At 40.3% G+C, this 288358-nt stretch overlaps 8 protein-coding genes across 11 annotated transcripts; all 8 read right to left on the reverse strand.

Annotated features, from left to right (window-relative positions):
* Nucleotides 1-18605: 18605 nt before the first annotated feature.
* Nucleotides 18606-28056, reverse strand: tent5c (terminal nucleotidyltransferase 5C). The gene is made up of 3 exons (XM_034574830.1): nt 28037-28056; nt 21307-21386; nt 18606-20276 (listed from the first exon to the last, which is right to left on the reverse strand). The coding sequence occupies exon 3, from the start codon at nt 20252-20254 to the stop codon at nt 19103-19105; it is 1152 nt and encodes a 383-aa protein (XP_034430721.1). The 5' UTR covers nt 20255-20276; nt 21307-21386; nt 28037-28056; the 3' UTR covers nt 18606-19102.
* Nucleotides 28057-32974: 4918 nt separating this feature from the next.
* Nucleotides 32975-147350, reverse strand: man1a2 (mannosidase, alpha, class 1A, member 2). Of its 2 annotated transcripts, none has more exons than XM_034574827.1 (14): nt 147036-147350; nt 144657-145179; nt 120002-120263; nt 104501-104597; nt 85949-86067; nt 74360-74440; nt 57980-58074; nt 56607-56730; nt 56408-56501; nt 45310-45425; nt 43618-43837; nt 42703-42875; nt 36496-36611; nt 32975-33337 (listed from the first exon to the last, which is right to left on the reverse strand). In XM_034574827.1, exons 2-14 carry the CDS (start codon nt 144968-144970, stop codon nt 33202-33204), a joined length of 1947 nt encoding a protein of 648 aa, XP_034430718.1. In that variant the 5' UTR covers nt 144971-145179; nt 147036-147350; the 3' UTR covers nt 32975-33201. The 2 variants fall into 2 exon arrangements, with proteins under 2 accessions (XP_034430718.1, XP_034430719.1); XM_034574828.1 differs by lacking the exon at nt 147036-147350 and adding an exon at nt 146704-146896.
* A 9131-nt stretch (nt 147351-156481) lies between these two features.
* On the reverse strand, nt 156482-164593 carry trim45 (tripartite motif containing 45). The gene is made up of 8 exons (XM_034574831.1): nt 164104-164593; nt 163100-163388; nt 162864-163009; nt 161683-161999; nt 158958-159087; nt 158711-158825; nt 157883-158009; nt 156482-157631 (listed from the first exon to the last, which is right to left on the reverse strand). The coding sequence occupies exons 1-8, from the start codon at nt 164544-164546 to the stop codon at nt 157477-157479; spliced, it is 1722 nt and encodes a 573-aa protein (XP_034430722.1). The 5' UTR covers nt 164547-164593; the 3' UTR covers nt 156482-157476.
* Nucleotides 164594-166387: 1794 nt separating this feature from the next.
* vtcn1 (V-set domain containing T cell activation inhibitor 1) lies at nt 166388-169751 on the reverse strand. Its single transcript, XM_034574832.1, has 5 exons — nt 169591-169751; nt 168341-168405; nt 167599-167943; nt 167157-167405; nt 166388-166813 (listed from the first exon to the last, which is right to left on the reverse strand). Exons 1-5 carry the CDS (start codon nt 169620-169622, stop codon nt 166698-166700), a joined length of 807 nt encoding a protein of 268 aa, XP_034430723.1. The 5' UTR covers nt 169623-169751; the 3' UTR covers nt 166388-166697.
* Nucleotides 169752-180391: 10640 nt separating this feature from the next.
* Nucleotides 180392-183490, reverse strand: LOC117755232 (protein mono-ADP-ribosyltransferase PARP4-like). The gene is made up of 4 exons (XM_034574835.1): nt 182569-183490; nt 182382-182484; nt 181383-181515; nt 180392-181234 (listed from the first exon to the last, which is right to left on the reverse strand). The coding sequence occupies exons 1-4, from the start codon at nt 182731-182733 to the stop codon at nt 181018-181020; spliced, it is 618 nt and encodes a 205-aa protein (XP_034430726.1). The 5' UTR covers nt 182734-183490; the 3' UTR covers nt 180392-181017.
* Nucleotides 183491-186748: 3258 nt separating this feature from the next.
* LOC117755231 (protein mono-ADP-ribosyltransferase PARP4-like) lies at nt 186749-206432 on the reverse strand. Of its 2 annotated transcripts, XM_034574834.1 has the most exons (31): nt 206348-206432; nt 205300-205429; nt 204919-205144; nt 203013-203077; nt 202948-202979; nt 202326-202404; nt 202135-202239; nt 201062-201205; nt 200190-200327; nt 199853-200020; nt 198755-198906; nt 197995-198126; nt 197779-197877; nt 196835-197018; nt 196388-196529; nt 195182-195324; nt 194902-195033; nt 194012-194098; nt 193391-193555; nt 192614-192660; nt 192386-192467; nt 191690-191827; nt 191412-191601; nt 191056-191126; nt 190474-190661; nt 190274-190373; nt 189519-189689; nt 189209-189289; nt 188426-188506; nt 187748-187843; nt 186749-187200 (listed from the first exon to the last, which is right to left on the reverse strand). In XM_034574834.1, exons 2-31 carry the CDS (start codon nt 205423-205425, stop codon nt 186982-186984), a joined length of 3783 nt encoding a protein of 1260 aa, XP_034430725.1. In that variant the 5' UTR covers nt 205426-205429; nt 206348-206432; the 3' UTR covers nt 186749-186981. The 2 variants fall into 2 exon arrangements, with proteins under 2 accessions (XP_034430725.1, XP_034430724.1); XM_034574833.1 differs by having other exon boundaries at nt 186750-187200; nt 202948-203077; nt 205300-205427.
* A 27091-nt stretch (nt 206433-233523) lies between these two features.
* Nucleotides 233524-235920, reverse strand: LOC117755233 (probable 2-ketogluconate reductase). 2 transcript variants are annotated; one of them, XM_034574836.1, is made up of 6 exons: nt 235849-235920; nt 235157-235542; nt 234288-234459; nt 234032-234210; nt 233775-233871; nt 233524-233680 (listed from the first exon to the last, which is right to left on the reverse strand). In XM_034574836.1, exons 2-6 carry the CDS (start codon nt 235533-235535, stop codon nt 233524-233526), a joined length of 984 nt encoding a protein of 327 aa, XP_034430727.1. In that variant the 5' UTR covers nt 235536-235542; nt 235849-235920. The 2 variants fall into 2 exon arrangements, with proteins under 2 accessions (XP_034430727.1, XP_034430728.1); XM_034574837.1 differs by having other exon boundaries at nt 235157-235538; nt 235849-235875.
* Nucleotides 235921-238372: 2452 nt separating this feature from the next.
* LOC117755235 (glyoxylate/hydroxypyruvate reductase B-like) lies at nt 238373-241209 on the reverse strand. Its single transcript, XM_034574838.1, has 5 exons — nt 240864-241209; nt 240168-240330; nt 239608-239786; nt 238819-238914; nt 238373-238530 (listed from the first exon to the last, which is right to left on the reverse strand). The coding sequence occupies exons 1-5, from the start codon at nt 241207-241209 to the stop codon at nt 238373-238375; spliced, it is 942 nt and encodes a 313-aa protein (XP_034430729.1).
* Between the last annotated feature and the right edge of the window lie 47149 nt (nt 241210-288358).

The raw sequence follows: 288358 nt of genomic DNA on the forward strand, positions 1-288358 counted from the left end.
AAAATGGCCGTTAACGTGTTTCATTTACAAAACAACGGTACATTTCCAATATTACCCTAACCCAAATTTTACCGAAGTATTAATCCGTGAGATAGTGAGGTCAGAAAGCTTTTTGACATCAACACAAAATATAATAACCTTGAGAAAAAAGACTATACTAATAATAGTACAATAATTTATACATCACCTTTAAAAACAGAATTTACAAAGTGCCATATACTAGAAACTCAGGGGATATTGCATAAAAAACATTCACACAAATAAAAATGAATGCAATGAGAAGAAAAGATCACGTGAAATCAGTAAATACAAATATAAAGAATAGGAACGATAAAAGGAAGACGACGTAACATAAAAGCAAATGAATACAAATTTTAAAAAAGAATATCGAGATCAAAGGCAAGTCGGTAAAAACTGATTTTAAGAAGTGATTTAAAAGATTTCACTTGATCTGCAAACCTTCTCTCCTTGGGCATAATGTTGGAAACCTGTTGGTCTATTCACAAGTTTGACAACAGCTGACGATTCGGGGACTGAAAGGGAATATCTGAAAGGGGGAGTTTCTGACAGTGCAGTTATAAACTTGACTTTCAGATTTTCAGCTTTATTCACTATATTGTTGCATTGGTGGTTTTATGCCATGCACATGGTTAATGGTCTTTAATGGAAACAGATTGATCTCTATAGATCTCAGATGTGAGAGACTTAGCTGCAAACCTGAGATCTGCAGCCTTTAACAACACAGGGCAGACTGAGACACATTAAGTGTCTCAGTTGGAAGGAGAAACAGCAGGTGTTGCACTCAGTGTGTGATCTGTTTTCCACCTGTCTCACCTTCCCTCCGCAGAAAAACAGCATCATGTTTCAAGAAGTGAAGAAGTGCTGATTAAAAAACCTCCCCCCTGCATGTCTGCTCTCCGCTCTCCACCTCAGCTCGCTGTCTCTTCACCTGCCCACACCCTGCTGACCCTTTTTCATCACGTCTCATCTTCCACTTCTTAATCTCTCTATTCATTCCTGCTGGATTAGAGCCCTGAGCAGGAGAGGAGGATGGGAGGATGCTGCTCTCTGTCCTGTAAACAAAGAGCTGTGGCAAGTGGACGAGCAAATCCATCTTTTATGGACCCCCCTCCGTGACGGGCAGGGATTAGCTGGTCAAAAGAACAAAGCAGACACACAGGAAACCTTTGGTCAGTGTTCAGACGACTCTCTGAGGAGGGAAATGTGTATAAATGAAAGTAAACTTCTTTCAATCTACATGAATTTACAAATTACTGCTGTCATACGAATTAACACAATTAAAGCTCATTAATCATCACGTTCAATCCCCGTTTGATTTCTCCAAACCAAAGTGTGAAAATAACAATTTGTAATTTAATAACAGACTTTTATTCTACTGACTTATAAACCTCAGAGTTCATCACTAAAACATCTAAACACAAAACGATCATATGAACAAGCCCACGTCTGTTCCATGGCGTTTGCTTTGAATTTAAATCGTGGAGACGTCAAACAAACGTGTTGCTCTGAGCTCAGACTTCATGTAAAATGTCGTTTTAATTAAGGAAATGTCCCATTTTTGTTCTAACCTTTCTCATATAACATGAGCTCATTGTGAGGAGCTGTACAAGCTTCCTGGGATTTTCCCTTAAACTGACATTTTACTTCATAGACGTCCAGGAAACATCTTTTTTTAGACGAAACACTGACTGAAGTTCATGAACTCCAACACTTCATTTATCTCACCAACACTTCGTTTATCTCACCAACACTTCGTTTATCTCTCTTTGGTTAAAAAAACAATGGAAATGAATAGAAACCTTGCTAATATCACGTGAGTTCAAATGGACGGACTGGTGTATCCTCTTTCAAACAGATGTTTGTGCAATGGAGTGATTTATTATTTATTCCTCAAAGCTGGAATCACACAACTTCTGTATGAGTCAAAAAAGAATTGATTCAGCTTGTTGATGAAAAACTGTCCCTCACTTAATTTTGATGCGACATGAAACCTTGTTTCTTTCAGTGTGGATCTACCTGGTTGATTGATTTGTGCTTGTTTTCAATATTTCTGATAAGTTGAACAGCTCACTTCTCCCATTTACTGTACAGACATGATAGTTGTGTTGGTTTTCTCATTGAACTGCAGCTGTTTGACACAACAGTGTGACGTCACATCAGTGTGTGCACCTGCAGGGAGGAAATGGGTGACGGCAGTGAAACATCCGCAGGCTCCTTGGACAACAGAAGGTTCACATGTTTGCACTTCTTCAAATCAAAGATCAATACGCTGCTGACAAAGAGGCTAAACAGCCACTGCAACATCAAACGCAGACGTCAGTGCAATGAAGGCTTTTAACTACGTGGTCAGCACCAGTGTGTGGATGTAATCAAGACTTTTCCTCACCAACATGTGCTTCCATTAGGACCGAGAATCTGCTTTGAAGCAAAGATTCAGACAGAACTGAGTGACCCATCGATTCATTCAACCAGGTCTGATCTCCAGATGATAACAAGTGGATTAAAAAGAGCCGTAATTGGGCCGACATAAGGAAGACGCGGTGTCTTCAGTCAATATCATGGTCAAACCCATGATAAGTGTGGGGGTGCACTGCTGAGACCTCCAAGGCAATACTGAGTCGTTTAAGACGTCTTTTGCTGATATTTCCCCTTTTTTAAATTGTAATATTTAAACTATGAGTCATTTAAGGGTTGTGCATTTTATTTACTGTCACTCGTCCAATGTGGCGATTTGTCCCTTGCAACCACTGGTAACCACAAAAGTGTTTGTGATCCCATGTGACCGGTCCAAGATATCTGGTTTTCAAATCAAGAGAAGGGAACACAGAGTTAGAAAAACAGTTTAAATGTCTACATGAGCAAAAACCAGAGGAAAATCTGACACACACCAGCTGACGTGACACTAAAACCAAAGTGCAAGAACAAACTAGACCTCACCAGAGTTTACAGCCATGCTAGCAGCTCTGACCCGCTGTATTTATTTTAATTCTGATGCAAAATCAATACTATATTTGCCAAATTAAAATAAAATTGTCTGTATTGCTCTTTTGTCTATAAGCAGGTGTAAATAGTTTGAGCTATTTAGCTCCATTGACGTCAATTCATTGGGGACCAGCATTGCCAAATGGGACATTTTGAAGTATTGTTTCAAAGCTGTGTCGAATTTCCAGAGCGAAGTTGTTTTGAAACACTGCTCCGAAATGTGGTTCAACAAACTGAGCCAAGATGTTGTCATGCTCACGAGTCACGTTCATCATCTCAAGCATGATTGGCTGGAAATACGTCACATGAGAAGAGATCCGTAAACACAGATCTGATCCATATTTTACTATCCAGATTACAACTGATAATACTAAGTTAAGCTAATTCATGGGATAAATGTTGAAAGGTCTTGCTCTGCCGGGGGAGTAGTAAGTCCTTTTTATTTATCCATTAGGGACGTTGAATCTCTGCAGCAAAATGATCTATAAAACATTTCTGACCCTGATGGAGAAAAGGTCACCATCAGTTAGTAGGACTCATCCTCTGGGGCCCATAGATTCCTATTGGAATCGTTCATTGGCTTGTTGGTGATGCAGGACGATTTTGAATATCTGTGGCAAAATTGATCACAATCTAATAGATGTCAAGAGGTCTACTCTGGTGGTACACTGAAGAAGATGTTGCGAAACACCAACTTAACCATCCCAAACAACTCAAGTCTCGAAGACTGCGATTCTCAAAACGACGCCATAAAACACAGTTTACTCATGGAAACTTCTCAGAAACAGACGGAGTTTGAGCTGCGTCTGGAGGCAATACTTTATCACAGAAAACAATTCCATGGAACGCAAGAGTGTGGAGCTCAGCCTGCTCGGCTCTTTGTGTGTAGATGTGTCTCAACCCAGTGGTCCGGCCTGTCTTTTATCACGGCCCAGATACGTGGCAGCTTTTCAAACTGAGCATGTGCTCGCTTGATTAAAACTGAACGCCCACCCTGGCTCTGCCTCTGTGAAGGGTGCGTCATGTTGAGGGGGCAGGATGGGGTCAGGACACAATGAGGACGTGTGGCCACAAGGGGGACGAGCTGGGCTTTGGGTGAAATGTGCTGCCCACTGCTGGAACCAGCTCCCAGTGGATATCAAATCTGCCCCAACCTCAACCTGCTTCAAAAATAAGATAAAACCAGATCTATTTTCTGGTGACTTCACTTAATCACTTTAATGACATATTACTTAGTCTTTATTTTGTGCCTTTATAAAGTTTCTATACTTTTTAAAATTTTTTTTGCTTTTTATGCTTCTGCTCTTTACTTTAATGCTGCTTTTATTTCTGTAAAGCACATTGCATGAACTCTGAATATTATAATATGCTATACAAATAATTATGTCTTAAATGACACTGGAACAGATTCATGTTTGGAATCTGCAGGTATGAAACTATTCTTTGTCCCCATTTTATTTAATTTAATAAATTTTGTTATCAGCTCTGTATTCCTTCAGTTTCTGTTCGATATGTATTTACTAAGTTTTCTATCTTTTTGTAAAGCACATCAAAGTGCTTTTACTGTATCAAGAGATGCTTTGTCAGTGTATTAACAGAGGAATTCACTCAGGATACCCATGCATGTGGTATCTGAATGCAGTACAGTCACAGTGTCAATGGTGCAGATAAGCTGTTGCACTGGTGATGAGACAGTACAACATCTGTGGTATGTTGACACCAGCAGAGACAGTGAGTCATTTAAATCCATGCAAATGCACTTTATTTTTAGGGAATGTGATGTTCCAGTTGTATCTGGAACATTTCAATGATATATTTATTTATTGTACATATTGATTTTATAAAGGTTTGACAGCTTCTCTAAATTGATAAACGAAAGTTTTAAACGACTGCAGAAACAGTCAGACTGTAAACACACTGGGATCCAAACTGAATGTTAAACAATCCAACACACAACAAATTATAAATTGCAAACCAACTTCTAATATGGAGCTTAGTTCAAATAAATCAGAAAGAAGCAAGAAATCTCACACAATTCGCCAAAATTATACCAGTGGTTTAAAAATATACTTCGTGAAATTACTTATAAAGTAGAAAAGTTGTACAGAAGTATTTCTACTTGATGCTACCTGAGTACAACACTACATTTTTTAAGGGGAAATACATAACAATTTACTCCACTGCATTTATTTCACAGCTGTAGAAACCGGATTTTACATTAATAAAACGTGAAAAGTTTGAAGTGCACTGTTTAGGATGAAGCCGTTCCTAACATCTTAAAGTGTTTGTTTTTTTTACGTTTTATGAGACAGTTATTTTAGAGTTTGAAGTTTTAGCCAAAGAGACGTTTCCCCTCTGAACTTCTCAAGTGGTTTCGTTTAAATATCTGAGGCTCGAAGATCGGAGGCGAGTGGAATAATAAATACAGATGTTTGAATCCAAACTTGATTTCCCTCTTCTTCCCTACAGCATTAATGATCTCATCACCCTTCAGATTGATCTTGTGGCTCTTTGGAGAGGCCACAGCGACACAATTAACTTTCACTTGTTTAAACACGGTGATTGTGAGTGTGCGCTGGTTTCAGGCCTGATGAACCCTCTGTAAACTACCTGCTCAGCTCCAAACTGCTGACAGAGAGAGTGAGCGACCAGCTGTTGAACACAGTGGAGCACTTAGCAGCTACAGATCCAGATGTTTCCATCAGACGTTTTTTCTCAGGTGGAATATTTGGTTATAATCCTAAACAGGACACAAGCATGAATCCAAGTATAGACGCAATAGAAATATAGGTATAAACTTCAGAGGCGTAAATGAAACCTGCGGCTCATTATCACCCTGTCTACAGCTGTAAAATGTCAATTAAATTATATTTAAAAAGATGACCGGTTTTGTTTTATGATCTAATTTTTATTGGAAAGCTACCCTGAGGGTTTTTTTGGGCCTGAGGCGACATCTCGTTGAAGGACTTTGCAGCAGCAGCTGAGACGATGGTGATCTGCTGTTGCTTCCTGCAGAGAGTGATCCAGCAGACGTTAACTTCAGCAGCTGTACACAGGGATTCCCACCGAGTCCCGTTCAGGTGGACGCCTGAAAAAGCTGCAGTTAAAGTGTCTCCAATAAACATATGGAGCCCATTATTTCTGTTGGTCGGATAGTTACACACTGGATTCACAACAGAGTCTCACTTTCAGGAAGTCATTCCAGTTTGTAAAATCCGTGCATGAATATGGGCGAGATTGACCCGGGGCCATCTGTTCATTTCCATCCACGTATCTAACGTTGAACATGAACGGGCCTTTAAGCAGGTGATGCCGTCACTTTCCTCTGCGCATTTTGACTTGTACGAGAAAAGTCCGTTTCTGAAGTTGAAAGTGAAACGTTGTGAAGAAAATCTGTAAAAAAATAAATAATGGTCTCTGTCCTAGGGATGTATCGTTTCAATTTGAAATGCATTTGCCACCTCTGCCCAGTCTGAAGGCATGTGTCTCCTATGTGTCTGGAAGGGGAACAGACTCCCTGAACGAGCGAGGGCTAAGGGGTGTAATGGGAACAGCATCTAAGACTGCATTAAAAGCACAGAGGCAACGGCTCGGCCAACAGCTGTGGGATACAGTCTGAGGTTCTCCAGCATTTATGGCCAAACACATGCTGCGTTGGCCATGTTTTGAGGCCCGAGGGCACACACACACACACACACCCACACACATCATAATGAATCTGATGCTGAGATATTTGTGAATCCTCATCGAGCTTGGATGTGCGAGGCTGTGGCTGTTCGCTTTACGTAGGTTGACGGGTAGAAAGGGGGTGTGGGTGTGCATGCTGAAGGGTTTTAATGCTACAGTCCTTCTGGGAAACCAACCAGCTGTGCGTCGAAAGGTTTATGAGACCATGCTGCACGTACTCCACCCCCTGTCCCTTTTTTTTTTTTTCTCTGTTTCAGCCACAGGTCGCCAAACACCAGCCGTCACCTGTTTCTCGGGACCGTGGTGTCCTCCTATATTTGGCACTCCTCTGGGGCTCTGCACAGTGGTGGTGGTGGGGGGGAGTGGGGGGGGGGGGAGGAGTGGCTGGCGGTGTTTGCACAGCTTGCTTGATTCCTGAGATGGGTGGACAGTTTACATGAGCTGCTCAACTTCTCACACTTCTTCTTTTTTTGAAGGCACAATTGTTTCCTTCACAGGTCAAAGTCCAGGCAGCCGCCACATGGAGGGGACGTTTACTGGGTCTAATGGACCTCCAGGCTGTGATGGATCATTCTTGCTTTTAAATCCTTGTGCATTTCCATGAGAGGGTGTCAGTGTTTACATGTGACGATGGAACACAGACTGGGATGCATCACATTCAAGATACCAAATGTTCTATGGTGCTGATGAAACTTAGCTGTGTGTGGCTCAGGGGGTAGAACCGTATATTGTGTATAAAGATGCACGACATGACAGCACCCTAAAAGTGAAGCCAAAGCATCTTGATCACCACCTGGTGGCTGGCTACAGTATAGGTCATAAAAACGGCCTCCTCCATGTTTACAGATGGGAAATGGACCAAATTGTAAGACCAAAGTACAAATTCAATACATTTTTTCTCAAAGATGGTTTCAATACTACAATGCTCCTTTTTCTCAAAGTTTATGGATCTCTACGAAGGAGAAGAATGTTAGTCTTGCAAAAGATATTCTCTCAATTGATGTTTTGATGGTTGGTGACTCAAACACCTTCACACCTTCACAACACGGATGTTTGCTTGTTTGTCTGCAGGATTACTCAAAAACTAGTCAAGGCATTTCCACAAATCTTGATGGAAGCACATTCCAATGATTTCTCAGAGAACAATTCAAGGATATTGACAATAAAATGTTTAGGGGACTGATATTTATGAGTGTGTATAACTTATCTGATCAACTGTTCAAAAGAAAATCCAGATCCAGTCAATTTAAATGTGGTTTCATAAGGCGATAAGATAAACTGAGTGTCATTCTAGTTGCGAGTAAAACACTCTAATGCAGGCAGCTCCAATTGGCATCAGACATGATCTTTCCTTAAAAGGTCGAAGCTCAAGACTTAGATATTCACACAGTACAGACCGAACTGTGACCACACGTAACAAAGGCGGGTTTGTACTTTAGTTTTTACTGTATGTGTCATTTCCTGTGGGCAGAGGAGTGTCCTTTACATATAGTCTTCACAACATCTTATTTTGAGAACACATAGTGAATCTAGGGTTTCAGTTCGGAGGGTTTTGATTCTCAGCCACAAACATTTTCACCGTAAACTGGGGCCTGAGTTGATTTCTAAACTCGTCTCTACTCGCCAAAGCTGTTCTCCAAAGGGCTGTCAACTTCTGAGAACTTTGTTTACACAAGAATAAAGCACAGCAATTGCATTTGGCGTCTTTGCTCTGATGCCTCAATTCACCACAGCGTAAACTTACAGTAACTAATTCTGCAAAGACGCAGCAATGGCTGGAAATGATAACTTTATCTGGAGCCAGTCTACAGGTGGAAATATTCACACAGCACTGAGACGGCTTCAAAGGAGGAGGAGGAGGAGGAGGAGGAAGAGAAAGAGGAGGAAGAAAAAGAGGAGGAAGAAGAAGAGGAGGAAGAACAGGGCATTTCTGCAAAACTGGAAATGTTTGCAAGTGTTTCAGACAGAAGAGCATGTCATGTACGCACACAGCAGTGCATCACCATCCATCCAGCACAGTGCATTTATTAGTGGACTGAATAAAATACATATAAATTGCCATGAGGTGTAAATAGGAACCAGTGTGTGTCTGGGAATAAAGTCAAAAACAGTGCAGAGTAGATACATGCACCTCGTAGTTAATGAGCCACAGCAGCCAGTGAGGTCCTCCAGCAGAGTTCTGCTGTGGAGTGAGACCTGACGTGATATGATGGTTAGGAAGTGAGTCGGAGTTGATGGTGTTTTTAACCCTTTGATACACAACATGGGTCAAAAGTGACCGGCTCAGTTTTTCTTTTCTATATCTTTGCAGTGAATGAATTTCATCAGTACAAGAAATTGTACTTTCTTGATTCTTGTTGTTCTGGGATTGTACCCTCATGGTTGAATGCACTTATTGTAAGTCGCTTTGGATAAAAGCGTCAGCTAAATGAAATGTAATGTAATGTAATGTAATCATTCAGTATTTCAGGTATTCCCCAATTAATTTGTTTTCATCATCACAAATTCTTCGAATGCATGTGCATTAGAAGGGTAGTGATGAAATTCATTCACTGCAAAGATATAGAAATTAAAAACTGAGCCGGCCACTTTTGACCCATGTTGTGTATCAAAGGGTTAAAAACACCATCAACTCCGACTCACTTCCTAACCATCATATCACGTCAGGTCTCCTCCAGCAGAACTCTGCTGGAGGACCTCACTGGCTGCTGTGGCTCATTAACTACGAGGTGCATGTATCTACTCTGCACTGTTTTTGACTTTATTCCCAGACACACACTGGTTCCTATTTACACCTCATGGCAATTTATATGTATTTTATTCAGTCCACTAATAAATGCAGTGTGCTGGATGGATGGTGATGCACTGCTGTGTGCGTACATGACATGCTTCTCTGTCTGAAACACTTCCAAACATTTCCAGTTTTGCAGAAATGCCCTGTTCTTCCTCCTCTTCCTCCTCCTCCTCCTCCTCCTCCTTTGAAGCCGTCTCAGTGCTGTGTGAATATTTCCACCTGTAGACTGGCTCCAGATAAAGTTATCATTTCCAGCCATTGCTGCGTCTTTGCAGGATTAGTTACTGTAAGTTTACGCTGTGGTGAATTGAGGCATCAGAGCAAAGACGCCAAATGCAATTGCTGTGCTTTATTCTTGTGTAAACAAAGTTCTCAGAAGTTAACAGCAGTTTGGCGAAGCCCCAGTTAATTGACGTCTGTACTCCGTGGGGGGGGGGGGGGGGAAGTGTGGCAGTCATCACTAGTGTTACAACAGCTTATCGTCTTCAAGGGGATAAAACATAAGTGGGTAGGTTTGTCAACACTCTGTTTCACACACAGCACACCCACAACAAAACACGCACACATGCCAACATCCAGGAAAACAGATGCTATCACAGCTCATTGCTTCTGCATCGTTTGCATGGATGCTGATGAGGTTTCTCAGGGATCGACAGCAGATCAGCTGTAATCCAGCCAAATAGGAATGAATCTGCTCCAACCCTGAGGCGTCCGCACAGGAAGGAGCAGAGGGGACGTGAAGGTATTTTTGAACAATAATCACCTCACAAATGAGTTTTTTCGGCTACACACTCTACAAGCCGGTATCGATCAGCACCTGTGAAACCCTGAAACACACCACATTTCGGTTTGCTGCATATCTGAAAGCACTGCAGCTCAGGACGAAATCACGGTTTGACGATCCCTGAGACACAGTCACTTCTGGTAATGATGAGTCACTAAAGCTTGACTCTGTCCCAAGCAGTCAAATACCAGTGGGCCTTGTGAAACCGGGGTGATTCAAACACTGTTCTCCTGTCTTGAACCGTCAGTGAGGTAACAAGGGAAATATCAGCCAATCAACGCGGCATGGTGGTACAGTGGGTAGCCCTGTCGCCTCACGGCCCAAAAGGGTGCTATGACCTTGTTTGGTCAACAGGTTTGAAGGAATGTTAATGATGGTTCCAGGAAGGTTGTTGTATTTCTGTTCTTGTACCTCAGACAGGCTGCATGAAGGAGGATGGTGGGTGCACATGTGTGGTATTGGTTTAGGAAACAACACCTTGTTAGTAAAAGGTCATGGTTTGGTTAGTAATGAGTCTTGTCTTGTCTTCTCTCACCTTAACCATCTGCTGTGATGATTCACACGTGTGTAAAATATAGGCTATAAATAAAGTCCTCCCACTGTCTACAAACACTGCTCATCTCACACATTTGGATCTAGAGTCTGCGCAGGAGCGATCAGGAAATGGAGCCACGACATCGAGATTCTGGAAATACATGAGCCCCACCAATCACAAGTTAGTCTCAGCTGTCAATCATGAGGTTTCACTCCATTTTCATATCTAACTAATTAAAACAAAACTTCTGAGAGGCATGAACACGTGAACAAACATCAGTGTGATGAGAACAAGCTACAATGACAGAACCCATCTTAGTGCGTCCTGGCGCTCTAACTGCCATCATAAATATTTAGGTGACCTCTGAGAGAAACCTCTGTGTGTGTGTGAGTCAGAGACAGGTGGACACAGTGACTGTTGTGTTCACTCTCCATTATCTCACTCTCTGCAGCTATGAACACTGGTGTCGGTATTTTTCCAGAAATTAAGCATTGTTAGACCTGGCCAACAATGGAGGGGGTTTTCACTGTGCGTGTGTGCTTGTGCTTGTGCTTGTGTGTGTGTGTGTGTGTGTGTGTGTGTGTGTGTGTCGAGGTGGGAGTGTTAGGGGTTGTGTGTTTTTGTTGAAACACCCTGATAAAGACCAGTTGTCATCTCACTGTGTTTCTCTTCCTCTGAAACTCATGAAACAAGACCCAAAACTCAACGAAAACTATAAAGGGAAGGAGATGTGGATAAATGTCTGTATGATATATAAATATATATATATATATAAATTATGTTTTTATATGGTATATTAACTCTGCCTTTACTTAAAAAGCAAAACATTTGGATCGGATTAGTATTTGTCAAGATTTCTGGATTTACTGGTCAGATAAAAACACAATTTTCTCATTAAGTTCCCAGCAGACACAGTAACTCAGATACACATATGTCTGGTGCGTATCTCCACCAGGGCCCAACAGTCTCCTTAAATTCAATCAAGCAGCACCAGATTTCACACACTTAGTTATCAGTCCCCTAAATATGTCCGATTTTTTAAAATCAAGATCCATGAATTATTCCCTGAGAAACTGGTGAAAATGTCTCACACTTCCCCCTGATCCAGATAAAAATATAAGAGATAAATTCTTCCCTGTATCACAACCTTTTACCAGGTTTCTTGGTAATCATCCTGTAGTTATGTGAAATCTATACAAACAAACCAACAAATATTTAGTCTCATCCTTGGCAGAAGAAACTAGAATCAGTAGATCACATATCCCCTTCAAGGCCCAACAGGCTCCTTAAATTCAATCAAACTGCACCAATCACTGACACTTACAGATACTAGTCCTTTTAAAACCGTCTGATTTCTCTTTATCCAGTTATGTGAGTTATTTCATTGGAAATCAGTGATAATTTCAAAATCTCATGTTAAAGAAAGAAAAAAACTGGATCTGCCTCAAACTGTAGTCGATTCTTTTTTGGCCTTTGTCCCACCCCTCCACCGAATCTGCTCAGTAGTTTGTGTGTGATCCTGCTGACACACAAACACACAGCAATGAAAACGTGTTGACAAAGGGAGAGGGAGGAGGAATAAAGACATAAAGAGACACAAATAAGAAGAAAAGGGTGGAGGCTGTTTGGGGAACAGTTGGAGCCAAATCATCTTTCAGGCTCACTGTCGCCATCAAGTCTGTCAGTGAGATGTGGAACCAACACGAGTCTCTGAACCAGAGAGACATTCATGACCGCTTTGATCAGGGTCATGTGTTTCATATTTAAATCTCAGTGGTTTTCATTACTTTTATTATTGAATTGAATTCAAACATTACAAACTGCCGACTCCAGCACTGATCATGAACCAGAGAGAGAGGCTCGGAAAATCCACCTGCTGCTGATTGGACTGTTTAAACTCAGTGATTTGTTTCTATGGTGATGAGATGAGATTATGATGAAATGTTGATAAAATACTGGGAGATTAAGTTAGTCAAGTCAAGTTGAGTCAGTGAAGTCAAGTTAAGTAAAGTTAGACCGGATAAATCATCTCAAACAGGAAACTGACCTTTGTATTAGCCATCAGTTTTTGAACCATATTATTACCATAGTCATAGTATTAAATCATTAGATGTTATGTAAATTGATAATTTAGGAAACATTGCTGATATGTAAAAGCAAATGTAGAGAAATGTTTCAGGACATTGAAAGTCTGCTGAAATGCTGGAATATAATTTGAACACTCACCAAAATCAGAGAAACTTCAGATTTAATGTAGCACAAAACCAGCTCAATCCAGGAATTTATTAATCTAATGTTTTACATCGTCTTGACAGAAGTTTAGTCTGGGTCCTAATTTCACCAACTATTAAAAAAAAAAAATACTATCTATGGTGGTTACAGAGGTTATTGACAAAATCAGGATAATATTTAGAGAGCAGAAGATGTTTGTCTTGAAAAAACAGAGCCAGTTAATGGTGGTTTGCAAAGTTTAAGTGATGTAAGTGAAGTAATGTCACACCGATATTTAACCTCTCACCTCTTAACTACCCTCAGGTCAATATTTATAGTCGTGGACGATGGTTCCAACTCAAAATCAATTGGTGATTGACTTAAAAATGAAATCCGGAGCGCATGACAAGGTCAGCTCATCAGAACGACTCTCAGGACTTGGGACTGGTTATGACAAAGAAAAAGCTGCACGAAGTTGGTTTCATAAAAAACAGCTTCATCACAGACACGAAGGGAACAGGTGCTGCTTTGCAAATGATACCAGGAACTGCTGCGCGAAAGGGGACAGAGACTCTCAAAAGGCCATATATATATATATATATATATTGCACATACGGTTTTATTCAAATGTATACAATCAAATCAGTTTTTTTAATGATTAAGTAGACAATTCAAAACAAAACATGAAACTGGAGTTGAGGAGGCAGAGGAAGAAAAGGAGATGAACTCAGGGTTGGATTAAAAAAAAAATAGAGGTCAATAAAGTCTATAAAGCAGCATCAGCATGTGGACAGAGAGGAATGGAAAACGAGGTTGGTGAGGGCAGATTGCTGCGTCACGTCTACACAGTGACTCATTGCCCCCAGATAAGTCAGTGAGTTTTATGAATGGCAACTGGTGACTCAAAGCTGAAGTGGGGTGGGGGGGCTTCCTGTCAAAACGGAATAAGGCATAGCAGAAAAGCGTGTGTGATGGGGAAAACACATTCTCACCTCAAGTCACAAAAAATCCATTAGCAGTGAAGTCCTCCTAGTCACCGTGCAGAGCGTGTGTTGGTGTAAATGTGCAGCGAGGCCGACGCACTCTGAAGTAAAAGCACCGTGTTCTCAAAAGCAACGTGAAGGCTGTTATTACCCAATAAAACCTCTGGCTCGAGGGTTTTCCACTGCGCCCAGATCAGCGAGACGAGGCCTGAACGCTGTGAGTGCTGAGCGGACGGAGCTCCACCGCTAACCGCCTCCACAGTGATGGAGACGGAAAACATCCACGGTTCAAAATCACCATCAGGATGCCCACAAGACCTAAGTGGAGGAGTCAGAGAAGTCAAAGCTGCAGATACAAGATGGAGGAAAGAAACATGTCGATACCGATTTCTGTAGGTGCACTCAAAGATTCATACATCTTCTTAACTATCGTCTTAACCACATTTACTGCAACACAAATGCCAAATATCTCGCAACTTTGACATCATTTGGAGCCAGAGTAGGGATTTTAGAGGGGAGTGGAAGTATGTAGGTCCCGCCCATAGTCAGGCATGAACCAATCACAAGTCAGTCTCAGTAGTCAATCATGACGTTACACTACATTTTTATAGCATCTTTGCAGGAGGGGGGTATGTGGGACAAGAAATAACTTTTTTTTTTTTTTACATTTTCAATTTATAATAAATCATGGAACTGGAAAAACTAAATCAGGCATAATTAAGGAACCGATATGTAGGATTTTGTTCAATTTGGTGCAGCTCAATTGGATCGGAGATTGTTGGGCCTTAGTGGAGAAATGTGCTCCATCTTACCATCTGTTTTTAACGTAAAAATAAAGTACTTTAATGCGTTAGTCCAACAGGTCTGACACTTAAACGCTGGAATGACTTTGGCATGGAAAGCAGGTTTAAGTAGCGGACATGAGAATTATCAGCACACTTTTACACACAAATCACCTGAAATATTTGTTGGACAGTTTGAGATGCCAGTGAACAGAAAAAGCTGAAGCCAGATGCTGCATTTAATATTCTTTATTCATTATTTCCTCTTCAAACACATTTTCCTGATGTACACGTACATTTCGATTCAAAGGAAAAACTCAAGTGAGGTAAAAGTGCTGATAAATGAAATAGTATAATGGTTGTAACCATCTAAGTCACTGTCACAATCACAAAGCTGACAAAAGCTCTTTTGCATTAACTATTTCAAAAATAATATATATAGTGCCACTAATTTCTTATCCCCCCCCACTTAAACTTGCACATCCACAAGCATCCCTTCATACACCCATGCAAACGAGCACACACATTCACGCATGAACGTAAACACAAATCTGCTGCAAAAAGAGAAACAAAGACTTCACGACTCTTCACATAGAAACTGTAGGAGAGCGTCCACACGGCCTCCTTCACATTCCTATGGCGTAAGACTAGAGATCTAATCCACCGATTCCTCCGCACCCTCCTCTCCCAGCAAAGGATACATCTACAGGTGTCGTGAAGAAAAACACCCACAACAACACACTGCACTGATAAACAAAAGCCCAAACAACTGGACCACCAAAAGGCGAGGTGAGTGAGAAGCAACGGGATCGTCAACACGGACAAGTTTACAGCAGAAAAATAGTGGGGGTCAGGAAAACTAAAAGAAAAAAAAATACACTTCATCCTCTTTTTTTCCACCTTCACACAAAGTTTGTACATAGACATAAATACATACGCCAACACTGACGAAGGAAGTGATTTCATACGAGCCCTGCTGCCTATATAAAGCTTTCATTTTTTCATCAACAGGAACTTCAATCGTCAGAGAAAAAAAAAAAGCTGTAATAACCGTAAACATGTGAAGTTAACGTGTACACACACAGGATTAACATTCCAGAGTGGTTCACCATCGAATGTCTCGTTAATCTAAGTTTGTGTCTCTTGTGTTTTCTTCTGACCTCGATCGCAACGATTATAAGTGAGCGACGAGAACAAGGAGGCCTGAGAAGAGACTCGTCCTCATCACACAGGGCAGACTTCAACCTGCAGCTGTGAGGCGCGGCATAACGGGAAATCTGGTTCTGAATGTGGCCTCAAGACGATGGTTACAGGGGGGAGTGATTGAGAGTTTCTGGACCGACAATCAGAAGTTGTGTCCCCTGAATTTAAAGGCAAAGATCGTGTTAAGTTTAAGAGTTGGGCTTTTGGGGTGATAAGGTTTCAGAGCATATGGACTCACAGATAAAACCCCAACGCTGCCGTGAGGCCCGAGCGAGCTCAAGTCTACTGCCGACATCAGGTAAGATTGACCCGAATGAGAACGTTTAATTCAGCTAAGACGAGGAGTCAGAGAAAACACAAAAAACAGAAGATAGAGAGTAGTAAGAGGTGGTGTCTTTATGTCAGGGGGAGATCAAACCAATTCATCGTCCCAAAAACGGGGACAAAAACAAAGCCCTCAAAAACACTATGTCCCTGAGAACCAGCTCAACTCCCTCAGCATTTGACAACATTAACTTATTTACATTCCTCTCAGGTGGCTGGGTTTGAAGTAAAACAAGGCCCCTTTTTAAAGTGCGTCTGTGAGTACCGGCTCTCTGCTGGGGAACCTCTAGCTACTGTGCCACAGAGCGGCTCGTCAGTGCACTTCAGGTATTGCTTTGGTTCGGATCTGGAGAGAACTGTCAGCAAAAGAACAAAAAAAAACTAAATTTAGTCAGAGCTGAATGTTTGGCAGACTTTTAAATCAAAAGGTGTAAATATGGAACATCTGTTTAGATGATCACAATGAATCAAAAGCTGGATCTCAAATGTGCCGATGCAAGACTGAAGTCAACACGGCTTCCAGAGACTGCAGGAAACGACAAAAGAGGGACTGAAACAAAATGGCAGACAGGAATGACTACACAGGAGGGGTTTCAAGGCACAGCATTGTGTGGGACTGAAACTAAAAAGAAAGAAACGAAAGAAACTCAAATTTCAAATTCAAACCAAAAGACATTTTGCTCCCCAATCAAAAACATGAGCATTTTCCCAGAAACCAGGATCTAATACAGCGATGACAGTTGTCATGATTAGGTTTAACTGGGGCTGAAAATAAAATAACCTTTTGCCAACACTTTCCCTCCTGATCACCATTAAAACAAAAACTTTAAAAGGCTACATTCTCAAAAAAGTGAAAAGGCACTTGATTGCTTCAGTTGCTGGTTGTAAAGCAGCCTTTGGTCCAGAGTGAGAAAGTGTGTGGCACCTCACTTGTTGTTAAAGACTACGGCAGTTCCGACACAAAAGCTCAGCAGCTGAGTCAGCACGGCCTGCCCCTGCCCTGGGCGCGACCTGCAGAGGAGGCCGAGCAGACCTTCCTCTGACCATTCTCAACCAGCCAGGAGCTGAGCCAGCCAGATAACAGTCGCTCCTGGTTATCTGCTATAAACATGTGCTGCAGTGAGACGAGTGGCAGCAGCAATGCAGCGAGCGCACTACGGCTTCAAAGAAATGGGGGGGGGGTTACGACACAGCAGCTGCCACTTATGCAAGAAGTTTGAGAACTCCGACATGGATGCTGCGACGTCAGGAAAGCAAAGAGCAGAGATGACAGGTTTGGGTCAGAGCTCAGCCCATCTGCTCGTAACACCACACTGCAAATGTTCAAAATTCACAGCTAATAATACGTTTGGCCAGAAATAGAAATTCAGAATAAGGGGGTTCGGCCTCGTGGCTCAAATCAGTTGTAGCTTCCAGGATAAATCAAAATCCACTAGGGGGGGTGGTGTCCCTCCAGCAGGCACGTTGGCGTTTCTCTAAACATACCAAACTCTCTCCTGGTGTCCATGACCACAAAAGGGGTTCAAACACTGGTGGTCCCAGCAGGGACCGGGAAGGAGTAAGTGGACAGGAAGTGATTGTGCCCCCCCCCCCCCCCCCTGCACTGAAGGTGGCAGTACTGCTGCTTCTGCTGGCACACCAATCCCTGGCTCCCTTTCCCACCTCCCCCAGGAAAAAACAGAAAAAAGGATAATTATAGCCGGCCTTTAGTTTGAGAGCCAGTTGCGTCAGAGGAGGATCCCATTTCAGGGCTGCTGTCGAGCCTGCAATGGCTGTGAGGGACGACCCTGCGGGGCCCACCATGTGCTGCTCCTTTTAAGGGAAGGGACAGTCACTGCAGGACTCCCAGTCGGTTCTGGCTCCAGGCAACAAGGGCAGCCCCACAGTGTTCACTGCGTCAGTCACACCCACCCTGCAAAAGCCAGGGTTTTGACATGTGGAGGTCACTGGTGAGGCTTTGGCAATGACTTATAAAACTAAGCTCCTCACTCCTCGGTCTGAGGCCTAAACGGTCATCCTGCAGTTTTCAACTCAAAGTACAGGACTGAGTAAGCAGGAGAAAGGGGGAGGAGGGGAGCTCGTCCTGTACTGAAATTCACAGTGGAAAATAAAAAATATACATTTTGTTTGCTTTATCACAAGTCACAGGCACTGCCGGCATATTAGAGTGTGTCTGTGAGAGATATTTACAAAATCAATTAAAACAAATCTGTAAGTCTCGCTTCCCCTTCATTTCTGATTTGTCATGTATCACCTTACATTATTCCCAATTGTTTTAACACCAGTGCTGTTTTTTTTGTTCCTAATTGGGCTGAAACATTTTATATCATCTCTTCCCCAATAACAGCATTTTCTCATTATTTCAGTTTTTTCAAATTTTTTTTTGGGACACCAAATTCAGGCTATAATGTTTTCTTATTCCCTGTCTACAAAAAAACAGCCCATATACTTAAATAATTGGGAGATAAAGCTGGAGGTTAAGGCACAAAACAGAACTCCATTAAGAATAAAGTTGATAAACAGGGAAACAACCAAACATTATGAGAGAGAAATCTAAATAACACTTAAAAATATCACTTTCTATTCAATGACCTAGACGCCTCTGTAGATAAGGAATGAGAAAGGATTGCAAAAACAAAGCAAAACACTTGTCCACTTAAATATAATTGTGCCTTGAGAGGAACTTTACATTAATTGCCTCTATATAATTTTTTTTGTTTTTTCTCTGCTATTCCTCTATTTTCAAACGCAGCAGTGGCCGTGCCCTCTTCTACATCCTTTCACGTGGTTGTTGACTCAGTTACATGGCAGCCATGTTGGAATGTTCTGGTTGGCCACGTAGTAGTTGCTGAAGTTGTGGTCTCGGACGTAGGGCGCTGGCTGATAGTAGCAGGTGACACAGGACGCGTCGGGGATGGCGTTTTGCTCCGCCAGCACCCGGAAGGCCATCAGCGAAATGAGGTGGAGGGTCTGCCGCCGCTCGTGACCCATGAGGCACACCGTGCTCTCGTTGACCACACGCCGCAGGATCATGAGGTAGTCGTACTTGCTCTTCTCCTCGCCTATGAAGTGGCTCTGAAGGTAGGCCTCCACCTTGCGCTGCTGCTCACCGAGGTCAGGGAAGTCAATGAAGAAGCGTGAGCACATGTACCGCTCCAGGCCTTTGAACTCCTCCTCGCTGGCCGGCCGGAAGTCCCTCACTAGCAGATTGCAGTATTTCAGAAGGCCGCCGCCCCGGATCTCCTCGGGCCGCTTGGTGGCGATGAGCTTGTTGCGCAGGTGGCTCAGCGCCATGCTGAAGTCCCCGTACACGCTCTCCCCACTCACGGTCGGGTGGAAGGCCTGCGTCATTGGAGTCTGAGCCAGCTCGTAGTAGACGAGCATGGAGTCCAGCACAATCTGAAAGGAGTCCACACTGAACTCAAACTGCCGGCGTATTGAGTCCACAAACTTCATCTCCACGTTGCGGCCATTGTTGTTGGAGAGGGAGATGAGGCTCCAGCGGTCCTGCTCTGTGTTGACCTTCACCAGCTTCTGGACGTAAGCCTCTTTCAGAGTCATGGGAGTAATTTTCTCTTTGTTCACTCCCTCAGGCAGAAAGTCCAGCAGGGTACCCAGCACCACGTCCTTAATGACGCGGTATTCTGTCTCGTGCGGCAGGTCCACCCTGAAGATGATGTCCAGATCTTTGTAGCTCCAGCCGATGTCCTGCACCAGCACGTGGCTGGCCGTGGAGCCGTTGAGACGAATGTCCTTCACTCTGATGCCCCTCAGCTCCAGGCGGGTACGCACCCAGGCCACAATGTCTTTGAGGCGCACCTCTAAGGTGGGGAAGTTCCCTCGTCCGTGAACAGGCACGACCGCTGTAAGCACGTCATTGAGCCGGCTCACCTGCTCCCAGGACAGAACACTGACTGAACTACTCTTTGATTCCTCCTTGTTCTCCATCTTCTCACAAGGTTCTGATTAACTAAGATGACAAGAGAGAGCAAACAAACAAGTGTTAGCTTCAAATGTGGCAGAAACAAAACCATAAACACTGAAACATTTCCACAAGAATACAAAATCCTACAGCAACAGTGAATCAGGGCTGTGACCATTTAAAAAAAAAAAAAAAAAATCTATTAAACAAAATGTACAAACAAGACTGGGAGCCTGTAAAGAGCAGAAAACTAAATGAATTCCCCCATGGTAGAGCTGACCTAGAGCTGGTCCCTAGTATGGAACAATTTGTCAATTAATTGTTTAGTTGTTTGGTCGATAAATCATCACAATGCTGTTTAATAGTTTTCCAAAACTCAAATCTATGTCTCAATATGTCCCCCCCCCTGCTCAACAGTCCAAAACCAAAAAGGTAATACATCCTGAACAGTCGTCTGAGTCCAAACATGGGTATAAATTATCAAACCATTAAATTGGAGTTGTTGATCATTTTTCTCTCATTATTAATCTTTTAATAGTTGCCCAATGTCAATCACAATTTCAAGTATTGATAAGCAAACAACAATAATGGACTTTAAGGTTAAATCATGTGAAACACCATCATCATCCTCCTCATGTTCAGCACGAGCGCTGCACAGAGTGAGCACGAGACGAGCCGTTCACAGAGAGGAGCGCGTGAGGCTTCCAGAAACAGCGGAGTGCACGAGCGTGGCGTTTTTATTCTGGAACCGACGCACGCGGGGTTAAAGTGCACGTGAATAACGTCAAAAAACCCGACACGCTATTCACCAAACACGGATCTGCTCCAGCTGATTCATCAGTCCACCCGCAAACTGCGTGGAGAACACCGCACTGCGCTTTCAAGGCCACTTACTCCGACTCGGTATCAGTTTCAAAGAGTCTACGTAGGTTTAAAGAATCTCACTGTTACGGTGAAATATCCCCGCAGCGCTCTTTCGAATCGTAGGTTTACGTAAACTTGGGTTGTAGCGGTGTTTCCATGCTAACCGCGCAGTTAACGCAAACAGAAGCAGCTACATCGAGGATAAAGTCGATACGTACGTTTGTTGAAAGTCTTCAGAATCCAGAAGAGAAGAAATAAAGTTCGTTCAGACTCATGATCCAGAGAAAGCACTCACTCTAACACGCACACCGCGGAGGAGTCAGTGTCCGCACCGCCGTGCACACACCTGCTTTATACAGCCGCAGCACGACCCACTCACACCGCTGCTCCGCCGAGACAAAACACAGTCCCTCAGATACCAATGCGCGGAGCGAAGCCTCTGATTGGTCGACGGGCTTTTTGCGTTTCCAGGCAGACGAGCGATGTTGAGGATTCTGATAAGTTTATCTGTCAACTTATATAATAACAATAATAATAATAATAATACAAATGCGAATGCTAATAATAATAAATATTATTATAACATCAATAATCATAATAACAATGCTAATATTAATAATAAATGAAAATACTGCACTGGTTTTCCTCATGTCACTCTACTTATTTGTTTAAATGTATTTTTTTTCATTCTTTCTTTTTATTGTTTATTTATTGAATTATTTAACATGTTTTTTTTAAGTAATTCCCTTTACCTACATTTTGAAGTGTTTTTGACAGAGCCACAGAATAAACATGGACAACACGTCTCCACTTCCTCCCACCATCACTACCAGGAACAGAGCCACATCTACTTTGTTTGAGGCTATTTGGAAACAGAAACTAAATCATATATTCATAGTTTAGTTTTCACCTGTAAATGGATCAGGTTCAAGGGATCACATACATTTATTAAAGCCATAGACTGCAAAGAAAGATGCGTCTCCACCATCTCCTGTTTTACAAAAGCAAAGCCAAAATATCCTGGATACAAATGCTGCCATCTTGTGTTGGTGACATCATTTGGGGCCTGAGTCTGGCTGGAGTCATGGGGGTGGAGAGGTGGTGGAGAGGTGTTAGTCTCATCTGTTAATCTGATGTTTCACCTCTTTCTTATAGCATCAGACAACCAAAACTGAACTTATCAGAAACATTAACTCTCAAACACATCAGTGTGATGAGAACAACCTAAAATCACAGAGAAAAATGAATTCAATGTGTTCTCTGACTTTATAGCTTGGTCCCATCCATTAACATCGAGGAGGCAGGATTTATGACCTCCGGGTGGCGATCAAGATAATTCGGCTTCATGTCGTTCATCATTATTTAAAGTCTATGGTGCTGACAGACTTTTCTTCTCGTCTCGTCATGGAAATACTGAGAAAATGTCACTGACACATCAGAGGGACTTTATTTCTGAAGAATAAGGTTAATTTCATTAGAACACAATACAAAAAGTCCTCCCTTGTCTTTCTGTCCCCCACACACACACAATCATAGTCATCACCCACAGTGACGCAGAGAACAGCAGCTTAGCAGAACCCCCCCCCCCCCAGTGACACACTCTTTCTTCCCCTCACTTCAGAGGTGTGTTGCTGTGAATGATGCAAAGAAACCACGAGAAGGATGCAAGTGGAATGATTCACTGGAACGTAAAACACAGGCCTATACAGGAGAGTCCCCCTGAAACAATAAGAGCGTGTTGCTTTTATTTTGAAGCAGAAACATTTGATTATGACAGATTAAAGTGTAAAAAAACAAAGAGAGAGAGAGAGACGAATGAAAGCAAGTGAAAAATGTGAGATACATAAATGGTGTGAAAAGTATTTACCCGTTGGTTTAACACCAAACACATGCACCATTATTTGTTCTCACAGGGAAGCAACACCATCACATTTAGCAGAGTGGATAAATCCATTCTAACATTACATCATATCACAATATGTTTTTTGTCATAGGACTCACTCCAACCACATCTATAGTTTATAATTGTCCTTTCTAATTGAGAACACAAAAATACAAACATACACAAAAACATCCAGAATATATAAATACAAATATCAATAAGGAAAAAGGAGGCCCATCTTCAAGGAAATAATTGGTGTCAGTAAATGCAGACAACACACAGAAAAATGTTAAAAATACCATCGTCTGTGGAACAATTATTCAACTTTATGATCATTCATGTAAAAATAAGTCATAGAAAGACCACTTTAAAAATGTTTTTGTATCTAAATATGTTTATTTATTGCAGAGAAAAGAAAGATTGACATCTTCTTTTCCTGCAGTGATCAAACTCCTTTTTCCACCGAAACATGAAGACACAAGTGGCTGCAGGAAACACACATGTCAAGAAGGAGCTAAAGATGCAGTTTCGCACAAATGAACCTTTTCCTTTTCTCTGCAGCATCAGTGGCGGAAACGAACACCACAACGAGCCTCAGCAGTACAGTTGTAGTTGTGTGTGCATGTGTGTGTGTGTGTGTGTGTGTGTGCATGCGTGCGTGTGTGTTGTGAGGAGAGCCCCTCAGGGAGTGGGGTTGTACATCATCTCAGTGTCAGTGTGTCAGCAGCAGAAACCATAAACCAGAGGGGATTCCCTCCCTCTCTCTGTGTGTGTTTGTCCTATTCTCACTTATATGAGATTTTAAAGGGAAATTTAACAGAAGTGCCACGTTTTACTCTCTCATCAAAGATTAATACAGTAGGGGACGACAACAATGGACATTTGAACAAACAGGAGGAAGATGCAAATTAAAAGGCAAATAACGTCCCGGTAGAAGTTGAGCTATCCACGTGACATACAAACAGAGCAGTGTTAAAGCCTAAGCAGGATTTCAGCAGGAAACTCAGTTGTGTTTCACTTCAGTGGGATGACGCAGTCAGAGCTCCGGCTTTGTTTTTTCTGTCTACATGAAAACATCTTCACCGCTAAGACACACAGTGCAACAGAACTAATCACCACACTAATAATTTAGGCTATAAATACTAACAACTTATTATTTATGCCAAAGACCATAAGACCACCTTTGTACAGAGTCGGTCGGTCATACGGCTTCACAACAGACAACTCTCCGCTGCACCTTCATCCTGGAACAGGAAGTGTGCTGCTGATGGAGTTCTGCTGCAAACGCAAAGATAACATTGACATAATAAAATAAATATTAGGAGTAATTTTAGATGTTTGAACCAAATCCATCGTCTTACAGAGTGAAATCATCTATGCGTAGAAATCCATTCCTCTGACACCCTGAGTTGAAGAATCTCTGAGGTGACGACAGAATGTTATCACAACACTCTTGATAAGAGACGGACACCAGCGAGTTTGTCAGGTTGGTTGACCTGAAGTGTGTGTGTGTTTGCACATGTGTGTGTGTGTGTCCGTCGTGCTTTGCAGCTGCAGCTCTGCCATCTGAAGAGTGAGTCAGTGCGTCCAGGCCTCGGATGAGTAAGCAACACTGGCCATTAACACATTAAACACACAATGAGATGCACATTAGCACGTACGTGGACGGACACATTGTCCCCATGTAAGCAAACAGACGGACACACGCCACGGTTCCATTAAAGGCTGTTAAGGAGAGCGTGTGCTAATCTCTTCAGAATGAGTCAGTCGGACATTTAAAAACCTGCTCTACGACCTGACGTCATAGTTGTTATCAGACACACACACAAACGCACACACACATACACTCTCTTCAATATGCACATTATTACATGAATGGGCCTCGTCTGAGGGGCAGATTCAAGGCTGGTGCCCTTTTTAAACACAAAACCACAGAGGAAAAGACGAGTTTCCCCTGCGTCCTCTCTTTAACGGTGATTTATGTCGTCCTGCAGAATCACTTCCCAAATCATTATTATGTGCATGTAAGAATAAAAACAAGTTGCTGCTGACTCAACTGTGGGAAAGAAGAGATCCGCAGGCGATGATCACGAACCTTCTGAGAAAGCTCCAAACTTTAAGTTTGGGTCGAGGAATCAATTTAAAAGTTTCACTGAGGAAAACTCTTCTTTCAGTTTATGTTCATTGTTTAATCACAGCATCATTTCTTAATCGAGACTAAAGTCTGTCATTAGATCTTTGACCATTTTCACTAATATATTTAATTACTTTTTAAGGTAAATAACAACAGGGTAAAACTTTGTATTAATAGATAACACCATAAAACTCCCCCACTTGATTCTTTGCATTGAGAGTTTTCTAATATTATATGTTTAAATATGTAAATGGAGCATTATCTAATAAAAAGATGCACTATTTCCTGAACAGAAATCTGACCAGTGACTAAAAGCCGGTTTAAAATATCTGTTTAATAAAATGTCTTTAGAGAGGAAATCTGTTTTAATTTCTCCGTAAATCAGAAAATAGAGTCGACGGCATTAAACAATAGATTTTCACCTGGTTTTCTGCTGTGAGTCAGACTGTGAATTAGTTACGAACAAACCTCTTTGTGAACATTTTCAGGGTGTAGACAGAAATAAAACTGGAAGGTCCGGTCTAAGTAAGTGAAACTGAAGTGGAGAGAAACTTCAGTTTGAGAAAACAGCCTCTGGAATCTGTGAAATAAAACAAAAACATAAATTTAGAATATTTGTTCCACTTTTCCCCTGGTGGCTGTCTGCAATATAGGTCATATGCCTCCTCCATGTTAGCTGATGGGACATGAGCCAAATTAAAAAAACTAAAAGCACATGAAGTGGTGTTTTCTGTCATTTTAGTTCTCCTCACCCTTGTGTTTGTTTGGATTTAATTAGTAATTTAATAATCTAAAAACTCGACACCGTGATCACGATTTTACAGACTGCACTCAAAATTAAGTCAGTGGAGACCGTCTTTATTCCCAGTCTATGGTCTGAATTCAAATTGTTTTAGGAGAAAATAAGCCCAAAAAGCAGCTTTTAATGTCCAATTCTCGCTCTGAAAAGTTTCCTTTATGGTTCCGATAAGTTAGAACTCCATGTTGGGAGTTTTCTGAGAGTCACTTGTGTTTCAAACATTTTGGGCACTTTGAATGATTCGTGGCAGAAACACATCACTGAACCCGTCTGTCTCCTGAGACTGGTCATTGACAGACAGTTTGTTTTCTCCTCAAACCAATTCAATGGTAAATTGTAATTGTATTTATATAGAGCTTTTCTAGTCTTGATGACCACTCAAAGGGATTTACACTACAGTTTGCCACCCACCCAATCACACACATTCATACAGTGCATCTATAGGCAGCCCTTTTTTTTCCTATGAGGGGTTCAGCATCTTGCCCAAGGACACTTCGGCATGCAGATGGGGAAGAACTGGGATGAAACTGCCGACCTTCTGGTTGGAGGACGACCGCTCTACCCCTCAGCCACAGCCGCCCATATCCAGAGAGACAGAGATTCATTTTCCCACAGAGAGCATGTGACAGAGAAAAGCATCTGCATGTCCAGTTATGGCTCCTGCACTACAGAGGACTTTCTAAACATGGGAGATGACAGATGCAACTTCTTATAAACAAAGATTTGAACACAATTTGACCCCATTTCTGAGATGCATGACTCAATTTGGAGTTGAGTTTCACCTCTGTCAGGCAGTGTTCAGGCGGCAGCGAGGACTGATTAGATGCCAGCCATCTTCTTTTGTTGTGTTTTGGAAGAATGTCATGAGAGCTCATGGTTGGAGGCCCAAGAGAAAGTGCAGAAACAACACGGCTAAATAAAACCCAACACACCCAAGTTGTATTTTTGGGAGAGTTGGGACTCATCCTTCACTTTTCAAAGGGGCTGATTGTTTTTTCTCTTCATGTAAACTAATGCAGGATTATCACCGACCTCAGTTTTCCTCTCGTCTCCTCTCGTCTCCTCTCTTCCCTCGTTCTCTAAACACGCTGAGTCTCTTCACTGTGAGGCCAAATACAATAATGCGGTTTTATAAACAGCTGCACGGCAGAGTGAAACATTTGAAAATCATCCCGGCTGCGTACACACACGCAGCGAATGGAGAGGATTACAGGGGCGTGATGACACTGATTGCAAACATGTCTGTAAAAATATAACCAGTGCATCACCACAGAAACATGTTCCACGTTCATCCCCATGGCACGGCCCACATTTTATTCATGAAACCCAAAAGAAAGTATTTAAAAGAGGAAATACCTGATTATGATTTCCTGGCAAACTGGTTTGAGAGAGAAATTCCCCAGTGTTTTTGGTGAAGCAGAAACCCTTCCCTCAAAAGAACAGGCGCAGAAACCATTTACACGTTCACGTAAAAACTGGTCGGAGTGGAAAGCTGAAAAAGCTCCAACAAATGTTATAATATGTCAGACAGTCCACCAAATGAAATGAAGGATTTGTTTCCTCATTTGAATTTTGCAACAAAGCATTTGTGAAGCAGTGTGAAGTTATTGTGTGAAGAGTGAGACTTTTCAAACAGAGCAGTGTGTGTGTCTGTAATAACTGCTCACAGTGGTGGCACATGGAGAACGTTAGATTGTGCAGCAGCCTGAATCCACATCTGTGTGCATCCTGAGAACAAACCTGAATCCAGCTGTTAGATGTGGTTCTGGGGGGGGGAGAGGATCCAGGTTTACACTTTCTGGTTTGTTGGTGAGTTTGAGAATTCAAAAGTTTCCTCTGCAGCAGCAGCAGCAGCAGCAGCAGAGAAAGATCAGGTTGTAAAGATACAGACCAAAACTGAAGCTGCGATGCCTCCCAAGACAAACACAGGGGTTGGTGATCAGTACTTAGTGCTTTCACAATGACTTCAGATATTAAAATCTAAACATGTGTGTTGACAACTTGCCAGTTCACCTTTCAAAGGAAGGCACCTGTTCACATTCTGTCACAGTCACACACAGGCACAATAACCTGTGAGCCAGCAACGTATTTTGTCACACATCAAAGTTCAGTTCCTCTTTCCCTCTCACACACACACACACGCAACCTGGGTGTGTGTTGGACGACTCAGGCTGCTGAATGATACTGGAACTTTTTCAATCTAAATATTTGCTGTCAGTCTCCCTCCGGGTGTCTGAGTCATATTGATGTTTGTCACACGGGTGCTGTCAGTTTTGAAATGTAACTGAATCAGTGTCGTCTTCTCCAGCAGCAAAAATCACTTAATTTAAATAGGTGATAAAATATCAATCCAAATCAATGAGTCACAGAGCAGGTTGCTTTGAGTTCCACTCCTGCATTCACATTCCAAGCAAATGTTTTTCAATACCAAAAGTAAATGGAGAGATTTTACATGATTGAGTGTTCAAACCTAATTTCTTCAAACTTTTGTGTCGTAAAAACACATTTGGAGTCTCAGGGGTTAACAGTGATGCAATTCTTTAAACGTATAAAAACAATAGAAAAAAACCCATCACATGCCTCCAAACGGCGTCATTTACACCATGTCTTTATCCTAAACGTCCTCTGCGATCCACACGAACATGTGAGGAGGATAACTTGTAAATGATGCTGTTTCAATTACTTCAATTGTTACTTCAATTCAGTTACTTTCATTCTATTGAAGTCAATTGTATTGGATTTGGCTGCAACACTGTTTACCCCTGAAACTCCAGCAGGGTTCTGTGGACTCAAACACTCCCCCCACCCCTCCATCGGCATAGTGGTGAGTAGACAATGAGTGAATTTGCATTTTTCTGTGAACTATCCCTTTAAGTTGAAAGCACTTTAACTCAACCGGCAGACAAACTCAACCTCAAAGTGGGTTCAGACCTCTACAAGTTCAACATCTTATGGGTGGAACCGTGAACAGCGCTGCTTGTGAGAGAAAAACAAAACAATGAAGCATTGCTAGACACACCAAGCCCTTGTTTTTTGTAAATATGTACAGTATTTCCTGGCAGGCCAAACACACACAGAGCAGGAAGTCACGTTGAGCATTTACCTCTGAGTGATCAACCTGTCTCATTGCTCTGAGAGAGTCGCTCAGCAAGTTCAGTTTCTTCACAATTACTGGAACAACAAATCTAACATGATTGATGAGAAAACTTTCCTCATTTTGGTTTATGCTGCTGTATGAAAGAATAGTTCAGCTACTGAGTGTAATGTTAAACTACAGACACTAAAAAACGATATTCTGCCTGATACAACTGACTGAAAGAAGCATCACTCTATCAGAATATGAGCATGAAAGCAAAAGGAGGAAGAGTTTCTCTGTTTCTCAGACAGCGACCTCCAAACACCAGCAACCTGTTAAAGCTGAACTCCAGACCAACTCACCAGAGGCATCAGACCACAAGACAGGGAAGTGGTTACGTGGAACTGGTCATGTAAATGTATAAATCCTTTGTATTCTGCTGAATAAATGTGAGACCGATCTTTCCCATCTTTTTCTGAGAAGTAAAGTTTGCCGACATCGGGCTCCCAGCACCTCGTCAATGTCCAAGGCTGCAAGATGCATCTCAAGGTGCCAACAGCAGGTAGCTCAGCATTAGATGACATGAGGCCCAGAGAGCAGATCCCAAACCCAGGTGTTTGCTTGTTCCTGGGCTCATTTACACATCTCATCAACTTGAACATATAGTTTATATATAATATAAGAGTTCATCTGCAGATGCTGAATCAAACTTCCTTATTTAACAGAAATACATCAAGCTGAGGCTTCAGGTGCTGTCATTAGTTTTGCAGACATTTAGTCATTTGACCTGATGGTGGCGCTGGATGAAGATTCAGATAGCTGGAGCTTCTCAAAGCATCAGACGATGAAGCAAAACACTCGATCAATTTTCATAACATCTTTATTGACTTTGTGTCTCAGTTTTAAACTTATTTACAGATACTTTAATTTTATTTTTTTTAGTTCAGTAAAAATACAAATACAGAACACTCAATTTTCAAAAGCGAAGTCGCTCCCTGCGACTCGATGGCCGCCCCATGGGTTTCTCCTTGGGCTGCCTCCTTTTGGGAATATAGGAGGTGATGATGTCAGCGTGATGTCAGAGACTGTGTGGGGGGGAGTAAGAGGCTGAGAACCAAAACGGAAACGTTACTGACGACTGGAGATCAGATGAAAGAGGAGGATGGAGATGATGTTGGATGGATGAGGAGGGAGAGAAATGAAGAACTTGGCAGCAAAGAATTGTGAGCGTACACTTGTGAGAAGATTCCTGAAAAAAAAAAACAAAAAAAAACAAAAAAACTGCAGATGCCTTTTGCGTCACATCATTGATTTAAAACAGAAGAAAAAAGGCAGATTGATAAAACGTGACCTCAGACTCTTGGTCAAAGCCAAGTTAACAAGATAAGTGATCAGACCGTGATACTAAAACTGGATTAAAAGTTGGATTTAATTCCTGTTACTGCTGCAGACGTTTTCACATATCAGGTCCTAAATCTTTCTGATCACAGCTGAAAACATTTAAACGTGTTCCTGATAACATCTTGTGCTTCGGATTTTTACTCTTACTTTCGTATTCGTCGACTTCTCACTATTACATCGTGTTATCATGATAATCTGTGTCCTTCTCGGCTGTCGGACACGTTGATGGTCTCCTGCAGCTAGAATCTGATTTGTGAGCACAGTGGGAGCTGTTGGTTCGTGGTGCTGGATCACACAGTTCGTCTTTATCAAAAAACTACCAGCTGCACACAGAGGGTGAATGTCCGGAAATTCCATTTTGGTCGAAAAAGGGAGTGTCTGTGTTTCTTAATTAAATTGCTGGGGAATGATCATTTGATACTTTGTTGTTGTCTCGTCTGCGGTCACCATTAATTTGGCTCTGACACCATTTTTGAACCCATGTGCACCCCAGATGGCAGTTTGTGCAAATAAAAACAATGACAGGAATTTTATATCACAACAACACATCATAAAAACACACTGGAAATAAAGAGCACGGTGTCACCCAAGGCATCACAAATGAAAATAAGGCTCGAGAAGGAAACCAGATATAAACCTTCCTGGTTCAGCGCATTTTGGAAACGAGATTCATGTCAAACAATCTGGTGACAAACACACTCGTAGAAAATGTCACATTTTTAACACACTGTCAGTCTCTCTGTCACGAACACACACAAACACACACGTTCATTGCACAAGTGTACTGAGCCCATCATTAAACCGACTGTATTTTTTATAACGTTAGTAATTTATTATACTTAATAATGGTTTAAAATCATGGTAAAACCCAGAGCCTGTGTTTAAAGAGGGACGACATGACGGCTCCCAAAAGTGAAACCCCCCAAAAAAATCTGTATTGCCCTCTGGTGGCTGATAATGCCTCCTCCATGTGAGCATTAGTATTTGTTATTTGGTGCAAAAAAAAAAAAATGGGGTGGATCATCATGATTGACAGCTGAGACTGACCTGTGATTGGTCGAGTGCATGTGACGTTAAAGGAGAAAGATGGCGGCGCCCAAGTCTGGGATCTATTAGCTTTATTTTTGTACAGAGGGAGGAAGTGGAGACGCGTCGTCCATCTTTATTTACAGTCTACGGCGGAAACTATATGTTTTCCTCCGACCACAGTTTCTTTATAGTTTTAATGCTCTAGATGTTTTTGATGATATGATTCATTTAGTTGTTTGACAATGTGATGAACGGGGTCAGATCACGGGGCAGGTTCACAGGTGAATGTTTCTCTGAAAATGGAAAAAGTATTTTCCACATTTTATGTTCCAATTTCAGTGATATGAGATACGGTTTCATTCTTTGCCAGACTTTTCAGAAGCATGTGTGAAACCCTGAGACTAAAGGCCTGAACGTTCTAAGACTTCTTCTGGTGGAGAAGTGACGCAGGGATTAAGACGAAGGAGACGAGAGAAGAGAAAATGAGAGTAGGATTGTGGATTTTTAACACCGCAGTGGGTTAATGAAGCCTTCGGTTTTGGTGGCTGAGCAGTGATACAAGGTCGAAAGTAAGAGTAAATTGTGGAATTGGACGTCTTCGTTTATTCAGCTCTTCCAGTGCTACACCTCCACACTCCTCTTCCCATACAAAGTGCACAAACTTTTGATTTACAGCAGGGGTAATTTTAACCACCACACACTCTTACACACACACACACTCTTATGGAAGCATGGTTGGGTTCAAGCCTTGAATGGTGTGAAAATTATGTGATGTGATTTATGAAAAGGCGGGAAAGAAGCAGACAGGAGAGATGAGAGAAGTGCTGAAACGCTGGGAGGGAAATAAGAGATGGTTTGATAAGAAAAATGTGAGAGATAAAAAAGCAGCATCCAATCGAGTAGCAGCAGAATGGTTTGGGGGTGATGTGTCCAACTGGAGGAGAAAGTGGAAAGGTGTTGAGAAGTGGTGAAGATGGAGGGAGGCCTGCTGCTGTTTCTGGTCCGCTTTGCTGAAAATACAAGGATCTGAGGAGGTGGGGAGATGCTGACAGTTCCAGGTCAAAGTTCATCTGATGACCATCAAACGGCGAGTGGGTCGGGGTTGGGTCAGGAGAAACGGAGGGCTTTGATTCAACCCTGTGTCCCCATTCAGGATTTTTCCAACCCCCCAAAAATATATCACACTTTATTAACAGACCCTGTAAAGTCCTCAAGTCTGTCTGTGTGGAAAAATGACACCTCCATCAGGCCCAGTGTCAAAGTCATTGTCCTTCACAAAACCCCACAGAGCACTCTCAGTGCCTCAAGTCTGTATGGGAGCAAAGTTTGGTCAAATAAAACACAAAAAATGATAACAAAAAAACTAAGTCAAGCCACCAGCTTTGGAGCTCAGTCCTTCAGAGAAAAGAGTTCAAGCCAAACTTGAGGCTGAGCAGCGCACCCACCGTCCTTCTGAGCAGAGAAGACAGAGCGATGGAGAGAAAAAGTCAAAGATTTAAAGACAGAAGAAGAGAACCTCTCTTCTCCTGTGGGAGAACCTCAGAACCTCTCTTCTCCTGTGGGAGAACCTCAGAACCTCTCTTCTTCTGTGCAGAGGTCTGTGCTGGAGGCTCTCGCTCCGTCTCCTGTCGATGTCTGCAGTCCGAACGCAGTTGAGAGTCTGTAGATCAGAATGTAAGTTTGTCCAGTGTTGGTGGGTGATTTTTTTTTTGTTTTGTTTTTTGGGGCAGGCGGGCAGACATGTGGCGCCCCCTGGTGCCGTTGGCGGAGGGAGAAAGGTCTGTCCATCTACCGCTGAGCCGGCTCGCTGCCGGGCAGCGTGATGTTGCCCAGGTGGAGAACAGGAAGCGGGTGAGCCTCCGTGTTGAAGACCCAGCTTTCCAGAGGCATCAGGTCATCGCTGGAGAACAACAGGTACAGGTACCTGTGGGGTGGGATGTGTGGGGGGGCGGGGATGGTGCGTAATAAACGGAGGAAAAGGGGGTGAGGATGGGAGGTAAGGGGGAGAGGAAGGACAGAATACATAGTTACAGGTTATAGGTACAGCAAAGTCAAAATCCACAGATTTGTAAACATGTCCGACTCTGTTACGTCTCCTCTGATGTGTGATTGACGGTTAAGTCTCATCAGTGTTGACTTTTTGACTCATCGGTCTCTTTCAGGTGAAACAGGAACATTGGCTGATTTGTCAACATAAAATTCCAGAGGAGTTTTTCAAGTGATTATAAATAATATTTGAGTTACTCAACTGTTTAAAATAAACATGGTCTGGTTAACACCTTGTGTTCTGGGCTCATACTGGTGACATAATTGTTTGTGGTTGTGGGGAAATTTTCATAATTTTCCAAATGATTAATTCATAGATCTTGGTGAAAAGAATTCATTATATTGCGAAGAAGATTATGATTTCATGATCTGCATTGTTTTAGTTGGTTTTCCAGTGTATTCACATGTAATAATTCACTCTTACTATCCCAGACACTTCCATAAGAAAAGGCTTTGTACAGTACATATAGACATAAAGAAACATTTCTAAATCAAGTTTTCCAGCTTAAAAATCTGCAATTAAATCCACTTGTTTTGTTGCAAGATTTAAATAAAATCTTATTATCTTAGAAACAAATTTGACAAAGCACACAGTCAAGAAACTGTACATTTGATTAATAATCCTCACGCAGCAGAGGAGCAGAGGTTCCGCTGCTACATCTTTGTACAGCGCCGATCAGGCAGCCAATCAGGAGCCTGTTTGACACGGACGTCTTGATGTGACGACGACAGGGAACACAGACACCAAAGGCTGCGTGACGCCATTCAAATGTCATCGTCTCAAAGAGTAAGCAGCCAGTGTGGCCTGTGACCTTTAATGACTGATACACCAAAGACACGTTTTAGTGTCATTTGATTCTTTGTGGGAGTTAATTTCAGAAACATTAAAGTTAAATATGAAGCGCTGAGCAGCCGGTAAAGAGGATTGTTCTCTGTTTTATGGATTTCTTTGACCCGTCACAATGGTGGACTGACAGTATAAAGCTCTGTTCACCTCTAGTAACTCAGGTGTGTTTACAGTATTAATGGGAGAAGATTCACAGAGCTACCAGCAGGGGAAGGCAGAGAGCCACATTAGGCTTTAATTCTCCCTCTGGCTCACGGCCTGTTACTCGGCCTTTCTCTCCCTTCGTCCATCAGTAGTAGTGATGATGATGATAATGATGATGATGATGACGCACCACAGAGAAATGAGAGCTGGCCTTTGCATCAGTCATCCTTTAAAACATTTTGTGGCTGCGTACAGAGCAAAGGTCTCTAATGGAAAGGAACAACAACAGATGCCAGCGAGTTAACCTGTAATTACCCTCTGAAGAGCATCACCCACTCTCACAACATTCGAACACAGAGAGGACAGGTAAGTGATCTATGGTCAAGTGGTTCTATATGTAACCACAAAAAAATGTCTCACCACAAAGATAACGATTCTAAAAGTTTCGTTCAATTTTAGTGATTTGAAACATGTTAATATCAAACAGTTTTCACAAGACTATTTAGTATGAATTGATCATATCTGCGAGTATCATTACTGTAGTTACAGTATCCAGGACAATATAACGCCACACAGTGGTGTCCACTTTCTTAAAAGTTAATTATTGTAAACTGAATCCAGTGCAAGGCTGTTTTCATACCGGAAAGTCTGAACCAAGCTTCATGTTTGTTTACATTTGATGTGGTTGTTTTTCGTTTCAAATTGTAATCACAGGGACACATTACAGTTTGTTGTATGACATATGTACTAGGCGTGGGCGATATATCGAATATACTCGCGGCTTGTTTCGCGTGAGATGTATTAAATGACTATATCGCAACCATCGAGTACAAATTGTCACGCATCAGCATAAAATATCTTTGGAGTTTCACTTCTTTCGCTCTCTTCTCATGCCCCTCTCACAGCAGACAGCTCACTCCCCCGCCCATCCAGAAAACTCTTGTGCGCGCATGTGTATTTGTGTTTCAGGAGATGAGGCAAGAGACTCAGAGAGCATGAGAGAGAGCGAAAGTGAAGAGTCCCAGCGAGTTGACGAGAGGTCAGAGACGGTTATTGACAGTTTGTTCACATTCTTTGTGAACGCTAAACCAAGCAAATCAGTTTACAAATGAAGAACGTGAGCGGTGTTCACTCCAGCGAGAGAGGACACGTGTGTGTGTGTGTGTGTGTGTGCTCGGACACGTGAAGCAGGTAAGTTACTTTGTTGAGGAACAGTGGAAACAAACAGTGAAAATACAGAGCTTCCTCTATGATCCACAGCTGCTCAATGATCAGAAGGCTGGCTTGTACCAAGCTGGAGTTTTTGTGTCCTCCTCCACTCTGCTGCTGACCTGCTCTCACTTTGACTAATAAACATCTACACTCATCACAAGTTATTAGGATCTGATCAGTACATGAAGTTTGTCTGAATCGCTCCCACTCCTCCTGTGATGTGAGTTTTACTGTTCAGTGAGGTTTTCACATTCACAGCCTCCGCCTCTGTTGTTTGCACACAATGCTATTTTTAATTTACCATTTTAAAAATGATCTGTTGTTACAAACATGATCAAACAGAAAAAAGTACACTTTAACTTATATGGTTTTGAAATCCCTTTCTCAAGAATTCCTGTTGAATACACCTTTTTCTTGCTTTGAGCTCTGTTTTTGTTAAGCGTCTTTGAGAACTAGGCCACAGTAGGAAGGCCTACCATGACGTCATGATGTCATCATTTGTTAAAAGCTTATGAGTGTAGCTGCCTGGTTCGAAATAAAAATAATTTGCTAAATGTAACTTGATTGTGATTGACCCCTTTTAGCATGTAAATAAAAAGAAATTGGGTCTAATTGAATCATTATACTGATGAAATCGGTAGTACAGTGATTTAGAGGAGATTTCAACAAAGCTTTTGTATTTCTTTTTTCATTTAGTTTTGAAAATGTGAGTAATCTTTTCAATCAGTCTGCCTGCGAGTCCCCCAACAAACCGCTAATATGATTAATCAATCAACAAACCAACTGATGTTTCATTGGTCGAGGCAATAAAGAACCAATTACTGTGGACTTACTTGAGCGTCTCTGCGAGGAAGAAGCTCTGCTGCACGTCGTCGTAGGTCGGGTTGGAGGAGTAGACGTCCTTCACTCCCGAGAAACCTCCGCTCACCCTGCAGTACTTATCAATGGCCTGGAGGAGACGAGAACGGAGGGAAGGACGGAAGGAAGGGAAGAACAGTGGAGGGGGCAAAGGAGAGCACCATTTTAATAAGCTTACAAAAGCATGCTGTAATTAATTTCTTTGCTTGTGACAGATTAGAGCGAGTCCTAGGGAGACGCATACAGGAAACAGCAGCTGTAAAGAAAAACATAAAACTCGAGGAAAAGACGATTACCACAAACCCCCACACTCTGCCTCCCCTGCATTTACATCTCATTCCTTTCAAATGTCTCCTCACAAAGCAGCTTCCTAATGTGGGAAAACTGCTGCTTAATGACACAAAGCGTTTCTTAAAGTGATGCAGAGCCTGTGGGTTCATCAGGTTGTCTTTATACCTTTATTTGAAGATTTCAATGGGAAAATGATAGTTGAGTGGCAAAGTGCATCGTTTATCAAACGCATCTTTTGCTCTCAGGTTTTAGCTGTTCACTTTCTTTTTGGTGCACAGCTGCTTGAGGAGAAGACAACAGCAGCTTTTGGACCTGTAATCTGTTTGTGGATGGATTTCAAGAATAATTTTTCTTTTTGAAGCACTAATGTTGTTTAGACTTTTCTTAAAGTAATAACAAAAAGATCGTCCAAACATGTCGATGATTCTACAAGAACAAAAACTACAAACATGGAGGACAGCCGGTCAGACCAACCCCAACCCACAGCAGAGCCCAGAATATTGTAATGTTATATATTTCTGTACTTGATGCACTGTGACAAAAACATCAAGAATCACCAACACTTTAAAAAAAAAGTGTTGGATCCTGTATACATAGTGTTACTATGACAACAAAACACTGCAGAGAAATAAAGCTTAGAACAAATAAAAACCTTTTTTGACACCTATGGCTACATAACTAACCTGTGGTATCTTTTTCTGACATCTTAGATAAAGTTATTTTTATTGTATCAACTCTGCAATAACAGAGCAACTCATAACCAAATAAATAATCTGGTTGACTAATAGAATTAAAAAAGATGATAAATCAAATAAATGAACATAAATAAGCATGATCAGGAGATGATACATTCATCATGCTAACACTAAAAAAGAAGCCAAATAAATCTCACAATGGTAAAGGAAGGGATAAAAACAACTTCCTGGATATTCCATTTTGTCCTGATCTGCACCAAAATTCAATGGGATCTTTCTTGGCCCATGTGCCACCCAGTTTAATGGAAATCTGTTCAGTAGTATTTGCGTAATCGTGCAAAAACCAGCCAACCAACCGGGGTGAAAACATAACCTTGGTGGAGGAAAGAATTATTAGGTATAATAATAGTTTCATAAATAACTACATGTCTGTCGTGTCCTCAGACGTCAGTGGATGGATCTGCAAGAGCATATAATTGAGGTTTTACTGTTATTGCTGTGGAATAGCCTGTTGATGTGGCTCTCAACACTTCATAAATATTTCAGTTTTGATCGTCATGTGTTCTCAGGGGCTGATTTTAAATTCTATTATCAACGTGAGCAGCACTCCACTTCTATGCTGCACTTGCTTATTTCTCCAAAACAGTCGCAAATCAGTGAGCCAGTCATCATCACACGTAATGACATGTTTCCCACACACCTTGATGAGCTCCACTGCAAATGTTAAAGTGCCGTTTTTTGGCTCTGAGGAACAGAAATGTGTTGCCTAATTGAAACCAGACACAAGACAAACACAAAAAAAACTAGTCTGTAACGGCTCATTAAAAATGCAGCGGCCGTCCAGCTGGTGATGGCGACAGAGAGCCATCACCTGTGTGTGCTATTCATTTGCAATGAGCACTTGTTACAATGAAACCGGTGCCTCCATAAAAATTCTGGCTGCATGACACTCCTGCTCAAACCTTATCGACTTTTACTATTAATGCATGTAATTGAAAGCATTATCTCTGTCCTTCATTCTCTCTATGACACACACACGCACACACACGCACGCACGCACGTCTTCTCCATCATTTTGCTGTCAGCAGATTTCTGTAGCAGGCAGTTTCAACCTCAAATCCTGTTCTTCATGGGCTGTTGTGCCAGACGTGCGTTTGTCCTTCTGCATCCACACTGCAGAGTCTCACAGCAGCCTTTGTGTCACACACACATTCATACACATTAGTTTAATTGAGTGAGTTTATATTTCATCACGTGTGAGAACTGAAAAGACGCATTCAGACTCCTGTCACATTTTGGAACTTCAACCCATAAAAGTATGGGTAAAAAAAAAGAAGATATTTGAGTGTGTACACAATTCTCCCACAATACAATCCAAATGGAAATGGAGGAGCTACTAACTGTTGGAGCCATTTGTTTCTTAGTGTATTTAACAGGGGCCATGTACAGCACAACCGTTAAGCCAGAGTTAGCAATTCAACTCATTTCTATCTGCAGTCACTGACCAGGAAAATATAAAAGTCAATACAGTAAAATACTGTACAACAATATACAACAATACCACCTACATTCTACTTATATTTTTCTTATATCTGGGATGTGAACTTGGCAGTGAGTGACATCTGAAGGTACATGTATGCAATATTTTCATGTTGATATGAGATGCAAAAGTATGATGACAAAAAAAAAAAGTGACAGCATACAGGGAAACCCTACACTACTATATGTGTGTAGTGTGGATCTGGGACACAGCAGTAAAGTTGTGTATCGAGAACTGATAATGAAATAAAGAGAATCTGAGTTATTCAAGGGTTTCAGGGTTATTAATGTATTAGGAATTAATAAATTGCTGTAAAACGATGTTTAAACCTGCTGCAGACTACACACACTAGTTATGTACATGTCAGAGCAGGTGTATAGTGTTGGACTTCAGTATTTTAATAAGACACAAGACAAGGTTAACAAAAACAACTCGACAGGACACGTTTGGAGAGCACATACATTCACCGAGGCAAACACCATATCTCGTCATGTTAAAGAAAGTAAAAATAAATTCCTGTATTTATCTGGATCCACTCCAAAATTGAAAGGGTTGTTCCTTGGGAAATGTCTCACCCCTCCACAAAGTTTTTGAGTGATCCTGCTAACTGACAAACAGCAATGATAATGATAATGACAAAAATATAACCTCCTTGGCAGAGGTAATTATGCTTTTTATTTTTTTCTTCTAATTATGGTAAATTTATAATAACTTTTATATTATACCTTTGTGGGCTATTTTTATATTGTGTCTTTTAGTTTACTATTTTATAAACTGGATGCAGGCACAATAACACACTTCACTGCATATTGTACCATGTATAATTGTGTATGTGACTGACAAATAAAGCTTATCTTATCTTACTTTACCTTCTAACAATAAGGATTAAAAAAATCCTCAATTGTTGCATCCTCAATCTGTTATTTCTGTCTGACATGTCTTGCTTTCTCTTCTTACCCATGTTATATGTGGTACCAACAAAACGATTACCAACCCTCATCAGAGAGCAAGTTAAACACAATATTTTTCTTTGGTTACATTAAAGACTTTACTTAAACCTTGTGACTTCTGAATATCAACATGTTTAATAGAAATAAAACTTTAGATATATGCAGCAGAAGATAGAGTAGGAACTGTCATATCAAATTATTTGAGAGGGAAGGATGAGCCCTTCAGCAGCGGCTCCCTTTCGTGTCACTCACACTAGTTACAAACACACATAATAAACACACTTGCCAGTATAATTTGTTTGGCTCATGAGTGTGTATCCACTTACTCCCACTTAGAGAAACAAAGAGAAGCAGCTTCACTGCTGAGAAACACAAGGGGAAAAGTTGACAAGACGATTGGCAGCCAAAAGAGAAAAAGGGGAATATGAAAACAGAGTGAAAGGAGAAGAAATGGATGATGAGCAGGTCGGCTGAGATTTACACAGAGAAGACACATCGACTGCCGGATAGAAGACGAGCTCTTTAATCCTGTGTCAGAGGAAGTGGAGCAGCTGAGTAAAGATGATAGAGAGGGCTTTCATTTCTTTTCTACTTTCATGAAGAATTTCACATTAAAACACAAAGGTATTAAATAACTAGTAACACAAGTCCTCAAATTCAACAGCAGGTATTAAGATTTAACACACACACACACACACACACACACACACACACACACACACACACACACACACACACACACACACACACACACACACACACACACACACACACACACACACACACAAAAAGGTGGTACGAACAGCCATCAAATGTTTGCAAGTGTGATAATTATTGACACATAATTATAGACTGTAAATAAAAATGGACGACACGTCTCCACTTCCTCCCACTGGACAAAAATAAGCACATTTTCTACTGAAAATCTTAGTTAAAGATACTGGCTTTCTTAACAGGAAAAATAGAGTTCAAAGGTGAAATAAAACCATGTTATTAACGAGAAGATTTGAAAAGCATGAACCTGCCACTGGGGCCACCGCTGATTCTTTCATTTCATCTACGATTTCATAGCTGCCCTTTAAATCCATCAGCCACAAAGCAAATTGAAAGTTCTTGTGTTTTTAAGTGTCTAAAAAGATGGATGCTGAGGTCAGGTCACAGAAAGATGTACTTCACTGCGTGTACTTTCCTACCATGCTCACCAGGGTCATTGCTACAGATGTACTCTCTGCTTCAAACTCTGCTAGTCTTTTAAAAACTAGAACCATATCAACCCCTTTGGATCAAGTGCTTCAGTTAAGAAAGAACATGTGCAACAAACAATTAATTTATAGAGGCTGGAAAAAAGCTTGGGCTGAGTGATGTTTGAACGTCCTTCAGCAACATTGTCTTTTGACAAAAGTAAAAATAATACTTTAGAGCAACAAATGCCTGCTAGTTTGTATTGTACTGGCAGATTTTGCATTTGTGTAATGTTTAATAGAAGAACAGATATGTATTTAGATGAATGTATGAACAGATGTGGTTCTCGTGGTTGAGTGTTGCTTAAGGTAATAGTGTTCATGGCTTCCCCCACATGTGCGACTGGGCAAATGGTCACAGCAGGTGTCACTCAGTGTGTTTGATATAGATAGGTGAGGGGATCCTGCATTGTATACAGGACTGGGGTCTTTTGATGTTGTAAATGAAGATAGGGGATCTCGGAGACAGATTGTCTCACACCAGAAGTCACCAGGGGTTTCGCACAGAGAGGGGGACAGGATGTCTGCCCACCCTGGACAAACAGTGAAGAAGATGAGGGACTACTTCTTCCTCGCAGGGAGGGGCTTTTGATTGTATAATTTTAGTTGTTCTCCTATGCTCTGTGCTCATTCTATACACGTTACACTAGGTGGCTGTGTGGGGTGAGCCCACCTGCAGGTGTTAGAATTGAACTTTCCGAGAGACAATGTTATGTTTGTATTATTAAATAGAAATTGCCACCACAGTATCTACGCAAAATTTAAGATATCCACGAGGAAGCAAAATTACATTTTAATCAGTGAAACAAAACAACACCCTATCCTCTTTATCCACTTTGGAATGTAAGCATCATTTCTCAATTTCAGAGGGAAAGTCAATGATTTCATCTCACGAATCTCTGTAATACTTTCAAGCCAATTGTTAAATCTAGGTTTAAGTCTCCTTCTTATCCAACTTCAAAGCATAAATACATAGCTTGTCCTCAACTTGTTGAATGACCCACCGTGCAAAACGGGACCTGCTAATGTCAATTTAATCAGTTCCATCAATTTTAAATTAGATTCTAGGTTGATATGATGTTGCAGTTTGTAGCCGTTCTCTGTCTGCAACTATTTTCAAGAGCGAGACATTGGATTGAAGAGCCAACGATTCATGGAGTCATCACTTTCTCTCTTTCAAAGCTGTCCTCAATTTAACGATGCAAGATATTCAGAAATCTTTGGCTTCACTGTGTTTGGGTACATATGGACTTATATGTTTTCTCTGCAGCAAAACAAGTTAAACCAATGTATCACAACATCCTACGTAGTATTTCTCCTTGTGCAAAGCAGTGTAGAGGTCAGTTAAAACTGCTTACAGCCATGAAACTCAAAATGAACAAATAATTCATCACCTGATGTAAAATAGATGGACTAAACCATGACTAATCTCTTTTACAGTATATACAAATGTATGCTTCTTTACCTGTGCTGCCTCCCAGCCCCACTGCCGGTATTTGGGATCGTGGGTGAACCTCCACATGTACCAGTAGGTCTCAATGACCTCCGGTCGCAGAATGTAGTACTTCTCATTCTGCCGCACTGCCACCGCCTCCAGCCCGCTGTCAAACTTAAAGGCCTCCGGGCCGAGCTTCAGCACTGGAGGGAGAAAGTGAAAAATGGAGATGGGGAAAGAGAGAAATAAAGAGGGGAAGAGGGGAATGGAGAGAGAGAAGGTAGAACAGGAAAAAGGACAAGCGAAAAAAAGGAAGAAATAAAAGATGGAAGGGTAAGAAGGTGGAATGAATGAAAGAAGTGTGAGGAGGAAGAATGGAGGGAAGGTTGGGAATGATGAAGAGAAAAATACAGGCATTAAAAGATTAAAAATATCCTTAAGTGCTTGGTCGTCAAAATTGTTGAAGTGCTGTTGAATACAGCTCAGTTTATGAATCAGTGTGTAAAGTGTGTCCACACACACAGGTCACTGGCTGCTCATTAAGAAGAAACAGGCCGACTTCAGACAGCCGTTGCTATTTAACTCATGATGCACGACCACACACTGGTATTTCTTTGGTGAGAACTTCTGATGTTTATTGAAAAACATCCCAGGGGGTATGTCTGAAGGTCACTGTTGAATAGATTATATATTTTACGCTTTGAGCCACTGAAAATATAATATCTGCCAAAAAAAAAAAAGTTAGCACCTGATCTAGCAGTCTAATAAAACTAGAATTCCTTTGACAGATGCAGTAAATATTATGTTCTTTGCTCCGCGGGTCACTTCTGTATTTTAATAAACAAAATTAACATATTATTCTACAGACAACTCTTTATTGTGTTGTCCTGCCAGTGAACGGATGCTTACAACACATGTGCAGTTGTGTGTGTTTGCGACTCTCACCTGTCCTGTCGTAGGACTCGTGGCAGGTGTGCGCGATCTCGGCTCCCAGCTGCAGGTAGTGCCCGGCCTTGTCGTCGGGTGAACCATCAGCGCCCAACGCAAACATGCCGCCGGCGAAGCACGCCAGGTGGCCCATCTTTCTCTCCAGGTGGCCGTTCTTCCACTCACCAATGAATGTCAGACCGCCGTTGGATTTGCGTATCAGGTGGCGTTCGATGGCCTAAGGAGAGAGAGCAAGTGTGTGAGTGTGTGGAAACGTTGTGGAAACCGTAAATGATGAATGTAGGAGATTTATGGATTTGGAGACAAGTGAGGTCGTTTGTGGGAAGATAGAAACCCAAAAAGTGGAAATAAGCAGCATAATTTCAGTGAGGATGTGGACAGAGGTTGCAGATGGAATATTAAGTGTGCGACTTCATTTGTATGCAGGTAGGGATAGAAACGATACACAGCGACGGATAGAATTTATGTGTTTGAGTAAGAATGTGGACATTTGAAGAGATATGTCCACAGAAGGGTTAATGACACAGTATTTATTTATTATAGTGGGAACGCGGACAGAGGTTATAAATGGAATTTTAAGTGTTTGTGCATGTGAATGTATTACCGTGGTGAAGTTGTGTGATTGGGGTGTTAATATTGAGTGTATGTATGCATGGGATGGGAACAAAATACAACGGAAGAAAGTGATGAGAGAAAGATTTAAAATCGCGTCACATCGCTCACCCTGCAGCATCTGCTCTGCTCACTCTGACTCTCATTGACTGACAGATTTCTTCATCAGCTACAGAACAATCACATCTGTTTCCTGACAAATCTACTCTTACTTTCTTTGAAAAAACTAAAAGGACGTCCCTCATTTGTACAGACGGGTATTGGAAAAAGAAACAAATTATGGTGACAATTACTATTGGAGCCGGTACTGTTCTCTTCCATAGGTGCATGGTGGGACCGGGATTACAGATCTGAGTCTGTGCAGTTCTTCTCCTAGATTTATGTCGTTATGTCATTACTTCCACCAAAGAGATTGCTTTTCATTGCTGTTTGTATTACTGTTGGCAGGATTAGGCAAAAACTACTGAAGCGATTTTATTTAAACTTGGTGGAAGAGTGGGGTATGGACCAAGGAAGACCCCATTCAATTTGAAGGCTGATCCAGGATTTTTTTTTTTCACTTTCTTTCAACACAAAAAACTGATATTTAGAGCACAATAATAATTTTTAATCAATTATTTGACTTAAAATATCGAAATATGCCAAATTTGACTGACTCGAAGACTCAAGTGTTAAACACAAAGGTTGCATCCTAAAGCAGGGATGTGTGCAACTACTTTCAGGTATCTAAACTGTTTGAAAGGTTTATACTTTGTCACATTTTGAAACGCAGCCTTACTGACAAGATTTTTTGCCTTTCAATAAACAGCGAAATTACCTGAGTAACATACTGTTAAGAAAGTGTAAATGTTTCATCACCTCCTGAAGGATATTTTTATTCTTTCTGTGGGTGTCTTTTGCCAGGAGTGAAATGTATGAGATGGTCTTTAATGTGATGGTTTAGCTCAAAGTTTCATAATACACCTCAATGATAAATGACATCAGCTAACTGAAGAGTGATGAGTTTTAGTTTGTTTTCTTCACATTATTGACAGTTTGTTACATGGTAAATGGTCAAATCTTTGGCTTAGATTGTACCTCGATGGCGTCATCATAGGTCTTCCGGGCTTCTGTATCCGTCTTGTCTGACATGAGCCACGCCTTCAGCAGGTATTCGTAAAAACTGTCCCCAAGTCCTCCAACTGAGGTGTGATCTGTACAGAGAGAGGGGGGGGGGGAAACAAGTTAAAAACAGCAGTGTTAAAGGACACAAAGGGAGAGAGTGACAAAGCAGGAAAAAGGGGAAACAGCGAGACACAGGCAAATGAGTCAAAGTGAATTATTCATTTTTCGACTGTGCCTCAAAGTCCTTGGCAGAGAACAACATGTGGCATGAAAAGCATCTATCCAAGCCCTGGGTGTTATTTCTTCTCGACACCCACAATATATTGGCAGCGTGATTCCTTTCATTTCCTGTTTTGTTTACCCTTTCCCTGATAAGCTCACATTTCAATGTCCCCAGTCGTCCCCTCGGAAGTTTGCACAGCTTTCATGTCTGTCCTAATTTGCAGGACACCACATAGTGAAGATGGGACATTAGCCAGCAGTCACTAACAAAACAAATTCTTTTCTCCGGAGGGTTTTTCTGAGTCCACTTCATCTCATTTTTTAATGGCACTTTGGTTCATTTCAGGGGCAATTTCACTGACCTTGTTTAAGCAAAAGATAAGACATTAATACAGCTGAGATTCATCATCTCATCATGACAGTACAAATGTAAAGGTAAGAAAATTGATGATGAACCTTGATGATGAATCACTAGTTTTTGTTGATTTTCTGAGTAGATATAAACACACAAGTACTATATTTTGAGGGATATCTAACTGTAAATGGTCTTTTCCTTATATCCAGTAATATAGACAATTAAAGCAACATTATGCAACATATTAACTTAAGTTAGCAGCTTCATTAAAGTGAGTTTGATGGTTGAGTGAGTGTGAACATGGAGAATGTCTCCTCTCTCATTCCCACTCCTCACCCTGAACGTCTGTTCTATGTAACTTTGGTGAGTAGGTACGATCTCCTGTGAGAAGTGTGGAGCTGACTGAGGGTCACAGCTTCATCTGTCAGAACCAGGTCCAGCAAGTTGAAGAGAAACGCTGAACTGTACATCAGTTAAAAAGACTTCAAGAGAAACCTGTGTTTAATCTCCAATATTCATCAGGGAACCTTTAAAATGAAGGAATATGCAAAGACAGAACGAGACAGAATCCATGGAAGAAATTAATTGAGAGTTGCTGGTATATGTGTGTATCACATGGGTATGTGATGTATACATAACAAAAAATTGTGTATAAACCCATTTTAAATACACATATTGAGAGATGATGCTTGTTACCAAGAGGCAGATTTATTCAGATATGGAAATATGATCTGAGATCATATTTGATAGTGTTATTCTAGGGTCGTGTAAATAGGTAGAGCCAACTACAGGTACAATACTGATGCCAGTATCAAACCTGTGCGGCTGCTAATTCAATATTTTTAGGACTTAAAGTGCGTACTGGTATTTAGTGCTGTTATTTTCACGTGCATTATTAGCAGGTGTTTGTTCAGCATCAGCAGCACTGAAGCCCTCACGATGACCCAGACTTCCTCTGGGGTGTTGTGGGTTTTATTTGGCAGTTAATGATGCATATGTATAAAATAAATGTTTTCATCAACGTAGCATAAATACTGTTGTTTCAACAAATCCCCTGCTTCAGACATGGCACCCAAACTATTCTATCCTGAGTGGGAAACATCCAGCAGACCTGAATGAATGCTGGTAAATGTCGTTCTGCTCTGCCAGCCTCTGGCAGGTCACCAGCTCTTTTCTGGTCCTCTTCCATGCTACATGATAAAAAGAGAAAAACCTGTTTTGTAGGTCGACTACAGCAGCATTTCACCTTTGTTCCCTTGGCTGGAAAAGAGCCTGTGTTTGTGGCGTTCGTCCTGGTGAACATTCTCTGAACAGCTATTTATTTGCAATCTCTCAGTTTACTGGGTCATTCTACTTCATGTTGAATTGTGATATTTAACTTACACCTCAACAATTGTATCAGTTCATGTTTTGGGCCAAGTGAAAAATAAAAAGCTCAGGTAAGGTAAAAACTGAACTTTGTGTCAATGCCACACTTATAATAATAAAATATTTCAGCAAATTTTGTTATTGATGCTGATACTGTTGTATTTTCCTTTCCAAAGCTCATCTCCTAAATTGTATTTATATATGACATGTTATTTATGAAGTGGTGTGATTTAATGAGTTTGTTTTAATTATTATGATCTTAACGTTATGATTAGGGCTGGGCAAGTTAACTCGTTATAATCGCGTTAACTCATCAATTATTTAATGCCAACAATTATTTTATCGCGCATTAGCGCAGGTTTTATTATTTATTGTATTATTGTAAAAGTCTGTTGCTCACAGGCTTTTATTTTGTGAAACACTGTTGCTGACTGCTGCGGAACCGGAAAAGAAAAGAATTGGCGAATAAACAAACATGGAGAAGGGTACGGAGCTTTTACATGGCCATTTTCATTTTAAAGTTCTTCCAGACGGCGGAGTCGACAGAACCAAAGTTATTTGTAACCACTGCCAAGTTGAATTTTCTTATCACCGGAGTACTTCCAGTCTAAAATATCACCTAAATGCAAAACACACAGTTGATACCAGCAAATCATTCAACGAAACAGACAGTGGAGCGAGGCTTCGGCAGACTCCGTTAGATGCAGGGAGGAGTATAGATAAACAAAGGCAAGAGAAGCTAACAAATGCCATAGCGAAGTGGATAGCTACAGACTGCAGGCCGATTAGTGTTGTGGAAGACGTCGGTCTGAGAAACATTTTGAGAATCGCAACAAATGACGGCAGGTATGAGATGCCCTCAAGACGCACCATCACACAAAGAATACACGAGTTGTATGAAAAGGAGAGGACTGCAAAAGCGACAACTTTACAACGTGCACCCGCTGTTGCTCTCACTGGGGACTACTGGACATCACTCGGTAACCACAATTACCTCGGAGTTACAGTGCATTATATTGATGAAAAGTGGGCGCTGCATTCACATGCTCTGACTGTGATGAAAACAGAGAGACATTATGCTGAAACGTGCGCGGGAAACTTTACTGACATTGCACAGCAGTGGAATGTGTCAAATAAAGTCACCACACTTAGCACAGATAGTGCACGAAATATGATCGCTGCTGCGAGACAACTGCCTTTTGATCATGTCCCCTGCTTCGCGCACAGTCTCCAGCGTTCGGTCACAGTATCTCTGCATAACAGTGCGTTTGACAATGTCCTGGCCAAGTGCAGAAAGGTTGTGGGGCACTTTAAACACAGTCCAGCAAGTGCAGCAGAATTAGAGCAACAACAAGTTGAACATGGACAGAAGAAGGAGTCGCTTATGCAAGACGTTCAAACCAGATGGAATTCTACTCTGGACATGATAAAAAGCATCCGCAGAAACGAACTGCCACTGAGGGACGTCCTCACCACAAACACCAAGATTGTCATGCCAACTACAGCTGAAATGGACAAACTGCAGAGGTTGGAAACGCTACTGGAGCCTTGCAGGTATGTTTTACATCATATTTCTCACTATCCTGTCTGAGTGCATGTAAGAGAGAAATAGTGTAAATGTGTAAATGCAGCATGAATATGTAGAGGATATTTTTTGTGTATACTGTAAGTGAATGCAATTTATTTTTGACTGAAGTGGAGTTGATTTTCTGTTGCAGGTATTTGACTGAACTTTTGGGAGGAGAAAAGTATGTCTCATGCTCTGTGGCTCTGCCTGCTTTTTGCCATCTGTCCCGGGTGATGGAGAGCTCAGATGATGACCCTGCCTACGTGACCAAGTTCAGGTCTACATTCAGAAACGACATGGAGACACGCAAGGGAAATGCCAACATTGCATATCTGAAGATTGCCACCAAGCCACCAAAGAAAAAGTTAACCCTATTGGCTGTTTCATCTGAGTCTGATTCTGAACAGGAAGAAGACTCAATTGAGAACAGTGTGCGTCGATACAGAGCAGAGCCCGCCATCAGTTCAGATTCCTGTCCATTAGAGTGGTGGTCCAAACATGCAGGCTCACACAGCAGGCTGGCCCCCTATGCACAGAAGTACTTGGCCACACCGGCAACCTCCGTCCCCTGCGAAAGGTTGTTTTCTCTTGCTGGTCATATTGTCCAGAAGAAGAGCGCTTCTTTATCATCTGAAAATGTAAATAATCTGGTGTGCCTTAGCAACTGGCTTAGTGCAGAGGAGTAAAAAACATCAAGTTTTAGGAATCTACAAACTGCACTGAAAGTGTTTTCTGGTTCTTTTTTGACCAAAGGAAATCCAGTATAAACATGGACTTTACAGACTAGTCCTCTGCACAGTAAATGCCAGCAGTGAACTTTTTGGTGCTTCACCACACTCTAACATTAATGCCCTGGCAGTGGCAATAAGCTTTAGTTTTGTGTTTGTTTTGATAACATTGTTTAAGTTGAGATTTACACTGAATATTTTATTTAACTGCTACTGTATTAAAATGCTGATGTTAAAAGTGTTTGCACAACAAATGTTATGGCACTTTCGTTCATATGGCAGAACATTTAAAATAACAGTGTCAAGTTCTAGGAATTGACAAACTGCACTGAAAGTGTTTTCTGGTGTCTCACTCTAACAGGGACATTTGGTACTAGACTGGTTATGCTGCTCCCTGAAGAAAGTAAAATGTTTCTGCTGTTACCTCAGAAATTGCCTGTTTTAATGATATGATTGTGGCTCAGGATTTTGTGGCCAGTTTTTTCTTTTTCATAACGAACAGGATAACATTAATGCCCTGGCAGTGGCAATGAGCTTTAATTTTGTATTTGCTTTGATAACATTGTTTAAGTTGAGATTTACACTGAATATTTTATTTAACTGCTACTGTATTAAAATGCTGATGTTAAAAGTGTTTGCACAACAAATGTTATGGCACTTTCGTTCATATGGCAGAACATTTCAAATAAAAGTGCGCTATACACTACTTTTGAATTCATTATTGGATTTTGCGTATACAAATGCGATTAATCGTGATTAATCAGGGAAATCATGCGATTAATCACAATTAAAACTTTTAATCGTTGCCCAGCCCTAGTTATGATATTATCATTGTTTGCACACATTATACAGTGTATACACTCAAATACATATTTACTTAATAGTTCGGGCAGAGAGATAAGTGACGGCTGAGACAAACATCCTGCACACTGTCAATGTGCCACATTGATCTGCCACAAATAACCAGACTTGGTAATAACCACTCTCTGGTTCCAAGACTCTGACTAAAGTTTTTGTTGAACCGATCGCATATTTTCTTACTTAAGTCTCCTCTGACTTAACTATTCATTTTTTGCAGTAAAATGGGTGAAAATATACCAATGAAGCAAAACTACTTGATTAAAATACAAAACCCTGATGTGGCGAAGGAAGCACAAGACACAAATAAGTAATAGTAAAACACAGCATCAGACCAGTGGAAAGATGGAACACCACCCACAGCTCACAGAGGGTTTGAATGTAAAGAGGAAAATTACAAGACGACGCAGATTCAAATATGAATTAGTAATTTGTTAAATAACCCGTATGATGGTTTTATCTTTATGCATATACATCTTTGTTTTCACGATCACCTCTCACAATATTTCAAATAAGCATCCACCCACACACGCACTCCCACTTTCCCCTCCACCTTTTTCCTGCAAATCAAAATATCAGAGTCATACAGGGAGTACCTGTCAATCAAAGGCAAGCTTCTAACGCACACTAAACCGCAGACACAGACGCATGTAGAGAGACGTTGTCACAAAGGTTCAAACACACAACAATTTTGAGCCAAGGGCACAAGCTGCTGAGGTAAAACTAAAATATCTAGATGTTATTGAGATAGTTTCTTTATTTCTACACAGTATTCATCTCATTCAAGAACAAAATGATTTAGGCTCTACTTTCCTAATCATGCATCAAACCCGTCATTTGGACACACAACAAATAATTATTTACTAATTCTGCAGAGTGGTTTATTACATGAGGTTTATTTTTTGAAAATTAACAGCAATGTGTCCAAGAATAAAATATAATCTACCATAATTAATGACTGATCAACTTACTGGACAGTAAAGAAATTAATTAAAAATTGAAAAAAGACGTGAATAATGCAAAAATCGCTTGATTTCCTGTTTTCAGTAAATCTGAAATCTGGTGTTGGGTTCACTGCCGGCTGTTTACCCAGCTGGAAAAACAACTGAGCCAATGAAAGCTTTGTAGATAGGATTAAGAATAAAGACAATTCTCCTGTGCCAGAGCCAGAAAAACGTCAACAGAAAAGCTGCCGCAAATCAGTGATCACAGATCAAAATACAAAATACTTTAAATGAGCAAGAGTTGGCAGTATAGGGTATTTTTTTATCCTAAAAACTGAAAATGAGGAACATTTAAATTTGGATCATCAGGCTACAGAAAGGCATACAGAGGCAAACAATTTCAACTTTTATTACAGCAAACTAAGCCTTAAGTTTTTTTTTACTGAACAAGAAGCGATCAAAAACTTCCAACATTGCACACAAACCCATGCAGCTGCAAGAGACTCGAATTAACCAGATCAACCATAGACGTATGCAAAGATGGAAGACTTGACTAGTGGCTGGCTGTAGCATAGGTCATGAACCAAGGTCACCAAATTCGACAAAACTAATAAGTCAAAATACATGCCATAAATATGGTTTCCATAATATAAGGTAGTTCTTATCACACGATGTATGTTCAAGTGTATAAATGGGGTGAAACGTCATGTTGGTCGAGCATGGCCCCATTCCCTGATAGGGTTGTATAGACTCTGGCTCCAAATGTTGACAGATGGCAGCGTTCGTACCAAGGATATTTTGACTTATTTTCTGGATAGTGGTAGGAAGTGGAGATTTGTCATCCATCCTTAGTCACAGTCTGATCAGGACACTGAAATATGGTCTACGGCTACGACCCAGAGACCAAACAACGACGTCTTTCCAGTGGAAGAGCCCGTCGTCTTCAAGACCCAAGAAGGGATATCTGGTCGTGAGTGAAACCATGAGTGTGCTGGTCAACAGTGGTGAATTTGTCTCCAGGGTCAGACTCTCTTGTAAGTCACTGACATTCATCACAAATGAACTGAACTGCTGCATGAATGGAACTTTGCGTTCCATTGTAATGCATGATGCTCACGCTTAGAGCCTCTTGAAAACTGGCAGGTTTCTTGGTTTTACCCAAAGTGAAATTCAAGGTGACGTGTCGCCATTTTGACTCAGTGGAAGATATCCGACAGGAGCCACAGATGGTGCTTGACGTGCTCACACAACAGGACTTCCAGACAGCCCCTGGTGTGGCTGGAGCGCTGGGATCGCGTCCAATTTTAAATCAGGTACTTTCTGATTGCAAGTCGTACGGTATGTTTGTGCTTAAATGGCTGCTGTTGGGAGACAAGGGCAAGGAAATGACTTTTACCTACTTCACCTTGTCCAGACTATACATGAGTTAAGTGGATTTCTGTAAAACACAATATGAACTGTTTTATTTTCCTCTTTCAGAGATTTTACTATATGGAACTCTAGTAATGAAGGAAGGACTTCTGAGTATGTGCATTTGTGAGCGAAGACGAGTGCCGGTGAGTACATTTGAAAGAGAGAGGGGAAGGTGCATGTGTGTGTGTGTGTGGGAAGCAGAGTATTATAGGAAGACAGGGGAGTGTGTGTTAATAAGACTGTCAGTCACAGCCGGATCTCATTAAGACGGAGGAGCTCAGCCTCATTCCTCATTAGTCTGGCTTAACTACTGTCTATACACCTACACACCGCGCAGCAAGGAACACACAGGGTGATACATTTGTCGACACATGCTGCAACCCTTTCAAACATTTCACACATTGTCTCCGACGCAGGCACATGTTCACATATAGTCCTCACCTAATAGTTACAGCTTCTCACAAATCAAAAGTTCATAAATCAAGTGCATGCACGACTCTCACACATACACCCACATATATACCTTATAAACTAGGACTGTAATCTTATATTCTAACATTCATTCAAAGTGGGGGGAAAAGTTTTTATTCCAACTGTTATGACCTGCTTGAATTCAAACTATAAAAACTAGAAGCTAAGCAGATTGTCTGAAGTAGTTTGACCGAAGAAAAAGCAGAGGGCGCTCACAATCAGCCTGTACAATTGCTTAACCTATTGACCTATCAGTTAAGTAAGCCAGTTTTGTTATGTTGTCTTGCTACAAAAATGAAGGACGGTAGTAATCATAGCCGTCATGAGCGGACAATCAGGACATCGAGGCATCTGAGAAGCGGTGTGTGGACATCTTTTGAATTCTACACCATAGACGCCAAAGGAACGGACACAGATAAGGCTGTTTGCCATGTTTGTACCATGCAGCTGCCTTACTCTTCACGGATAACAAATCTGCAGGCTCACCTGGAGGAGGCCCCACAGATGAGCTGAGCAGCATTGACTGTTTAGTTTGACTGCGTGCAGGGGGTCAGGTATTCGAATATATTTCTTGCCACAGCAGCTCATAGAACATGAAATCCTGCAGCCACAGACAGATCTTAGCTGGTGGTTTGTGTTAATTTTGTGCCCAGACGCCAGCGCACATAAATCTAGAGTGAGCCATCCTGACTGCCTCTCGCTCGCCAGTATAGAGAGCTGAGTCCAAAGGGCTCTGTAATGAATTCAAATGGCTGTGCGTGTCCCTGCTTGACTCTGCAGCAGTTACAGGTGTTCAAAAATAAGCACGTTCTGACAACAACCCATTATTCACACACACTCTGTATTTATCTCAGAAGAGTCTCTTTGCTGCCGTCCTGAATGTGTGAATAAAATGATGGTAACATTTCAGCAGGGTGAGCATCCAAAAGAGGATCTTTGTCGTATAAGGACAAAATGTGTTGAAACAGCACAAATGATGAATAACAATGATGTTTCTGACTTTCTGCTTGCTCCTGACTAAATCAAATTTCTTCCATAAAAGGAGGTTGTGTTTTATCCCCTGCTCATTGTTTGGTTCTTGGTTGGTTTGTCGGTTCACGTAAAAACTATACGACGGATTTCCTCGAAATCTGGTTAAAGAATGTGACATGGGCCAAGAAAGAACCCATACTATTTTTGCTATGATCCAGACAATTTTTTTCTTCTCTTTGATATTGACATTTTTACCAGTTTCCCAGAAAATGGAGAGTAGTACCACATATTAAATTCCAATCTCCTGCTGCCACCTAGAGGTTTGAAAACTTTGACAGTTTAATGAATATAAATAGATATCTTCTTTTTGAAAAATGGAAAAATGTGGACAGCACCTGCATTATTCTATTGTCCTTCCAGAAAAAGTTACACACAAGAACTAAATATTATTTCATTAAGATTGTTTGCTTCATTAGGGCTGAGGTTTGTTGTGGAGAAGCACTGAACTCTAATTAAACATGGGTTGTAATCCACAGCTTGTTCGGGCAACAAGGTTGGAAGGCAGCTCATTAGTGTGTCATCGCCTACGACCACAATAAACATGCAAATAGATTAATAGTTACGTAGGAGGTGGCTCTGACAAATTAAAGCAGGAAAACAAATACACATGTAGAAAAAAGTATATTTTTCTAATAAAATAAAGACCATCTGACACACACAAACAGAAAACATCCGTCACCACCTGCCCAACCAGGCAGCTCGCCAGCTAACTATTCATCTGTTAATGGACTCATCCCATCCATCCATCAATCTGCCCTCCCTCCATCTTCCATCCATTTCTTTTTTCCTGCCTTTGGCCCAAAGTCTGTGCACTTACAAGTACATCAGTCAGACTGTCAACCACCTGTCCGTCCATTAATGAGCCTCTCCATTTCTCCATCCTTCCATGAGCACACTCCATTTGTTTTGTCTGTTATATTTTCTCCTATGTGCAGAGTCAATGTTTGTATTTTGTATTTCCCATTTACTTTACTTGAGTGTTTCGAAATTGAACAGACTAACTATGGTACTATCGCAATCCACTTCACTGGACAACTAAAAATACCACAAAGCATTCAACTTTAAACAGATTTCATCTTTTCATTCCTTTCTCTGAACTAAACAGAGCAAACCCCCCCAAGCATATAGTCATATCTGATGGACGAGCAAAAATTACAGCATTCATCATCAAGGAAAAAAACACGTGCCAGAGCACAGAAAAAGAGAATATATTTATATAACTGTGACCCTCATGTCACATCTTTCATCAAGCATCTACTATAGGTTTAAATTTGAGTAAATGCCTATTAGGTTTGAAACTATTCTGGCTGAAATTTTTTAAATTAACAATAAAGAAATATTTAATATGCATGAAGGATAACTCGAAACATTCCCATATTTCCCATCTAAATATTTTCTGCCTCTCTTTTCATGCATTTCCTCAAAGTGACCACGATTACACTTCTTGTTTGCTTTCATCACGCTGGGTGAAATACTTAATTATTGTTGGTGTAAGCCGACAACACATTTGACGTCTCACCAGTTTTAATTATACTATTTGTCAAAAATTACTTCAAGCATTAACAACAGGTTTCAGAGTAGGAATAGCATATCAGTGCATGTCTAGATTCTCTAAGTGAGATGTTAATTTCCCTGGACAGATGGCCAAGATGTAATCAATATACTGGGAATACCGTGTTCCCACCGTCTTCCACTTGCGTTAATTTGTTCTCATTAAAGAAGAACCATTGGATGGCACTTCTCTTTTTTCTCCCCTTAGAGTTAATTCCAACCGTTTCTCTTCATAGCACTTGTGAGTACTACATCATTTGATCATTGAAAAAATAACTTTTTGAAACGTTTCTTAACAGACTGCTCGTAAATCAGTGATCCAGAGATTCAAGTGTATCCTCAAATTAAAAGTTGAAAACGTAAATGCATCTCCACCACACCTCAAATATCTTTTTATTTATAAGCAACAGCACGAATGTACATGTCAAGTTTAAGGCATTAGATGCAGCATAGTAACACTACAACATAAATGTAGGGATTAAGTGCCACAGAGGCTGAAATATCTTGATGCAAACCCTGCTGTTTTCCGCTTCTTTGAGTCTATACAGAAAAGTGTACTCACGTTGACCCCAGCGGCCCGTACGGGGGTTCAGGTAGTTGGGGTAGAGCCCGTTGGGTCGATCCATTTTGGCTAGCAGCTTCCGAATGTGCATCACCTGTGACCATCACCAGACACAAAAGTTTTAATCTAAATCAAAACAACAAAAGATTGTCTTTCATAATTGTAATTACAAAGTGTAAATATCACTTCTTGGTGCTACCTTCTGGTAGTAGGCAGGGTTCCCTGTCAGATACGTGAGGTGAACAAACTCCATGTGAAGAGTCCCAAACTCAGCCAGGATGCTGCTTCCTGCTGACGCCCAACCCCAGTTACGACCAACGCCACTGGAGGGGTAGTGGAGAGAGGGGAGAAGACAGAGAGAGACGAAAAAAGTGGGTTGAGGAATGTGAAAGATTGTTGAAATCAAAATTATAAAAAAATTACCGAAAGAGAGAGGGAAGATTGGCCCAGTTAAAATCTGTATTACTGTTTTTACACTGTGAGTTCTAACCTTTGCCCAGAGAACAAAATTATCATAAATTGTAATCCTTGGCTGACAGGCTTTTAAAATAAAACCTATTGAGTCAACATATACCTACAGTGTTAATTATAATGACAACTGTAACTGACTTTATGTTAAATAATAAAATACTGTAAATAATAAGGTTTGAATGCCAGTACATGTCACAGTTGATCATTAACATTCTTAACAAACTTGCAATAGTAATGCCTACCGACGGTACATTTTTTCATGCAAGACACTGGTTTGCTTTTTCATGTCTGTGCTCTTCACCTTCATTAAAAAAAACAAAAAAATCAGTAGTAAGAAGTTTTCAATCAGCAGAGCTGGAGTTGGATTAATCTCAGCCTGTACAACAGGTTTGATGCGTGAACAGGAGTGTGTGTTGGTTAAATTACAATAACACACGACCATATGTGACACAGGTGGCATCTGGAACTGCTTCAATTTTACATGAGTTGAAGTAACATTAATAGGTTGTAACTTACGTGTGTGCGTGTGTGTGTGTGTAAGCAGCATTTAGTTTGTCTTATCAAGCAGAAAAAAGAAAGATGTGTCACTTGTCTGTTTTGTCTTAAGAATTTAATATGATGTCTACAATTATTCCAACAGGCATATGTGTGTGTATGGATATGTGTAAGTGTATATGGTGTGTGATGGGAGATTAAGGCAAAACATTGAGTGTCTGCTCTCTAATGAATTAGAACTACCTTGAGAAAACGAGGCCTTCTCTTGTACATATCGCCAACAACAGACCAATGCATATAACAGGATGTTAATCAACACACACACACAGCCAGGGTGCTTAGCAACAAAGTAGCCTGCAGATTAATAAAGCAATTTTATTTAATTTCCTTGTTTCATTCACTGATTATGTAAACTGATGCAGTGGGGGATGGAAGGACGTAGACAACGCGCACGCGCACACACACACACACACACACACACACACAGTCTCTTCCAAAGTACAATGAAATAAAAGACTAAAATAGGACATCAGTAGAGATTGACAATGGAAATAGAAAAGGACTCAAATGTAGGGCTGATGGTTTTTCAGTGGCAGCGTCACTGACCTCTTCAGGTTGACCATGGCCCAGGGGATTCCTGTAGGAGTGTTAAAGGCAGGGAGCAGCTTCTCGGCTAACTGGACCGCCTTCAGCTTGAAAACCTGGTAACAGAGAAAAGAAGGGTTAGTCTAACACTGCTTAATTTGGAAAATATTGGAATATTGAGCTGTCCATCCCTTTGCCTGCTTAATATTCTCCTCAAACTGCTGACAAGTACAAGCATAAAACAACTGCCAACAAAACAAAACAAATGCAGGACGAAGGCAAATAAGGCAGAGTGAGATGACAGGAGATAGACGATTGCTAAATGATGGCTGCACAGTGTCAGAGCCGAACAGATTTATGGGGGAGACTGGCAGCCTAATATATGCAAAACCTCCCTTCACACTGAGCTGCAGTAATGTGAAATGTTGCAGAATACCACGAAGATGTCTACGAGAAAAGCTCGGAGGTCAAACTGCATCAAATGAGCAGTGCCAGAGAACAAAGTACACAGTCAGAGTTGGATTTCTATTATCATGACTGGCGTCTAATTTATACAGAGTGATGTGGAGGGGAGGATGTGTTCGTTTTGAGATTACACAAGTTCTTGCACTCGTCTGACACATGAAGGACCGAGAAATTCTGCTGCAGCCCTTGTTCTTTTCTCAGTCTGCCAATCAAAAAGATGAAAAGACACTAAGGTTATGATGCCACTGCACTAACTGGATATGTGGCTGTGCCCAGAACTAATAACAATAGTTGGATGAATGATGTGAAACTGCACAGAAGAAAAAAATTCACAATGTGATTCTAAGTAAACGGCAAATACAAAAAAAAACAAGTTTACTTTTTCCTAATACAAGTTAAAACTTCAATAAATCTGCTTTTACCTAGAAAAGCATATTTGAATGCACCCATTGTTAGTAATTTCTTTAATTTGTGTATTATCTTTATAATTTTCCCAGTATTTTCATACAATCTACACAAATTAGAAAATATTGAATTGAGAAGCATAAATGTAAAAACTTTGCATTATTTAACCCTTTGAACTCAATAGAAATGTGTGTTCAGTGTCTACATTGGTATTGGTATGTGATTATCTGCAATATCTTCAAATGCTTCATATGTCAAAATTCTGTAAAAGCTGAACTAAAACTGTGTCTAAGTCAATAAACAATAAGGAACAAGGCAAAATTTAAATTTTGAATTAAATAAATAAATGCATAAATATGGCATGTTTTTCACAAACGTTTGCCAGATAAACCGAATACTGATCCAAAATATTTCTAAATATAGAAGCATGTTTATTTCTATTTGAAATATTTATATATATTTTTAGCCCATGGGAGGTACATTTTTAGAGGGTTGAGACAAATTGTCATATAAGTGGCCCCTCAAGAGTTACCTAAAATAATAAACAACTCATTTCACATGGCAATCATTAGATTTTATCTATATACATATAAAAAAATATTGAAAGCATACACTGCAAACCACTATGGAAGTCAACTGGACCAACACAGCAGTAACACATCAGCTGTGAGCGATGCATTCTGAGTTTTGACTGTTGAAAACATGACATTAATGAACCATTGTGCTCAAGAAAGTCTTAATCCCAGTCGACACAACTGTCAAAGAGAAGTTTCACATCATACAGAGCTGAGGCACAGACACCAAAACCTCTGTGGACCAGCTGCGACACTTTTCCACATCATTACAGTGACACAACACTGAGTGCTCCATCGTGTTCGCTCCAACATTCAAGAAGTAGAACATTTTTAGATATAAAACTTAGTAACCGAGTCTTACACCAGGGAAAATCTGCTTCATAAAAAAAGTCAACAGCAGGAGACCAAAACTTTTACTTTTTTACTTGTACGGGCACACTGGGGGTCCCCCTGCAGGTAGGGGGTATAATTCATCACTGACGTAAATACAAGTCTAATTGAGCCTCCTCATGGACGGTGGTACACACGTGCATTTGTTTACAGGCTGATGGAAAATAACTCTTTTAGCTCTCGCCAACAAGTAAAAGCTGGTCTGATTTTTACTGTTGTTCAGTTCTTACTCTGTCACTTTCTATTTACCTATTCTTTGATTCCTCCTCTTTGGTTTATTTGCTGGCTCTGCCATGGTGATCATACTGAGAACACCAAGGTGGCTTTTTCTTACAGCTAGCTGCTGTCTCCGACTCTAGTTGTATACTTGTGTGACATTGGCCGTAATATATGTCGCAAATGTCCCTGTACGATAGACTAAAGTTACATACAAGCGTTCTGGCAGTGAAAAAAATGCCATTCTATTATAATACTATACTATCTATGTTCTACTATGAGTTTGTGGACAATGACATTTATTTGAAGATAAAAAAAACACCACACTGTCTTGCTTTAAATTACAAAAAACTACATCTTTCAACAGAAGCATGCAAACAATTGTGAATCAAAAGGTGCTACCAATTCAAAACCTTTATAACTGCTGTGTAATTGTGACCCACTTTGTTAGAAAAGCCCTGGAAAAACACTAAAAAGCAAATGACTCAACAAATTTCCACTTTAACAATTTTACTTAAGACAGTTGTGGAATAAATATTCAAAGAGGAAGCCGACAGTCAGGTGGAGCAGACCCACAGAGAACAGCACTTCAATATGAGGCAGGCACAGGCGGATTCATCAACACAATCTGTCAGGGCTGAGCAGTTTTATAGAGAGACCAGATCTATGGAAAATTCCTGCTGTCTCACAGACTTAGAGGGAGCAATAACACATGCTGCTGTTTGCAGAATTCTTAAGCAGCCAGTGGGACACCTTACAGAAGACTTGGAGGTCAAGCTGTGGCGTTAAACAAGAGACAAACACAGACTGAGACACAGAGAGCGAGAGGATGGTGCAGTCAGATGTAGAGATAGCCCTGAATATTGAGACATTATGAGAAAGTGCAAGAATAAGATAGAAAGAAGAGAGCAAACGTTAGAGAGAGGGATGAGAGGGGATCAAAGAGAAAGAGTGATAGAAAGAAGCCTGATGCCAAGAGGTGATGACACAATGATGGAAAACTTCACAGAATAATTCCTGGGGACAGATAGAGGCCAAGCTAAGGCTGCAGGCAAACACATGCACGCACACTTTCTGATGGGCTGGAATCAAATTTCAATGCTATTGTCCAAAAACAGTATTACCAGGACTTTTGGGAATCAAACTTTCTTGAAATACTTCTATTAGAGCTGAAATGACATACATTTAATGCACTTCCTGTACATATTAAAAGGTCATCAAACAAAAGCTTCACTGTTATTCATACTCATACCCCAAGGACAGATCATTTCCCTATAGTGCTCTAAATCAGAATAACAGAAACAGAACTAGACATTAACGTTAGCATTTACCTAACTAAACTAACAACATGGAACAGGACCTATAACCTTAAATGGTTCTTATAATGGAGTTTCCTCTGTTAGCCGTGAAAAAAACATGGTCTCCTTCTCGCAAGTTATTACTCAGCACAAAAAACTAGCTGCTTTCCAGTAGGTTGACAAGCTAATGCTAGTACAGAAAACCATGACCACAGACCACCTTTATGAAGCCGAGATTTCACAGATCCCTCTGAGGGAAAAGAAAACAGGCAACAGAAAAGATTGACACAATCATTACCAATGACAACATCTAGAGATTTGAAGGGTGCACTTATTTGCATCTCAGGTGGGAGAACATGTGCCTTGCTTTTAAGCTGGTGTGGGTCCGGCTTTGTGTGTGTGTGTGTGTGTGTGTGTCTGCCCAATCATCATAAACCCCTCCTTTGATTTGCAGCCCGCCCGCCGGCTGCACTGAGGCCCTTAACAAACTCCATCGCCTTTTATTGTCAATCCCGCTGCTGATGTCATCAAGCAGGGACAGGATCCAAACGACCCATCAGAGGAGACAGACCAGCCGCCCTCACCGATAAAACGTTACAGTTTATGATCATCATCTTCCTCCGCCGCTTTCATCTGGAGGCAGGGATGAGAGAACAGGCTGCTCTCAGGGAAAACGCAACCAGGCCTTGTGAGGAAACAAGGCTCTATTGTTGGTTGTTAAAGGAAGTGAACATGCTGAGAGAAAGAGGTTCAAGAGTCTGCTGCATCAGTGCCTCTAGGTTTTCATTGTCTTGTTTATATTACTACAGAGCATTTCAGAGTTAAGAAGAGTGGTACTCTATCTCTTTTCACTTATGTAGCTAAGAGGGTATGCTACATAAGCTGCCAGCGGTAGGTTAGTTAATGGTAAATCTTTTACAATGCGATTAAAAGATTTTTTTTATTTGATTAAATAGTTTCTTTGAATGTATTAGGTGTTTTAGACATAAGTAGATATGTGTGCAACTGTGTGTACAAAAATTATTTGTTCTGCAGCAAAAAACATTTCCTGTTTGGCAATCCAAATTCTTTATATGAGATAGACAGAAATCTGGGATATCACAATATATACAGTTGCAAGAAATGTGGAGGTTCTGTTTCTTTATTGGCTTCACTTTGAGAACCAAAAAAAAGGTTGATCAGTCCAGTTTTTTCCTACTTTAATTTCAAAGATTAAATCTTTCTTAGCATTTGAGGACTCAGAGTCGTCCATGCCTTTATCTTTTCACCATTAGATTTCTGTAATGGCCTTTATACAGGAATCATTCAGGGTTCCCTGCATCCCCCAATTAGCTAAATGAACTAAAGGCTGATGTGCTTTTTTAGCACGAGCCCACAAACTCTTAAAAATTGCGATTAGACATCCGACATCTGTTACTACTTTTAAATCCCTTTTTAGAAAAACATTAATCTCTGAGTAAATTTTTATTTATTTTATTCAATTATTGTCTGATCCTTTGTAACTTTAAGAAAAATGCAATATAAACAAATAAAGCTTATTAGTACAATCATTGAGTACTATTTAGTAGGACTGTAACTACTGATTAATTTCATCATTTAATGCAGCATATTCTATTGTTAAAAATAACCATCACAATTTCCTGGAGCACTAACTCACTAACTAAATAATCTGAACCCTAAGACAATGATATTTACTTAAATGTAAAACAAGGAAAAGTAATTCTCACGTTTGGGAAACTTGGAACTCTTTTGGCACTTTTGCTTGGAAAGTTACACAAACAATGAAAGACGGATCTTCGGCTTTATTTATATTTCTATGTATATTTGTATAAAGCTGAAAAAATTCACACAAATAAAAATGGAATCAATGATGTTCTGCTTTAAATCTCATATTATCTCATAAATCTCATAAATAATAAAAAATGTCCCAATAAAATTGACATCAGACATGGATTACCATCAAACACGAAGGGGGAGAGCTTCGGCAATGAGTCCCTCCTGGAGCATATCCTCATTTCGTATTCCTCCTACTGAATCAAGTTATTCAACCTTCACTCTGACAATCTGTCCTATTCTACCAGTAACCACTGAGTTGTGAAATGTACCACGCTTAAATTGTCAACAAAACAAAAGTTACGCTCGTGTCCTTTTCCACCTTGACACGTCTCCAAATCACTACAGCAAAACAAACCACGAGGCCCATGTGCATCTGTACTGTTGACATTGTATTTACTGTGGCAGGGAGACATATTTAAGGATATAGTGCGCTTTAAACTAAAAATCCTTGGGGAAGACGAGTGCGGACAGTTTGTTGTCTGGTGTTTCCAAACTGGTTTCCATCATCCTCCCTCCAGGGCTGACAGCTTTAGTGTTCAGCCTTTTAAAATGCATTACAACACACTTAAATATCGACCACTGAAGGATGTTCTCTCTCAGAGAACACACTTACACATGCAAGCATGCATAGAGATTTCTAACCATCACAAAGTCCGTCCAACAGAGAACGTTGTTCATTTTGGATGTACATGCCAATATCCAATCCGATACATATATTTACTTGACTTTAATGCTGATTAAATAGCATTTTTTTTAATAAAAGAACACAGATGTAGAGTTTGTAATCGTATTATTTTTTATGAGCTTTTTAACCCAAATACTGAAAGTTAATGAGCTTAAATAAAAGAGCCATACCAGCTTATCTGTCGGCCGATAAAAAATGTCTGATATGATATGTCAGTATCAGCGTTCATGTTTGAAAACATATGAAAACTTTGATTTAACAGAAATAACACTGCAGCAGAGATGTGCAAGTTAACTTTCCAATTTACGTCAAAAAATGTCTGTTTATTCTAATTTCAAGTTATATATATTTGGTTGGATAAATGGTTGTATCAGAGTGAATCCTCTTCCCTTACTAAATATCTTTGGCAAGCAGCAAGCACACAAACTGACAACAGCCACATCTAATTTAGGCCCATCATCAACTTACTCAACGAATCCACATTAATTAGCGGCAGCTCAAATGACGTATTGCTGTTGATGCTTGTCATCATAACCTGTGAAAGTGCCGCTAAGAGTCTCTCAGTGCCCAAATAATAATTCACATTCAGACGTGCATATTTTTCAGCAGCTAATGTTGTGAGACGCTGCTCTGTCGTGTGCAGCTCAGAGCACAACAGTACAGTTTCATACAGTAATGAAGGAATCAGATTTTGATCTCTATTATTTTATCAGATCCATTACAATGTGAAAGGATCGTTCCCTTAGGATCCGCTCTTGACACCTCTACTGTTTTTATTACTTTTATTACTTCAGCAACCAAATTATGGTGAAATTGTTCTTGTTGCTGCCTGTTAACTGAATATCATCAGATAGATTTATCAGATTACTCCATTATCTTCAGTATAATCCAGTATAATCCAGATAAAATTACAATACAATCAGACTCCCCTATCCCTTCTACTCCCATTTATCTTTTGCCTGTTTCCACTTACCGTTTCTCTCTTTTCTCTATTCCCCCATTAGCAGTGTCCTCCATAACCATCCCTCACCCCCCATTCCATTTCTCTTCCCCTTATCACTCTTTGCTCCATTCTCTCTCCCTTTTTCAGGATTAGTAACGACCATAGCCTGCTGGGTTATTTGTTTCGATGAGTCAAAATCCCAGACAGCAGATTTAGAGTACAGCAGGGAAGGGTGAGCGGGTTAGAGGGGAACGCAGGCTGGTTTTGTGGCCCTCATGGCGAAGAATGACGTTAGCGCTGCCAGGGGGTGGGAGGTTTGATTTCTTCTGGGACTGGCCAACAATGCAAGGAATGCTCCTGTAAAGTGCTTTGGATGAAATCATTTGCGAAATGGAACATCGATGTTACGTCGCAGGGACAGGGAGAGCTGTAATCCGCCACTCAAACATGTCCTAAACTCAGCCAATGATCCAGTTATTACACATGAGGATATCATTTGTAAGCTGTGAGCAGCTGGGAGAATCTGAAAAGGCTGTAAAGCAGAGCTGGGGCTGAAAGAGATGAGTCTAGACAGAGACACGCACAACAAAGTGTTCACAAGTGCAAAAAGTCACGTATAGAAAACCCAGACACATTCAACTTAAAACACATTTATTTAATCCTAGATTTGTGAAGACTTTATTCTGCATGAAAAAAATAAATGTTGCCGATACTGTGGAAGCAGAAAAATAACAATACTCAAAGCAGGTTTTAGCATAGATGTCCTGACGTCCTCACAGCAGTGTTTAGGTATTTCTTGTGCTCAATCTTGTATAATCAAATTCCGTTGCTGCTGCAGTTTAACCAATCATCTCTTTTCTATTACATTTTAAAAGTGTTCCTTGTGCGGAAGCTTCTACAACACGAAATTGCTGTAACAACCCTGTGATGATAAACCTCTTTTTAAGCTATATCAAATGCAAATGTATGCATGTTTTTATCCACTACTGTTAGGATTTGGTTCATTGAGAAGAGCAGTGGGTGGTGCTAACTCTCTTGTCAGGTTCAAAAGAAAAAGGCGCAGCAAAATAGCAATATATCCAATATAATCTGATTCATGTTTATGTCTGACACCATGTTTTAATCTCTCCAGTAAAGAAAGCTTGTATTCATTTAAGTCGGCATTTCTGTGAATCATAATTTATCCGTTTCCATGGCAGTTAAACGTTTTCATCTGTCTGATGCGCAAAAACATGTTTGAGATATTAAAAAAAAAGGACATCATTGGTATTTCTCAGCTAGAAATGTACCTATTAATTTATTTTGCCAAATAAAAAAAAAACTATGTCTCTTAGTATAATAACATTCTAAAATATAATATCAATTTCTACCATTCAATTAGCAACAGTAGCGCTGATTATTTAAATCTAACTTAGTCTCTACAAGCTGTGTGAAAAGAAGTAAGACTAATACTAAGTATTTGCCTGAAGGACTTAAAGATCATCATTTTCCACTGCAATAAAGAATCTGCTCATACGTAAAAAACAACACACAGACTGAACCCATGCAGACACACACTGTACACAAGCAGACACACACAGACACGGGTGTAAGCAGTGGGCCACTGTTGACATGTAATGGAGCCTCCTAAACGGATTAAGTGGTAGACTGTGAAATGTGCTGAATGCGCCTGCTTGGTAAGACGGACCCCAAGGCCCCATAGGAGAGACAGGATTAAGTAAGCTGTGTGTGTGTGTAGTTACTGTGTGTCATTTCCATACTTTGTCATGCCTCTTCATGATCAGCTGATCATTTGCTCATACTGTTTAGCATCCAGTGGCTCTGCATTAAAAGCGGGGGGGAAATGATTTGAGCAGTGACAGAGAAAACCTAGATTGAATCATTAGATTAGCTCTGATAGCTTTAATTACAGACATCACACTGTCATCCTGACAGCTGTCACCTTTAGGATTATGATGATTCTGAAAACAAGAACGAAACCGCTAAACATAAGGCCAGAATCTTACACATGATGCAGGACGACAGGTGCAGCCTGTTGAGATCTCATTACTTTACTACTTTAAATTTCAAATTTAACACTAAACAAAAACGATTATTCTGTTTAAAGTGTGGGCAAGATAGATATTTTGCACATATTTCTGGTAATGTCAGGGGCCTAGCAACAAGGCAAACAAAGCCGGCAATTGGCCTGGTGTCCTAAACTGAGAGGAGGCCCTCCGAGAACGTCTGATCCACAGCAACCACAATATTTTAAGAACCTTCTTAAATTCCATGATCGGCTATGAACAGGAGACTGTTCATGGAGACTGTAACGACACCACAACCCCTAATGAGACCCAAATGTGACTAGTTTTTGCAAAAAGCATTGGTATTTTTGGTTGGAGTCTGATTTGATGTGGGACCCCGCAGATCCCTTTTGCCTGGGGCCCACAAAGTCCCTTGAAATGAGATGGATAATGACACTGAGATTGGCGACACCACCGGGCACATATCAGTGCTGGCTGGTTGTTATATGTAAGTCACACCTACTGTATCTTGCTTTAGTCATTTAGATGATCCTTTCTTGAATGTTACCATCTTTCTCCACTGAGGAGAGCTGGAAATAGAACAAAGCTGGGAAACATTAAGTAACATCTCGAGAAGCCTATATTGGATGTTGATCTGTGAAATTCTGTGATGTATCATTAATACAGTTGAGTTTTCAGAATTTTTCTTAGGGATAGAGAGAGAAAGGGACTTGAGGAAATGAACAGTCTAACTTTTACATGAACCACTGTACACCTTCATTTACCACTCCATCATTCTCTTTCCCTCATTAAATTAATCCCATTAGTCTCCATCCCTTCTCTTTTCCTGTATTCGGTGCATGGTCCATTTCTTCACATCCTTCTGCTTGTCATCTCCGCTACAGGAATCTCTCACTCTTTTTCTGGCCTCTTCCGTTTCTCTCTCTTCTTCACAGCTCTCTGACCTAATCTCATTTGGATTGCCTTTCAACCTCTTTCTCCTTCCAACTCTCGCTTTCTATGTGAGCTCGCACTTTCCAACGTGCTTGAATCAAGTAATTAAGTTTTAAGTGGTGCAGATATATCCAGTTTGCAGTGGAATGATAAGTCATTTGTTTGCAGAGCGGAGTTCATAAAGCTGCGATGAAATTTTAATTTCAGCTGAAGATACGCCATCTTGGTTTTTCCTTGTTCTCTCAGTGTGTATGTGTGTGTGGGTGTGTGTGGGTGTGTGTGGGTGTGTGTGGGTGTGTGTCTGGCACAGCAGCAGCCAGCTACTAAGCATGTCATCACAGCAAAATCTGTAAAAGACGAGAATGGTTCCCGAGGGAGAGAAGACGATTGTTGCTTGAAACAACTGGGGTGGCCTCAATATGCGCTGCTCTCTCACTGACATGAACATCAGTTAACTGAGGTTTCGCCTCTTCAATGCTGTGAGATGAAACAGACAGCCAGCGGATAAACTGCAGTCTGCAGTCACTAATCACTGGGCAAGAGACAAAACCAGTAAAGTTTGGAGTGTTGGAGATTTTTATGGACTAGATATATTTTGTTAACTTTGTCTTTTGTCTTATTTTTTAGACTTCTTTTATGACACAGCACATAGATTGGGGTCAGAAGAAGATTTTCCAAATACACCACATACTGGTTTTATAAAACAGAATATCCTTTCTTCTTGTGCCGTATCGCACAACGCAAGGTGGAGGACAACAACTCGGGAAAGGTACAAATTATCTCTGAGAGAATGGTTTGGTGAGACGAGCCAAGTTTTAGATGTTCTTGTCCAATAAACTCAACATATCATTTATTGGCATTTGTAACCCTGCTGCATCCAGTATTGAACATAAATTAAAACTTCATTCCAACACCCTGCAAGACTCCCCAAACATGAGGTCATGAAAGAGATGGCAGGAGGACAGTGAGATGATGAGGGGGTCAGATTAGTTTGGTGGCAGACAAATGAAGTGCCATGTTTTTGTATATTCATTTTTGTTTCTTTGCCTCTGTTTTGTTTGGTATGTCATATCCATTCCCTTATTTTTGCCCCCTGTATTTCTCACTACCCTGTTTTGCAAAACTTCTTCCCCTCCGTATTTGCATCCCCCCTTCTTTCTTTTTCTCCTTTAGTCCTTCCCTCTGTTCTCTTTTCCTATCATCGTTTTTATCGCTTTTGCCTCACGACCACCCTCCTCCTCCTCACTTGCTGTTCCATTTCTGTCATTCTCCATCTCTTTACCTCCTTCCTTCTCTCCCTCCATGCATCCAGAGAGTGGTTTGTGCTGTAGCGTCAACGCCTGCAGAGTCTGCAGCTTTTCTTTCAGACACTCTCACCTCATTATCCTACATCACAATGCTTGGCCTGCTTCCCTGACCTTCTCCCTTCACCGGATAATCTGCTGTTCCTTACTCATATCAGCCCCGTCGCGCTCATCCTCTCTGAATAATTTTTTGTCAAATGCAACAAGGGGGTGAAAACACCTGAGATTCTGTTATCTTTCTTACACATATAATAGGTGTAAACCATAGACTGTAAGATACTTATTTCACAGCATTTGATAATTCATACAGCTCTTTCTGAGAGATGTCAATGAAGAACTAATGCTAAAAGAACTAGATGGGGACTCAGTACAGCGCATATAGGCCAGGTCTCAACAGTCCACTTAAATTCTGCACCAAATTGCACATACTCAGAAGCTGTGTCTCAATTCAAGGGCCACTTCATTCCGAGGGTGCTTTTTGAACACCAATTGCGTAACAATGGTGCGATTTGACTGTCCTATTTTGAAGGCTCCTCCAAATTCTTTCCATCCCCGAGAAACGAAGGCTGGTGGATCCTTCTCGGGCCAACCTATCACAAGATTCATCGCGCTTCGATGACAAACCGTTTTCTCTAAGAGGTAATGGAGCGGCAAGCAATGAGACGTCCGATGCTAGTATCAGGCTTCAACTCAACTGAACAGCTGAAGGTAAACCAAGGGTCATGTCCAACAGCAGCTCTATTGCTAGGCAACATTAAGTGTGGGACAAGCGGGTGAGGCCAATCAGAGCAATCAAAATTCAAAACATGTCATTTCCATGATGCCTGTTTAATCATCTGCTTCTAATTTCTTCTCACATATGTTTTATTACTTTATATCATGCACTTATATGTTCACATTTATCTGCCATTGCTTTTTCTTTTATTCCTCTCCTTTCTTTAATCTCATCCCTGAAAAGAAAGTCGCATCAGTCTGATATTTGTCGTCTTGGGTTTCCGATTTTTAGTTTAATGGAAGGAGGAATCAACGTCAACAACCCTTTATTCAACAGAATAAGAGTCTGACCCCTTTGTGACAAATCCATACATATCTATGGCTGCCTCGAGTATATATTTGTATCCTACAGGATCACTTAACTGCTGCTGCTCTTTGGCTGTAACAGGAAAGGATGAGAAAGTGATTTTTGTAAGGTAAGAGAATAAAAAAAAGACGTGGCGAACAGTGCCATTAAGTAAATGAATGCAAAAAGGGGTAAAGAACAGAATAATGAAGGCTAAGAGGACAATGAAGCACAATGAGTGCAATAAAAGAAAGACAGTCAAGGGATGAATAACAGCAGTGAACTTGACGTGCAAACGAAGCCATCTTAAAGTCACGAACCATTGAATTGGTTTTTCAAGCCGGAGACAAACTGAAAAGACAATTAAGTTTTGGAGGAGTCAGGAGAGACAGATTAAATTGTATAAGTCAAACTCCGAAGCACATAAACCCGATTCCTTCACGGCTCCTCCAAAACTCCTCGACTGTAAATGTCCACATCGTTTTAATATCAGCATCCATAGTTTGTAATAAACAGGTTTTGTTAAAGAATGCGTTTTCTCATACCACAAAATCAAAAGACAGCAACTTCACCAGAAAACCAAGGATTTCCAGAGCAGTTGGTCTAGGCTGTTTTTGATGTGGACATATGAGCCAACAGCTAAACTTCTGATTACTAATCAAAACACAATTCTTTCAGTAAAAACCTGCTCTGACATTTTTTTTTTTTACCTATACTAGATTGAAGCTGTTTATAGTTTTGTGCTAAACATATTCCGGACTAGATGTATTCCTGTATGAGCTACAAATATATTACAATCTATTGATCTTCCCTTCTGACTGTTGGTAGGAAATTACATGGCTTGCTTGACAGTCTTAACTGTGTTTTATTATCAAAACACTGTCTGAAAGAACAAGGGGACATACGTTCAGCATAAATGCAGAGAGGAAGACTATTGTACTGCAGTTTCTTACAATATTGTGACACTAAGTCATATATTATCCACTTAATTAACTGCTTCACCCTCTTCTGGGTTTTACCATCGTACTGTATTTGTTGTGATAACTAGGCAGGAACAAGACTTTCTTTTGCTTAATGGTCAACACAATGAGTTGAAGGTACTGGCAGAATAAACGTGGGGAAACCACAAGAGTTTTTGTTCATTTACTTGCCAGTGAAGCACTTAAACTGAAGGCACTTTACAGAGTAAGGTTGAGACCTTACAACATGACTGATGACTTCGTATCATCATCAGTCACTGTACACAGCAGAGGAGCAGATTATCCTCGAGCTCTCCTCTACCTCCCACTGCTTCAAAAGTTATTGGCTACCCTCAAAAATAAGGTGCGATAAACGTATGGCGATAAATCAAACTCAATAATAGTTAGTTACATTAGTTTTCAAAAAAATTTCCTGTTCTGCATTTGGGTCAAACCTACTGGCAAAATATATTAGGCTACAGCAACAGGGATGGGTAGCTACACTAAGGCGCTGACACCGAGAGTCAATCATGACCTTTCACCCCGTTTTTATATCATCAAATAAATAAAACCAAACTTATCAGAAACATGAACACTTGAACAAACCTCAGTGTGATGAATACCTAAAATGACAGAAAATACCTTTGAGAAAAGAAAATTACTTGACGTGCAGCTCACCTGCAGGTGAACCCCCCCTGGTTTAAAAAAAAATAAATAACGGAGAGGGTACTGCTTCATATTCATACAGATACACATAATTTCCCCCAGGGGACAGCTGCCGATTGACTGAAGCAGTTGAGGAGTTAAGTGCCTTAAGGACATATCCCCCCCGAGAATGAAGAATGAGTCTGTACTCGCTTTTCTCTCCAATCAGCCATTCATCATCAGCTTTCTCCACTCCCATCCCTCTATCTACAACCATAACCTCCAAACACCCTCCACTCATCCTCACCATTGTCAGGTTTCCTCCTCCTGCACTCCGCTCCCTTCATCACTGTCTCTCCTTGGAGCCCTCCCATGCACCATCTTCCCTCCTTTCCCCCCCCAGACCACTGCTTCTATTATCACTTGCCTGGGCTCTGATGAATGACTGAGTTGGGTGGAGGAGTCGGATTTGGGCGAGAGAATCGCCATTAGGAGTGACATTAGGTTTTTGCTTGTAAGGCACTTTAGCTTGTTTTGTTATTGAGAGTGATTTAACAAAAATCACTGTTCATCAGTTTCAAAAAGCCAACCTGCAACCAATGCATCTCTCACTGTGGTCAAGCTGGGTATTTTGAATATGGGAAAGTTAATTGTGGGAGTGGGCCACTCACCGTCAGTCATCTTTGTCATATCACCCTAAATGAACGTGTCATTTATAAACCAGAAAACACTGCAGCTATTCTGAGGATAATTAAGGCATATGTCATTATTTATCCCCAACTTAATTAGGACAAACTTTGACACTTTGAGTCAATATTTTTGTGACCACAGACAAATAGTTCAAGTCTGCATTATCTAATTAGCATTTTATTTGATTTCACTGATCAAATACGCACACAAAGCACTTCATTAGGAACGCCTGATCACCTGTTTATTCTTATAGTTATCCCATCACACAGCCACATTGCAATACAATCATGCAGATCTACTTTAGCAGCTTCAGTTTATGTCCACATCAAACATCAGAAAATAGAAGGATAGTTTGAGTACTGCAAACTAGGGCTTGGCCATACGGCCCAAAACAACTATCGCGATACACAAAATGTTGATATTTTTAAATCACTGTAGAAATGTTAAATTCATAAAAGTGCACAGGAAGTGGCTAAACTAGCGGACATTAGAATATCTGACGGTCCCTGAATGCACCTTGTTGGAAGATAACTGTTTAGGCTTAAAACATGGTGTAAATGACCTTGTTTCGAGTCAAATATAAATGTCAGACTTGCCTTCTGATCATTGAGCAGCTGTGGATCATAGAGGGAACTCTGTGTTTTCACTGTTTGTGAAACACACACAAGTGTCCACTCTCGCTGGAGTGAACTCCGCTCATGTTTATCATTTGTAAACTGATTTGTTCGATTCAGCGTTCACAAAGAATATGAACAAACTGTCAATAACCGTCTCTGAACTCTCGTCAACTTGCTGGGACTCTTCACTTTCTTTCTTGTTCTCAGGCTCTCTGAGTCTCTTCCCTCCTGATACAAAATGAGTGAGCAGTCTGCTGGGAGAGGGGCATGAGAATAGAGAGAGAAATCTCAAAGAGAATTTGATGCTGCTTAAAACATTCACGTGACAATTTCCTCGATGATCGCGATATAGTCATTTTATACATCGCATGTGGTAAAAGCTGCGGTACTTTGAGTATATTCGATATGTAGCCCACCACTATGGCAAACAATATGAAATGACACCGCTCTGCTGGCACAGCTTGCTGATGCTAAATGCCAAATCATTCACTGAAACTTTATTTTTTCACGCCATGGCTTCAGTATTTTAAAGGTGCACGTCAAGGTTTTTTGAGAGGTGTGGTAGAGGAAAACGATCAGACTTCACAGAGTCAATACTATAAGTCAGTGACTGTGTTTTCAGGCTGTTTTGTAAGTAAAACATCTGACAACAAAATAATAGGTTTCCCCCCCGGTACAGATATGTTGCCCAGTGCTTGCAAAGACCACATAAAAGAATGATAGAGAGCACGGTGGATGTGGATGCTGAATAAAGCACATATTTGATGTATCTGTCTCCATTAAAGAGGGAGCACAGCTTGGCTAGGCATGAAAGCTGGGGTGGATGGGACAGACGGACCAAGAGAAAAAGAACAGAAAAAGCGGGATGCATGGCTGGATTCAACTTCCAACCAGCTACTTAAATGAGAACCAAAATCTGTCTGCCGACATGAGGGAGCAGAGGAGAGGATGGATGATAGGAGGTACCATAGAGGACAGAAAGAAAAAATGTCAAGGGGAGGTGGGAGGGAAGAGGGGAGGAGGAGAGAGGTTGTAAAATGGAAGACAATGTTTTTTCAAACGTTTTCCATCTTTCACTGCTGCCATTCAGGTAATAATACACATACCAAAGTCTCGACCCATTTCTTCTTCAGAAAACTCGGGATCGAACAAAATTTTTGAAATGATTTTCATGATCGGTCACATTGGCTGGGCTAGCTCCTTGATTATGAACACTACATGTGCCTGTAATCGAGGAAAACATTGTGTTCAGGTCTGGTTCGGTTAATTTACTCTTGGGCTTGGACAGGTTGCAGTCCAAGCCACACACACAATCTCACAAATACACACACAAACATGAAGGTCAGTACTTACTTCCTGTCCAGAGAGGTAGTAGGCGGCCAGCAGTCCTCCTATGAAACGAATGTTGACCTCAAACACTGAGACCTCAGAATTCTGGAAAAACATAAATGAGGACCAATTAAAGAAAACTATACATCGAATTAACACAAAGAAATCCCATTTAGTTTGTGTTGACAATTTAGACCTCTTTGAAGGTAGGTTTTAATTACATTCAGGTCGCTGTCAGCCATTTTACAATTTTCTTTAATCTTTCTTTCTTTTGGAGTTAGGCTTTGTCTTTTGAGCTCTTTGGATGTTTCTGGAGCAGAAGCACAGCTTGAGTTTCCTTTCATGTTTTTTCACAAGTGTTTGTATCAAATTGTTTTTACGACCTTCAAAAAATATCTTAATAGACAGAGAAGGCAAAGAACTGTTCTCTTCCCAAAACAGCATATTCAAGCAAAATAAATCAAATCACAGGCAAACCAAACAACTTTACAGCTTTTCATTTAATAACACTTTACCCCCCTTAAATCATTTGTTTTAGATGACTTAAGATGCATTGTGTAACCCATGACTTACAGAAACATCTAAAGCAAAATACTGATCCCTCACACACCCCTCTTTAACTACAACTCAGAAAACAAACATTAAGAAAATGCTAATTCTTGTGGAGAAAATATAATTCATGGAAAAACTGATTCACTTTCTAAGGACCAATTCAGGCAGCCGTAAAAAACACTGGGCTACATCCAAGAGAAAAGATGGGTCATGTTCTGAGCGGTTGATAATAGTTAAATACATAAAATGTGAAGAGAGAGAAACCCCAGATATATATATATATATATATATATATATATATATATATATATATATATATATATATATATATATATATATATATTCAAGATGTATATTTGAAAATGTTATTTTCTTCTACAATAATATGATTTAAATATCAATTTTAATGAATAAAAAAGTGACATATACAGACCAGTCGAATCAAACAAGACACTATGGCTAACCACATTGAAGCCTGGCATGGCTTTGATGGGAGATTGGTGATTCACACTTGTAGCTTGGTCTCATCACTAAACAAACACATTTTATGCATGTTGATTTAACCAATTGAGTCCAAGGTTTTCTCCCTGGCTATTATTTCCTGCTTTTTGAGGAGTGGATGTGCTGGTTTACTTGTTTGTAGAGCACAGCTTAAACTCTCAACAAAATATTCAATTTTTCTACTCTAATATACCCCAAAGAATAAATCACCCTGTTGCCAGCTTTCCCAGCTCACACAGTCCATGGCCTAGAATTAACATGTGAACTGTAAGCCACTTAGTGCAAAATACAACTTGGTGTAAAAATGCTTTCGACTATCACAGTCAGTTAATTCAAGTGAAATTAGGATATGTCAATGTGATGGACAACTTCCATCTTGACAACATGGCAATACTGATCGACTGAGATGCCTTGCAGCCCACGACATTCAGAGGCTGAGAGCTATCTGCTAACTAACGTGTGACCTTGCTGTGATACTTCAGAAGAAATTAGAATATAGGCTATAAGAGATTAGAGCTTTACTTTTATCTCTAAAAAGAAGTCGGGTCACCTCGATTTATAGTAAATGCACTCTAGAGGGGAGAGAGAGAGACGCAGTGTCTGAATCTTAGAAATGTGGCCTTAGCTGTCAAGTAGGTTGGAAAAAAAGGTTTACACTACGATTTATTCTCTCTTTATAACCTCATGAAGTCACTGCAGCCTTTATTCACAAACATTCACAAACCTGTTTCATCCACAACACCCTCCAGTTTCAGGTCAGCTGGAGCGGCCACATCACTGCTTATTTACCTCTGACTTCTAGCTACCTTCACTAACCTGTTCTTAATCCATAATGAGTCTCTTTGCTCTTGGCCCTTTCTACCATGCATGGTCTAGAGCTGTCATAAATCGTCATACTAATGCTGCTGGGAGGCCTTTGCAATAGAATTATGGGTAATAGTCAGTCCTCTTAGTATCCCTCATTCCACAGGTCTATAATTTCTGGCAGAACAGGTTTTTGTTTATCTCCTGAGGATCACAACATTATGTCTAGATATAGAGAAGTGTGAATATCTGGAATATTGTGGCTTTGGTCGAACATCAAACTATCTCATGATCTGTACCTTTTTTGAATTTGGTTTGTGGTTACAGGTGTGACTCCCTCAGGAAACAAACTACTTCACCTGCATTACTTTTTTCGACTTTTACTCGAGAATCGGCAAAAGACAGCAAGAGCTTATAAGCATCTACAATCGACCTTAGGTGAAAATGTTTTTTACGTTGTCAGAATGTGTGATAATGTACCAGTCTCACTTGAAGCTGCCCCCCACCCCCAAAGATCCCATGTATGCAGTTGTGAAGACAACAGAGTCAATTACCAACTGGAAGACGAATGAGTTGTAGAATGGCTCTCATCTCCACTGCTCCACCTATGTTATTTTCTTCTTGACTAGATCCCACTTTGTTCAAGAGTATCATATCTATCTTTCCTTTTTTTCTTCCCCAAGGTCGCTCCCTCTATCTTTTGTTCAGCATACACTAAACAGTAGGCTGGTGAAGAATTTAAAGCAACACTATGCAAACTAAATTTTTACCCGAAAACTCAAAATTTGTTTGATGGTGGATTAGGAAGAATGGAGTCTCTTTCATTTTCACTCATCTCTCTAAACACCTGTACTTGCTCTATGCAAGTCTGGTGAGCTGGTGTGATCTTCTATGAGAAGTGCTAAACTATGTTTGTAAAAGCGATAGCTCTTCTGATTCAGCAAGCTGGGGATTATGGGTAATATCCACCATCCAGTTGTGTTCCAGTTCAGTGAGTAGGACTACGCAGTCAAAACTCCACTGAACACATTGATGGACTTTGTTTTTTCTCTACAAGAAAACAATTTAATCACTCGGACTCGGAGCCCAACAGAATTAATCAACATGCGTGGCTGCAGAGGGCGCTGTTGCTAAGTTAAACCATGATTTTTGAAATGATGCATGCAGCGATGGACACTTTTCAGCCGCTGTATTTAACTTATAAATGTTTCCTGCCAATGTCCAACTTTGTTAAAGTTAGAACACTATTTTCTTAAGTGCAAGATTAATCTGAAGAATGAAAGAGCAAACGCACATAAGGAAGCACACACCAAAACAGCAGGGGCTGCAAGTCACACAGCGGTTGTTGTTGAGCTGAGTGATGAAGGGACGGGAAGCTCTTAAAGCTGAAGGCCAGCTTTGTTCTTCAAGATCCATCTATCTAACTAACCCTGTCCGTCCGTCAGTCAGCCTCACTTGTTAGCCATTTACATCTGTAGTTTAGGAGCACTAACCCCAATGAGCAGCAGAGCTATAAAACAGACCTGCAGTGAACACAGATGAGACAGCGAGGAATCATGTAGGTTGTGCAATGACGCATGAGAGTAGCACACGAGATGTCGGAGTTTCATGAATTGTTTTGGTATGAAGCGTCATAAATAGGGCAGCATCATTTTCTGATGTTCTATCATAAGACAGCTCTTAATGACATACTGTACTCGCTCTCCCCTGTGAATTACATCCACTTTCCAACCCTCTCTACTTTTTCTATTAATATCCACCATGTGCCTGTATAAACAGGAACACATCAAGCCATATTTTAAGACATTTCATTCCTGTCATCTCCGTTGTTTATTTTAATTAGATCCTGCCACTTCTGTAAAAGCACCTCTTGCTAAGATCCGAACTCAGTGGGTCATCAAAATAGATTGACTGATGTATATTCAACTGACGCTCTGCTGCTTTTGCAGATCCATCAATTGAGGCTTGTCCTTCTTATACTCAAATTGGATAAAGTGTCAGCTGAGTGTGTGTTATTATTTACAATCATTCAATCACCATACATGTCAAATGCAGCAACTTTGATAAACATTTGATCATTTTAAAGAATATATGCAAACATTTCACTGGTTCTAAATTCAAAGGGGATTGATTTGGTGGTTTCTTCTTCTGCATCTGTCTCAGATTTCTACAGCAGAAAGTGGATACTATATTACAAAACACAAGCCTGATGAACTGGAGTAAAACTCAGAGAGCATACAAATGGCTTTCTTGTTCTTATAATAGAAAAATAACAGGGAAAAGGAAGCAGTATGATAATGTGCACCGAACCCGACGAGGCTACATGATATTACCCAGATTATAGCCCAGCCCAGGAGATGTATGGCGTTGGGTGTGCTTGGAAACAATCAATGGGCATCAGGTGTAACAGTAAATGTATCTCTTGCCGTGTGTCATAATGGATAACATGTTTTGTCAACTCCGTGACATTGACCGATTGGAGCACAACTGACAGCGCTAGATAAAGCTGTGCACGAATGTAAACATGGCAAAGCGAAAGAGGAATAGTGTCGTTGGTGTTGTCAGGTGGAACTGTAAAACAGAGGAAAGGTTTGTAGAGCTGCGGAACAACACAGTTTTTTGAGTTTCCTCAAGGGATTACCATGACAGCCATGTTTGCCCTGGAGGTCAGTTGGGACGATTCCTTTCCAGTAAAACTACACGCCATAAAAAATGGCAAATAGTGATTAGTCTGCGACACAGTAAGAAATGATTATACTAATTAGCCTTATCTGACACAATGTCCATCCTTACAGACAAAAACATATTTTACTCTGACCCCAGCATATTTTCAAGGCTTACTTATAACATGGTTCAATTTTCCTATTTATTCCTTTTTTTCATTCACAGCATGTTATCCGTCTGCATAATTGTCTACCACATGGTTTTGCTCAAACATTTCACTAAAGCATAAAATAATATATTGATAGCTCTACAAGTCTGAAGGGAAATAACTGGAAAAACATGTCATCCATGTGACTCCACTGAGACATTATATTCTCCGGCTACTTGTCATCCCAGGTGACAGCAGAGAGGATGCACACAAGGCTGGAGAAGACACTGTCACATGTCTTTGACCTTCAGTAAAACGCTTCGGGGGAAGTATAAAAGAGACGAGATGAGACGAGGGGGCGTCATGACAGACATGATAGCTGATTTCCCCATGTAGGACCACCAGCTCAGCAATGTCATGCACTATAATGAAGCCATCTCTTTCGCTTCTCCAAAATATTATGAAAGACAACTTTGCATTTCCACAGTGTTGCGTGGAACATTGAAGTGCTGACACACAACAAAATTTGAATAAGGAACCGTCACACTTGTAAAATTAAATCTGGTTAATCAAACCGGGCTGGAACGCAGCCTTTGACAGCTAGAATTAATGTATCTCTCCATCTCTGCAGCATCATCCCTGATCAAATCTGCAATCTAACCAGGATTATTAATGCATTAGTTATCAGAGTCCATTAATTAATTTGGTGGAGCGATGGATGCAGACCTCATGCCAACACATTTATCATATGAGGGCAAGCTGCAGTGCGGGGGCTCCATCAGGACATTGGAGACTCAAACAATGACTCACTGCTTGGCTCGACCTGACATGGCAACTATTCAATCATTCATTAGTGTTGGAGCTCGTGGATGTGCTGGTGATGGCAGGTGGGTGGCTGAACTGATGGGAGCAATACACAGAATACAAATGTGCACATGATGTTGGAAACATATAATTGTAATTTGAAGTAAGTGATATCAACAGAGAACATTGTAGCAATGTTGCCATGTTCCTAGATATAAACTATCTTTCTATCTATCTAATAACTGTGCATCATTTTTGATAAACTGATAAACTAGCTTCGCCTGGCAGAGTTCACACTACCTCATCTTCGTTTGTTTGTCTTAAGGACGAAGCAAATCCTTTTTTGGGGGTTCGTGAGCTGTTGTTTTTTTTTTACAAGCCAACATTTTGGCATTTGTCCAGCGACATCTTGGTTTTTTTAAACAGCCTGACAGAGCTCGAGGACACTGCACACACTCACCTATAACTGCCTGCATCCATCTGACGGTACTAGCTGGCAATCTCACATGTGCATACACAGTCTTCTTCCTCTCTAATTGTTCATTGGGGATTTGCACACAGCTCTTAGGTGCATTACCAACACATCCTGGCAGTATTAAAACGTTACTTACTAATTTCTATTAGGCAATCCGTTTTCTAAGAAACTAGTGAGCTTAAACTATCTTTTTTTTTTATATATAAAAACTATTTGAAAATCATGACTTATCCATAGGTCCACATCTCATACTATGACTTGATAAAGTGAAAAGGGGTAAAAATATCCTCATCATGAAGGTCAAACTGTGTCTAACTGGGATGGCAAACACACCCAGCGGCAGTTAAGCTCAATGTAATGTTGAGGGAACCTGCACTCACACATGCATGCACAGGAGAGTGATTAAACTTGACTAAGAGTGATGTCTTTAATCTCCTAAATGGAAATCCAGACTATGCCTTTATTGCAGCCCCAGAGCTCTGATAAGAGAGGTCTGGTGTGGCTGCAACCTTGGGTTGAGCAAATCTTTGATTTTCGCAAGGGCCAACCTTAATAACACTTTTGCCACCGATTACACTGCCTGGCCTCTGCAGGCTTGAAATATATTGCTCCATATGAGCTGGGGAATTTCCTATTTTGTAAAAGGCCTGAGCAGAAGCCAGAGTAATGCCATGGCCCTATTGCTAAGATTGACCTTAAATTAGCTTAACCTTTCATGAATGTAACAGTAGCTGGAAGCTGCTGCCCGAATCCTTTGCCTAATGCATGCAGGTACAAGAGCACCAAACCGAGCCGTTAATGAAAGCACAGTGACACACCTCCTCCTCCTCCTCCTCACTTTCTCCCCATTAACAGCTCCAAGTCTCATTCTGTCCTCTCTCCTCCTTCCTCTCCACCCTCTAATCCCATCTCTGCATTCCCCTCTCGTGTATCCAAAGGGGCTTCTCCACCTCTGCCTCTTCTACAAGCATATTTTCCTCATTGTCTCATTCTCCTTTCATTCTAATTGCAGTTGTTATACATTTCATAAGTCCCCACCATTTTAATAAGGTGTAAATCACACACTGTTTGTAAGATTTTATTACAATGGCTGCTCCTGCAGGGGTTTGACGGTCACTCTGCTAGAATACCTAATACTGTTTGCAAAACGCTTTGACTTATATTTAAAAGAATCAAAATATTGACAGCGTCAGGTGAATGTGTTGTCATTCCTTTCTGCATTACCTTAGTGTTTGTTGGGTGACCGATAAGTAAGACATGGCTCAATTTCAATATAATTTTTTTTAATGTAATATATCATTATTTTTCACACTTCTCTTCATATTGAATTGTTCATCTAAAATGTATCTTCCTTTCCCGGCTTTTCTGCCTTATTCTATCAACCCTCAATCTACTTGGTGCCTTTATATCCACCTCAGAGGCACCGTTCATCAGACTAAGGCTGAAAATCTGATATGTGAGACATTTTGGAAAGACTTTCACACTTTGTTAAGCTTCATAGCGGGTTTCTAACCTTTAGTGCTTGAATGACACAATTTGTATCAAAAGTCGTGCTCCATAATCCAAAAGTGAATATCAGGGCTGTACCGAACACATTTTGACAGCGAAGTCAGATTTAGCTGTTCAATGCAAATATTCTTTCATGATTATTCGCTATTTTTCATATAGACTATCAAGCAAAGCTTTATTGTACAGGATTTGGTGTTACGTCAGTGCCAAAGCAAGAAAAAGCCAAGTTATCGCTTCGATCGAACATGTACGTTAACGGCAGATCAGACATGTGCAAGTAGTTTTTTTTTTTTTTGCCAACCATAGACGACTTGACACAGGGGATTGATTTTACCCCAGAGAAGAGCGTGAATCTGAGAAAGGCTCAGTCTCAAGTTATGCACACTGACTGACTGCTCGATTTACAGATCTCCATTAACTAAAGGGACTGTGACTGAGGATTCAAATCTTTGACTTTCAGGGGACAACCGAACATAGCGTTATCTCAGAGATATTTTAGAATCAACATGATTTATACTTTCATATATTAGTTTTTAATATCCGTTGTGGATAAATCTCCATAAATTACCTCAGAAATCGTCCAAAAAATACATCATAATCCATTAAATCTTTAACTGCAGAATCTTAGCTAAAAATCCTCAAGCTTGGAAGTTTTGTTCAGCAGTAATCTAGAGGTTGTATCCATGATTACAGAGCAAATGTCAATGGCTAATTGAGCTTGACTTTTCATAGAGCATCTCTGTCACAATTTTGACCAATGTAGGCTAAAACTCACATTAGCTCAAGTATGTATGTAAAAAAATAATATATATATATAGTGACTGTTAAAAGCCCGTAAATAAAAGGGAGTAAGAAGAGTTAAAAAGTCTTTCTATTTCTTTCTTTCAGCCGTCTCTGCTACTTATTGCTTTGCTAACTTTGTCTTCTCCTCTAATCTGTCTTCCTCCATGTCTTCATTGGTCTATTCATCCAAACCCCATCTTCTCAGTCTGGTTGATCTTCATACCTCTTTCATTGCCTCTTATTGCACCTTTCTCTTCTTGTCACTCCATCTCTGCAGACCCAATTTCTCCCTCGTCCTCCATTCATCCATCTAAGCCTTTTTCTTCCTCTCTCTCTCTCTCTCTCTCTCTCTCTCTCTCTCCCTCCCTCGTTCTTCCAAACCAATTCCTCCCTCCACCCTTCTTTCCGCTGCTCAGCCACAGTGATCCTGAGGTTAATTAGCCCTCCAAGTGTCAGACTGTTAGATCCCCTCCTGCCTACCTGCGAGCTGCCCTGTGATTGCCTCAGTAGAGGGACTAACAAGCTTGGGCTTCAGACATTGGTGCAGGCAGAGAGTAAGGAGTAAAAAAAAGGATAAGGGGGGGTAGCAAGGATAAGCCATACATGGACAAAAATAATGATGTCAAAGGATGGAATGGGAATGCAGAGAGAAAAGGGGAGAAAGGACAAGTGGTAATGGAGAACAAAGAATCAAAGGATGTTTAGTGAAAGAAGAGAAGAGGGAGGAACCGTTATGAAAGGTGATTTAAGGGGATAAATGACAAAAAGTGTAGCTTGGTGTGAATAAATGTGAAAGATAGTAGGAACAGAAAAAGGATATAACTTTCTGACTAGTATTCAGAAGACAAACAACAGGTTGGAGAATGATGGAGGGAAGGTAGTGAGAGAATAGAAGACTGGAAGGAGTGAGAATTATCCAGGGGGAAAAAGATGAAAGCAAAATGAACTCTTACGATGGACAGAGCGTGAGCTGGATAAGGACAAGTGATAGTTGTGGCAGAAGATGAATGGATAGATAAAAATTGCAATTGTTAAATGTAATGAAAGAGGGGAGACAATAAAGAGGTCAATTCCAGCACGAGGTTATAAAAGAAAACACAAAGGTAGTGCCTCAGTAAAGACAAAAATAGATAAGAAAAAAGAAGGGAGATGAAAATGGGGGGGTAAAAAAAAAAATTGAGGAGAAAGAAGGAGTGGATGTGGATGTGATTGGCAGGTGAAAAGGGGAGAAGGAAGCTGTAATGAAAGAGAAGGATGGAAATAAATGAGCAGAGCTGCAGATGTGGTGGACAAGAAAGGAGGGTGTTAAAGGAAGAGGGAGATAGAAGAGAAAAGGGAAAGAAAATGGATTGAAATGGACAGAGAAGGATGAACATCAACCGATACTCAAAAGGGAATCAAGCAAAAAAAAGTTCTTAGAAGTAGAGCTCAATGGATTTAATGGTTGGCTGATCTACATTGGTATCTGCATTTATGTTTGCTGATACAAAACATTTCATTGTACAGGATCAATGGAAGATGTGCATTTATGTTGTATTTTAAGTAAAAATATATTTTCTTAATTAAATTTCTTAAGGTTTGGTTGCATTTGTGTTTTCATTATATAATTTGTGATTTATAATAAAGTGTACGGTTAAAATTGTGAAATGTCACACCTCAATTATACTTCTCTGTCATACGGTTTGACATCGTAGAAATCACTTACAATTTTTTCCAAAGATATTTATTGGTTGATCTGTATCGACATATCAGTCGGGCTCTGCTTAACTTTGTTATTATTGGGATGTTATTAGCCCAACTCTTAATTTACAATTCTTAATTCATACATCACAACCCTGTGGACTATTTTAAACAAAAAAAGAGATCTAAATTTGGGAAAACATGACAATACTGAAAAAGTAAATTAGGCCTACGATGCTTAGTTGTAAAAAATGAAAAGGGTTATATTAGACTGATGAACACAAAAACGTTGTGGTAAAATGTGGGGAGTTGATCTTTTTCAATCCAAATCATAGCTACTGTTTTGACAAGTCCAATATTTGCTAGAGAAAGAAAGATATATATATATATATACACACACACACACACACACACACACACACACACACACACACACACACACACACACACACACACACACACACACACACACACACACACACACACACACACACACACACACACAGAAATACGTGCAGCTTCTGTTCATATTCTAAATGAGTTTCAATATGATTTGATTGATGCGGTGCAGAACACTGGTGACATCTGTGTTCTGATGGTGCTGGAGGACATGTTGAAAACCATGTTCATCAGATAAATTAAAGTAGCGCTAACTCCTGGTCTCTTTTAATGAATACTCCAGCATCATTAGAACCCCATTAGAAAGGCTGTGCTCTGCTGTCAAAGTAATTGGCCAAATTATGAATTTGGCTGTTGACGAAAGTAGAAAAAGATATTATGATTTTTTTATTCCAAAGGTATTTCTTGTAAAAAGCCTCCAGCCGTTCTGTGCTCTGCAAACCTTTTGGTCCTTCATATCAGTCAAGAGCTTAGCTCACAGCTAAAGTGAGTACAGCAGAGTCACTGTCCATCCAGCTTTATACTCATGTCTCTAAAGGGGATTCACTTCCAGTTTTGGACGATACACAGCTCTTGCTCCTGCACAGTTTGAATGCAAGTGTCTGCCAAATGAATGTAATGTACTGTAAAGTACAAGAGTGTTTTCACAGCAGGAGCAGGAAACACAACGACGTGTTTAATCCTTAAACAAGGTTCATTAAACCAAGCAGCAGCAATACGATATATTTAAATGCATCCAAATCCAGAGAAGATTGTTTAGATTGGGACTATGGACGGTATATAAATATAGAGAATATAACAGCTCCCAACATCTTGTTTTACCCCCTGGTGGCTGGCTGCAGTATAGGTCACAAACCCCACCTCTTCCATTGGGACATGGGTGAAATACATTGTTCTCAAAGATGCTTTCTGTCATTTGAGGTCGTTCTTAACCCTGGTGTATGTTCATGTGTTCTTGTTTCTGATATTTTGGGTTTTAAAACCGTACAAGACATCATGATTGACAGCGGAGACTGACTCACGATTGGTTGTGTGTGTGTGTCGGCGGAACCTATTCTCTATATCTCTATTCCATGATCACAACTGCAAGGGCTGACTCCGAACGACCCCACCAGAACAAGATGGCAGCACTCGCATAAAGGATATTTTGGCTTCAGATTTACATGTCATCCATCTTTATTTATAGTCTATGATGCTCATCAACATGGACTGGACCTTAAATCTAAAAATGTCCTGATTGTGTGGCCACTTCTGTAATTTTTTTGATTGATATAAGAAGAAGTCGTGTACTCACCACACCAAAGTCCAGGTTCTGTTCGATCCACTCCTGTCCGTCCTTGAACTCATCGTGCAGACCCATGATGTACAGAGTGTCTAAGGCATCCACAATGGTCGCCCCTAGTTGGGAATTACCTGCAAAAATACAAACAGAAAAATTAGTTAATTTATTGGGTCACAAATAACCCAATTAGCTTTATTCAATAAACCTGCACCTCTGGGAATTATGAGGAAAAGTAATCACAGAACACAACAGCTAAAATAAAAAGAGAGAAAGAAAACATACGACTGCAATAAAAAAGACAATGATCCATTTTTTTATGGATCAAAGTCAAAATTGACATTTTAGCAGCCATTACATGTGATTTATGTGATTAATATATGCATATATGATGCACAGTATGACCTCTATCAACCTGCTTCTGTGACAAGTAGGAGGTCCGACATTCAGATCTACATTCCCTTAATTACAGGAGTCTGTAACTGACAGAGTAATATCTTGTAACAGAGATGGGACATTAAGCTAATTAGTGCCGAGTATAATAGCGAAGGTGTCACATCATCACTGAATGATAATCTGCCTCATTCACTTGAATGTCATGGTTTGAAGATCAGGACATTACGGCTGAGACATGATGTGATTCTGGTCACGTATGTGCAATACAATTCTCTGACAACAGGAGCGAGTAATCCAATTTTGAGTTTGAACCACTTTTAAAAGTCAGAAATCCAAGACAGCGCAGCTCAGCACTGCAGCTGTTGTTTCACTACCATTGATCAGCCACCCCATAAACCGCTGTTAATATATCATGGTTGCATTTTCGCGCACCACAGAAATAAAACGTTACTTACTGCCCCTTTAAGTAAGCTGCAATTCATCAAGGACTGTTGTTTCTACTCACTGTTGTATTTTAATACTATTCATCACACTACAGCTGAGGTCAGCATCTCTCCAACTCCAGCTCTGGGGCTTCTATAGCCTAATAATGCAAAGCAATTTATGTTGTGCTTATTTAAATACTACAGGCTTTGAAGGTATCATCAAAAACACATCTCTGTGTAAAGGGATTTGAGCCTAATTTACAAATGAGGAGCACAAATCTAATTAACAGGTCAGTCGGTCCTTGTCCTTTAACCTGGACAGTTTTTTCTTTTTTTCCCCCCTAAATTGTCTTGATGGCCAACAGCTAGAGAACTAAATGCAGTATATGCAAAGATAGTTGTCTATGTACAGTATAATACATACAAATTGTACCCCTGTTCAGATATTTAGCATTAACATGTTTCTGATACAGATTTAATGGCTGAAAAATCTAAAATGAAACATGAATACACGTGCAAAATCTAAGTTTCCATAACAGCAGACATTATGTTATGACTGACACTGATCTACGACTGTGGAAGGTTGGCACTGACCAATAAATCAGTTTAGCTCTACTAACAATTCCACTCCCTTTTGCCAGATTGGCTAGATGTTTATCGCTGCATGTTTGAATATATAGGTTCATACTTGATAGACAGGAGGACATTTAAATGTACACTTAAACTCCAGTTTCAGTCAGTCAGGTAAATCAAAGTGTATTTTTTTCCCAGTAGACCTCCAATTAGTAATATTATTCTGAGGACATGTATTACATCATGTGATTACAATTTCTTATAGTTCTACTCAAACCACAAGTGTAAATTTGATTACATCATCATATGGATCGATATTTACTTTTTTCTGTAAAATAATCATCTTCAATTTAACGTACTGGCAGTTAATTAAAACTGACTACATATCTTAAAAGTACAGAGGAGTCGATGCAGATTCTAAACGTCCTCATTTGTATGTAAAACAATGCAGCAAAGTGTTTCAAGATCTCATCAGATCATCTGGATTCCCCCTCTATCACCGAATTTGGTCCAGTTTGTTGCACAAACATAAACAAATATGTCATTGGTAAACGTCTGTGTCACTGCCCTTAAATTCTTCCCCATGTCATATCAGCAAAGGTGTATGTTGCTGGAATTCCTGAGTCTCATTACTGTCCCTTCTTATCTACGACTTCATTCAAAGGGAAAGGGAGAGGTAGCGTTAGTACCATTATAGAAACGAACCGCTAAATCACTGGAAAAATAAACTGCGGCCAAGCAGGCACGGCGGATAGCGAGATGCCCTGGCCATCTGCCGGATCTTGACAGATTGGCCTGGACCGTTGGGGGAGCAGCGCCCCTCTGCTGCAGCAAGAAACCCCCATCTCTGTCCCTTCTGTCTCTTTCATCACCCACAGGTTACGCTTTAGGCATCATAGCAATGTGAGGCCAAGACAGAGGCCTGTCAAGAATCTTAGGTCAGGTAATATTTTTTGATGTCAAGGTTTTCTCCAACAGCTCCAGAATGTGACGCTTTCTCTGTATTCACATCACAGTGAGTAGTCACCATCACTGCCATGAATAAAAAGAGTGTGATTTTCACATTAAGTTATCGAGCCATGTTTTTGCTTCTGAAATACCAGGAGGTGTAGCCCTAATTGTTTCAGAATAACCCTCTCGTAATTTCTCCAAACTATTATTGGATTTCTGCCAGAGGCAGCATCAGTGTGACAGTGGCACTGTGTGTAACTGATAGTGACATTTTGTCTGAGCTTTGCAGTCGATACATCGTCTTATTTAGACATGTTAAAACACAAACCTCCTTGTATTAGACACTTTAGGGTTAGTTGTGGATATATGTGAAACAAGGCATACAATTATATTACGTGGTCTTAGAATAGTATTTCCTTCTGCTGTGATGATATCAAAGTTATGATAATACAATAATTAATTTACTTTAAAATTCAGAGTATTAAAATGTCAATTTACTACTGCACACAACCTATTTTGTTTGGGCTAATTTCAGATATTTTAAATCATGATTAAATAGTCTTTATGTCTATATTAATATTACGATATGTCTACATTACTTAAATTGGTGTGTCCCAGCATAGATGAACTATTAGTTCATTCAAATAAAAACTAATGGGAGGGCTACTAAGTTATTTTAATTATTGATGAATCTATCGATTTGTGCATTCATTGTTTAGACTATGAAATATCAAAAATGAGCCCAAAGAAACTTCAAACATCAAAACTCAAAAAGTATTCAATTCAAATACACAAACTACACAAAGGCAGCAAAGAGATACAACCAGCAAATATTTCTTATTTTTGTTTGACTGAATGCTAAACAATAAATCAATCGTCAAAGTTGTTGTGTTTTATTTCAATTTATTACTTAATTTATATTAAGCATTATATTGTAAAATTATTGGATAATTATATTTGTACCCAATATACAGGGAACCTATAATGATTTTAAGGTTAGGTTAAAGGGATATAATAACTTTAATGTATTAATGTAGAGTAGAATATTGATATTGAAAGTTACACAATGACGTAAAAAAACACAAATGGCCATAAATAATGTATGGTTGTGTTTTACCTGCTTTGAATATTTCTCCAACCTACAAGGGCGATATATGTGAACCCTGTGGTATTATTTGGTATTCTGTATTAATTGGTGCATAATCTAATCTTCATTTCAGTCACTAATAAACACAAACACTATTCCACATCTTTACTGACGACAACCAGTCAGTATTCACTTCACAGTGCTGGTGGAAAAAGAAAGTGCACCCATGGATTTAAAAACTGCATGGTCCAAACTCCTTTGGCAGCAATAACCTCAGATAAGTGTTTCGGGCAGCTGTGGATCAGACCTGCACAACCACATCTTCCACACAGAACCGCTGCAGCTCTGCCACATTCTTAGGGAGTCTGGCATGAACAGCTCTCTGAGGTCACTCCACAGCATCTCTGTAGGGTTAAGGTCTGGGCCACTTGAAAGAGGTTGTCAGCAGCAGCCATCTGTCCCGGCCCAGAGGCAGCAAAGCATCTCTAAGTCGTGTCGCTCTCTCCCTCCACTGTACTTCACTGTTGGGATCATGATCTAAACCCTGCTTTCAACAGTCCATACAAATATTTCCCCTGTAGTCTGGAGGAGCTCTTCCACCACATATGCAATGCTGTTTTTGGACAGCAACAGCTTGTGCCTTGGTGTCCTGACGCCAAGCTGCGTGCAACCATGATTAGCACACGACAGACTCATGTTCACGAGCAATGTTACTCCAATCTGGTTTCGTTACGGGACTCCTGGGTTGCTCACACCCAGCTTTTGCTGATCAATAAATATGGACAATAAAATCCAGTGATCTTTGCTATAAGTGACGTTGTAAATTGATTGTCATTGTTCATTATTGTAACTTAGATCCAAACATATTATAAGACAAATTGATGAAATTCCAAAGAGTTAATTCACTTTTTGTCGTCACTTCATCAACTTATCCACAACTTCTTAAAATCATCTTCAAGCTAATTTTTGTTGTAATTTCAAAACAAAACAGAATTAAAATTTGCACTTGTATTTTATGATTCTGCGACTCTTCTGTGACCTTGAGCTCCCTTGAATGTTTTGGTTATAACCTTGAGATCACACCTCAACAGTCTCACCTCTCTCCATCTCCTTTCTGCTCCACACTTTCATCTGCCCCTCCTTCCTCTCAAAAACATATCTTGGTTCTCATTCATCACTGTCTTGCTTGTGTTTTTGTATTTTCTCTCTTTCCATGATCGCTCCATTCAAACCCTGATACAAGAGAAACTCCTTTAACCTTCTGTTGCCATTTCATTTTTGTTTTAGCATTCTCCTCATGCTAAATCTCCTTTCCCCCCCTGGTTGTCTGGCTGGACTCTACCTTTACCTGCGGTCTGTCTTCATATCTCAGCCTTGTATTGCTTCACTGCCATTCTTGTCAACACACACTGCCCATAGCTGTCAGTTTGCACTATCCTGTCTACATCTCAGTGCTGTACAGCCCTTCTTCGTACAATGCCAAGTGCAAGAAAGAACTGGCACTTCCAAGAGTCCTGTGTGTTCAGGGTTGCCAGGCATTGCTTATCTGTGACAAATTGGCCAGGATGAGGTTTATTAATTTGGGGAATTATCGCCACAGCCTCATGCACACAAACTCTCTCAATCTATCTCCCTTCCATTCCTATGAGTACAATCCTATTCTTTTGATTGAATTCACAGCACACACCTTCTCTCTTCCTGAACTCAACTCTCTAAAACTCTCCAACTTCCTCTCTCCATCCATCACATTCTCACACATCGTTCTCTCTCTCCTCTTCCATTATCCCCCTCTCCCACTGAAACACTCACACTCCCTCTCTTGGTCCCTGTGCCAGATTCATTAGGAGACAGGTTTCAGAGCTCTACGGTTTGAATTCACACGAGGCAGGGAAACGTGATGACATTATTCAGTCTCCTTTCTCTCTGTTTTGTTAACCGTCAGCTGTGGGAGTAGTGGAAGATGATAGAGAGCTCAGGTGTAGTGGTAGGTGTGTGTGTGTGCGTGCGTGTGCTTGTGTGTTGCACAGGTCAGAATTCAGCATTACCTCCCACAAGGAGGTTATGTTGTTTTTGGGCGATTTTCAACATTTTTCTAAGTAATCGGAAGGGCACTCATCGGAGAAAATGCTTCTGCCAAGACTAACACCTTCTTCAACATTTATATAACATATATTATATTTTATATAATTCAATGGGCTATATGGTACATACCCCAACCCTAAAAATTTATGGAAATCGGTTCTGGTGTTTGAGTAGTCCCGCTGACAGACAAATGGCAATGAAAGCATAACCTAAAGGCTTATTTAATCATTGTATATATATACCCTGAAGTTGACTTTGTGCTTGAGAATGGAAGAACATGTAGGGATGGAGTGAAAATAACATGGAAGTGGTTTTAGTTTATGCATGTGTGTGGTTGTCCTTTGACTTTGTTTCAATGTGCGATGAATGCATTTTTTGTGCGTGTGCATGACATTGTGTTTCTCAGTAAGACTATATTTTACTTGACAAGAAAGTATGATTTGGACTGAGCTTTGGAGTTGTTACTTTCTACGACTCCCTCTCTCGTGTTTGCTCTCTTGCAGCTTCTCTGAATTTGCCTTTATCCTCTTCAGCCATCTCATTTCATCTCTTGCATTGTGCTCCCTCGGATGCCCTCGACACAGCCATCTGCACTGGCCTCAGTCTGTCCACACTGCTGTTCATCCTCTGCTTACATTCTCTCTCAGTTACATCTAACACAACAACACTCTAGTTGTACAGATGAGCAATATAAAGGAGCAATACTGCCTTTACAGTGATTGAGTTGAAAATACGTCTGTAAATAGGATAATTACTGCTACTTATTCTGATGTTTTTTTATAAATACCATTTCCAGTGCTGTGACCAATGCAAATTAAACTGTTCACCTCCATTGTGCTTGGTAGAAATCTCAGAGATGGATATTAAATTGCATGAGGGTTTACATATTTCTCTGCCAACTCAGTAGATTATTGTAAACAATGAACTCTGCTGAACAATAAGTGACATTACTTTCCATTTGATATAAGAGTTTATCTCCTAAACGTTGCCCTCAAAATCAAACAAAGTGTTAATTATAATGAATAATATACACAACTTTAACCAAACAGACAAAGCTTACCAAGTGTCTATTTTGTATTCAGATCTCAACTTTTAGTTTTTGGTCTTTGTTGGCCCTGGTCAGATTTGAGCATACATCCAGTCAATATCACAGCTAGCTTCTCCACATCTCCTCCTCCTCTGCTGCTCCACAAAGCATTTCAGCTTGTTTTGTAATGAGCCTAGTGGCGATAAACGAAGCCAAATCAAATCCCCAGATCAACACAGGCCAGTCTGGCTGCGAGCAGACAACTGGTTACCAACTTATTTGGCACCAGACCGAAACATCTGCTGTGTTTTGTTTTCTGCCTCGGAGGGTTAGTGGTCAGACTGGGCCTTCCACTCAACATGAGCTTCCCCGACTAAACCCCAGCCTGACTGCATGTCTCCAGGCCCAGTGCCAAAGGGTTTCAGTCGGCTGCACGGGTTTCTACTACGAAGCCATTTTAATGGCATTCTCTAGTCTGGCCACAGAAAAGGAAATAAATAGCTTTGAAACAATGTAGCAACAGTTAAAGCAATGTGTACAGGATAAACGTGTGTAAAATGAACAGATAATGCCTCAAAAGATCAGCTCAACTGAAGAGCTACATTTACTATGTATGGTATTTACAGTATGTCCAACTTAATGCCAGGGATTATACATCCCCACAACAAAATCAACAGGCTGTATAAATCGTATATACAAGGTAAGTCTATATGATAAACAAAATATTTCTACAGATGTGTATACACTAGCTTTAGTTTTATAGAGCCCGCAATATACCTGATACTGACATTTGATTCCCGATAAATCCAATCACTCAAACCTATGGCAACCCAGAGTTGAGACTAAAACTGCTTTCAGACACGCAATGAAGTCAAGACATTTTCCTGATATCTTCCAGAGGGGTCGTGAGCAAAAAATATTAGGAGGAGCCATACACGTAGAAGACACGACAGAGACGAGATTTGAAAGCGTTTGGTGATAAGGGCCAACGCTGCTGTGGATGTGGATTTCCACAGTGAAATATATACTGTATGTCATGTCCTGCCTCCTGCTGCTCTACCCAGGCTCCCCCTCTCGCCTAATGTTCTAGACATAGTCTTGTTGTTGTGAGCGAATCTGACCAACACAATCTCCTGCTGCATTTTCCTCTCTATCACAGAATAAAGCTGTGGTACCTTTGAAAAAGGCACAGGAAGGCTGCAATTACAAGTAAATGCTTTGATTTTAGTTTTATGTATAATACCTAAGTATATATTTTTTCCACTGCCTTTTTGGTCTTTGTTCTTGAAGTTTGATGAAGGTTCCGTAGCACTGCAATTGACTTCAAATAATTTCTTCAAGGCAATAGTCTCATATAAGCAGAAAGTCAAATTCCACAGAATATTTTAAATCATGTACTCACGTCTCTTAACCTCTATCTACAAAAGGAACTACAAAAAACATCTGAATTATCCATCTGCCTGACTGTGACAGGGAATATGTAAGCTCTGAGGTACTAACTAGTGGACTAATTGCCCTTGTTCCCTCTCGCACACTGCATTACTGCAAACTAGTCTTTAAAACGTCCAATTTATGTTCCCTTACATGTAAGGGGTCTGCTTAGATTAAAAAATCTGATGCAGGGAGGTCTTTGTAGCTGAGAGTTTAATAGAAAGAGTGACTTGAGCTAAGTCATTTGGGAGAAAAGGGAAAGTTGCTCAAGATGGAATTGAGGGGAGGAGGCGGGGTTTCATGCACTTACCAGCTTAGCCAGAGAAAGGTCAGCAAATCCCTCAAAATCCAACATTACATACACAAGGCCCACTGACTGGAGTATTCAGAAACCTAATTACATCAATTGGTCAGAGGCAAATACACATCACAATGTTAAAAAAGCCAAAGCCGAACTGCAAAATGGATTACTGCTGTCGTCTAGCAGTAACAGGGAAGACTCACTTGTGTTCATCCTTATTATGCACTACCTTGCTCACATCACACTGGATCCTTTCTCTCACTCCAAGCTTTCAGACTTTTTGTGTTTGGGCCCCAAATTCATATGTTACTTCACCCTCTGCTGTTTGGTGTGTTGCCATTTTGCTGTCTGGTTTTCCTTCTCAATCTGACCCTCTCAGTCTGGTTTGTGCCAACATGTCCTCCATTATTCTACCACTGAAACCAGACCAATCAGAGCGTTTATTCGCTCTGGTTGGTCAGAATGACTTCCATCGGTCCCAAAACTCGCTTCCTGAAACAACCAAGATGACTTCCACTGATCTGGAGACTTCTGATGATATCGAGACAGTATTAACCCTGAGGAGGATTGGGCCATGTTGTCCATTTTTAAACATTTTAGATTTTGCCTTAATAAAGAAGGTGTTAGCCCGAAAATACAGAAGACACATTAACTTAGTCCAGAGGTGTAAACACACTGTACGTGAGATTTTTGCTCTGATGTGTTTACATTTTGTATCACTCTGCAATAGGTCACATGTTTTGTTGGTCTTATTGGTTTTAAGTTTGTTCTTCAACTGTTGATAATCGATATCGAAAATGAACTGAGAGGTTATACACAGATTTGCAAATAAGAATTGGTCAGGCAATTACAAGCTGCCCTTATTGAATCACTAAGTAAAATGCAAAGACATATCAACAAGACTTTTCATTTACAAAATTGTAATTAAACAAATATTAGTTGAAGTATAAATTCAATAGAATAAATTGCATGAAAGACAAGACTTGTAAGTTTGGACACGTCAAAATAAGTAACACACTGTCGTAAGTATATGTCTATACACATAATTTACATATGGAAACAATAGCACTACATATTACCCAGCCCTGTTGCTGAATTTCTGCCATGGTAATATAAACATGAGTCCGCAGGCAGAAGGACCAACCAGGTTCAGCCACAAAATTTCTACAGCCACCAAAGCTCCCTGCACTGTACTGAAGCAGCTCCCTTAACTCTGTAACAGGGTAGTTATATCAAAATTTATAGAAACTCTAACAGCTTCAGAGTAGAGTTATGTGGAGCCGCATTCTGGGCATTGGATCCAGAATGACTCATCCAATTTTTCATTGGCACCATTATTTAGATTCCAGCCCTTATAATGTGTTTGCATAGATTGTAGAGAGTGACAGGAGGAAAAACTGAAGCCTGTAGGTCTGATCTTAAAGGGGAATACTTTTCATAAAATGTCTCCTTTTTTTACACCGTTTCTCAGCAGACAAATCCTCCTGTTTCCTTCTGCCCAATTTGGCACCAGCAGCCTTGCTGAAAGTTTAATCTATAGCGAAACAGGGGGAGTGAGGGGAGGCCAAGTCGAAGAGCTCTGAAGAAAATGTTGATGTATTGTCTGGATCAGAATTCAATTCTCTTCTCAGTCTCATTTCGCACCGCAAATGTGCAAACCAAAGTCTGCAAAGTTAGAAATAATGTATTAGGCTCACTCATCTAAATGGAGATATACTCATTACTGCCAACCGGGTCACATTAGGCCTGAAGTCTTAGGTCTTAGAGGAATCTACATACGATAAAAACATAGCATCAAAAATAAATTTGTAACCGTAGACACACATTTGTGCAGGTTCCTGGTGACATGAGCCTAAATTACCTAATGACATTTAAATATTCTCTGTAATTATCAGCATAATGGCAAATACGTTTTCTCTGCCATTAATTACTACTAATTGATTGCTCTATAGTGCTGCACAACACTGACATTAGAGACAACTATCTGAACTCTCTAGTATAGACACATAGTTCCTTTCCATGTCCGAGTTGTCATAATATTATGGGGACTCAAGTCAGTTAATAAAAATGCAACCAAAGCTTTTGCAATCATTTTTAAGGATTAACTAGCTATAAAGAGCTGATAAAGGAACCATGCAGCCATATTATACAGAATGACAAATAATTTGCCTTGGAGGGCTTTAAAATCTATATCATTACACCCTTAATTTGGATAAGGCAAAAAAAATCTACCAAGAATAAAGGAAACATCTTCAGGAGGTGCAAAAAAAAAAATGGGGATCCATAATCCTTTAAACAGACAAACAAACACAGCGACTGTTGAAAATCTGTTAACTGCTTTGGTCTAATTTTGTGTGAAATAATGGAAACCACCATTATCACTATTGTCTTCCTATTACCCAAACCCCCAAGTCCTCCCCCTCCTCCCCTCACATAGAAAGAAGCTTTGGGGCCTTCAGGCAGTCATTATAAAGTGATCATCGGCATGGGGCCCCAACCCCGGTGCCACCCCAACACGCACGCACGCACGCACGCTAAAAAAAAAAGAGCGAAAAGCCTGATGTATGATCCTTTCCAGTGCATGAGTGTTTTCAGTTTAGCAGGATGTCGCTTTGTCTCTCATCCAACGAGGGAAATCATTGCATTCGTTTAGCAGACATTAATCAGGGGAACACAATTTTGCCATTCGTTGTGATAATGTGCATTTATGATTTGTAATGGGATATTTTAATCAGAAGGCTGATGGGGGGAGCAGCTGTGCATGTGAGCTTATGAATATGGCAGTGAGGAGGAAATGGTCCTGGGGTGGAGTTAAGCTTCATCACACGAACAACCCTGAAGGTCGTGGGGAAAATGAATCTTTTTAACCCAGATAGATCAGATGTTAGATTCCCTTTAGCAGAAATTAAAGAATAGAGAATAAATTAACTAGTAGTATACAAAATACTAGAAGCACCATTCTACTCTTTACAGATACTGGCACTCAGTAGTGCTCAAGGCACAACAGTCCCTTCCACCAAATAATGTCCAATTCCTCCACCAAATTTTGTTGAAATCCTTCCAGTAGTTATCCATAATCCTGCTAACATACAACCAAAAGACAAACTAACGGAAAAGGGCCAAAACATAACATCCTTTGTGTAGGTAGCAAGCGATGATCATTTCAGTAGCATCCAAACAAACAGTTTCATTCAGGTGAAACAATAACAGCCGATTTGGTCGATATCTTTGAAAACAAACATCTAAGGGTGGTGCAATTTTTTTTACATTCAGTTTTTCTCAACTCACCGTTAAAGTAAATTATATTTGGGGCTGAGTATTTACTGGAAATCATCTTTGACAAAAACTGTGTTAATGGAATTGTTGCGGTGCTCTGTATAAAACTGTCCAGGTGACAGCATGCTGCATCCTTAATGTATAAGATAATCACTGAGGAAGATTACTGTCTGCAGATTGTTCAATATCTTGCCTTGCAATCCTAATGCAATCCTAAAATGGCATGAAGTAAGAACTTTATTTCAAGAAGGACTAATGAGACTATTGGTATATTTTAGTTTTATAAACTTTCACCGTACTGCTGCTTTTGAATAGCAGCTCTATATTCCCTCTCACATTTTCCTTTTATTTTATTTCTCTTTTCCCCAACATTACAACTGCATTAAGTGTGGAAATGTACTCTTTTCTTGCCACTCCATTTCACTCGTCCTTTTGCATTTTCTTTATTCAATGTCCTTCAGCACAAGGACTGATTACTTAGGCCAAAGTAATGCTTAAATGGCTACTTAGCTTTGCTTCAGAAGAAGGTTACAAGCAGACCATGCACAAAAAGAAAGAAATAAAAACTTCTCTTCTCAACTCAGGTCTCAGAAAATCACAGAGACATGAGTGGAAAGGAGGGGCAGACGTGGGATTTCGTGTTCCTCATATCCTGTTGGGATGTTGTCAGACTGAGCAATAGAGAAAATGCTTACGATAAACATTCAAGGTAAAATGAACCAAAATTAAATTATGTTTGTCCACAATCCAGGGGACAGAACACAACATGTATTCTGCAGTACAATAGAAATATTAGAATAAAATTCTGTCCAGTATCCGTTCTCAATAAGGTTTACATTTAATGTATCGTGTACTACTTGTTTCACTGGTCAGTCCAATATTAAAGGTCTTGGTTTATGGGACTAAGCATGGACTGAATATGTCCAGGGCCACAGACTGCTGTGTCTGAGTCATTGGTCTTCACCCATGGGGATGCATTTCTATGGCGCCACTGTGCAACCTTTTTCAGTACACTATACACTGTTTCGTCCTGGGAGACAATCATGTGAAGACATGAGCTCGAAGGCCGCAAAAAAAATGCTGCATGGCTGTGAGGAAGAGCGGACTTCTGAATCCACGTCCACGGAATCAACATGAACCCCTCAGAGATATTACGAGAGGGAATTAATATCCAGTAGCTCAACAACAGATTGCACTCCTCAGTGTCTATTGATTAAAAAAAGCTGGAAATCAAAGCAGTACTTCATCTGGTATTGTGGTTCTTTGGGATTTTGGATGAGGCATTATCTCAGAAACAGAATCTATAGTCAGCTGACTCCCTTGATCGCCCGAGCAGCAAGTTTAGATCAAGATTATCAGAGAGAGGGAATTCTTGCACAAAAAAGAACGGCGGCTCGAGGCAATTACAAACTGGCAGCAAAGTATTTCTGTTTTAGTGCAATGGGATGACTCACAGGTTTCTATGTGATTAAAAGTAAAAAAAAGAGAAGTTGGTATACAATGTATTCCCACCACCTTAAAAACATAGTAATGTGCCAGTTAAAATATATTATTAAAAAAAAAATTGACTAGGATGGTGCTTTCGTCTGCCAAGGCTAACGCTTTAACTCGCCCTGTTTAGGAAAATCCAATTGTTATTGGGTATTGGCCCCACCACAAAATGTCATGAAATCGATTTAGTAGTTTTTGAGTAATCAGTCAGACACACAAACAAGTCAAAGTGGAGCTCATACCTCAGTTTCATTTTCCTCATCAAAATCCACTAATTGTTCCCTCGGAAAATGGTAAAAATGTCACGCACAGAAAAAACACATAAAAACCCAGCCCCTTTGACAATGTAAAAAAATAAATATATAAATGCTGGATACGCCCCCATTTAAGATCCTTGCCAAAACTGAACAAGTTATTTCTTGGTACAAGTCGTGTCATTTTACCAAGTTTCGTGGAAATGTGTTCAGTCGTTTGTGCGTAATCCTGCTGACAATCAAACCAACAAATGAAAAAACAACAGACAGACTGGCTAAAATGTAGATGTAATACAAATTTAAGACAAGCCAATAAATAGTGGCATTAAACAAAGATTTACTTGCTATACAAAAAATTTGAAAATCATGACCCAGCCGTTCTTGCAACAACATGTCCGTGTTACATGAGACTTGATACTGACAGATAATCTCTACGGGCAACATGATGCACAAACAACCATAGTAATACTGTAATGGACCAAGCAAGTGCCATGAATAATGAGTGAGCTCTCTCAAGCACTGGACTGGCAGAAAGGCCAGATGTCCAAAATTCATTCCAGTTTTGCATCATCTCCTCCGCCTTCTACCCAACAGGCATCAAGCAACAACAAGCCTGAGGCGGTCTGTGATATCGTTTACTGGGAGCATGTCAAACTGCCTCTGGGAGAGTGCAATGTGCCTAAGAAGTGAGAGATTTGCACCTGTGGGTTCTTTTGTTGCTGACAGACATGATGGGATTCAACAAATGACTCAAGTAGGGTTATGTCAAAGTCACAAATAAAATCTAGCAAGTAAATAAGCATGTCTTCTTGTTTCTCTGTTGGTTTCTTTGATGTTTGATTATCCACATGATAACACAAAAACTACTGAACTGATTTCCATTGAATTTAGTGGAACAATGCAACACAGGGAAGAGAGAACCCAGTAAATGTTGCCGCGGATACAGAGGACGGGGCGCATCACACAGATCACTCACTTTCTTCAACATAGCGAGATGGTTGAGAGGTTGTTTTTTTGACATCTATACAAATTTCCCAGGGAATAATTAATGGATCTTAATGACAAACTGATTTAAAGGAATGATACCTATGGCAGTGTTTCATTTGGTGCACCTTGATTAAATTTAAAGGGGACTTTTGGGTCTTACCACAGGTATCCACTGCTGAGTGGCGTTCCATCTGAAATTGTTATCGTTTAACTTTCTATAAATTATTCAGTCTGTGTCGCTCATGCAAAGAACAGGAGGTCTCATTTAACTTCACTATTCCAGCTAAGAAAACCTGTGGAATCTTGGGTTGCCCAGAGGGAAAGGAAGACAGTGGTGTGGACTTACATTCACACTTGAGTCCTGATCAATGTAACATGACCTCTGTCTGCTGGGAGCATTTTCCAGTAAAGATCAGAGTCTGTGCTGCCCATCTGAAGCCTGGCCTTCAAGCTGTCTCGCCCACAACGTCACCAAGGGTCAAGTGTTTTCAGCCAGAATCAATGGTGGCTGATGCTCCTCATACCACTATCCATAGATACCATTACTCTGTGTGTGTTGGGGGGGCAGACAGAGTTACAACCTAGAGATGAATAACGCTTTCAATCACCTGACTGGACAATGTCACCACTAAGGACAGAGCTACTACGACCAGAGCTACAAGATACAAAAAGCATTGAACTGGCAGTCTGTGGTTCACACAAGTAGTTTACTAGGACCATAACTTAAACAGTTTTTAAGACATAATTTGTCTTACCAACAATCTATAAAATCTAAATGTATTTCAATTACTTAGATGAATGATAAAGAAGAGCTGTAAATCCCTATATTGGGGAAGCTGAAATTATTCCAAAACATAAAATGATTTACACACAAAAGATATATTCATATGTAATGATTAAGTATCTATAAACACAAAGACGTAGAGGTGGATGAAATTCAAGCTAAATATGAGGGGAGGAGGGGGAGAACTTGGGGTTTGGGTAATAGGAAGACAATATTGATAATGGTGGTTTCCATTATTTCACACAATTAAACAAAAGCACTTAACAGTTTTCAACAGTCGCTGTGTATTTGTTTGTCTGTTTAAAGGATTAAGGACCCCCATTCTTTTTTGCACGTCCTGAAGATGTTTCTTTTATTCTTGGTAGATTTTTTTTTTTGCCTTTTTCCAAATTAAGGGTGTAATGATATAGATTTTGAAGCCCTCCAGGGCAAATTATTTGTCATTCCGGATAAATGAGATTCAAACTTTGCTGGATCTTCGTCAACATGCAGTGATTGCTGTGTGTGTGCGCGTACGTGCAGCTCTGTGTTAGTGTGCATTTACTGTAGCTTGCTGGTTGTATCTGACACGGCTTTAACTGTGCTCTCTTAACCCAGCTTGAACTACATTTCTTTTCCAAGGCCAATGCGTTATCCTTGCTTGAACCGCTTACCCTTGAGACAAAGGCCGTGTTTGTATCTGTGCTCAAAATCAGCTCTACTCGATTCTCCACAGAGGAGAAGAAAACAAGAGCCAGGCACTGGACTCAATGTTATCTGAGCCTGATACCACAATAGCCCCTTTTACACAGCATGTTTAAGGTGGGAATGTTGTACATTTATTTCACCTCAGCTTTATGTATAAAAGGTACAAACACAGAATTAGATTTCTGTCGTTTATTCTTGCAGTGGACACAGATGTTAACATTTACTGAAGAGCTTATTGTCTAAAGATCTAGATTCAAGTTTTCTTCAAGACATCTTGATGTTCATTTTGTAAATTATGGTCCCATTTAGTGTCAAATAGACGATAAATCATGTTAGACACTGGGGGCGTGGATGGTTGACAGCTAGTACCATCCAATGGGTGCAGGTGGACGTGCAGTGTCCTTGAGCTCTCAGTCAGGCTCAACCCCCTGCTCTTCAAAAAATAGTTAGTTCTGGTTTCAAGAAATGGGTGATGTCACAGTTGGTGGCCAGTTGGTGAGCACATGCAGCTTTACCCTTTGTCTTTTTAACAGCTGCAGGGAAGACATGTTTAAAAGAGGCTAACTGTTCAGTTCTAGCCGGACATGGGGCTATGTTCTGCAAACCTGGTCAGCAGAGGGAGATATTTCTTCCTTTTCCTTCACTTCCTGAAGTCAGTTTGATAGGTGAATGTAAGGTTAGTCTTGGATTGGCTTTGCAATCATAGTGTGATATAAATCACTGTGATATTAAGTCGATCAGCAATCTCTGTTTTCATCCACTCATCCAGCCTTTGTGCATAAGCAAGTCCCTTTGAACACAGAAGCTGCCGATGCTCCTGATAGTTCAGGCAACAAGAGACTCTTTCTGTTCTTTCTTCAATTTATGGCCTTCTCTTTTCTGTGGATCTCTCTCTCTTTAAGAGACAAACACAAACAATGGAGCCAGGTTCTGTCAGAGAACAGAACACACCTCTTCAATAATGGAGTTGTGTTTTACGAAGAGTTTGTGGCTTGATTCTTTCCTTGTATCTCACATGTTTTGCAAGGCCACTCTAACAACCTGCAGATACCCAGACGAGATCAGCCATGACAACAAGGCAGGAGAAATTAGCAACACATAGAGAAACACATAGATGAACACTCAGCCAGACAAGAACCAACCAACAAATGGAAACACACACTTAGCATCCATCTACCATTTAGCAGCGGCTCATAACACAGGCGCCTCTGGACAATTTGCCAGACGGAACATTCCAATTTGACACACACACACACACACACACACACACACACACACACACACACACACACACACACACACACACACACACACACACACACACACACACACACACACACACACACACACACACACACACACGTCGAATTGGCAACTCATAAAAACTCGGCTGAATAAACACAAAGCAACATCTTACCATAAATATGCACTGAGATTCACACTGAGCAGAGACTAAAATGGGATTTCTGCAATCAAGTACAGATTATTCTGAATTTTAACTTACAATACAGCTATGGACATTTTTATACCAATATAATACTCAAATAAGAATTTTCAGTAGTCTCAAGCATGAGAAGTGAAGAATATAAAAGGCAAATGTAACGTCCGTCATTTAAGGCCTGCAGCACCCACAGCTGTTCCACAAAGACAGAGCTCACCAGGAAATGTGTTTATTCATATTATGTCTCTAAAACTGTCTCTGCGGCCTGTAGATCTCTGGATATTTTTAACACCTTCCTCATCCTCTGTGAAAGCTACATGACTACAGAAAACAGGAAGACGTGATATGTAGGCCAGCAGCAGAGCAAGTGTGGAAAACAGGGTTTTGTCATAACATTTTAGGAATAATTGTAGAAGAATAATTTCTTTTGTGTATGCATATTTACCACTATCAGCTTCTGCCCCCAAAAATCCATATTAAGTCTCTAATCTGAGTAGCCTGAGTGTCTTAAACCATGAAGTGAGATCAACTTATTCAGACTCTCTTAGGGTTTATCTGCTTCACTGAGCCCATTTGAGCATAATGTCAAATGCGAGGCCTTGGTCAAAGTCGGTAACCTCATCATTGCTCTGAAAATGTTCGGGAACAACTCGCAAAGGTGTGAAGATTCTCCTGCTGTGACAAGTGCAGTGCAGGCTGTGTGATCTATGTTATCACAAAAGCCAGCTGCAGAGGTGGATACAAAAAAAAAAAAGCCGCCTCCAAAACATAAATCACAGATGATGAGAAGCTGCAGTGGACTGACCTCTCTGTGGGAAAAATGATCAGTGCCAAAGGCAAAATTTCTCTCTCTGCAAACAGGAAGTTCCCTCATGACTGGACCTTAAAAAGTCTTTTAACTCCCACTGTCTAATGCAAAATCTTATATTATAACCATTTCACTGTGTGACAAATATATTCAGGCTTAAATATTGTTAACCTAAGAATGAGATTACTTTAACTAAAGGCATAATAATGTAACAGAAACAACTTCATTAGGAACTAGCGCAGTATTGTCTTACAACACTGCTGCATAGTTTGACAGCTTCATTGGTTTATACATGGATAAAGATCATTACCAATGCTTTAAACATTTTCAGATTTTCTTTCTTATCAAACATTTCAGTGATGCATGTTCTGCTAATCTTGTGCTTCTTCTCTTCCAACAGCGATGTGCTTCTTGGTGAAGGCATATTCACATAACTTTGGCAAAAAGACAGGGTATTTCTGCATGAATGTTTCTGTAAGTTTGTGTATAAATATCAGGATCCATGTGTGAGCAGACGAATGATGGGTACAGAGAGCAGAGGGATAGGGTGGTTTGTCTTGACCTACCAAAGATATTAGTGGAATGTCCCTTCTTGGCGAGTGGCTTCAGCTCGTTATGACCCCAGCCGTACTGTCTGTAGCTGTCCCACGCATGTTTCATCATCTGCAAAGAAATCAGAAATATTAAAATAAGTAAGTACATCAATTTATGAGAATTTGCGTGTGACAACTCTGCAGCAAAACCTGCAGCTTTGGACAACTGTATTTCCAAATAAAAGCTCAGCAAAGACAACTGAAAGTGACCTGTGTGCACGTGCAGCACCGTTACTGCCATAGATTGAATTTATTCTTAGGGAAATGCTATACATGTTAATGTGAGATTAAATTTAGTCCTAAACAACATTTGAAATTACCTCAAACAATACTTACATTTTTAAAAAGAATCAACACTATTCAAATCCCAAGAAGAAGAAAAACACCTTCATTCGTGTTTTCTTTTATTCATCGAACAAGAATGTAAGGACAACAATCCACCCCAACGTGCACGTGCAGAGACACACAAAGAATCGCTGGCAGGACTGAAGTGAGGACATGACCCTAAAGACTTTAATCTGGAAGACGTGGCATCACAGTTCACATACACACCCACACACTTCATTGTTTAAAGGAGAGAACATACAACTGCAGACATAATGACATAATACTCACATGCAGTATCACAATGTCTTTGTATTTCCCTTTAGTGCCTCACTCTCTTTGCCTCGTCCTTGTGTCTGTGCACATTTGTCCACCAGGTAAAACAAAATAAGATTGTATTCTTCATGTGACCTTTGAAACCAGGCTGTGTGAGACAGGCTTGTGAAGGGGGAAGAGGATAAAAAGAGCAAGAGATTGCGAGATGAGCTCTGACATGGAGGCTGATGTTGAGAAGAGGCGCTGCAGGGCAAACGGAGAAGATGACAGAGCCGAGGAAGGAAGAGGTGCCAGTTTTTACTGGAGCAATGCTGATCTCTGTCACTGTCAAACCTATTTGTCAACTCCTCCATACCCTGAACTCAGGTGGAATCCACAACCTCAGAAAAGTAAATGTACTGTCTTTCTGGTCATGTCAGTCACTCTGTGGACATCTGTTGATTTACTTATCTATATTACTCTGTCCTTCTACCTGGCAGCTTTCCTATCTGTCCCTCTGCCAGCTGCTCTCTCTCTACATGCCTTCAGCTCATCACATTATCTCAGTGATGACCTTCATGTTGTTGGTTACTAAATTGGCACAGATGCCCTGGATCAGACTATCCCACAGTTCTTGTATTTAGTTTTTGTTTTGTTATTCGGTATGGAATTTACAGGGATAATGCCAATAATAAACATTCCTGTAAATGAGCCGGTTTAGCCATCTCGGCTAATTTTCCACTGTAGTCTCTGAGCAGGTGTGAACACAGCTACAAAGGACAAATACAATACATTAGATCTTATTGTGTAAAATAAAGCTCCATTGTTTTACTTCTGTTGAACTTTAGATTTTCAGGTTTCGATTTTTCGCTACTATTTTTCTTTACTGATATTGTGTCATTAACACTAGGTTCAACCTTGACTTTTCCTAAAAGAGAAGAATAATAATGATTCATGTGTTGCATTATATGTCAAAAGCCTCTTTAAAAAATTATAAACATTTGTGAAAAATCTAGCAGTTCTAAAATTATTTTTAAAAGACTCACAACTGAGACCAACTCCTACAACCTTTTAGAGGGGCTCGTTAAAAATCTGTCACCGGTCGCATTAGACTGACAGGTTACAAACCACAATCCTCATCAATAGAGTATTGTTGTCAGTCGTTTCCAGAATACAGACACATTCACAGAAGACAACATGTCTTTACCCTATAGCAGACTAAACCCATCTGCCAAGCAATAAAGCTTTACAAAAAAATACATTACTTCCAATCAAATCATAATTTCATTCATGAGGTGCCCAGATGGACCATCTATGTAGAAGCAAGGCTCTGCGTTTAAGCAGCTGTTCCTGTGCAACTTTACTTCAATTTTGTTGTATTGTAAGAGATCCTAAGATTTCAGTGTAAGAGGGATTCTGTGTGTGCTGCCCCGGGTAGTTTAGTCGAAACAAAAGGTGGTTTCCCACTGGACAAACATCCCCCAGGACTTGGTTCATCTACCTTTGTTACCGCTGGAGGAGTCAGGTTTGGAATCAAGTTCTGGGGAGATAGTTGAACAGTGTGTCTCTGGGTATCAGCTCTGTGATCAACTGGCGACCTGTCCAAGGTATACTCTGCTTGCCTGATGTCAACTGGAATTGGCTCCAGATCCCTGTGACCCTCAAGGATCAGTAGCAGGATAATCATGGGTGGTTGGTTAGGTGGGTCGATGAATAGATAGAGATCGTTTGACCCCAAAAAATGTCCCTGCTCTAGGTGTAGTACTTTCTGGAGGTTGAGGAACTTCCGGGTGGGGTTTGGGCACCATCACGTTTTCTGGAACATTTTTTACCTCTATTTTGTTAATATAACGAGAATAATCAAGAAGGAGCTGCCCAAGAGATTTATATATACATAGCTTTATATTTCATGCTCCATTGTCGTGCAAATAACAGAGATAGCAAAACACTATGGTTTTCCTACATCAGCAGACTAATTGGCATAATGTTCCTGTGCAATTGGCTGTGGAAAAAAATCACAATTCTGTTGAGGAACTTTTACCACTGGGAAGGTTTCTGCACATTAGTTCTTTGGAAATCAAAGTTCCTGGAACTTTTGTTGGAAAAGCCCCTTAAGTAAGCAATTAGTATGAGGTATACTTAGGTATACATTAACTTAGCTATCTGTCAGCCACCTTTTATCTCTCTCCAACCAAGCTATGTGTTTTTACCTGCCCGCCTACCTGCTTGCCTCTTTATGCCATCATGTGGGGATCAGTATCCAGACACTCCTTCATTTCTCTTTCTCTCTGGAGCCAGCAGGCAGCCAAGCTAATAAAGACAAGGGCCAGGAGTTTCTTTGGGTTCTTAGCCTCATGGCTTTCCATGACGCACGTCATGCACACAGTGCAGCTTATAAATCACATTAATACACACCATGACACTGACACTTAAGCTTTGGCTGGCTCCTTCTGATCTGTGTTGATTGGATGCTTCATCAAATTTTGATTGGCCCATATACCAAGGACAAGCTAAACAGTGCAGGGTGGTTGACAATGTTGACAAACTGCTTATTTAAAGGACCTTGGAATACTAATTGAAAATCAAGCTACTAAATTATGTGATTGATTTGACAGCCACCTCTTGCCTACATAGCATCTTGAGAACCACAAGGACGGGAGCAGGTAATGTAAGTTTGTTTTGGCAAAAACTGGCTGGTTATTATCACAATTAGATCTAAGCCAAATTAGCAATTATTGCAAAATTAGCCACACAGGCTTCAAAGAAAAACTTGGGAGCCAATCCCAATGTTTTTAGCATCCCTGACAAGGGAAATTAAACCTGCATCAATATATAAATCTACTATGAACACTGAATCAAATAGTTCTGTGTAATGTCAAGAGGTTGCTGTTATTGCCAAAATCATTGACCGTCATCAACCAACTCTGGTTTGGCTCAAACAGCAAAGTGGAGCAGTTAGGAAATTCTGTTAAATGATGCATCTTCCTGTTCGGTACTTTGGGATACAAGCCATTAAATAAAATGCTATTAAGAGCACGCCTGGGACAAGCTTTCCGGCAGAAGCAACGGCAATGATGGGATGGAAAAAGGGGGAAAAAACTCTAAATGTCACACCAGGAAAGCAAAAGGAACGCTTCAATAGCATTTATTATCATAAGACTAATAACCATGGCGAGGATTTTCTTTTCAAGTGGCTTATGTAACCATGATTTTCCAGACAAACTATCCCCAACCACAATGTTAATTTGCCCACACACAGCGAACAGGATGCAGCTACAAATATGGAGTGTGTACGCTTAGCAACAACTGTAACTATTGACTTGACAATAAAAGCTAAGAAGCCTGCATGTCTCATTGATTTCATTAAATGATCTAACCTGAATAGGAAAATGTTTAGCTTTATGTTTCACAGTCGCCCAAGTGCTTGCTCATTGTGGGAACTGTTTTTTTTTTTTTTTTAAAGGTCTTGACCTTCTGTGTAAAGTGCCTAGAGATAATGTATATTATGATTTGGTGCTACACAAATGAAATTGAATTGAAACTACTATTACTTGTGAGTAGGGGCTACACCGAGAGCGGAGGAGCAGCTTTATATGCATTGGTTTTGGTTGTGACTTTGAGTGTGTTTAAACATGAAACATTTCAATGACTAGCCCAGTCTCACTCACCAGCCCTCTTCCTACAACACTGAAATCCTCTTTTGACATCGGTTCCCAACAACAGGTCATTTCTCAAGAGTTATAGTTCTTTAGAGTTGTTTCCAAGCAACTTGGGGAAATATTTCAACCTCCTTGAGACTGGGCAACCAGCACTGCTCCTAGTTTTACAAAAGAAAAATATCTCAAGCTATGTAACTAAATTGATGATTTATGACATATCAATTTATATGATGATATATGATACATCCTTTGTAATTAATAATAAACCATGTTCCTCCCACATCACACACGCCTACTGGCTGGTCTGGCATGCCCCCAACAAAGGCAGGTAAAGACAGAGCAGATGCTGACATTTTGCACGGGAAGCGGCTGACCAATCACAACAGAGTGGGCCAGCGGAGCAACAATCAGAGCAACATAACAAAATGTTTAAGCCATTTTAATTTTCCATGACCTGCGGTTAAAATCTGCAGAATTGGCAACGGAGTTTAACCAGAGTTTGCCTCTCACACATGCACAACACAGTGGGAGGTTCTCTGCATATTTGTGTTCACAACAACAACAAATCCTCCGCAGTATTCAGGTGAGAGGTGGAGCAGCCGGGTGCAGCAGACAGAGGCAGGAAGTAACGTATTAATTCTGCTGCGTAGATCACGTGATTTTCTTGACAACACACAGACACCGGCGTCACCTCTTATCACCACAAACTCTCTTGACATCTTCGTTGGTGTCTTCTACCTGTTTTACCGCTTTTCAGCGGGGAGTATGAGAAAGTATATAGAAAATGTAAACCTGTTCAAATATTAAGCAATTTATGAACCTGAATATGAGCATCATATGTCTACTATAAATAATTGTTGTGTTCCTTTCTACTTCTTGGTCAACCTCACCTTTTTATTCCTAGTGAGTCCTGGTGGTGGGTAATCTTCTTGTCAATTTGTACCCAATGTAATCTGTGACTTCAACCCTAATCACTGTCTAAACTACCACAGACACAGTCTGTCCCTTTGCAGGATTCATCAGCTTTTCTGTGACAGCTGCTTGGCAAGGCTGGAATCACTGAAATCATTTCCACCAATACTGTATGATTTGAATACCTTCATATTAATTAATAGTACAATCAAACACCCCACTTTGCTGCCAAATCACAACTCACCAATTTGCAAAGGCATGGGCTGTTGCATACTGTCAATAAATGGACAGCCTTGTGTGCAGTTTCTTTAATTAAGCTTACAGTGGCATTTTAGCCAATACCAATACTGGGATACAGAGGGTTTTTTCCATTTTAACTAAAAGCCCCCCTGTGTGCAGTTTCTCCCCCCCGAGTTTAGTGTTGTTGTTCTGCAACAGTCTAACACGCTGGTTAAAAGTCTTAAAACCACCACTTCATTAGTATCTGACCTGGTTTATTAAACATTCCACTGTTTCCAATCCCTGAGGCACAAACTACTTCAAATGAAGAAACAGGCAACACTGACTTTGGTAAAAATACAGAAATTGTTTTATGTTGACAAACATTTATTTCTGCAAAAAATACAAGATGATGACTGACACTGCTCCTTGTAAATGAGGATTAAATCCAAATATTATGGCTATAAAGAAAATATATTTAAAACACTTAAAATTAAAAAAATTAAAAAACATTACACCAAGTCAAAGTGGCTTGTCTTAAAATTTTACATAATTAAACAATTTGAATATTGGATGTATATATGTATACTGTACCTCCCTGTGTTTAATTTCCCCCCACAAAATTTCCATACAAAGTGGATTACATGTGGAACAACTATTTATTGCTCTGAGTTTAGTTATTATTAAATTTCAGTATTGATACATTTTGCCGGGGTTTAAAGGCTGAGTTACATTGATGGCTTATCAAACCAAAAACCATATCAAACTAATTATCAGTGCTATGTGTGTGCTCCTTTACTCCAATTTGTCATGACTGCTGCAGGAAAACTCTGGAATATAGAAGATGTGCATTATGAAATAATGCTAAAAATGTCTGTTTTTTTCATGTTGTTCTCTTTTGTCGTACCTTAACGAGGGGAAAATTCTGAGGCATGGACATGGTTTGGGTATAAAAAGTCTGACATTGACCAGAAAACTCAAAGCACCACTGACCCCTTTGACCACAAGAATCATGTCAAACAGTACAGAGAGAGTCTACGGATGAGAGCCACAAAACTAAAGTCGAGTGCTCAAAACAAATCCCATACTCAGACACTGCGAGAGGCTTTTGCCCCGGCACACGATACGCCAAAGAACAAAGAAGATCGGAGGAGATAACAGCTGCTGTTACGACTTACATCTGCACAAACATGGCCTCAATTTAACACGGCCAAGAAAACGTAGGAGTAACAAGTAAGAGATATGCATCATTATCTGGATATGAAATGATCTCTATCAGTATATGAGATTTTGGACATATTGCATAGCCCTATGGGATATTGTTTTAATTGAAATACTACATAAAGTTGACCTTCGTTTTCAACCTTTTTTTCCCACTGTGGTTTGGATAGATCACTGTATCTTTAAACAGATGCATAGTTACTGGCTGTGTAAAGTCACTGCTGTGTTTACATATTAGTTTGGCATGTTGGCATCAAGAACCAGTGTCAAGTGTTGCCTACGTTTGTGGACATCCTTTCGGTTTGAGGTGACAGGAGAGGTCGTTTGGATCGAAACCTCGGGCAACATTTGCATAGTTTGGAGATGTAACTATGAATGAAACACATTCTAGCTACTGTTCTTAATAATTTGATCAATGTGGACAATCCAGCCTGATTAATATACAGTACAGTTGCAATGTGCATGATAATTAACATCCAAGTCATTATGATGAAAATAGTAAGTTATTGTTACTGGTATAAAATGTATACCATCTATTATACTGTAAACCTCAAACCAAACACTTATTGTGTAAGCTGACTGTAGTCGTCCATTACATCCTTCTACGGTGATCTGCTTAGCTCTCTATGGCTCAGTCTCTATACTGCCTCTGTAAATTTATTAATCATGGCACATTGTATTCTTAAGCTCGCTTTGGAACAAACTTGCCATCCAGGAGTGGCCCTGTGTTATTAAGGTCAGAGTCTGAGGGAGATTAAAAACCTCTCCTCCCCTCCTCTCCCTATCGACTGACCAGCTTGAATGTAAAAACTGAAGCCTCAAATACAGTGCAGGGTTTAGATGAGAAAGGCAGCCGTGTTTCTCATTTGATTAATATATTTGGTGGAACAACCCTAAAGATTTGTTTGTATTTCCATTTGATTGGTTTACAATTTTCCAAACGCAGTCCACATAATGGACTGATTTAAAAGTCTGCCAGAATGGTCCGATTGTGTGCAAATGCGAGATAAGTCACATATTTACTACACTGCTAACCCTTTGCACAGAAATTGCTCTAAATCGCTCTGCGCTTAATGCTGCCACCGGGTCAACCGCAGCAAATTAGCACTCAACCTGTGGTACACACATGAGGCAGGCTTCATTAAGACCTCTCTACAATTGTTTTCACAGAGTTTGAAAAATGATTCTTATACACACAAGGACCCCCTGTTAAAATTATTCATTAACGCCATGGACAGGTGCCATCTTCTTTTACGCACAGCACTCCGACAATGTGATATTAATTGGAAAAAGACGAATCAGCTGACAGTTTGGCCTCTGTCATCACGTCCAACAAGACTACACAGTCTATTAGGAGCTGTGACCTTCAACGTGCTCGGCAATTGCCTGCTTGCCGCCTGCTCTGGGGGAAAAAAGAGCAAAAAACTGCCGCTAGCCATTTCCTTCCCACTGGCTGTGATTCATGCACCCTTATCCCTGATGTGCCACGTCTCCACACACACACACACACACACACACACACACACACACACACACACACACACACACACACACACACACACACACACACACACACACACACACACACACACACACACACACACACACACACACACACACACACACACACACACACACACACACAATTACAATGTATGGAAACAGACACAGGGCACTGAAATATTCATAAACCCCCTCCAAGCCAGCAGCAAAGAGCAAGGCCATTACTTTTGCCATTGTTTGAAAAGAGATATTTAAAAATCAGCTTAGCTCCCACTACAAGAGGCACACAGGGACAAGCTTGTGGAGGTTTGGGGAGCTGGAGAGCAGAGCTGAAGTTATGTGCTGCTCTGAGCGACCTCCAGAGTCAGTTTGACTGATTTAAAGCACTTGTCCCCCGCTCTCCACTCGACTCTCATCTCCTTTCAGCTCACCCCATGGACGCTTTCTATCTGGTTTAACGGAAGACCTTTCGGAAGATGCACGAGGGTGGTGAGAATGTGAATATCTGAATTCCTTCCTGCAGTAAATACGCTCATGGCACTTAGGGAGAGGGTGGTAATAAATTTGCAGTGAAATAAAGACAGTAAAAGCCTCTGTTTATACAGCATCCAAGCCTTCTAGATTGTGGTGTAAGATACTGTTACCCCAGTGTAATGTATGGAGCCAACATAAAGATCTTACAATACTCTACTCTCATCATAATGTCAGTCCTATCAGTTCTGGATAAAAAATGTGCGTGTATATATTTTTTTTTAAAGGGAGCATGAGCTTGTCTAAAAAGCCACATTTTAATCCAAGTGACTATGATAAGAAACCAAAGACATTTGTAAAAGGGGTTATTCCTTCGATGTAGTATCTCTGCAACACTGGGTTATGTTGTTTTGAGTCAGGGAACCAGATCTATTTATAACACAACTAGATTTACTGAATGGATTCATAATTATATATATAAAAATGTACATTTCTCTCTATCAGTTCTGTGTCTTGCTCACTGGTTTAGGTCAATAAAGCATCATTCTAGTTTCATTAAGTCTGTTTTCTTCCATTTATCGGTGGTTGAAAGAGAAACAAAGCTGGAGATAGAGCTCGTCTTTCTCAGCGGCAGCAGCTCAGAGTGATGTTGCCCTCTGCCAGCTTCACTGTCGCTCCCTCTCCATCACCTGATATCTAATTGTTGCGGATCATTATGCCTGTTCTCCACTTAAAACGATTGGGTTTCTTTCTGCCTTCAGTCAAATAAAGGAACTTAGCACCAGTTCTCCAGTCAAACACAGTTAGGCTCTTCAGACGGGCTGATGGGTCTGTTGTACTATCGGACAAGTAAGTGAGAGTGGGAGTCTTTGGCAAACTCACGATTCTTGGTGTCACGATTTGATTCGCAATCAAAGAGAAAAAAAGAAAGGGAGGGATGACATTTTGACTCTTGCTCTTTCAGACCAAAGATGTAGTTTAGCACACAATCCAAAGGAACACGAGTAAGAGTTCGTTTCCCTCTGACCTGCAAATGAAACAGAAGATTAACTGAACTTTTGGTCACTCAGTGGAGTGATAGAATGCAGCTTTATCATTTTAGTTAGTTGCTTTAAATAGAAATAGCCCGGTGATAGATTTGGATGGATGCGTTAAATAGGGGGCATTTTACAGTCAAAACACTTGAGGCTTGTATTGCTAAGCCAAGTATTACATTATGTAAGTTATTTCCACAAAACTTGGTGGAAATATGGATCATGGGCCAAGGAACAATCTATTTATTGTCAATTTTGGCGCAGATCTTGACAAAAGGGGCAAATATTAAACATATCCAAATAGAGCTTTTTGACATCTTGATCGATTTTTCAAGGAATAATTAATGGTTCTTGATGAAAGAAAAAACAGATAAGTTAAGGTAGAGCCTTGATAGAGGAATGCAACCTACTGAGTGATATTCTAGTGCCCTTGCCTTTTTTGATGGCCCACTATAAAATGTAACTAGTTTGTTTATGCTGTGTACACAATGCAGGTAAAGCATTCTGTCCTGCAACTTTTTCTTTCCATTAGCACAACGTTATCCAGCAGTAACTTATTAAAAAAAGGCAATTATGAATCCATACCGAAATGCAGAGTTTAAAAATAGCCATTGTTCACCAGAGCAAATAGAAATGCAGTAAAATTATTCCTGTCCTGACAATAGTGTGTTGTAAAAAACCTGTGAGCTCTGGCTTGCATTTTGCTCAGAAACATGTATTTAAAGACATAATTAAAATAATCACAGTATTTAATTTAATATGTCAGTGTCTGTGATGATTATATAATTTAAAAGTGTGGGTTGATGCGGCTGTCTGTGCTCACAGCTGGTCTGTGCATCCAGAGAACCGCTGCCTTCAGAAGCACATCCATGAGAAATTGAATGTGCACATACACATTTACATATCTTATGGGTGATCTGGCATTAATGTTGAAGAGGCCATTATAGCTCCTGCATTACCATTAGTGTGTATCGAGGTACATTAAAGTGTGATCAAGAACAAGCTTTCTTCCTGCGCTAATGGAGTTAAAATGCAAGTCAGCGGAGGAAGAGGAGTCGAGCTGCACTGCTGTGCTCACGTCACAAACTCTTCTCACGGCAAAACACATAGAAAAAAAGTGTAAGCCATGATGTTATTTTTAGCTCTGTTCAATTTAGGTTTCCCAGTAAGCCATACTAATACTTTTAGGCTTGTGTTACGAAGGTGCTGATTGAACTTTGAGTCCTTGTAGGATGTAGTTGATGGTGCTGTTTTTTTTTTCTAATGAGCCTTTATTTGAAAGAACAGAGTAAAGCGTGAAAGGGAGAGAGAGCAGAAAAGACTCTTTTGATGCAGGAGGACTCAAGCCTCATTAGGCACACAATCAACCAGGTGAGCCATTAGTCGCCCCATGTGACGGGCTGTTGACACAAGCAGCAACAAAGTATTCCTGTTACCCTAAAATGACATCATTAACAATCACTAGGCAGGAAATGCAACACAAATACAGTTGGGGAACGTACTTTTGGTGGTGGAGAGAGAATCTGATAACGTGAGGCAAAAAAGCAAAATGATTTAGGGGCTTCTGTATGAAAGAGTATGAAGCAGCTGAAAAAGGTTTACTTTTATGTTGAAGAGGGAAAAGACAAATGAAGATCAAGATTACAAATACAAAAATAGGGTTAGATGCTCTACAAGTGTGCCTTGCCTCTCAAGTTTTCTTTAACTTAATATTTTCTTTTGAAGAAAAAACACAAATGCAGGTGCTTCAAAAATACTGCTGTATAATCTGGGTGGATGCTTTGAAAGGGGGCATCCTACCGTCAAAAACGTTTGAGTACCTCTTACACAGCCCTAATGCTACACGTGTATTAGCAGAATGGGAAGAAGCAGAAAACCTCTAATTATTTCAGAGACGATTACTCCACCACAGTCGAGTTATACCATTCAATTTATTGTAAAGTTTATGTTTTCTTATTAACACTGAATTATATTAAGATGTATGAACCAACAATGGTGGCTTTGCAGCCATTTTCTTCACAGTATTGTTGTAGGTCTTTCCTCATATCTCCAAATCTGGACATTTCCCCACTGAGCTGCTCAAAATTGCAATATGAACAATATGAGGTGAATGTAACAGTACTGTGATCCAACCTACAAAGTAAAAGTATAACCGCAGAACTTTTTGTTTCAATCTTTTTCCCCAATAGAAAGACTAGACAGCTTCTCTAAAGGTTAATGGTAACAATTAGGGAATAAATGTGGCAGCTGGGACTCCTGTTGACATATAGAGCCATATATAATTCATACGCACAATGTTTAGAAGAAAGGATGGTTTGTCAAATGTCACCTCCCTACCACATGCTATGTCAGACTCGCTTACAAGTCAGCGTTGAGCATTACACGAGAAAACACGTACACAGTAGTAGAAAAGAATATTAGTAGGAAGGAAATAATTAATGGATCTTGATTTAAAAAAAAGATCAGACATGTTTAGGGGACTGATATCACAATGATACATTTACTTTCTAAAATAATCTACAGTGTTGAAACCAGCCCATATGGTAAATCCACATGAGATGCATAGTAAATGGGGTTTGCTTTTGTTTCACCATCACTGAAATCACAATGCTCTACAAAAAAACATATGCACCAATTAATATCATCGATCACTAGTCATAGGTCGTGACTTCAGGTCTATTAATTTGAATTAACGATATATTCATATTTGATCTGGATTTATATAAAAAAACATTTCTTTACCGTTTGATCTAAAATAAAATAAAAGGTTCTTTGAAACTGTTCAATGACAAACAACATTTGACCTGTGATTTTTGTAGACCATCGCTGATGACCATTTTAAATTGTCTTTGCAAAGAAAAGAGAAAAAAATCCACTGAGCACTTTCAATAAGCGATCCAACAAAGCACTGTAACCTCTCAAATAAAGACGTCCTGTGTATTTAAAGCAGTAACAAAGATTTCAGTACATCAGAGAGAACATAAATAACTGCTGCTGTATTAAGAACTCTTCATTTCTCGAGGGGGAAACATAACCTTCTAATATTAGACTGAACATTATTTTCCAGCATTATTGATGAACAAACATTACTTACTGAAAGGGAACCATGCTTTTGTATCACGGCCCATTAACTGCAACAGACAGCTTATTTCAACTGCTCTGGGCCAACAAAATCTCATGATGCGGTAGGCGAATAGCAACGGAACAGTAAATAGTAAAAACTATTCCATTCCTTTTCTTTTATTGCCCTAAAGCTCTGTCTCTATTTCCAGACAAAGGTTTAACGGCCATTAATGTCCAAGACGTGTAATTAGCAGAACAGCAAAAGAGCACAGAGTGAATAGAGGTGGTGGAAAAGGAGTGTTTATGTGCTTTGTACAGTCAATAGTTTGTATTTGGAAGACATAAAAACAGAGTTAATTTCTGTATCTGGAAAAACCATTGACTGTATATGAATTTGGCCAACATGAAGGCTCTCGAAGGTGAAGCCAAATCATTCTGATAACCTCAGTGTTTGGCTGCAGTTTAGGTCATAAACCTTGCCTCCTCCACGTTGACGGATGGGATATGGGCCAAAGTACGTTAAATACATACTGACTCCAAATTACATAACAATGCAAGATGCTGTCAGCCATATCTTGGATATTTTTGCTTCATTTTTGTACAGCAGGTGGATATGCAAACATGTTGTCCATCTTTATACAGTATACAGTCTATGTGATAGACAAAGGGCCTGACCATAGAGCTGCAAAAGTCCCTAGTTCGATCTGACCAATTCATCTAAGCTGGACAGATCCGTGTTGAAATGTTACTCTTACTTATCAAGAGTCATATCACGTCAATCAGATGAGCCTAAAAAAACTGAAGTTGTAGCAGTAGTTGTTTGGGATGCTGAGATTTGCTAATGCTAATTGATGCACTGGGTAAACATGTATAAGCAGCCGCATCAAGTCAGTTTCTGAGAAAATCCAATCTTGGGGAATCTTAGGAAATTTGCAGAATCCGACATAATTGATATTATCTGATCCCATAATTGATCTGTCATCTGTATTATATCACCAAATGTTGTAATTTAAAATATATTTAACATTAAGACTAGCTTGTTTGAGAGGTTTGGTGTTTTTGTTTTAATGACAGCATCACCACACAGCAACAGTTCAAAACTTCCTCCACAGCAAAAATTAAATAAAAGGTTGAACATCCAATTGTTAAAACCAGAGGCAAAGATTTCAGTCAGTGATCGTAACGAACTGTGTAAATACCACTCCTAACCAATAATCCGAAAAGTAATACAGGAAAGTGTAGACAGATGGAAAGTAGTTTGGTAAAAGACTGGCTCAATAACTACCTCTGCCTGGATTACTCCATCTACATGAAACTTATATGATGGCTGTAAAATAATGGATGCTCATACTGCATACTACTCCAAAATGCAGGCCAAATAACTGCCTGTAACCTGTATTTAAAAGACACAATTGGTATTGTATTGTCTGATTTCTCCTTGGAATCACAAGGCAATCAGTAGTGTGCAGTTCTATAGCTCGTACAGCTACTACTTCCTTGCATCTGGGAGTGTGTGGCGTTCTGTCTGAATGGTAATTATGAAGGGAACAAAAGGGTTGTTGGAGACGAAGGCGGGTTTTGGAGTGAATAGGCCAGCTCCCGTGCTCGGCAAGTGGTTCGACTCCAAGTGATGTTTCAAGAGAGACGATATGTAGGAATCATGCAGGAGAACATGCAGCAGGAGGGAGGACAGAAAGAAAGAACAAGGGCACAGAGAGGGAGATGAGGCCCGGGGTTGGCAGGGTCTCTACAGCAGATAGCACCATCTGCATTCTGCACGGGTGCTGTCCCGTCTGGCTCGCTGTTGCCTTTAATAAAAGCTGGTGCTGAGACAGACAGCGGGCGAACGAAATGCATTCAGAGGTACAGTCGAAATATTCACCAACTGGGGGACGCACGCACGCACGCACTTTGGCATGAGATCTACAGGAGCTGGGGGTCAAACCACCAACCCTCTGGTTAATAGATGACCTGCTCTACCTCCCTTCACTTGAAAAGGGAGGAGTTAGCTCTGTTTTAGGGATGTTTGCAAAAACAATCACAGTGGAGTAATGCCCAAAATCCTATGTGTGCCATACATAGGATGACTCTTCGTGGACTATTGGTGGAACTTTGTCTGTGATAGAAATGTATTTTTTTAGAAGCTGAAGCAGATTGAAAGAGGATATGATCAGAGTAATAAAAGATAATTATAATCAGTACCTTAAAAATATTCATTGGCATTTATCTAAAGTTAAAATGTTGATGAATGTGCTTGTTTCCAGCCATGTCTAGTTTCCAAGTCGAAAGCATTTAAACCAGCTGTTCAAGCTCTCAAAAGATTTTAAGTTTACATTTCTACTTGCTGCAGAAGTAGAGAAGAAAAGGGTGTTGTGAAAGTTGAGGATTTCAAAATACCCTTACATTTTAGAATGTTATTTTAATCAAAAATGAGGATTTTAAAAGCTTTTTAGTGAGTAATTTACATTGTTATGGATTAAGGAAAGGGTTTATATTAAATTAAACTGATAGTTTTATTAAATGTGAAGCTCAGATAAATTGAACACCAAAGGAGGAGGTGCTTATTATAGTGACTCAGTGACTGATAGATTTATTGACAACTAGCTTTTGCTACAATATCTCAGTGTAATGTTTCTCTGATGGCTCTTGTTACATACATAATATGACCCCCCTAACAGTATGAGCCAGTCACACCTATAAAAATCCGTAACCTGCATCAATCCCATGATGCATTACTGCGTACACTGCACAAAATGACATCACAAACATACTTATCAACTGGATATTTAAAAAAGTAGACCTGGTCGTCTTACCTCTCTGATCTTGTCTCGTTTCTCTTTGACGTCAGGCTCTGGTGGTTCTCCGTCGCTGACACCCACCACTTTTGGCATCGGGACAGGTGGCAAAGGTTTAGGCCCTTGATCCTTCTTTTTCAGGTCCTCCATCACTTTGTTTTTCTCTGTCTGGATCTCAGCCTGCAGCTCCTCACGTGACTTTCTTAGCTTCTCCTTTGCCTCCTGCAGCGCTCGCTCGTGGTCTGCCCGTATCTTGTCCCGCAGGCTCTCCTCCTCCTCCCTGTAGAAGGCAAGGAAACAGGCAGGGGGTGAGATTTGTTTTTATTCTTTGCTCTTTCTTTGCATCCCTATTAGCTCCATGGAGTGGATGCTGGTCCTCCAAGGGTGCACATACAAATAGTTATTTTAACCAAGGCTGACACAAAACAGCAAAACACATTGGGAGAAGAAAGGTGTGCAGAGGGATTTGTATTCAAAACTAATTAAAGATGAAGTTTTGAGAGCAAACACAGGCCCTTTGGGAAACGGTTATTCCACTGTAACGGAGATGAAAACTAAGGAAAGTTATCACAGGTGCAAATTTAAGTAGGTAGAAAAGGGGTGAGCCTCCCAGAACTGGTGCATTACTTTTGGCAATGAGATGAATTTCATATCATCGTCACCTAACAAATTATGGAGGTAATTTTTATTACCTTCGAACATTGAAGATCTAAGTGATTTTCTGTCTGCTGTTTTGTGTTAAGATTTTAAGTGTTTGTTTTCACTGCTTAGCCATGAACCTTCAACTTGACACGTCTTCCACCACCTCTCTGCTTCTCTGTGCTGCACTCGAGGATTGGGGGCAGCTGCACATATCTGATACACCACACCGACAGAAGTATTATCAGGATACAGAGGTCGAGATGTGTCAGTCCGTGGAGCGAATGTGATAAACCTGGTGCTTTAATGGCGTATTAATGAGCCATGCCAGTGTGTGGGTGTTGCAGTTTGGATACACGTCGTCTGCTACACTGCCTTGAGAAGTAAACCCCATGTCACAATAAATGAATGCATTTACAAACTTCAAGGTGTCTTTGTCCTGCAATTTGGGTACGGATTCCAAGCCTCTTGTAGTTGCAACATAATATTTTCATAATCAGAACTAATTAATGAATATAATTAGTTTTTATGTAAATGTATGTAAATGTGTGATTAAAGCTTCAGAAATAAAGAATAAACTACAAGGGCCCTCGGTGAGTGCAAACCTCCACCACGCTAAAATGTAGTGGGTACTCCCCTGAGTCATGCTCCACACATCCCAAAAATATCAAGAAAAACGGTTCAGTACTATTTGAGTAATCCAGATGAATGATAGGCAAATGGACAGAGGTAATCAAGCTTCACCATGCACCACGTTTAATCAACCACCACTGAGGCCTGGTATAGAGGACCACCCACATTGAGAGGCTTGGACCCTGCAGCGACTGCAGGTTAGGTTGTGAACCGGCCCTGCGTGTCCTGCCCAATCTCTCTCCCCAGTCCAGGCTTCAACTGTCCCATCAATAAAGACAAAGTGCCCAATAAGCATCTCTTTAAAAAAAATAAAAATAAAACAGCACAGGGGCAAACAAAGTCATTGAGTTTGGACAAGCCAACATTTTAACAGCAACATTTCAATTAACAACAACAGACAAGCAAAAAAACAAGGGGTCAGACACAGTTCTGCATACAGAGAAGGCCCGTCTGTAATTTGCTTCTCTTAAGTGAAACCTTACCCTCCCACCCCACAACTCCGATGTGTTACATCAGTTCCATGAAACAGGAGAGGTGTAGAGGATCACAATGAGGAGGAAAGCCAGAATGAGATGGAAACCTCATCTGTGGTTTCACTTGTTGGTACAAAGCCCCAGGGTGTTGATTCAACTCAACCCTGCTAGGATGTGGGTCAGTAATGAAAAACACACACAGCAGGGCGCTGAAGCAAAGGTGACAGCAGGACAGTGACGTTTTACTGTTCTGAGAAGAATTTTATCTTTGAATCTCTAGTGGCGAACAACTTAAAATACAGAATCAGAGCCAAATTAAACACAATTACAGCTGAGCTCCGGGTTGATGCAGGTCAAACGCATTCAACGTCTGTTACATAAAGAACCAAATGCAGGATGGCAAATCCTTTGTATTCCAGTTGGACAATACTCTGCATCTTACAAATCAATGTATAGGTCATACCCTGTGTGTACATTATCTTCAGTTGACGGGTGCCGTGTGGGAGGAAGGAAGACAATTTAAACATGGTTTTACTCCTGCAGTTGATGATTTGAAATAATCATTTTTGTCAAAGCAGCAAACTGGATTTCTCTGCTTTCTTTAGGCTTCAAATACATTTTAAATCAATATGAAAAATGTCAATACGAACGTCAACAGGAATAATGTTGATGTTTCATATTCATGTTGTACTAGGCTACATCACAATGATATGAACTGAATGAGGAAGGAAATTCTTTTTTTTAAAAAGGGTCACAAACAGAAGAATTCCCATTGACACTTGAGTTGTCCCTAATGTTTTCATCAGTCCTGCTGTGTTGCTTAAGTTTCTGTGGTTAAAAACAGCATTAGAACTTGCTAGATCTGAGCCGTAGAATTCAACACGTATGAAAAATCTCCTGAGTGAAAATATGTGAGTTTTCAATGACCTTCCATGTGATAAACACAGGAAATGTGGGAGGAACTGATGACCTGCTGCGATCTGTGTGGACTCAGCTGCAAGCCTCCACAGTCCTACAACATCTCTGGGAGGATGAGAATGTTACCAGTCCTTGAAGCTTTCATTCCAGCATGTTTAGAACAGGTTCTACTCAAACAAACATCATTCTCCTCCTCTTCTTCGGCCGGAAAACAACTGGAGTGTCAGGAGAGCACATACCTCCACAAAGGACCTCCTCAAAGCTGCACCAAATTATACACTCTCATAGATTATCAGTCCCCTAAATATAACTGATAATATAACTAGATACAAAGCTCAGTGTTTTCGTTACAGCACATCAACACCAGTGTCGGCCCTCATTGACAAAAGCTCTTGATTGTCATTGTCTTTCCAAGTTTACATGTTTGTCAGCGTCTTCGAAGTGTATGGCTCCTCTTTTTTTTTTAATAAGAGATCATTGCATTTTTCTAGTTTTGCATCCGTCGCATGTTAGAAACGTCATCAACGCGGCCACTCGCACGCTGTGAATTTTCTGGACTCTTTCCAGCTGTATTTTTACATGGGCTGGCAGAAAACGTTACACTAAATGTTCAGGGCAACTGACTCAGACATTTGCGTTCTCATTTACAGCCCCTCCAGACTTAAGTGGATGTCTGTAAGCAGCTTATGTGTGATCAGCACCTATGAACAACCCATCCTGACCCTGAATCCTCTTCAGGTTCAGTTGGGGCTCCAGTCTATCCCAGCATGCACTGAGTGAGAAAGGTAACCCAAGGCCATCCCAACAGTCTGTTGCCGTGTGTGAGGAAGAAAAGATATGTGTGCAAGACGCAAAAGAGTCAAGACAGAATAAGAAAATAAAACTGTGACAGAAATGAGACTGTGACTCAAACCAATAGGACGGTGAAGACAATCATACTAATTATCCTTCGCACAACACAATGTGAATCTATTTTACAATTCTATCATGACGCTGAATGTGGGACCAACAGAGACAAAAATAAACAGCTTCATAGTTACGCAACATCGCTCTGGAAACAGCTCATAAATATTCATGTTGTAACTCTGTGCTTCTCACTTTAATCTATAGAAAACATTTTGCCACACCAAGATGGCAATTGCTGTGTGTTTGTTCTAGTGAATGCATGCATCTGTGCAAGTGTTTCAAATGTGCTGCATTTACTTTATAATTGCATGTTTATATGTAGTAGTGTGTATTGTGTGTATTGTGTGTGTGTGTGTGTTACACGTTGCACTCTGTGACGTATGCATGCATGCATTCAGTATTTGTGTCTTCCATTTCAAGCTCTGTGGTGAGGTTCTTATGTTCTTGCAATGCGTGTCTGTGTGTGTCTACACCCAGAGGGGGGTCGCCCCTCCTCCAAGTGCCATCCTCTGTGCCTCTGTAAATGAGTGTGCCCTCAGCAACATGCATTTAAATGTGATATTTATACGGTGCCGCTGTTGGGTGACTGTGTAATGTCTGAGTGTTCACATGCAGCAGGGTGCGTATGTGAGATGCCTGCGAGTGTGACAAAAAAAATGAGAAGGTTATCCTGACACCATCACTTCTAATGGGCACTGACTCTGCTCCATATATGTATATGTACATACAGAAAAATACTGTCACACACACACAAACACTTTCAGACAACTATGCACATTTCAAATCAAAACCCTGCACACCAGCGATTAAGGCGAAAATTCATTCTAACACACACACGCGCATTAGCATTCTACGACCTCTTCTCTCTCTCCTTGTACATGCCCTTTCTCCGTCCCTCCTCCATCTTTTATCTCGTGTCATTCTTTTCTCTTCCTCCGAGCCATTATCAGACTCACTCTAGCATTACCGTTGATTCCCTTCGTGTCTGATATGTCAAACACGCAATTAAGAGCACATCAACAGCTGCCTGACTCAATTACCTTGACAAAGACTAAGCGCGGGCCAAATCTATTGTGCACCCAGGTGACGGCACTGAGCCTCCCCCTCCCTTTAGCATACTATCAATAATAATTGATATTAAACCAACTTGTCCCTCACACCACAGTTTGATAGAAACAAGCAGAGCCCCACCTCCCTGATTTGCTGCTTTAAGTCATGTTGGTCTGCCAGTAATAATTTCCACATTTTATCAACTCTCATTCACTCCAGTCACTGGAATTTCCTCTTTCCTCAGAGTTGTCATGAAATCTGCTGCTCAGCAAAGGCCGACCCTTTCTATGGGAACTGGAGAGAAGCAGCAGCTGTCGCCTGCCTGGTGGAGTATCTAAGAGAAAAACGAGGATACGCAAGCCTCTGGGTAAAGCAGCACAGGCTAGATGCCATGTAACCATGGTAACAAACAGGGACATACAACAATGCGCGCACACACACACACTCACACAAACAAAGAGGTCAACAAGTCAAGTCTGCATTGACCATAATTTACTAATTTATGCAAGGAAGCTAAGACCAATGGGTTTTTACAGTTTAGTGTATGAATGTGAAAGTGCTACTCCAAGCCGATGCAGAGTTGGAACTTCTACAGTATTGTAAGCAAATCATTTTAACAAGACCCCGCCCTATATGGATTTTTGGGGCTGATGCCATTATTGATGTTGAGGAGTAAAACATTTCTGATATTGACTTAAAATGCTGAGAGGTGCTCTGCAGACTAATCTCAGCAGATACACATGACACACACTGAATGTTGAAGTTGAAGAAAAATCAACAATTTAAAAATCTATGTACTGATCTGATATCATGCCTTTAAAGTTTATCTGTTTAGCGAGATAAAACAAATTTTCTAACTCTGCTGCCATAGTAGACACAACGTAATGGTTTAAGTCAGGGCAGTAGTCATAATTGTCATAATAACATGTCACACTTCTGGCCATTTATCGCGCCTTATCTTAGTCATCTTAGACCAAGCATGCTAGGTCGCGTCTAAACAAATGGACAGGCTGTTGCGTGGTGCGTGACGTAGTTACGTAGGCAGGTCCTGGCAGATACATACGGCATCCTTGCAGTTTAGGAACCGAAAAGCAGCACCAAAATTCTATATTCTTTACGGGTACCCGGTACTTGGCATTTTGGATTCTGTTCTAATTTGGAACAGAGTTTCGGTTCCCAACCCTAGTTGTTTGTGGCTTTGCTTTTCTGTTTTCGAGCATACACAGACATCCAAACACAACAGTTCAAGCTGCTGCTCGTCGTGATCAGTTGAGAGACACCATCTTGTTCACCGGTCGAATAAGCAGCGACTCTTTCACGCAGCGACCAACAGTCCTGCGCTGAGTTAAAATATTAACATTGTTGTTTTTATCAAGGATTTCAGTGAGTGCCGTCATGTCGAAGAGAAAGAGTGCTGGTGACATTTCTTGGGCCTCTAAAACCAAGAAAAGTGAGTGGAGAACAGTGTGGAAATGAGTAACAGTAAGCTGATTACTAGAGCATGAGATGTGTCAGTATTTCTTGATTTAATTTTAATAATCATTGCTATTCAGACAAGAAATTTTAAATGATTCATTTCGAGACATAATGGCCAAAAATGCCACCTCTTTACTGATAATATTTCTTTCATGTTCAGTGTGGTGCGTTCAGAGTAAAGAGAGAGAGAGAGAGAGAGAGAGAGAGAGAGAGAGAGAGAGAGAGAGAATGAGGATGCGGTCAGGGCAGGGATAGCAGGTGACATGGAGGTGAGTGAGAAAAGGTTCATGTTGATGATTATAACCAAATAAGATCATCATACCAGTCTAATCCGAATGTACAGACTTGGCCTACATGTATATGTAGCTCAATATTTGTTGTGGTCAGTAGTTTGCTAATAACAGACAATACACTAGTATATCTCCCAGTAAAGCCCACCAACCCTACAAACCTGTCCCGTTTAGTAAACGGTCTAGCAGATATTAAAGACTTGATGTCAAATAATTTCCTTCAGTTGAAATCTGACAAAACTGAAATTTTCATTATTGGCCCAGATTACTTAATTCCCAAATTCCCAGTCATCTCTGGGTCCTCTATCCAACAATGTTAGGTCTGTCGCCAACCTTGGTGGTATAGTTGATCCCAGCCTACACTCTGAGAGCCATGTTAACTAACTTGTTCAGACACGTTTTTACTATCTCAGGAATATATACAGGATCAGATCGATCTTGAGTTTTAAAGACACTGAAATCATCAAACATGCTTTTATTTCTTCACAGCTTGATTATTGTAAGGGTGTTTTAACATGTCTTAAGCAAAAAAACACTCCATAGGCTCCAAATTGTACAGAATGCTGCTACTAGGCTTTTAACTAAACAGAAGAGAGCATTTCACTCCTATTTTAGCTTCCCTTCATTGGTTGCCTGTCTGTTTTAGGATTGATTTTAAGATTTTATTGATTACTTTTAAGGCACTTCATGGCCTGGCCCCTAAACACATTTAAGAATTATAAACCCCTCATGAGCCTGTGCGCAGCCTGAGGTCCTCAGGCAGGAACCCGCTGGTTGTTCCTGAGTCAAGGATGAGGACAAGGTGTGACCCTGCATTTGCTGTCAGGGCTCCTCGACTCGTATTGTATTTTCTTGGTGTTTTAATTTCAACTGCATTTTACATTTCAGACGTTATATTGTGTTTTTATTCTGTAGCCGATTTTATTTTAATTTTTTCTCTATTTTATGTAAAGCAGTTTTGATAAGTGCTTTATAAATAAAGTTTATTACTATTATTATATTTCATTCATATTCCCTGTAGTGCATTCAGAGTAAAGAGGGAGAGGGAGATTACTTGGTTGCTGCAGGAAGAGTAGGTGACATGATAAAGCCTATAGTTAGGGCTGGATCAGGTGAGTCTGCCCTCATTTCTCCTCTCCTACCCATTTTTCCCTGCTCACCCCAACCGGTCGAGGGAGATGGCCGCCCACATTGAGTCTGGTTCTGCTAAAGGTTTTTTCCAGTTAATGTGGAGTTTTTCCACTCCACAGTCTATTTTATCAGTCTTTTATTCTCTTATCAACATGTGAGTGGATAAATATGCTTGCTTTATACAAAATGTATGTTAGATGTATGTTTTGCAACAATCCAAAAACAAAGACAAATAATGTCCAGAATATTTCCCAGAATACCCTCAAAGGTACTGCATGCTCAAAAAACATGCTGAAATTATAACATGGCAAACTCAAGCCCAGCAAGAAACAACAAATGGGAATATTGACAATGTTAATCGGCCTGCAAGCTGTAGCCACCCATTGAGATATCGCTGTTGAAAGTTTGTTGCTTGTGGAGTTGTCCATGCGCCTGCGTTGCAAACTATCCAGCGTGGTCTGCCTTTGGCGCAAGGGGAGCTGTATGCTTGGCCAGCAAGTGCTACCGAAGACTCAACGTACTCCGACGGTAGCTGATTTCACATCGACAGTAAATGCATATAACTTTGGTCTTGTCGAGAAAACCATATGGCTTGGCTTTGAAGCTGAAATTGCCATTCAAAAGACCCTTTTCTTTCATCCATTTGAGGCTTGTTTCTGCTTCCCATCCACAACTTTACTGCTCCATCGCTTCCTGATTTCACAAACTCAAGGTCAAGGGTCATAATCACAGAATGTGCCTGTGTCAATCGCCCGTCAAAAAAAATGAGTGGCGTTCAAAGGAATTTGCATTAACTTGTTATTATAGTGTTAACTTTGACAGCCCTAATTTGTATCTCAATATTTTACATAATTATGTATGTTTTATATAATTTGATATACTTATGCAATTGTATTTTTTAAAATATAAAAAACGAATATATAAAGTTATATAAAATACACATAAACATGTTTATATAAACAAGCACGCCTTAGACTTACAATGCAGTATTAGACATTGTTTTCAATAACAAAATACATAAGAGCTGTGAGATTTTGGTCCCCCCCCAGTGTTCACTTCATGACTACGTCTTGGTTGAAGTACTCCAACATCATGTCTCTCCATAAAACAATGGAGGGAAATGTTCAGTAGTTACAGTTATTTGCATCAGTAATTGTGTTGTGTACTTTGAAATCGTCCATCTCATGTTATGTGGACGAGTCTGCCTCCTGTGAGCCCATAAACACCGTAAGTGGGATGAGGACCATGGTCGAGGCTGGTGAGGTGGCAGAATTTTTGCTTCTAGTGACCTTAAGCTTCAAGCTTTCCTTGAACATGACCAATCTGACGGCTTCTGTGTCCTGCTTTTTCCCACGACCCACTTGGCTCTAATGGAAGCGTCAACACTGAATGTGTAACAACTTTCCAAAGCTTAACAGTGGGTTTGTAATTGCATCATCTCTTCTTCTTACTATTCACTCTCTGCCCTAACATCCACCCCCCCGTAGCTCTTTACTATATCTTTTCATATCCGACCACCGTCCTCCTTTCTCTTTTTACCAATTATTTGTCTCAAAAAAACCTTCCTCCCACTTGCCAAGAGTTGTTTGTATCAATCAGTGATCTGTTACTCTCCTGTTGTGGCTGCTCATCAGCCTGAATACTGTCGGAGCAGTTTAGAAAATAGTTTAATCATCATCAGACACTAAACAATACTGAGCTTAATCACTTAATTACCATTAATACACTACTGTACTGTACATAATCTAAATGATCTATAATCTATCTTTAAATCTACAGATTTACATCCATGTGAATTTACCTCTAATTGATCAAAGATGTCCTCTTTTCCCTCATGTTTGTATACAACATGTACCATGAATGTAACACAAAAAAATGTCAGCAAATTTAAATTTACAACTAAAACCTTTAACCGATGAAGGATCTGGGCGCATGGACCGTAAATTGTGAGAAATAGGAAGCTGAGCAAACATTTTCGTCTGATTCTGTGTCTACAATAGTGTTGCAGAAACCCAGATTTGAAGGTGATACTGCTTCATTTTGTGTTTTTACTGGTTTTAATTACACGGTACATTTATTTTGGAGAGGTGGACACCTCCTTACCAACAACAGTGAAGTGATCCAATTATGGAAATCAGTTGTTTGACAATGAAGAAAACTCAAGTGAAGGATTTGGACAAAAATAAATGTAGAAATGTTATGGGCAATATTGCAAGCTGGCAAGTTACCATCTTTAATATAAATATAACATATAAAAGAAAGAAAACGGCCTTAAAAGTGTATGATGATTAAAATTGAACAGCAGAAGCAGCAGAATGTACAGTGTGTACAGTTCTCTCTTATGTGTACAAACACGTACATAATCCATGCAGCTTTCTCGCTGTATGTTTCAGGTGTACACCTGAGCCCTGAGAGCCCTCAGGCTTTACTCATGTTAACATCCAGCCCCTCTGACCTACTTCACGGCTGGCTGAATAATGCCTTCATAAAAATCATGAGTCCACACCCCTGCAGCTAGCACATGCAATCCATGAAAGAAATAAACACTAAAGCTGCTTGGTTGCTGTTCGTCTATGTAATTATTGATGAGAGATGAAAGAGTTTCAATTACCAACTCTTTAGACAGAATCAGCCATTTTTGCCCTGTCAGAAGCATTGACCAACAAATATGTTTTAGTCGTCTCTAGGGATGTCGCGATTAACCGATTTTACGATATCCGCGGTTTCATAACATCTAATGCTTGTGTCTTTTTCCTTCTTTATTAGCAATAATCGTGAAAACCTCGAAACCGTGATATTTTGGTCTGACAATAATCGTGGCACCAAAAAGTTATATCGTGACATCCCTAGTTGTCTCGACCCTGTGTAAACTGCCTTCCGATAATGTATGTTATGAATGGGTGCTATACTAATAAAATGTTATTGAATATAAGCCAACAGATACTGATTCAACCAGCAAGAATTAATATCGTTTGATTTTTGTCGGTCAGGCTCTCTCCTCCCAAACCTGTTAACTGACTAATACATTTAATAATATCAAGCCACAGTTGTGGCACTCAACTCTTTTATTCCCACTGACTCTGTTCATTTTTACTAGAATCGTGCAGCCATTCCTTCTGGATCTAAACTGCCTTATAGGGTTTACAAAGAGTCATGCCACAGAAAGAAAAGAAAAAAAAAAAAAATCACCCTATGAACAGAGTTCCCATTTCCCATCCCCGGGCAAAATCATAAATCCACCAGCTGGTGTGTTAGAGCTCTTGTACAGGAAGCATTCATTAGCAGGCCCGTATGGCTCTGTTACAGCTTGTGTGGTTGTGGACAAGGGAGGCCTGAATTTGCCCGTGAATTCAGAAAGGTTTAGTTGAAATTCATGACTTGGAAACCTTAGGGCCAATTCTTAATTTGGCGGTGGGCAATCTCACTTTGATCCCATTGATTCAACTGACAGGGAGCCATTGTGGAGCCGAGCTGCAGCTCCAGTGTTTGGCAGGGATGGGATTTGGTGAGAGGTTTTGTAGTTAACCATGGTCACATCGTCCCAGAAGACGGACGATCTCTCTCTTCCTCTCTTTCCTTCACTCAGATTGTATTTTGTCTTTCTCATTCTTTATTTTGTCTTCGTCTTGTCGTCTCTCCTTGTTCATCTGTCACTGAAACCATGTGCAGCACTCATGGTAACAGAATCAAACAAGTAACTATTTTTCTCTTTTCAGAGGTCCTGTCACCACTGCTGCACTCCAGAGAGTCGATAAATGAAAAGCAGGATGCAACACTCCCAATAGGCACTACTGATTTGTTTCACTCACGTACTCACTTGTTTACCTAAAATCAATTTGTAGTGTCAAAAACTATAACAAATACCTACACCGAGTCAAGTATTTCCAGAACTACTCCTGGACATCATGGTCCGTCATTTCCATTCTCCTCTGTTCATCCAGCATTCCTCTCCACCTAGCTGCATTCTTTGCTTCTTTCCTTGGAGGACATAAGCTAAAATTGTGCAATTTCAATCTCTAGAGCTGCAGTGAGAACAATGGATTCTCCAAAAATTCCAATTTGGATTTCTTCCACTATTTTCATAAGAGGTTCTCAAGTATAACTCTCCACTCTTGACTAACGTACTCGTGCATTTTCCTTCCTCTACCATGGCAGAACACAAGCTTCAATAGTAATTTAAACAGGATCACTAACTGGAGCAGCTCATCACATCTTGTGCTACATTGATATTTCTTGGAAAATGTTCAGCTGCCCTCTTTCTGGCTACATCTTCCTCCACTACGTCTTTGAGTGCGAATTTCAGCAAATTACAGACAAAAAAATCTCCCCTTATCAGATACCTGAAAGGTGTTATTACTGCAATTAATCATATGGGATGGGACTTGTCACCCTGGTAACCAATACAAATTCTTGAATTAAACAAACATTGGCGGTGGACACATGCCCTAACAATGCATCAGTCTTTATACTTGTCCACTCCCATGGGCCCAGCCTGGAAAAACCTGTGTTACAAAATGTCTTTCATATTTTATGGTTACCAATTTCATTCAGATGCTTTTACTAATAAAGTGTTTCAGGGCAATAGATTTCATAAAAGCGATAAAATACTGCATGCATGATCTGCTGCACAAATACGACTGCTGGGCGTATGAAGATTTCAATATAGATCAAGCAAAGTCATTCATTATTACTACAATACAAAGTCCAGTAAAGCTAGTACTATTATTATTAATAAAAAATCAGAACCAACCGATGTATTTTCTTCAATAAAAGCCACTACTGCCTTATCTACTGCAGTTTTTGCATGAACTCTTAAAAGTCATATAATCCCACTGTTTTCTTAAGTGCATCTTCTGTATAATGAGTTTTCTGACACATCATCATTCACTGCTGTAAATTCCAAACAACTGGCAGCACCTATATCAGATTCTCCCGTCAACACATAATTAAAAGCTGTGACAGACGCAAGCCAGAGCAGTGGTCGAATAAAAATGTGACTGGAGCTTTAAAAAGAAAGAAACCACAACTTGCCAAAGGATTGTCAGGGGAAACTATGAGTTCGACCGATTTATCAGTTGGCCGACAAAAATCAGCTGATGCAACCCTTTCACAGACTTTTCACTATCTGTGTTTATGCCGACATGAAAACTTAAGCTTTAGAAAAGATTTGCATTTATGTTTAAATTTTACATTAAAGTTAGATTTTCTAAATTCAAGTTCTATTTGTGTTTTGTTTTATATAGTAATTCATTCATGGTAAAATTGTAAAATACCCTTATGACATTTCTTTGTCATAGGGGTTTGATAACATCTTTAGGAATCAGACCTTTTTTTTTCTTGATATTTACATCAACTAATATATTGGCATCAGCCTCTTAAATCTGTATCACTGGTGCTTTAAAAAAGATAGAGTTATCATAAAACTTTCATTATTTAGTCTTGGTGTGGGGGGGTTTCTGCACATCTATTTTATTTTTTAAAACAATCAAAAATGCCATTAACCCCCTTTCTAATGATGGGATTTTGTTACGAAACATAACCTTTAATATTACGAATACTGTTACTACAACATACCCTCAGATTCCAAGATTATATTCTCCAGCACAGCAGTATTTTTAACATTTATGCATCGTGTGCATACTTTTCAGCATCTTGTTTCCTGTATTAACAAGGCTTTAGATTATTTTCAGAAACGTGTATCGTTTAAAAATTGAAAGACGTCTGAGGTCATCTTTGGTGAGTGGAAAATGTATCCCGACCTTGTGACTAACCACGGATAATGAATTGTGTCATGCCTCACACAGCAACACAGAGCTCTCAGAGAGAATAAACTTATAGCTATGTAATGATGCAGAAATGACATTTTCCTGCTTACACCTTGCTCTGATGCTTTACTTCATACTGCAAATACAGTATAGTATCGAAATACAAGATTTCAACTTTTCTATTGACATCGATTGTTGATAAGAAGGTTCTTTTCTCTTCTCCAGGTTTTGATTGGTCAACTGAGGTATTGTTGCCCCATTGACTAACGACCTGCCTTTGGCACCTACACTAACATACAGAGGTAAAAAACATGGGTTTGGTGCATGTCCACCACAAATATGTAACATTGAACTGAAACACAATAGACGGAATCATCGCAGCTTATAGTTAGTAAATGGGTTAAAGCCCCATATTTTAGCAGCCTGATTTTAAATACCCAGCAACATATCTACTACTGACGCAAGCTGACTTTGGTTGGTCCACCCCCATGATAAATATCAATATGTGTTTCTGTGCTGTCATTAATTAAAGTCAACAGCAATATTTTTTCCAAACACAATTAGACCTCCAAACGATGGTTGGCCACTTGCCAAAATGACTTGTGAGCTCATTTGGATTCTGCTTTAGCAGCATAAACATATTGTTTTTTACACTGGGGCTCACTCAATCATACTCTCATGGTGAAGATTTTTCTCCCAGTTCTGTTGGGCTGTTGTATTTATGCACCGTGGTGGAGCAAAAACATTCAATTTCCTCCACAAACAGTGTCGCTGAAGAAGGTTCAGTGTCTTGTTCATGCAAAGCTGGGGCCTGTGTGAGGTCTAGGACTGTGTGATGTTTTGCATGTGTGGTCTCTTGCTCCAGAATTATATAATTTTGGTTAATAGCAATATTGTGTGATATCCTGTTTACAATCAAACAAACCAACCAACCAACCGACAAATGGACATAAGCGAAAACCTGACCTCCCTGGGGATGGTAATAACCCAACAACAAAGTTTCACTGTAAACTGAGTATCTGTGGGTTTTGGATTGTTGGTTATGCAAAATAAGAAATCTAAAGATGTCATCCAAGTATCTGTGAAGCTGCAACTAGCATTTTTACCATCACTGACATCTAATATCAATTATAGGGTTTCAGCTACGTCCATTTTGCAGTGGAAGCCCGCCTGTTAAATATTGTGAAAATGTCGTTAAGAAATAAATTATACAGTTTTTTATTTTTGAACTGATCACACACACAAAAACACACAAACACACACACACAAACAAAACACACACACCTCTTTAGCCAATCTGAGAGGCTGCAGCTGTTTTCTGCAGAGACAACAACATCATGATCACATAACAAAGATGGAGACAAAACCAGAGAGATGAAGACCGGAAATGAGACGCACACACATACACTTCAAATCAGATTTTGAAAAAAGCAGCGGTGTTAATGAGGAGATTAAGTCTGATGGAAGTTCGCTCCTCATTCTGCAGCCTGTTCACTCTGATACCAACTGTACCAGATGAAATCTCCCGACAGACAAATTAATTAGGTAGAGTATTCACAAAATTACTATGAGCATTGATCTAAGAGATGAATTTTATATGTTTTATTCTGCTTGTATTGATATCTGTTCTGTATTGATAACCAGTTTTAATAGCCACAGTAATAAGGACCGGTAAAACAAGAAGAAGACATCAGTGGACGTGGGTTTTTCCTATATTACTTCTTTTACTTATGGGGCCTGATCCAAGTTGCAAGCACATCTGTTTTCAAAGGGAACGTGCGATGGCACTGTGTTTGGTTTGTTGCATGTTAGGTCTAAAAGACATCCATGGTTACTTAAGTAAGACTAAATTAAACCATTTTGAACTATGCAACTGACGCAGCGATTTTTTGCCATTAAACTAAGTAAAGTGGAATTTGAAACGTTGTTAGACACATGTTGTTAGACCTCGTATATTCATCAATGGCCTTAGAATTCCACTTAATGCTGTAAATGTTAAACATGTATCAACTTTCTATATACGTTATTATAAATCAATGATAATCACTAATGTATAAAATGATCTTTAACCAGCAAGAATGACAAGCTCTTTAACATGCCATCCACACTTTGCAATTTAAGTGGACAATGTGTTTGTTCAGAAGGTCACATCTGAAATTACACAATTCTTGTATAATTATAATGTTTAATTACCAACAAGTTATAATTAGTGGGCATTTTGTTAAAAATTATGTCTTTTCAAAAAAAAAATATGGAAATCAGCAAACTGGCTCCTATTCTCACACTCCTGCAGTGAACATGACTTTTCAAAAATACCAACAAAAAAAACGACCTCATGCCAAGTCATTGTTTTCGAGCTGTAAATTTAGAGAACTGTGCCAGCCACTTGGGCAACGACCAGACATCATTTTGTGGGTCTCTGCTCTTTGAAAATTCGAGCTGGCTGGTACAACAGCAAAAACGGGCAATATATTTTCTGATTTACCAGCACAGGGGGGAAATATACATTGTATGTTTATTTCTTACTCTTGATTAAAATAACTAACATTTCTGGAGTAAAAGAAAACCTTGCTCTGCATTTGGTAAAGTCAAAGTTTGCCATTGAACAGAAAAAATTACACAAAATCCAAAATATCAAAAGATACCACTTACATAATTGTTAAGTTTCATGAAGTGTTTTAAAGTTCTTCCACAGAAAATAAATGATCACGGTTGGATGGATGGACAGACACTTTTTCCCCTGCATCATATGTCTGGGGTAACAAAAAAAAACAGCAATCGTGGAGATGGGAAAAAGCTAAAGTGATGTTATCCCTTAAAGAATCATTTAGGTTCACATGAATCCAACCTCACGCTTGATACATTCAGCCTCGTGGACCTTTTGATGTAAAATTCAAAACACTTTTGATGGATGTGTGAAAAGCCCTTTTTAATGTCAGTGACTCCTCCTTTCACTCTTCACAACAGAGGCCGAAATGAAACACCTTTATCCCTTTTGAATGTACAAACCAGAATGGATGGTGTCATGTACCCGATTCACCAACTGCAGAGCCTTAGTATTCTTTCCTGGCTGAGCTAGCTTGACAGTGTGTGTGTGTCTGTGTCTCTCTGTGTGTGTGTGTGTGTGTGTGTGTGTGTGTGTGTGTGTGTGTGTGTGTGTGTGTGTGTGTGTGTGTGTGTGTGTGTGTGCTGCACGTACAACCACCTTTATTAGCTCTGAGGTTCTTGCATACACCAGACCAAAACACTAGCACCAACCCAGATCTTCTTTGAGGCTGACAGGCAAATGAACCGTGAAGACACAGAAATTATATCTAAGATCAGACTAAATATGATAAATAAGTGCACTTTGATGTTGGCCCGGGCTTTAAATGTGATCCGGGGGCTGTGACGCTGATTTATGACCATATCAGAGCGCAAAAAGCAAAGTTATGGCCCTGCAACTCTAACAATAACTGGCAAGGCAATAAGTTGTGCAACCAGGTTACTTGCAGCCATAGCAATAAACTCAATTATAAATGAGGAGGCTGTCTGAAAAAGTTGTGCTGGTCTTTTCCTCTACCTTTGGCTGTTACATGACTCATCACCAACATGTACACAGACAGAACCTGGGTTAAAACAGCAGGAACTCTAACCCTTAATAACCCCTAATAAAATGGAGAGGAATACTGAAGCAGATACGTACAGTACTGTTTGTGACAACAGCGATGGATGCACAGAAGCTCATTTATATGATGGCTTTAGGTGTCGTCATAAAAAGCTCCGCTCATCTTTTTCAATGAAATTGCTCACTTTCAAAAATGTTTAATGCCAAAGGGCCACCACCTTTTGTTTTGAAAATATCTATTAACTGTCTTTTCTAATATCCAATGTCACACAGCTCAGAACCATTTGTTTAATTAGTCATCAAGTTGCATGTAATCTGAGCATTCACAGAGTAGGGATGCCACAGTGTGGACATTTTCCCACCAGGTAATAAACTCGGTGTTACCGATTACACCAAACATTTTACAAGAAAAGACACAAATCAGCTCAGTATATGTGGAGCGCTCATTGAGATCTTTTACATTAAATTAAAAAAAATAAAGAGTATTTAAATATATTTGTTGCACTGACTACCACGACAACCCTGTCACAGAAACTTTATTCCCCATCACCAAGGTGTTGGATGCCTTGTGGGCATAAGATGTGAGGGGTCCGACGACTAGAGTGACACTTTTGTACAATTGTTTTGTCTTGGATAATTAAAAGGTTTAGGTAAGAAGGAGATGGGAATAGTCTGTACCAAATTGTACACATTCTTAGATAGTCATCTAAAGATGCCCGATTATTTTCATCTAGATTCATGAATCATTTCCTGGGAAAAATGTCGAAAAATGTCAATCTCGTAATGTAAAGGAAGTGAGATCTAAAGGATCTATCCCAAAATTTAATGGGTTCATTCTTGACCCATGTCCCTTCCTTCCATCAAGTTAAGTGGTAATCCGTCAAGTAGTTTTTGTGTAATCCTGCTGACAAAACAAACAAACAAATGGACAGACAGGGGTTAAAACATAACCTCCTTGGTGGAGTGAATGAGCAGTTCATGCGTGCTGATGCCCCTGGTAAAAAGGTTATTTACTGGAACATGGGGCAAAATAATAATTTAGGAAACAGGATATTGCCTTGAGCAATCCCTTAACTGCAAGAGGCAGTTTTTTTTTCCATCAGCTGTGAAGATGATGCAGAATCCTGACACTGGTACATTAGTGCTGTGCCAAATCCCTGATCTGCAAATGAAGTTGCACGGCAGAGAAATTTTTAATTACAACACAACTGCATATTTCCCTCTTGATGGTGACAGAATTAATGTGGGACAAAGCACTGTCCTAACAAAACCCAGATATGAATCTTCCACAAGAGAACACTGCTCTAACTAATGACTGGATGTTCACTAAAAAACACAAGCATACAGCCAAACACGGGTTAGTTTGGGTGGCAGATGGCGAGACTGTCGAAGCTACTGGATACTGACGAGGACCCAGCATGAACGTTCGCGTTTCAATTTCCAAACATGGACAGACTAACACAGACCAATATCAATTCCAAATAGAGATGCCTCTAACACAACAGAAACAATCTTTCATACAGTGATTTGTAATGTCAGACAAACTGCCATTTAGGGCTGTGTGATAATGTTTAAATTGATATTATTATAAAAATATTTTCTAACAAGGCAAATGTAGGATTGCAGCTTTAGCTTATTTTCATTATCAATGAAACAATTCCTTTTTTTTAAATCATGCGTTTAGACAATGAAATGCTGTTATCAGAATTTCTCACTGCACAATCCGACATCTGCCAGTAGCTTTGTCAACAAGCAGTAAAAAATACAAAGATATCCAGGTTAAAATGATTGAAAAAGAGAGAAATTCAGTAATGTCTCTGAATATCAACTAATGGGTTTATCACCATCATTTCAGCTCCAGGTAAATGCATTGAGCATCACATAAAATAATCAATGCAATGCAAGGCGACTCCGTGATTGTCTGCATGAAAGCAGGGGAATATAGTTTTATGGTGAAATGCAATCACACACGCAAAGGTCGACAAAGTCAATTGACAAACACTTTTCTTCCTCAAAACACACTCTGAGAACAGCTGAGACACAACAACATACCAAACAAAATCACCATGACAGAGGTTGTTAGAACCAGATCTACTGGCAGAGCTGAAAGAATCATGATGCGGTGGATTAAATATCCAGGGTTCAAGGAAACGTTAGTGTCGGATAAGTGTAAAGGATAATGAAGAGATAGAGAGAAAACGTTTCAGTACATGCAGTGATTCCAATAAATGCCATCACATTAAGAAAAGTTAGGGTTAAGTATATAAAGTCTAAAATAAATAAAATGTTTAAATGATGTGAAAGCTTTAAAAAAAAATGCCTCAAAGCTTTGCAACATGCATCAGTTTTTTTTTAGAAAAGCAGCTGTGAAATCAGATATTTCAGGTCACAACTCATAATAATCCAAAAGAAATTCTGCGAGTTGCTGGAGGGTCTGTATAATGATATCAAATCATCCCATAGTCTTACTACACACAGCAGGCTTTTCTTATTTGTGTTTAGCTCTGCTACCTCTGTTGTATTCAGTCCACACCTATTACTAAATACCATGCATGATGTCCACATGTCAGATCAAATAATAAGAAGACGGTTTTTTTCCTGGCCTCCATATTGTCACTGTATCCTCCCCATGGCAATTCTGCTGCTGAAATGTCACTGCCTCAGTTAACACGTCCACTTGCCTCCCTCAGATGAAGTGCACTGCTCCTGGCTACTACGATGATTTGAGGGAAACCAAAACAGCCAAAGTGGGATACGTGACGGCCTCAGTGGGTTGGGATTGACAGAGTATTACACCCAAGTGATTTGTTGTACCCCAAACAGAAATCCAAAGGTGTTTTCTCTCAATTCATCTAGTAAGGTGTAAACTGAAAGATCATATGAAGTCAACGTATGAGTCTCTCTATACACATTTACTTCACACACAGTAGAAATGCAGACCATTGAAGGTTGCAGTAATCGAATGGTACAAATGGTCGCACAAATCTCCAGTTACCATTAAGCAAATAGTTAAAAGCATAAACTGTATATACAGATGGACGCCATGACGGCTCCAATAAAGCAAAGCCAAATCCTCTTTCTTATTGCCCCCTGGTGGCTGCAATGCAATGCAAGTCATGAAACCCGCCTCCTCCATGTTAGGAGATGGGACATGGACGAAACTAAAAGGTAAAAGTACACATTACATAAAAATTTTCAGGGTCAAACGTCATGATTGACACCTGAGACTGCCTTGCAATTGGTCAAGCGTGTGCAGCGAAGGGACCTCAGTACCGCAGCTCCACACCACGATCACTACTTTAGAGATGCATCATCCAACTTGAAAAAAATATAGATATGCTTCAGGACACAGGAGGAACTCCTGTGACTTTGACTGAATGGATATCATAAACTCACCTGCTGTTACTCCTCAGTCACATTCAGTGAAACAGTTCAACAATGGATGTTCAAATCACACGATTCTACTGAATTGCTCCAGTGTTGTCGCATCACAATCACGTCTTGCATATCAAACTTATTGTACATATTCCCACTCATCCCTCATAGCATCAAAAAATACTGACAATTTTAGGATTCATGAGATGTCGAGAACACTTTTGCCAAGACGCCTGTTGTCACCCCAACAGGCGGAGATGCACAAGAAATGACACTCGTCTGTAGTAATAATCTCTATATGGAAAGATCACTTTCCAGTACTCACTCTAACAGACCGCCTTGAGAGCAGAAATTCTCAGTTGGCAGTAATACTTGAGTAGAAAATTGATTTCAATAAGGATGGCTGGCACGAAGGTCTGAGGATTATCCTGGACTTTTTTCCCCCAACGCATATAAACCGTCATTGTGTTGGATTGGCACCCTCAGCAATGGACATCTTAAAACCTTCCAAAAAACGGAAACTATCTACATGGCTGGCTGGAACATTAGAAATGAGTGGGGAAATATTGGTTCCAAGGAGCTGACCCTAATCTTTTGTTTAAAGGTTTGACTTTTCCATCAAAAACTAGAAATTTGTGTTCAGGAGTCACAGATCTTGTACTTGTGAGTTTTGATGGTGTGCTGTTTGCAGTGTCTGTTTAAAATGTGCCTGCCAAAGTTGGTCAGCCCCACAAGAATATAGAAAAAACTGTTTAACCAACAATCCATCTGCTGGATCTTTGGATATCATTACAACACAGAGTAATATGTCAAGCAGGGCAGAAATATAATGTCACAGAGCAGAAGAACATTTTTCCTTGTTGTAAATCTGATCTCAAGGAGCTTGATAGGAAACAGAATGACGGAATAGCTGCTTTTACACCTACACTGAAGTCCGCACATTTTCCTGTTCTGTATGTGAGAATACAACTGTATTGTCTGTATGTATGTAAAGTCAGTGGGTCTGGATAATTTCTGGAACCTTTCCTGCCAGCACCCCCCTTCCAAGTAAAATATCCAGAAAACGTCGGAGTGAGCCCATGTGAGATTACAGCAGGAAAAGAGTTCATGTCTGAAAACAGCTAATGTCTATTCAAGCTTAAGCAGAAATTGTTTTATAATCACTATAATAGTCAGTGTTTCCCCTAGGTTTACAGCTTTTGGGGGGGGGGGGGGGGCAGATCCGACAACATTTCTTTCCAGATTCAGGCAATCCAGGTTACGTGTGGACGGGCCCTTACTTACTTACCAAGATCAGTCTTGTACAGCCAGGGGGAGTATTTCCCCTCTGACAGCCAAGCTGGGTCAAAACCTGTCATCCGGTGGTGACTGGACTGATGCTTGTCTGGGGCAGGGCGTGCAACACTTGGGCTCTTTTCTGTACTTGGACCGGGAACAGGAGAGCTACTCCGGCTGCTACTCGCAGGAGAGTGAGTGTTGCCATCTTCACCACCCTGGGAGCGTTTAAAAAACGCAGATATTTTTATCTGCTTTTCAGGTGGTTGATGCGACATGTTTTCCGATGGATGCTCTCTGTCCGCTGGTGGGAGTGTGCTCACCTGTGTTTGCGCGCACGTGTCAGTGTGTGTGTGTGCGCGCACGTGTCTGTGTGTGCGCATCGGGATGGAACTGCGCCGTGCGCGATATAGAGAGCAGAGGAGAAATCTAAACGCGCGACCATGTAGAGACAGAAATGACATGCCGTCGTGTAAATAAGATAAATAACATAAGGCCATTTAGTTTGTTTAATAAAAGAGCAAGCTATAGACCTGTTTTATAGGAAAGGTAACCTTAAATGACTTATGTTGAGATCTGGCACTATATTAAAAAAAATAAAAATAAATGAACTTGACCTTCGGGGGGGGGGGGGGGGGCCAGGGGGTGCCGTTGGGGGTGGGGCGCCCCCCTAATATAATGGTAGGGGAAACACTGATAGTATTTATGATATCTAAATAACATAAATGAAATATGTTAATACAATAGGACATGATTGGTAGTATTACCCTCTTAGTGAGTCATCACATTCTGGTGACAAAATGTTTCCTCAGTGTTCCCCCAAAACAATTTCATAGCACAACAAAAACACTGCCAGCTACAAACTGGGAATATCATTTAGTACAGCCAAACTGCCAGATCTTTACCCATATTTTCAGGCATTTTGAACTACAGTCAATATCTAAAAAATGCACTACAACTGGATTACCCCATGGCTAACAGAATATTAACCTTTGCTCTCTCAGAGGCTTTCATAAGACTATTAACAGGGTGAACTTGTGAACACAGAGCTGTTTCTGTGGGCTTTTCTGTGGCCAAATAAAGTAAAGGTGAAATTATTATTACACTTCTGCCTTATGCTCCTGAGGGTCTCTTTAAATGCTAGCATGCCTCATTTTCCACAGGCTGTTTGAACCGTCGTCCTCTGGAGCGCACAATTATGATTTTAAGATCAGCTGAGGCAGCCATACCAGACACCGACAGGAACATATTTCCATAAGCTGCTGTAAGCAGAAAAAAAATAAAAATCATAATGTCACATGAATGATTATGTGAGGTTAAACGCACAGGGATCATTTTGGATGATTTACATAAGCATGAAACAAATTTAAAGAGATTTTAAGCCTGTTCAGTCCATAATACTCAATGTATGTCTTGTTACATTCTTGGAGACTGAAGCCATTTTTAATTTTGAAGGCTAAATTTCATAATAACCATGGCTTTACGTCCCAAGGATGTGAGCTTTGGCTGCAATTTCCATTTAAAAATATATTAAGAGGATCACAGATCTGAAAAGTGACAATAGGATGAGTCAGATTCAGTCTGGTAGAGACGATTCAGTTCATCACAAGGAAAAAAAATACCTTCTGCTATCTGTTGCTGTACCCTGAGGATCGCCTATGAGCAAAAACCTACTGATAAACACTTACAGATGCATTAGCCGCGAACAATACAAATTTGCATTGACACCGATTGACTGGGATTTAATGAAAAGTAAAACACCAAGAGGAGAAAAGGGGCCATAAAATATATCCCAGTCACGTTTTGCTCAAGTCATGTCTCGTGTCGCTGGACAATAATAATTACGTTTTTTCAAGCAGGCAGCATCCCAAGCTCTAGAGGGCTTACATGATGGAAAAATGAAACAGCACCACAGGGGATGAGGAGGCAACACTCAATGGTCCCAACTGTGAAAGTGTTTGAGAAATTGCTTTTAACATCTTGCCCAGCACTCAGTAAAATCTAATGACCTTCTTCACAAGCATGGAGGGGACCCTGCCTCTAAAATTATCCTTTCCACCTACTGTTTGGCATTTTGTGTATTTTAATTTCAGACATCAGTCTTTGGTCAAGAAAAAAAAAACAGAACTCATACAAGTATGCCAAACAAACAATGCTGCTTATGTGATTAGACATTTGAATCCTTCAAGAGCCCAGAGGCTCTGAAAACCCACAGAGCTTGACATTCAAATCACAATTATTTCAAAGCTAAATAATAACGTTCAACAGTTTTAGTTGAACAATTTGACAGTTTTTACACAAATAACCATAATTACAATGAAACACAGACTTCCTGATTCGCGAGTATGAGGTTCATATTTTCTTAGGGCATTGCAAAATAAAAATGTACCTTCCATAACTGATTTGTTGGGTTTCAGTAAGTAATTAAACATCAATGTGGTGAAAGTCCCTTTAAAATAACTGGGGTCATTGCATAATAATATTTGGAACAAAAGGGAACAAAAAGAGCTGATGATGGCTGGATACCAGCCACAGAAGCTTGACAAACCAAATGTCAAATGTAAAAGCAGCAGCCAAGATTTTTTTACCAGTACTTGGCTCAGAGCGAGCAGTAATATCCAAGCCTGTTTAAGCAGCTACTAAAGCTTTGCAAACAGCCAGTGTGTTCTAGCTCATCAAGTTCCACCATGTCTGCCTGTGGGACGAAACAACAGCAGAGGAGCTACAGTGATAAAGAAACCTCTGTTATGCATGGATTTAAACTATTACACCCAGTGAAGACACAAATGGCAAAAGAAAGAGAAGGATGGAGGGAATTGAGGAAGGAACACGTTTGGCGACGTGTACGTAAATGCTCAGAATATCACTACACAAACATCTCCGCCCCCAGGTGTCACATCAGACAGCTGAGGCGATGACAGGCACTACACCTGCCTCCGTGGCCTCCAGGAAATGTCCGTATGTGATGTAACTGGACAGATTAAACCTAATAATTACTAATACTTAAGAAATCTTGTTTAATGTTTCTTCACTGCATTTCAATCATCACATAAGTCATCTTTCAGTCATTCTTCAGGGAAAAAAAACATGTGACACTCAAAAAATAGGAAAATATAGACATGGTTAAGGACTTACCTATGCCTGTGCTCGTCATGTCCTCCCTGTCCATGTATGACCACCTGTCCAGACACATGCTTCCCCTCTTTGGGCGAGTCAATATGAGGGATGAGCACATCCTCCAAGCCCAGGTCGAAGCGCTTGTGTTTGGAATTGTCCGGGAGGAAGAAGAAGGCCCCGAAACATAGGGTGATGAAGGCACTGAGAATGAGGAGGAGGATGAACTTCTCGGAGAGCCTCAGCGTAGCTCTATGGTGCGGGAAGGAGGAGGCACCCGGCGACAGAGTGGGTATCCTGCGGCCCGACAGCGGCAGGAGAGCCGGTGTGGTCATGTTTCGACTGTTGAAATTAATTTCCGTCAGGGAGGGGCTGGAGGCAGGGTGGGGTGGGTTTACAAGTGCCGCAAGAGTTGTTGTAGCAGCATGCACCAGCTGGTTGACTTTATTATCTCATCCCTGCGTTGATAAGTCCAGAAACCAAAAAGGGCCAATGTCCCTCAGACAAAGAGTGACTGGTCAGCAGGAAAAGGGTCATGACGATTCTGGAAAAGTGGAGAGTACAGGTAAGGGGTTAGAACTAAGAACAAAGTTTACTGGTAACAACTAAATCCAAAGAACTGTTCTAAACCCTTCACTAAAATTTCACTTCACTGAAAATCTGATCTTTTCCTGGATTCATTTTAAACACCCAACCTCCATGCTAGCCTCACACAGCCAGACCAATCTCCACAGTACAGTGTCATCGCTGGTGAGATGGTCTGGCTGCTCCCATTGTCATTCTGCTGTAGGGGGGAAAAACCGCTCTGGCTTGTTTGTGTTTATTTTGGCGGCGCTAAGCCCAGGATGTAGTGACGGCATCCCTGGAAAATAAGTATCTCAGGGGGAGGGAGACTTTTTTTGGAGGAACTTTTGCATGTGGGGAGGCCATCTTTCCTCATTAAAATTCCCTGCAAAGACAGTGCCACAAAAAATAGAAGATCATATGTCAACTGTGAGATCCAAATCTTTGTCAAAAGATTTTCTGCTTGTCTGTTGCAAGCTCAGAGGTTGCTGTTGTTTCCTGGACCAAAAGGGTTTTGATGACACGCGGCCAAAGGCAGGCTTATAGCCACAGGCTTCATCCAGTGAGTCCCACTACAGCCACTTAGACAGACAGTATTCTGTCAGGATAGAGGAGCCGGTGCCCTTTAGACTCTTTCCTTTTGTTGTTATCTCTCAACCTTGGCAGCATGCCCCCTATCACAAGTAGCATCATCTCGCCGGGCTCACTTCTACCGCGCCTCACATACATAGGCGTGTGCATCATTTAACAAGTGATGGCTGAATGATAAACAATCAAACAACATGTCCGGTCAGAAATAAATAAATACCTCGGAATTAATCTCTCTCAAAACACACAAAACACATAATCCTCTGGCCATGAGAAAGATGACAAAACATATTTTCCAGAGGCTTAAAGTATCACGGGGCTGTGCAGCATCTGCGACCATCATCACATAACTGCTCCCTGTCAGCTGGCATCTCCTGCAGCACTAACACTGCAGAATGAAGCGGCTTTCTATGTTTGATTTCTGTGGCACGATAACACGATCCAAGTCCAGATGAACTCCAGCCAACACGTAAAACATCCTCCTGTCGTCCGCATCCATGACAAACCCCAGCTGCAAGAGAGGCAGAAGCTGCACGATGAACACACTGTTCGTGCGCGTGTCCTGTTCGATCCTTTCATCAATTACCCATGTGGCTGTTTGGTTTTTTTAAGCCAAGGGCTTTATACCCCTGTGGCTGCATTTGTACAAATACAAGGAGCGAATGTGCAGCTGCTCCAAGAGCAAGAGACATAAAGCGAATAGCTCCTTAAAACAAAGAATAAATGGTTGTAAAATATGTCTGTGTTAATGTCTGTGCTTGAATCCAGTAGTTTTCCACCGGCTCAGTGCGGAGCTACGATGTCTCGGTGTCTCTTCGCTGAATACCAAGTTCATTCTGTGACAGAGCCCGTCTGTGTGAGCTCTTTCGTCGATTCAAAGATGCTAGCTAACGGGGGGAACAAGCGGCTAACTTACCCAGCTAACGGCGGCTAACAGGGGAGAAAAAAGATATTAGCGGTGGTGAATAAAAGGCCAGGAAGCGCTCAGGAGCGAACACGAGTTTTAAAAATATTAAAATATTCCCACATACGCGTTAAGACTCGCTGACATTTTAGCTACCCCGTGATGAAGCCTGCGCTGGGGGAACCTACAGCCCCGCTACGGTGGTAGTTAGCCCGCTAGCTAGTGGGCTAGGCTGCTAACGCTAGTTAGCTGGCTAGCTGGTGGTGAAGTGACAGAGGCGGGGGTCTCTTGTGTGGACGCCGCCGCCGCCGCTGCTGCTGCTTCTGCTGCCGCTGCATCAACACCTTTTGCACGGTGAAAATCGACGAGGTTCCCGGTCCGCCTTTCGGAAGAAGCCGCCGTATCAGGTGTCCTCATGTCCGCGGATGACCGCACCGCCGTAGCCCTCTCCGGACCGTTCAGCCTCCAGCTCAGAGCCGCACAGCAGAAGCCGAGGACGCGGGGAGGATGTGGATGTGTGTCCGCTGTGAGGGACCGCAGCGACGGACTGAGGGAGCTGCTGCTGCTCGGTGATCCAGCATCAACTACCCAGCCTGCACACTTAGGGACCGTCTGACACTTTCACTGGAACAAATAACGCGTGATATCATTTTATAAGATGGATTCAACGTCCCCTAAATCAGTGATGTAATGCAACGCCTCACTTCAGCAATTCAATCATTATTATTATAACTTTATTTTAACTTTTTGTAGTAATCTGCTCATTTACTGTAGTTGTTTTATTATAATAATATCCTTCCATTATTCTTATTAATAATCGTATTATTATTATTATTATTAGTAGTAGTAGTAGTAGTAGTATTTATTTATTTTCTAATAGCCTGTATCATATAGGTATGAATATAATATATAATATAATGAAACATTTTTATTTGTTTAAAAGTGCTTATTTTTTAATAAAAGTATTAAAAATAAGCAATGCACAGTTTCCAAATATGCAGTTTTTCAAACTTTTTGTATTGTGATATGCAGTAATCAGTTCGTTTACTATAGTTGTTTTATATTTAATGTGGCTTTTTAACATATCCTTACATTATTATTATTATTAGTGGTAATAGTAGTAGTATTATTATTATCATTATTTTTATTAGTATTATTATTATCAGTAGTAGTAGTAGAATTATTATTATTATAATTATTCTCATTATTTATTTTTCTGATATCATGTATCATATATGTATCAGACCAAAATTGTTTTTTTCATGTCTTTGAAAGTGACATATTTCATTTAAAAATAGGCAGTGCGCAGTCTCCAAATATGCAGATTTGTTTACTTTTTGTATATACAGTAATCAACATGTCATTGATGTAGATCTTTTTTTTTTATTTAGCCTTTTTTCCATCCTAATGCCATCAGTTAATGCATTTAACAAGAAATTAAGAAGTTAAAAACAACATGAAAAAGAAATATGCATAAATGTCTGAAGACATCATTTTGAAATTGATGAAAGTGGAATAATGATTTTTTACCTTCAGATATTTGTCATGTTCAGTACGACTGAGTCTCGTGAAAATATACTATCCGGTTGCATGGTGGGAAATGTATCCAGGATCAAGTGTATTCAGAAATGAATCCCTACCTGTCTCTCTGCTGCTTTAATTTTGACACTTCTTTTTGAATTGTGTCTCCTGTGAGTCCCTCAACTTTACAAATGTGTGATACAAAATCACTAGATGACACCATACATTCAAAAACAGTTTCTGCATCATTCAATTGATCAGAATACAATCTATAAAAAAAGTCGGTAAAGTCAAAACAGTTTTCCTGTGGACAGTTGACCTTATGATGGCCGTGGGTAAAAACCCTGAATAAGAATAAACCTTAAACAAAAAAACAAATAATCAGACATAAGACCAGAGGGACTGCACAAGAAAGGGAGAAAATCAGCTGATATATTTGTGGTGTTGTGGCAGCTACATGCAGCAGTACACTGCTCTATTCACCACACAGAACAGATCTATACATCATGAAGTACAAAACTGAATAATCTTATCAAATCAAACATGAGCTGGGTTTCCAGGAAGGACACAGTTTATCATATTAGGGCCCTGGTGTATGTCAAGAACTTTCTTATCTCCTATGACCAATGACCAGTGTCTGTTTTCAGCAGAGAGACTCGGCTGAATAAGAGACAGGTGTCACTTTGCTTTCAGGAGTGTTTCTTCCACTCTCAGTTTTCCCTTTGCCTCAGCCAGGAACACGCTCCCAGCCAAGTGCTTGCTCGGCTTTCTCCGCAAGTGAAGGGTGTAATTTGTTAAACCTCAGCGATGACACTTCTCCTGCTGCTGAATAGCTGACTTTCCTGTGGTGTGACTTGGGCGAGGGCCACAAACCTGGCCGAACCAGAAACTGGTCAAGGCCTCGGCACAGACAAAGGTGAACGACAAAGGGAGTCTGAAGCCACAGGAGTGCAGCCGTTCAGTCGCTCTGCACAAGGCAAGAACATAAACATTAAAACCCACACTGTCACCATAGGTTGATATTATCCTGAAGTGGATGACTGGCAGCATGAGAAGGTCTGTCTGCCTGAGCAGCAGAAAGGAAAAGCAGCAGCGTTGGCCATTCGACAACAAGTGTTGGTTGGATTCATGGAGGAATTCTCCCGACTTTGGGGATCCCCTGACTTTTCCTCTAATGCCACCACAAGGTTGACATTCCTGGTTCAAAGAGGCTATGTGTTGGCCGCTGTCCGTTTGTTTGTCAGAAGGATAACATCAAATCTACAAAACAGATTTCCTCAAAGCTTGGTGTAAGGACAAGTAAGAACCCATTACAATTTAAGGCAGATCTGGACAAAGGATTTTTTTTTTTTCACTTTCTTTAACATTGGGAAATTGGATGTTCTTTGACAATCTTTATTATATAATTATTCACGGAACTTGGTGAAAACAACCACAACAGACATTTAGAGAACTGATATTTAGGAGTGTGTGCAATTTTATGCGCATCAAAATAAAAATCTGGAACTAGCTGATTTTGATGTTACTTATGGGATGTCTTGACAGCTATAGAGGATAAATTGTCGTCACATTTGTTCTGCAAACAGACGTACACACATTTACGCACTGATAACACAGTGTCAGGAGCAGTTATGGGTTCAGTGTCTAGCTGAGGGACACTTCTACGCTCTCTGGAGGAGCCGGACATCAAACCAGGAACCTCTGGATTACCCCGTGCCCTCAGGTATCCATGGTGTCCAGAGGATGATTCATAAAAACTTTATTGATACTTTGGTGCGTTTCACCCAGAACAACCATTAGGTCACATTTATATTTGTATTGTTCAAAACTTTGGTTTATGACTAAATTCCTTCAAAACGAACGACTCGTGAACATCAGCCTCACCTCTGGCGCTAATTAGCAAAGATTTCCATGTTAAACTCAGATGGTGAACACAGTATATCATCATTGCTGTATTTAGCATTCAGCTCATAGCACTGCTGGGCCTCTGTTAGCATGGCTGTAGACCTTCAGTGTTGTTTAAATAAAGGATTTAAAGCTTTGAGGACAACAAACAAAATTTATTTCACTGTCACCTCACATTTTGTTTTTGTACTTTGTATGAAGTGAATCAGTGAAACATCTATGATAAATGTAAATTCATCTTGCATATTTCTCTCTGCATCAAATGAGACGATTACTTGTAACTGTTTGAAAAGCGGGGTCGTACATCTCATCCTTTTGCCTTTCACTGTGACCGCTCCACAGTGAATAGGAGCTTAGCAGGCACTTAGACTGCTCTGTGATACTGTCACCACACATACCAAAGTGAGCTTTTCTCTGACAGATAATCTATCCACATATAAAGTCCAGCCACGAAGACAGTCCTAACATTTTTGCTGAGTGTGGAGACAGCCGGGCAGCCAGCTGAGTCCATCAGCTGGTCCTTGAGCTGCCACCGGCCGTCGGCTGGCTCTCCAGAGCAACAACAGGACCACTGAGGCGTCCGATTTACAGGACACCCCTCAGTGAGTGAATTACTGGCAGTGCTGCGGCCTGCAGTGTCCTAATCACTGCGAAGACCTCCCTTCTGATGGGCGTCACAGTGAGTCACCCTTAGCAAGGAAGGGTGATTGGGTTTGGCAGTGTGGGTGCGAGGAGACTCACAAGAAAACTCCAAAAGAGCTGAGCAGGGACAAAAAAAAGCACGACAGCTTCCAGATCACAGCCGAGGAGGAGGATGTGTGGTGCTGAGAGAAGGGAGGTGTCCTTTGCCTCAATGCATCTGTGATTATCTTTGTCAGAGGGATGGACTGCTGGACTGGAAAGAATTCATCACGGATTCTTCACCCAAAAAGAACAACCCTGCAAAGACAAATCTCTCGTTCTGTATGCTTTTGTGGAAAGTGCAAAGAATAAGCAGAAAACCAATCACAAAATGTCTCTGCCTTGGCATCACATAAGACGTCATGTTCCAGCTGCCATACAGAACCAACAGCTGCCTCCTGTCCTTCAGCTCTTTCCTTGATAGAATGAAATGGTAAATCATGACAGTTTCAACACTGTGCATGACGTGCCGCAGCAGAGCATCTGAGGGAACACGTCAGTCAGTGGGAGACAAGGTCGACTACAACCTCTGGCTCTGGTGGACAGAGGCCCATGTATGTGTCCGTAAAGGAAATGGGTGTGTGTGTTTCTAAAGTGTCAATCCCATGCTCTGGTGGCAATAACTGCAAAGAAGTGTCCCCGTGACCCACTCTTGACATTCCAGTTCATGGTGCAATGCAGTGACATGAACGGTGATCATGAGTCCCTGCAGAGAGTGTGGCATGATGGGTAGATAAACCTTGTCCGTGCACACGAGTGGAGCATGTGTCCTTGTGCAGTGATACTTATCTACCGAACAAACGCTGTGGTACAGTTTATGTTCAAACTAACTTCTGTATTATTGCAATTAGGCTTAATTGAAATAAAGACTTTAACAACACAAAGTCGATATTTGTTTGGATGCACATTAAGTGACTTTCACAGCATCTCACAGTCGATTTCATAGAAGTTTATCAAACTTTGTGTCTGTGCAGGAGCGCTATCGAGGTCCCGCGGACACGTAAGCTCGACCAATCCCAAGTGAGTCTCAGCTGTCAGTCATGATGTTTCACCCCATTTTTGAAGGAGAAATATAAAATAGTTAATGTAATTTGCTGCAAAGCTCCAGACAGTACATTACATTTAGAAGGGAATTGTACCTTAATACCAGTCATCATTGAATGAGAGCAGATATCTTTCAGTCAATTTAGAATAAACCCCTGAAATCAAATGAGATGAGAAACCTCAAATTCACTTTTCTGAAGGAGACAAAATCGACATCAGAGGTTAAGGGAACAGAACATGCAGATGTTGTATTTAAACATTAGAAATGCATATACAGGACAATCCATGGAGCAGCTGGCGTAAGATGAACTTGAATCGCTCTGACCCACTGACAATGACACCATCACTGCTGCCACACAGGCTGCAGGTCTGGCCGACACCAGACTTTCAATATTTCATATTGCATCCTCATTAATTCATCATATTTATATTGTTAGAGAAACATTCTGAGGTGACTCAGGGGAGAGAAAGGACAATATCCAGTTCAAAAAGACAAGGCTGCAGAAGTCTTTCTGAGCAAATGGCCTCAGAAACTCACATTCTGGCCCCAAAATAACTATTTCAGACACAATGTTTGTATTTTTCTGCTATTTTTATCAATACAAATCAATCTCATATATTTTGTGTCCAGTAGCTGGGTCATTTATAGTTTTTATTAAGTGCAATGCTGTTTTTTGTGTGTAGCTTGTCCCTCATCAGGATCAGGACATCCGGTTTAAAAACCACGGAGCTCGTAATTCTCCGTCAGCAGTGCACGAGAGCTGGTTTGAACTCCATTTAGAGCCCAGTAAGTGTTTTACTGTCATAACTGAGGCCGAACATCTTGCTTTTTGTCCCCACAAGGAAGACAAGCCCCCATAATGTGAGTGTGTGAACAGATTTAGGTCCAACATGAGAAATACCTGATCCACACACACAAGGATTCTTTTTAAAACCATGGGGCAAATTTGTAGGACAGAAACCTAAGCTTGCAGTTGCATACATTTATTTTGAAGGAGGCCGTCAGAGTTTTATTGCTTCCTGCAGACTCAAGCATAAATAATATGTTCTATTTCTGTGTCGTACCGATGAATTTGACTGAACACTTTCTTGGATTACAAGACAGCTCTAATTTACAAAGGGGTCATTTTATTCCACGATAACATATACAAAACCTGTAAAGGAGAGAGAAAGAAACAAAATAACACAGTAAAAGAAGGATTTGCTTTTCTTACATAACTCGCCCCAGAAACTAAAGCCTGTGATGTCTGTGAATTATTGACTCCACAGTAATTTAAAAAAATAAAGGTGAATTATTCACAACTCAATACACAGGGATTCTGAGACGAGAATTACTGTGACAGTGTGTGTTCATAACGCTGGAGCCAGTGTGAGTTTCAGGTGACCTTTAATGTATGTGTGTGTGTGTGTGTGTGTGTGTGTGTGCGTGTGTTGCCTTGACAGTGATGGAAGCCGGTGGTGCTCTCTTGCAGCCGGGAGATTAGGTGTCTTTCAAAGCGAGGATGCACTGAGGATCACAACACTGAGGTAATATGATGCTGTGTGTGGGTTACGTGCATCTCCGTCAGCAAACCTTTATGTCTCTTACTCTTTTATACATGTTGTAGGTTTGTCCCAGTTTCAAAGCTTATTCCTTTTTATAGGTTTTATAATGAGTGGGCAACTACACCATTTAATCCAGTTTTGACCAATGTTTGGAACATTTACATGTGCTTCAAATACCCAAAACACACAGGGCTTTCTATTGAAATCATTATCGTGCCATTTAATAATGACATCATCATGAGATCATTTATACCATACGATGACAAATTTGATCCAAATAAGCTGCAGAAAAATTTGTTTCAAAACTTAATGCATTGGTTGACATCAAATGACCATAAATTATTGTTTTAGATCTGTATAAACTTTAGGTCCTGTATAGAGTCCTGTAGATCCTTTTATTTTGCTTGAAAGATGTTTTAAACTGTGCTTTAAAAAAAATATTTTTTAATATCCCCGTACAACACCTTGAATCTACCTCTGTGTATGAAAGGTGCTTTGTAAATGACTGACTTAAGAACAGTTTCTTTCACCAGGCCATCAGGCTTCTAAACTTTTAGTCATGTCCAACAACCTTCATATCTGTTACCCTGCTTGTTCTCACTCGCGCTTTGTAAATGTGCAATAACTTATTCATAAACATATCATACAGTTTAAAGTCGTCATTACATTTGCTTCCTCAAATGCTACCATGCACCTTTGTATGCATGTAGTTTTTTTTAGTGGTATATTGTATTTTACTTTAAATTTTTTATGTTAAGTTCTTTCCACTTTGCTTTTATTTTATTCTAAGGTAATTAGAATGTTTCTTTTCATCCAACACCTTTCATTGTACTGTCAACCCTGTGTTGACTTGCACATGACAAATGAAACTTGAAACTTAAATAAAATTGCCTTAACTGTAGCATAAAGAAAAGATGCATGACGCCATTTTCTGACTTCTTCATGACGTAGCTTGTCATATGACATCAGATTATGAGGAATATTTTTCTGATTCTGAAAAAGTCTTGAAAGATGTGTTTTTCAGACCATATTTTTTTTGACCTTTGACTGATCAGCTTCAAAACTTAATCTTCTGGAGGTAAACTCCCAAATCATTTCATATCATATCTCCACTCCAAGAGACAAAAATCAAACATAATCCCATATTACAGTTGATTTTAAAATTGTACTGTCGACACACAGGGAATAATATACTCTGAGCCTCCTGTACTTACAAGAGTGACCGTGACCTCTGACCTCAGGGAGGAGACTCTGGTCTTCTGGATGATTCAGGCTCAAGACTGAAAACTAAAGATGACTCCTCGTCAACTCTGGAGTAGCTTTGCAAAAGTCTCCGAAAGTCAATATTTGGGGGCTTTTGAAGTTCTTACTTCAATCTTTATACGTTTGTTTTTCTTTATTTTGTCTTCTCTGTCTCTTTTACTTCCCTCTTCACTGTCCCATGTGGTCCTTCTTAACTTCTGCTTTAAAAGGGACTGTGGAATGTTTGTTTGCATGAGAGAAAAAATGAATAAATACAGTAAAACACAGAGTTAGTATTGATTTCACATGGGAAATATCTAATTTATAAACAACCTGAATTAATGTATAATGCCGAATGTGATAAACCACATATACATCTGCATGATGTCCCCAGATAATTCATAATATGTAAAAAAAAAATCATTATAATTATTATTCTTATGATATGTTTTCATGTGGCTCTGTAGTTTTTACTCTTTCCTTCTAGTTTCCTGTGAGGATGCTGAAAACAGAAATACAGGCTCTTCCAGTGCTGAACGTGGAAATATAAAAAGCACCAAAGATAAAAGATTAAACACAAGAAAAGACAAGTCTCGTGTCTGAGACAATATTGTATCATGATCTCTCCATTACAAGCTACATTACTCCAGAGCTCAATGGCGGGTGAAGGAGGTTTATGAGATCTGGCGTGAGTTCTTCTCTCTGGGGTGCACAGGAGTGCACTGTCATTGTTCAACTCAGTGTGTTTGTGTGTGTGTGTGTGTGTGTGTGTGTGTGTGTGTGTGTGTGTGTGTGTGTGTGTGTGTCCGCCAGCCCAGTAGCCACAACTTCACTGAAAGTAGGGAGGAAGTGAAGAAAGTGGGAAATCAATAATAAAGGTATGGGTTTGATACACTCCATCATCTTTTGCCGTCACCTAATGGAAGTGTGTGTGTGTGTGTGTGTGTGTGCGCCCCTCAGTGACCTCCAGTTTCCAGTTGTAAACATTCTCCTTCAGGCGTGGACCGCCACTTGAATCAGTTAATAGCTCGTTTCCAATTTGCAGTGACTGAGCTGTTACTGTGTTTGATTAAGGAGTGACACCTCTGACATTGCTGATGCCACCTCCTCTGTGATGAGTTTCCAGTGGAACAGGTCCCCGTTCATCAAATTTTCATGGAGAGTCAATCTTAAAGCGCTTAAGACGTTTTTCAGCGATGATGCAGGATTCATCAGGAGCCTCGGAGCATCGCTGCAGATGACTTGTGAGAACGCTGATTATGAGTGATTTGTAAAAGACAAGCACAAAGAACTTTGTGTCACAAGCTGAGGGACAACATCATTATATCTGGAGGAGCAGGAGGGGAGAAAAACAGCTCTCTCACGCCACCTGCTGGTTCAGAGAGGAACTATCAGGCTCAATAAACTGTGGAGGTGCTACTGAGAAGTGTGAAAATGTGCTGACACTTCTCACGCACAGCAAATTAAGAAAACACATGCAAATAGAAAAAACATCTTCATCAATTTGAAGAAACATGCGCTGAAAAAAGTCACTACACATGTAAATACAGAAACGCGCTGCAAATACAGAAAACGACACAGGAAATGTTTCCAGGGGACCAAAAAAAGTGATGTACCTGGCTGTAGTGCAATGGTTTATGAAGAGCCATCACCACTGACAATAGCAGACTTCAATAACTTCTTATGTTCCTTAAGACATGGTACCTTAAATACTATTGAACTAAAGTATTATAATATTTAAATTTGGTTAATTTTCATTTATTTGTTACTTTATTTTTTAAGGGTATATCTGCAAAAATAAAAAAGCAACAATTCCCTATTTGTTTGTTTCTCTCAAGGGACAAAGCAGAAATTCAAAAGTGAAAAATGTTTATTTCATTGTACAGGCACAAATTTCCAGAATTTAAACTGGCAAAATCTGGAAAAGGCTCACGTGTTGAACAGATAGACGAATGTAAAGTCAGTGCAAAATGGAAATATAAAAAAAATGTGAACAGCAGCAACAAAGTCACAGTGTTAGAGACGCTCCCTGTTATTGTCATTGTAAAGATAATGGAACACAAATGAAAAAAAGTTCATCTTCACGTTTAAGATTTCTATAAATCTACTTTACTATTCATCTTTTACAAAGAAAAATATATAATATATATACTATATATGTATTTGTACTCACACTACAGATAAGGCATATTCAGAAATATACAGAGGCAATAAGTGGCTGGTTGGAGGTTTGCGTTTGTGGTCAGTGCTGGAGACAAATGACTTTGTATTCTGAGAGGAAACTGACGGCTCCTTCCAGGTCAGTGTTTCCAGATCTTTTCACCTAGAAATGAAGGCAAATTATCCTGGATACCAACGCTGCCATCTTGTGTTTTTTGGACGTCATTTGTAGCCAGAGTCTGTGCCGTAAGGATCGGGAGGTGGAGCCAGAGTTGTGAGACCAATCATGCCCTCGTCCAATCACGAATCAGTCTCCATTGTCAATCATGACGTTCACCTTGTTTTATAGCCTCAAATAACTAATTAAAAGCAAACTAATCCAAAACCAATAAATCAGTGTGATAACAACGACCTAAAAATGACAGAACCCATCTTCGGGAACATGTGAGTTGTCATATTGTCCTTCCTTGTCGAGTCTGTGACACCAGATAATGACGTGGGGCAAAGACACAGACCTGGACGTTCTGCCTCAGTCACTGTATCCTTGAAGCGTCACTTTCTTTTCGAACCCGCTCAAGATTCACACCAGCAACCTCTCCCTTGCGTCCCCCCGCAACTCTGACCATTCGTTGCCGCCCAACCTCCGTTAACGTGCATCCTCCCGACGGGTCTCGTCTCTGCGTCACCTCAGAGCTCCACGGTTCGCAGGTGGCCACGGGGGGAAACCGCAGCCAGCACGCTCGGAGGCAAACACTCGGACTGCTCGGTGGTGCTGCCACAGCACGACCAGTGAGGCTTCCCGGGGTGTCCCTTATGACCGTGACCGCAGCCTTTAAATCCTCCTGCAAGATCAGGACAGAGGATCAGAAACTGCAGCCTGAGAAATATGATCTATTTGCTGATATGAGTCTTTCACAAACTGTGTCTGTGTTTGCAAATAAGAAAACTTTTATTTCACAGATTAAACTATACAGAAAAGATGTGCATTTGTGTTTTCTTTTTATTTGTGGTTATAAATAATAAAAGTTATGGTTCAACTATACAATATGAAGAAACGATCAGTCTCCCTCTGATCAGGATCTCCTCCGTGTACCTGGCATGGTTCCTGGGCAGCCACATCGAGCCTCCTTGGCTCCTCCGCTGGAGCAGAAGCAGCAGCAGTGGAACGTCCCGCTGTGTCGCCTCATCTTCCTCTGCACGTTCAGAATAAACGGTGAACCCTGCAGAAGGAGAGGAGAGAGTCAGTCGGCTGCCGTGTGTCTGTCTGTTGGTCCAGGCCGACAGAAACCAACATGCGATAAGAGCAGAAAGATTCTCAGAACTCGGGACGTCAAAGTGTCTTTTAAAAACCAAACATCTCAGCAGACAGACAGACAGACAATCAAAGATAAAGAGAAAAAGAGAATCAACGTGTCTCCATTCTCAAAGCCAAAATATCCTGAATACGAAGCTGCAGTCATATGGGACCCCCATGGTATCGAGGTACCGTCAAGACACATGCTCGACCAATCGATAGTCGGTCTCAGCTGTCAATCATGACGTATCACCCTGTTTCTATAGCATTGAATAACTTCATCAATAAAAGAACTAGCTAAAAAGAAATAAACTATCTTTGAGAAAAATGTATTCAACGTACTTTGTACTTTGTACTTTGACTTCTTGGTTTGGTCCATGGCCCATCTATTGACATGGAGGAGGCATTTTCTGACCTATACTGCAGCCAGCCACCAGGGGGCGATATATTATTTGGGCTTTACCTTTAAGAGCTGTCACGTCGTCAGGATGAACTCAACAGTTCTGAGCTTCAATTTAAACTATTTCAAGATGCAAAGTAATCAAGAACAAGTGTTTTACGGTTACGGATTTATTCCCTGTGTTCTCATATTTTATTTTGACAAACGTGTTAGGTTGATATTTTTACCTTGACGTGTTGAGCTCTGACACAAACCCACACTGAGTAGCTTCCCGGCTTTTCATGTGTGAATGAAACGCTGTACGATCCGTTGCTGTTGTCGACCACTGTCGTCTCCACTGAGCTGAAAGAAACAGAAATCTATATTTTTATGAAATTATAGCATCATTCAAGTTTCTGCGTGTGGAATCTTTTCCTCTTCCTGCCCCACTGAACCTGAAAGTTATGACAAAGCTGACAAGTCCCCGTCGCTCACCAGTTTTTCTTCTCCTTGTGGACGACGCTGACCAGCACGTGTTCTCCACCTCGTGCCAACTGCTCTCCGGCGGAGTCCCGGCACACCAGGGTGAAGTGGCCCCGTTCGCCCTCCTCGCCCCGCTGCAGACCTGCGACCACGAGGGGTCAAAGGTGAGAGGTCACACAGATGCGCTGAGCAAGAAAGTCAAAAAAATGCACCGCATGGCCGACAGTGTTTAACACCTGACTGTGTGACTGCTGAACGTCTCAATCCAAAAATAATAACCTCCCCTCGTCTGTGAAGGCTTGATACATGACAGCAGGGATTTACGACCAGGAACAGCAGTGGTGAGGCTGGGTGATAAAACATGGCTGCTGTCACGCTCTTATACACATTTCTTCATGCACCTGTTATCGTAATAAAACAGTAAGGATCTCACCCAAACTGCCTCAAAGTTGAAAATGATGAAAAGGATTTACCTTAACTGGAAGTAAGAGATTGAACTTCAGACTAATTTTTAGGTGGCCTTTTGGCCTCTTGGACATGATATCTCCAGTCTGTCTTTAGGGAATTTCTTCACATTTTGACCAGTCGTCACTTGGACTTAAAGATGAACTGGTTGGATTGCAGTGGTCAAAGGTCACAGTGACCTCATATGAACCTGGAAAACAAATGTAAGTAGCACTGTTTGGCAGAGGCACGGCGGTATTTATAGTTTCGTCATACCACTTTCTAAATGATAGAGGATTTTTTTCTGCTGCATTCTTTTGAACATTTATTTAAAATACAGGATTCAAACACAGCAGTTACGACCATATGCCACTGCTAACGTGCTACGGTTAGAAATACTGTAGTATACCATCATCGCTGCTGCTAATGGGTGTGAACTATCTGGGAATCTATGTCTGTGTGCTTCCTGAGCCGCGCAGCCAGCAGCTGTCGCCATTACAGAGCCAGCTGTCCCGGACCACATTTCACCTGTGAGCCTCGGCCTCGTCGTCCAAATCCACCACTTCAAACCCTCTCAGCCCACAGCGAGGGGATAATCGTCAGTAAGCCTCTGTGATTTCTGCTCTCTGATAGTCAACATACTGCACAGATCTGACCCTTGTCCGCCCCCGGAAAGGAAGCCAGACGCAGCTGCTGCAAAAGTTTGCTTGAACGGCACAAAGGAATTCAAGGGAGATACAGATGTTTCAGCAGATGCAGTGACGCTGCGGATTCAAGTCTTAAGTGTGTGTGCTTATGTGTGTGGCTGTTGGAATGTGCAGTAAAGGATTATCTTATTTTAATTTATGGAGACATAACAGAGGAATACATGAATCGAACGAGACAATATTACTTTATTTTTACATTGTCTTTAATCAGTAGTAAATAAGGTCTTAATCTCCAATAATGTTTGAATTATTTTGATTAATGTTTTTAAACAACCAAATTGTAATTTGGTTGATAAAATATCAGAAAAACCCCTGTCACAGTCTCCTACAGGACAAGTTTATGTCTTCAAATTGTTTATTTAGTCCAATCAAAGATATTTAATTTAGTGTGTGAATAAAGCAGTAAATTGCACCAAATGTTTGGGATTTTTCAATTATGAAAATATCTGTGGTAACTACAGACATCTATGATGCCTTTGCTATATAATTGAGTGTTATGATTGGTGAGTGATTCTTTAGATTTACTGCACAGACACAGATGGAGATTTAGGAGAACATTGGTTCCTGGTTCATTTAAATCTTATATGTTACAGTTTTTGTGTGTGAATTAACTGCATGTGGCCGGGGTGAATGTACAAACAGTTATTCTACCAAAAATAAGTGCTGGAACAACAATTTAACTTTTGAAATTCACCTTCACTCAAGGTAAAGGTGTGTTATTCTTCCTTTTTAAAACCCTGGAGTCTTTAACAGAAATAATTCATGTGGCCTGAAAATGTCCTGCAGCCACTTGCAATGTCACTTCTGGATTCTACTTCCCCTTCTCTCTTTTACTGTGTGTGTGTGTGTGTGTGTGTGTGTGTGTGTGTGTGTGTGAGGGGGGGGGGGGGTTGTTGTGTGTAAACACCCCCCCTGCTAGGCCTTCAGGCTTGTTGAGTCCCCTCAACATTCCTTTAGTCTCAAAGGAATTTCTGTCTTTGAGCCAAACACCCAGGAAGATAACAAGGTCTGCTCCAGTGGAGTCAGTCATCAACTCTCCAACTCCTCCCCCCTCAACTTTAACACACACACACACACACACACACACACACACACACACACACACACACACACACACACACACACACACACACACACACACACACACACACACACACACACACACACACACACACACACACACACACACACACACCTAAAAACCTGAATACTTAGATGACTAAGAAAAGCAGGTCAACATTTTTAAGAATAAGACCGGTGATACTTTCCTTTTGACATCTAAGCCAGTTGTTTCTGACGTGAATCTCTAATAACTGTGATTTCTAAAAACAGCTGAGTACCTAAACAAACTATTTTCAGTCAGTGACACTTAGATCCTCAACGTTACTGATTTACAGGGGAAGCCCCTTAAATACCTATTATCAGCTGTGTACAGGAGACTGTTGCAACATCGTGGTCATAACCCCCCAACAAGGCCCCTCGTCATTAAGTTTCAGCCAAAAGCTTCGCAATTTAAAGTTTGGTCGAAGACTACAAAGTAAAAATGTAAAATGTAAGAATTTTGCATATTCTCATCAGGGCTTTACCTTCCCCTTCAATGGTGCACTTGCTGAGGTCCACTGTCTTAGAGCTGATGACCCCGACCACCGGGTAGCCCTCCACCTCCCCCGCCGGCTCCCCGGGCATGAAGCAGATGCTGCTGCCATCGTCGGGGGCAACGGTTGCTGGGTGCGGGTCGTAGCTGCTCTCCACCAGACTGGTCAGTCTCCTCAGGGTCACTCCTTTGGCGCTCAGGATCTCAGCGTCAGAGCCGGAGCCCAGCAGTCTCTCCGCAAACTCCACGCTGCCTCGGACGTCCAGCAGCGCCTGCTTCAGCTGAGCCCTCTGCAGGTGGAGCTGGTTCCTGTCGCACAAACACAGCATGAATAACAAACTGGTGGTAGTGATTTCAAATCTTTATAATCTTTCTTGTTGCATTGCGTTTCAAAAAACATGTATTAGTTGATTGAATCTTTAATGTTGGGCTGGAAAATGTGACTTTCACCATGATCATGTTATTTTATGATTTATCCACAACAGATAACTTTTCAACTTGATCTTGTAAATTCATGATTTTACCTCAGAAATAATATAAACAACCACATCTCACATTCTTCAGTCGTCACAGACTCGATCTGCCGACTCTCTAGTGATTCTGAATTGATTCAGCAAAGAGATAACAGAGTTATCTTTTCTTTCGCATTTGAATGTCAGGGCTTACGGACACCTGGATGACACCAAATCAGCAGTATGGAGGCATGTTATGTTTTTTTCTGTAGTTTTTTTACTTTTGAAGAAGGGGTCCTGTTTACTATACTTGTTTTGGATTTGGCTGCAACGCTGTTTACCCCTGAAACTCCAAAAGTGTTTTGTGGACTCAAACACTTCACCCACCCCTCCACCGGCATAGTGGGGAGTAGATAAGTGCGAGCACATACATCCTGAGTTTGGGTTTTTAATCGCAGACTATTTACTCGTACAGTTTGAGTTGGACTTTAACAACGTTCTTTCTAAAATCGCACAGTGAATGTTCAGCTTAAGTTAATCTCAAACGAGAACTTTTACTCCTCTTTGAGAGTTTGAGTCAGACCCTTTGATAATGTCTTAAATTTCGTCCCAGTTTATGTTTTTGCTTAATAAACAAATGTTTTATTCTGTGCTGACTTAGATCGTGTTAAGTTCAAATATGTGTTTGACAATATTAAGATGTTGTGTGTTTGGTTGGTACCTGCGTTGGACACGGAGCTCCTCCAGACGATGCAGCAGAGACAGGCAGTGAGATTCCACAGCGCTGGCGTAACCTCGTGCAAACGCCCTCACCTCATTGGCTGTCGCCTCCACCCGTGCCTGCAAAGCCTCCTGGGAAACGTCCACCTGTAGGAGAGGAAGAAAATATAAGAGGGACCTCTAGAGGATGGTTTGAAGACTGATTGTGGGATGAACACTCTCAATGGGAAAATTCACCTTCTGCAGTGACTCCTCCAGACGCTCCAGGAGAGGTCGCAGTTGCCCGGCAACCAGCTCTCGGATGCGGTCTCCATGGCGATCGATGACATCATGTGTGGGACAGCAGCGGTGGTCGCGATGCAGCGTGACGGCACAGTCCAGGCAGACAGGCAGGTCGCAGGGCTGACAGAAGAGCCGCAGCTCCTGGCCGGGGTGGAGGGGGCAGAGGACGGGACGGGAGAGACGACCACGAGACTTCAGCTCGTCCAGACCCTGAACAGAGTGAGACGCTGTTCGCTTCTGCCGCCTGCAGATTTATTTTATAAGAAAGTTTAAGGTTAAACTCTGAAATATCAAGCCTGGAGTACATTTCTTTGTCATGAGGGTTTGATAACAACATCTTAGGAAACATTAAATCAAATACAGTGAAAAATAAATACATATCTGCCGATGTTTCTGAAATTTATTTTCCAATTTTAGATTTTTCATATAGAAAATTGAAACAATGAACATTACACAGAATCTACAGGTCCGCCTGTAGAGGCAAAGTAGAGAGGAAAATAAATACAGAGCTACATTTGAACAAAATGTTGTTTGTGCTGTTTCATATAGAATAGAATACTATAGAAAAGTTAAAATGAATAGAATAGAATAGAATAGAATAGAACAGAATAGATCAGTATACAAAAGAATAGACTAGAACAGACAATACCTGCAGAACTCACACAGGTTAACACAGCACACCTCACAGTAGAATACAACAGAACAGAATGGAATAGAGTAGAGTAGAGTAGAATAGAATTTAATAGAATAGATTATTATAGAATAGAATAGAATATTATAGAATATGATATATTATTATAGAATAGAATAGAACAGTACCTATGGGCCTGGCAGCAGAACTCACACAGGTTAACACAGTTGAACAGAATAGAATAGAATAGAATAGAATAGAGTAGAGTAGAGTAGAATAGAATATTATAGAATCTGATAGATTATTATAGAATAGAGTAGAACAGCACCTGTGGGCCTGGCAGCAGAACTCGCACAGGTTAACGCAGCAGACCTCACAGCGGCTCTCGGAGCCTCCCTCCCCGCACAGGTCGCAGCTCAGCGGTCGGTCCGACAGCAGAGTCTCCAGGAACACGGCGTCCAGCGCCAGGTGGTCGGTGCTCAGCCCGGAGGGACCGGAGGGAGGCAGGTCCACCTCGGAGTCACAGTCCGGGCAGAGCACGGTGACGGCGGCTCGGTCCGGCTCCTGCTCCGGGCTGAGGGAGGAGAGAGGCCGGGAGAAAGGCTCCAGCTGCCCGATACAGTCCGAGCAGAAGGTGTGGAGACACGGCAGCAGCTTCGGGTCCCGGAACAAGCGATCACACACGGTACAAACTGCCAGAGGACTCATCGACTGTCCGGTTCCTCCATGTTCAGACGGATCCTGCTTCTCTGTCTGCTCACACTCAGACATGGTGAGACACGCAACACACAACAAGCCACTGACACGCAACCCTCCTCTGCACTCATCAAAGTTTCAGTTTCTTCTGTAAAGTTCAAAAATCTGTCTGGAGAAGTTTGCTGTGCTGCGTTCACGGTCCCGTGGGACACATGACACCTCACCCTCCTCCAGACCAATAGGAAACCTCTCAGGGGCGGTTCAAAGACCCTGCAGGACCCTGTGTAGCAGCGTGGGACCCTGACTGACCCCCTCTACTGGCGGGAAGGACAAACACGTCTCCTTCAGGTCAGTGGAGTTTTGAATTTATTTCAGTCTCGTAGGTTCATATCAGTATAAAATTTTAATATAAAACACAATCATCACACTGTACACGTACACAAGGATTTAAACACATCATCTATTTTCAGAGCTGACCTCTGGAGGAGGAGGACCAGACTTGTTGCCTTTCACACGTGCACAAGGCAGCGGGAGATTCTTCACTCAGACGTGTTCACAGAAATCTCAGAGTGTTCAGGTGATGCAGCAAAGTAATTCTGCTGCTCCTGACCTCTGACCCTCCTAACAGTCATGACACCACTCTTTATAAAGGTGGATTGAATGGACCACTATCACATGTTCACACACACAATAATGAAAAATTACACACATCAGAGGAATAAAATGTGTTTATTGGTGAAAATGATGTTTGTGATCTCAGCATCTTAACACATATACAATTCCTGCTGCTTTTTAAAAATGTGGCTTCGAACTTTTAAAGTAAAACATGTCCAGGTGTTTTTCTGTGACCTGTTGTTTCACCACCGACAGAGAAAAGAATCCTTTTCTACGGTGGTTTTCTTTTTTTAATAAACACATAAATTCCTGTTTGTGCCCAGGTAGCAGTGGTACCAGTAAGGTGGTGAACAACAAATATAATAACATAATAATAATATATACAATGAATTAACATGAAGTCAGTCAATGCAGGATTTAAGTCTTTCAGTTGATATCATCTGTTTTTCATTGTGACCTCGTCGGTTTCTTTAAACTTTCAGCTTCAAGTTTTGCTTTTACATTTCTTAGTTTTTTTGTCCATTTTCCATCCACTGTCGTAATCCTTCATCTCTCAGCTTCGGAGTTCTGATTTCTGTGTTTCGTTTTTTAAATTTAAATTTATTTAAATTAGCTGATTTGTAGTTTAAGCATTGCTTCAGTCTTTCCTTCAGCTTTCACCGGGCCAAGTTTTTGTTCTGTATTTCAGCCGTTTTCCGCATCATCTCTCGGCTTCCACGTTTTCTTCAGTCTTTTTTCATCCGTCTCTGCATTTATTCAACGACGTCTTCCAGCTTTCTTCTCTTCTCCCAAGTTTTGATTCTACACATCAGCTGTTTTATCAGAAATTTAAAGCTGCTTCAGCTGTTCGCTTCACTTTTCAGCTTCCAAGCTTTGCTTCCACAATTACATTTACACTTTTATTAATCTTTTCATAGAATTTTAATTTGCTTGGCAAATGATTTCTACTTTAAGCATTCACACTGGAATTTCTAAGTTCTTCTGCACACACCGATATACAGAGTATGACATATATACAACCTGGTTGGGATGTTTGAGGGAATATTATATATTTATCTCATGTTCAGACAGGGGACAAATTAAAGGAAAAACCAACATAAGTAAGTTACCACCAGGTGGCCTCACAACAGCCTCAACACACCTTGATATAAAAATAGATCTACTCTCTGTCTGTATGTGACTCACATATCTCGCCAACTGTTCATCTCATCAGCTTCACACATGTCATGTAAATTGTTAAGGGCCCAAGTAAGTGCAGAATTGAATATGGTGCGATTTGGACACATGATATGTCCAATATTAATAAACTTTGAATGAACAGGTGACCAGCGCTCTGTAGCAGCAGCGACTGGGACCCATCAAGGTAAGTGACGTTGTGCATCATAAGTTTGCGTAGTGAGTCGAGCGTCACAACACTTAATAAACAGGTGAACAGCTCTTTACTTCAGGTTCTGTGGACTGAGTCCAGAAGCAGGTCAATTACTGCAGGTCACTTTTACAGTTTCAGAAAGAAAACTGCAACCAGCATCACCACAGCCGGTTTAGAACTAACACTGAACTTTGTTTTTCCTTCAATTTGTCACCCTCTGTATGTCTGCGTAATGTGCGTAATTAGGTCAGGTTGTAGATGAAGAGAACACCAGTGATCGTGATACTCAGGTGAACTGACACCAGCAGGGATGAAGCAGCACTGAAGGTGAAGTACGATTCCTCTGATACAGCAGAACCTGAAAAATATGAAAGAAAATCCTTTTTTTTACTACAATATTTCTTCTCATCTCATCTCTTTGTTTAGGATTCTTTTAGTATGGATTTGGAATTTATGAGTTAATAAAATAACTCCTTATAAATTTAAACTGTTGTATTGTTGTATGATGAATATAAAATAAATGTTGTATTATTCCTGCAGCCTCCCCCTGATCCAGATCTGCATCAAACTTGAATGGGCTCTCTCCTGACCCACACCACATCCTTCCACCAAGTTATTTGAAACCTGTATTGTCGTTTTTTTGCGTAATCTTGCAAATTAACAGGGATGAAAAGATAATATAAAAATATATAAAATATCACCTGTCACCGTTGCTGTAGAGACAGAGATCACCAGGTCGTTTTCAATCCTGCAGATGTAGGCGTCGGTGCTGGTGACTGGCACGGTGCTCCAAACATTGTATATTTTCTTGGGGCTCATTAAGATGGTGGTGTTTCCCTGCAGGACTTCGTCATCCAGGTTCAACCACGTCACGTTAGGTTTAGGGAACCACCTGCCGGCACGAGCCGTCAGCACACTGTTGGAAAGTGTGAATGTGGGGGCTGTGAAGGCTGAAATCACAAATCCATCCAAATTCAGTTAGTAGTCTGCTCCCTACATAGCAAAGTTGTTTTGGCCCAGATATGGCCCACATCCCATATTGCCTAATGACTTTTAAATGTTTAATAGTTGTGGCAAAGTGTCAACAGTGTTTTAATTTCCAAAGCAAACACTCGGAGAGACTGGAAAGAAGAGTCGTTCTACCTGCTGTCCGGAGATGAATGTTGACTGTGCCGCCGCTCTGAGAGGAGCTGAGGATGCACGTGTACTCGCCCTCATCGCTCTGCCTCACGTTCCTCAACAGCAGGGAAGCGTTCCCTGTAACCAAAGCTTCAGAGAACAGCTGAGTTCTCCCCTTGAACTGTGAGTTCTGGTCCTGCAGGTTGGCAGCTCCGTTCTTGTACTTGTAAACCACTCCACTTAGATCCTTCTTCTCCCAGGTGACCGACACCTTTGTGACAGTCTGCGTGAGAAGGTAGCAGCTGAGGAGCGTGTCCTGGCCCAGGTTTGCGATGGGCACCGTGTTGCTGCTCAGCACGGCAGACGAGCCTATGTGGGACGAGGAGACAGACACATGCAGACCCATGAGAGAAAGTAAATCCAGGGATGAGGCCTTGGCAGATTTCAATCACATTTACTGAAAGGTGATTGTGTTTTTTGTTCCTGAAGCAAATTTAAGAATAGTCCAAGAATCTCTTGAAGGTTCACAGGTTCTGTTCCTGGTCCCGTTAATTGTTCTGTGGTGCATGTTGAAGAATATCCCTTCTTAAAGTGAACATGACACAAACCTACACACATACACACACATGCTCGTAACAGGTTTCTGTCCTCCATTAGAATGAATGGTACTTTAGTTCAGACAAACAAGTTCAGTTAAGTGCTGAACACACTGAGGTTTCCCCTCAGGCCTGATGGGGCCGACACTCGGTAAACACATGGTTCTTACTTGAGAAGGCAAGGGAGAGGATGAGGATGATGATGGCCGAGAATATAATGATGAGGGCTATCATGCTGCACAAAGAAAAACACAGTGGGGAAACAGTGAGAGTTTCAGTTACAAAGAAACATGCAGATGAACTTTACAGAAGCTGAGAGCAGACGTTTCTCCGGCCGTGGGAGTGGTGCAGAACATTTCGATTTTCTTAATTTAAAATATATATTCAACACTCTAAAAGTACGCCTGAAGTTTGACATTAAAATTAGAATGAAGTTGAAGTTTCAACAAAGTGTTTTCTCAGTTTTATAAATATATCTTAATAGTTATACAGATATATATATATAATGTATCTTATACTATAATAATGCTTATACTGCTTCATAAGTGCTTAAGCTGCATTTTCCCTTAGTGGTGGAAGTATTTTTTATACTTTTTTCTTTGGGCCTTGAACTGTTTAAATAAAACAATGTTTTATAATGTGCTTAATTAGTTTAATACATTTTATAAAATTCTTATTGTTTTTATAAATTTAAATTACACTTATTTCATATGAGCTTTTTTCATAGAAGAACACTTAGCATGAGATTCGGTTTTATAATTATATTGCACCATATTAATTTCTTTAATTAAAGGTCAACTGCCTTGATGGAGAATTTTTTCCTTGAAGCCACAATTATTGTAACTTTTATCTCGTTAGGCACAGTTTGTTTAATTTTATCATATTTTATTATATTTTATTTATAACAGTATTGTTCTTTTAAATTCATTCATCAATGTACAGACACAGAGTTAGGCACGTTTTATTGTATTTTATTCATAACAATGTTATACTTCTAGATCAGTTTATATATATATATATATATATATATATATATATATATACTGTCATGTTACAAAATTTGAGCGTTTGAGAGATTTTGTGCTTAAGCTTTAAAGTGCTATATAAATTGAATTTATTATTATTTAGAATATTATTATTATTATCTTAGAAGTTTAGAAAGGAAATGTTCCTTTGGTTGATCGGCTACATCTCGTATAACAAGAATTTACATCACTGCTCACAAGCGAAAACAAGATCTTCTTCAATCTTTACTAGTACAATATATGTTATAACCTGATATCTATAAAGTAACCAATAACTGTAACTGTAGAACAAGAAAAGTATAACTGTAGTGAGTGAGTTGAACATGTCTTCAGACCCCTGAACGATTCCAGAACGTAATCACCACCCACAGAGAGAACAAACCTCCTGACCACACCTGTAGAAGATGATCTTCCCGAGGGCGCTCATGGCTGCCGATAGAACCTCTCGACAAACTATCCGATCCTGTAGCTGAAGTTAAAGGTCCAGTCAAGCCATTCCTGCTAAGTGCCTCTCATCTCTTCTCTGAGCAGAACAGACGTGCTCTGGCTGCAGCTTTTTGTGTTTGGCCTCTCGCTGTCTCAGCACTAGAAGTACAACACCATCAGTAAATATTACCTTTAAGGCGTAGGCTTCATACCTGTTGACTTATCGTCACAGTCACTCATTTCCTTATCAAATTACGGACGCCGGCTAACTTTCCCAACAAAGCTTCTTTTATTCAGCCGCTAGTTTCCCTGAATGACGTGTGGTTAGTTTGATATAATATGAAAATTGTAACGTTTGATGTAATAGGGAAATACATTTTGTTAATTTGTAAACTCATTAAGTTCAGGTATAGTACTGGCATTTTGTTCGGATGATCATGTTATATATATGTAAAGACAAAAGAAAGCCAAGTACTTTGACCTTCCTCCGAATACTTTACTCAAGGTGGAGTTCTCTGGCAACATGGTTCATAGTTCACACAGCACAGGACAGCTACATTAATTCATATATCATTACATCATTTCTCAATGCAAAGTAGATCTTAGCTAACCTAAACTTTTTTAAAACAATACTTCGCTACTCTTTTTTACGTCAAGATTATACACACAGATTATGATTGTCTGATTAATCCATGAGAAGCTGCTACATGTGACACTAACACCTGCTGGCGATTTACTCTTACGATTGACTAATAGTTCACGCTTTTGTCCAAAAAAACCCATAAACAACACAGACAATTTATGAAAATGGAAGTACACTCTGGGTCAAGAGAGAGAAGCCAACGTGGAAGTGCCTGAAACCTGTATTCTCTTGAATGGCCAACAGGGGACGACTCTACTGGTTGTTTCAATAGAAGAATTATGAGAAAATGACTCGTTCCTTGATTTGATCATTGATCCCTATTCTCTTCTTTAATACAGCGTCATCTTGTAATATAAGGTTCAGGTTTTAGAGTCAAATAAAAGCACTGTATGCATTGGGGGCATGGATACCGTGTGATTGACAGTTAGCAGTTCAATGGGTGCAAGTTGCAGGTGGGCGTGGAGTGTCCTTGACCTCACAGTAAGGCTCCACCCCCTGCTCATCCAATTATGGATTCTTACGACTATTGGCAGCTTATTTCTGTATTTGCATGTGTTGTGACTTTTTGCACCGCATATGTCGTCAAAGTAATGAAGTTGTTTTCTTAATTTGCACGTGTTTTTTCTATTTGCACGTGTTTTCTTAATTAACACTGCGTTGAGCTCTCTCAGCCAACGTAGATTCTTCTGGTTTAAAAAGACCAAGATGGCGCTGGACAAAATGTCAAATGTCAAAATGCGGCCAAAAAATTCAAAAGTTGTATATGTTATATTCACTGCCACTAGATGTCTCACTAGCACCAATGGTAAACCACTATGCACACATTATCTACTTTTTTCAATATTAATAATAATAGTAATATAACACAGAAACTAAATTTTTTTTCTTTTTGAAGAAGTTTGAAGTTGACAAACCTACAGTACAGCTGTTAATACATAACAATTATTAAGTAGTAAAAACATTCTATTCTTCAATCGTACACTTGACAATCTTAAAAACATGCATCACATTCAAGAGATTTATTGGTCACTCATCAATTCGTCACATTTTCATGTCTTTCTTTTCTTTAAAGATTATATGTATGATACTCACTACCAGGATATTTCACACGAGCACCAATGGTAAGCAAACGTTTTTTTGTGTTTTAATAATTGCACACGCAAACTACCTAACCACAATAAGAGTTGTTAATACAGTATTTATATTATGGGTTATATAACTATTCAATGAATCTATAAAGGTTTATTAACCCACATAGTGACACTGACACCTGGTGGAAATTCCTTGGTACTACTGACTAACAGTAAGAACTTTCCTTCCTTTCAGCTCATATAACACGCAAGGAAACAGGAAATTTCAAACATGCATCACACTGAAGACATAACTTAGTTCAATAATCAACTTGTCATTTGTAGTGTCAAGTTTGATGTATTTCTCTCCAGCCTTAAATACATATTTACTGATATAGATGGATAATAAAACACGCAAGAGAGGAAAACAAACATTCCACAATGAGCTGGATGTCAGACAAGCAAACTCAACACAACATGAATTACAGCAGGATGTGATGAGAAATACAGAAGAGGATTAAGTTCTCCAGATTTTTTCCAGAGGAGATTTCAGCATCTGAGCTCGTCAGGCCTTACAGGTGGAGAGTCCGTACCCCAGACAAGCCCATTCATTGGTCATCTCCATGAAACCCGGGGCAGACGTCAGGCCACAAGCTAAAAAAACACTAATATCACTAATACTCACATGGACACAGATGGCTTGAATATTATATTTTAGCAAAGCATAACCAAAGCAATGCATAATGTAAGTAATGCTCCTGATGGTGCACTCACCTGCCAGCAGGTTGTGGAGGTTGCAGTAGTTGAGGCCACCGTCGAGAAGGCTGGAGAAGCTGAGAGAAACAGACTTACCCTGGAAAAACATGAAGTGCGTTCATAAATACAATAACTGATTTTTAGTAGTGATCATTCGTAGTCATTTTGTGCCGCCATGTTGTAGGCCCACATTCAAACCAAGACATTTCTTTATTGATGTTAACATATTATTTTATTTTTTATTTTGTCAGTAGCTTATTTTGCATAAATAAAAGAAAAGTGTGAGCCTCTGCATTGTAAGCCTACGTCACATGGAAGCCTGCACGCACTGAAATAAGCCACTAAGCCTGCATTCACATCAAATATTAAAACGACAGGACGTTATGAAAGTGGTTTATGTCAATATTCTATTGTGTTTTAACCCCTGAAAACCACAAAAAGACCAAAACAAGGTGAATTATTAACACGTACTCAGCAAAAGTCTGTTAATTGGCAGCTTCAGAGAGTTTAATGCATTTATTTCCTGCATGATGAAAAAACTACAGCACCCATTTGGATTAGATGATCATTTAGCGCTTTAATTAAACTTTTACATTAATGAGCTGAATATTTGTATCTTCTGTATGTAATACGCTTGAGGCTGAGAGCCACAGAAAGAAAGAAACTTAAAGATGAATTAGCTTAAAGTTTCCTCCATTTTAACTTGAATAAAGAAATGAATTGTAATGAAACGAGGGACCAGCTCTCTCATAATGTTTTTGGCTCTGAAAACGCAGCGGGTGTTTGCAGCGTCTCTAACTTTCTGCAGAGCTTTTTCTAATTGCAGCTGAGCAGAAGTGTGTGAATACTCACAGACACGCGGCAGCCGCCCGTCAGGACGGTGGGACTGAAGGTGAAGGTCATGTTCTCGGCCTGAAGCCCGTCTGCGGATGTGTGGTTGGCTTTGATCATTAGAGGAGTGGCCGACACAAGCTGGAGCAACGAGACAACAAGGTCAAGGTCTCAATTCGCACACAGGTTTTTTTATATACTTGAATTGGAGATGTTGATGAATGAAGCCAAGCGTAAATTTAATCAGGAAGATTTTCTCTATGACCTATTAATTCACAATTCTCTCTCCTCCTCTTCTAATCAGCTGACTGTGGGTGTTCACGGGAATCGCTGTCAAACTTTAAATCTGCTCCCCTCTCTCTTGCTGGTCGAGATCAGTCATCGGCCCATTCAGATCCTCAACGTCATCTACATCCCATCAACCACCACCAGTGTCTAGACCCTGGTTCCTTTCCCTGTCCATAGAGTGTAGATGAAGATGGACGACATGATAGCTCCCTAAAAGTGAAGCCAAAGCATCTCAATCACCTCCTGGTGGCTGGCAAGTCAAAGTTCACATGAAATACATTTGTCTCAAAGATGGGTTCTTTCACTTTATGTTCTTATCACACTGAGGTTTGTTCAAGTGCTGATTTATCTGATGCTATGAAAGTGGGCTGATTGGTCCATATGGAATATTTTGTCTTCATCTCTTGACACTGGGAGGAAGAGGAGCAGTGTAGTCCATCTTTATATACATATATCTATGCTGTCAACCTTCACGAGGGAGCTAAACACCAGATGGACTCAAATTCATATCACATCACTTTATTCTCTAATTGTTAACGTCAATACATTTTCATTCCTTTTTATTTGAGCTCTCTCCTAATTGAAATGCTGCTATAACTATTCTCTGGAACCGATTTCCTTGGATTTAAATCACAGCGGAAGACTGGTTCATACCATGTGGTGACAGTCATCACAGGTGGTCAGAGGGCTGAAGGCTTGAATCTGTTCAAGAGAGTGTGGTTTGAAAACACGACACAAACTAACATTTGCTATTCCTGCGTTTAAAAAAGAAACATCATTTCTACAGCAGCATTCCAACACAGAGACATAAAACCCTCTATAAAAAAAACAAAAACAGATTGGCGAGCTGTACTTACCAGAGCGTGTTGCAAAAGGCGTGGTCAGGAATGGGAAGGGCAGGAAAAGATCTGACCACTGCGATGAGAGCAGCAGCCGGCAGCAGCATCCCCGTGGTCATGATGGAGAGAGTCAGCTGAGTGTGGGTGGCTGAGTTTGATCCTGCAGATTCATACATGTGTATCACAAGGTCCACAAGCGAGGCTCGAAATCAATTCGGTCAAGGCTGTTACTTCTTAGTCTTGTGCCGACTGTTGTGTTCCCTCACACAATAACAAAGTTTTCTTCTTAATTATTTTGGTTTTGGTTCGTTTCCTAACATTTGCTCTCGGTTGCGCCATTTGGCCTCTTTTCGTGAGGAATTGAGGAGACAACAGTTTAAAATTCTAGTCTGATTCCATTATTTCCAGAATGTGTTTCAATATAGTTTCAGGCAAACAACCAAAAAGGATGAAGTCACAGTGTTACGTCTCATGTGTGGCTCTATTTCATTCCACTCCATTTTCTTCTGATTATCCTACGTCGGGTTGCGACATTGACATACTGCCGAAGATCTGATGATATGATTCAAAGAAGGCTGGATACTCTGAACTGCTGTTCACTGCATATACGTAACAGTTTGAGCTTTACCCTTTAGAAAGATGTAACCTTCTCCTTCAGGAGTTTGGCTCCAGAACATGTGATATATGGTGAGCACAGCGAAATCCAGTTGATACGGATCTACCTCCTGCACCAGCTCAGGCTCTATCCCAGCCGGAGAGGGGTACAGTATATGTAGAGCTGCAGGTTTACAGTATGTGTAGAATGTAAACGCTGAGTCACATTTATCACTGAAATAAAAGAAAAGTCTACAGCTTCGATTTGTGCTGTAATATTCCGTCTTTTTTTGTGAGTGAGTGAAGTCCCCCAACAGAACTATAGAGTCCCCAGGGAGGAGCCTTTCCGAGATCCCAGCCAAAGATTCCACGAAGGCCGGATACTCCAAACTGCTGTCACTGCAGTCAGAGCTGTTCCCTTTGCAAAGAGGCAACCGTCTCAGTCAATACTACAAAAGGGATAAACTCTCACCTCGCAACTTAACTGAATCGGTCATGAAGTGCAGCATCCCTGAATTGAGAAACAGTTTAAAGCTGTGTCTCAACAATGTGGGTATCCAGACCAGCCCACCGGCAAAATGATATGGTTTCTGGATTTGTTGATTTGAAAATGTGAATTTAATTAGCAAGTTGTTGTTTTTTCTCACTGTTTATCTTCCTTGCCTTTATTTGCAGGCTCTTCAAGGTGCCGTGCGCTCAGCAGCTCAGCGCTCTGCTGAACCAGGTGTTTCTTGGAGCATGAACGATTGTGACGATTAGGAAGAGAAGTGCACGTACGAGGTAAGTCAGGGTGGAGGTGGAATGAGGAGATGCATGGGTGCATGGGAACTTCTTCAGACAAACAGGAGGTTTTTGAAAATTTGAGACATAAGTCTCTTTATGATTAGCACCAGTTATCTTTATCAGTGGACATGGACATTTTTATTTGAAAAAGTAAAACACTAAAACGATTGTTAAAGATGATTTATTCCAGGTTTGGTAAGAAAAGCTGTGTCAGATAAAGTTTCACACTTTTTAAATTAAGAGTTGGTTTGTTATCCTTAAACATTTTTGCAATATCCAGATTTTAAAGACATCTTTATATTTAGTGGGGTAATAAGATTATTGAAGTTTCAACATAAAGATCAGTTGGTGGAAGCTGTTGATCTAGTTGGACAGTTTCCATCCATATATAACTGGAAAAGAATCCTACTAATCAAAGTGTGTTATCAGACCTTCTCCGTGCTGCAGCTTGATCCAGTTCTGTGAGTTTGTCTGTGTTTCTGTTTCTCAGCTCATGGAGGACGCGCCCTCATTCATGATGGTCAACCACACGTCCCCGATCACCAACAAACCAGCACAATCAACTTTTATCTCAACCCCCCTACAGGACCGTCTTTCTGCAAAATAAAGGTATTAAATAATCCTGCAGGAAGTGAGAATCGGGGGATTTATTCATATTTAAGGACACAAACTAACCAAAATATAAATATCCCAAACTGGGGCACCATACAGCAGTAACACCCCCACCATTGAAACAATGAATAAATGCTGTTTATTCATGGTGTTCCGAAAATACATGGAGCTGTAACGCTGAGTTAATCCTTCTCACATGTCAACAAAAGCACACCTCTGAAAACAATGAGCGATCTAATGTGGGTCTAACTTTGAACAATGTCCACAGTCTGGCTGAAATCTGCTGGTCTCCCTCAGCGACTGTGTTTTGTTCTAAAAGTGTTTCACAGCCATTACGATTTCTCGCTCGTCTACAATATCTGGTGACTGGAGGGCGAGGAGACGTCGAGATACACAGAACTCATTGTTCACGTATGCTATGTGATGTGGAGAATCATCACGCTGGATGAAGCCATTAGAAGATGGTCAATTGTCCATGAAATGGATGGACGTGGCAAATACTCAGATAGAATGTGGCGTTCAAACCATGTTGAATTATTGTACAAGGCCCAGAGTGTGAAGAGACTTCACATCACCAACACCAGCCAATTCAGATTCATCAGAGCATTCAGACCATAGCCTTATCCCCATAGATAGATAGATAGATAGATAGATAGATAGATAGATAGATAGAGCGATAGATAGATAGATAGATAGATAGATAGAGCGATAGATAGATAGATAGATAGATAGAGCGATAGATAGATAGATAGATAGATAGAGCGATAGATAGATAGATAGATAGATAGATAGAGCGATAGATAGATAGATAGATAGATAGAGCGATAGATAGATAGATAGATAGATAGATAGAGCGATATATAGATAGATAGATATATAGATAGATAGATAGATAGATAGATAGATAGATAGATAGAGCGATAGATAGATAGATAGATAGATAGATAGAGCGATAGATAGATAGATAGATAGATAGAGCGATAGATAGATAGATAGATAGATAGATAGAGCGATATATAGATAGATAGATATATAGATAGATAGATAGATAGATAGATAGATAGATAGATAGAGCGATAGATAGATAGATAGATAGATAGATATATAGATATATAGATAGATAGAGCGATAGATAGATAGATAGATAGATAGATAGAGCGATAGATAGATAGATAGATAGATAGATAGAGCGATAGATAGATAGATAGATATATAGATAGATAGAGCGATAGATAGATAGATAGATAGATAGATAGATAGATATATAGATAGATAGATAGATAGATAGATAGATAGATATATAGATAGATAGATAGATAGAGCGATAGATAGATAGATAGAGCGATAGATAGATAGATATATATATAGATAGATAGATAGATAGATAGATAGATAGATAGAGCAATAGATAGATATATAGATATATAGATAGATAGAGCGATAGATAGATAGATAGATAGATAGATAGATAGAGCGATAGATAGATAGATAGATAGATAGATAGAGCGATAGATAGATAGATAGATATATAGATAGATAGAGCGATAGATAGATAGATAGATAGATAGATAGAGCGATAGATAGATAGATAGATAGATAGATAGATAGATAGAGCGATAGATAGATAGATAGAGCGATAGATAGATATATAGATAGATAGATAGATAGATAGATAGAGCAATAGATAGATAGATAGATAGATAGATAGATAGATATATAGATAGATAGATAGATAGCAACCCTTTAAATGAGCACATTCACACAACACATAAGGGTCACGTGGAAGATTAAAGATCAAACTTCTCACGCTTGTTGGACGTATGTATCTTGTTTCCAAGACACATGGGCTGAAATACATCTTTGAAAACTCATCAGTGAGTCCCATGTCTTGTCTTGGCTGTTTAACATGTGATCTGGGTGTCAAGATTTCAAGCAAATTACAAAGGAAAGCAAATAATCCTTGACCTCTCTTTTCCTGAGGTGTTTATACAATCAGCCTTTGTCTCATTCTGTTGAGACAAAGGGCTTTAAAAGGTTTCACAGTGAAGGACTGAACACTCAAGATTCCAAACTCCACCGAGGCCAAGATGAGTGTTAGAGCTGTGTTCGTCATCTCAGCCTTGATGCTGCCCCTGCTGCTGCTGTCCGCCACCTCGACTGCAGACCAGCAGTTGGCAGACTGCAAAATGATATGGTTTCTGGATCTGTTTGATTTAAGGTTAGCATTAATTCTGGAAGTTGTTCTTTTTTTCTTACTTTTCTCTTTCTTGCTTTTATTCACAGGCTCACCAAGATGCCTTGTGCCATATCCCTCAGTGCACTGATCAACCAGGTGAAGATTTGGAGCAAAAACCAGTGTAGTGGTCCTCAAGAGAAGTGCATGTACAAGGTGAGTTTCATCAAACCTTTTCTGACAAACTGTAGGTTTTATACTATAACTACCTGAGTATTTGAATATTCACAACTCTGTAATAGCTTATTTTAAATCGTCCAACAGGAGATCATCGTCTAGATCCAGATGTTAGCTTCCTTTTCTCCTCATGTGTCATATCAGGCAAATTACTCTTAAGTTAATAGGCAAATTATAGATGATACAAACTGTGAGTGAATGAAGGAATAAATAAATAACTAAGAGCACTTTAAGTTGTTTATATATGTTGCAATGATGAGAAATAAATCATTAAAAGACCTTAAATGCAGAGTCAAAGAGCAGGAGTCAAATTTAATAAACAGAATAAAGTTCCTTACTGAAGAAGCTCTGGAGTTAAAAATTATCACAATTATCTGGATTTGACAAATATACATTTATAAGATCTAGAGAAACAGGATGTGACGAGGAGGAAACAAAACACTCACAGATATATATGAAGATATATATTTAACAATCTTTTTTATCAATCCTCATACACTATTTTAATACCCACATGTAATGTCTGTGTCCTTATGTTAATGTGATTGTTTAAATGCTGTGTTTTAATGTTTTATTTGCTTTTTTATTTTATTTACCTCAGTTCTGAATTCCTTTAAATCCTGTATCAACCATGTAAAGCACTCTGTGTTTTTAAAAGGTGATCAATTAAATACATTTAAATAATATTAGTATTATTATAGCAATAATATCAAGAAGAAATTATATAATTTTTAATTTTGAGATACTGGACCTAGTTTAATTTTTTTTTTTTTTTACAAAGAAATGTGTTTTATAATGAAAATAAATAGTAAATAAGAACCAGACCTTTTATTCTATAAACTAGAGAAATGTGAGTGACTGTCTTTACATAACTGCGGAAATAACAATGATAGAAAATGTTCTTTTTATGCTTTTGGAAAATAAAGCAAACCCTGCTACGTGTTGCACATTGATCCAAATCTGTGCCGTTACCATGTTTGTGTTTCTGTTCCTCAGCTCTTGAAGTACTCGTCCAAAGCACTTGATGTCAGGCACACGTCCCTCATCACCAACACCACCAGCACAATCCGCTTCTTCTTCTCCTCCTCTGCCGCCCCCGTCACCCCCGCCACCCCCTCTTTCTGCAAATTGGTGGTACGATCAACGCCGCAGCACATGATGCCCAATGAAGCACAACATGTGTAAATGTGAATCTAACATTCGGACGCCGATTTAACTGTTTTTCATCACGACACAGGCCCTTTCCACTTCAAATCCTTCAAATCCTACATCAAACGACTACTGCCTCATCTACAACCTCATGGATGGTATGTGATTCTCTTTATATATATGTATGTATATCAGGAAATAAATCTAAACATTGATGTGGCTCTAATTGGTTCTTCTCTTTGTGTTATCAACAAAAAAGGAAGTGGACTGACTCAGGTCAAAGGCACCAAGGAGATCTGCACTGAAGTTATGTGTCCTTCACTGGCAACAGCTACGTGTAAAATGGCCTGAACACCGACTCATCATCATCGATCTACATCAACAAGTCATCATCTAAAAAAGTGCAGTGTTGTAGCCATGTTAGTCTCTGATTTAGTTCTTATTAACTCACCCATCATTTAAATAAGTTTTCTTCTTCTTTTCAATCATAATCTATATAAATCCAAGTTATTATTATTATTATTGTTGTTAGTATTATTACTGCTACCTCCTCTAATGTCTCTCAGATTAACCTTATTGTGAGAAAGCAAAGTAAAGTTTGGACTGATGAACAACGTATTTTCTAGTGTTTCTATTTTCAAGTTTGTGTTTTTTTTGGGGTTCAAGATTTGTCGGACTGAAAGCTGCCTGCAGATTTAGTGGTTGTGATTATTGCTGTGTGCAAATATCAGGTCTATTGTTTTTAAATGTCATTGTGATATGTCAAAATTAAGAAAAGACATTTAACGCTGTAAATACTGAGAGTTTACACAACTTTATTTAGCTGAGGAGAGAACTTGGTGAAGTGAGCGAACAGCGAATTTTCAGACAGCCTCAAATTTACGTTTTGCAAATCATGGATATTTCAAGCAAATGGAACAGATTGTAGAACTGAAAAGAAAAATTCTGGGATCCGACATTATGTATTTCTGCATATGGAAAACAGACAAATCCAAACTTAAAATCCCACTACAGTAGTATTCATAGCAGGATACTGATGTGAATGGATGTAAAGTCATTACTGAAGTGAAGGTGAGAAAAAAGTTAGAACAGATAGAAAAGATTGTGATGTTTATATTTTACATTTTCAAAAGCCAAAGCACAGAGAATGCCTTTAGGTTATTTTGCCCATTTTTAGTCTGACTGTCAATAATAATGACAAAAAACAATAAAATCTTATATTGAAAGTAAATTACGTCATTTTGATGAGCCACACCTTACGGAACTTACTGGAGGAGCACATTAATGCGAGTATAAAGTTTCAGTTTGAGAAAGAAAAGTCTGGGTTTTGTTTTACAGCCCTTTACGATTTCCCACCCGGTAAAACTCCAATATCTGGTGACTGGAGGAGGTGGGTGTCTCTGTGAAATACACAGAACTCATCAGTAATGAACCAGCTTCCTGACACCGCCCACCGATCCCGGCTGGACAAAACCTTTGAGTGGTGAGAAGGTGGGCAGCCCTTCGTAGCCCAGCAGCTGACGGGTGGACGACTCCCAGCTCCAACCAAACTCCAGCCGGCTGTAGATGCATGGGTACTGTTTGTCAGCCCAGCGGACCCACTCCACTGCCTTCTTCACCTCGTCCCAACGCTGTGGCCTACGGACCCGAAAAAAGAATTAAAATGTTAGCTACAAAAAGGGGCTTCGAGCTTAATAAGTTTAATTAAAAAAAGCAAGCTTGATGTGTTTCCACAAATTTGCAAAAAGTCCTCAATGTCACAGTCTTTGTGTTGTTGTGCACGGACCTGGGCTGAGCAGCGTCACCCAGACAGAAGAGGGTGCGGAGCAGTTTGCCTTCCTCCAGTTTCTCCTCCCTCATCGTCTGCAGAACCAGAAGAGTTGCCACCAGCCTCAGGATATCTGCGTTGGCCCTCACACCTGCAACACACACACAAATCATACAAGTGGTGCCAATTGAATTCCATTAGCGATGTTGACCCGCCTTGACAACCGAGTCCTCTGTCGTGAGCTGTCAAAACTGGTTTATCTGCATGGCAACAACAGGGGTGAAGGTGGAACAGGGTGATCTTATATTTAAAATAAAACATGTTCACTTTTGAAGTGGGAAAACTGTTTGGAACTGTGTTGAAATGGAAACAATTAAGAAGCTATTATAGATAAACTAGATACACCCACTGTGGTTGCATGCAACCGCCAACATGTGCAGTCTACATACATTTATTTTAGATTCAGATGAGGCCACCATGACGTTTGACCTTTGACCAATAAAAATCGAATCAGCTCATCTTTGAGTCCAAGTGACAACTCGTCAAATTTGGAGAACTTTCCTAAAGGCAGACTTGAGACATCATGATCAAGAGGCCACACACGTTTTGTGAGGCCACTGTGAGCTTGACCTTTGACCAAGATTTTCCCTCAAGGCGTTAATGAGATATCGTGTTCACAAGAATGAGACGGACGTACAGACAACCTGACCTGCAGACTGCAGCCACTGGCTGTTGCTGCCATACTTTTTACATTTTCATGAGTTGAATAATTTTCTCACTTGTGTAGAGCAGCGTGAACATCTTCATAAAAGGGGAACAAATTTCAACCTGAACAGTCAAAGTGATGAAGCTGAAACTGAAGTTTAATGCAGTCGTCAGACCAACATGAAATTTATGTAATTTAACTACCGTTTTGCTTGCTTGCACAACGGACCTGAGTACATTTACAACTTTGTGGTGTAGATGTTTCTATCCACAGCCACATCAGAACTGATTTAAAAACAGGTTTGTTCTCACCCAGAGAGCAGATGCCTTTGTTTTTCAGGAACACGTTGACAAAGGAGTCGACGTCTACATTTACGTATTCACCCAGTTCTGTGGTCAACTCCCAGTAGCCCTCCTGCAACACACAAATACCACAGTTTGGTTTCATATGTATGCCGGCAACATTCGAGCAGAACCGATAAACCATTAAAAATATTACCGAATGTTGCATCTGGAAGATCTTATCCCATCTGAGCATCATTTGATCAGGATCTGTCGACATTCCACTGGAACTACGATCACAGCAGAACACGGAGTGAGCGATGACACTCATCTGACAGTCATCGGACATTAAAAACATCCAGAAACGTAGGCACACGCTCATGTTGAAGTTCTCTTTCTCTCTTAAACACAAATAATAATGAGGAACACCTGTGCACCTAGAGGCCAGTTCACAGTGGACAGGAGAGATGTCATGTCACAGCAGGTAAAGCACAGGTCTGACTGGGGCAATTACAGATGTCTCAGTCCAGGCTAAGTGTCCCGTTTAGGGCCGCAACTAACGATTCAATTTGATAATTGATTAATCTGTCGCTTATTTTTTTCGATTCGAAAAGCTACATTTTAACCTTCTTGTACATTGTTGCTTTTCCATGTATTACAGATATTGGTGAATTAATAATGACTCTAATTCCAGTTTCAGATACCTACAATTTAATTCTGACTTGTCATAATCCAAGTTCAAGATGTCTTAAATTCATCTAAATTCAAGATGCCAAAAAAAATAGGTTTGAACTAGTCAGTTGTTTATGACTAGTCAAAATTAAATTGTGTTTATCGGAAACTAGAATGAAAGATTTTAGTATATTATAATATTATTCTACTGAATTATAGATTTATGAAATAAAACAGAGATTAATTACAAAAATAGTTTCAATCTCACTATGTAATTACATTTGTTGAAATTTAGAGTTTTGAGTATTTAAAACTGAATCAAAGATATTGTTTTGAATATTTAAAATGATGATATATATTTTCAAACGTTTACTCCTGAGAGGAGATGCCGTCGCAACGTGAGCGACACAAGGCACGGGATTGGCTGGTTTACTGCCCCCACCTCAGGAGACGCTGCCACAGTGTTCGTATTATAACAGACCCGATTAATCGATGACTACATTAGTTGCCAAATATTTATATAATCGATTATTATCGATTGGTTCGATTAGTTATCGCAGCCCTAGTCCCTGTATGACATGACTATATGATGGCGAGCCAGCATGTATAATACCAGGTCCCTGAAATGGAAGCAGCTAAATGGAATTCATTCATCATCCATTTGATTATTTCCTGCTGAATGTGACATGTCATCTTCTCGTGCCTTCGACCAGTAGAACGAATGAATGCACAAAGCAAAAGTCGTTGCAAACGGATTTCATAAACATGAATATTAGCTCAGTGTGGTCTCGCCGGGTCCCCAGATAAGAATTCAGCGGGACACCGAGGATGTGGACGTTCAGCTGACACATCTGCAGAAATGATTTGATGCAGTCATGTCAACGTGGACCAGATTTTTCAAGATGTCTCCAGCAACTTGAAAATACAACATCACCAAGAACTGAGGCTACGGTATTATATGGTGTTCCTAATAAAATGCTCAGTGAGTGTATATATAAACACGTACATACAGATCATAACGTCCACCAATGCAGTCCGCTTAAATTCAAATCAGGTCTGCCATGTTAAAGTGCGTATAAACTGCTGATTCCAGGGTTTCAACGAGGTCCATTAAAGACTTTTCAAGACCATAATGAATGAAATTTAAAATCAACTTCAAAAGATATGAAGTAATTTCAGAGTCCCAGAATGACTCTTCCTCACAGTGGATGATAAAGTGGAGAAGTGGAGAATACCTCTGGAAACACTATGTTATCTCTCAAACTACCGTCAGCAGGTATCTTCACCACAGACAAGCTGAATGAACTGAGATCAATTCTGGTGTTTGCATCAGTTACACCATTGGTCTTGTTACAGCAAGAAAGAACTAAAACACATGGAGACATTACAAACTGTGAATGCCACCGAAACATTTATCTTAATAAATATATACGTGTGTATATTTAAACGTTTGCCCAAATATTTTAAGCCCTAAAATTCAGATTAGTACATTTTAGATCGTTTTAGACGCTTTGGAAACCCCGGATTTCCAAACTGAATCTCCGCTGCACATTGGTGGTAGTTACAGGTTTGTTACTGTACAGTGGCTGGAATTATCCCAACCCCTCATGAAACCAAATTCAAATCCACTAGATCCAGATATTCATTTGGATTCGCAGCAAAATGCGAACACTAATGCACGCACAATATCAGTCACCTTATTTTTTTCTCTCCATCGAGACCAATGCATTATTTAAAAATTATTTGTAAATGTTACAGAAAATGTAAAATTTATGATATATTCAAATCATTCCATCGATAAGTCTTCATTTTCTCAACCAGAGCCGTGTCAGTATTCAGATTGGAGGCGTTTTAGGCGACAACTACTTTGTACAGGAGCAATCATAAGCGTTTTCTATATTGAAGCATATCTATAAAAAAACAATTCTTTCAGGACTCACCTGTAGGAAGCTGACATCCTGTTTCTTCTACGTACAGTAGCTCCAGCTGAATGGGATAATGAACAAAACATCCTTCTTTCAGGTAAACTACATGGTCCATTTTCCCTCTGGACCAATAACTTCATTGAGGGTTGAGCTTGAAACAGGTTATCCATCCAACCAGAATCGCACTGGATGGCAGGGCGGGCTATGCTGTTTTCCTTGGCCTTCCGCTGCATGAAATATGGCAATCCTTTCTTTTTCGGAGGCAGTTCTGGTTCTTCAGAAGACTCGGCCAATTCAACCCTTACGCCACTCAAGCCGGATGCACCAAGGAGAGGAGAAATGCTGCCGGAGGGCTTGGACATTTTACTCAAAGATATATCACGATACATAGAACTATTGTCCCTGTCAACTTGTCTACACAACCGTCTTCTACCCATCCTTAGAGAACCAACGGGGCTCTGAGTAAAAGAAGTTTGGGAGATCTCATCAGCAATAAAAGGTGGCATCGCAGAGGCTATACTATGGCTTTGGACAAATGGAGATGGTAGAGACCCAGGGATCGGAGAGGCTTGAATTGAGGTTTGGGCAAATGAAGAAAACCCCACAAAAGGTGGAGGTGGAGGCGGAGGCATCGCAGAGGCTATAATATGGCTTTGGGCAAATGGAGATGGTAGAGACCCAGGGATCGGAGAGGCTTGAATTGGGGTTTGGGCAAATGAAGAAAACCTCCCAAAAGATGGAGGAGGAGGAGGAGGAGGAGGATGAAAAGAGGTAAGAGGAGTATGTTCCACACAATCTTCCCAGAAAGGATCCACCTCCTCTATTGGGGACCTGGACATCATTGCTACACAATCCTCCGAGCTGGAGGAATCCTACAAAAGAAATGAGGAAAACCAAGAAGAAGTCAGAGCCTCGCTTTTGCAATCAAATAAAAACACTAAACTTGAAACCTCTTGCTTTCACACACGACTATATGTTGATTGTAATTCAGACACACCACCATAAAACTAAACGCTCGGTAATCTTTCCTGACGTCACTGACTTCTAAGGAGTTTCTACAATGATGATCTGCCTCTGCTTTTCTGTTATACTGTATTTTCAAATGTGCAGGAAGAACCCATTACTGTATCCACCACCTAAAACCACAAACGTCTGTGTGCACGTTAGTTTGCGTATCTCGTGAACTGTTCATGTTATCCGTTTCACGATCGGCAGGTGTATTTGTAATGGCCCAGGGAAGTGTGGCATCAGATTTTCTGCGATTTAGACACGTTATTCAGTATTAATATCATTTGAATAAACAGGTAAACAGTTGACCATGTCTTTTTCTATGTCCTCGGATAAACTACAGTAGCGGTCTGCGACTGGGTCAAAACACGGTTCAAATTTGCTAATAAATCATTTTGATAATATAATTATTGATTTTACCATATCAGACCGACACAGACATAAATGGGTGTCGTGGGTGCTGATCTCCGTCATGGCAGCAACCTTCATAGAATTAATATTAGAAACATTTTAGCATTTTTAACATAGTAAAAGTAAATTTATCATTTGGTTGCTGCAATGCTTTTTATCGAGTTTCTATTTTGAAATGTTGCAAACTTGGGTCTGAATATTGTGTCAGATGCTTAACAGACCTCTGAAAAAGCCGACTTTTAACACCAGTTAAGTAATTTCTTAAAACTTATATATATATAAGCCACACACATGAAGCATAAAAAAAATAAATCTGTTTCATTTTATGAAAAACACGGGCTTTAAAATCTTCAGTGCAGAGAATCCAGATAGGATAAAGTTTTCTTCTTTTGTTTGTTATGTCTAAGATGTGCTTTTGTTTTATGTGCCAGAAAAGCAAATGTGCCGCTGAAGTTTATGCATGAAGGGACAAACCATTTGGAAAAACTCAGGACAGATTGAGCTCTTTACCATGCGTCTGTCACCGTCTGTAATGAGATATGAATCGTCCTATAACAGAGAAAAATGCAGAATTAGTAAATCATAAGTAAATCTGCCCTTCCCCTCTGATTAAACTATACACAGTGTGAGGCTACCTCCAAACACATGGAACCCAAAAAACGTGTACGATAGACCTCTCCTTCCAGTCCTAAACTACGTGATCCCTCTTCATCATCATCATCATCTTCACTATCCTGAGGAATATCCCAGCTGATGTAGGGAAGGAAGTCCACCTCCTCCTCTGCGATCAACTGGGGGATGTCTGTGAAACCCTCCTCCGGTTTCTCAGGGTCCTGAAAACAGGGCCGATGAGTTGGGGTTAGCTGGGTGATACAAAAACATGATGTGACAAAACCTTAAGACCCAGAAGTGTGAGCGGGTCGGGGGACAGAGTCCTGCACCGGGTCGGGTACTCGAGGGGAAAAAGCTGTGTAATGGTCAAATAATATGTTTGAGTATTTTTAACATCTACATCTGCTTATACGAAACCAATGAAAGCACCTTTGACCCCTTCACCTCCGCTCAAATGACTCACACACACACACACACAGGTGCTGCCTTACTTTTCTAAGAACACAACACCACCAAAATGGGAAGAGGCCAGAACCAGTTTGATGTGAGTGAGTGTGTATGTAGTATGTGTGTTTCATCTCGTCGGGTCAGGTGACATATGTTAACGAGTCCGGGATGGTCCAGATTTGACTGGAGCTTTACGAGTGCAGGTTGGCAGAAATGGACCCGTGCAGGACTCTGGGTCGGTGGCTTGGATGTTGTCGTCCTAGATAATTATTAGAGCTGAATAATAATATTAATGTGAAAAAGGCTGAAAGTTGCACAAACCCTCTCCTCAATAGCCACAAAGCTGGTGAACTGAGACAGGATGGAGAACTCTTTGCTCAAATCGATGATGAAGGACTTCAACTCCGCTTTCTTCCCCTGGAAAAAGAACAACATGTCGAGCTTAGACTGGACGACACACACACGCATAGACATCAACACACACGCACGCACGCACGCACGCACACACACACACACACACACACACACACACACACACACACACACACACACACACACACACACACACACACACACACACACACACACACAAACAAACAAACATATACACACACACACACACATTTTTGAACTTCTACTTTAGTGAGGACACTCATCACCTCCGCCATGTTTTCATCTGTGTTTCATGGTTTGTTATTTGGCAGAAACTACTGGATGGATGACCACGAATCTTGGCCATGTCATATTTTGAGAGAACACTTTCTCAGTTAAAAATGTATGGATCTTGATGAAAGAAGGTTTAGGGGACTGATGTTTATGAAGTGTATGAAATTCTCGAACCCTAAAAATAAGTCTTCATCTTTTAAAAGCCATTTAAGAAAGTGAGGAGAGGCCAAAGTTTCCTCACAAAGATATTAGTACAAGTTCATGCATGCAAGCACACACTCACGCGCCCGCACACCCGCACACACACACACACACACACACACACACACACACCTCATGTTCAGCCTCGTCTGTATCCAGGCTTCCATCTTCATAATCCTTGATGAGGGCTCTTGCTGTGAGCTTGTGAAGAAACTGAACACAAACGTTAATACACATCATAATCATCCCTCTTCATCTCCATGGTGACAGCACTATATCAGTATCTGTACATTGAACTAGTTTGTAGATAAGTTAGGGTCATTTTCTTCTACCCAAACACGGGGTTGAACCTGTTTTGCGGGACATTTAAAGGAGTTGTGTTGTTTCTGTTGCTGCTGGTTTAGCTCAAGCAGGTCCCGTTGAGATTGTTGAAAGTGAATGTGTGTGGATCATAGACTGTAAATAAAGATGGACGACGCATCTCCACTTCCTCCTGTTGTACAAAAATAATAATATAAGCAAAATATCCCTGATATGCGTTCCAACACCTTTTAACATCATTTGGACCCACAGTCGGTGCAGAGGTGGCCGTTGTGTGGAGCCACAGTATCAAGGTCCTGCTAATACACACACTGGACCAATCATGGGTCAGTCTCATCTGTCAATCATGATGTTTCAGGCCCATTTTGTTGCATCAAATAACTAATCAAAAACAACCTTACTGGAAAAAACACTCGTATGAACAGTACTGTGATATGAACGACCTTAAATGACAGAAACCATCTTTGAGAAGAATGTATTTAACGTTTACTTTATCTCTTTAACTTGGTCCATGTTTCTGACCTGTGGTTTGCATTAACTTTCTGGGAGCTGTCACACCGTCCATCTTTATAAACAGTGTATGTGTGGACTTACTGTGCCACTCGTCTTCTGCAGCTCACTCGTCGACACCATGGTTTGGAGCTCCTGACCACTGAGGTTCCCGTGGAGGGTGGCCTGTATATAATAATGATCATTTCAGTCGTTTATCAAGGAAACATTTGCTGCTTTATAGGTTTGTTGTATATATAAGAATTTGCAAAACACTACTGTGCATATATTATTCGCCATTTTCCACAATTGGCTAAAGAAACCCAGTGATTTTCATTAGTTTTTATCATTTTATAGACCAAATGAATAAGCTGCGATTCAGTTTGCAGCCTTGTGCTGCTTATACATCACGTACCTGAGTGCAGTGCGGCACAAAGCCGTAAACCAGGGTGTGACAGTCATTGAACAATGCATGGAGCTGTTTGGGCGCTTGCACAGGAGTGGGCGCTGTCGGGTTGAACTGCTGCCACTTCACAGACACTGAACTGCAGCCAGGGGATGCAATACGCTTCACCTGACGTGCCACCTGCCGCCAGAACAGAGGACGTTTCATAGTCTGCAAGACGCACGCTGCTACATTTAATGGCTTGTAACAGTAGAAATGCACTGGGATCACATTTTGAGTCTTGCTGTATGGACTTTTAATATATCCCCTGAAATAAAGCTGCATGTGTGAACTGTGTCTATGTGTGCATAAATGCATTTTCACAGAAAAAGAGAAATAAGGGATCTTGGAAAAACTTGTGTTATCCTCAGTCCACTTGATGACTGTAATGGTGCGTTTAAAGGTCTCTCTAAAAAAAGATTAACAATCGACAGCTGCAGCTGATTCAAAACACTGCTGCTCGAATCCTCACTAACACAATGAAAATGGATCATATGAGTCCAGTTCTTCGACCTTTACTCCTACTCTTCATCTGTCTTATAATTGTCTTCAATATCCTGCAGTTGGTTTAAAAAGCACTGAGCCAAAATATATTCCTTATCTATTGTGAGATGATAAACCATTGTGTGGGACGGGTCGACTCTCTGTCCCCAGAGCTGGAACTAAACATGGAGGAGCAGAGTTCAGGTTTCAAGCTCCACATACTCCTGTGGTCCTCGTCTCACCTTCTCTGACCAGTTGTGTTTGACTTTTGTGTCAAAGAACTCGTAGGCTCCGCCCCCTGCCTGGGCCAGAGCTCTCAGCATATGCTTATTGGCTGTCGGGCTGAAACGACAAAGATGAACATACAAATTAAAAACAAACAAACAAACAAACAAGCACCCCCCCCCCCCCCTGACCTATGACCCCTCGACCCCGCTCAGACCTGATGCCGCAGGTGAAGAGGCGGCTGTGCTGCACGCTGTCTCTGAGCAGCTTCAGGGTGAACTCTGCGTTCTGGATGTGGCCATCTGACAGCAGCAGCAGGTTCCTGATGCCACGGGACGGAGGCAGCAGGCTGAGGGCCCTCAGGGGCCGCCAAAGCTCAGTGCTGCCGCCCACTGGAGAGATGTTCTGATAGTGGGAAGCGGAGAAGAGATATTGGGAGTTTGTTTACCATTTACCAGCTGAAGATGCCGGTGGTGTCTGAAGTCAGTTTCTGGAGTCACCACAATGATTTAAACACAAAGTGTGTGGTCCTGCGTCTCGACTGGATGTGTCTGTGTGTCTTAATGACTAAAAATATAAAAAATGTCGGTGGTCTACCATGATTTTAATAATCAGTTTACGTTTAGTCCGCATCAGGCATTACAAAATAACCAGAGAAAATATCAAAGCATCTCTAATTTAGATCTAATACAAATATATTCCTGCTTCTTGTCAATACTACTCAGTATTCCTTATATTCTTTATAACATTGGCTTCCATGTTGAACTGCTAATAGTGTAATCTGCCAATCCCAGCTCACCTTGATGAAGCTCTCTGCTGTCTGACGGGCCTCAGTGAGCGGCTGCGCTGTCAGAAACGCTTCAGTGTGATCTGACAGACAAAATCACAGTTGGTCAGGAAAATGACGACTGACTTAATTTGTCGTAAGCTACTTTTGCAAAAGTGGGGAGATTATGATTTAAGAGAAACTGAACAGGTTTATTTTTTCCTTTTTTATTTCAGGCAGCCAAGTTCATACCATTCACAATCTATTATATTTGATTTTAGCTTCCTCTTTGACACTGAGACACTTTTACTTCGTCTTATCTTGTCCAACTTGTACTTTTTTATGTTTCATCACAATATAGATAAAAACTACAGATGCAGAAAACTGACCTGTGCCAAATAAAACAACGTTGAGTCTGATGTTGCTGCCGAGGGCTCTGAGGACCTGGAGGGCGATTCTCTGAGCCATGCGGAGAGACTCTCCCTTCATGGACTCAGACGTGTCCAGCAACAGGAAGACTTCATCGGATTCTGACATGGAACTGACATCGAAGTCAGGATAGAAAACCAACATGCACGCCTGGAGGAGAGACGGCGATAGGTTGAGGTTAGATATCAGAATAGTGACAGACAGACAGACAGATAGACGGACAGACAGACAGACAGACCTGACTGTCCTTGTCAGGGTGTTTCTCCACCCACATCCTGGGCAGGTGGACCTCGGACAGAGTGACTGACAACTGGAAACCCTCCGGACCCATCACCTGTCCTGGCAGCAAGCCCACTACTGCCTTACAGTCGGTTCTCTGTGGGATCACACACACACACACGTGCACGTATGTTTAAATATAGCAGTAGTAAACAGTTCAGTTAAAAAATATATATTACTTATCTTTTACTATTACTTTTAGAAGTTTTATGTTTTATATCACTTGTTCTCTTTGATTTTAAATGTTGAATAATCATATTTTGTTGTTTTGTTTTTTCCTTTCTTTTCCTTTCTTCATGTTACACTTTGTAACCGTTGTTTTGAAAGGTTCTACATTAATGAAGTTATCATTACTGTTATTTATTAATTTACTGAGCAGATCTTTTGTATTTCAACATGTTCTTTCATTATTATCATTTCAATCACTTGAATGTGAGGTCGACACTTACAAAATACATTTTATTAAATAATGTTATTATAATAATTGTTTTACTGCAGGCAGACTGTACGACAGGTTCAATATCACAACTTCAAATATTTTCCGAGACAATATGACCTTGATTTCTTTTGAGAAGAAGTAACCCACACATATGTGGGTTCCTGAAAGAGGAAATAACTGACACCCAGTAAACAGAATGTAAAGCATCCGATTTACCTTAACCCTGACTTTGTGAGTGATGCACTCCAAGCTGCTGATTTCATTGGGCATCTCGACTGACATGTCCAGGTAGAACTCTCTGAAAGAAGCAAAAAGCACATGGTCATATGTACATTATGAAAGAAAGGCATAAGGAAGGAAACTACAGGACAAAACTTCTATTCAGAAGTTTTACTCCACAAATAACTGTAATGAAATATCCCCAAAAACTTGACATAAACAAACCTTGTATTTGCTGACTCATCAGTCACACACACTTTCTCCACAGTGACCTGTCGAGTGATGGAAAACACACAAAAAACACAGATAAGAACATTGACAGTTGTTTTACTTTTAAGCCCTTTGCATACAAGAAATCCAGAATTGTTCAATTCCCTTACACAATTAAATATAATTCGATATAATACTATATGGTGATAATTAGCATTAACCCAATAGAAATGTGCCAGACAAATGCAGCGCCAGGAAATGACATATCCCCGACAAAACCAAAATATCAAAAGGCATCACTTCACTTCTTGATTAATATAAATGTGAAGTTTTATAAAAGTAGAATCACTTCCCTGTGGTTGTTTGACTCCACCAACCACTGCATTTTCAGTCGACATATAATTTTACATTTCTAAAGGCTCATATGAGGCCACTTTGACCTTTGACCACCCAAATCTAATCAATTCATCTGTGGGTCTAAATAAACATTTGTTCCATATTCAAAAGGATTCTTAAGAGGACTTGACCTTTGATCTCCAAATTCTAATCAGGTCGTCCCTGATACGATCTCTATCTCATAACAATCAATAATTCATGGACTAAAACAGCAACATTTGGCCACAGTTTATTCTTCTGCCTGCAAATAAGTCATTTAACTGCTTTTACAACAAATAAAACAAGGAGAATAAAGAAAAAAGTACAATATTACTCTTCTTAGCTTGTGTTCTCACTGTTTTACTTCCATAGGGACCTTTAGCTTTTGAGTTTTCATTAGGTCCAGGCTCTCCTTACCTGCGTGGTCTGGTTGAGTGCTGCGCTCTCCTGCCACGGAGCCACACTCCCGGGCAGAGAGAAGAGGATACTCCCGTCCCTGACGATCAGCTCAGACACAAAGGTAACTTTGATGAGGACACTGGCTCCGGGTGGCAGGTTGCCCACACTGATGGTGAACACGTCCTGCAGAGAGTGCAAAACATTTACATCAGAACCAGCGTGAAAAGATTTAGAGCTGATGATATGTGACGAGGACGGATAATAAAGATGGACGACATGACAGCTCCCCTAGAAAGAGGCCAAAACATCTGCATCGCCCCCTCGTGGCTGGCTGTGGTATATGTCATAAACCCTGCCTCCTCCATGTTAGCAGATGGACCAAACTAAGAAGTCAAAGTTAAATATTGTTTTAATGTTTCTATTAAGTTTGTTTTTAATTAGTCATTTGATGCTAATGGGTGAAACGTTGACATCTGAGACTGACTCGCGATTGGTCAAACACGTGTATCGCTAGATACCGGAGCTCCGAAACAAGATGGCTGGATCTGTATGCAGGATATTTAGGCTTTATTTTTATACAGTTGGAGGAAGTAAAATCGTGTCATCCATCGTTATTTACAGTCTATGGGGTGGACATACGGGTGCGTCCTGATCCATGAGATACGCTCCATGGCCTTTCTCAATAGCCTGTTTGTACTCCTTACGAGCCGTCTCTTTCTCCTTCACCTGAGAAACAGAAACAAAAACAATATTAAATTGGTGTGGATAATAATCCTTGATCCTTTGTGTTCTGGTGGGTGAGGGTGAGGCTTGCTGCAGGGCATAATATGATGACTACTTAAGAAATGAGTGCAACCACTGAGCAGTCGACCAGAAAAGTCACCTGTCATCACATCAGGTTCAATATGTATAAAAGCAAAGCAGAGGAGAACGAGAAATTTGAAGAAATTCCCCAAAGACAGACTTGAGATATCATGTTCAAGAGGCCCAAAACATTTTTTTTTTTTTTTATCTTGACCTTTGACCAGTGAACCTTTAAGTTAAATTTGAAGATATTCCCTCTAGGGGGTTTCTGAGATATCGCATTCACAAGGTCAAAATGTCACTTGTGAGGTCACAGCACCGTCGATGTTTGACCTTTGACCAAGAAAATCGAATCAGTTCATTTGTGAGTCCAAGTAAACGTTTGAACCAAATTTGAAGAAAGTCCCTCAAGGAATTCTTGACATATCGTGTTCACAATAATGAGATGGACAAACAAAATGATAACAAAATGCCTCTGGCCACTAGGTGTCACCGATACGGAGGCATGAAAATGAGCTAATGCGTCCCTTTTATACTGAACAGCTGATGTGATAAAATTTATGCAAACTCCCAAAGCCAACTTTTCTATCTGGTTTTCATGAGAACGTGAAACAATGAAATCAACAGCAAAATGTAAAATAGTCAATTATATCATGAAATAAAATTATAAAGAAACAAAGTTACAAGTCCTGAGGTTTATAAAACAGTCAGTAAATACACGTTACCTTTCCCACGACGTGTTTCCCATTTATAAAAGCTTCAAATCCACACACAGCTGCAGAATCATCCAATGGGAAAACATACTTGGCCTCGATGGACCCGGAGCTGTTGTTGGTGTATTCTTGGAAAATGATGACCTACAAGAGGAAAGAGGAGAATTTGAGATGTGAGGCCATAAACTCAGCAGGCAGCAAAACGTGTTAACCACGACTCTGATGCATTTTAGGAGGTTGAATCAAATCATCCGATCATTCTAAGAAACAAAGTATAATTGTTATTTTTCACCTGAGAGAGCAGATCCACCAGTTTGCACTTCACGTGGACAGCCTGCAGGGGGAGCTGCTGACCAGAGCTGTCCAACAGTCCGGCCTTCACTTCGTCCAGAGGGTTTTTAACGTCCTCTACTGCAACGTCCTCTGAACTGAGCACTGCTCACACACACACACACACACACACAGACACACACACACACACACACACACACACACACACACACACAAAACTGTCAAAGTTCTATTATTAGAATTAACACCCTGCAGTTGTATGTGCCCACCAGTCAGTGACTTTTTTTTTCAGATTCATGAGGTCATCGTGACCTTTGACCAATGAAATCTAATCCTGGTTTAGATAAGTCTGTGTTCATATTTTTGTATTTTGACAGAAAAGCCTGGTTTAAATACTTTCTTTTTATGTTATCTTTCTTATTTTTTCTTTCTTGTTTTGTTCTGTGTTGTTTTATTCTCATGTATTTTGTCAGGTACTTTGTAACCTTCTTTATATGGGTGCTATAGAGAAAAGGTTTGTTATAATTAATTAATCTATCTTTGCGGCAACAGGTCAAAATTGGAGGAAATTCCCTCAAGGCAGACTTGGGACATCATGTTCAAAAGGGGAAAAACTCTATTTGGTGACATTTCACCTTTAAATACACAACTGAAATCAGTTAATCCGTGATTCCAAGTGAACATTTGCGCCAAATTTGAAGTAAGTCACTGAAGGCCTTCCAGATATATGGGGTTTAGCCGAATGGACAACCAGAAACCATGTCATTGAGAGTACAGGGTATTGTAACGTGTGTACACTGCTAGCAGGACCCTAAACGACCTTCATCATCTGTACAAGGTTGAGATTGTAAAGACGGTCCGAACACTCCTAGATGATTCGAGCCACCCACTGTTTAGTGAGTTTCTGTTGTCACCGTTTGGCTGTAGATAGAATCCACAAAGATGCTGGACTAGATGTATTTATCTCTGCTGCCATCTGCCTTATAAATGACTCATTGTGATTTATTTGTATTGTCGATCTACTTATTGTTATTTATGTGCATTGACCTCACGTGATTACTGCTGGTTGTACAAATAATTGCTCCTCGGGGATAAAAAAGATACTTTTATCCTTGATAATGTGTGTTGTTTCTATAAAAAGACAAATTGCAATGAATAAACTGCCATCCCTGTACTCCGATATACTTCCCAGGTGTTTTGGTCTCACCTTGGAGAGACGGAGGCGGACACGGCTCAGCCGAAGTGTCGACAGCTGGACTGAACTCCCTCAGCTCTTCTCCCTCGATGCTGAACTGAACCACGTACTTCAGTTTCACCTGATCAGGACTGTACACCACGTACTCGTCATCCTGGAGCACAGTCGGGATTATGATATGTAAATATATATTGTTATTTCACACGAGACATCTTCCACTTACATAACACAACTTTGTGTTCACAAACCAAACAACCAAAGGTAATAATCATAATTAAATGATTATTAGTTTAACAATTAGTTACAAACTGATCTGAGCCCCTCATTGGGTAGGAAAAACTAATTGAGGGCAGTTAATTTAGAGGTCTCACACACACACACACACACACACACACACACACACACACACACACACACACACACACACACACACACACACACACACACACACACACACACCTCAAACTCAGAGTGAGTGTTAGGGGTGCAGCGGACTCCGTGCACACTGTGGTGACCCTCGGGGGCTTTGGTCAGTGTGACGTCTCTCTTGTGCACGTCCCTGCAACTTCCCAGCGCCACATCACACACCAACAGCAGCCGAGCCCCGTCTGACACACTGGGCCTGGAGTATTTCAAAGTGGAGCTGTGGACCGAGAACAGAAGAGTGAGGAACACAGGTTTACTTCGTTTATGACCTTTACTGCAGCCAGCCACCAGCAGAGGTGTGCATCCTGCATGCTCTTTTTAAGGTTGTTGTGAGAAAAATCTCCATAATACATTGAAACGATATTAAACTAAGATATAACATCATTTTTAAATCTGTATTAATGGAGAAATTGCTACATTTCTGGGTCTCTCTCCCAGCTTGCCGGTGATTTGCAAGGCATTCTGGGAAATTCTTGTACCCCTCGGTTTGAAGTGTGGGTCTCAAAAATCTCTGTTTCTAGGGCTGTACAGCACTAACACTTGGCCCTACCCATCCCTCCCTACCCATCCCTCCCTACCCATCACTCCCTACCCATCCCTCCCTACCCATCCCTCCCTACAAGTATTGGGACAGCCTACCCCTACACGGGAATGCGCAAAACAGAGGGCAAGGGAAAAGGGGTGAAATGGGATTGGGCCACAATGTCCGTCTGTCCGAGTCTTGAAGCAGCGCTGGTTATAATTATTCAGCGGCAGGACATCGCTTAAACAATGAACGGAAAACATGAATCGATGTTCTGTCTCTGCATCGATGCAGAGTCGTCTACGTCTGCACCGTGATGCATCTAAGAATCGAGAGAATTTCCACACCTCTAGCCACCAGGGGGCGAACCAGATCATTTGGCTCCACTTCTTTATGGCATCTTTATGAACACATCTTTGGAATAAACCACGTCAGTTTCAGATTCTCTACTAACCTGACGGCGTCACTGAAGTAGATTCCACTGCCCAGATTACCGACGTCTGTTCTCTCTATCCCATGATGCTCCACTCCAGCGTGAGGCAACAGCAGACCACTAAAAAAACAAGAGGGAAAATGTTGAGCTACAAAATAAAAGTAAAATTGATCACATACAGTATATAGATGTCTATATATATATAGATATATATAGATATATATGTGTAGATCTTACCGAGACAGGATTCCTACAAAGTTACTGGGGCTGGATGAGTGAAGAAGCATCTGAACGTTCCCAAGCTCGTTCTTAAATGTCTGAAGCTCCACCCCTCGGCCGACTCGCAGAATCTGCTGAATCTGCAGTTTGCTGAAGAGCACGAGTGGAAACATGGACAGTGAGACGCTCCACACATTAACCGATAAAAAACTGCAAGGATGGACCTGACTGATAATGTGAGGTCTGACTGTCTGCGTGAACAGTAACAACTTTATGGCAAAGAGCGCTGCAGCTCTACAAGAAATCAAAGCAGCAAAACATTGAATGAGAGATCTCTTATGTTATTATGAGCTTTGGTATTATCTTTTCATCACAATTGTTCATATTGCATTTCAATTCAACAAATCATATTCAATACTTGCATTTGCAACAGCTGGAGTGTTGCAAAAGTTCATGAATAAATAAAAAGCAAAGTAACCGTTGTCTTCCGTTTTTTGCTGGTACTTCAAAAAATGATCTGAACTGTGAGTTTTTGTATCAGTTGCACTAATAATAAATTAGCACCATTCTATAGAGAGTAAGGACATAACATGGGCCTTACTGTGTATAGATCAAGAAAATAATTTATGATCATATTGTATGATATGAAATACCATTTTTTAAATTAAAAAAATGTAAGCACTGCCCTTATTGGGGGTATATACAGTGGACGGACAGGGTGCTTTTCTTTCTTCATCTGCAGTAGGTTTTGTGAACAGATGTGTGTGTTGTACGTTACCTGCCCCGCAGCACAGATGTCACGGCCTGAAAGTCAGAGCTGCCGGGGGGAACGGTCTCAATGCTGCACCTCAGAGCGCGGTACTTCCCCAGACTGGAGGGGGCGGGGCCTCTCAGAGACATCTCACTCACATTCAGGACGTCTCGAATTAACTGGACAAAAAAAAGAAACAATTGTGTTCACTTCAGCCTGGATGTGCACGAGAGGTGAGCCGAGTTTATGGACGTGAGAAAATGATGTATATTTTTGGGTCCAAATTGTTTAATATTACATCAGTTTGACAGAAATATTTCAACTTTGTTTGTGGTTTTTATGGTATAAAAACACATCATTTTCCATATGGGACTTTATATTTTTTGAGTTTTCTTGGGTTCAATATGTTGATATAATATGTCAAAGTATTAAATTATTGAATTAACCATACAATGCATGTAATGAACATATTACATATATATCAGACACATCAAGTGTGTTTTACTAAGAGGAAATAATACAGTTTGGCCCACCGATGCATGTAAAACGGACACTTTCTTGTTTTTTTCCTTCGTGTTCCACAAGCCAAATATTTAACACTGCACGTTTCTTCTTGAGTTCTTTTGTGCAGTGCATTGTGGGAAAATACTGGCCGAAAATACTGTCTTTGGTGTATGAACGCACCAAAGATTAAAAACCTCCTTTTAGACAAAACTGCTATATGCATCACATGTTGTATATAAAGATTGCCCCCTGGTGGCTGTGTGCAGTATAGATCATGAACTCCACTGCCTCCATGCTGGTGGATGGGACATGGACCAAATAAAAAAATGGAAGCACATGTCAACAACCTTTTCTGGAAGATAGTTTCAGATTTTCTCATTTTAGTTCTTATGTTCATGATTATGATAAGTTTGGTTATTTGATGCTATAAAAACAGGGTTAAATCGTCATGATTGGTCGATCGTGTATTTCCATGAGACCTCGATACCGCGACTCCAAGAAGTGTAAGATCTTTCTTTACGGTCTTTGATATGCAAATAAAACACTGTTTGGCTCTCTGTGTCCATGTGTCTGTCTTTGTGACTGTCCATGAGTTGTGCATGTGTGTTTGTTCTATGTTACCTGACAGAGGTCCAGTTTCTGAGAGAGGACCTTGGTGTCCTGCAGTAGAAGTGACTCCCTGTGTGGCAGCAGAGTGTTAAACTCTCGCATGAGAATCACCATCTCAGCAAGATTTCTCTCCTTCAGCTTCCTCTGGGCCTGAAGCAACAAGCCCTCCGCCCTGCTCACCTACACACACGCACACGCACACGCACACACACACACACACACACACACACACACACACACAGAGATTACAAGTGTATTTCTAAAGTCTTCTCTGTAAACAAAAGGCTGAATTTCAGGAGTCCGACACCTGATTGGAATTTGACAGAACAATCCATGGAGAAAACCTTACGTCATTGAGGCTGAGCTTGTCGATTGGAACGGTGAGGAGGAGGCTGAGTTGACCGAGGGCTTCAGTCCACAGCAGCTCCACAAAGACGCCCACCTCCCGCGATACACACCCTGTGTTCAGTTTCTCCTCCAGCAGCAGCTGTCAGTCAAACAAGGCATGTCTAAATCAAATGATCGGCTCATTGCATCACAGACCCTGCTCAGACCTGGTGTCAACATCCGTCCGGAGAGATGCGATCATAAGTGGTACCTGCTCCAGTTGAATTTATTGAATGCATTAATGTATTTGATAGAGACAGTGCCTATTAATCAACAGACAAAATACTGTAAATGAGCCAGTTAGTATGAGCTAATATTCATCTGCTGCGCCTAACAAGTTTTTATAAGGGAACATGAAATGTAATATCTTTAATAATTAAAGATATCTATAATAAATTTGGTTTAAACGCATACTATCCAATCTAACTGTACAACGAAGCCATGATGCAAAAAGCAAGAAAAAACATGATTATAGGACAATATACAAATTAAAACCGTACAATGCAACTCAGATTCAAAACAAAGCAACAGATTCACATCACTAAATAACAATGATCATAATGAATCAAAAGTATTTTCACTCCTCTCAGTGACCATACTTATATTTCTTTGTGGCCACGATATGAACATCTTCCCAGGTTCCTGATTGCACTTCCATTATGTGTTGTCCCCTGCTGCTGTACTTGTCTGCTTGGTTGTGAGGTGTGTGTGACCGTTTCCATCAAACCAGGGAGCAGCAGCCCTTCTCATGATTGCTTTATTGTTCTTGCTTTGGATAAGACTCTCAGCTAACTATGTAAATCTGTTGCAAACTGTGCAGTGAGTGTGCTGAACCTGTTGCAGTGGGAAGGACGCCAGGCCCAGGGACTGTGGAGGGATGCTGCGTCTCGGCTGCAGACCAGCAGCCTGCAAGGTCTCTCTCAGCGCCCGGTACACGTCTACAGCGTCCTCAGATGTGGCCAGAAACACCAGCTCCTTCTGTCAGCACAAAGACAGGCTTGTGGTTTTATGCTTCTCCAACATGCAACTTTTTCTTCTACTTAAGTAGAAACATGAGTCGCACATTTTAATTACTTGTCCCTGAAGATTTTCTAAACTGATAAAGGGGGCATTTTGGGAAAAATTGAATTTTTGTAACTGCAGGATTTTACCAAGAAATACTGCACTCCTCAGCTAACCAGTGTTGTTTCAATCTATTTCAGTTCATCTTGAAGTCCAAGTGAAAACTGGTCATCATTTGAAGAAATTCCCTAAAGGCATATTTGAGATATCATCTTTAAGAGGCCAAAAACCTGTTTTGTGAGGCCACTGTGACCTTGAACTTTGACCACCAAATTCGAATCAGTTCATCCCTGAATCTAAGTGAACATTTGTGCCAAATTTGAAGTTTGAAGTTCTTGAGATGTTGTGTTTACAATATAGGGAAGGACTGACGGACGGACAACCTGAAGACATGATGCATCTGGCGCTGGGGCATAAAAAGAACCTGACATAGCACCATGTGACAGACAGCATGATTTAAACACAAAGAAAAAGCATTATAAAAACTTCACAAAGATACATCAATATTAAGTCTTCGATATTGTTGTTTGATGTGTGTTATGCAACAGACGACCGAACGACCAAATAACAGAAGCACAGAATCATGAGTGAAATTGAAAGTATAAAATTCAAACCAATGACTTAATATGTCAAAGGAAACAATTATTAAAACAAGCTTAAAAGACATTTACATAAAGATGAAGCTCAGACAAGCAGTTAAACTGATCAACGGTGATATAACAGATGTGTGCAGAGGTGACTGTAATTTTCTATATTAAGCTCCCATTCATTACATTGCTAAATTGCTTACTAGGGACATCTGTGACCTAACATGCAGAACAAGTGACATACAGGAGACTTCATACCTTTGCTTCTACATCACTCTTCCAGCACCGGACCACACAGTACTGTCGTCCTTTCTCTCCTTTAAAACTCTGCAGCTCCAGCACACACAGAGTGTCGCTGTTTATCTAGAGAAGAACATATATTTTGTTAGTAAAAGTAATTATGGCGACATGATAGCAGCAGCGGTGGTTATCTTAAAAAGCAGCTTTACCTTTTCAAAGATTGAATATTTTGCCACTTGAAAATCGTTCGGGTACGATGGAAGATCCGAATCAGTTTCGGTGTAAATTCTGTGAAATTTAATATTGACAAAAGTGCAAAGGTCAGTTTCTGCTGAAATGTGTGAGCAGTGGATATTCTTCAAATGCATCTTTAAATGGATGACAGTGAAATTTAACACTTTTAAATACATAAAATTAACAATTTTTGTCTGGAATGTCTTGGTATAGGTTTGAAACACTAGGTGGCGTTATGAGCCATGTTCCACCCATGAAATGCCAAATTTATACAAAAATGTAGGAAGAAATGTGATATTTAACACCATTATTGTGTTGAAACACAGTAATGGTGTTTAAATAGACTTTTCAGTGAGCAGTGTCTCTATAAATCAAAAGAAATCAAATAATAAGATAACATATTATATATAACATTTACATTTAAATATCACAGCAGATCAACACTGGGGGGAAACTTAAAAACTGAAAATATCTAAGAAATGTTTTTTAGAGGATAAGAGGGAGGAGTTATCGTCTGTAAAATGAATTTGTATGTTTTTATTGTGTGCCATTGTGTCCGTCATCTCTAATTTAAGTGATCATGATCGTTTATCACACCTGAACTTGTCCAGGACTTTTCCGCTCCTCTCTGGAGTCTCTGCGCACGGAGTCAGCCCGACAGAGTCCACAGGCTTCGCTTGACCTTTAGGAAGCTCGACAACCGCTGTGATCACTGCTGCTCTGGACACTGGGATGAACAGTATGAAGCACAACAGACACAGTTACTCATTTAACCTCAAACACTCTGCAGGAGCTGCATTTGAACCTGAAAACACACACTATGTGAATGATGTGGCGGATTTGCGAATAACGCACTTCACAATAGGCTTATGACACAACACTGCTGCAGGTTTGAATTAGCACTCAGGTAAATCTGCATGTGGAGGAATAACAATGCTGCACACACCTGATAAGCAAACACAACCTTTATCTGACCTGACGTTGTGAAACCTGCTGACTGAGTGTTTACACTGCATCAGTGAGGAAACAGTAGTAGGAGGGGGAAACTATTGAGCCAGATTTAATAAGTAAAGACAGTCATGACCCGTTTCTGTCCAATGTGCAAATAAAGGCATCGTCTGACTGTGTGATCGTGAGTCACTGTGCTGGAATCACCTGAAGAGCTGGTTTGGATCTGGTTTGTGTAACTGGTTGAGACAGTACAACGTGTACACGATTGCATAAACAGATACTGCAGAGTCTGTACATTTTAAAACAAGTGTGACATATAAGCAGATACAGCATATATTGTGTATTTAGTATTAGGAGCACTGGTGTGATGTAACAAAGTACATTTACTTTGTTACTGTACTTAAGTACAGTTTTCATGGATCTGTACTTTACTTTTCCCTTTTATTCCACTACATATATCAGCAGATATATGTACTTTCTACTCCACTACATTTTTACAATGCATTGTATTATTTCTTTAAAGAATTCAATCATGAGAAGGGAATTGGTCAGATAACATCCGACCTCCTTTGAGGAGAGCAAAGCTGCAGCAACAGCATCAGCGGTGAAGGAATCACTTCAAATTGATTTGTTAAGAGGCTACGACCAAGACCCAGCCGTAATGATGTAGTTGATTGTTGCATTAGGGAATACGCTACACTCAGGATCTTAAAAAGCAGGTACTTACTTTTACTCAAGTAGAAAAGTTGACATGGTACTTTTTCCTCTTACTTGAGTACATTTCTGTCAATTTGTTTGTACTTTTACTGAAGTAAAATGTTGGAGTACTCCCTCCACTATTGATTGATTCGGCTTAGGTTGCTTCACCCTGCAATTTCAGCACATGAGCCTTGTCCATGAAATGAGTCTGAAAACACTGAGCACTTTTGTGTCTGCTCATGTTCAAGACATCATTAGTCAAATATGCATTATGGAAGATAATCAGCTCCGGAGGCTACTTAAAGGCTAATTAGCATTGAATAGCATCTTGGTACAACCACTGTTATATTTAGGAACCAACACAGAGATGTGATGTCATTTCTTTGGGGTTTTACTAATTTACTTTACTGTGGAGCTTAATCCAAAAATGGCTGGCTATTCATCAGCACCTGTCCGTGTGTTTTTGCTTAAATTGTAATGTAATGTGAATATATATATATATAATGTTGCCTTTTGGTTTGTTTACACACTTGACGTCACAACGCCGTGAACTGTGGGTAATCCCCTTTGGCAAAGTCTGCAGAAATGTCCACTTAACTTAAGTCTGCGAGAGGCCTCAAACAGTTTATGATATCACAGAATTAAAACCAGACGAATTCCATCAGTTTGATAAGAATTACCAAAAATGTCAGAAACCATCTTTAATAAATGTATTTTTTGTAAGTTTGTTCCATGTCCTATCTGCTAACATGGAGGAGGGGGGCCTATATTCAGGTGGTACATGAGATGTTTTGGCTTCCTTTTTGGGAGCACGTGTTGTCGTTCATCTTTAGTCGATGGTTTCAAGTGTATATATTGTGTTTGTAATTTGTGAATACCAACATTTATAAAGGGAAACAATTACAACTTAGAAAATACCGGGATGTGAGAATGGAGCAGGCCTCGGTGAGGAGAGAGGAAGAGGAGGCGAGAAGGCAGCAGGAGGAGAGGCATCCAGTTTGAATTCCTCCACAGGCAGAAGAGCTCCTCTGTGCAGACATCTGTACACGTAATCCACCCCGACCACGGGCGTCTGGTGCTTCTGGATGCTCCGCAGCCTGTTGGAGCTCAGGTTGGACACGTCACTGGTCACTATCAGAGTGCACTGTGGGAGACACCAGAGGAAGTTGTGCTTTTTGTCAACAAACATTTCCGTGAGCATGCTTGGTGGATATAAGCTGGATCTACTATTGGAAAATAATAATATTACATTTTTAGTAAACTACAGTCCAGTCTCGTGTAATGATCTCATCCACCGACCTGTTTATTGACCACAAAGGAAACGTTGCCTCCGTTCTCTGTCACTGCCGACTTCAGTTTCTTCTTCTCTTTGTAGGACAAATTCTTCATGTCCAAGAGCACAGAGGAGTTCTCGAACACAGCCATGTCTGCAAAGATAGAACACACATGAAGTAATCACTCATCAGAACGTACTGCTCTGTTTGGGAATAGCAGGGTGGTTTTTAATCACCGTCGCCAAGGAGGATATGTTGTCGTCTGCATTAGTTTGTCTGTTAGCAAGATTACACAGGACAGATTATCACGACACTTGGTGCAAGGATGTGTTATGTGTCAGGGACGAACTCATTTTTGACTTTTTGAAGAGGGTCAGTAGGTACCCTCAAAGTATGAAAACAGTCACTCCGGACTTTTTCACTCAGTCCATGTCGCACTTCGTACTTCCTCTCCGTATGATGTCATCATGTAATCCCACTCTTCTCTCAGCCCCACCCAGCCGGTACCAGTCCAGCCTCAGAACCCAATCAGAGGAGGGGCTCATAAATAATTAAAGAGGCAGGCAACAGCCTGTTCTGTCACAGCTCCAGGGAGAGGCAGAAGAGTGGACATGGAAATACACATTGCAGCGGTTTTTTCGACTTTAAACCACTGATACATCATCTTAGAGGTACCAGTACCTCAAATTAAGTCCCAGAAAGGTGTCAAATATGGGCCCTTTAAACTTATCTTAACTACTGACCCTGAATCAGCTTTTGTCCCTAACTGATTGGTTTATATATATATATCAATTAGTCACTGACGCACACGCACGCGCACACACACACACACACACACACACACACACACACACACACACACACACACGCGGAAGTGAAACTGCGCAAAAGCTTCCACAACAGTGACATCAAGACAAAAAGACAGTCTATTGTGTTTTTGATGCACTGCAGTTAACTAAAAAGACAAATAAAGACAGAAACATCAGAAAAATCTCTGCATCAATAGAAAGTCAGAGTGAAGCAGCGTCATCCAACGTCTGCTTATAAATAAAGACACTGAGGTTTATTCTCACTGTAAATGTGCAGCAGCTCCTCTGACTCCGCTTGTCTTCTCAGCTTGTTGTCAGAAAGTTGAGGACATGAAACACAGGAAATAAAGACCCGTCACTTCTGTAAAGGTTAGTTCTGTGCGTGTGCGAGTTCATATTACACAACTTCCGGTCTCGTTTCAAAATAAAAGCTGCTCACTCTAAAACTTGAGATTTCAAAATACTCTCATTAGTTTTTTTCCCTAAATGTAACCTATTTAAAACATGATGATTTTTTAAAACTGTATAGTTGAAATTCTCCACCATGAAGTATAATCAGTGAAAACTGGTTCATTGCTGCATTAGGTCTAATAATTTTAACCAACTAATTAAAATGTCCTGCTCCGACATTCAGTTTATTTGTCAGTTAAGTTTAGACAGAACTTTATTGAAACAAACTGAAATGCACTTTTTACACCAGCAGAGAGTCACATAAGAGAGAAAAATACAAAATACAATAAAAGTTGGTAGTAAAATAAAATAAAATACAGATTACATTCATACACAGAGATAAGAGACATATTCATATAAACATATATAAATATATATACTGATATAATTATATAGGCATGTAAAGTATACAATGCGATATGAACATAAAAATGGTACATATGATGGTATACTTGTCACAAGCACACTTTTTGTCCCTGCACACTGAACTTTATATCTTAAATATATATATATATATATATTATTATAATCATCATAAACTTATTTGTGTAGCACTTTTTTAGGAGGATATAACAACAATAAAACATCAATGAAGCAATATTACATGTATATATATATATATATATATAATAATAATTTATATTGCTCATTTACTCAAACTCCTTTTGAATTTTGTTCCAACTGAGAATCCTTCAGTCCTTTCCAGGGTTTTACATTGAAAGGAAATGGAAAAGCTTCCCGTTGTTTTCCTGTCAGTAACAGTAGCTTGACAGAGTCAGAGTGGGTGTGTTGACTTCCTGGTTCAACATGTCCTGCTGTATTCCTCAGGCAGCCACAGGGCCCTGCTGCCTTCCACTGGATGAACTGTTGTACTGCAAAACAAACCCAACGTAAAGTGGCTGTGCAGGCTCCATTAATCACTGTGGGTAATTAGTGGTGACGACACAGCTCAGCAGCTGCAGCAAATCCTCTGTCTGTGTGTAAATGAACCAATAACCTCAGGGTTTAAACCCGGCTGAGGCCCAGGTGACGCTCACACAGAGCAGTGACTCCAGGAGCGGATACACACTGATACACACTGCAGGGTGACCGAGAACAGGTCGTTTCATGTGTTATAACATTGATACAGATTTAATTCATGACGTTTTTCATTCACTTTAATCCAAAGATCTGTCCTGGAGAGGAAGCAAAATAATAATTTAAAACGTGTTTATTGCTGAAACATTTAATTCAAATTTAGACCTAATTTTAAGATGTCATTTTATCTTTCTATATTCCAGCAAAATCCCCTCTGACGACGACACTGAGTGCTTTATGAACAGACAGATCATTAATCCTACCAATGAAAACTAATGAAATAAACAAATACAACTTAATTTCATCACATTTGAAAGCAATATTTGCAAAGAAATAATGTTCTGTTTGCCTGCTCCGTTAACTCTGTTATTAACAACCCCAAAATATAAGGCTGAGATCTATGATTGAAATCATAATGAAAATATCCCTTTACTGTGCACAAACTGGGTAAAACAGTTCCATGGAGTTTATGAGATCATGAGTCTTCAGATATGACACATGTGATCCACAGGGGAAACTGTGACCTTACAAACTTCAGTCATGTGGAACCATCATGTGACAATACATACAGAATAACACCACAACAGGTTATTCGCAAAAATGTTATCATACATTGATTCTATTAAGTGGAAAAAACACTAAACACAAACAAACAAGAACCAACATTCTTCTTCTACTTAATCACACAGTCACTGAGACAAGGTCACTGCTGGTGACTGTGAAGCCTGAGTACTTAGAGGAAACTCTTCACTTATACACTGGGTGCTTCAACTGTATTTTTCTCATTGTTATTCAGACATAATGACTGAAAACTCTTGAGCTGTGATGCTCAAACTCTACATTTAAGTGGCCTCTTCAGTTTGTATGGGTCTGTTGCAAACAATACAAATGTTTGTTTTTTTTATTTCTTTTTAACAGACCGGCTTTGCCAATTGTTAAAGCTTTGTGACGCATGAGTCCATAATCTTACAGCTCCTAAAAATTCTTTAATACTCACAGAGCTTGAGACAGAAAAAGAAATGAAGTGCTGAAAGGATTAAACAGTGGGTTTTGGGCTGTCCTCTGCAGTGCATTTTCAAAGCAACACAAAGTCGCGTGTTTGAATCTGTTTGAATGTATACGATTTAGTCGAACTTCTGCGCAACTTTTACATGAGGCTGCACCTTAAAGGAGCTAAATGTCACCTTTTGCTTTTGCTGCACAGCAAACGTTAGCATAAACATCTGTTTACTCACACGTCTGGCAGAAACATTGCGAGTTCAGCACCAAACTTCATCCCTATGCTTGCCAAGCGCTGTCAACTCTTGTTTTGCTTCTATTTCTATCATTTTATATTCCGTGCTTCTCCTGCATGAGTCAGTGTAGCTGCAGTCTGCCCTGAAGACTCAGCTCTGTTCAGAGGGCATATTGATTATAACCTCTTTTCAAATAAACGCAACAATGGCTGAAGTTCTTGGCAAGCGACCACCACCATAACCACCACCAGGAGAGAAACAACCTTCACTCTTCAGCATAAAAACTGACATGCTGTGGCTCCTTGTTGTTCCAAGCTCTTGCAGCCTGTTATTTCCTAAATGAATGTGCTCCTTGTTTACAGCTGCTTATTGAATGTAAAAGGAGACCTGGTGTTTTTAAAGTTTCTTTCTTCTTTCTTAAAGAAACAAGAGCTAAAACCAAATGTTTAAGACAGAGGCTGAAAAGAGGAGCTGCAGCAATCGACAGTATGAGGAAAGTGTTTATTGTGTTTATTATATATTATATATATATAACATTATTATTATAATTATTATTATAATTATTATTATAATTATGATTATTATACATCTAAAACTCCAAGGACACCTTACAATACATCATAAATAAATACATGAACATTTTAAGTAAAACCAAATGTTTAAATTAAAACAAGCACAAATCATTACAACATATGAAACATGAGAATAGTTCAAAAGTAAATATAATGTTCATCATACAGTCTTCATGAATAAAATCTGAACATTAGAGCATGTAAACATATTCTAGATATAACTCCAATTAAAATATGAACCTAAAAATGTATATGTCTGCTGTTAATTTGGCCTCTGTAAAGGTGACAGTATCTCTAGGGAATAAACTATAGACAGGCAGCTTGACAATTAAAGAAACTCCTTTGTGATTTATTAGTAATTATCTTGTCGACACTTGTCGTAACTTGGATTCCATTTCAAGATTTAAGATTTACTCTGAAGCCAGTGTAAGACTTGAGACATCCAACTCAATAAGTCTGATAAAAGTCCAAATCCCAAAATGTGTCCCTCTGTACTTTGCCAGGACTCGATCTTATCTGTGGTACAGAGCAATGACTGAGCTGTGAAGCGCATGGCAGCAGTGAAAACAGAAACTATAAACAGTGTGGATGAACTGTACTTGTACCGATATGCACATCCCAACACAGTGGGGCCACAGGAAATGATTTGGCAGGGAAATGTAACACCACCAGCCTGGTCAATATTGATGGCGTGAGCTGGAGATGTGGGAGTAGCTGCATCCAGGAACATTTCTGGATGACGAATTGGACGGTATTCATCACGCTGGAAAGGGAACCGCGTCGGACAGAGAAAAGAGCAGGCGGCCAGTTCATCACAATAAGACCGTCCTGTCTCCCTGCGACTGCTCAGGAACCCAACACCAGAATTAAGTCAACACCGAATGCCACACTCACACTTTCACATTCACATTCCAGTGGGGATTCTCACAGCCGCCATTCCTGCCTGCCAGGGCTTGCATCATCAGGTACCAGAATCCTCCAAAGCTTCTGAAAAGCTGCAGAGAGATGAAAGAATCAGCGATCCAACTGTGAATATTCTGAGTCACCAGCAAACCCCGAGACAAAGAGTGAAGGACAGAGGCCTTCGAGAGACTTCGAAATTACTGTATTGTGTTCTCTGCATTATTGCACCGTTTAGACACCAAACTGAAAGGACATTGTTTTTTTTATTCATATCTTCCTCTTTTCAGCGTGTGGGTATTTTCCCCACAGATCCAATCACGCCTTAGCTCTCCCTAATAGAGGTCTCACATCTCTCTCGACATCTTTTTCCCCCTTTTCTGATTCCAGCAGTAGCAGACGGCCCCTTATCTGAGGCGCAGAGTGCCGTCACACTGTTTAATTGGAGTGGTATTTCAGAGAAGACTGATTGCAGGTCGGCCCTGATACTCCAACCAGTATTACTCCAACGATTTCTCTGAGTAGCCTTTCTAGGAGAGAGAGAGACACAGGGAGTCAGCTTCATACAGAGCAGCAGATTCTGATGGAAATTCAAATGAATCTTGATCGCTGCTCTGAAGTAAATGGCATCATGCCTTCCATCAGCATCACAAAACGTTGTCGGAAAGTAGTCGTATAATGGGCGGAAAAGACTCCTTCAAATTTCCCTCTATTCATTCATTCATTAAAGGACTTCTTATCTTTACCCCTTATCCTTTGAGGGTCATGGGGGCAGAGCTGGGTGCACCCTGGACAGGTCGCCATCTTATCGCAGAGCCAACGTACAGTAACAACGATTCCCGCTGATATTCACACCTACGGTCAGTTTAACATCTAAAATCAACCTAATAACCCAATATGCATGGTTTTGGACTGTGGGGAAAAGAAAGAGAACCCAAAGAAAACAAACCATGGTATCAGGACAATAGAAAAACTCTTGGTGTGAAGCAACAGTATAATGCAACACCACACCATCCTCAGATATGGCCGACAACAAGAAAGGCTCTCTTGATTCCTTTCATTTATAATTGCACAGTTATTATAATCACCTCTATATTCCCTCATACCACTTATCCTCTCCCAGTTGTAATTGGTTCACCTTACATAAGTCGTCAGTCTATCGCAGGGCTGACATATTCACACCTATACAGGCAATTTATTGCATTACATTACATTACATTTCATTTAGCTGACACTTTTATCCAAAGCGACTTACAATAAGTGCATTCAACCATGAGGGTACAAACCCAGAACAACAAGAATCAAGAAAGTACAATTTCTTAAAAAAAAAAAAACTACAAAGTGCTATAAGTAAGTGTCATTTAAGTGCTATTTTTAGAGTCTTCAATTAACCTGCATGTTCAACTGTTGCAGAAAGCTGGAGCAAGCCCACGTTGACATGGGAAGAGCACGCAATCAGTGCTAAGAAAAAATGGATGGTAGTTTTTAACCATTGACAGTAGACATATGAAGATAGATGACACGTCTCCACTTCCTTCCACTATTCAGAAATGAAGATAAAATCCCCCCCGGATATGAATTCCACTGACTAAGCCGTCGATACACCTGCTCAGACTAGACGTATCAGAAATGACAGAAATCATCTATGAGAAAAATGTATTAGACGTGTTCTATGACTTTTTAATTCGGTCCATCTCCATCCATTAACATGGAGGAAAGAGGGTTTATGACCTATACTGCAGCCAACCACCAGGTGGTGATCAAAACGCCCTGGCTTCACTTTTGGAAGCTGTCATGTCTTCCATCTTTATAGATAACTGTGGTTTTGCCCCACCCTATTTATCGTATAAATATAGTATATTTGAATATGTGCAAAAACCTTCAACTCTTTTAAAGTTTATCTGATGTCTTATTATTTTATTTTCATGATTGTCACTATTGTAAACTGCATGTACAATACAAATATTTGCCTGATTGATTGAGCTAATTCTGCTGTTTCCCTCATAAGCATCATGATACAGGAGCTGTGTTACTGTAACTTTAGGAGAACAAAGTGATGCAGCGTCTGTGTCTGATAAGATTCCCCCATCTGGACTTCCTGGATTCAGTTTTATCTTCTCACTGGTACAAGTAGCAACCTGCCAACAGTGGCAGATGTGTTCCCGTCAAACTGCTGCTGCTGGCCTGAATTTAACATTACTGTAAGTTACACGCGGCTCCCTGCACGTCACAGAGCGCTGCAGGGCCAGAGGCTGCCATCGGGAGGAGCTCTGGCTCCTCTGGTCGCCGCTGAAACACTCCGACCACAGACACAGCAGAGGTGGTGGTGTTTTCATCTAGCTCACATTCCTTCTTTTGGGAGCTGCACACGGTCATAATTTTCCTGAATACTAGTCATCACCTCATACATCACGCATTTGTCCTCCCAATTGAAACCACTCATGCAAAAAAAGTAAGGCACACCAGAGCCCCTCCTCCCTCATCCGTCCTCTCTCTCTCCCCCCGCCTCTGCCTCATCAGTATATCCATCCTCTGCTCGCTGCCACTTGTCTGCTCTCTCTCCCTCCTCCACTGTTGTTATTTACTCCTCTAACTCTGATTACTGTAAAGTATGTCACATCAGCCAGACATGGCTTCCCTCCATCCCTCACCTCTCTCTCCCTCCCAGCTTCTTCTCCTCGCTCTCTCGTTTCTTTTATCTCAGCTCAGTTTAGCTTGTGTTAGAGAACCGGGGGGGGGGGGGGGGGGGGGGGGCGGCAGAGTGGAGATACTGTAGCAGCCGTCTGAGGTCGAGGTCAAGGTGTGGCCTGCAGGTGGCTCGATGACGGCGTGGCTGCACAAAGCTCAAATCCACCGCACGCCCACACCGGTGTTTTCCAATTACTTCGGCTGATTAGATGTGGTCAGGTTCAAAATGGGCGTAACCACGGTGGGAATTTATGATGTCACAAAACTCTAAGGTGCAACAAGTCGTCCCGCCCATACGGTTATGATTCGCATTACCAGGAGAGTTGGGCTGTCAGTCAAACCCAATTTATCCACAGCCACATAGTCCAGATTAGAGGAAACACATGAGGGAGGCTGACACGTCTGCAGACGCTTTAATGTAACACACACACACACACACACACAGGCTCTTGTACTTCTATGTTAGTGAGGACACTAATGCATAATGCATTCCCCAGCCCCCTTACTCTAACCTTGACCATCACAATTAAATGCCCATGCAACCCAATAATCCAAGAAATGACAACTGAAGCTCTGCTCAGCCCGCGTTGGGGATGGTGGGATTTTAACCAATCGAATATGGTTTTAATGAGGGTCTCCTGTTTTTTAACACTAAAGGCTGATTCATGCTTCTGCGTTGAAGCTTTGCCAGAGGTGCACGCGTAGCCTCCGCACACGGCCAATCATTTATAGTTGTGCATAGGTGTGCGTGTGAGACGCTGGTAGAGTTTCTATGCTTGTGTTCCGGTTTCTGGTCCGCTTATTTACAAACTCTCTGGTGTCTCTGTTTACTTCAGAACAATGGCGAGTGTTACTAAGCGGATCGTGTTGGAGTTGGAGCTGATAGATGTTGAGGACCAATTATTTTTTCTAAGAGAACTGCAACGAAGAAAAAGTAAGACGTTGTCGTGTTCGTTCCTTTGAATTGGGTTTTACAGTCCGAGCGTGCCCGTGCCCCCCCATAGCACTCATTCAGGGCGCTGTGTTTAAACCCCAAAACAACCATCTTAGCTCCGCTCAGCCACATCAAAGTGAGACTGTGCAAAACCTGAGTATTTGATCAAAATCAATGCTTCTCTGCCTCTTTGAGACTGAGGTGCTTTCAAGGTTTTTTAACATTTTTACATCTCCCAAATTTTAACCTCCTAATTGACCAGAAGTGACTTCATAAAGAATTATTTCAATGGATTTCCTCGAGGGCCCGTGCCCCCCATAGCATTCATTTAACCATACTGTAACCCTAACTCTAACCTAAACCTCGTACTAACCCTACACCAAAACCAAGTCTTAACCCTTTGACTGCCCTTTGAAAAAGTTAGGCCTGGCCCAAATGTAATTTTCCTTAAAATGACCTCATTCTGTAAGATCTACGCTCACAAAGACAAGTACAACCACACACACACACGGAGCAACATGAGGAAGCATGACCGCAGCACAAGTGTGTGTGTGTGCATCTGGATAACTGCCCATTTTGTTCCACACATTTGGAGCTTTACACCTCTTTAGTGGGGGTGGAGATGGGTGGGGGGGTACTTTAAAGCTGGGTTATGTCTTTGCTATTAAGAACAAATTGTGTTGCTCAACAGTCGGCAGCAAATTCTTTGTCAGATTATCCTTTACTTGACTCTGGTCCAATCAGATTAAATAACATTGTACTTTTTGTACAGCCAGCTAAAGCTATAAGCCTATTACAACCCTGTCTGCAGGAAATGACATTTATATGACGCTAATTTGACACAGCAAGGACTATATTATTTAGTATATATAGTTTAGTAGGAATAAGGTAAAATCTTATGGTCAGTTCCCAAAATAATTGCAACTGGATTTGGTCTTGGAAAGTCGACATTTTGATTATTTGAGAAGTCACATAGATGGTGAACCTAATGCAATGCTCTAAGTCAATAGATTTTTTTTCCTTCCAATTATCAAATCTTGCAGTACAACATCCACAGGGAGTGAACCTCTTTGTACGCCTGCCGTGCAGCCCACCAGGTCTCTGGAGGATGCTGGAGTAAGCATACTAACATGCTTAATAACAATGTATGCTTATGTGATGTTTATTATGTTCACCACCGACACAAAGGTACCCATGGGCCACAGTATATCGCATAAAGAGCAAATGAAAAGACGCCTTTAGACAAATCGAGGTGAATCTGATGTGCTAGAGGCTGCAAAAAGTAGCTAAAAGTAGCTCAATTGAAATTAGTTGTGATTAAAGTGATTACGGCACGACTCAAACTGACAATTTATGCCACAGGTGTTGGTACATTTCTGTTTAAAATATTAGAATTCATCCAAACCACGTGTTAGCAATCAGCTCTTCAGCTCAGCCTTTAGCTAATGTGCGAGAAACATATATGTTGAATTGTTTCTATGCTTGCTCCCCCTCACAGATTTATTACACCAAGATCCATGCAGACATGTAGAAGGACAGAAACCCTGTGCCTCTGTTTATTATTTATTTCTGCAGCAGAAGATTGCTTTACACAGTACAACGATCTTAGCAGTCAGTATTAATATTTTGGCGCCCGCTCGGTTCCCAAAGCGAAAGCGACAGAAGAGGCAGTGCAACTAAAAGGGAAACCTTTTATGTTTTGAAGTAAGGGGTCGTCGTGGCAGCTGGATGCAAGTGATATGCTGACATCCATTTCCATTTTCCAACACAAGAGCTGGGTAGGAACAGACAGTTTCCACTCATGATAGATGATGAACTGATCCCAAGAAAATTCTCACATATCCAACTTTGGTGGAAGTATGTGAGCAAAAAAAAAAATCTGTGAAAAGAGGGTTCACTTTGTATGTGTCTGATTTGGAGTTAGATCAGATCTTTATTCATCAAAGCTGAGTCTGCAAACTGCATCACATGTTTGTTAATGGGATGTTTCGAGAGTCCGAACTTTGCAGAAGCTCGCGACCTCATTCAAAGAACTTTCATGCTGATCACTGGGAATTATTAAAGAAAACACTGACAGTCAAACTATGTAACTTTTTTTCTTTAAGTCCATCTCATAATTCATAGTCTGTACTGATCTTCTGAGTCGTACACACAGCTGCCATACGCTGGCAGAATGTCTTACACTCTGCATTGAAGGAATCTCTCGCACTTCAACCTCTGCGCTCTCAGAATAGGACGATGTAATGGAAACGGTTCCAATGGCCATGGAATGACTGAACCCATGTGCTAAATGGACAGTATTTATATCGAGCTTTTCTTGTCTTATCAACCACACATTCATACAGCGCTACTAAAGGCTGCGCTTTCTCTATCATGAGCAAATTTAGGGTTCGTACGTCCAAGGACACTTTGGAATAGAGATTCAAGGAACCACAGACCTTCTGGATAGTTACAGCTAGTCCATAGAGAAAAGGTTCAAACAATTACATTTTGATGCACACTGCCTCCTCTTTAGTGTCAAACAATCAGGAAATATATCTATAAACCCACAAACACCCACAAACATCTGGTTTTTGTCTTCAATGTGAATGGACACAATCATCATTCACTCCCAGGTCAAATGACTTTGCAGTCGACACTGGTTTTCATCTGCACTGGCTCCAATGAATACGCTAATTTCCTCTTTTTCTCTGCTTTATTTAGGTGGTCTAGACACTAACGCTGCACCTTTTCTGATTGAATTGAACTTTCAGGCGTTTGAGCATAAATAGCCATGAACGTTTGTTTACTTAGGTTTTTATTTTTGATCTTGGGGACAATATTTTTTCTTGGTATCATGCAAGATGCAACACCGGCAAGACAGCGATGTGGTTTCCAGCAGGTTCATGAAATCACACATGACAAAAAACACAGAAAGGCAAAAACTGCACAAATCCACTAATGTTGGTGTAAAAGAGGTAAAAGAAGCTCATTCATAATTGATTCATATTGATAAATTTTTCACTTTATTTGATGTTTCCGAGTTTTCAATAATTTATTCTTTTAAAAGCACAGAAAAAGGAAATAGGAGCCATAAATATGATGCAGCAATTAAGATTCTTGACATGATGACGATTCCAGTGAAACACATTTATTTATTAGCAGCTCTAAATTGTTCCAGTCTCCATCTTCGAACTAGGTTTGCATATGATTAACAATTCAAGAGATATTTATTTTTAAGGCCCATTTAGCCTCTCTGTGTTTCTAATTGTTAAGAACTCATTCACATGTGCAGGGGGTTGGATTAAATACAGCAGTGAAACTGAGTAGTTAGCATTCATCCACGAGAAGAATGTCAAAGCAAACGTTGTGACTCTTAAACTGACGGCTAATCTCTGGACCGTAAAGTCAAAACAAAACACAGATGCTAAGCACAGAAATCAGCATGTTGCACATCACTTAACTTATTTCTTGAATAGTTGGCATTTAACTCCAGGAGCGCGTACGTGACTGTTGTTTAAAACCGAGCGGAAACAGAACATGTTACCAGACAATGAGCTTCCTTGTCAGAAAATAGAAAATTATCCGACGCAAAGGTGCAGTTCTGCACCACGAAGCACTAATGGAGGCACGGTAGATAAAATTTGAGTACACGTGCAAACACCTCGGGAGAATGAGGTTGAGCAAATTTATTTGGGAGATTCAGAGTCAGACAAAAAAGAGCCAGCAAGCAGATAGGAGTGAAATCTGAGTCCTGCTGCCAAACACTATTAAATTGGCTTATTTTGTCTTTGCTCACACTCGCTTGCCAGCTCTCTGATAACATATTCAATATAAAGCTGGCAGAAAATTAATGGCTCCTGATATAATAAACAAACTCGATACTGTTTGCTTAGTCCATCGGTATGAAAGCAATTCTCTTCATAACTGCTGGCAAGAGGCATCCTATTAGTTTATGGACTGTCAATATCTGTAGCTCCATCGAATAACAGGACAGAGATTACATCAAGAGCCGCAAACAGTAATTACACATTTCTGAAGTTAAATTATAACAAATGAACAAAAACCTCTGGTATTTTACTACATGTTCAGTTCAGAGCGATGTGATAATATGTTGTGTTTAAATCCACTGCATTGATCTTCGGTTGTGTGCAGCAGAGTGTGGAGTTACTACAATATACTACAGATACTACAATAAAGGAGGCTGCAGTAGGAATCATCTATGAGAGGATAACGTTTGCAGCAGAGGCAGAGCAACGTGGTCGGACACCAAAACTACCTCAAGATATGTTGGTGTTATTCTGAAATTTTTATGTTACAATATTTTCTCATTTCTTAATGAACATTATACAAATATGTTCTGTATATTTTTCTAGTATTTAAAAAAAACGTTTCCTGGATGTTTTTTTTTCAATTAAATCTATAGATATTTCATCAGTAAATCTACTGTTTTGGTCGGCTGTTTTAGTTATATTTGTTTGAGGATTTTAAATATATTTTAACATGTCATTTATTATTTTTGTCAGATATTTTCCTATTTTTTTTGAAGATTTTACGAGTATTTCATCAGTATATCTACTTTTTTTGTCATATATTTAATTGATAATTATTTGAAGCTTTTACTGATATTTTAACAGGATATTTGATATTTATAGTATAGTATAGTATATTTAAGTTTAACAATCTCCAGATATTTTCATCATATTCTATGGATGTTTAAAACCTTTTCATCATTAAATATGCTCAGAAGTTTACATTTTATACACTAAATATTAGTTCATCTAATAAAAGTGTGAATATTGGATTAAAATCTTAAACAGGTCAACGTCTGAGGAGCTGAAAAAATCCATTTTATTCTATGAGGACATAATACCATCAATCAGCTGAAATACTATTGAGTAGTTTTACTTGTAAAATATACTGGGGAAATGCTTTCTCCCTCTGCAGCTACATTTGAAATGCAGGACTTTTAGACTTTGACTGTTTCGTAGATTTCCGTCTCTTTTCACAACCAGCAGCCCGTGGAGCAGACGCGTCAGAAAGATGTCGGCCCTGCATTTTTCTCAGCAGATCCTCTGACTGAAGCCATTCACTTTCACTGGTGCTGCCTCCCTGAAATCTAATTTCATGCTGCTCTCACCGTGCACCATCCTCCGGTCACGCTACAGATCTAATATCTCAGCTGTTAGATTGATTTACATTGCTACAGCTTCTATTTGAAACGCCTTTGTGTTAATGTAACACTGCTTTAATGTAATAACTCCCATGCTTTTTATATTAAGCTCATATAGGCTCAGTATTGACGAGCTCGGACTTGATGTACATTTCGTAACATCCAAAGGAGGAACCAGTCTAAGTTATCCTAAAATATACCTTCCCTGTGCAATCTTTACTGAGTGTTCAGACAGAATGTGAGGCAGCCGGACTGCATGCAGAATGAGGAGAATGGAGAGAAGGAGTTAGGTGTGAATTCACTCTGGAGGTGAGTGGAAGGAGAGAAGCTTGAGGGAAATAAAAGAAAGAAACACACTTCCTGCTTAATTGACAAGCAATCTTTTTAACAACAACGCACTGGAGCGAGGACGGAGTTTTGGGTTGAACACTTCGGGGGTTGAGGTCAAACGTTATAGTCAAATACTGTATGATTTCTGAATTAAAATTTCTTTCAGATGAATACTTACTTGATATACCTTAGAAATAATCACTGCTAGTAGACAGAGTAGCTGCGATAAAATTGTTCATGCTGTGAAATAAATTGAATCGAGAAAACCAACCACTTAATAATGTTTTATAACAATATCTTTTCATCTAGTGTGACAGTATGATTATTGGGGAGGTTGTACTTAACTACACCTCAGCACTGAAGTCAGGACCACAGACTGTAAGTAAAGATGGACGTTACCGTTAAAAAAGAGGACAAGATATCTCCGATATGGCTCCCTTTGTTTTTATTGCATCTAATAACTAATTAAAATCAAACTTAGCAGAAAAAAGAAGCACTTGAACCATTTTTGGTAAAAAATATGTATAATCTGTGTACTTTGACTGTTAAGTTTGGTCCATGTCCCATCCACTAACATGGAGGTGGTCAAGTTTGTGACCAACACCACTGGGGGGCAATCAAGATGCTTTGGTTTCCCTTTTAGGGCGCCGTCTTGTCATCCATGTATTTAGTCTGTATTCATTTGTAGAGACTGTCATTATTACATTTCTTTATAAAATAATATTAAGCTTCACACAATATATTTTTATATAATAATAATAACGGCGTGCATTTATATAGCGCCCTTCACGGGCCCCAAGAAGATGTTCGAGGGATTCAGCGTTGTGTATATAAAACACAACCTTAACTTTATTCCTGTTGTTGTCTCACTCAAGCTTTTCAATCCCAGTTTCTGTTTCCTCTGCACCTTGTCCCCTAACCACCTCTATGAAAACTCTTCATAAATCCGTTTATTAATTCAACAAACAAAATAAAAAACCTCTGAACTTAATTCAGCCGGTTGGCAGTGCAAAGTAATTGGGAACACAACAGTTATATACACAAGTAATTTCTATGAGACAGGGTTGAATAAACACAGAGCGTAGAAACCATTCATTAGACTGACCTGGAGCAACAATAAAAAAGAAAAACTCTTCACTTCATCTATCAAGTCCCAAAATATTCAGACTTAATGCATCACTTCCTCAATGTATTTGTTATTGATACGTGTGGTTTGCATTTGTTCTTCCTGGAGCAACTAAAGCCTGACAAAATATTTGATGGCACCCACAGCCACAGAGGTAAAGATCATGGTTTTGGTTAAATACTGAAATAAATCCATGGTGATGTGAGACACAGCGCAGACGTGTTTACTTAATTAACATTCTACCGGAGCCTCAGTCTTTCCCTGACCTCAACCAGGGTCACACAAAATTGGCACCAATTACGTTTCCCTGCAAAAACTAATTAGTAGAATATAAACTTAACTTTTAAGAGACAGGGCTGTAACGTCCAGTTGAGATCCAGCTTGGATTTAATGTAAGAATACAACCTTTTGCATGTGGTCAGCATTTATGCAGTTTGCATGTTCTCCCCGTGTCTGCGTGGGGTTTCTATCCGGCTTCCTGGGGTCAGACATTTGTGTTCCCACCTACAGCCCCGACGTATAATTTCAGGAGATTACCCAGAGTTCATTGCAGGTGTGAAAGCAGCTTATGTTTGCCCTGTGAAATGCTGCCAACCTGTCCAGGGTGCACCCCACCTCCGGCCTAATGGCACCTGGGATTGACTGCGGTGTAGATGATGGATGGAAATCTGTCTGTTTGCATCTCAGCAGTAGAAGATCATGTAAGATGGGTCTCAATTCAGGGGCGGCGTCCTTTGGAGGCCCAGGTCTACGTGAAGTTGGCTGGGTAGGCGGAACCGAAATGAAACAGTATTGTATTCTTATTGCATAACAAGCTTGTCCCGCCTTTACAGACATTTTGTTGTACCATTACCTTTTCAGTTGAATACTCACAACTAAAAACACACATTTTTCACCTGCCATTACCTCTTGGACTCTTCATCAGAGAAGCGCAATGAATCATGGGATATATTGGGAAGGATGAATTTGGGACAGGGTAGTCGCGCCGCTGTGATGCAATAGGTCTCCAAATACAGCCTACAGCAGGATATTATATTTGATATGCGAAGTTTAAAAATGTTATCGATTCACGACCGCAGTTCTTCATAACTAACACAACACAGACAATTTAGCAACGTCAGGAGGAACGAGGAACAGCTTCATTCAGCTCAGTATCCTGTGTTTCCTCCATTTCAGGGAACTGCTCGATACTCATTGATTGCTACAAGATATTTTGTGAATCTATCCTTTTAACTCAAGTTGAAATAAAAGCAGCTCTCTGCACCAAGTTGTTTTTGTGTTTCTCAGATCAGGCTGCATAAACAGACCCTATAGAATAACCCAGTGGTTTGGTGAAAGCCACCCAGTGTGTCAAGCTCAGCTCAATCGATTCAGCCCGGATTTCTCCATAAAACACATTAAAGCACTTTGATTTATTTTCTTTTTTTCGCTTTCTCTCAAACCGGAGCCTCTTCAGCTCCATCCTTCCTTTTTCATCAAATGTTTTTTGATTCAGAGAAATTTTTGCAGACAGGTTAAGTTCAGCCAGACGGTGCCTGCAAATATCATGAATTTAAAGTGCAGTTGGACGGGTAGAGTTTTTGAAAAGAATAATACCAACTATGACCAGTTTTTCAACAGCAGAGAACTCCCCAAAAATGCGAATCCTGAAACTCTAATCCAATAAATTATAACTTAAATCATTAGAAGGTTTTAACTCTGATTTATTACGTCCCAAAAGGAGGTTATGTTTTCATTGGTGTTTGTTCGATAGTTAGCAGGATTACACCAAAACTCCAGGAAGTCCGGAAGAACCCAAAAAATTTGGGAACGGATCCAAAGCGAGAGATGCATCCAGAAGTTTTCTTTTGAGATTTTCAACATTTATGTCGATTTCTCAGAGAACAATAAAGGGATCTTAACAAAAAGAGTTTATCCAGATAAAAGTCTGGATCTTGTGAATTTGAATGGGGTTTGATAAAAGGACTGCTGGGCCTTTGCGGAAGTATGCGCAGGATTTGCAGGATTAGGCAAAACTACTGGACGGATTACCACCAAATCTGTTGAAATGACCATTAACATTGTGAGATGGGCTTTTCAATGTTTTGGTAGATTTCTCAGAGAATGGATCGAGATGAATAAAATCAGACATGTTTAGGGGATTGGAATCTATGAGTGTGTGTAATATGGTGCAGATCCAAATAAAAATCCAGATTTTGTGAATTTAAATTTGGTTTCATGAGGGGACTGTTGTGCCTCTGTATGCACAGTGCCATTCTACAAGAGAAAACATGATGTCATATGGACTGGCAGACAATTTTGACAAAATCTTTTAAAACATTCTTCTTTCCCTTTTTAAACTCCACGGGGCCATTAAGAAATAACGTATCATCAGGATTGCACCAAAGTCTGAGTAACAAGAAGCAGGTAAGAGACGGAGACTAAATATAGACACAAGGACGTAGAGAAGGACGTGAACCTTTGTTTTAACTTCCTTTCACTTTCCACAGAGCAAAAATCCCTTTATGAGATCAGACGATCAGCAGATGGATTTAGGTTAGGTATGAAAGCACCCTAAAGCTACAGTAAATGAAAGGTCAGCCTCCTATTTTCCGGACTCTCCAGTGTGTCCCACCTCATATAGGTTAGTCCGGTGAACACTCTGTGCTATTCATCATCAGACTCTGACCCTATTAGGCCCTTATGGACAGCGCTGATGTGGTGTTAATATCAGAGAACCAAGGTCAAGAATAGACCAACAGCCCAGAAACCCCTGAACGATTAGAAACGCATTGTTTGGAAATAGCAAAGACAGCTGAGGTGAAAAGAAACACAGTTTATATTTTAGTGTGTAATACAGCCGGCTAACGGGAATTAATCAAATCCTTTTTAGAAACAGTCCACTGTGAGTTATTTTCAGCAGGCTGATGCTCTCTGGCTGATGAGATGCAGAGGAGATGTTGGAGAGCGGTGCCGATCTTCCCCTCTTCAAATGCTCTGAAAGGGAAGAAGCAACACGAAGAGATTCTGTTCCCTCATTAAGAGTCACTGATGGAGAATACCTGATTCCAACAGCCTCCTACAAACAAAGAGAAATAAAAATGCAGCGATGGATTTGTTTTCATATGTAACTGCTTATTGCAGTAAGCTTCAGGCTAGATTATTGTACAACCTTGTTATTTAATATGAGTTGTCTGCTTCCTGTCCATATTTGTGAAGCTATCTATTAAGTGACCTGAAGAGAAAAATCTTTTTTACTTCAATTTCAAGTTATGGACTAGTGATAGCGAATTAGCTAAAAGTACAAAATATGATGTGTACCACTGTATGTTTAGTCCAACGTATGAGTTATGTGAATGTAACTTAATATAATAAAAAAAAATATTGATGATACTCTATGTAGAACAATGCTAAAGGCAGCCACTCCTAACATGCCGAAGCTAGGTAGGTATGACGTTTAGTAACTTGAACACAAACTCTTATATATAAAGATTCTTTCTTTCACTATTCAGATATGAGGGTAAAATGTGCCGAATACAAACGCTGCCATGTTGTGACAAAGACGTGATTTGAAGTCCGGGGGGTGGAGCCTTGGTAGCGACGTCCCATCGAGACTCAAAAACCAAACATACCAGAAGAATGCACACTTGTATATTTGTCACTATGATTAGAACAACCTAAACCATCTTTCAGAAAAAAATATTTGATGCTCACTTAAATTTTTTAGGTTGGTCTATGTCCTATCTGCTAACATGGAGGAGGCAGTGTTTGCAACCCATACTGCAGCAAGATAAAAAAATGCGTTGGCTTCACTTTTTGGGATTGAGCCGTCATATCTTCCTCCTTTATATACAGTCTATGGTTCAATGCCTTATTTCTAACATTTGCTAATTAGCACTAAGAACTGTAATGAAAAACTGTATTTTTAGGGATTATACTTTTTTTCCCTCAGTGTCAGGAATTTAACATCCACATTTTCTCTGCATTAAATATCTCATAAGCTAACGTGTCAGCGGACATACACATTTAATACATACCTTCACAAACTGCACAATGCATATTTAATGAAGACTTGCCAAATTCTGTGTTTGCCGTCTCTTCAAAGTGAAGTATATGAGGCTACATTCCCCGACTAAAAACAATCAGTGTGTCTTCTCCAGTGTTATCAAAGTGTTACAAACTGATTTGGGAGTAGTGGATCCCCACGGTGTGCAGACGCTATTATGCCTATAACTTTGATCTGCCTTTCCTGCAAATATTACCTACAAATCTCACTACAGAGGAATCCCTCCAGTTTATTCCTTTTAATTCTTTTACAAAGGTTTCAGGCAAATTGAACAAAGTAGGACTAAACCCTGCTGTTTCCGGTGGGATTTTCACCTCCAAAGCCTCTTTGCAGCAGCAGCATTGCAAGGCAGAGCAAAGACGGGGAAGAGGACTTTGATAGTGTTCTGCTGGGCTAATGAAAGGGAGACTGTAAAACATTTCAAGCTGGTTGAACTCTGAGACAGACACTCCTTTACTGTTTTAAAAACAATTGAACTCAACTTAAATGAAACTCCTTCTTTTTTTCCCCTCAACTTAAAAGCTTAATCAAAGTCTGACATATATGCGGTTCAGGTCATTCTTGTTACTCTTTGTTAACTTCTACCTGATCTGTGTATTTCATTTTCTTTTTCACATCAGACCATTTTAAATCATTAACTTTTTTTAGTGATCCTGTTCCTTACTCATTTCTCAAAGTCAGTGACCTAAATAGCTACGAGTTTATTCCTCAGATGGATCGCCTCGTTTCAAAAAGAAGACAAAATCAAAACAACAATCTACATTTCAACAGACACAAATATCGTCAACATCAATACGCTGGTTAATCCCACCACTAGATGGCCACAAAGAGGCCATGAAAAAAAATGTTTCTACATTGAGATTATTATATAGTGTACATTGGTATAGCATCAGAAACACGTACATTATTTCCCGAAACAAGATGATGAACTGTTTTACATTTGAAGTGACGCCAAGCATCAGTATCATAATTTTAAAATTAACGAGCGTAACGATTTGAACATCTGTAAAACGTCAACATGTTAGCATTCCATCTTCATGTGACATTAGCACCGAGCTCAAAACATGGCTTCACCTCAAGAGCTACAGCATCAGAGGTGGTAGAATGGATGCAGACTTTAATTCTCTGTTGCAGCAGTGAACTGACATTGTCTTCTTGTACTCTTTGTACTCTCCTGTTTAGAATCTTGGCGATTCATCGTGCACGACAGAGGAAGGAGATCAAGGTGCGCTCAAGAATATTATCTATTGTGTATTGGTACAGCATCGTCTGAAGCACGTAATTATCTCAAAATAAGAAGACAGCAGAGGCCATATGAGGTGATGTCAAGCATCCATTTTTTGAGGGGAATATATTAACTAAATTAACTAAACTAAGAATTGAACATGGTTAACATTAAATCTGCAAATTAAGATGATCAAAATCCTGATGTAAGCATTGACAGATGTGAGCATTTTCATGGGACATTAGCATTTAGCTCAAAGTAACTGCAGCCGGTTGATGCAGATGCATTTTCATGTCGGCACAAGCTGTGAGACAGTGTTGCACCAGTGACCTGGAGTTGTCCTGGGATTCCTTGATAGCACCACAGTGGCAGGACTGGTGCAGTTGTTGAGTGTGATGATACTAATCCAGGCTCGGTGCCATAAATGAGTGCGTCAATCACAATTTGCCGTTCACCTGCTCCGAGCACTTGTTCCACATTATCCCAGGGTTTAGTTCTCTCCACTTTCGTTGTACATTTTTCCCGCAGACATAGAATTAGTGTTCCCAATATGCCATCAATGTCAGCGAGTCAGAATGAAGATGAATGAGTGATGCTTACCAGGTCTGTAATCCACAATACTCAAGGCCTCTGCTGCACCCTGGTGACTCTTTACAGCCGTCTGAAGGCAGCAGTTATCTGTTCCATCTGCAGACTCTGATTGGAGTGATGTACTGCGCTGTCAAGCCTCAATTACAAATTACAGTTTGTTGAACGTCAAACTTATTGCATTGACTAGCATCAACATGCATGTTGGAGACTGGCACATTGAAAAGAAGAGATCAACAAAAACTCCCTCAGGACCAGTTTCTGTCAGACCTCCCCCAGTGTCTATTTAACAGCAGATGTGTGGATCCTTGTGATGACAAATATTATCATGAGCACTGTGAGCATGGAATACATGATGGCTGCAGAATCAAGAAATTACTCATCTGATCATATCGGTTGTAAGAGCTGCTTTATCCATACATGAAGCTTGGCACGTCCAAAGCAACACATTCCCCTGAGGAAAACTCTCCAGAGAATTCCCAAACAGTTTCTTCCTTATGATGAGTTGAGTCCCGAGTTTTAAAGGCTTAAATGTATGATACCCGCTATAATATACAGGTATGTTACCTTGTTTGATATTGCACTCTTTCTGGTCCCAAGCTCTAACCAAGTATGCCAAAGGTACTTATGGTGAGCCTGGCCACAAAATACCAAAAGTATGTGTAGCACAAGTCTGATGCACGGGGCGGGATGACAGTGGTCTGCACCATTCTGCAGGATGCACAAGGTGCCCTCTTGTTTAAATCACGATGATCATTGTTTCTTACCTGAACCTCAGCCGAGTAGTTTCATCCACTAAACATAACGTAACCTGAAACCTTTAATGTGCTTATGTGTTTCTGAATCTTCACCCTTCTTTTATCTATGTTTAGGTCTCCACCAACTCCACAGGAAATATCAGCTCCTCCACTATGTTCCCTAGCTACAGTATTTGTTAACTGTCTGCAGTTTGGTTCAGTGCACAGTAGGCTTTGAGAAATTCTTTGCAGAAACCTGTTGCCTGCTGAGGCTGAAAATGATGCTGATAAAAGCAATGACTGAACAAACTGTAAAGTTAAGGGTGGAAAACCAAAACAGTTCTTTCAGACCCTGAAAGATGCTACAAAGCTGCAGTCGGGTGATGATTCTCTGTGCTTTCATCATCACGAAGGACCCAAATAGTCATGGGATCCATTTTTCCACCATATTTTGTAAAGGTCATAGTAATGGTACTTGTAAACTATGTATTTTACAACTTAGAGGAGTTAGATGTTTTGCTGTGGTTGCAGGTTGGTGTAATAATCCCATGCTCTCAGCTCCGTGGACTGTGCATCTCTTATGGAATCTTGGAGCAGCTTAAATGTCGAATCTTGGACAAACTTTACTCACCCGAAGTCACAGAAACTTTTAGGAAATGCAGCATTTGCGCTGCTCACGGGGGAACGACAAGTCCTTTGTTTAAATATTCATCAACCATTCAACATGTTAAAGTAAGAACATGGCATTTTTTTTGATAACTTGAGATGGATGAGTGATCTGCCCGCCGGTGTTACACAGTATTCTGTGACCCATCGGATTCTGTGACCTGTAACAGCCCAACAGCAAGTCTGCCTTCAGGAAACAATGAGGTGCACAGAGCATGCATAACATCAGCAGTCCATAGAATTGTTATTCACTGAAAAGTAACGTAGAATTGATATTTTTACTTTAACTTCTGCAGCTCGGCTCCAACTCCAGTGAGGAGCAAACACTGTTTTTACTTGCAGGAAAAACACAGTAGCCAAGACAGCAAAGAATAATATCTACAGTTTAAGTTAGATAGTAAGTTATTATTATAGTTTCATTGTCTTCTACAGATAAAATTAAAATGATCTGAAAATGTATTTTTGCACATTTGTATCCTCTGCACATTACTTGTGTAGCATTTCATATCATATCTTATGTTTTTGTCTCAATATCACCTTATGCCAATGAACAAATACAGATTTACATTCAGATGCAATCATCCTGTACCACTGCACTTCTCTGTAACAATATTTTTCCATACAAAATATTGAATGCAAATACTAATCTATATTTATTTTATTTTTAATTAGATGTTTTATTTTGTATTCTTCTTTTATATTTGTATTCTCTTTTCTACATCTTTCTGACTTGTCTGTTGCTATAACAAGGGAATTTCCCCGTTGTGGGGAATTTTTTTATCTTAACTAATCTTATCTTAAAATGTAGACATTGATTTTACCATCCAGCACACCCCACCACACTTTCACATTCATGCACACATGCTAACAGTCCTGATTCACTGACAGAAACAGCATTCCTTTAGTTTATTCTAGTTGTTTGATTTAGTTCAAATTAAAGTTTTATTTTGTTTCCTTCTCTCACTTTAAGTTATTTTTGTCGTGGTTTTTGAGTCGGTCATGACAGTACACAAACTCCAATTTGTTTTGTTGTTATGCTGTTAAAATAGAAACACTTTTTTGACTGACAACCTACTTATAAGGACGTTTTTTTGCACCTGAAAGTCTGAACCGAGCTTCTTCTGTTTGTTCCATTGTTTCCATTTGATCTGGTTAGTTTTGGATTCACATTGTTATTTAGGGAGCGCACGTACGTCCTCATGGTTCAGTTTGATTCAGACCCAGACCACTTCTCTTTGGTCGGACTAAATCCTGACCGTGGTCTGAGGAACCTTTCCCACCTGATGTTTGTGTCTGAAAGTCTGAATGGCAGCAGCAAACAAGATAAGAGTGAAAGCGTCGAGTAAAAGAAGTAAAAGGATTCAGACTCAGAAACAGATTTATATCCCGTCTCTAGATTTGACTGCGTGTGTCTTCATTCCCAGCCGTCATTAAGTCTCCAAGATGTGGACATGCTGCACAACCCCCCACATATTGCAAATAAATCCCTTCATCTACTATTTACTCAATGTAAAATGTCCTCTTTTGAAATCTAAATATATTTCAATCGTTAATAATCACTCCATATTGGATTTTTCTGCGATCTTTGAAAGTCCCTCCATGTCCAACTGGAGTCTTTGATGTCGTTCTCACTGGAGGATAAAAATCTTGGAAAAAATAAATTCACAGATGGATCAAATGTGCCCCGCTGTACTAATGAATAGACTGGAGCTTTATTCTGTGAAAATGATTGGCACATTCAACACTATAAATAGTCTTATTAGCAGAAATAAGAGATCCTATAATTACCACACAGTAATTCATGATTAGGGAGAGAGATAGGCTACAAGACGTTGAATATGACATCTTTTAATAACTACTGATGAATACATTATTATATATTATTTTATCATTTGAATCACCTTTTGCTTTGTGATTTGATATAATAGATTTAAAGCGACGGTTTAAACTAATTAGGTTTACAAAAGACAACTTTTGGATCCTCTGATATGTTCACACACTGTCCTGAGATCCTGTTAGAATTTCAAATCCCTGTAGGTCTTTATTCCTTTCCCCTTTTCATTAGCGAAACGGAGAAACTGTGTCAGCTCAGCAGGGGTTCAGAAGTGGGGAATTGCAAATGAAATCCTTTAGAATTTCTGGTCCAAGTGTACAGTATGTCTGCAGATTCAAGACAAGACCATTAGTGAACCGAGCAGTCTGCTAAGTATATGGAAATGTATGGTACGCCATCAGCAGTTATCAAAAGAGATGCATTATAAATAGGAATGGAATAAGAGGTCGAACAAGCCTCCGCTGCTGCAGTGTGGAGATGAATATGTATATATTTCTTTTAAAGGCAGATAAATAACATAGTTCATATTTCAGGTCAGTGTTGTTTGTACGTTTCTGTCTGAGGGAATGATGGGAGATGTGCAGGAAGGGACAGGTGAGTCAGATGAGGGTTGAACCTGGTCCACTGTGTTTATGGGTCATTTGTCACTCATTGTCTTTATGTTTTTGTCGGTCAATGCAAAACGAATACGTCTCATAACATCAGATAGCTCTTTACAATGGTATTTTAAAATGTTTTCTTTATTTATTCATCTGATATTTATGATATTTATTCATCAACTATTTGTTCCACAACTTTTGTTAAAAGGTTTAATTGTTGTTAAATTGAAAACTTACTAGTTGGTATATTTTATTTTTCTGTATAACTGTATTTTTCTCCAGAGCAGATACTGGTACAAATAAATCCTTTACATAATCAGTCCATTTCATCTTTTCTTCTAGAACTGGGCAGTCATGTGGAGGATTTTTTTTCTTTCTTGGACATGGCCAGATATGAGGTTTGCTCTCTCTGAATGTCCGTTTTAATATATTATTTCATGTATAATATTTTTCTAGTGCTAATATTTGGGGATTCCTTATACTCCTTTTAATTGTTGTCTTGTTTGTGTAAATGCATTGACAGGATTGCTACTTAATTCCGTTGTACTCTGTGCAATGACAATAATTCTACCCTATTCTATTTTGATCTATTTCACTATTGTGGAAAATCCAAAATATTTCTTGCAAATTGAAAGAAGGAAACATGTCAACAGCAACTTTTAGGCTCATTTCAGGACAATGGCAACACTTCACAGTCAGCAGGGGAGCAGGATCCTGTAAAAGCTCATGCAGTGTGATGTTATAATGTCAGATACAGGTACATTATCTCCTTTGGCTCTGTCCTGCAGAATGACCGTGTCCATTATAGGCCACATCCTCTAATATAGGTTGTTAAAATGCCGTCTTGAAATTACAGAGGTGCACAATGAATATCTTATTCCCCACCTCCCCCTGTAATTTCAACCCCTCACTAACGGGGCGTTTGAATGCAAATGATACATGCAAATATGCCTTTATTAAAAATAAAAAAAACTCTTAGTGATTAAGGGACTACAGAGGCATTGGGTAATGAAAAGATCTCAAGGGCACCTTTGGTTTTCAGAGAGGTCACGTCTGTGATGGACTAATGTAGCTCCCAGCATAAGGGACACCTTCACAGTTTATAGGAGCAGCCTTGAGGGAAGCGGCCGGCCAGAGTCAGCCGCTTTGTGGGCTTCTGGGACGGCCGCCTGCTGAAAGGGTGCCCTTCATTTCCAGACAGCGTGCCCTTTTTAAAATACGATCAAAGATACAGTGTGAGTGGCAGCAGCCTTACTGTTGTCTGTCCTCATTGCCACATTCACTCACAAACATGGCCTCAAGAGCCTCATTTGTGCTCAGTGCAGCGAGGGCCACGCGTTCAGAACACGACCTTCAACTCTCGCCGTAATCTCAGCATACGGATAAACTCTGAGCCGCTCGGAGGCAGAAACACACGGCGCTTAGCGTCCATGTAAATCACACATATTATTTCCAGTGTATGTAGTTCAGTCAAATGATTTCAACAACGTTTTATTTGCTGAGTGTAATGGCATTGGGAATATATGTGGTTTACAAAATATACAATATTTTAGGGAATAAAAAACAACAGCACAGTTCTTTCTACTGGGTCAACTGTAAATACCATTTACAGTAAATACTTCTAATTTTAGACCATTAACTTTGATGGAAAATATTATTTCTACCTGCATTATGTTCACTGAGGATGATTTTTAGGATCTTTGTTGTGCACACAAGTCGTCCATGGGAGGTGGTCAGGGTGAATGAGGGGAATAATGTTAATTCATCCCGTCCCACACTTTATTTTATACATTTTTACAGTATTAAACCAATAAAACGTTCTTTTCCCTGAACCTTTTATTACGTCCCCTGTCCTCTCTCTCTCTCTCTCTCTCTCTCTCTCTCTCTCTCTCTCTCTCTCTCTCTTTGTGTGAAATCATTCACTACTCACCATATAGTGAATTTGCTGTTAGATTGTAGCACGTCACAGCCTTGAGGATAAAGACAGACAGTTTCACATTAGCCAGCAGTTTTACAGACCTATTTCAAATCAGCATTGCCGATGGCATAGTTTTGTTTTAATGACAAATCTGTGAACTGTGGCGGTAAAACATGTAATAAGAGTAGATCAGCGCATCCCAGCACTAACACAGACAAACAAGTTTATTTCTACATTTAAAGATTCAACATGTTTTTTACCTAAAAGTATTAATACCAAGCATAAAATAAACATTATTATAGCAATAATATATAGTTATTGTAGGATTTTCCAGCGGCTGACGTTGTTGTTGTTGTACGTCATAATCCTGAGGACAATGACGTAGCAGAGAAAATGCCTGAAAGAATATTTATCTTTTGCGGATAAAGTCATAATAAAGTCCGCTATATAGAATCCCTATATAGTGAGTAGGGGGTAGTGGGGGATTTCGGACCCAGTCTCTGTTTCTGAGCTGCTGCTGTGGCTGATATTTTGCTTCAGCCGTGAATATATAAATATACAAAGTAATACTTTTGTTTTGTGTTTTAAAGATGATAAATGGTTTGTATTTATATAGAGCTTTTCTAATCTTGATGACCACATTTAAACCTCTTTACAGTACAGTTTTCACCCATTCACACATTCATACAATGCATCTATGGGCAGGGGTTTTTCTATGAGGGGCCATTCGGTGTTCAGCATCAAGGACACTTCGGCATGCAGATGGGGGAGACTGGCATTGAACCACCGACCTTTTGGTTGGAGGACGACCTACAATCCTATGATAGGACGATCTACCCTCAGCCACAGCCGCCCAGAGACAAAGAGAGAAGAATTTCCCTATTGAACACCAGTTGGTTACAATTGCTGAATCAAGTAACTTAATATGTCTGTGATGGTGCAGATATATTCAGTTATTTATCTTTGGAGGTTGGGATATTACAGATGATTTTAGAAAGACAGAGAAGTTTTGGTTTGTTTTTCTGGGACAAAGCATTCTGCAAGATCTAAAATCAAACACGGCTTCAGGAACACAAAGCAATTAAATGTCAAAATTATTATTTTGTGTATTTTAACTATAGGTACAATGATACTAGCCCATACATCCCACATTTTTTTATTATTTTATTTTATTCTTGTACTTAGTTCAACTCTGGTTATTTCCAATGTGCTTTATTAATAACCTTGATTTTACTTGACTAATACACTTGAAATGAACTTTTGACGTGACTCGGTTCCACTGCTAGATGTTCACATTAGATTTTTATGATGAGGCTGACAATGTTCTTCAGAAAGAATGAACAGATTCTGCTGAACAAGCTTGTTCACTGTGGCCTGACTTCATTGGGGACAGGTAATCCTTTCAGTGCAGCCAGGGCGTTCTCCACCATCTTCTCCACAATCCTCCTGGCTGTGTTGTTTGTATTGATCCCGATGTGGGGGGTGATCAGCACATTGGGCAGGCGGAGGAGTGGGTGATCCCTGCACAGGATAAGAGCAGAGGAGTTGAGCGGGGAGCGATTCCATTAGTAGAATTATTTCAGTTAGAACATGATTCTATTCTGAGAGATGAGACCTTGGCAAAGGTTCTGGATGAGTCACGTCTAGAGCCGCAGCCCGAATCGTTCCCGAGCGGAGAGCTTCCACTAAAGCATCCTGGTCCACAACTTCACCTGAGACATGAACAGTGTTATTTTTAACTAATGATCATGAATCTAGATCAATACTAGGATGGTAGAGACTTGTTTCTTTTGAGTTTGTGTTTTCAGTTGATGCAGTTGTGTGAGAGGTCTCAGCCGCCGTACCACGATCTAGTAAACGCATCTTTCTAACCTCTGCTGATGTTGACCAGCGTTGCAGTGGGCTTCATGAGGGACAGCTCTCTTCGGCCAATCAGACCTGCCGTGGCCGAGGTCAGTCTGACGGCTATCATGACGAAGTCCGACCACCGCAGCAGGTCGTCCAGCCGCTCACAGTAACTGGCTTTAACCGCCTGCTCATCCTCTACACTCCTGAACAGAATAAAATACGTAGAGCGTGTTGGAACAGTGTTTTTATATACAGTACGCATCACGTCATAACGAAATACCTTCTGGTCCTGTTGTGATACAGGATCTTCATTTGAAATCCACAGCTTCTTTGGGCGATTCTGTGTCCGATATCTCCCATTCCGATAATCCCCAGAGTCGACCCGGTGACTTCAACTCCCATCAGGCTTTGCGGCATATGGACCGTCTTTGGGTCAATAGCTATGTGATGACCTGTGAGGGGAAAAAAATGGCATCTTCACCTTTGCAAACCAAATTATTAACATTAATACACCTTGAGATTATACACTGTGATACATTTTACAGAAAATAACCCTCAGGTTTTACAGGTTTTTTCATTTAATACAAAATACTGTAAAATTATGAATTTTAATAAACCAACAACCCAACTGTTATTTTAAGTGGTGTGCGAGTAATTATAAATTGCATTATTCCTCATTTTCAAAATATAAAGTTGACTGCGTTGCTTCCCCCGTAAAAGATTGGCCAGTATATTACAGCACATTTTTCTAGTAGAATAATTTTTTCTAGTTTCTAATTAAACTTATTGTTGATACTGATAAAGATATTGTTTTATCTGTGAGACATTTTTGTTTAAGAAATTTGTAACAAGACTCATAATTGTTTTACAGCATCTGAAAGCTGAAGAGGTCATGTTTTGACACTAACATCTTATTTGTTCTTTTCTAGGATCATGGGCGACTCGCTCAGTGTTATTTGAATTTAATTATTGTTTTACTTTTATTGATGTTGAGCACACAGCGTTTCAAGACAGGGCACGTACAGGTCATTTTTGTATGGTTCTGCAGATTATGTATGATTTGTATTGAACAAGTAGAACAACATATAACGTCGATGTAGCCGGGCCCCCATCAAACTACCCTAACATTGGTCAGTTGCTTAAACTTACCCTCGAGGATCTTGCGAGCTGACGCCAGAAGCAGACCCATGGCAAGATCAGCAGTGCCGTCGCTGACCACACCTGGTGTGTTGGCCACTTTCACCCCTCGACCGCCGATGAACGGCAGATCCAGGTGGTCAGTGCCCGCTCCTCCACTGGCGACCACTTTGAGGGAAGGAAGCAATCTGAGCAGCGCATGCTCGGCTGCAGGGAAATACTTCCATATAAACAGGACCTGAATTCTGGGGCCATGGAGAGTTGGGTTGTCTAGAAGCTCTTGATGGCAGACGATTTGGAAGTGTTGTGTCAAGAGGTCTGCGAGCTCTTCCAGGTACCCAAAGTCACCCCCGACCTGTGAGATCAGCGCCCATGGTTTTTCCTCCTCCATCACCTTCCTTAAAAGAGAGGACAATGTATTTTGTTAATTTCACTCAAACAACTGACTTTGAATGTTTATTGCAGCAGCTGAACACAGTTACAGTTTTTACCTTTACACTCCTAATAAGGTCATTCCAGTTAACTACTTACTAAACTGAACATGCAAAAAATGTGAATTTTGTTACCACACAACCGCTTAATTCAGAAATATATCAAACATTTCCAACTAGTTTCCGATAATGGATATTTCTGTTCAAAGGAAAAATCAATACAAATAAATCACAGGAAATGACATTAAAGTTAGTTTTATGAGGAAGACTCACCTTTCTAACCAAAGCTGGAGCTTCAACTCTTCTCTGCTGTCAGAACGATCAGGTAGAAGCTGATGATGGGAGTTTTCTTTTTAACCAAACCTTTGACCGATGTTTTACTTGGATGAATGAGAGTTAATGTGAAAACCGCTCCAGGGGCTGATGGTTCTGCTTGGTGTATTATTCACAAATACTGTTTCACAGGAATTGTGCTGAAACCTCTCCAACCACCCACACACGTATAGTTGCAGTTATTAATAATGGAGGGGATTTAGCAATAAGATTAAATTGATTTTACAAATATCAGAGATTGTGAAATGAACAATCAAGTATTTTTTTATTTAAGGCAAAAAACGTCTGCAGAGATTTGAAGCCTGAGACACATGGTGGTTATTTACTGAAACTGTGACAAAATGCTTTTAAAGTTAAACACTAACTGGACACAGACTCAAGTCCTCGACCCTGGAGTCAAAGTCCTGCGGTTTGTCCTCCCACCATCCACCCTGAGTCTGTAGATTAATACGGAAAATCAATCATTAGTTCAAAGTCAAATGCCTCTGAGAATGATCCATGCTGTAAATACATGTTTGAGTGTGGAACCCCATAAACACAAAAAAAGGAGAGAGAATGAGACTTTTGCTCAGCAGAATCTTTTTTTTTACCAATCTGCAATATATCTCTTTTCTTTCACCTTTAATTCTATTTAATTATTTTGTTTTCCAGAGCAACTTTACAACTATGAACATCCATAATATCAGGTACAGTACAATCCTTTTTTACAATAAATAAAGGCATTTTCTAACCCTAACCCAAATAGGTAATACGTTCAATATTAACAAGCAGTTGTATCTCGTCCTGATAGGTCATTTTAATAGCTTGATGATATATTTTTTTATCATATCAGACTGACACAGACATTCACAGGTGTACTGATCACTGTCATGGCAACAATATTCTTATAATTGCCTCCTCTTTTTATTAATATGTGTTCAAAATAAAAATGCTTTATATCTAGCTGAATTACACAACTTTTATTTTGAAAAGTTGTCACTGACAGACCTCTGAAAAAGTCGACATGTAATATAGGAAAACATACTACCAGCTAAGTAAGTAATTCCAACTTATATATAAACCACACACATGAACACTAATGAAGCAAAGTCAGTTTCATTTTATGAAAAACACCTCCAAAAAAATCCTCACTCCCGATAAACCAGGTAGGATGAACACAAAGCTTTCTAACTTCACTCTGCACCATAGAGTGTGTATGAAAAGCTCTGCGCACAATGTCCAGCACACAAACCAAAAAAGTGACAGTATACTGTAGAATTGTTTGCGGAAGACTCACTAATGATAAGGAATAATTCTGAAGTAGCTCAGTATTCTTAAAATTATAACACATGTAACATTCACAGTATGAGGAAGGGAGATAAAACAGAAATCTGTCTGATAACTCAGGTATCTCTGTCTGTCTGCATGTGGAACGTATATCTCAAAAGATCTTATCCCCATACGACCAAACATTTAGTGTGTTCCACTCCAGCACAATGTAATTGGATAGAAAAATGTCTAATATTCGTGTAAACACATTTTCTAAGAGACAGGGTTGCTGTTACACATCTTCTTATTGGTTTATTGTTCTGTAAAATCATTCTAATTTTAATCTACAGAGCTAATAATTGAACCTCGTGCTGGGATTGATTTGTCAAACAACTATTTCACGGTTAAGAATGTTCTTTAATGCTCGGCTTCATTTTCTTTTTTTCAGTTATTATCATCCAAAGCAAAATAAAACACTTCAACCTCATTTCATATCAGTTCTATGAAAACACAGCTCCCAGGAAAACTCTCCATGTTTTACATTTACACAGGAGTCATGACTTTGATATACCTTTATGTTAATGTAAGTGAGATTATCGTGTATATTACAGAGATTAGGGTGGACCATGACACGGAACGTGCCGAGTGGTGAATACAAATGAAAGAAAAGATAAAAGCGTTTCATCTTTTAAAGAAGTGAAATCACTGATAAAGGAAACTCTCAGTCTCATTTCCTATATATACATTCATTTTAAAGACTTAATCACAATATGCCATATATGACTTCACTTCTTATAAATAGAGACTATTATTTGAATCCAGGCACAACACAACAAGGAATTGCACTAGTACGGCCTCAAGTGAGCTGCTTTCAGACATTTTCCTGTTGTTGTGAACCCGTCTGACCCGGACAATCTCCTGCCATGTTCGCCATACGGGAAAGATAAACTCTGGAAAATGTCTGAACCCAATTTTTCGAGACTTTTTGCAGAAAGGAAGAGAACCGCTCTCGACACAGTTGCAGCAGGGACAGGAGTTGACTGTGTGGTTACAGGTGTATTGCTCAGGAACTTAGGAAGGTTAGTGTCGAGTGTGAAGTTGTTTTACATGATGCTCTCTAGAAAGGTGCAAGAGGGATTAACGCAGACCAAGCAACCAACCACCAGGCACATTCCTGATTGGCTACAGCTCTAGTTAAAACAAAATTGTCATCTCCTCATTTCGGCTTGACCTCATTGGAAATAGGTGAACCTGTGACTGCAGCCAGGGCGTTTTCAACCGTCGTCTGAGCAATGCTGTCAACTGCTGCCCAGGTGTTCCCACCAATGTGGGGGGTGATGAGCACGTTGGGCATGGCCAGGAGAGGATGATCCCCGCAAAACATTAAGGAGCAGAAGTTAGTAAATGTAATTAATTCATCATTAGGGTTTTGGGCTGTAATTTAAAAGTGTTTGTATATTTTAATTAGATACTGAGGTTGAGAATTTTACTCAAAACAAGAAAAACTGAGGGAAGATGAGGACGTTGTAGAGCAATAATCACATTATGGTTTAATGAATGAAACTTTTTTTCATGAATGCCTCCTGTTCGAGGTACATTCGTCTCAGGGTCATGTTTTTAATTTAATGCTCTTTTACGACAAAGCGATTCTGAGATGAGACCTTGGTAAACGTTCAGGATGAGTCACGTCCAACGCCGCTGCACAAATCGTTCCAGACTGGAGAGCTTCGACTAAAGCGTCCTGGTCCACCACTAGATCTGAGACATGCGAAGAACCATATTACTGTAGGTTAGAGATCCGATTTTCAAGTGTTATCTTCTCATAAAGAGCTGTAGGGAAAACACATACTGTAGGGCCTGATCTACTAAAGGTTTGCATGTGTAAAAATGTGTGCAAACTTGATTTCTCCCGCAAAAAAACATGCAAGCTGATCTACCAAGGCTGTGCACTGAGGATTGCGTGCAGAATAACACGCGCTGTCCATTCAGTACGCTAACCTTAATGAATATGCATTATCGGGTGTTTCTACCAAAGTGTGCAAAATATTGTGAGGAGTAGATGCAAATACTTTAATTTAGTGGTTGTGACTTCATCTGTATTGTGGTAAGGAGGAGACGGAGAGAACAGGTTTTTTCTGCTCGTGTTAGCATGGGGATTGACACAAGCAAAAATAATGTTTGTTTGCCTCTTCCACTAACACCTCCAATTGCATGGCATTCAATTTCCCTTTGCTCTTTTCTTCACTCTGCTCTCCGTAATGCTCCACGGCGGAAACCAGTAACGCACGCAAAACTCATTTAAATATTACTGCCTCTACCATGTTTGCGCCTGTTATAATTTATGCAACTATTTTTAGTAGATCACAGTCCAAACGTGCAATCTGTTGTAATGCACACGCAATTCAGCGCTCTTTATTTGGGATCTTAGTAGAGCCGGCCCGTAGTCGCCACCTCTGCTGATGTTGACCAGTGTTGCTTCTGGTTTCATGAGTGACAGCTCTCTGTGGCTGATGAGGCCCGTCGTGTCGGGTGTCAGGGAGATGGCGAGCACGACAAAGTCTGCCCTCGTCAGCAGGTCGTCCAGCCTCCGGCAGTGAGTCGCTCCCACCGCCCGCTCAGCTTCTGCACTCCTGAACATTAGTAAAGTGAGCAAGAATGAGCCGAGACATTGTCACACTGGTTCATCGCTTTAATGCAATTCTTCATTACCTCCACCATGTTTTAACCCCTTTCTGATTGTTTATCTAGGAGCCAGATCACACCAGAACAACTGTAGGAATTTTCACGAAAATTGGGAGTCACACTTCCTGCTCTTTTGTGAATGTAATTCCTCATTGTTACATTCTGTTACAGATATAACAGGTAGTTGTAGACATTGTGTCTTTTTTAGTCTGCATGATAAACCACAATGTATTAAGAGCTATTATATTCCTATACATCTTAAGAACACCCTTCACTTTGTTCTTGAGAATAGATTGTATGTAAGTTTACACTGAGAAGTGGACTTTTACCTTCGGGTCCAGTTATGATACAGGATCTTCATGTCAAATCCTTTGCTTCTCTGAGCTATTTTGTAACCGATCTCGCCCATTCCCACGATTCCCAGAGTGGATCCTGTGACTTCAACTCCTCTCAGGCTTCTGGGTAAAATGTTATCTTCAGCTGTTTTAAGACCTATGAGAAAAAACAACAACTAACATCTCATATTTTGTTCATTTATTTTGTACAGATTCCTAGTATGTCTTCATGAAACGACTGTACTACCACTGCCTCTGCATCTTTGAATGTATGCCACTGCTTTTGTCCTGGATATGAATGATCTAATGCACCACAGAAAATAATATATATACTAATGCCTGCTAAGTGAGTGGTCTGACTCACCCGCTAACAAAGCCAAGTAGAGGCACACGTTTCCTACATGTGCCAGAGCAGACTAAGCTATATCAGGAGGAGGCCCTTAAAGAGACAGGAGCTAATAGTGTTTCTGACAGAGGCTGAACGTTGGAGCAGCAGCAAAGGACAGTCTGAGGAAAGTTATGTGTTATCTGAACATTAGAATAATAATACAAGTAAAAATGATTAACCTGAATATGAGCAGAATGTCTCTTTGATTAAATAATGATTTACTCTCTCACATAATTTGTCTGAAGAACAAGTTTAAGCAGGTCTTGGTATTGGACAATAGGACATGGAACATTTGACCTTACTCTCAACAATCCTGCGTGCGGATGCCAGAAGTAGAGCCATGGCCTTATCAGCAGTGGAGTTGCTGACCGCACCAGGAGTGTTGGTCACCTTCACCCCTCGACTGGTGATTAATGGTACATCCAGTTGGTCAGTGCCTGCCCCTCCATTGGATACCACCTCAGCTGCAGGCCTGAGGCTCCATACAAACAAGGCCTGGATTTTAGGGCCATGCAGCTGAGGGTTTTGTAGAAACTCTCTTCTGGAGATGATTTGAAAGTGTTGCTTCAACACGTCCCTGAGTTTATCAAGTAAACTTTGGTCGACCCCCTCCTCTGAGACCAGAGCCCAGGGTTTCTCCTTCCCCATTACCTGGACCAATGAAACAAAAAAGATTAGGGCAAATACAATAATTTGGTATTTTTCAATGTCACAGAGGAGGAAGTGATGCAGAGCTCAAAACACACACAAAACTAAAGCTATTGCTCTGTTTGTGTATTTAATCCCTGTGTTTCCATTACCCCGATGCCAGTTTGTCTTGTCAGATCATTGTCAGCATTCCAGTTTTTTTCCTCGTGTTAGCCCTGGTTTTTGACCAATTGTTTTTTAACATTGCCTTTGGGCCTCTGTGTTTGGAGAACTCTGCCTTTCCATGCTCACAACCTGTTTTTATGGATCTGTCCTCGAGTGAATCTGCATTTGGGTCCTTATTTTGCCAACACCCAAAGATAAACTTTAATTTCGATGAGACAAAGTGCCATATTTGATTAACATTAAATTTTTTAGCATCAATAAATGATAAAGGAATTTGAATAATGTGTTCAAAAACGTGTTTTACTAGCAGTAACATATCCCTTTAGTTCCACTTAAAAAAGAATGGTATTACAACTGCACTTTATTTAATTTTCATCACTAAATTACTTAACATGTGAGTTCATTTAATGAAACTCAAATTAAACCAAAGGGCTCTGACATCAACAGAGTAAGTGTGAAGCACCTTCTTTAATACGATACACCAAAACCACAGCTTAGCGATTAGCTTAGTTTTTAGAATTTAGGAACATCTTTTCAACATAACTACAATAATACAATATGCACCAATATACATTGGAAACATCAGACAAAATTCACTAGATTTTTCAGAGAAGTACTTGAACAGCATGTACTCTGCATTCTGTCGGTACAGTGCCTAGCAACAGACGAGCAGAAAATGTTCTTCCACTCGAGTTTGTATAACATCCTTGGAGGGCTATACTCAATAACTGAATGCATAACACAAACCTCTCTGAAGTGATGGTTTCGCAGTTCTCTTTGGCAAGGCGTCTGATGTCCGACGGTAGCAATGCTTTTGCAGCTTGCAGTTCGTTTTCCAGTCTTGAGGAACATCAAGTCTTTGCAAAAGTCTGTCGCTTTTGTTCCTTTACTGTTCCAGGTGCTTTTGCTAATTAAATCCGTGCGAGAGTTTGTAAAACGTGTAGCAGGTCATGAATTCTCCCTCTGGTGCTTTTTTAGCAATTAAAAAATTTGCCTTCACCACAAAATTTGCCTGCAAAACCGAAACTCTGCCAAAGGTCGATTATTGTATCCACGCACATTCATCCTTGAAACTTGACATGAGCATCACCACCAGTTTTCTTTCCAAAATGGATACCAATTCAAATGAAGGGTGGTATTATAGTTTATTTCAAGTTATAGCTACGGACTGACACTAAGACATGAACTACTTTTTCTTTTTGTTTAATTAGAAACAATTATAAACTTAAAGTGAGTGAGTGGGTGAAGTCTGAGCCTCTTCCTCCTCCTCTTTAGTCTACCGCTGCATGACCTTATCATATTCTGAATTGAGATTGCATTTCAAATGTATAATTAGGTTTGTGTTGTTGTTGCCAGAGTTGACAAACACATCACATATGCATTTATGGAGCCATAGTTTCGCATTGCGGTGGCTGGCAGAAGTAGAAGTAGTCCCTACCAACCGGTGGCTAATAGATCTTGTTCATTGTGTGTGAGTGTAACAACTAATGAATATGGGTGTAGACACTTGAACAGACACACGTTCGAGATCAGAAGTGTGAATATTTGAGTATCGATCCGCACACATCTACTTAGCTGCATGTTTCCAGCTGTAAGGACGCTCACGTTTGTCCTTTTCATTAAACTGCACTGACACAAACTTTCACTTCAACAAAGAAACCATTAAACCGTTTCTCTTGTGCAATGTTACATATTTATATTTCTTGACAGTAGCTATGATGCGTGTCAGCGACGACACTCCGCAGCTACATGGGTGTTGTGTTCAGCATGACCTGGCAGGCAAGCAGCCAGAAGAGACCCGTCTTGTATTTTGAGTTATTTTCTTCTATTGCAAAAAAAAGAAAAGGTAATTGCAGCCATTCATTTTTTCTGAGAAGCTCTTTGTGTTCATGAAATGCAGAAATCAAATGGCCTCATGGGGGCATGTAGCTGGAAATCATTGAGCATTGCAGATGAATGATTGAGTGGAAACCTCACACACTGTCGGCTCCAGAAATGTAGCAAACATTGAACTGTAGTTTTTCACATCAACACAGTATTTCAGTGCTTTGTAAAGCAAATAGCTCAGCAGTTAATGCTGTATTTAAGCTTCAGTATCTACATATCTACATATTGTCTTTTAAGGCTTTTAACAGCTGGTGTGTTGTTGCTGTAGATCACAGTGAGAACAGTGGAGCTTTGCGAGAGGCTGACGAGGCTACAGGGACAAGACAGTCGCCCTCCTCCCTCCTCCCTCCACCCTGCCTCATGTTTCTGTCAGCTCAGATTGTGTAGGGGCTCATCAGTGTTATGGAAGAGCGGGAGGTCCACAGAGTCAGACACCTTTTGTTATCTTGGGAATTGAACTCGTGAGACTTTGGTGACAGAGTGCATGAGGCTAACAGGGGCAATCTGCATGGGGAGTTTGCTTCATGACAGATGCTCCTGCTGTGGCTTCCACGAGTTCAGTGATTAATTATTCTATAGTTTAATTGTTATTATATTGTATTGTATTATCTAAAGCCAAGAGGGATGTCTAAGAAATGTCTTAGAAGGACAGACTTGGTAAAAGGATTTTTACATATTATACAACTCAGCTCTTACATTATACGTGTGCAGGTGTTTGTTTGAAGTTGTTGTTGTCACTTTGATAGACTGTTACTAATTTATTTAAAGGCGAGTTCCAACAAGACGATTCTCAAAGTCGTCAGATCGCTGTGAAGTACACACAACTCGATCATGACTCTTGCAGCCATTGTGAGTTCATACGAAACGACTGCAAAGCAACAAGGGGTCACACACTACACGACTACAGAAACCTTTCCGTAGATGAGGTTTTGTCCTTATTTTCTATAAAATGTTAAACTGTAATGCTATGAAAATAACGCCTCGACCATGATTTTCTCTTAAGACAGGCTAAATGTTTCCGAAATGACACTCTGTGCTGTGTGTGGGGAGTTTGGAGAGTTCGTCAGCTTGAAATGGCGCCTCGTGTGGCTGAGCGGGGGGGTCTCCAGCAGGTCCAGTGTTGCAGCACTAAGTTCATAGTGTCTGGTCGTCTACTGTACATGTTTAGCTTAGTTAGTTTATTCTAACTAAACTAAACACGGGAGGTAATTTACATTTACACAATAATGCACATTTTAAATACTGTTATGGATTTCATTAATGCTTTGTTACTGAATGTGGTCTCATGTTAAGTGTTTATAGGCAGGACCAAAAGTTGCTGAATATTTCAACACCTGAAAACTGAATGAGGTTGAATAACTTGTTAAGGTTCGTAGCTGATTGCCTTCTTTTTTAATAAGGTTGTCTGGTCAGGCAACCGTGTCGGAGAAATTACATTTTGCCCCTTTTAATTTGCAACGCCCTTCCAATATGTTTTAATGGGAACAAGTTATGTTTAAAAATTTTGTTTTTTTCTAATTAACAAAACTTTGAACACAATTTTCCAAACATAAATATCGGTTACAGTGATACATTATCTTCTCATAGCGACTACAGCGTCAATACACTTTTCTTTAATTCATCCCTCTCAGAGGAAGATGGTGGTCTTTGTTCAGTTGTTCACTGCGACTTTACAAAACACAATTAGGTCCGAAACATTTAACCCCAAACCACAGTGTTTCCCTAAACAAAAGACTCACAGCCTCTGGTTTAATTTCCCTCGTTACTTGTTCCTCCGTTAGATGAGGTGGGTTTATATTAGTCTGGAATTTATCAATGCGCCCAACAACTAAGCCCTTTGGATTCTGCTGCATCTTAAATGCATGGTTTGTGAGCCTGTGATGCAATCTGTATTGAAAGTGATGGAAATAACAAGCGTGTGAATTTGTGATTTGCGTGTATAAGCAAGATGGAAGGAGGGAAAACAGGGGCGGTGGAGTCGTGAAGTGAAAATGATGGAAAAGGGAGCGACACATGTAATCTACAGATTCCCTGTGCAGAATAATGGTCAAACCAAAGCTTCATGTTATTATCTCACACGCTAATTGAGGAGCATTTAAGTGCATCTATGGTGCATCTGTGAGACTTCGAACAGATTAGAGTCAATAATCCGGTTGTGCGCTCATTAACAGGGTGGCGTTGTCAATGTGCAGTTTGTCTGTAGCGTCACCTCTTTTCAGTATTTCTTAAGGAAACAGGTCAATAGTGCTGAGGTTGGTTCATTTGTCTTTCTCCCCCTGGGTTCAAACCTGCTCCACAGATCATTCAAATGAAAAGACCTTATCGGTCACATGTCCTTATACACAGGGTTCCAGCTGTACGAACCTTCATCGTCATGGTAACAATGAGAGACAGACATGATGTGGAACGGTTCCAGTTTGGTTAGGTGTAGGGACAAAAATGAATTGGTTAGGTTTGGAAAAAAAAATCATGATTTAGAAAAATAAGAAACAACATGGACGATTGGTTTCACACAGGAAACAAACTGAGGTCTCCTGTAAGAAAAGCAAACACGGCTCTATATAATGTGCCGGAACTTCCTCCTTTGTTACTGTCATAATTACTACGCCCACTAGAGATTGCTGTGGAGTAGACTGTAACAACGATGTGGTCACGCACACTGAATCTGGAGGGGCTGTGTGCAAGAACGGAAATGTTAGTTTGTTTCTCTGGACATTCTCCAGCCTCTTCATACCATCTCTGGAGACTGTCTGAGGGAGCCCGTGTGAGAATCCTGCAGAATTATGATTAGGACATTTCTGACACAGCGCAGACGCAAAACTGAAAAAACCCCCAAAAGAATACAAATATCTCAGAGACCTTTCTGTTGTTTTTTCTGTTGTTTTGTGAAAGTCAATGGTTCGTAGAAAGTCTGGACCCAATTGTCCAAAGATTTCCAGGAGTTTGTGTTTAAAAATAAACTAACCATTACCCCAATCTTGGAGCCCATCAGGTATGGTCTGACGGAGAATAAGCCTTTGGGGGCAACAGCCAATATTTTGGGACCTCCAATGTGTACATTTTCCAAATTAGAAACAGAAACCAGAAGCTTCCCGTCTCAAAATCTTGTCCCTCAACCGATTCTGTTTAAGGAGATCACCCTTGACAATCTAACGTTTTTTAAACAAGAGGACCTCATATAATGTTTGCAGGAATTGGTGTCTGATGGTGATGGTGTGTTTCTTAATGGCCAATAAGTGGTTACCTCGATGGAATTGTATTTTACTAACTGGTATCATAAGTTCCCTGGTCGTGAAATGTCTTATTCTTTAGGTCGTAGTGAGAGGGGGAATGATGATGAGGCTCTGGTATACAGAAAAATACAAACTGTGTTAGCGTAACAAAGTTTAAATGAAACATGACTTGGTGGTTGGTTGTACTTTCTTTATTTTACTCAAGGCTGTTTTAAATCCTGGAATTTCGTGTGCAGTAGTTAAACAAGTGAAATACAAGTATCAGGAGCCAAGGGTTTTATGGTGTAATGAAATTGGGATGTGACTAACCTCATGGCTGGAGGCTCTGTCTGGGTGAGTCAGTGAGTTAATCAGAGAAACAGAGACCTGTGGGAAAGTTAGCAAAGATCATTGTAAACAAAATGCAACAATGCCCTTATTTGCTGATTTTCTTCTCCGGTTGAAATGCTTGGAGCCGTCGGATTTATGTCCTTCGCTAATTCGTATTCAGGTGATAGTTATTCAGCGGCAGTGCACCACGGTGTTAATTCTCACACAAGGTCTCCTGGAACCAGGGGCCACAACATCATTGGTCCGATCATACATCATGACAATCTCTGCTGGATACTGCAGCAGCTCTATCTGCCACATCCCAGTTCATTTTTCTCTCTTTCATGTGACACGTCATGGTTTGTTTGCTCTAAACCAAATATTTCATCAGCGCTTGTCAGTGGACCACACTGTGTTGAATCCATTAGTACTCCTGATGCAATGATGCACTTGGCTGGAAAAAACCCACTGCTTCGCAACCCTTAATTTAGCTGTCAGTAGTTAGGACGGACCGAGAGTCGCTCTGTGTAAATACTGGGACTGACTGCTGATCTGAAGGCTTAAATCTTAGTAGGAGTGGTTTCACTTCAGAGAAAAGAAGAAATGACATCCTGAAATAAATGGGTGCAGTGGTTTAAGCAGTACGTCACTTTGACAGGCATTAATTGTGTATTTCTAAAAACATTTTCGGACACAGATAATTGTTTTTAATAGAAAAAATATCTAGTGATAATGTTCTGCAGATGGGAAGCAACTTGTTGATGAGGGCGATCAAACTGGGTGGTGCTCGAAAGGATATTTTCCACACGACCTTTGTTTTACAAACAATTTCCCATCGCTGGCACTGATTGGACGTGAACATGAGGCGAAGGTTCACCACTGCTACATGTGTGACCACGCCCTCTGATGAATGTCAGTGATTAGATTTTGCAGTGCTAACCAAACATAGAGAAACCAGTTTAGAGTCGCCATTTTTGTTCTTGTTTCTGGTGCATGCTCATTTATGCTCATTAAGCAACGGTAGGCGTCTGCGAAGTAAGTTGTGATGTCATTGTTTCCCCAAATGCTCCGTTTTACTTGTTCACTTTGTTCTTCATGGGTTTTTGGTCGTGCTTAGAAACTCCCGGGGCCGCGCGTTCTTTCAACATTGAAGTTTTATTCAAACACCTTTTGTTCTGCTTAAGCTACTGAAAAGCTCTTCACACTCAAGAGACAAATGTTCAAATGCATTAAAAAGACAGCTGGACATCTTTATTCTGCTGGAAACGTATCGTAGCCTCTGCACATTCAGATGAAGTGAATGGCAATGGCCTCCCTCTGTTAACCTTCTCAATGTCGGTTTACCCATTTTCTTAAACAAACATGACATCCAGAGGCCGGGCCTCACTTTTGAACCGACAGGAATATTAGATTTGAAATATTTGCATTTGTTTGCTTTTCTAGTTTTCCTCACGAAAGGTGAAAACATATGAGCAGAGTTCATAGGCCTCTGGGGTGAACTCTAATTAAAACACCTTTAAACAGTCGTGTCAGGTAATGTTGCACCCACAAGGTTAAACGGTAAAAATAATAACTGTTCTTCCACATCCATTGACAACTTTATTAGGGACACCACATTTTCACACCTCTTAATTCAGATTTGCACAGTTCATTTTGCAGAGGTTCTATTCAAAACCAAAAATCTGATTTCATGCGTTTCAGCTTCCTGCTCTCGCTGCTTTTGTGCATCTGCTCATGGATTTTTTCTTTACAATATTAAGTCTGTGAAAATTCCTCAACAAATAGAGTGCCAGGTGTAGTGATGATGAATTAATCTCTCCTGCCCTCGTTGTGGGTGTGTTAGCTTTATTAAAAAGTACAGGCTCTAGTAGTATGAACAATAAATGTCATTTTATTCTAAACGTTTTAAATGAAGCATGAGGCCGGAACATTTTCATAGATTTCATCAAGACACGTGGCATTCTATTAAAATCTATAAGTCCTGCTCTCAACATGCTCTTGAAAAAAAAGATAGAGAGATTCTGCTCCATGTTCATTCCTTCAGATTTGTCAGCTGCACATTCACTGCTGCCAATCTCCCGATGTGACGCATCCCAAATCTGTTGAATCAGATTAAGATCTGGTGACTAAGGAAGCTCACTGACGCTCATTTTCTTCTCCATGAATCCAGTTCGAGGCGACTTTCGCTTTGTGACACGATGCATTGTGGCAGGCTGCTGCGAGGAGCCATTAGAAGACGGTAAATTGTGGCCACAGACGGATGCACATGGTCAGCAACAATACTCAAGTAGGCTGCAGCACTCCAACTATGATTGATTGGTGTTAACAGGCCCGTAGTGTGCAGAGAAAGATTCTCCAACACAAAACAACAACCTGGACTGTTGACACAAGGCAGGTTGAATCCATGGATTCGTGCTTTTGACTCTGAATTCAGACAGAATCGTCTGCGTGCTTTTGCAGAAATCCACATTCATCAGACCAGTTTTTCTTTTTCTATCTTCAGCCTCGTATTTTATTTCTCGACTGACAGGAGTGGAACCTGGCGTGTGACGTTGTCGTCCATCCACCTCAAGGTTTCACGTGTCCTGAGATGTTTATTTGCTCCATAAAACGCCCAGTCCACACAAATGGGTGGTGTTACCTGCAGTCTAGACAAGGCCCTAATCCTACAATGAAATCGAATTGTACTTAAAATAACAGACAAATGAAGGGACTGAGATCATCAGGCGCATGAAAGCAGCAGACAGCCTTGCAGTGATCAAAATTCATTATTTTTGTTCAAGGACTTTTTTTCATAATAAAACTGCCAAACTTGCTTGTGTAATTTTATTTCAAAATGACCAGAGAGGACCCTTTTGGATGTCTCCCTATCAGAGGATGAAAGAAGACAAAGCCTAAGTTCTAAAACCGTTGGTTCAATCCTCAGATACTGCCTAAAGCGAGCACTCAAAGGCTCGAACAAATACCGGTCAAGCACCTTTTTACATTAAGTGTTAGAGCAGACCTTGGAAGTTTTGAGGATCTCAGACGAACGCTCTGAGAGATACAGCCTGGAAGATCCTGGCCACGTGCTTCAGGATGCTACTGCTCTGAGGTTTTTGAGTTTGCGGGTTCAAGTCTTGGTGGATTTTACAGTTCAGCACACAGATGAAACACTGAAGGACTCAAAGAACTGAATACCCTTTATTGTCTTGAACTGAATATCTCAGTGTGTTTAAGCATTGGAATTTCTGTGCAGGACGTGGGTTTGATACCTTAACACACCAAAGTAAAGGTTGAAAAGCAATCGGAGAGAAGCTGGTCCTTCGGATTTTGGTATCCTGGGGCATCAACAGATGAACAGATATTATTTTATAGTCTAATCATTTTATTAGTCGTTAATGTGGATATTGAACTAGTTTAAATGTTGTTTTGTTTATGTTTAGTAGAATTCTACAGGAAAGATGCAGAGTTTATGATTGGCTATTATGGACTTATTATTGAATTTTGGTTATTGGTAGGAATTTTATTTATCCTGTATTTTAAAATCTTTACCGTAAATTCAAGCCATTCACACTGCAGAGAAGTGTGAGAAATTATGTTTGGGTTTTTTAAATCCCTGCTCCAGCCTGCAGGAGGCAGGTCTGAGTCTGAACTTGCCCGCTCGGAAACAACAGGTCTTAGAGTGTTTTAGACATGAATTCATTATAAGCTTGACCTAGACTGGACCTTCAAAATGTCAACACACACACACACACACACACACACACACACACACACACACACACACACACACACACACACACACACACACACACACACACACACACACACACATCTTTGTAATTATACCACCTGAGGTTCTATTCCTGTTTGATGCTGACATACACTGATTTCCTGGAGACTTCCTCCAAACCCAACCTAAACCTAAACCTGAACCTGAACCTGAACCTAAACCTGAACCTAAACCTAAACCTAAACCTGAACCTGAACCTAAACCTAAACCTAAACCTGAACCTGAACCTAAACCTAAACCTAAACCTTAACCTGAACCTAACCCCAAATCATTTATGTTATGTGGACTTAATTTTGTCCCCATAAGGAAGTCAAGTCCCCATATTGTGACTCTGTGAACAGATTTAGGTCCCCACAACAAGAGTAATACCAACACCACACACACACACACCCACACACACACAATTGGACCACATTGTCGTTGACTCAGACCTCGTCCTCATGTACATCGGTGTTTTTCAAAATGCAGCTTTTTCTTCGCTTTTCCTTTCACCCACATGCAAACTGTGTTTTATTCACAAAAGACGATTGTTTCGCACCTTTTCCTTCCCGGGTACAGATGTTAAGAAATCGTTTTCATTGTGGACGTGGAGACGAGGGGACCAGAGCTTTTGGCTGTTCGGAACAAGGGCGATCAAAGGCAGCAGGTGTTTGCAACAGACAAGTTCAAAAACCTTTCGACAGTCGGAAAGAAAAAGCTGTTGAAGATCCAGTCAGTGAATTTTCTTCTGGAGAGGATTCAGTGTAAGAATAGTCCACCGCTTTGTGTACAGTTGAATACACTCCAAGACGAGAGGCACTTCACTCCATGAATGTGCTGGCTATTTGTTGTGTGGTATTCATGAGTTGAAAGGATCCAAGCTAATTTTTCTGTGAGGGTCACAGTGACAGTTTGACTGTTGGACCATGTGACAGCGACAGAGTCAAGAGCCTTTGCAGAAGGCACTTTGTACAGCACTCAAGAACCAACTCTGTAGTATGTAGACTTCTCTACTTTGAGTTCTCACATCAAAAATACAATTATATTTTTGAATGCATGAGACTCATGAGACCTGTGAATGGTTTCGGCCACTAAAGCACTATGGTTAAGATGAGGGAAAGGTTGAACATGTTTCTGAAGTTATTGGGAACTTTTTCTGTATTAGTCAAGTTTCCTCTCTTACTTTAAACAGAGCCATTCAAATATAATAGGCATGACGGGATTGGTAGAATGTGTGTGGTGTTGCAGTTGTATGGAAATATAATTTTTAGAATCATAAACTTGTTTGACACTAAAAACATTGAAAACTTTGTTATATCTGATTGGGATGTAACAAAAATGCATATATGACAGAGATCACACTGAACATACAATAATTGGAATCAACTTCTCATTAACTTTTGTTTCATTAAAGTTTGATTAATTTCAAGTTCATTCAATTAGATGTTCAAGTTGTCAAATTTTGTATCTATGACTTGAATTCTTTTGATTTGAAATGAGACAGCGGAATGACTGTTAGTGTGTTAAGTTGACATAACTCATTAAAAACATTTAAGAAATTAATAATAATAATACGTATTATGGTAATTATTATTATTACTTAATACTTTATAATAAAACTGATTAATCTAGTAGATACTATTCAAAACATACATTGTAACAAGACAGAATACTAAACTTTGAAGAATTAGTTAAGAATACACCGTACGATGAAAGCCTTCCTGTTTCATTGAGTTAAGTCGTCTCATTGTGCATTTCACTTAGTTCCCTTTCCCACTTTGACCCTAGAGAGGTTTCATTACCTTCACACTTCAATTTTCTCCCTAGTTTTGCAAGTGAACTTTTTCTGTGACCCTTTCAACTGGATCAGGTTTTTGTGTTCTGGTCATTTATGTTTTTCTAGTTACCTCAACTACCATCTTTCAAATATCAAAACGGACTCAGCCGTCAAGTCGACTCACAGTTTCGAAGACGTTGTAGGAACTCCTGTTTTTTCTCATTGAAGCGGTTTCAAGTGACTGACAGTTCACAACGGTGAAGTTTTCGGATTTAAGAGAACGTTAACCTTTGCTGACCCATGGCTGTGATTGGCAGTTCTGCACCGTCACTGGGGCTTTAAGCTGTATTCACTCACTGGAGCATAAAATCACTGTTGAGCAAAGGAAAATAAATAAAAGCTGCAGTTCTTTAAGCACCGAACACATTATCTGTTCCTTTTTGCAAATCGCACCAGCATTTTTTAAGAGTTTTTTTTGTTTTTTTGTTAAATGATGGGGAAGTCTAATCTATCAATAAATGTATTGCATGTTTATATTCATGCAACTTTTCACCGCGCATCCAGTCCATGACAGTTCAGCGCTTCCATCCCGCAGGCAGAGCAGTGGGTGGTGCAGGGCGACTATGTTTCTTCACCTCACCGGTCTGGTATTGTGTTTCGATTGTGGAGCAGAGGAGGATGATCAGCGGCGTCCCGCAGGAGGGGCTGGTGACCCCTGAGTCAACCTCATCTGTTTCCCCCGGTGGGCAAACACTGCAGGAGCTCGGAGCCGGCCGCCGCTGAGATGCTGTTCATGTATCACCAACAGAAATTCTGCTATCTCGCGGCACTCCACACATCACACTGTAACGAAGGCTGGGGGAAACAGCCACTGTGTCATGTACACCTGTAAGATACGGCGAGAAAGAAATCTGAGCTGATAAAAAAAAAAAAAAAAAAAACATAATGGGAAAAAACCCTGAAACCTTGTGGCTGGGATTTCATTAAACTCTTGACACCGGGAATGGTAAGTATGCAGTGTAGTGATTTCATAGTCATGGATTGCAGCGGCTTCTGCGCGTCGTGTGTGTGTGTGTGTTGTCATAGAAAAAGCACAATACTACTAGGTTTTCATTACTCATAGAAAATAACCAGTCAACATATGAGAAACGATACCTCTGAAAAAAAAAAAAAAGGAATCAAGGGTCATGTTTTGCATCATGAATCTGAGAAGGTACATTATTCATTGCAAATACTGCTTCAAATGATGATCACTCTGGGAAATATTACTCATAATGCGCTCGTCCTCAGTGCATCAGCCTCACATACACACACACACACACACAAGAAAAGATCAAAGTACAATGCAACTCTACTCCACCGCTGGTTAATGTTCAGTGGCCGCTCGCCAGGATATTATGTGACCTTTAAAGCTTTATGGATGAACCAGTGTGGCACCACTCTGTTCTCAGGCTACATCCATAACAATACATTTTCATTTCAAAACAGATTTTTAAAACGATCTTTGCACACGTGAGCTTTTTAACTCTGCATCAGAAATCATCCCCCGTCCATATGAGAGACCTGAATCTAACGTGTCCCTGGATTCCCTGTGCTTTATTTTTGCAGCCTCGTTGTGAATCATGGCGGCAGCTGATCGTGGATTATGATTACACCTACATTGCTTATATGTGCAATATGCCTACTTATATATACTATTACTGACAATACCTCTATCATCACCAGTGTCATTGCTGCTCCCTTCATCTCTGTCAGACGTTTTCTTTTGCATAAACACTTCAGCAGATTGTCTACTCTGCAGCGGGTTGCTTAGTTACAGAAAATACTACTAGAGAAAGAAAAAACAATGGAGACAATTAAGAAGAGGGATTCATTCCCTTGGCATGACGACGAGGTGGAACCGTTTCAGAGTTTTCCTTTCACACATGCACAACACAGCGGGAGGTTCTCTGCACAGGCTCGTTCACAACAACATCAAATCCTCCGCATTATTCTGGGGAGAGGTGGAGCAGCACACAGACACCGGCGCCGGCTCTTATCACCACAAACTCTCTTGACATCTTCGTCGGCGTCTTCTACGTGTTTGTCTGCGCTTTCAAAAAAAATATATATATATTTGTGCGGCTGCTGCGTGTTAGAAGCGTCATCAGACCCCAAAGAAAGTCCGGATCCAGTTGTGCGGACGTTCTCCAGAGTTCATGTCTGAAAACAGCATAAAAAAAATCATAAATATGACAATTTCTTTTCCAGACTCTTTTTTTTCTAAAAATGGAGTACACAATTGAAGGAACAATTTTAAAAACTACCTCCATTGATGTGTGAATTTGCTCGAAGCTTACTTAATCAGGAATTGTGGAGAGGTGTTGGACATAATTGTCCCCTATTGTGGCCCCTTCATGGCCCCTGATTTTGAAAAATCATTGATCTGCCACTCGTTTTTTTTTTGCCCGGACCACAACGCAACTGCAGAGTTTTCAAACTACAACTGGGCCAGCAGCTATTACAAACATTTCAACGATGTGGTGCTGTGGATGTAGCCTCCGTTCTCTTTGTCTGCAGAAGATGCAGAACAAGGAGCTCGGCCGACAGCAGAGGGACGGAGAAAGAAGAGGAGAAGAGGAGAAGAGGAGGTGGAGAGCTCATTACCGGGAATTGATCAGGACCGGTACTATCCAGCACTAATGCCAATATTCTTCAAAGGCTGATGTCTTTGCTAACACCAAAACAAGTAATCAGTTGCCCTATTACAGAGACTACAAGTCCACAGCAGCTCACTAATGACTTTGTTTACAGACTCAGAAGAATAATTATTGTGCATGTGGCAATACAGTGATCAGGCTACAGTCTTTTAATTTATACACTAAGGGACAGGATCTGTTTTTTTGCTGCGACGTAAAATAGTGCGTCTTTATGTGTTTTGAATTATTTAAAGACCAGAAACACTAAGGAATACACAACTGCACTAATTTGAATGAGATGGATCATAGGAAACCTTTAAAACTGTGATATGATTTATGTATGTATGATGTAATAGATAGAAAGAAAAGAAAGAAGGAAATCATATGAAGAATAAAAAGGAGTCAATGTGTATCTTTTCTTCTTCTGCCAAATATGGAAGCATAATTTGAACTTCAGGGAGCGCCCCTGGCCAGAATACCAAACTAATAAGACTTTGCTTAATATAAAACCACAATAATAAATGAGCTTCCCCCCAAAATAAATTGTCATTACCATTCCAACCCTAATTCACTCTGCACAACACAGGAAGACAAAAATAAAATGGCACATCTCCCCTACACTTCTTTGGTGCATTAATACAGTTTGGAATTGAGTGAATTTAGATGTATTGGATGGATTTACTGACATTCAAACCAGCAACGTACAAAGGAGCATGAGAGTATTTCCAAACAAAGTCCCAACACAATCAGGTCATAATGCAAACTGTACCCCAGGTGCAGGCAACAGCTCCTCAGCTGTTATACACCCCCAGACTGACTGGTTATATGTGATTACCAGAAACAAGGTCATTAAGAATTGAAGGGGAAAACACATTTTTTATTACTCCATATAAGTTTATTTTCTGATCTGAAGCCCCCATCATCATTATTTTTTCAGTGTCTTCCAAAATCCTCAGAAATCACAAGTAAAGAATAAAAGGTTTCATGATGTAATAACATTGTGGTTAATGTAAGGGTCACTCTGGGTGCGTCACTGATCAGTAGCGTCTCAAGTAGCGTCGGCTGCAGAGCTGCTACGTGATGTTTCTGGTGCAAACACTATATCCTTGACTAAAAGTAAGTGTATGCACTAAACTAAACTAAACTAAACTAAATGCCCGGCCACTGCAGAAAGAAGCCGCGCATCTTCCGGCTCTACGATAACAAACAATAGACACCTTGTTGAAAGAAACGAATGGATTCAGTCAACAGAAATCACTGTTTATTTCGTTATGAACCACACGTATACTCTTACAATACTCTGAGTGTAAGAGCAGCGCTGCTAAGACGCGTGTCTCACACACAGCTCATGACGCAAGCTCGTCGCTCACACATCCAGAGTGGCCCCGGGCATAAAACCACAATGTTAGGTTTACGGACAAACATGGTTGGTTTGAATTAAAATGATCACTTTGTTTAGGCTGGTAAAACCTTCATCATCATATTTACAAGAAGTGAAAATTCTCAAGATCCAGATTCTATTTGGATCTGCACCAAACATCCCCTCCCTGTCGGAGCTAATGACAATATTACGTTTGAAGTTTGGGAATGATAATTTTTGGAACAAACAAAGATTGCTGTAAGTAATGAGAAACAAACTTTGGTCTCCAGTGACCAAATCTGATCAAAGCACCCTGACTAGAGTCATAAATCCTTCAGCTGTCAATCATCACAATCATACGTTCTTGTGAGGGGTTTTCTGTAATGGCAGCTGCTGTTCCTGCAAGTCTCCTTATAACAGCAGATAACAGCATGAGGGAGGAGGACGTATATACATGAGCGAGCTGAGCCTCACATACCCACGTCCACCATTAGAGGACGTGACATAAAAACAGAAGGAAACAAAAAAGGCAAGGCACAAAGTAGTTATAAAAAAGGAAAAAGTGCTAAAAATACGTACAAATGCTAAACTGCTCATACTTATCTTCCAGGTCTGATTAGCTTATAATGCAGCATGTACTTTTGACCTCTGCTAAGAAGCGTCCCCATGATGAAATAGTAAGTTGTGAAATATGAAATGCGACTATTGTCAAACGTTATATTGGTCCCAGAGTTAAGCTACAATGAAAACAAGCCTTTGTATGTAGCACGAGATAAAGTAAATCTCTTCGGAGAGCTGTGAAAAACCTCTCCCTCTGTGCACTGCAGGCTGCATTCACTCAAACCTCCACAGCTTATTGAGGGTTATTTTTTTCCATCAATAGATTTTTTTTTTCAGAAAAGGAAAATTGACTTAGACCAAGGAGAGGCATTATTTCAATGATATAAGATGTTCTGAGCTTCTCTAAGTGAAGGGACTGTGTAGAATAACTGAGATATCAGGTAGTGACTTTATTAAATTCATTTATCTGTGGATGAACAGCAGCATCGTTCACGGAAAAACACAGACAATAAGCCAGTATTTAAATTTGTGTAAATTAACATTAATAAATCCATTTGTCCATCCATCTATCCATCCATTCATCTATACATCCATCCATCCATCTATCCATACATCCATCCATCCATCCAACCATTCATCTATCTATCCATCCATCCAACCATTCATCCATCCATCCATCTATTCATTGTCTTCTGTTCATCCTGGCTGGAGTCACGGAGGTAGCCGGTAAGGCATCCCAGACGTCGCTCTCCCTAGTCAAGCTTTCCAGCTCTTCCTGGGGGATCATGAAGTGTTCCTAGGCCGGATGGGAGATGTAGTCCTCAAGCGAGTTTTGGGTCTACCCCAGGGTCTCCTCCTGGTTAGGTGTTCCCGCTAAACCTCCAAATGAAGGCACTCAGGAGGTGTCCTGACAGCGGCTCTACCACGTCACAACTCCTCGCCCTCAAACTCATTTGCTTGTATTCGCAAACTAGTTATTTGGGCCACTACCGAGAGCTTATGACCATCAGTGAGCATTGGAACACAGCTCGAGTGGCAAATCGAAAGCTTCACCGGCTTGGCTCCTCCTTCGCCACAACAGTCCAATACATATTACTGCTTATATGTAAAAAAGTTCTTAAATGATCTTAAATCATATCGAGTAAAGTAAATCTACAGTGTGAGTCTATCAGTGGTGTAAATGTGTTGATTTAAAGCACAATAGACTGAATTTTTTTTATCAGGGCTATAGGGGCTGCGGGGAACTTACTGCTACATTTAAAAAAAACTGAGTCGGCACACTGGTGATCGTGGAGTGGAGCTGCGACATCGAGGTCTTGTTGACACACAAACTGGACCTATCAGGTGTCTTTCTCAACCAAGTCCTATCTGATAACATGGAGGAGGCAGGGTTAACGGCATTTATTGCTTTAAGCCACCAGGGGGTGATCAAGATTATCTGGCTTCACTTTTGAGCGATGTCCATCTATATTTATAAACATACTGGTTGTGACCGTGACCACCGCCATCAACCCTCATGTATTTCAACATTTGTGTCGATATTAACATAATTAGTGCAAAAAAAGCAAAATAATAGTTTTATATGATTATTACAATTGACCCTCGTATGACAGAGACCCAGCTTTCACTGGGCTGGTGACTGATTTCAACAGCCGAGTAAATCCAGACGCCGCCGTGTGGAATCCAGGAAACAACCTACCGATGTGAAAAAAGCAGGATAGCCCAGAGAAGCAAAAAAACAATTAGTTACTGTTCAAAAGGATGGACGGGGATGAGAAATGATCAAAGTGCAAAAGCAAGGCGCCGGCACCGGGACAGGAAGGGCTGCGGGGACTCGTTACGGACTGCAGAGTAACAGATGAAGAGGTCTCTGCAGTTCCAGGCAGCTTCTCGCAGCCAGAGGACGGTGTCACATTACTTCTTCTGTGCCGCTGCAGGGAGAATGTAGCTGGGTCTGTCAGCAGCAGCCTCAGCAGTCAATCTATTTGCAAAGCCCCGGAGCTCAGACAAAGAAATGGCTTTGGAGAGTACAAGGCTGCGCGTACAGACGCATCATCAGTCTGGTTTGTTGTGTAACGGCTGTTCATGCCCAGCGTCTCTGCCTCGGATGCTTGATACGTTCAAGAGTCAAGGTTATTACACAACCACTGACTCAAGGCCAGACTCACTGCAGCTTCATCTCCACTTTCTCAGGTGCTGGTTTGAAATGTTCTTTGAAGAGTTTCTTTGACCGCGAAAGCAATTTCATGTCACAATGGTCAAAATATGTCGCAGAGGGAAAACTGTGTGTTGCCACTGGTTTAACAACCCACTTTCTTCTTGAGTTGTCATGAAAAGCATCAAATGGTTGATGCTTATCCTGCATGTGTGCAGTATATACTCCAATCAGGCAATACTAACTTATTATTGGCCTTTTTGAATTATTTAATATTGATGTCATTTATGTCATTTATGTCATATGATGACGAGTGAATAATCTAAATAAACTGTAGACTGCACCTTTAATCTTATCATTTGCAAAAATGTATGTAAAATTAGACTCAGTTGGGTTTAAAATTCAATTATCTGAATCTTATGCCTTAAAAGGCTTACATATTTTAATTTATTACGTTTTAGGTCTTAAATACATTCGAGTAGGTCTTAATTACGTTAATTTAATTACAATAACATGGCGTCTCCAGGGTTATTCTCTACTCAGCTACCTTTTCTTTACGTATGGTGAAGTGTCTCTAATTCGGTGACTCTGATATTCCTGCATATATTATTGAAACCTGCAGAAACCCTGTACACTATATGACTTCAGACCGGCATCATGATGAAGTCACATAATCATAAATTATAAGGATGCAAAGATACAGCTTATCTGAATAATGCACTAACTTAATCACATAATTTCTATGATGGGGAATTATATATTTTATGAATGCATATTTTCCCCTCCATTTTAGACAAGAACACAAAACTACTGCAAATGCTAAAAAATATGCATACCAGGCCAGTAGGGGGCGATAACATCTCCATCAAGGATCCTTTAAATACAAGAGAGGAACATTGCGAGCTTGCTCACCGTAAATTGTTGTCGCAGTTTGTGGTGCATGATCATTACACAAAGCAACAGCATGTGTAAGCTGTGACAGACTTTTTGAGAATCCGCACCTTGGAGGGCGTTTCTAAAAATCTCAGTTTGAGTTTAAAACGCCATTTGGAAGAGAGGCTCGAGGAAAGGTGGAGAGGAAGAAGTTTGTTTTGCACAATATCTGCATTAGTGTGGACAGGAGCTTACATGTCTCTCTATTATTTGAGGAGATAACATGCATGATATTGTTTTGACCTTAACCTTTGACCGATCAGCTCCAAGTTAATCTGGTGATATCCTCCTGAGTAATATCCGTCCACACATACACACACGTACAGGGGTGAAAACAATACCCTGCTTGGACGACCATGCCGGTGCGCAGAGTAATAAAAACCTCACCATTATCCAGATTATATGGCCGGACGTCTCCTCCCTCAAACTGACTTTGCATTGCATTAAACTAACAGGTACAACACAGTGACCATAAAGAACGAAACCATTAGGAGTGAAACAGGCCGCACGCACAGATTAAACAGAAGTGCTGAGTAAATCACCTGCATTCACACGCTCACGCTCAAGTCACGTGATTCCGTTTTATAACATTTGTCGGGCGCCGCGGTGACATCAGTGATTTATGGTCAACAACATGTTCCACTGCAGCTCAGTTATGGGAGGTTTATATTGGGCAGTGAAGGTGCTGAGCTCAGAGTTTTCATCTTCATCACCATCAAACAACACAAAGTGTAAACATGTTGACTTTGTCCGCCACGGTCTGCTCAAATAGATCATATCGATTCGATTCATGTGCTGTTGCTTCTTCTTTTGGATTTTGGAGAAATATCCAATTGCCCCTCTTCGTCACATTTGAAAGCATCAGGCCCGCACAGAATCAATCACCACACGCTGCCCGCCAGTGGGACAGACGTCACGCACATGAAACGATGACCTCACAGGATCAAGGCGGCTGCGGTTGCTTCTCCAGCGACCGGTTAACCTCAAGGCCTGATGGCAAACGCCGGGATCTCTCCTGATTGGTTCAGATGTTGCCTCAATAACATGACTTCACACAGAAACCTTTTGTTTTACAGTTATTTGGAAAGATTATGTTCCATTACTTGGACTTTGCAAAAACAAAAATGTTATACCAGGATAAGGTTGTGTGGTGGTCCCCACTAGGCTGTTGTTGTCATGGTAACAAATGAAAGTCACTCAATACATAGACTGGGAATCAGACAAGATACCTCGTTGTCATCTTTCAAATCTCGTTTAAAGAATCATTTTTGATAACATGGCTTTTACCTAGATTTCTTTGTGTTTCATCTTTCTGTTTCTATGTTTGAGAAGCACTTTGTAAACTTACTTTTGAAAAGTGCTGTGTAAATAAAGAATGAATTACAGTTGCTTTCAAACGAACAAGTGGGATTTGTGATTATCATCGTGACATTTCTATAATGAAAAGTGTTGTACTGCAAATAACAAAACTGATGTGATAACATGAGAAGTTCCATCTAACTCCTTGTTTAAAATAACTGAGAAAAAAGAGATTAAACCATAAGAGCCGACATGTTGATCTCAGATTACAGCCATATAGCACTTTAATAAGCCTCCCTGTCACACAGAAGAATATAATTAACACACCAATTACAGGAGACTCAGTACAAGTGGAATAAATTGGTCTGATAACATTATATTAAACTCTAATCAGAGCTCGAGATGTAAATATTACTTTGACCTCCTTTTCGGACTGTGAAGGCTGACGAAACAGCCGTTTTTTTCTGGGCCTCCCGCTGCTGCAGCCTCCAATCCACTTTCCGAGCGAGCCGCAGTTCATCTCGAACGAGAAAAAAAAAGAAAAAAAAGCCTATTAGTTCCCCCATTCTCACAGAACAAATATTGTTCAGTCTGTCCTCTACATGGATGGATTACCGACCGGGCCGACGGGGCGCAGGGCCCAGGGGCTCGAGAGCCACTGCATGAAGTGACTGTTAATGCTTCCTGTTTGAAAGTCAAAGAGCTCGGAGATCACACAGAGATGCAAAATGATCCCGAAGAGACAACAATCATAATTGTTTTCCAACCTTAATCACATGCTAATTATTGTAAACATGATGACACAGCGCTCCTAATGAGGTTGGGATTTTAACCAGAATTACGATGCTCCCCGAAACCTTGGAGGACTTCATTACGAACGCAGTGCCAGCGCCGGGTCGCCTCAGTTCTTCGTGGAGTGGATTCCACAAAAAGTTGGAAACATCTTTAAGGTTACGCTCCATTTTGACATGATTACATCACGTCAGATTTGTCAGCTGAACAGTCACGTTGCCAATCTGCTGCTCTACCACATCCCAATGGGACTCACATCTGGACACAGTGGAGGTCACTGAACTCACTGTCCTGAGACGTCTTTTGCTTCGGGGCACGGTGCATCATGGGGCTGGAGATAGCGATTAAAGGCTGAGACTCAGGAGGTAGAGCAGCTCGTCCAGAAAGCTCGTTCGATCTCTAGCCTTTCAAAAGTGTCCACAGACTGTATATGAAAAATGTAAAGGGAAGCCAATGTTGAGCTCTAGGAAGTCTATGACAAAATGACTCTACTTCTTTCTTGATTTATAACGTTAGTAAATTAATTTCCTCAGGCGTTTATGTCTCAATCTCTAGTTTCAAGTCTTCTTCAATACAACATGATGTTCTTTAAGCAAAATATGGTCCATATAGAGTCAAATAGGCCATAACACCGATTACATCTGGGCGTGGATTGACAGCCAGCTAGCTATCATCCAATGGGTGCGGGTCGCAGGTATCAGGCTCCACCCCCTGCTCCTCCAAATATCGTTACCTCTGGTTTAATAAATCGAAAAATGGAGCTGGACAAAATGTCAAACTCACAAACCAATGGGTGATTCATAGTGGGTTGAAACTAAATCCTTATTTTCCACATGGTGATAGTGATAAAAAAGTGTGACACATATACATACAGGTGTGAATGTGTGACTGTGACTCGTAGTGTCGTTAAGAACAGAGATGTGCTATTTAAATGAATACGACACTCACACAGACAAACCATGACTCATTGGTATTAAGCTGCCCATACTGAGGAGACAACCTGGACATTTGACACGAGGCAGATGTCGGCTCAATGGATTCGTGCTTTTTAACAACATTCTGACACAACTATAAGAAATCCAGATTCATCAGACCAGACTGTATTGTTCCAGTTTTCCTGGTCATTTGTTTCCGGAAAGGCATGCACACTGAAGCAGTGATGATAGCCAGCAAGTCACGGTAAAGTCGTCTTGTAGCACTGCACATTCATGTGTTTGTGGGGCGGAGCTTTGATGATGCAGGATTACCATGATTTGTCTTCACTGAACTGCTGCTATGATTGGCTGATTGGATAATTTCAGGTGTTTAGTTGTTCCCGATAAAATGCTATGATAATGATAAAAGGTTATGTAAGGAGGATGGGGTGTAGGGGGGGGGGGGGGGGGGGGGGGGGGGGGTGTGGGGGGGGGGGGGGGGGGGGGGGGGGGGGGGGCTTTACCTGCTTGTGCCCCAGGGGCAAAATTTTTCTCCTCATTCCGTCAGTGGTCTTCTGTCATCGTGGTCTTCCCGTCCAACCAGCCGTACGATCTCGCTGCGGTGCCGTTAAATAACAACAAGATGGGACAGCGATTGAGGAGCTGCGGTTCACCGCTCTTCAGACGACCCCGCTGCACAAACAGCCATACATCATCATCATTACTCCGAGGGGCTGAAGATCAGTGACAGCAGGGCAGCTATATCACATCACAAGTGGCGCGATAACAGCAGACATAGGTCATCGCGGCGGAGCAACACAACCACAATGTGATGGTGGCCACTGTGTGCAGAGTGGAGGAATAAATGGGGAAGGGGATTAAAGTCCAATTCGTCTGATTTACATACACCAATGAAAGACAATTAGGCGGAGAGCAGTGGTCACCTTGCTCAAATCACGGATGTCAAGGATCCGGCAAAATTGCTTTTTCTTCTCATTTGCATGGGTCACACATCTCGCTTATCGGCTCTGATTTAATTGGACGTTGACAGCTAAAGTTTGCAGTATCAGAGTGTCAAGGTATTTCCTTATTATATCTCAGCCTGACGAGTCGAGGCCTGTAATGTGTGGGCTGAGGTCAATGTGCGACGGTGATAAGTGGAAAAGATTAAAATATGGCTCCATCGTGATTTGCTCATTTCTTGGATGTTTTAAAGGTATTTTATCAACTTCGTCTTCTATAAATTCTATTTATGTCCCGCTAATTTGCAGCGTTACATTTTTTAATTAACTTTATGTTCATGTTAACGCTTGAAAATGAGCTTATCTCCAAAGTGGCTGATGCTCATTCTCAATATATCGATGGGATATTTGCAGCAGCGGCATGTTTCATTCGCTTTCTCTGCTTATCTGCTCATCCCCCGCTCCTGGTGGCATTTTGGCATAACAAATTCATCAAGGCCTTTATGGTCACTTGAGTCAGCGTCGTTATATCGCCGCCAGTGGTCACACCTTAATGATCTGAGTGCTTTCTAAAAGCCTCAGTACCTCGCCACTCATCCGTCAGCATTCGCCATCAGACGGTGACAGCGCAGCAGTAATGGTATAGCGTTTCTGTTTTGAAGGTCACTTAATGGTTTAAAGTGACAGGGGAGAGCACGGGGTCTGCATGTCATTCAGGGCGAACACCAGTTTGACATCTGCTTCCCTTGACGTTCAATCACTGTGATTTTCTGTTTCCCACTCGGGCTGTGTGATTTCGTCGCCCGGTGCCGCTCAGGCAGGTGGGAAGTGATGAATGTGGCTCAGGCAGAGGCAGGTGGAAAATGATGAATGGCAACAATCATGGTTGACCATCAGTGGAGGCTGCACAAAGCAGCAACACAAAGAAAATGATTACCAGAGGAGCTCTGCTAAATGAAATCTGTTATGATATAATATATATAAAATAAATTCCTTCATGATAGGATATAATATATATATATATATAAAGAGAGAGACTGCGTGTTTGCCTGTTTCTGTTTCAGAGCAATTGTATTTCTGTCTTTGTGCAGATCACTTTTAGACGCAGTTTTTAGGTTTTTGAGTTTTATGCCCCTGGTACTCGTCAGTAAAATGCTGCATTGGAAAATAAATTGTTGCTGCTCCTTCGCTCAGAATCCCACACAATCATCCAGGCACATGATGAAATCACTTCACTATCAGAGACATCCTGGATTCATGACTTATTCACTAATGAAATGATAGCGTCTCTATGGGCTGGAGCTCAGAGTGAGTCGTTAACAACAGTGACTCACGATCTGACCAGAGAGCAGTGAACCCCCCCCCATGACCAGGCCTCTCCTTTCTTATGCATTCTTGACAACAACAATAAGAAGAAGAATAATAATACTTATAATACAACTTTATTTCTACAGCACTTCTCCAAACAGGGTCACAAAGTGCTTTGCATAAGTGCTTGGAAATAAAACAAAACAAAACAAGACAAAACAAAAATAAGAGAAGCAAAACAACGTCAACAACATCATTGAATACAGTTATAACACTATTACAGATAAGTTTTTAAAAAATGTGCTGGCAAAACTCATCTCCTCAGGTAAAGAATTCCAGAGCGTCGGGGCCCTGATGGTTAAAGCCCGGTCACCCATAGAGTCGTCATCTTAGAAACCTACAATCCATTTTGAACAAATCACATGATGTATCAGCAATACAGATGCATATCACAGTAGATAACATATTAAATATACATAGAGAAATAGCTTTTAAAACCCTTGATAGGAACTCCTAAAAAGAAAACATGTTATCAAGAGAGAACATACTTTCCCACTCTGTCCAAAGAGAAACCTCACGACTGAGACATTACAAATAAATAAATAAAATACAGTACAGTGTGTCGTATTTACAGCACTCGTTTTTCCTCCTAGCAGCATGAGCGTGCTGGAGTTTCATGTCTGCTGCTCAAAGTATCAAGTGTGTTGTGTATGAAACTGACATGTTGCAGAAAATGTAAAGAATGTAGTGAGGTAATGGAAAATGCAATTTTTTGTTGCTGTGTGAATATAAAAAACTGCCAACTGGAAAAAGCTCTCACCACATTCTCCAGGGTTCATTCTCTACATCAGGAATATTGAAAGAGACATAATCTGCCCATATTCACTTTACCACAGACTTTTGTCTTTTTAACTTTGTAGAATTTTTGCATTCACAAAAAAACAAACATGGGAGGAAAGAAACACTGAAAAAAATCATCAAGTATTGCTATATCTGCAACTTGGTATGATTCCAAATCAAAATTCTGTACTTTTTATTTTGCAGATTGAGATTAATGATACTAGAATCACACTCAGTAGAGTGTATTCTGATGACAAGGCCCAACAGTTCCCTTATATTGAATCAAGACATGCAGCCTAGATCTCAAACACTCATCGATATCGGTCCCCTCGGTGTGACTGATCTTTTAAATAAAAATAAAAATACTGGATCTGCACCAAAATTGAATGACACTTTTCTGAGCAAATCCTTTTAACAAGTTACGCGGGAGTCAATTCTGACAAGCAGACATAACCTCCTTGGTGGATGTAATGAAATCAAAATATATACCATATAAAATTCTAAAATCAGCTTGAAATTAGACTTTTTCACACTGAGCACCTTGAAGTACATTTTCACACCAAAACCTTGAGCGTTTTACTGCAGTATGGTTTTTTTTCTGAGCACTTCCTCCACTGCTGGTAAAGACGGTAAACTTTGAATGTTGATCGGGAAAAGTCAAAAGGTCATCAACACCACACGAGTCCGCTCTCTGGGGGGTTCAGGAGTTTTAAATGACTGTCTGCCGAGTGCTGGTGGAGACACATCTCGACTGAAGTGTTCCCCGAGCTCCGGGTTCAAATTCCTGATTACATTTTTTTCCTGCTATTTCAGGCCACCGGGATGCAAATTTGGCTTCAATAAAGCTGTAAGCGATAGAACAGATTGCACAGAGCTCCTCAAGCCACTTTGGAAAAAAAAGACCAATCTCAGAAAAGTTTCAAATTACAGCGCGAGATTCAGGCTCTCTCAAACAGAACTGGCAGGACACAGCTACTCATATTTGTCTGGCATGCAGAGCCGGGCTTTGCTTCCCTCTTTTTCCTTTTCTGCATCTCACACATGTTGGCTCAGATTATCGCTGAGTAAAGTAAGTAACAGCTTGAGACCGGTTTTAAGCTTCCTCTTGAAGTTGATGGTCACCAACGGGGAAAAAAAAAGTTGTGCTGTGCATTTTCTGACCCAGCAACAGGAAGTTTCCCCTCAGCGCTGCAGAATGAAACAATGCATGTGGTTTCCACGGCCTCTGGAAAACCGCAGTGAGGGAGACACCCTGCAACGTTAAGTGACGGAGACTTGTGGGAATGTGTGTGAGAGTCAGAGCGCGACTCCATAACAGCTGGTAGTTTCTATTAAAAATACATCATGGCATATTTCATGTGCATAGGAAGAGTGGTGCAAAGTGCCAATTACTGTGTAAGGTCCAATCTAAAGCGCCCACAAATGGTGCCTTAGAGGGAGCTTAGTGTATCATTCAGGGAAGCCGAGTTCCCAGATCTAACACTGAGCCGAGGATTACATCCAAATATTAATACTATCATTTCTGACTCTGGCACATTATAATCAATGCTGAAATAAATGACAAATTACAACTCCCAGTTTAATTACAGTATCAGTGGATTCCAGATAAGAGACAGCGACTAACTGCTAAAAAATTCAGTTTATATGTTTCCCAGATGATTTTCAAACAGAGAATAAACAGTGAGAGAAACTTAATGTCAGCTGAACGAAGTCTTTCATGTTTCCATGCTGGCGACACCCAGTGGCCAGAGGTGTCATGTTTTCAAATTGTCCGTCCGTCAAATTCTTGTGAAAACGATTTTTAAAAAATGCCTTGAATTTCTTCAAATTTGTACAAATATTTAGTTGGACACCAAGATGAACTGAAAACATTTTGGTGGTCAAGGGTCAAAGGTCACTGTGAACTAACCTATTTCTTGCCTTGTGAACGCTTTATCTAAGAACGCCTTGAGAGGTTCCTCTCAAATTTGGCACAACTGTTTCTGGCTTCTTCAACATGATATCACAAGTCTGCCTTTGGGCAATTTCTACAAATTTGGATTCAAAGATGAAGTGATTCGATTTCTGTGGTCAAAGGTGAAAGGTCACTGTGACCTCACATGAGTCCGAAAGAAACGTTGGTAGATTGATACTGCACTGGTTGTTGAAGGCATACAACCATGTTCCCTGACAATGTATTTTATCACTTTTCTCTACGCTATCATGCTTGTAGCAAATAAAGTACGATTATACTTTTGCTATGTATTTTGCTCTAAAACACAGGATGAGGGTAAAACAAAAAGTGAAACAATCTAATAAAAAACATCTATTTTACTGTATTTATTTATACTACTTAACTTTAAAAAATACAGATGGATGATATTACAGCTGCTATAAAAATAAACTTAATTTGATTTGTTGAAAACCACAGTCTGTCCTCAACCTTGTTCTTTAGTAATTAAAACGGTAGAGAAGTAGGTTTGGTGAGGGGGCTGCAGGGATCCCTACTGGCCAGGGGCTGTTACTAAAGCCAAAAAAAACTATGAAATAATTCATTAAAAAAATACAGAACCTTTCATTTCATTTGGAAATTTATTTGACCGAGTTACAAAATATATCCCAACAATTTGTACTTAATCATGTATTTTTTTTAACAATATTAATTGATTTGATGATAGTATCAGTTTTACTTTTAGAACATTTAGTATATTTTCTATATGGCCTGTCATGCACAAATGTAAAATGTTTGACATACATATAGATAAAGTCAGGAAGAAACTGACTGTAGCCTTAAAGGCAAATTTGTTGTCTGTTAAATGTTCCTTGAGTGGTTTAAAATGCCATTCATCAGCATTTAAAATGATATTATATAGATTTTCTCTCCTCACCCTCAACTCCAGCGTCTCTGTGAAAGCTTATGGTTTGTTAAATTAAGTGTCATTTATTACAACATGTTCTGTTTTTGCTGCTTGGATCAGTATTTGAGTTTGTTTGTGTTTTTGCAGTGTGTCTCTGCACTTGATTGTATTCCCTCACTTTTTTCTTGCAAACACGTTTTCTGGAGTTTGCTTGTGCTTCGACTATTCGTGCATGTTTTCTTTAAGTTAGAATGCATTGTGCTCTCCGGGCCACCGTAGTCGTGAGCCTCTTGCTTGTGCGTTGGTGATGACAGGTGGTTTTAACAGAGAAAAACAAGCTGCATCGCATCGCCCGATGTGCATAAACATAGCCTGCAGTTACCTCGCTCCACCCACACGAGCAGGAACGTTTGGAGACGTGGAAATTACAGAACGAGCGCCAGTGCATCTGCTTCTCTTCTCTTCAAACTCAAAATATTCAGCTTATGTTGAAACTACAGTTTTTATTTTAAATCTCCTCAAACACATTTCATGAGGAGAAAAAAAAGTTCTTCTGATTACTGAGAGCCAGTTCCTACAGCGTGGTCTAAACACAACATGTGAGTTTAACTGCCCACAACTGCAAAATGAGACTAATAACACACACTAACCTAAGACATTAGAACATAAGAAATCCTTAAGAGGGCCAGTGTGGGACTCCACAGTATTTACTGTAGGTTTTAATAGCTTGTCTGAGTGGTGATGTATAGCCTTGCTTTTCTTGCTCATTTGCAGCATGAAGTACAAGCTCATAATCATAAAGTTTATCTTTTTTATCCCCACACTCTGGGGTAACTGGAGCGAGGGTGTATGCTAGGCGTCATTAATTTTCACTTTGTTTGCTGGAAGCTGCATTTTGCATTAACTGTGTGCATCTTCTCTTTATGTTCCACGTCTTCTCTTCTCCTCTGTAACTCTTCACATAAGAATCACTCATGTAACTGAAGCTGATATTTCTGCTTTTAAGAAGCAAGATGTGGAATAAAACATTCCTGTATTAAGCTCTGTGGTCCCACGGGTTCCGACAATATACAGCATGCTACTGCTTTCACTCTGAATGAACGACTCAAAGCAACACGGCAATTACAGTGGAGATCCCGCAGAATTTGCCTCACTGTTTACCAGAACTGTGGGACTGCTGTTTCTTGATAAAACGCTATTACATTTCGGCCTCAGGTGATTTCACTTCCAGAGCCGAGCTCAGCGCTGCCATATGATATTATATATGAGCCGGGAAGCCTTGCTGATTTTGGAGGTGATGCACCGCTCTCATTGTGCTCTTGGATATGCAGCAATAAGAGGCTGAAAGCGAGAGCTCGTCTCAGTTAGCGACTCCCACAACCCACCAGCTTTGCAACTTTTTAATAACATTTCCGTCTCTGCAAGATGTGCAGTATTGGATAATGTAGCAGTGGCTTTATCCGTGAGAGGATGATTAAAACCTGCTGCCAGGAGCTGATAGCATTAGCCAGTCACCACTACAGCGTGACCTTCACATCCATCATCTATCAAGTGTCAAAAAGATTTGGTGATGATGTGATTAGCAGGGCTTGGAGAGAAGAAGGAGACAGTGCAGCAGGACGTTGGGGGCTTCATTAGCATCATTAGCAGAGATCACTGCTGAAGGTCAGGTTTTGAACGCTGGATCTACAATTCAGAAGAGCCAGATTTGTTCATGTTGACCTTCCCCTCATCATCTTAACAGTCGTATTGATCTCGTATGTTGCACAGAGCTGTGTCACTCAGGGCGCTGACAGCTTAGCGTCGCTTCACTCATCATCCTTTTACTTAAAAATAGGCCAGATTGGGTTTCTAACGACGAACAAGCCGTGCCAAGACCTCCAGTGTTTCAGTTGCAGGGAATCTCTGCCGACGACACCGCGGCGATGAATATCCATCTGCCGTCTAAAGGAAATATTTACATGCATGTATTATTGAAAATGCAAATAGCATCAGAGCTGCTGCGACTGTGTGTGTGTAGTTTGCTCCGTGTGTTTTTTTTCTGATCACGTCGAAATCTGTGTGATCTTCTGCAGCCAGTGGTGAAGTGGATTCATGTGTGATAACGGGCACAGCTCCAAGCAGACTGTCTCAAACAGGTGCCAGTCTATCCCAGCCGATCCTGGTGTGTCCAACTGTAGGAGAGTAGGGACTTTGAGGGCCCCAAAATGGAAAGTCCTGGGGCCCATCACGATTCATTTAATTATAAGCAAATTGCATACTGTTCAAACGCATAAATAATCTTAAAATACCAAATTTAAGAGCAAATTTCAATATTAAATTGTTGCTGTGGATGAACGTAATCCGCCGCCTTCAGGAGCCTCTTTTTTATTGCTTGCTTTGCCATCCTGTTGCAGAGTGCGCTTGTCGTTCACAGGGCCAATGCAACAACAGAAATAGAAATATCCTTTGTGTGTGTGTGTCGAGAGTTGTGAAACTGTATATCAGATTTGTAAACATGTACAAATATGGAGATGTGTAATGACATTTGCAAGTGTATTGAGTTTTGTACGAGTTTTGTAAATCCATGCATTGATCGATACATCTTTGAATGTGTACATGGCTGAAAAGGCCAAGTGTTCTACTCCAAGAGCTGGAAATACAGTCAGCTCCAACTCAGGCGAGCCTCATAAGTTGCTGTTTTTTGCTGGTGATCTTTGCTATTGTTGCTCTGGCAGATCTGCAAACGTGTTCAGGGATATCCACATTGTTTTCTTTACCCTGAGCAGAAGTATGGCAACCGAGGTGGACATATTTATCACTTTTCTCATGTGTTGTCAATAATACAAAAAAAAAAACTGAAAGGCGACAAGGAATCGGTCTGATCCAACCGAGGCATGATGGCTGATGCTCTGCTAGAATCCACGGATAAGTAACACCCTTTGTAAAAACTGATTACGCACAGACAGATTGAGATACAGTCACACAACTCTCCATATGAACACACACAAATGTTGCTACAACATTGGCTCCAGACAGACGGCCGTTCGCACCTGCACAAGCTGTGTCACACATCCTATCACATGGAGAAATGACAAAATCAAGTATAATGAGAAGTTAACTCCGCAGACTCTGAAAAACACGTTATATTATTACTACAGTATTTTGGATTTGTACCCGCAGGACCAATGACTCATATACTGTCTAGACCTGTTTCACATGAAAAGTTAGAAAGACCCCTGTAACCAGTGACTTCCTGTTCTGCAGTCATGTTTGTAAGCTTAGAGAACACCGAGCAGATGTTGACTGATCTATTTAAAGCATATGTCGCTGGATGTTTTTCAAAAGGAAACGTGTCTGAGACTTGATGGAATAATCCGCTGGTGGCAAGTTAGACGATAATGTGATGGTGTTTCATTGTGGCAGGAGAATCTAAAGCTTTTGAAAAGGGTGTTTATTCCAGTGCTTGTTTGTGTTAAAGAACACTACATTTTCTTTAATGAATACGTAATGTGAGGGAAAGGTGTTGATGCAGTTCACAACTTGAGTTTTTCTTTTTTTTTTTAAGAAATGTGTGTGAGCAATGTTTGCTGTTGTTGGGTAACTTTGGAAACAAGAGGCTTTCTACTGTAATAACTGTTTACGTAATGATCAAACAATGAGAGTAATATTAGCACATTGCTTTGATAAGTGACTTCTGAGGAGAAGAATAAGAGTCCAGAGCTGCAGTGGCTGATGGGAGCAGGACGAACGACACCGCCCACCAACAGTCCGAAATACTGAAGTGTCATTTCAACTGTCTTTTTGATTCACTCAAGGACTGCAACAAATCCATTTTCATCTCAGGACCGATCCTCTCTCTCCACCGAGGTGTGGGGTGTGTTAGCAGGCGGCTTAGCCTCGACACATGGCTACAGTCGGCATGTCCCTACAACAACTTGGTTTTAATTGACAATTTTAATCTTTTCTGGGAGCGTGCATTGTTTTTTAACAGAGATGGCATTCACCCAAATCCACGGGGCTTAGCAGCAAACATTTTCCATCAGATATTAAATGTATCATTTTAAACTATGAACTACCGATTTTTAATATGGTCTCATCCAGAACAACATGTACTTGCTTTTTTAATAAGCATAGAGTCTCAAAGTTCTGCGCTCTATTTGATCACCAAAGCCACCACCTGACTGACTGTTATGATTCCAACGATCTGGTCAACCAACTTAACACAGTCTGCCTGTCTTCAATAAATATTATTGCACCTGTGAAGGTTCGGTCTAAGTCCTCAGGAAAACAACAGCCGTGGAGAAATGAAAACATCCGAAATTGTAAAACAGAGTGTAGGAGGGCAGAGCACTGTTAGAACAAATCCAATCTTCATGTACATGACAATAACAGGAAAGATTTACTGGGACAATATAACACAATGATCAAGAATGTGAGAACAAGCTACTTTTCACAACTTATTTCCACTCACCAACATAATCCAATAATAATGAAAAAAATATTACGAGTTACCTTTTATATCTAAAATTTTAGAAAAAACTGTGTCAATCCGACTACTGTCTGTACTAGAAAACAACAAAATCTTTAAAAAGTTCCAGTCTGGCTTCCGTTAGTACCACAGCACTGAGACTGCCCTGCTCAGGGTTACCAACGACCTCCTAATGGCTGCTGATGACGACATGTGCTCAATCCTGGTACTTCTGGACCTCAGTGCAGCGTTTGACACAGTGGAACACAGCATTCTTTAAAACAGACTGGAGCACTGGGTGGGGATATCTGGCACAGCGCTGGAGTGGTTTGCTGCGTACCTGTCTAGCCGGAAGTTCTGTGTGTCTGTTAATAACTGTGTCTCATCACATTTAATTGTAAAATATGGTGTGCCACAAGGATCAGTCTTAGGGCCTATTTTGATGTTTATTCTACCTGCTTCCCCCTAGGAACATCATTCACAGGCATGGTGTCTCAATTAATTTTTATGCTGAAGATACACAGCTGTACTTGCCTGTACGACACAAAGACCCGGGCATGCTGAGTTCATTCACTAACTACCTCTATGACATAAAAAATTGGATGTCTCAGAATTTTCTTCAGCTGAACTCGAACGAAATGGAGATTGTTGTCATTGGGTCCCAGCACATGGCAAAGCAAATACTGCCATCTGCTGGTTCCCTATTTATCAATACAAAGCCTGTGGCAAAGAATCCGGGAGTCCGGTTTGACGAAAAGCTAGGTTTTGAGCAGCAAACCACTAAGCTTGTGCAATCCTGTTTTTATCTCCTGAGAAATATTTCTAAAATACGATCCATGCTAACTTTTAAAGACACAGAGACCATTTTACATGCTCTTATCTCATCACGTTTAGATTATTGTAACAGCCTGTTTACCTGCCTGAGCCTCCAGACTTTCCTAAACTCAACTGCCAGGCTTTTAACCAGAACTAAGAAACATGATCACATCACTTCTGTTAAAGCGTCTTTACACTGGCTCCCTGTATGTTTTAGAATTGATTTTAAGATTTAACTGATCACTTTTAAGGCCCTTCATGGCCTCGCTCCCTGCTACATCGCTGACCTTTCAGAATCATACACACCAGTACGCACGTTGAGATCCTCGGCAGAGGTCTCTTGTCTGTTCCGGAGGCCCGGCTAAAAACTAAGGGGGACCGAGCATTTGCATTCCGGGCCCCGAGGCTCTGGAACAACCTGCCTGAAGAGATCAGGTCAGCTGACTCAGTGAACTCTTTGAAGTCCATTCTTCATAACTTTATAGGGTTTATAGGACATGGACCAAAATAAAAAGTGAAAGTTCAAAGATTTCTGCCATTTTATGTTGAATCTTATTTCTTTACGGTGAATTTGGTTTTAATTAGTTATTTGATGATATCAAATGTGGTGAAACGTCATGACCTGCAGCTGAGATTGACTCATGATTGGTCGAGCACATGTATCGGCGGTGATACCGCGGATCCATCCTCCGATTGCTACATACCAAGATGGCAGCGTTTGTTTCTGGGATATTTTGTCTACATGTGAGGATAGTGGCAGGAAGGAGAGACGCGTCGTCCATCTTTATACGTGGCCCATGGTCTGTATGTATGGTGCGTGTGAATACAGCTGTTTTTTGCTTTAATTATCCTGCATATTCTGAGTTATCCTCACAACACCTCGTAGTCATTTGACAGTTTTGCTGGCGGCCAATGTAAATCGAGGGGCTCCTTAGAGGAGAGGAAACTATGAATTTGAAAATTTGGTCTTTATCTTGGGAAACCAGATAAACAATATTTCACCGAGCTCCTTTTTCGAGCAAGCTCAGTTCTGTTCACGTTCACACTCTCCCTATAAAGAGAGCTAGTTCACAGTAATGGCTTCCTGAGGGACAGATAGGAAACAGACCCTACAGAGGAAGATAGTGCTCCTCTCACAAGTCCCATCTTCTTGTAAATTTGCAGCAGTCTCCGAGGGGCGATAAAAACAGATGCAGAATTACAAGCAGCAACAACACACTTTTGAGTTATTACCCAGAACACAAAAATTTAAGCAGGAGTCATGCAAGCGTCTAAAATATCCCTCTCCTCCTTCACTTATCATTAATGTTCACCAATTCAAATATATATCACCAGGAAAGAAAGCCGATTATACCTTCAAGACAAAATACTACTGATGTCGGGGCTTTACAGTTTGTAAGTGGAGATAATAATATTAACTGTGTCCTCAGATGACACTGCAGGAGAGACTATGAGGTCAAACAATAAGAACAGACTGTTATTCATATTAAACTTGAGTGAAAACACAACAGAGGAAATCACTGTCGCTGCCACGTGTTTTCCAACATGTTGCGGGAGCAGATAACGGCCGAGGGACGAGCTTTCTGTTATTTCTTGATGCAATCTCTTTGTTTTTTAAATTAAAGAAATATCTTGTATGAAACAAAGGGCTTATGGAAAATTAACAGTAAAAAGCAGATTCCTGCCTCTGGTTTAGTTAAAGCAACTTTTTATGGTCGGTGAGGAATTGTTGTTTCGGTGAAATGTTACTAAACATATATACTTCAATCGATTGAATCAAGAAATTTATATTTGCTGTGGAAACTTTAATATAACCATAAAAAAGTTATTGAAATTACATTATTCAAATTTACCCAAAGGGTGGCAAATGATGCATATTTGACAGTGTAGGTTTGAAAAGAAGGTATTTTATTTTATTTAGCATATACGCTTCCCAGCACATGAGGAGTAAATCTTGTTTCATTTTCCATGAACCTGTGAAACTGGAGACATTATGACCTGAGGGCTCCAAACAAATATTAATTGTTCAAACATTTGGCAAAATTCTTTCAAGAAAGAATTCATGTTGCAACTACAGTATATGCAAATGGAGTGACCTGTGTGAATTCACCCTAATGGACTGTAACTGTCTTACACAGCACAAGGCTACTCTAAGAATATATTTACAAGTTCTAATCACATTTATAAGGGAAAAATATAAATTTGGATGTATTTTTTCTAAATTTAAGACATTTTGTGACTGTGACATTATCTTGCCATCTATCTTGTAGATGTATATTACAGTACTTCCCATTAAGTATTTTCGCACTCTCAATCCATTTTAGCACTAATCCAGTTTGCACTACTCTGATCCAATCCACTGTGTGCCTTATGACTGCATACTATGTTGTACTGTGTACTATGTTTTGAGTACTTATTATGTTGTGTACTTATATGTTCTGTTTTTGTGTACTTGTATGTTTACACCGGGATCAGAGAGGAACAGCATTTCCATCCTGTCTATGTCCTTTACATATGGCAGAATTTACAATAAACTTGACTTTGATCTAGATTGTTAATTACTTTAGTGGAAATCATAGTTTTAACAAAATAAATTGCTATACACCTCCTAAATTTTATGTTTGTGTTATATGTATATTTCTCTTAAATAAGCCCTTTCAGTTCCAACAATATTTTCTTTCCTAAAAGATAAAATATTGCAGATTCTTTACAGTTGGAACAATTAACAAGTAAGAACATGTGATGTATACTCGTCACTGCAGGCGGATGTAGAACTGAATGATATTTTTAGGGCTATATTTATTATTGGGATGCAAGACAAAACCAAACAGCGGATTTCCAGATCCATTAACAGCATTTCCAAACTGTATTAGCAGTTGCATTAGTCATACCCAGTCCTTCCGTCTAAGAGCCCGGGCTGTTCAGTGTGTGAAGATTCATTCAGCCAGAGGCACACTCATAATTTGGGCATTTTATCAAAGTCCCGAACAATCAGTGGACCGAACACAGCCAAGGGCCATCAGACTCGAACTGAGCTGAGGCCTAAATAATAATCAGCATCCGTGTCTGTCTGAGTGATGACAAACATTTCCACTGACGTTACCTTCACCCGTCCGACAGCTTCGTTCATTCATCATTTCATTTATGTTTAAACATTGTGCTGCTGCCACTTCTGTCACCTCCGACATTTTATTTTCTCGATTGAACATTATTGAATCTGTTTTGCACGAAAAGCAAACAGGTGCAAAGATTCTATACATATTCTATAGAAAACGATCAAGTTAATGCTGTGAAAATTATTCACTTTTGCTTTTTAGTTATCAGATGTCGCTTTTGATTATAGGTTTCCGTTTATGTAAATAAAGTAAGGACGTGCACTGAGAGGAAAACAACGACGAGGCTGGGTGGGAGTCGCTTTGGGAAAACAAAAAAGTGTTGCCACTGAAGAGCGATTCCTCTAACGGCAGAAAATGAATGGATGAATGAGTTATTCGGTGGCAGCAGCTGCAGAGGAGAGACGGGGATCTGATGATGTTCCCCAGAGTAGCAGAGGGGAAGTGGTGATTTGGAGTCAAGTAACACAGCATCAAATTGAGCTTGTTGGTATTTGTGAGGCTCCAAATTCATATATTTAGCCTGGATAGTCGCCTTTTGTTGGGTAAAATTAGGCGTTGAGACATCCTGCTATGCACCACACTGTGTTCAGCTCTTTTTAAGTCTCTTTTAAATTGTCACCCCCATTTCGCCATCTCCGAGCTGGAGCGACAATCACTGCAGCTACGTTGACAAACTGGAGAGAAATAGATATGAAGGATTAAACGATGGTTCTGGTTTGTGCTCATGTGCGGTAAAGAACAAGACATGATGCAGCCTGTTTTAGACGCCTCTATTGATTCAAATTAAGACTGATGCCCCTAATTAACCAAATAGGTCAAATAGGTAAAAATAAATTCTGCTTATTTTCTTTGTACAAACAATAGATATAAGATACGATATGATGCGATGTACTGTACCTTTATTGATCTTCCATAGAGGAAATTCACAAATGCCACATCAGCTCAAGAAAGTAGCAGATATAGATTAAAGTAGAAATAATATACAAGGCTGTTTTCACAATATATAGAAATAAGGATCCAATATGTGTTATTGTGCAATTTGTCCATTCTTGTGATATAGCACATGCGCGACCATTAGCAGGTGTCCTGTTGCCATCAGTCTTAAATCCTCATGTGACCAATCGGCATGCATCAGCAGAATCAGAAATCTCCCTCCCTGTAAGAAAAGAGGAAGGGCCATTAGTATAATTGTTCAATTCTGATATAAAATCAATACTATGATGAAGTTTGCTGGTAGCAGGTGTAAATTATTAGCCATAGGTCACCATCATTTCCATCTTTGTTCAGTGTGGGCAGGAATGTTACTTTTTAAAATGCAGAAATTTGATTAATTGCATAAAAGGTTCAATGATCAATGTCGAAAACAAACTGAAATACCAAAGAGGTGAACCAACCACTAACGAAGCCAACTATAGACCTACATCTCTACTGTGGCTCAAATCAGATGAAAACATGCTGTTAAAAAAGTGTTTGTACATGGGTGATGAACGTGATTTGACAACTCTCAGCTTCTTCAGAGATTACGGGTCAGTCCACTCTGTAATCAAGCGTCAATCTGGCGGACGATTGCCTGATTATTGAGGTGTCGAATCAACCCTGTTCTCTGTGGTCATACCTCATTGATCTACCAGTCCACAAGTGTGATGAAAGTAAACGTGGAGAGAGGCGGCAGAGGCAGACAGTGAACGGAGCTAACGATGTCAGGGCCCGCGAACGACAATCCTCTGGTGGCTTTTTCAAAAGGCGGCTATTTGTTTTGTCCAGAGCAGGAAATTGTGGTTTGCTGTCGTTAATGACGATCGCGCCACAAGCGACAGGCACATCCACCGTCAAGCCTTAAAGAAACATGCATATGTGAGTGGTTAGTTATTATTATCGTGATTATATTATCATTCAGCTTTATATGCTATGTTGTATTCCACCACATCCTGCCCATGTGTTGCTATTCTGCACCTGGATTTTATCAACTGTTCTCATAAACAGCTTCTATTGGTGAGGTGAGTGCGAATTGATTTTCATTAATTCAGCGGAGACCGTCACTGTCACTCAGTGTGCACTTATTGGCTGATTGTATGATGCTCTGATGCTGAGTTCAGGAGTGATTTGAACTACTGCATGTTTGAGATGCTCCACAGGCGTCCTCCTGGTCCTGCAGTTTATTATCTCTTCCCTTCATACCGATGTGGCACCGTGTGAAGGGACACTTGGATAATTCAGTCAGTGCATCAATCATAAAACCTTTTGCAAGGAGCTGGTGGGTAAAGCGGTGATGTGGGCATGTAGGTGGAAGGAAACGAGCGCTCTTCACTGGTGCTGTAAAGAGCACTATTTTTACATAGCCTCCAGTCTGTGACTTTAATATACGTAATTTAACAAACCTTCATCTATGTCACATATGATTAATGCTTACCTTGGGCTAAGTGTTCACTGCTATATTTTAAGTAGAAACCCTTTGAATTCTATCAAATCTACTATCACTCAGACATTTAAGATGGAGTATTGGAGCCACTTAAAGGGGGAAAAAAGTGATTTTGAGAATATTATTACAGGAGACATTATTACATTTTACACAAATATAGTCGTAATTTTTTACACCCATAAAGTCGTAATTTTTACACCCAAAAAGATGTAATTTTACACAAAATGTCATAACTTTATACGCGTAAAGTCATAACTTTACATGTATAAAGTCATAACTTTACGCACACAAAGTTGACATTTTTTACATGCATAAAGCTGTGATTTCTACAAGAAAAAAGTGATTATTATGAGATTTAAGTTACATTTTTCGACTATGTGTCAATTTAGAGGGGGAAGATCAGAAGAATGAAGAATGTTAAAATGAAGAATGTTTTGTTCAGCTATACTTTAATACAAGTTTATACTTTTGGCTCATCAGATCCACATTATCATGAATATTAAAAAGTTTGTGTAAGAGAGTCGATTCTGAAGAAAGAACCCGGACCTGAAATTGACGACATGTTTCCAAGAAACGATGAGTCTGGTCTAACTCTTGTTCTCCCTGCTTTTTTTCTTTATTCTCGTTTAACTTTTAGCCTCTTTACACTGGCTTCCATTACGTTTTAAAATCGATTTTAAAACTATTATTAATTACCTATAAGGCAATACATGGGCTGACTCCACAATATATTTCAGATCTCTTATCCCTGTATAACCCTGCTCGCCCTTTGAGATCCTCGGGCAGGGGTCTTCTCTCTGTCCCAAACTCTCCGCTGAAGACGAAGGGGAACAGTGCATCTGAGAGAACTGCCCCGAGGCTTTGGAACTCCCTGCCCGAGGCAATTCGAAAGCTGGAGTCAGTTGTCTCTTTTAAATGGCCCATATTTTACACCTTTCTGGAACTTAGTTTGAGGTATTGGTACCCCTAAGATAGGGGTACAAATGAGTGGTTTAAAGTCGAAAAAACTGCTGCAATGTGTATTTCCATGTCCTTTCTTCTGCCTCTTTCTAGCGGGGGTGGTGGGTTCGGAGGCTGGACTGGTACCGGCTGGGTGGGGCTGAGAGATGATGACATCATACGGATAGTAAAAGCAAAGAAAATGTATTTTACACAATATGGGCCCTATAAATCTATGCTCAAAAATTCTATATTTTACGTGAGTTCAGTTTCTATTAATTTGATCCTTTTACTTATTCTTACTTAATGTAATTGTGTCTTTTATCTACGTGCTATATAAATGAACATTATTGTTATTGTTATTCTCTGAATATGTTGTGGCAGACTGATTGTGAACTCGTCATCTGAAGTCAGCGAAGGCTCAGCGCTTCGGGGCTTAAAGCAGATATTGGAATTGAGCTGGTGACCTCTGATATCGGGAGCTCTCCTCAATAAGAAACCTACTTTTGAGACCCTGTGACTCTTTGTTTATAATCTCTGCCCTTGTGAACTTTCAGTGAGTACAGCTAAAATAAAAGAGTCACATTTATCGACTTTAAGGTGCAGTCAGAGTCTAAATGAAAAATCAAAGTCTGAGCCTGAGCGTTTCTTAATGTTTCATTAACCAAACGTCTGGGCTTTTTCTCAAACTGCCCCCGGAGCTACAATCTGTTCCACACGCACAAATCTTAAACAACGAGTCTTTTCAACGTCTCGATAATGCAGATTGTTTACCTGTTGCTCGTGTTAATTACGGCTCTGGTCTGCCTCGGCAAAGCGGCTTCGAACGAGGCACTGTTCTGCACAGGGAAGGGAGATTCGCTGTAATTGGCTCCCTGTGAGTTTTGTAAAGATGGTAGCTGAACATGTGCTTTATCTGCTTGGCTCCATTAGCTTAATGGTCCATTTGTAGCAGTGATGTGCTGAGGTGAGCACAGACGAGGTTTATGGAACAATTTTTCTGCCCGGCATCCCTCTGCTGCCATCACACTCAGATTGTAGTTTTTTTTTTCTCCTGCAAATGGTGAAAGGCAGCGAGCAGAGGCAGACTGATGATAAGGATATTCTGTCAGTGGTGTAGTGTGGCCGGCGGAATTACAACAGACTAGGGTGCCAAGAAAATGACCCAGCTCCAGCCTGAGAAGCTACCCTCATAGATATTAGTCAGCAGTGATGGTATTTTTCCCAAAGTCGAGAGGAGCCAAGTTTCTCCTATTATTCAGGCTGTTTCTCTTCAGTGCGAGAGAAATCTTTGCCATGTTGCATTTACTGACTCTGTATCATGTTTTCACTTATTCTGCAGAGCCTGCTGCTGTAGTGGGCATAAAGTCAAGTCGGCTGAAGGAAAACAAAAGTGCATCTGGAAGCTCTTTACCTCCACTAAGGAGGTTGTGGCTTCACCCCTGTCTTTTGGTTTGTTTGTGTGTCAGCAGGATTAGACCCAAACTACTGGATGGATCTCCATGAAACTTAGTGAAAGGATGAGACACGAGCCGAGAAAGAACTGATTCTGGTCACTTTCTCTAACATTGCAATTTCCCTTGGAATAATTCATTAATCTAGATGAAAACATTCAGGCGTATTTAGAGGAACGATACCTGTGAGTGTGGCTTGATTGAATTTAAGTAGCCTATTGGGTCTTGGCAGAGGTTTGTGCTCCACTAAAAATAAATGGACTGTCTTTCAAATAACAGCAATCAGTAGTTTCAGCAAATGCCACAAACTGAGATATGTTCACGATATGTTCCCATGGCCTCCGGCAGCTGTTTGTGACGGTGGTAAAGGAGGAAGTCAGGTAATAATATTACAGCAATGAATCAACATCAGCTGTTTGTTTCCCATTTCCCACCGACAAGCAGCATGTTTTATTATTATTTTAAACATGTGATTGTTTCCGAACCGTATCCATTTGTTATAAGTATTTTACACATTGACACAGCTCTGAAAAGCCTAAAGAACGTTTTCACCCCAACTATGTTGTTTCCTAAACTGAACAACGTTGTTTGTGCCTAAAACCAAAGCACACAAACATTGGCAAATCATAAAGCATGTCTATTTCTTCAACAGTTATCAGTAATGGTTTTGAAAAACCATTCATCTCTTTCATTTGTCTTTCTATGGTTCGATTAGGAGGTATTGTTGAACGTTAGCGTTGCAGTCAAACAGGATTTTATTATCTTTAATGATATTAGTGATTTTGCTGGTATAGGATGTGCTTTGGTGAAAAAACACTGCTGTAAATGACTCAGAAATAAGACTATAGGCAATAAAACTATATCAATAATTATTGCCATATAATTTCCCTCTATAGTGAACTAACAGAATTCCAAATCATATCAGCATGATTGTGCAAGAAGAGTGAGGAGGTATAACACGTAATTGATCTTACTCAGATTAATTCAAATCACTATGGTTCCCACTAGCGTTAGAGTGCATCAGAAAATAGAAAAAGACAGCAATAAATAACATTTAAAAACCAATGTTAAAAGAAGTAATATATTTACATTTATATTCACCTGGTTTGTTAATTCAACCCTCACTGGGGAGAAAAATCTATCTTTAAACTTAAAATAAATAATAATGTGATATTAATTGTGATTATTTTTTAAATCGACTGAGTTGATGAAAATGTTTATCTTGATATCTGGGCTGTCGCCTTTCTCCAAAAATCAAGTTTGAAAGAATTTGATATCACACGAAATTCGTTCGTATTTATTCAAATTTACTACCCCAACAGAAGTAGGTCAAACTGATAGTGAGCGCCTTCTGGTGGATCACAGGACAAACTACTGATGTCAGTACTGATCAAATAGCCTATGAACTTTTCTCCACACGTTTGAATGAACGTTTGACTTTTGAATAAAAAGCGACAGCCCTACTTGATATATTTTTGGTCCATATCACCCAGGCCTGCAGAGTCACTGAGCCACTAAGACACTAGACCTGCATGCAGATAGGAAAAAAAATGGATGACGCTGCAAACATGCACAGGAGGACGCTGGACATATGGGCAAAATGCATTAGTGTGTGGTTGAAGACCTCAAATCATTTGGGACATGTCATGATGTGGTAAACAGCCCAGTCAGTAACAGTGACATCCAGACTGCTGCTCACTCTGTGGCTTTCCTGATGGCACACTGGCCACTGTGGCGGCCTGTAAGAATACAGGATAAACATCACATTAATAAGCAATGCCTGAAGACGTTATGCTTGTAATGGGAAAACCAAATGCCCCTTGTTGTCCTGCTTATAGCTGTTTGTGCTGCATTATAGTCGAGAGCTGCTGGAATGTGTCACTTGACGCCCTCCAAACAGACATTCAGCGCCACAGACGGAGGCAGCTGAGGGTTGAAACAAATTAGCTGTTTCTCATTTTCACATTTATCGGTTTTCAAGATGCCAACTTTGCTTTTTCCGTGGCTATGCCGGAGTTAGATTTTTGCTTCTTTGTTTCACCCTTAGGGTGCTGTATAAAAGTTGTAATGCTGTATTAGTATAGCACTTAGCAGGGGAATAAATTAGCTTAAATTTATAAGGAATTGTGCATGGAAGGCGTTTTTATATTTCTTCGACACTGGGAGCCTTTAAGTCATTTATTTGATCCGTGCGTTGATATATTTTGATGTCATCGTAAATGTTTTGTCCTGTTTGTGTAAAATATGTCAACGGTTTAATTTAGAATTTACATGAATCTGTTGTTAATGTCAATGGTATTAGGTTAACATCTATTTTAACATGCAATTCCTCAAATTAGAAACACATGGGCATCATATCAGCACCACCTTATTCACAAGGCAGCCATTTCCACGGTAACATTAGTAATTTGATGTGACATTATACCCACTGGAACATATTTCTGTGTAATGTTCATACAGTTTACATCAACACAAAAGATTGCTTCATGCACTTTAGCATTGGATCGAGCATTTAGCACGAGGTTACAGGATCTATCCCAGTGCATTTTACCTGTAGGCGTAATTGTCACTGATAGTTTCTGATAGTGAACTATGAAAAATGAATTGAGCTATCTCTGCAACTTCAAGGTCTATATGAATAATAATGCTTGTTTTCTGCAGAGGTGTAACACAACGTTATGAAAGAATAAATTGTTTAAGTGATTGCCCCCTATGAAATCATGCAGTTGTAGCCCAACACATTCTAGCAATCCCTAGAACAACATCTGACCATTATCTATGCCAAGGTTTATTTTAACAAAGTGAAGCAGAGCAAGGTTAGAGAGGTTTTAGTCTGGATATGCAAAACCCCTCATGTGCTGAACTGGCTTTATTTAGTTGACTGTAAGTGGAGTGTATCATTAAATCCATGCAAGAAACCATGTAACGTTAGCATTGTTGAGCTGCTTTTACAGTAAGTCACAGTCTGTAACTGCTAGGTGGTAATAAACTTGGTCTGAAGCTAGAGCGCTGGTGAACCGAGGCTTTGTCAAAATACAGTGCAAGAAGCTAAAAATAATCATGGAGCTACTCTCAGTATTGGCTGTGGGTGGTAAACACCCTACTTTTCCTGCAACTTGGGCTTAACATCAATTATTTAGAAAAAGTATGCTTAGGTACAGAACTCTGTGAGGTAGTTCACCTGAATAATAGGGAGTTAAGGCCTTAAGAAATGGTAAATGGTTTTGTATTTATATTGCGCTTTTCTAGTCTTGATGACCACTCAAAGCTCTTTACAGTACAGTTTTACATTCACCCATTCACACACACATTCATACAGTGCATCTATTAGCAGCACTTTGTTGTTCTATGAGGGGCAATTCGGGTTCAGCATCTTGCCCAAGGACACTTCGGCATGCAGATGGGGAAGACTGGGGATTGAACTGCCGACCTTCAGGTTGGAGGACGACCGCTCTACCCCTCAGCCACAGCCGCCCCAGAAGGTCCTGTCTGCACCCTACTGTTGTTTTATTGTTTGAGGAACAGTGAATGAATCATCCGCCCGGTTTAATGAATGAAATTTTAAATAATAATATCATTGTTTTTTTCCAGTCTCATCCAGAACATACTTGCTAGTTTGAGGTCTACAGGAACAGAGGGACTTTGACAAAAAGGCAATTGTTTGTGAAACCTTGATATATGTACATAGCGATGAGCGTTATTTATCTTGGTTTTATATTACCTTTGTTTCTTGACAAGAAGTTGGGTAAATACTATTTTAAAGGCTTTGCTTTGAACAGGAAAAATGTTTTGGGGATCTAACTGAATCAAGTACGTTCTTTGGAAAACAACTCATAATGCCATCGTATGTCAGTTGTCCAAAACGATGTGAATTCCACTCACTCTTTGTCCTCCGTTTACAACTCTCTCCACCTTGTGTGGTTTTCGTTCAGTCTGACTTATTATGTTCAGTGAGTTCCGATTTCTGAAACGGTGTCAGATCCTGCTGTGTCCCCTGGAGGATTCCAGGGGTCAGAGAGGCAGTGGAGCGTCCCCTCTGATCCAGAAAGGCGGCCCACCATGGGGATCTGACAGACTGACCTGCCTGGCAGCTATGATAGATACACTGGGACTGGTTTGACCCCTCTGGCTGACATCCACGAGCTCACTGTTGGCCCTGGTCATCAGCTCTTGGTTGAAGTGGAAGTTTGGGAATAGCATGGGGGGGCGGCCGCCATATATTCTGCTCCATTTCTGCTGGACTCCTGAATCACTTCTTCTGGGTGCCAGAAAACAATGGCTGTTATGAGGGTTTAAAAGGGCTTAGGTATCTCTGTGCTCAATGGCCACAGAAAAACAATATGTCCTTTGCAATTCCGTGCATCCAAGGGCGAAATGACCAATAAGAAGGAAAAAACACTCAAAATATAGTGTTGGAAAACACTGTAAGACTAAACCTGACCTCAATTACAGCCATTGTGGAACAGGGAGAAGCAGGAAACCAAGAGATTTTGCTCCAACATGTCATTGAACCCTCTATTCATGCATGCAGTTCAATTGTTTGTTTTACCTGTTTAAATGTTTACAAGATCTTTCCTATTGACTATTATATAACACTGCCTGTGTGTGTTGTGATCTATGTGTGTTCATGTTTGTGCATGTGAGTCCTTCCTTATGAAACCGTCAATCCTCCCAAAGTTAAAAACACAGACTGTTGGAACTTGACACTGACGCCGTCACAAATCTGACATCTCTGACAAATTCTGAGCTTTGACTTCAGGAAACTCAACCTGCAACACATTTTCTAGACTAATTCAGACATCTACTCTACGCTAATTTGTTTCTACCAACAAAACACAGGCTACAACCATACTGGGAATTGTTGTTTGACAAATTATTATTGATGTCTGGGAACACATTTAGTGTTATTATTGTTGGGGAGATTGAAAACAAACAGGAAATTCTTATACTTGGTTCCCACAACTGAGAATGTCTGAGAATGTCTGCCTGGCTGGTGAAACCCAATCCAAAGAGTGTAAGGGTCATTTTAGGTTCAAATTCACATAAGATGTGTTACAACATCATTTCATTGACAAAAGAATTGCAGAGGGCCACTTCATTCTGACCTGTATGACGCAGGAAAGCAAACCCATGTCTTCATTTCAAGAAGATTTGACTGTTACAATACATTATTCATTCACTTTAGAAAAACCCTGAGCAGATTTGTTTCAAAACTCAAACATGTTCGAGCAGCTTTGGCCAAACTTTGCTGGCGTCTAGTCGTAGTACTCTTTAGTGATTGATTTTAAAGTTTCTTTTTTTCTCTTGTACAAGACTGTAAAGCTCTGACAAATCTTTGGCCTTTGACCAATTTATATTCATAGATTCAGTTCATAGAATCCTTTTTATATCCTGTCATGAACTCTACGATCATTTCTGCCAATCTGATGGAAATATATCTGAAACTCCTTGCTAGAGACATTGCTAACCACTGAACCAGTATCTTCAAAAGTTGTTTTTGTATAAAGGTCTTTCTTTTTATTTTAACCTGGAAGTATTTTTGGACTAAAAGAAGAGACCCAGATAAATCCTCACAATAACTAAAACATATCTAGTTATTTATCCTCCCATTACTAACATGGCATCTTTGTCTGTACATGTGTAGAACACTTACAGCTGAATTCAATGCATGCTTTATGTATTGTATAGATTGTATAGAGTCCTCATCTCAGAGAGAATCTACCGCTGCCTCTTCTGTCTCTTTCATCCTCGTCCTCCTCTTTGTCTTCTGTCCCCTTGACAACCACTTTCTGCTCTGAAGGACAAGGTGAAAATGATTGAAAAGTCGAACGTAGCTTTTCTGCAGCGTGTATTCAGGCATACTGGACACCCACTGGTTGGTCAAGAGCTTTGTTCTGCAGCGGACTCCCACCTGCTGTCAGTGCAAGAAACACTTGAAAAATATTACAGGAAATGATACAAAGAGGCTTTTTGACACTTAAGGAAACACTCCCTCCACCACAGGGGCTCAAACACCCCGAGATACCCGAGTCCGTTTTTGCTGAACACTTCATCTCACACGTGCACTAACTGAAAGCATCGATTCACTCGCTGCCCCTTCCTTTGTACTGTTAATTTAATATACGAATAATTACTAAACGTATTGGTGTGAAAATGGATCTAAACGTAAACAATGTAAACACATCAAAATA

The sequence above is a fragment of the Hippoglossus hippoglossus genome, chromosome 21 (assembly GCF_009819705.1).
Source record: "Hippoglossus hippoglossus isolate fHipHip1 chromosome 21, fHipHip1.pri, whole genome shotgun sequence".
Classification (NCBI taxonomy): Eukaryota; Metazoa; Chordata; class Actinopteri; order Pleuronectiformes; family Pleuronectidae; genus Hippoglossus; species Hippoglossus hippoglossus.

What these genes read in the sequence shown, in the direction of transcription:
- tent5c (XM_034574830.1), bottom strand. Translation starts at nt 20,254, where the DNA reads ATGGAGAACAAGGAGGAATCAAAGAGTAGTTCAGTCAGTGTTCTGTCC.
- trim45 (XM_034574831.1), bottom strand. Translation starts at nt 164,546, where the DNA reads ATGTCTGAGTGTGAGCAGACAGAGAAGCAGGATCCGTCTGAACATGGA. An exon ending in TTCTGCTGCCAGGCCCACAG is followed by an intron (nt 163,389 to 164,103) that starts GTGCTGTTCTAC and finishes ATAAATCTGCAG; the next exon opens with GCGGCAGAAGCGAACAGCGT. An exon ending in CACAAGGAGAAGAAAAACTG is followed by an intron (nt 158,826 to 158,957) that starts GTGAGCGACGGG and finishes TGTTTCTTTCAG; the next exon opens with CTCAGTGGAGACGACAGTGG.
- LOC117755232 (XM_034574835.1), bottom strand. Translation starts at nt 182,733, where the DNA reads ATGAGCGTGTGCCTACGTTTCTGGATGTTTTTAATGTCCGATGACTGT. An exon ending in TCTTCCAGATGCAACATTCG is followed by an intron (nt 182,485 to 182,568) that starts GTAATATTTTTA and finishes TGTGTGTTGCAG; the next exon opens with GAGGGCTACTGGGAGTTGAC. An exon ending in CAAAGGCATCTGCTCTCTGG is followed by an intron (nt 181,516 to 182,381) that starts GTGAGAACAAAC and finishes TGTGTGTTGCAG; the next exon opens with GTGTGAGGGCCAACGCAGAT.
- vtcn1 (XM_034574832.1), bottom strand. Translation starts at nt 169,622, where the DNA reads ATGAGCGCCCTCGGGAAGATCATCTTCTACAG. An exon ending in CATTCATCTCCGGACAGCAG is followed by an intron (nt 167,406 to 167,598) that starts GTAGAACGACTC and finishes TTGTGATTTCAG; the next exon opens with CCTTCACAGCCCCCACATTC. An exon ending in CTCTACAGCAACGGTGACAG is followed by an intron (nt 166,814 to 167,156) that starts GTGATATTTTAT and finishes CATATTTTTCAG; the next exon opens with GTTCTGCTGTATCAGAGGAA.
- LOC117755233 (XM_034574836.1), bottom strand. Translation starts at nt 235,535, where the DNA reads ATGGAGGAGGAAAAACCATGGGCGCTGATCTCACAGGTCGGGGGTGAC. An exon ending in AGCTCGCAAGATCCTCGAGG is followed by an intron (nt 234,460 to 235,156) that starts GTAAGTTTAAGC and finishes TTCCCCTCACAG; the next exon opens with GTCATCACATAGCTATTGAC. An exon ending in CATCCAGAACCTTTGCCAAG is followed by an intron (nt 233,681 to 233,774) that starts GTCTCATCTCTC and finishes TATCCTGTGCAG; the next exon opens with GGATCACCCACTCCTCCGCC.
- LOC117755235 (XM_034574838.1), bottom strand. Translation starts at nt 241,209, where the DNA reads ATGGGGAAGGAGAAACCCTGGGCTCTGGTCTCAGAGGAGGGGGTCGAC. An exon ending in CGCACGCAGGATTGTTGAGA is followed by an intron (nt 240,331 to 240,863) that starts GTAAGGTCAAAT and finishes TTTTTCTCATAG; the next exon opens with GTCTTAAAACAGCTGAAGAT. An exon ending in TATCATAACTGGACCCGAAG is followed by an intron (nt 239,787 to 240,167) that starts GTAAAAGTCCAC and finishes ACTAATGTTCAG; the next exon opens with GAGTGCAGAAGCTGAGCGGG.
- man1a2 (XM_034574827.1), bottom strand. Translation starts at nt 144,970, where the DNA reads ATGACCACACCGGCTCTCCTGCCGCTGTCGGGCCGCAGGATACCCACT. An exon ending in AACGAGACAAGATCAGAGAG is followed by an intron (nt 104,598 to 120,001) that starts GTAAGACGACCA and finishes ATTTCTTTGCAG; the next exon opens with ATGATGAAACATGCGTGGGA. An exon ending in GGGGCTGGGAGGCAGCACAG is followed by an intron (nt 36,612 to 42,702) that starts GTAAAGAAGCAT and finishes CGTCTCCTCCAG; the next exon opens with GCCATTGATAAGTACTGCAG.
- LOC117755231 (XM_034574833.1), bottom strand. Translation starts at nt 205,425, where the DNA reads ATGGCTGTGTTCGAGAACTCCTCTGTGCTCTTGGACATGAAGAATTTG. An exon ending in TGCTCCATTCTCACATCCCG is followed by an intron (nt 203,078 to 204,918) that starts GTATTTTCTAAG and finishes TGTTCATCCCAG; the next exon opens with TGTCCAGAGCAGCAGTGATC. An exon ending in AAAGTCCTGGACAAGTTCAG is followed by an intron (nt 202,405 to 202,947) that starts GTGTGATAAACG and finishes TAAATTTCACAG; the next exon opens with AATTTACACCGAAACTGATT.